General features: G+C 47.0%; 1 long non-coding RNA gene across 1 annotated transcript; it reads right to left on the bottom strand.

The window, feature by feature from the left end:
- Nucleotides 1-104,290: 104,290 nt before the first annotated feature.
- Nucleotides 104,291-263,821, bottom strand: LOC146855199 (uncharacterized). Its single transcript, XR_014980801.1, has 3 exons — nt 263,557-263,821; nt 107,696-107,885; nt 104,291-105,336 (listed from the first exon to the last, which is right to left on the bottom strand). It is a non-coding gene; the product is annotated as an uncharacterized LOC146855199 (long non-coding RNA).
- Nucleotides 263,822-288,358: the final 24,537 nt, after the last annotated feature.

Raw genomic sequence — 288,358 nt, 5'->3', positions numbered from 1 at the left:
GAGGTCGATGACGTTGCCCTGTGTGTGAGAGAGAGACAATGTTAATGCTGTTTCATGCCACATCCATGTTTCATACATATTCAAGTAGTCACAGTTCCTCCAGGTGGTTGGATGTGCCTAGCATTCCTCTCAATGTACACTTGGGGATGGGTATGTTGCGGGGGACAGATTGGTATGTGCTCCTGAGTGTTTGCCAGTAGATTTTTGGCTGGGATGCTTATTTGGCAATGGATTGGTCTTGTTGTGTCACATGTCCATTGTGAGAGTGGGTAAATCCGTTGCCTGCCCCGGGGGTGTGTGCTTGTGTGAGGGGGGGTGTGTGACCAGGCCTGCTGTTGTGTGTAGTGTGATTTGTCATTGGGTCTCCCAGGTGATGTATCTGTCCCCTCATGGTGCATGCTGACATGACAGTGAGTGTGAGTTCCTGTGCTGGGTATGTGAGCTAGTGGAGTTGTTGTTTGAGTGTACAGTGGTCACAGGAGGGCCTTGTGCTGCTTACAGCAGGGCCAAGTGTCAGCTACCTTGTCATTACTTTGCCAGTCCCTGTGCATTGGGCATGGTGCATGGGTATGTACCTAGGCCATATGGGCTGTGGGCATTGGTGTCTGGTTCTGAGTTGCACAATGTGTTGTCTGAGCCCCACCCTCCCAGCATCTCGGACATCCAGTCTTGGGTTTGTGGTTGGTGTGGCCTGGGACATGGCATTGCCTTTATTTGTGAATGGGGCATGGAGACGTTAGTGGCATGAGCGTGGTTTTGTGCGGTGAGGGCTTGGGGGTAGGTGAGTGCATTTGTTGTAGTTGGGGTGTGGATGCCATTCCCCCCATGTTACGTGAGTTGTTTGTGTACTCACCAGGCTCTGCGACTCCTTCGACTTCGTGTACTCCCACCGGCGGAAGCGTGGCCATCACTTTCTCCTCCCAGGGATGGTAATGTACGGGTCAGCGGGGCAGCCCACCTCCAGTGATGTTACTCTGGGCGTATTCCTCGTTCATTTTCCTCTTGACTGCCCTGCGCAGATCGTACCACCTGGCTTGGCATTCATGCCTGGTCCTTCGGATGGGCGCAACAGCATTCACCTTATCGATGATCCTCTGCCACAGGCTGGTTTTTTGGGCTATGCTGGTCTGTCTGACCAATGTTCCAAACAGCTATGGCTCGACTCTGATGACTTCGTTGACAAGGAGCTCCAGCTCCGCCGTAGTGAACTTCGGATTCTTGTCAGTGGGCATGGTGTGGGGTGTGGGTGTGGATGGTTGTGGGTGTGTGGGTGTGAATGTGACGGTGTGTGTGTGAAGGTGAAGAGGGGGTGTTTGTGAAGAAGGTTGTGTGAAGGTGTGTAAGTGAAGGTGTAGTTAAGGTGTGAGTAAGGTGCAGTTGTTTGTCTGTGGTGTCTGTGAGCAGTGGGTCTGTTGCAATGGCTCATGGGTTGTGTGTGTGGGCCCTTTTTATTGGTCCATTTGTGGGTGTGGCTGTGTTTGAATTTGTGGTGGGTGTGTTATAAGAGGTGGTTGTGATTTGGTCCTCTGTTTGGCTGTTTGGATGTGGCAGGTCAGTCATAGAGATGTATTGTCATGTTGACGTGTTTTGTGGTGTTGTGCGAGTCGAATTGACCCTCCTTGTGCTGTTTTACAGTGTCCTGGTTCTGTACGAGTCTTTTTCGCATAGGTACGGTCCATACATACGCGATGCTGGGTGAGGGTGCTGGGGTAAGGTGTTGGGGTACAGTGCGTACAGGTGCGGGGCTGTGCTACGGTGTTGGGGTGCGGCGCGTACAGGTGCGGGCTGTGCTACGGTGTTGGGGTGTGGCGCGTACAGGTGCGGGCTGTGCTACGGTGTTGGGGTGCGGCACGTACAGGTGCGGGCTGTGCTACGGTGTTGGGGTACGGTGCATACAGGTACGGGGCTGGGCTACGGTGTTGGGGTACGGAGCGTACAGGTGCTGGGCTGTGCTACGGTGTTGGGGTGCGGCGCGTACAGGTGCGGGCTGTGCTACGGTGTTGGGGTGCGGCGCGTACAGGTACGGGGCTGGGCTACGGTGTTGTGGTACGGTGCGTACAGGTACGGGGCTGGGCTACGGTGTTGGGGTACGGTGCATACAGGTGCGGGGCTGTGCTACGGTGTTGGGGTACGGTGCGTACAGGTACGGGGCTGGGCTACGGTTTTGGGGTATGGTGCGTACAGGTACGGGGCTGGGCTACGGTGTTGAGGTACGGTGCGTACAGGTGCGGGGCTGTGCTACGGTGTTGGGGTAAAAAAAATTAATTACCTATTAATAATTAACAACCAATTAATTTTCAGTACCAAAAATTAATAAATACAAATAATACCAATTAATAATTAATTAATAATAAATTAATTATCAATATACAAACATGATTTCAATAATTAATTATTTACAATTAAATTACTTCCCACCATATTCCCCTATAAACCCACAACCCGCTACAAATATTAAATTATTACAATTAACATAATTATCAATTAAACAATTAATACAAATTAATTACCAATTAATACAAATTATTTACCAAATAATAATTAATCAACAACCAATTAATTTTCAATACCAATTAATAATTACCTAATAACAATTAAATTACTTCCCACCCTATTCCCCTATAAACCCACAACCCGCTACAGAAGTAAAACGCAAAATGAAATTACAAATAATTAATAATTCCTAAAAATTATTATTTAATGTACTATAATTAAATTACTTCCCACCCTAATCCCCTATAAACCCACAACCCGCTACGTAATTAAATTACACAAAAATTAAATAACATAAAATTCATTACTTTAAAAATATTCAAACATACATTCCAAAATTAATACATACTTTTAACACATATACTAACACTTAAAACACTATAAAAAAATTCGATATTTTTAACAACTATATTATGACTGTCGATATTACTTACTTCTATATTATTTAAATCGATATTCCTTACCTGATTTTTGATATTCTTCACCACTATATTTTGGCAATTCGATATTCTGTCCATTCTATATTAAAAACTCGATATTCTGTCCAGTCGATATTTTTTATTCAATATTATGTCTATTTACCTTTTAATATATATCATGTGAGTGGTTGTGTGACTGTATGTATACTTGTGCATATGGGTTTGTGAGTGGCTATATGGGTGTGAGTGGCTATATGGGTGCATAAGTGCTTGTGTAAGTAGCTGTGTGGGTGAGTGAGATGCTGTATTGGTGAGTGGGTGTGTCAATGGATGTATGAGTGGGTGAGTGACAGTGTAAGTGGCACTATTAGTGGGTAAGTGGGTGTGTAGTGACTGTATGGGTGAGTGAGTGGGTGTCTGAATGCCTGTATGCGTAAATTACTGGGTGTGTAGGAGGCTTTATGGATGAGGGTGTGGCTGTTTGAATGTGTTTTGTTAAGTGACTTTGTGTGTGAGTGACTGCATTGGACAGTGAGTGTATGTGTGAATGGCTGTATGGGTGAGTACAGGGATGTGTGAATGGGTATGTAAGTGGTTGTGTGAGGGAGTATGAACCTTCTATGGGTAAGTGACTGGTTGTGTTGAGAGAGGTTGATTGGGTGAGTGAGTGGGCGGGTGACTAGGTAAATTAGTGGGTGTGTGAGTAGCTGTATGGGTGAGTGTGTGATTATGTGACTGGCTGTATGGGTGAGTAACTGGTCAAATGAGTGGCTGTATGGGTGAGAGAATGGTTGTGTGGGCGTGTGTACGAGTTACTGAGTGAGTGGGTGTGTGAGTGGCTCTATGAAGGAATGAGACACTATTGTAGTCTTTTGCCCATTTCTTGGATTATTTAACGTTTTGTAATTGAACATGACACCAAGTGATCATGGCTCTTTGGAGAGGGCAAAATGTGTCATAAGGAAATACACTTTCTGCCTTAACTCTTCCTGAGTGCTTGTGTGTCCAGAGCTATTCGTTCCGGGATTGGATTGACTTGGATTGATTGGGCACCGCTTCCAGCGTACCACAAGACACTGCTGTGAGGGTCAAGCATCCGAGTTGCGGATATTTGATTTTGAATAAAAACAAACAATATTTGTTCGTTCATATCAAAATGGATCATGAAAAATTAGCACATACAAAATAAACATAGTTAACAAGTAGATAAAACACATATGTTAAAAGTAATCCAAAAATCAGTTAGAAACATACCACAATAAATAAGCAATTAAAATCAGGGCATAAAAATACTTTGTTATATGGCAAATTAATTAATTTAGAACAGCATAGCCTTCCTTTGGCCTACAATATATTTAACAAAACCACCAACAGCGAAACAAGTGTCACGATCATTAAGTTGTTGTAAAAAGAGTAATGTAGAGCTACACTTGGTAAACTTGTAGTTGTGCAGTAAAGACAATACATAACGCATAGTATAAGGAATATAGTAGTTACAGAAAAGACATGGTTCAACAGTGTTTGAGGTGGTTGCTCATAGCATGGGCTGGAACATATATCGGTAGAGAACTGCCTTTGAGGGAAGCACAACATCCAACCAATAGTCAATATCATTTGTTCTTAGACATTCTGAACAGACAACAAATATGGTTAGGCTATCTGGTTTTATGTCTAAACCTATAATAACTGATAAGACCCCACCAAAAGGGAAATAGCCCTCACCAGTGTAAACATATAAACACTGAAAAAACACCTGCACAACCACAAACTAAATGCTGTTCAAATAAAGGAAAAGGAGAGTGAAAGAGTTATTTTTATTTCTTCCTGAAGGGGCCAATACAATGTGACTTTGTTATATAAGGTAGCAGCAAGAAAGATTGAGCCAACACTATTCTGCTTGAGTATTGTTGTTTAGAGATGTCACTAAAATATTGTTCCTTCTTCTTTTTGCTTTTTTTCAGTTTTGTGGTCTTTGGTCTAAAGAGATACAGGGTTTAGAAGCATGTTCTAGGTCTTGTTTAATTATTTTATAAACTTTATAGAATCAGGAAATAATAAAATCATAGTTGGTTTCATAAGAATCTTTCCATCACATTTATTCACAGAGAATGGGTAAAACCCCATGATTCATCAGCCCCCTTTTCTAGCGAGTCAGTATTGATTGTAGGTGAATTGCCAAACACCCCAGGCTTTAAATATTCAAAGCGAGGTGTAGTGACAGGTATATGCGAAAAGAGTGCTGTCACCAAGCATCTGGGATAGTGGTGAAAACATGACACCAGACTTTTGGAAAGCATTGGAACGCAGTGTCACTTGGAATGCAGCTGCAAAATGTTACTGATGTTCAAAAAATATTGGAGTGATATTGTTTGTATTTGCAGTCATTCAGCTACGTATGTGAAAAGGTTGTGTGATGACCTGTCAAAATCGAAACCTGAGCTTAAGTGCTTCCCTGTAAGAGATCCTTGCCACTTGCTAGATGGTATGCTGAAAGCATTTTTACAATCTTCAGAGTTAATGAAGAATGCTATTGACTTTTTAGTCCATTCTGGTGCACGGTTTCGTTATGCACTGGAACTAAAACACAAATATTTCAAATTTTGTGCTTTGTGTGGCATCAAAGAAAGAGGGGTCCCAACTCTGTCATTTAGCTGATGGTTCTCAGTCCTAGAAGCCATGAATGCTATATTATCCATGTGGCAACCATTTACAGAATCTTTGCTAAGCGATGATGCCAAAGGCAAGAAATGTGAAGATCTTCAGTCGCACATTGATAGTGATGTGAAAAAAAATACACTTTATATCTTAGAATTTTACAGGATAACACGACTTCTGTAGTAAAGATAATTTTAAAAAAACTAGAGTCTAAAAACACTCTTGTCTACCAAGTGCTTAGCATAATTGGTGTAGATGTGAAACATCTCCTTGAGAGTAGGCTGGGCGACACTTTTAGTGACTTGGCACTGCAACATGTTCCATGTTAGAGTGCTTGCCACTTGGTAAGCAAAGAAATGCTGAGGAGCAATTCAGGACATTTTATTTTACAATGTATAAGAAATGGCTTACAATGATGCATAGAAGTTTCCCTTCACTAACCATGGCATTTGAAGTTAATGAAGCCTCACTGTGGTACTCTGCACAAGTTCTAGATCTCTGCCGGAAAGGGGAATTTTATCCGGACTTTCAAAAGTGCTGCTTCACTTTTGACCTCTTCAATAACTCTGAGGGCATATGTGCCCAGTTCAAAGCATTTGTTGCAGAACTTGTCTCAGAGAATCGCAATCTTCAGGTGCATCAGCATTGGCATGGAAAACTATGTCAGTGGCAAAAGTTAGCATATTATATGGTGCAGTCCCAGTAGTTGTCTGGATCAAACAATATTCTCTTCCAGTGGACTTCATAACCTCTGCAGCGTCCCTAGCAGCCAGACTGTTCTTAATAAAACAATCCTTAACCCAAATGTTGTCTTTTTTTGTGAGTGATTTAGGTTTGTCAAACACATACACACAACCCAAGGCCAAGATTGTTTCCACAATATACTTTAACTACGGAAAATTGATTCCAAGGTCACAAGAAAGGCAATTCCAAATGATTGCCTAATCAAATTCCGCTTCTTTGTTTGCCCTATTTGAGCACCAGTGACCAGCATTTATGTGGTCTTGGACGTAATCTATCCCTAATTCCAGATGTGAGGAAAAGTGAGGTGTCAAACGGGGAACCCCCAGTAAGTGGGGGCAAAATCTATTTTCTTCCACCTGAAAAACTCCAACATCTGTACATCCTTAGACACCCATACCATAAGTTACAGTAAGTAAGCAACTCCTCTTGTATATTTCAACAGGTTTTTTCCCGATGCAAGCGCGAAGTGAGAAAATGGTTCCCACCACTCGTAAGAAGCGGTAAAACCTGCCGTTAAGACTTTGAATATATATAGCCTCCATCTTCTCTTACTAATTTCGGTACTAGAGGACAGGCGGCACATCACAGCTGTCAGACTAACCTTGTGCCAGTTTGGTCCACAGGAGCAGAAGAATATTTCTCCGATGCACCCGCAATTTAATGACTAGGAAACTACTCTTGCCCCCCGCACGCTACCGGGGGTGGAAGATGAAAATGGGAAGAGAGAGAGGAGAGAGACTGCTCGGAATCGCCTCTGTATATTCAGCACCTAGAGGAAATGGTTGGAGTCTTCCTGCTATTGGATAAGGTGATGTAGGCAAGTATCTGCAGGGATGACACAAGCACTACATACACTAACCAATTTTCCTAGTATTAGTTCCTGGTTAATAATATGTTACATTACTTATTTCAATATACCTTTTAACCCAGAGACTATTGCCCCTTTCTCAAGTAATTCGAAGAGACTATTCTGGAAACAAGATTCTCTCGCGAAGATCAATATTGAATTCAAAAGGTCTTGAGCATATAATAATACACAGTCAATTTTCAAGAGAAACAGGACCTTACTTGACTTCAGGGAATAGTTCAGTTCTGGAGAGCTCGTTTTAAAGTTGAAAACAATGCTGACTCGAAAACGTGAACCGAAGGAAAGGAAGGTTGTTCTGAAATAGAACGCTGCCTGAGGAGACTAAATTCCTTTAGACTGCGTCAGGGACAAACAACCACAAAGAGGAGAATAGAACTCCTTGGTGTGCACACCAAAACTCGCCACTAAGGCAAACCAAAACAGTGTATCGTAAACCGGTAAAACATTTCCTGTCAGAAGAATTTCCTCAAGTGCGAATACGAACTGCTCACAGCTGCAGGTTTCAGTTGAAGTGCGCAGAGCAGCGCTGGAGCGCTGGTGAAGAATTCAGCAAACGTCAGGAAGAGAGTAAGCATAGAACACTGACCTCTCTCGCTGGTGTAGCAGCCAGGTTGGAATTTTGCCATTTCTTTTAAAAGCCAAAGTCTTCGGGAGGAGAGCCAAAAGAAATCGGAGGTAGGGAAAATGTCGTTTCAATATGGGATAATTCTTGACCCTATGCCAACTACTGATTTTAGGACTCTGAAGGGGGACTAACGCTAGGGTTTTCCTGACAGTACCCCCCTCCAAAGAGGCTCCCACCTACTGAGGTTTGTTTGGAAATATCTTGTGAAATTCCTTAACTAGTCTGGGTGCATGGATGCTGGAGGCGGGTTCCCAAAAACATTTCCAAGCAATCAAATACAACAGACGACCCTTCACCAACTTAGAATCTAAAATTCGATTCACTTCAAATTCCTGATCTGAACCTACTTGAATACTAGGGGATGGTTCTTTTACACGCAGATTAGGTAGGTTTCTTTTTTATTAGGACACATGGAACACTGGGTGAATTTTAACCAAAGGAGGCATTTTCAGTTTCAAAGCTACCCGATTTACCATTTGATCACCTCAAAAGGCCCTAGAAATCTTGGTTGAAACTTTCTGTTTCCTTTTAGATGTAGATGACGTGCGGAAAGCCAAACCTTATCTTCCTCTCTGTACTTTGGACTGGGTTTTCTCTTTTTATCCGCATGCTTCTTGTAGGCAATTTTAGCTCGACTCAGATTTTCCCTAGCAGTTTCATAATCTATTTGTAGTCTTTCAGCTAAACTCTCAACTGCCGGAACCGATTCATCCTTTTTGCCCACCATTCAGCATAACATTCAGATTTCTCCCATAATTTAAATAGAAAGGGGAAAAACCAGTAGAGGAGTGAACCGCTGAATTGTATGCAAAAATCAGCAGTCCAGACCAAATCCGGCCACTCTCCTTCTTGGTCCTGTAAGTACAAATCCAGGTACTGCTCTAGTTCCTGTTTTACCCTCTCGGTCTGACCGTCTGTCTCGGGATGATAACTGGTGGAAAATCTAGAACCTACACCTAAATGAGTTAGAAAGGACTTCCAGAAGCGGGATACAAATTGCGTTCCTCTGTCTGAGATTACCACCGAGGGAGTCCCGTGAAGGTGAACTACATGTTGGGTAAACAACTGGGCCAAATCTGATGCTCAGGGAATGGATTTTAACGAAATGGCTCATCTTAGAAAAGTTATCCACAAACACTTAAATGGTGTTAAACCCTGTACTCGAAGGAAGATCTACAATAAGATCCATCGAGACCGTGTGCCAGGGGTAAGGGGCTGTAGGTAAAGGACATAACAGACCTTGCGGGGCTTGTCTAGTAGCCTTTCCTTTAACAAACGTTTCACAATTTAGAATGTACTGTCTTAAGTGATGGTTCATTTCTGGCCACCAAAAATTCCCGTTGATTAGTTCTGTGGTTTTCTTAATCCCATTATGACCCGCCAGAAGGCCATCATGAAGGGTTTTCATGGCTAATTCTTGAAGCTTGATGGTAGGTAGATACAAGGCTTCTGTAAAATACGGTAAATTATCTTTAATTCGTCTTTCAGCATTTTCTTCTGCCCATTTTTTCATTGCACTGGTCGGAAGAGATTCTCGAACTCCACTTTCGAACTTAGAATATTCAGTGGCTTCAACAAATTTTTCCTCAGGAATTATGGGAGGGATTTCAGATTTTTCCACATGTTCAGAGCTTATTCTGGAAAGAGCATCTGCGTTTGCATTGGAAGAACCTGGTCGATAGGTGATAAAGTTGAGATCTGCGAAGTACAGAGACCATCTTAATTGCCTGGGGGTTAAGGTCTTAGCAGATTTCAAGCATTGCAAATTTTGTGGTCGGTGAACACAGTTACCACATGTTTAGCCCCCAAAAGGTAGTGTCTCCATTCTTGGAGGGCGTCCTTAACGGCGAGAAGCTCCTGGTCAGCGATGGGATAATTTAATTCTGGAGCAGTTAATCTCCGAGAGCGATAGGCCACCGGATGCAGTTGGCCAGTGACCTTGTGTCGTTGTGATAAGATTCCACCGATGGCAAGATCCGATGCGTTGGCCTCAACATAGAAAGGCTCTTCCAGGTCAGGATGTAACAAGGTGGGAGCTGTTGTGAAGGCTTTTTTCAAAAAGACGAAGGCTGGTTCAGTCTCATAGTTCCATTGGAAGTTCACTCCTTTCTTAGTAAGACGAGTTAAAGGTACTACCTTCTGGGAAAAGTCTATGATGAAGAGTTGGTAAAAGTTGGCAAAGGCAATAAAACTCTGCACTTCTTTCACCGACTTGGGTGATGGCCAATTCTGGATCGCCTGAATCTTAGATAAGTCTATGGAAATTCAATTGGGAGAGAGCACATATCCCAAAAATTCCACCTCCTTTACATGGAAGGCACAGTTTTCCAGTTTGACAAATAACTGTTTTTCTCTGTTTTTGAAGAATGGCTTTAACGTGGTGCACATGCTCCGTTTTGTTGTCTGAAAAGATCAAAATATCATCAATGTAGACCACAGCCACTGTATCCAAAAATTCTCTCAGGACATCATTGACAAAGTGTTGGAAGGCCGCGGGCGCATCACATAACCCATAGGGCATTACTTGATATTCGAAGAGCCCGAAACGAGTACAAAATGCGCTCTTCCACTCGTCTCCCTCAGTCTCTCGGATCAAGTGGTAAGCACCACGAAGATCCAACTTTGTGAATATCTTGGCACTCCTGACCTGATCCAATAACACAGAGATTAGTGGGAGGGGATTCCAGTTCTTGACGGTAACTTGATTCAAGGCCCTGTAGTCAATACTAGTTCGCCACTCTTCTTTTGGACGAAAAACAAAGGAGATGACACAGGAGATTGGGACGGGCGGATGAATCCATTAGCAAGGAATTGATCCAAATAGGTTTTCTGATTCTGTTAGGGCATAGATACGACTACAGGGCAAACTGCTTCCGGCTCTAGTTCAATCTTGCAGTCGTAGGATCTGTGTGGCGGGAGTTTATCAGCAGCTTTTTCATTAAAGACGTCTTCAAATTCCTTGTAGTTCCTAGGAATTTCTGTGGTTATTATTGAATTGATGTCTTGAGTAAACTGAGCAAACAGACTAGAAGGTGACTCTCGACTCCTCTTTTGAGTTTTGTGAAATCACTTCTCTTGGCAGTTTCTCAAACTCATTTTGACAGTTCTTTTCTCCCAATCAATGGTCGGGTTATATTCGGTGAGCCAGGGTAAGCCAAGGATAAGTTGGAATTGAGGAGCGTCAATAAGGTTGAAAGAAATCTCTTCGCAATGGTCGTTTAACCCAGAAAGTTCAATTAACGTAGTTTCTTTCGTGATTGGACCCAAGGTTAAACTTGTTCCATCGACTACTCGCACGTTCTCGACCAACTTCTTTTTGATAGATCGAATTCCCATCTCGTTAGCAAATCTAATGTCACAAAAGTTGCCGGTAGCACCGGAATCAATCGTAACAGATACTTCCGGCGTTTTTCCTCCATTGAATCTTGCAGTAAATCAGTAAGGTGGGGAGCAGCTACTTGCAATGTATTAGCTAATTGCTGAGGATCTGGAGTTGTCTTTTGTTCTTTCACACCCATCAGAGCAACTCCCTTTACTGATGGGGTCTCTCTTTTAACGGATGGTTTCTTTGGACACTCCTTCACATAGTGCCCTGCGTCTCTTTTCTTTTCAGTTTTACGCTCGCTTAGTCTTTGATCCATTTGCAACACCAGGTCTTTGAGTCCGGAGATCTCAGTAGGCCTATTAGGAATTTGTGCCAGCGAGTCCTTAAATTCTTCCTTCAAACCTCTGTAGAAAAGTGCAGCTCTCTTGGACTCAGGCCAATTAGTCTCGACCACTAATTTATTAAATTGTGCCAGGTATGAAATTAAATCTTTACTCCCTTGACGCAACTCCAGTAATTTGTTATCGGAAGCTTGAGTCACAGCTCTTCTGTCGAATTTGCGAAGGAATTCGGATTTAAATCCCTCAAAGTCATACAGAATGGGATCGTTCTGAGTAACCAAGGGCATGGACCAGGCTGATGCATCCCCGCTCAAATAAGACAGTACAAAAGCCACTTTAGAGTGATTCTCCACAAAAATGACTGGCCTACACAAAAAATGCAGGGAGTATGGGGTCAGAAAAATTTGCGCTTTGTGAGGATCCCCACTAAAGCGTTCTGGTGGAGGAAGAGGAACTATAGGGGATACTGCATGGATTATCTGGGTGGATAATTCTGGAGTAGATACAACTGGGATCCATGATTTTTTTTTAAACCCTGAGGTACCAGCTTAGAGCTCCTCTACCCTTGCTCTAAGATTTTTATTCTCTTCTCTGGTTTGATTTAACTGCCTTTGCATAGTATCTAAAATGGCTGCTAAATCTTTTACATCAAAGCCCTCGGCCATTCTGCTCGGGGGGAAATGAAGCAGCACTTCAATATGTCAGACTAACCTTGTGCCAGTTTGTTCCAAAGGAGCAGAAGAATATTTTTCTGATGGCCCCCGCAATTTGCTGACTAGGAAACTACTCCTGCCAGCACGCCACGGGGGGAGGGGAAAATGGGAAGTGAGAGAAGAGAGAGGCTGCCTCGGAATCGCTTCTGTCTATTCAGCATCTCAGGGAAATGGTTGGAGTCTTCCTGCTGTTGGATAAGGTGATGTAGGCAAGTATCTGCAGGGATGACACAAGCACAACATATACATACACTAACCAATTTTCTAAGTATTAGTTCCAGGTTAATAATATGTTACATTACTTATTTCAATATACCTTTTAACCCAGCGACAATTGCCCCGCTCTCAAGTAATTAGTAGAGACTATTCTAGAAACAAGATTCTCTCTCGAAGATAAATATTGAATTCAAAAGGTCTTAAGCATATAACAATACAGAGTCAATTTTCAAGAGAAACAAGACCTTACTTGACTTCAGGTAATATTTCATGTTCTGGAGAGCTCGTTTTAAAGTTGAAAACAATGCTGACTCAGAATGGAGCTTCAGTTCTAGGAAAACGTGAACGGAAGGAAAGGAAGGTTGTTCTGAAACAGAACGCTGCCTGAGGAGACTGAATTCCTTTCGACTGCGTCAGGGACAAACAACCAGAAAGAGGAGAATAGAACTCCTTGGTGTGCACACCAAAACTTGCACCAAGGCGAACCGAAACGGAGAATCGTAAACCGGTAAAAAGTTTCCTGTCAGAAGAATTTCCTCAAGCGCCAATAGGAAGGGCTGCTCACAGCTGCAGGTTTCAGTTGAAGTGCGCAGAGCAGCGCTCGAGCGCCGGTGAAGAATTCAGCAAACGTCAGGAAGAGAGGAAGAATAGAACGCTGACCTCTCTCGCTGGTGTAGCGGCCATGTTGGAATACCACGATTTCTTTTGAAAGCCAAAGTCTTCAGGAGGAGACCCGAAAGAAATCGGAGGTAGGGCAATTGTCATTTCCATCTGGGCTAATTCATGACCCTATGCCAACTATCTCAGGTCTCTGCCATTGCAGGGCCTGTGCGCGCAGTGTCACTGTGACGTGGCACCTAAAATGTGTGCCATGTCTGTGACCCCCCTTTTACTGCATGTCAGTCACCCCTAAAGTAGGCCCTAGCTAGCCCTATGGGCAGGGTGCATTGTAGGTAAAATATAGGACATGTACCTTAAGTGTGTGACATGTCCTGGTAGTGACAAACCGCCATTTTGATTTAGCACTACTGTGGGCTGCCCTCCCATAGGAATGCATTGGGAATTACCTGATAAGTGTTTCAGTGGTAATTCCTGCTATGAGAGCCACAGCGTGGTCAAGTTTGGTATGTTTGGAATAGTGATAATAAATGCTACGCAATGGTGTGCGCAGATTTATTACAACTATTTTAGAAATGCCACTTTTAGAAGTTGGCATTTCGGTGTGCTATGAGTCTGCCTGCCTGATGTGAATTGCATGTCTGGCTTTTGAGTGACAGGGGCTGGTGAGGTGTGTGTGGCTCCAGGAGGGGCAGGGTGAGTCAGCGCTAGGGTGAATGGGACATCTGCATTTGGAGTGGTGGGAGGAGAATTCCCTGTTTCCTGAATAGGATTGTGCCTGCCCTAGTGAATGCTGGCTCCGCCCCGTGGTGTGTCTGATGACGAGACTCCACCTAACAATGGAGAAGAGGAGCCCTGTCAACAGAGTGCTCCAAGTCCCCCCTGAACCAGTTGTATCTGGTTCCCCCAAAGCCCTGTCCTCCAGATAAAGGAAAAGGTGATATAAATATAGGGGCTGTGACCCCATGAGAGAGAGCTGTTCCTGTACTTGCTGGGGGCTTGCTGCTGCTGGGGCCCAGTAGGAACCGCCATGGGGGTTTGTCTGCCGGCGGGAGGGCCTCGTGTGCTGGCCTCCCTGGGCCCAGCTATGCCCCTTGACTCCTGAAGGACTATTGTGCCAGGGGAGCGCTTTACTTTTAATAATTGGCAAACCGAGGAGCCTTCCTTGGCTTGCAGCGCGTTGCTGTGAGGTGCCTGCAGGGGGAATCTCGGTGCGGGGACTCCCCCATACTGGTTTGGGAGGAGCGGAAGCCCACCCCGCATTTCTGCCGCGTTTTTGCACCTTTGGTGGCGGGTGCCTACCCCGCTTATGGTATTTTGGAGGCGGGTGCCCACCCCGCACTGTGCCGCTGCCGAGAAGTCACCGTCGCGGCCCGATCCTAAAACCGGAAGTCAGGCAACCTTGTGCCTGGATGTGGGCGGGGTTCCCGTGTTGCCGGTGGGAACCCCACGTGGTGCCCAGTAAAGGATGAAGAAACCTCGGAGACTGCGCTCCGTACCTGTGTCTAGCTGCTGGCAGGAGCCCACCCCGCTTGGCTGTGTCCCGTGGGACCAGAGGAGGAGGGAGGAGCCACGGGAGAGTTTGCTCCCGGCTGCCAGGAAGTCAGCCAAGGCTGTGCCTGTCTATGGGTGGGGCTTCCTTGAGGAAAGGGAAGCCCTGCATGTTTGTTCAGAGGAGTCAGGAAGAAGTCTGCTGGCAGGCGGGGCCCAGCGAGAGGGAAGAATGGTCCAGAGCCCGGCAGGCGCCCCTCTGCTGCATCCTGCTGTTTTTGCTCGTACACGGAGCCGGCGAGAGGAAGAAGAGCTCAGCCCCCAAGGAACGGTGAGTGGGGCTGAGCTTGCTATTACCAAGCTCCGGTCACCGTGAAGGTGGGAGCATTTCCTTCTTGGCAGTTTGGGGGCACAATGTATTGCAGTCCGGTGGGGGAGTGTCGGGGCACATTGTCGGTGCCCTCCCCCGTGGTCGCCCCTCTTGTGGCACAGTGGTGCCAGTTCTGGCAGGGCCATGTTGTAGAGTCCCAGTGGAGGACTCATGGCACGGGAGAGGCAGTATTGTCCTTTCCCTACGGTTGCCCCACGGACAGAGAGTAGCTGCAACAAAGGGAGCATTGCTTGTTTTCCTGATGAGGAGGGAGTTGAGTTACACTCCCCCAAGCCCCAGCGCATTGTGCACAGTGAGAGTGCTGCCAAGGCAGCCAGAGTGCCAGTTGAGAGGCCCTAGGTTTACAGAGCCCTGACATTTGGCACAAAGGGCCTTTGGGCCCCAGTGAAAGGCCAGTTGGCCTGGGGTCATGGTGGGTGCCACAGTGTTGGTAGAAGATCCGCGTTAAAACTTAGTTCCTTCCTTTAGGAGCTGCCATTATAGCAGCCCTTGTCTCCTCGCCCAAGTTCCCCCATTCTGGAATTGCGGTAAGACATGACTCTATGAGCCCTGTTGCATGTTTTTCTCCTCACGTTAGCGCCTCCCCCTTACTTCTGAACACTCTGACCACGCCATCGCTTATACTTATGTACTGTTCTCTGTATGCACTGGCTATTCTCCATAATCCCATTGATGTTAATGTTGTCATCTCGAAATTATACTGTACTGAAGTTCTTTAATTAGCACTTGTTTGAGACTATGTATGCAACTGGGCAACTGGCTAGTCTCCTTAATCCAAGTGCTTCTAATGCCGCCATCTCGAATTTTCGCCGCACTGAGTTTCTTTATTTAGTATGTAACTGAGCCTATGTATGCAACTGTCAGAACGTTACAACCGTTCAATTGTTTCTGAATTCCTGCCTAGATGCTACCGGCGTACTATTTTACCCTCCCACACTCCTTGGTTAGACTCAACATCACAGCCGATACTATCGCACTAAGACGCCTGACTAATTATGTGACCAGTTCCTACTCAGCCTTGCTGCCTCCAATGTATAATTGAGTAACCTCCACAGTCCAAGCATGTTCTACAATCCCCCAGCCTCACTCGTCATAATTTTAACCTATTTCGCAGCGATTGCACTCACCTTGGGTGACATTCCTGCATACACTTGTCTGTACTCTTAGCTATTCAGCATGGCTCATGATTGTAACCTATTTTGCAGCGATTGCACTCGCCTTGTTTGACACTCCTGCATACGCTTGTCTGTGCACTTAACTATTTAGCATGGCGCAACGACTTATCTAACCGTTCTTCTCAATGCCCCATCGTGGCCTTACCTTACTAGGTTAACCACCACACCTTGTCTACACATCGTATTATATACATGGTCCATATACCACTTGAGCACACCAGCCCTTTTTCATGTCCCATACTACTCACAACCTACCTCTTCCTATGTGGCTCTCGTATCTTAATGCATGCTAACCAGAACTTTCAGAGTCTGAAATGCATGTTTTTGTAACTGCGTTGCCACTATTAAGTTTCCGAGTTATCTGTAATCCTCCTAACTGTTTCGCCTATGTATTTTCCTTCCCCCCTTGGTCCCCCAGGCTAATGAGGCTCTATTTAACAGGCATGTTATTTAAGTCCTGATGATGATCCGCTCATCCTTCAAACGGATCGAAACGCCGTTGACACCCTAATACACCTTATACGCAAAAAAACCTTTCGTTCAGTCCGCTGTAAAGGTGTTTTGTAGTGATTTGTTCTTGTAACACTGTATATCCTCCTTGTGTAACAAACCGGAAAAGCTTTGCCTGAGCCCCCTGTTCGTTTTTTCCCTTGTTTATGTACTCTACTGGCTAAGTAGGACACAGGATTGGTCCCATTTTATGTATTGTTTTGTATGATTATATCCTAAACCTACAAGTAAATATCAGACCTCTGTCCGGCTGGACAAGTCCACTAAATATAGCTACGATTGAGTCCATATTCATTCCTTTGGTTTCCATTTCACTTTCTGGGGACCACTGTTGTTGAAAACAGTGTTGGTAGGGCGCAAGGCCCAATATGATGACCAATGCATAATGTGTTTTAGGCCTAATGTGATGCATAATGGGGATTATACCTAATGTGATGGATGCATAATATGTTCATGCCTACACTGATTGCATACTGTGTTTATGCTTAGGATATTTATGCGTAATGTGATTTATGCGCATTGTTCTGTCCTAATTGTGATTCAGACATAATGTGTTTATGCTGGTGATACCTAAGGTGTAATGTATTTATGCTTAGGAGGTTAGTGCATACTGTGTTTATGCTGGGGAGGCCTAGTGTGTAATGTGTTTATGCTAATGAGGTTTGGTCCTAATGTGATTTATTGCCTAATGTCATGTTATGATATTTGAGGATGGTGTCTAATGCTAATGTGATAAAGCTTAGGTCATTATGGTACCAGTAGTTACTGGTTGTGGTTTTACTTACCTGTTCTGATGGTTCTGACCATGGCCCGATTGGCCTGGTCCTATATAAAATCCCCTGGGAATATTGCCTAGTGCCAGTTGGCACAGTGTAAATGTGTGATTATGTTTCTAATCTGTTTCTGTTAATACAAAGGCTACTTTTTATAAAACCTTGTGTGGAGTTCCTTTTGTGGTGTACCTAGCGTGTTGCTGCTGTGTGTGTGTTGCGCAAACGCTTTACACATTGCCTCTGGGATAAGCCTGACTGCTCGTGCCAAGCTACCAAGGGGGTGAGCAGGGGTTATCTTCAGCGTGTAACTCCCTTGCCCTGACTAGAGTGGTGGTTTCTGCCTTGCTTAGGCGCAAGCCCTAGCCAACCAGAAATCCCATTTCTAACAATATATATATATATATATATATATATATATATATATATATATATATATATATTCACTGAAAAAACCATAGGTTTCAGACATGTTATAGTTAGCGGAAATTTTACTGATAAAAAACCAATGAAATTCCCCCGTTATAGTTAGTGCAGGCAACTATAACTCACGCGACCGCAATCCTCTGCTGATGCTAATACTGTATTTAGACACTTATTTGCCCATGTCTTCTTCCATAAATTTTTAGCTATACATATATTAGAAATATTTTTTTTTCATAAAGACACATATGTCATCAGCAGAAGATTGCGGTCGCGTGAGTTATAGTTGCCTGCACTAACTATAACGGGGGAATTTCATTGGTTTTTTATCAGTAAAATTTCCGCTAACTATAACATGTCTGAAACCTATGGTTTTTTCAGTGAATTTGCAAGGTTTTTTAAATGCTAATTCCTAACTATAACGTGTGTGAAACCTATGGTTTTTTCAGTGAATTTGTACGGTTTTTTAAATGCTAAGTTACTTTACGCCATTCGTGGCGTGCACGCCCACTTAACGCAGTTCGTTCCGTGCGCGCACGGTGAGCACGCGGTGCGCTTCGCGCACCGCGCGCCCACTTTACGCAGTTAGTGCCGTACACGCAAGGTGGGCACGCAGTGCGCTACGCGCACCGCGTGCCCACGTTACGCACCGTGCGCACATGGAGGACATATTATGCGCTTCCTTGTGATAGGTAATCTGTTAAATTTAATTTGTAAGTGATGACAATAATATGCCATGCACAGAGTTTTTTTTTTTTTATTAAAATTTTTAGCGTAAGCGCACCGTACGCGTACGGTAAGCGTAATCGGCGAAATTTTCAAAAAATAAAAATTTACCGTTTTTGGCCTTTGAGGACTCAACTAACATGGCTATGTGCATGGGCGCTGTCTAAACAGCCCCTTTATATGTTTTTTGCCTTTATTTACAGCCCCCCCCCTCAGAGTGCGAGAGAGAAAATGGCGGCCGCCGCTTCCTGGTTTCGACCGATTCGAATGTTTACTTAGATGTAACAGCCAATCAGAATCGCGCTCGCGCACGCCACCGTACGCGTACGGTAAGCTTACGGTAAGCGTACCGTAAGCTGGCTCAGATATATATATTGATTTAAAGGCTATTTTCTCAGAATCTACTGAACAGATTTACACCAAACCTACAAAAGGCACTTCCTTGACCTGAGGACTACCTCTCTGCCAAATTTCTAGTAATTCTGTTCAGCCGTTCGGGCTGTAGCCCTGTCTAAAGGTCCTATGGAAAAATGCATGGGAAAAACGCGTTTTGGGACCCCCCTTTTATCTCAGCCCCCGCTTGATGAATCCCCCCGAGACTTTCAGGGTAGGAGCGGAGCGTAGAGCCCCACCTATTTTGAGAAATTCGCGAGGATTCGTCGACCGGCGCCAAAGTTATTCAAACTAGAATGTTGCGGATTTCCTATGGAAAAGGGGTCCTAACTATAACTACCTACTGGCGACCGCCAGTAGGTAATATATATATATATATATATATATATATATATATATCTTTTTCCAAATCTCCCCCGGCAGAGGAGCAAAGGAGGCACACTCGCACAGTTGGCTTTTAACTTTTTAATAATTTTGGCAGTCCTGACGCGTTTCAGTCTTACAAAGACCTTTCTCAAAGGTAAGCCAAGCACACACGGCACTGCTCAAGTCCACAATGATTGCCTCAATTTATTTTTATAGTCCTCTAGTGGGCGTGATCACAGTTCGATAGGCATCCTGGAACTTGTGGTTCTTTGAACAGTTTTTAGTCCATACCCTCCAGTGGGTGGTGCCTCGTTGTTGGAAAATTAGTAACATTTGTTCATTTCAGCTCATACTTGTGCTCCATGTTCAACCCATTTTCAAGGTTGGTTGGATCCATACCGGAGACAGTCTTCGGTAGCGCCAGTTCACCCTTACGCTTTCGCGGGCATCAAAAAATGGTTCAAGGTCGGGCAAATTTGGCGCACTTGCTGGTGGTGCGTACCTCCACGGCGGAACCAAGCCGTTCAAACCTTTTCCAAATCTCCCCCGGCAGAGGAGCAAAGGAGGCGCACTCGCACAGTTGGCTTTTAACTTTTTAATAATTTTGGCAGTCCTGACGCGTTTCAGTCTTACAAAGACCTTTCTCAAAGGTACGCCAAGCACACACGGCACTGCTCAAGTCCACAATGATTGCCTCAATTTATTTTTATAGTCCTCTAGTGGCCGTGATCACAGTTCGAAAGGCATCCTGGAACTTGTGGTTCTTTGAACAGTTTTTAGTCCATACCCTCCAGTGGGCGGTGCCTCGTTGTTGGAAAATTAGTAACATATATATATATATATATATATATGTATATATATGTATATATATATATAGTATATATATATGAATATGAATATATTACCTACTGGCTCTCGCCAGTAGGTAGTTATAGTTATTGTTTTGCCAATATCTTTGGTGCCACTTAAAGAATCTCGATGAGAAGTTTCACAAAACTGCCCCTTCTTGTTCAGCTGCTGAGTTGAAAGTTTCAGGGTGGTCCATCAAGCTAGGGCTGAGAAACAAGGGGGGTTCCAAAACACGTTTTCCCCATGTTAAGTCTATGGGGATTTTTCATTTTTGGAACAACTACAAATCGAACTGCTGAACAAACTTACACCAAATTTGGTAGAAAGCTAGATGTTATTCCAGAAAACTGGCTTTTTGTGATTTGGTGTAAATCAGTTCAGTAGTCTTTCAGATATTCATCTTTAAAAAATAGATATATGAGGGGACGTGAGTCATACCAGTGGCCTCACGAATCCTACTAAAATTTGATTGGCTGCCAAAACTTCAACCAGAAAGTATTGGCAGCCATCTTGGGACTCGGCTTGAAGTGGTGTCCTAGAAAAAAAGTAGATATGGTGAGGAGGTAAAAAGCAATTTTTAGGTCCAGCATTCGAGACCTCTAGTATACACTTTATTATATACTTTTATACTTTAGTATATACTTGTATGTGTATGTACTTTGTGGGCTCTGGAGATCAGCCCTAGGACTTGACCGCTTCCGCTTAGGGACTTTTTTTCAGTTCAACTGCCTCTATTTAACTGTTTTGATAGAAAATGACTAGCAGAAGTAAGTAAAAAAACTGAATTTTAACATTTTCTGGCAACTGCCTCTATTTAACTTTCTTGATAGAAAACGACCAGCAGAGGTCAGTAAAATACCAGAATCGCTTTAGCATTGTCTAGTTTCCAGTCCATAGAAATTGTCTTCCACAAGCACCCATAGACATTAATATTTTTTTCAATTCTTGTATTTTCGGTGATATGACCACGAAGGCCCTGATTTTATATTAAAAACAGAGCTTTGGACTATACCATTTCCCGCTGAAAGGCAATATTTCTCTCCATGTGTTCCCATACCTAGCGTGTCACGCAGTTTGGTGCTTACTTGCTCTCCATGTTAAAGAACAGTAGAGGTTTCAACACGCAGGCTAATGTGCTGCATAGCTAAATACATATAAGGTCCCAAAGGCAAGACCGATTGCATTGCAAATGCTTGTTTTATTTTGTCGGTGATCCGAGAATCTGCGGAAAGTCTTTTTAAAAATCAAAAGCGGTCTCTCCTGTGCTTGCTTTAAAATAACTCCCAGGTGGGCTAGGTTCGGGGGGCATATGCTAATTATATGAGAGGGGCGCACAAGGCCCCCCCACCTAGGGCTAATAAAAAAAAGCAATTTTCTTGATGAATTTGGGTGGGCCCACCGGGCCCGTCCGTCGCCCGGGTGACCGCCACCTCCCCGGGGCTATTTCCTCTTATGTGGGGGGGGGCTTGCGGACCCCCTTGCCCCAGAGACTGCCACCTCCCTGGGGCTAATTTCAATTAGAAGAGGAGAGCCTTGCGGATTCCCCTGCTCGGGGGACCGCCACCTTCCCTGGGATAATTTCAATAGTAAGGGGGGACCTTGCGGGCCCCCCTGCTCCGGGGAACGCCCCCTCCCCGGGGCACAAATACATTATTGAAGGGGGTCCGTTGCTGACAGCCATCCCCGGGGACCACCACCTACTCGGGCCAAATTTGAATATGGGAGGAGGGCCGCACAGTCCCCCTTCTGGAGCCCTAGATGGCCCTGGGTACAGCCACCCCCCAGGGTCGGCTACAGTAATGTCCTGGGGTGCCCACCCACGGACATTGCAGTTTGCTACAGCATGGCAGGAGCTGCTCCCGCCATGCCATGGCAAAGCAGAGCACACTTGGCTTTTACACACAGGGAGCTGCATGTCAGCAGCTCCCTGTGTGTAAAAGCAATGCCGGCTCCCGCAGGAGGTTTCCCCAACGAGGTGGCCATGCCCCGGGGGTTGGGGACCCCGGTGCCGAATTTAGTCCGGGGAGGCCATAAAAACATATATATGAAGGCCTTGCCTCAGGGATGGGGTCCCTGTGGTGAAAAAGTGACCCCCAAACATAATTTGATGCATCAATTGTAATTGAAACAGATACCCTAAGGTAAAAGCATGTGCTGTAGAAAATAAAGTAAAACGAGAGTTAGAGCTATCGGTGTTGTAAATGTGTTTTACCTATACGTTGTGGAGTGGATGTACATGGTGTGTAGTGTAATAATGTTTCTAGGTTTGGAATGGTTAGGTGTGGCATTGTGTGGTGTGGCTTTGTGTGTGTGTAGTGAATTTCTGTAGTGGAATTATTTGGATTGGTGTTCTGTGGAATTATGTGGATGGCAATTATGTGGTATTGATTGTATTGTAATTATATTGAGTGGAATTGTGTATCATGTAGTGTGAAATGTATTTTGTGTTGTGGATTTTTATGTAGTGGATCTTAATGATGTGGTGTGCTGTTGGAATTTTGTGGTATGATGTTGAATTATGTGGTGTGAATAGAATGTATATGGCGTATTATGCAATTGTGTTGTTAAGTGCAATTATGTGGTTTATTGTTGAATTATGTCTGCATAAGAAACTCAAGGTTTGTTTGGGGATGTTATCACTGCTGTCTCTCGAAAACTGCCTTTGTGTTAGTAATAGAACCTGTAGATAAGGAATCTGGTAGGAGTTATGTAGGTGCACAACTATGACAGCTAGCTGCAAAGAATGCGAAAGGGAACTGTTGTGTGCAGTAAACCACACTGGTGATGGATTGCCAAATATCTGCTAATTTGCCCCACACCAAAGCCTGTTCCTTTTGTTGCATGCAACATGCTGGGCCTAAAATGTATGCTTGACCCAATTGCAGAATGTATCCACACATGCCCAGAGTGACTAAACCATGTCTAAAGAGTGGATTTTGTATGCATTGTGGAAGGGGCACTCGTATGAAGTGCTAACGTCCTCTACACTGAAGCCTGATCCTTCTGTTGTGTGTAACATGCTGTGGACCGGACAAGGGTGTCAATTTCAACCAGCAACAGAAGCAGTGGTGCAAACACTTCAATGACATGCTTGGACTAGTGAAGAAGCACTCGCTGACATAGCCAATAGCTACTGAAATAGTGCTTAGCCTTTTGGCTTGGTCAATGCTCGTTGTGTTTTATCATGGTTTTTGTAATATTTATAGAGGGGTCCATTACTAGTTGTAAATGAGTAGATTGCCCTATGCTGGATGCTGTAGTAGGCAGAAGAAAAATCTCAATGATACAACAACAGATCAGTAATTGATGAGGGCTCACTGAAAACCCCTACAAGTGAGTAGATTATGCATATTATTTTAGTGCCGGCTGGTTTTTAACGGTGTGGGGAGGAGGGGAGGGGACGGAAGGATAAGTTACTTTCCTATAATTCTAGTTCTCTTCCAGGGGTATCCTCATCAAAGTCATAAGCACTGAATATTTCCGCCCATGTGCGGGGACCCCGGAAAAAATTAAAAATATATATGAAAACATATATATACAGCGCTATATATCATTTTTTCCATATATCAATGCAGCCCCTTTAAAAAAGAGGCTAATCAATGCAATAATAAATAACTGTTTTTGCAATCCTATACTACACAGCATAGACCATAGGAGGGCAAGCGTTACTTGAACTCTTTTAAAGAGCAGAATTAACATCAAATTGCAAAAGAGCCCGCATTGTTAGCCTACAGGCTCAATACCATAGAAAATGAAAGCAATTGTAACACAAAAAAATGGCACTGTGCACAACGCAACTGATCAAGAAACAGGGGTAAGACTCACCGGGACCGCTGTGGTGACGGCTCGCATCCACGTAACCTCAGATATGCTACACATCACCATGCAGCTGACACTCCTCCCCCACCTCAGCACAGGCGGCAGAGCAGACTGCGTTAAATGAAGCCCTCACCCGGAGCGCTGGGAAGACGGTAACCATCTATTTCAACTTTGCGTATGTCACCACCAAAGTGCACTCTAGCATAGGCAGGTGAAGAAAACTAGGGTTTCTAAAATCAGATGGCTGCCCATTCACACACAGGGATCTCCTAGAATTGCTGATAGACGCGCTAACTTTAGCTAGGCGGGTGGCCATGGTAGAAGGGGCAGCGCATACTGAGGGTAGGGACTTGGTATCTCAGGAAAACGCATTGGCTGACCAAAACACTAAAAAGGCAGCCTATGGGAAGATCAGAGAAGCACACATCCTCTCCTCACAGCAGACTAGAGACCGAGCCATCACATAGAAGACCATATACTGGAACAGCAAGACTATGCTTCAGGGAGTTGCAGGAGACAGCATTGCCTGATAAAAAAGGGCGGTGGGTAGAAAGGGGTTGCACACAGACTGCACAAGACATTATATACTGACATGTACCTACAGGGAAATCCATCAAGCCTAAAAGCCTAGTCAACACAGCGTTACCTCAACTGCACTTACCCACACACACGGCAAAAGATAACCTAACAGCTGAAATCCAAAGCGACTGGTTCATCCTCAACCTTTCTGAAACCGTAACGATGTATCTGAACGAATGCACCGTCTGCCAGCTACACTCACCCAAGCCTAAACTGTAGGTCCTGTCATCATCCACTTCCCGACCAAGAGGATCATTTAAGGCACTACATGTTGATATGATTGACCGATGTGCTAATTAGCAAATACCTGATAGAAGTGGACCGACCGTATTCCAGGTGGATCGAAGCCGCCCCCTGCGTGCGCTGTGATGCAAAAGGCAGCGGCCACATTCCTTGTCAGGAACGCGATACCGAGGTGGGGGGTAATAGACGGCATCAGGTCAGACAATGGCAGGCACTTAGTCAACTCCATGTTTGACCACATTTGCACCCATCTAGGTATTTCACACAAACTGGCCTCAGTCTGTCATCCACAAAGTAGCAGCATCGTTGAGAGACTCAACAGTACGCTAAAAACAAGATTAGCAAAATTTGAGCCAGCTTTGACAAAAAGTGCTTCACCATCTACCCCTAACCTTGTCTGCGCTAAAAAACACATCTTGCAGCGACCCCCACCTTAGACCCCACCAGACTGCAACAGGCAGGCTGATGGGAACACTCATCCCAAAAACATGGATCAAACTGAGAGCTGAGGCAGGCTCTCAAGCATCAGGGGGATCAACTGCATGTGTATCTGTCTGAATTAACCAAAACTGCCAAGTTTTTATCTAAGCAGGTACACTACCAGAACTCCAAGTTCACCACTACTAAACTAACCTATTAAAACACCTTGTGCATGAAGTATACATCCGCTGCTACGTGAGGAAGTGAAACAAGCCAAGTTTGAAGGGCCCTACCAAGTAATATCTGAGACACTCACCGCCCCTCAAGGTGGAAAGAAGAGAGGCCTAGGTCCACCTCTCTGACATACAGCTAAAACCCTCCCTGTCAAATCCTACATGAACTGTAACTCGGACTTTTTAATGTGGGCCCTTTTTTGACAACAGACTCTTTACACTTTGTCGAGCATAGACACCCCTGGATGCCAGGAAGCTGCAGGTGATGCCTCCAGACACCATCCCAAGACCTGCAATGTTCTAAAAGTTATGTATTGTTGCACCTTTTTATATCATCTGCTTAGCATGGGTGTGTCCACGTCCTAGTCACATGGTACCTACCTCAACATTATTACTGCGCTTGCGTAGGGACCTCTCCCACAGCACTTACACTGAGCCAAATGCTAGTATTCCGCTTGCACTACACAGGGCATTCTTGCACAACACTTTGTACCAATACATGACCGCTGTGGGCACCCAGACATTGTCCAGATCAGGCTTTGTCTGCTTGCGGATACCCCATGCCACGGGCACAGACCAACTTTACCTATTACAAGGAACAGCTCCTGAAAAAGCAAAATGTCTCATCCACCTATACCCATGTAGGATCAGGGCCAAGATACAACCCTGTAGTGTAGACACACACAGTGTTACACCTTTTCACAGAGCCTAGCAACATTCAAAGCGAGCTGGACAGGGTGCGCAGGTGGGGCACTATTGGGGAGGACACTGTTTAGCCCCGATATTTCACATAGAAGAGGTTCTTGGAGGTAGCAAGACCACCGCACCACTGTACAAATATTGTCCGCTCCCACCTCTGTCTGTGGTCCCAGGATGGCTCTTAGAGTATCTGGGTCAGTATTGTTTAAGAACAAGTGGACCCCAAGCATGGAGTTCCAGTGAAGGGCCATTCACCTCGATGGTACAACGGGAAATGAGTCTAGAAGGGAAGAATTTAATGCCAGCATAGATACCCTATGTCAAGAATTCTGGGACACAGGTACACCTGGCTAGAAGAGAAGGGGCAACCCCTAATTGTATGGGAACTTTGAACTGTATTGTTTGTGTTTCAGAGGAAAGGGAACAATCCCATTTAGCGCCAACTAAACTTTTGGAGCAATACTGCACGTATCAGATCTGCAATGGGGCACATCTGTGCTGGTGGTTACTTACTGGCAATGTGGCAAGTTTGCCTACACCCAGCTCATCCCCGGATGGCAGGCATCTGCACCTTCGTCACCATACACACCCTGAATACCGTCACACCTGGAGAAGATCTGTACAAGTTGTTCCAATCTCCGCTACAGAAGAAAACAACTCTACTGCATCAGGCTCGAGAAAAAGAAAATGCTGATTACTTTGGCAGGGCTCAGTAAAAGAACATTGAGAAAGAATTCAGACTGCTTTCTGAAACTCAAGTAAATGCAGGAGGGTCCATATCCTTCTTCACCTTACAAACAACACCCGCTGGTTACAAATAACCAGGTTGGAAATGCTAAAGATGATCAATGCTACTGAGCCCAGCCTAAATGCTATCAAGGAATCACTTAGAGCCATCCGCTTAAGGTGATGCAGCATGGGAATGTGTTGGATTTGATCAGATGACCACGATGGAGGGTGGGGTACGTGCCAAAATTGGTGCATCCTGTTGTACTTTTATCACTGGAAACACCATGAATGACCATCCAATCAGCGCATCATCTGCAAGTTGACTTGAAGAAGGTGGAGGTGCTCCTGCACAGAGCAGGGACTGGCAAGTGGTTGCACTTGCCCAGACAGCATGACAGTACCAGACTGCACGCAGGCTCTGCAATGGCAGACCTTAGACACACTTTTACAGGCTGCTTCTATGGGTAGCGCAACAAGTGCTGCAAGCCCACCAGCAGCATTTGGATTTGGTGCACTGTAAAAGGGTCTGACAGGTAAACCAAACCAGCCAATCATGGAATCACTAATCCATACATCAATTTACAATAGGGAGAGCATATGCACTTTAGTACTGATCAGCAGTGGTAAAGTGCCCAGAGTCATAAAACCAACAAAAACAGGTCAGTGAAAATATAGGAGGAAGGCAAAAAGTTCAGGGATGACCCTGCAAAAAGGGCCAAGTCCAACACCTTCAAATGTTGTAAGGTCCGGAAGTGGAGTGGCCCCGGAAAAATGGGCGGAATTGAGGATGACAATAGGCCTACTACCTGGGCTATCTGGCGGAGGGAGGTCCTCTGTTTCAACAGGGTCCTCCTGACCTTGTGTCAGATCTTGCCCATTTTCCTCAGACAGGTGGTGGAGCACCTGTTTTATGAAAAAAATCTTAGGGACTGCAGGAGATTCACTGCCATCTGTAGGTGGTGGGACAGAGACCTCAGGTATTGGTCCAGCAGTAGCAAATCATCCAGGTATACTATCATGAGTATGTTGGACACCCTCAAACGTTCTATGACTGCTTTCAGAACCTTGTTCAAACACCAAGGAGTCAGCGACAGGTCAAATTGTAGAGAGGTGAACTCAAATGTTTGTCCATGCCACTGGGATTTGAGGAAACAAAATGCAGTAAGAAAATGGGCACCGTGAGATACCCATCATTGTAGTCCATCCCGTCATTGGGCCGATGCAGATCGTGGAGGAGGGACATACCCTCCAGTTTGCCAGCCACGCGGTGAATTCTCGGAGATTGATCGCAGGGCACTGACCACCATCCTGCTTTTGAACCAGAAACAGATTGCCTATAAACCCAGAGGGGTGGGGATTGGAAGGACAAATTGACCCTTTGGCTAAAAGTTCTAGAATTTCTAACTGAATAAGAGAGGCCTCTTGCCCCAAGATAAGGATGGGAAGGGGGGGAACCGGTTGGAAGAACCCACAGAACTCTATGTGGAACTCTTGTACTGTTTGCAGCACCCAGGTGTCTGATGTGATTGTCACCCTACTGTTTGAGAAGTGTGCCAGGCGACCCCCCAAGTGAGTGCATGAGACAAAAGAAAAACTCACTGTATGAGTTGCCATTGACTCCTCTGCCACTGGTCTGTTACGGTGACCTCTGGGGCGCGACCGCCCTCTGTGGGGTAGAATCCTCAGAAGCACGAGGAGTCCTGCCATTGACCTCACTGGGAAGACTGTCCCAGAAAATTAGGAACGACCGGCCAAGCACCCCCTCGCGACGCCGGCCCCGGAGAAAACACGCACATTAAAAATGTGTTTGACAGAGGACTGGGCCCTGTCGAGTGAGTTGAAAGTTAAAACAAACTAACGGAGCAGGTCACCAAAGAGCTCTCTTTGTGCCACCTGGCCTGCTTCTGAGGTGGCCAACTCTCCTATCTTGGGGTCGATCTTAATTACCAAAGACCTGCTCCTCATGGTCGAGATAGCACAGTTAAAATATAATGGCCCGTTGGGCCCAACTAAAAAGCACATCAGGGAGAATTAAAATCCCCGAGGCCTTGCCGTTCTCCGCCATATTAAAACTCTTTACGAGGGAGGAGGAGCCTAGCGCGCAACCAAGATGGCCGCGTAGGTGCGAAGCTCCCGAGGACCTCCGCGACCTCCTGAATTAATCCTGATTATATCCTGTCGTTGATGAGGGGACTGTGTCTGTGTACCCGAGCTGAGGCGGCACCCGTTTTCCGTTTTCGAATCGGACCCCGGACACTGGTGGGAGCACCGATCGAAGATTGCGGCCTTCTCCGCGCCGGCCCCCCGGATTGGAGTTGTGGGGCGATTCGGGGACAAAGCGAACAACAGCGGCGGGCAGGGCTGGGCGACTCGCGTTCCCCGCGCTTTCACTTTCGCTTTTGCGCCCTCCTTGCCCTCAAGCGAGGTAGGGTTGCGGAGCGGGGTGCGGTGGTGTGGCCTTGTCCCGGTGCCCGGCTGACCCGCCGGCTGTGAGTTGTCCTGCGGTCCAGTGGTCACCCCCCCGGAACCCGTGAACTGGTTTATCGGCCCTTTCGAGGAGATTGGCACGATCTTGGGAGTGCGACATGTCCACAAAGCAAGATGGCGACCGGGCAAAGGTGAAATCGACCCGCCGTGGCCCGGCACATCAGTCAAACAGTATGGACCGCTACACCCTCCAGAAGGGATCCCCAGAGGCACAGCGTACATCCCCCGCGGGCCCGGCCGAGGCGTCTGCTCAGCCTGCGGATCTGACCCTCCGGGACGTCATGGGCGCCATTGCCGAGATGAAGGCCTCGGTGGACCAGCGCTTTGATACTCTGGCGCAGAAGATAGACTCGGCCCTGGTGGAAGTGGGCCTGGTGAGAGCCGACTTGTCTAAAACGAATGACCGGGTCGATTCCCTGGCCCACACCACCTCGAGTCTCACTACAGACGTGGCGGCCCTTCAAAAGGAGGTGCACCGGCTTGGACAGGCGAGCGCCCTGATGGACCGTCGATTGGAGGACGCCGAGGGTCGGGCCCGGAGGAACAACGTTCGTATTGTCGGGGTGCCGGAGGGACGGGAGGAGGAGGCGGCAGATTTGTTTGTGGAAGACCTGATCCTCACCCATCTCCAGCCCCGGGGGCTGAGTAAACTTTTTGCGGTGGAACGTGCTCACAGGGTCCCCGGAGGAAGACCTAAGGTCGGAGCCCCGCCGCGGCCTCTCATTGCCCGGATTTTTAACTTTCGGGACAGAGACGCTATCCTGCAGACTTCCAGGCTACAGGGACCGGTCAAGCTCGATAATATGGACGTGAATTTCTACCCTGACTTTACTCCGACGGTCCAAAAGCAGAGACTGAGTTTTCTCGGAGTTAAACGTCGCCTACGGGACCTGAACCTTAAGTACTCAATGCTTTTTCCAGCTAAGCTGAGGGTGGAGGTGGACGGTCGCACGCACTTTTTTGATCGTCCCGAGGCGGCTGGGGACTGGTTGGATACTCTGCCTGGGGATCGGGGCCGGGGGGGTGGGGGGTGTGCGGTCGGCGGGGAGGGCTCGCCGGATCAGAACTGAGGGGTGAATAGTAGGCCTTGCTCTGGACAACATTTCGGTTACCATTCACTGATCGTGTATGTTCCACTCCTATGGAGGTCGTACGGGGTCCATTGGGGGCTTTCCCTCCTCCTCTGGGGGACTAGTTAGTTTTTCGTCTATGGGGCGACAGGCACACTGCACTTTGGGGGGGCTGTCTGGGCTCATGCAGGGGTGCAGGGAGGGGGGAGTTTCGTTGGGATGGGTGGGTGGGGGTGGAGTGTTGTTTGTTTGCACCGCAAGGCGAAGCCTTTACTGTATTGTTGTTTTTGAGATGCTCTTTGGGGGACGATTGATGGCTTCCATGTATGATGGGGGGTAGGGATCTGACTGTGTTATCATGGAACGTTAACGGACTGGGGGATAGGATTAAGCGTGGTGTGGTCCTGCAGTATCTGAAACGAATTTCGCCAGATGTGGTCTTCCTGCAGGAGACACACCTTATAGGTAATTCCTTTCATGCCATGAATCGGAGAGGCTATCGCTTGGTGGCCCATTCGGGCTTCACCTCGGGCTCGCGGGGGGTGGGCATCATGATTAAGAACTCGCTCCCATTGGAGATTGATGAGGTGCGCCATGATGAGAGGGGACGTTACACTGTCTTGGTGGGTAGAATGGAGGGCAGAGTGGTCGTTTTTGTATCAGTGTACGTTCCGCCGGGGTTGCAATCTACCACGTTTGCGGACCTGGGGCGCCTCCTCCTTGACCTCCCGGGTGGGCTTCTGGTAGTTGGGGGGGACTTCAATGCGGTGGCTTCTGGGTCTATGGATCGTCATCCCCCCAGGGACCTCCCCCGGGCACAGGCGTGGCTGTCCGGCCTTTTAGATACACTAGGATTGGTGGATTGCTGGCGACTAAAGCATCCCGCGCAGCTGCAATACACTTTCCACTCGGGTGCCCATGGTAGCCTCTCGCGGCTTGATTATATCCTTGTTCCTGCGGCCTACGCTGGGAGAGTGGGAGAGGTGCGCCATTTGGCGCGGGGTATTTCAGATCACTCCCCACTACTGTTGCACTTGGATGTCTTCCCGAGGGGGGAGGGCAGGGTAGCCCCAATCAATGCCTGGTACCTGCGCGACCCCACTATTCGAGCCGAATTGATCAAATCCTTGCAGCGGTACTTTGAGGAGAATGTGGGGTCTGTCCCTTCGGCTATCTCCCTTTGGGAGGCTTTTAAGGCAGTTCTCAGGGGGGAGGCCCTCTCCTTTATCTCCCATGCCCGGAGGCGCGAGCGGGAGGAGGTAACCCGGGTGGAGGCAGAAATCACTGAACTAGAGGGTGACCTGGGGAGCGGGGTGACGGATGCCACATTGCATGTTCTACACCTCAAGCAGGCGGCCTATAGGGCCCTCGTCACGGAGGCGGCCAGGGGCCTCAGTAGAGAGCAACAGGGGCGACTGTATGATGTGGGTGATAAGGCTGGTAAATTGATAGCGTGGTTGGATAAGAAGGAGAGAGCGAGTCGTGTGGTTCCGTTGATCGAGAGGATGGATGGTGTATGTGTCACCGAGCCGGCCGCCATTGTCTCCTGCTTCGCGGATTATTTCCGCGAGGTGTATTCCCCGGTTTCTCCCTGCTCGGAGGAGGATTCCCATGCCCTGCTTCGGGACATCGCGCTGCCCTCCCTTTCGGTGGAGGACAGGGATTCGCTGGACGCTCCTCCCACCTCGGACGAAATTGCCCTTGCTATCCGCTCGGTCGCATCTGGCAAGGCCATGGGCCCCAATGGCATCCCTATCGAGCTGTACAAGCTGCGACCGGATGTGCTGGCGCCCCACCTGCGCGCGATGTTCCTGGCGGCCCGCTCGCGGGGTTCCCTTCCGCCGGACCAGCGTCTGGCCACGATCGTGGTGATCCACAAGGAGGGGAGACCCCGTGAGCGGGTCACATCCTATAGGCCTATCTCGCTCTTGAACGCGGAGCCCAAGATCCTCGCCAAGGTGCTGGCCAACCGGCTGGTCGGCGTGGAGGGCGACTTGGTCCACCAAGACCAGTCCGGCTTCATACCCCACCGTAACACGGCCCTTAATCTGCGACGCTTGCACGGGGTGCTCGCGCGTGTCCCGTTTGTGCGGGAACCGGCCATCTTGGCGTCCTTGGACGCCAAAATGGCGTTTGATACGCTCGAGTGGCCATACATTTGGGCGATGCTGGCGAAGTTTGGCTTCGGACCGGGCTTCATCAGCTGGGTCAAGTTGTTGTATTCCGGCCCATTGGCGCAGGTGGTGGTGAATGGACAAGTTTCGGCCCCATTCGCACTGGGACGGGGCACGCGACAGGGTTGCCCCCTGTCACCTCTCCTGTTTGCACTGGCCCTGGAGCCCCTGGCGGAGTGGCTGCGGTGGCACCCTTCCATCCGTGGTCTCCGCTGGACCCCCGAGCATGAGGACCGTGTGTCCCTCTACGCTGATGATATCCTTCTGTATCTCGCCTCCCCGCGTAAATCACTGATCGTCCTAGTTGATGTTTTGCGCTCATTCGGTCGCAACTCAGGTCTCGTCATCAACTGGGCGAAATCCTGTGTATATGTGCTTGCCGGGGAGGCTCCGGTCCTACCACGGGACTGTCCGATCCAGATTGCCTCCCAGGGGTTTCGGTACCTGGGTATATATATTACTCTGGACCCGGAGGCCCGCTACGAGCGGAATTTGCTGCCCCCCCTCCAGCGCTTGAGGGAGGACGTGGTGCGTTGGCGGCGTCTGCCGCTTTCGCCGCTCGGCCGAGCGGCCTTGTTTAAGATGATGTCCTTGCCGCGCTTTCTGTACGCTCTCCAGAACACTATGGATTTGGTCCCGGCGCGCTACTTCCGGGAGGTGGAGAGTTTGCAGCGTCGCCTGTTCTGGGACGGGAGGCCACGTATTGCCTTGGCTAAATTGACGCTCCCGTGGTACGATGGGGGGGTCGCCCTCCCGGATATTAAACGGTATTACTGGGCCTCCCAGCTAGCTGCGATTAATCATGGCCTTTACGGGCCCGCCCTGAACCCGGCATTTGAAATGGACAAGATGCTCCTGCCCGGTGGCGACTACAATCGAGCGCTCTACTCTGGCGCGCCGGACCCTCGCCTGACGGGACCGACGCGTGTCATGGTGCGTGTATGGCACGCGGCTAACGCAGCTATGGGGTGGAAGGACCGTTTGACCCGGGCGTCACCGCTATATGCGTCGGCGAGGTTGGGCTCCCTGTGGACCTCGAAGGGCTTCGAGAAGTGGGACACGATCGGCATCAGCACAGTGGGAGATCTCTGGACGAGGGGGGGATTCAAAACTTTCGAGATGTTGCAGACGGAGTTTCAGTTGCAAGGCAGTGAGTACTTCCGGTACTTACAAGTCCGCCACGCGCTGGGCTCTGTCTTCCCGGATGTCGCGTCCATTCCGGAGTCTTCCCCCCTGGAGGACAGAGTGCTGGATGGCCATGTCCCAGACAGCACGATCTCCCTTATATATAAAAAACTGATCAACGACCGATCGGGCCTGCTGACTGGCCTCCGCGAGGCCTGGGTTGCCGATGGGCTGGAGTTGGACGACGAGGACTGGATGTCCGCGGTGGCCTCTCCGAAGGAGGTGGCCATCCCGGCTCGCCTTCGCTTCGTCCAGCTTAAGATCCTCCACCGGGTTTACGTGACGGGGCCAAGGCTTCTACGTATGGGCTTTGCTGAGGATGGACTGTGTAAGCGTGGCTGTGGTGCTTTGGCAACTTTCTTGCATATTCTGTGGGAATGCCCAAAGGTGGAGCGATTCTGGCGTGGTGTGCACGAGGTCCTGCGAGTGGTTACGCGTGTCGTGCTGTTTCCTGAAGCGAGGAGATGCTTGCTGAATGTGTGGGAGCCCACTGACTACTCGGTTCCGCAGACGCGGTGGGTGACTCTGGGATACATGATAGCTAAGCGTGACATTGCTCAATTGTGGGGATCCCAGAGGCCTCCGGCAGTGTCGGCCTGGAAAGAACACATGGACTGGTGTATGTTTCGTGAAAAGGTGGTGTATGCTGCGAGGGGTAAGCCTGGGGCGTGGGTGAAAATCTGGGGCCCCTGGAACGCCTATCGCGGGGGTATTTGCGAGCCGCCGCTGCTGCCGGCTGCCTCACCAGCCCCGTCCCCCTAGCTGGCCCCCTCCCCCAGCCATGGGCACGTGGTTCCCCAGTCCCTGATCTGTTCTCATTCCCCTCTTCAGAGTTTGGCGACTGGTTGGGGTCCCCCACTTAAGGAGCGCGTGCTGTCACTTGGGATTGCGGGTTGCCTTGCGGGTGTGGTTGTTTTTGTGTTGTTGTGTTTCAACAAAAGGAAACCGTATTGTGGGTTTGGAGTTATGTGGCCTGCACTACTGATATCTCCTGATTTACCCTTTTTGCACCGCCAAGAGATTTTTCTGTATGTATGTCGTATGCTTCTGCCACTCTAGCGGCCGGCCAGACGGTTGTAGGCCCATACTTGTAATTATTTGAGATTGTAATAAACGGTTTCAAAAAAAAAAAAAAAAAAAAAAAAACTCTTTACGAGGGGGCCTGTAATGTCCAAGAGTTTGCCCTGGCACGACCGTCAGGAGTGGTCAGTACCCTTCTTAGGGTCCTTAATCTAGTTGTCCAGAAAAGTGGCCTTGTACACATTTTTGTCAGGCATGAGGGCCACTTTCCCATCCAAAGACACGCGGGGACATTCCACCCTAAGGTGGTTTCTGACCTCCTGATCAAGAAGCTTCTGGAACCTGCTGGCCACATTCATGGCCATCCTATCACAGAGTGTCCACTCCAAAGAGTGGGGAAGCATGAGGTCTTCGGGTCCAGGAGGGCTGACTGGGCGCCAGTGAGAACCTGGATAGTGGACTGTGCCCCAGTAGTGGGACTGGAAGACGGTCTCCAGGACAGGTCATGATCATACCCACCCTCTGAACCAGTAGGGGAACCATCGGAGGAAGGAGGGGGTGCACAGCTGGGTATGGTCTCGCTCAGGTGTGAGAACTCTGTGGGGCTGGGCAATGCTAAGGGTGGCAAGGTATTTGCGCTCAAAAATGCCTTCTTCTACCTGGCAAATGCATTCAGGTCCACCCCTGTGTTGTGCTGGTGTTTGCACAGGTTCACAGAGTGGGAAGTAGAGGCTGGCCCTAGGAAGATCTTCCCTCAGTGCCAGGTGTTGTAGGCACCTTTGCACTATTTCCATGAGTCTCCTCTCCGGAGGGCCCATTGCTTCCGAGTCCCCTTTAATTATGAAGGCATCCACTGCGTAGGGAAGTATTCTACACCCTCCTCCTCGTAATATTCTCCATACCCCTCCATTGGCGTATGAGGTAGGTATAGGAGTTGTATGGTGGCCGTCCCCAAGGTAAGAGGGAATTAAGGATGTGAGAAGGTGGCCTGATATATGCTGTCCACTAGTTCTAGTGGGCACCTTGTATCAGTCCAAACAACCCCTTATGGTGATAGGTTAAAGACAACCTTATGTGAAAGCTATCCTAGTGGTAGCTATGGAGAGCAGTCTTCAGGCTAAGTCTTGAAGGAATGTAAAGCAGCTTGTTTTACCAGTCTATAATCTCTTGAATGATCAAATGAAAAGACAACCACACCAGGTATATATTTAAAATAGCACGCACCCCTCTAGTCTCTTTATGAGACTGGAGTTCGAAGTACTTTAGTTACAAGTGTTTAAGCATCAGTAAAAGCACCAATACATGTTTGGGCCCTAGGGTATAAGAACCACGACTTAAATAGGCAGTATGCCTATTGCCTCTAGAATCGCTGGGACCCCAAGGAACCACCCAAGGTAGTGACACAGGGGACCCATGGGAGCCGTATGCAGTGTGGAAACACAACCGCAGGTTCCTATTATCTTCTATGGGGAATGTTGCGGTTGGAATTTTAAAGATTAGGGACACTTCTAATCTAGCTGGGACCAAACCCTTTTGGACTCAGACAGTTCTAAGGTTAGCACCCACGAGAGCACCGGAGTACTCGAGTTACCTCACCCAGGGAAGCCGGGTGCATAGGTGTCTTTTGGTGTCGGGTCGCGTCGTCGATTCCAATGGAGGAGAAGTGTCCAGAGAGATCCAAGCCTGGATCTAGGATGTAAGGAACCTGAAAGCAGAGGGGACAGAGTCTGGGTCACTTGCCAGTGACCTAAGGCAGGATGGACCAATGCCCACAGATGTCGGGTGCTTCAGGTGAGTTGACAGGTGTCTTGACTCTTCAGCCACGAGGTCCAGGAGGCGTTGACGAAGTACACGAGCCGGATTCGAGCTGTCCCACGAAGTCTGTCGAGTGCTGCGGTGTCTGCGACCAGAAAGGACCCAACAAGCCTTGGCAACGGCAAGTCTCAGGAAATCAGAGAAAGGACTGCAGTGCAGACCAGCAAGGTCTGATGGACTCACCCAGCAAGGGTAAGTAAGAGCAAGTCTGGAGTAACCAGAAAAGCCCAAGCAGAAGTGAAGTTGCCTTCGTGGAGACCTGCTAGCCAATGGGCTAGTGATTGCGAAGGAGCCTCGAGCGGTCGCACTTGAAGATGGCCCACGGGTCACTCGTGAAGTGGAGGCCAACAATCTTCGGTGCAGGAGGTGCTCAAGGCTGGGGCTACTCGGAGCCCAAAGCACAACTTCGAGGATGACCAGGAAGGTATGTTGCCGCAAAGGTTCACGGTGTCCAGGGATCACGGTTCAATGTTACCCACGATAGCCACGGGCCTCAGCTTTGCTGTGGACTCAGGGTAGCCTCTGGGAAGTCTGGAAATCTACCTCTGGTGATGCAAAGACTTCGGCGTCCGGCAGGAGCTTCAGCAATGCAGACCGGTCAGTTGCTTCTTTGGTGCCTGCCAAGCAGGGGAGTCACTCCTTGACCCCAAGGGAGATTTCTTCCGTCTTCTAGTCGTGATAGAAAGTCGAAGGTCCAGGATATATGTTGCAGAGGTTCATCCAGGGTAATCTAAAGTCCCAGGGACTGGATTCCTATACTTTTACTAAGTTTAGGAGATGGACTAACTCTAAGGCCCCACCTATGGGTGGGCCTGGGGTCGGGGTGGTTACACCCCTTCCCCTTTGTCCAGTTTCGCGCCAGAGCAGGGGCTGAGTGCCCCTGCAAACGATTTGAACTGGGCTATGCACAAGGACACCTTGTGTGCCCCAGGCAGTGTCTCAAAAGCATTCTCTGAATGCACCCACCCTGCCCCAATACACATCAGCCTGTCTGGGGAGGTGGTTACACCTCCCTGTGACAGGAAACCTATTGTCCAGGCCTCCCCTGCCGGAGTTTCCCCCAGCAGCAGGAGGCCAGACCCATGTCTGTGGTAGTGGCATCCATTTTGTGATGCCAGGGCTTTGGAAAGGTTTAACCGGGTTTAGCCAGTGTGAACATGTCTCTCCCTCTAGAAGGGTGGAATGCTAGCCCGGCCGCCAGAACTGGCAGGGGGGTAGTATTGCAAAGCGTTTGACACCAAACACGACATGTTTTGATGCAGCCACTCCAAAGTTAGCATTTACTGCGAGGTTATAATGCACTTAAGAGTATATGTTATGGCTGTATCACAGAACAGCCATAAGGAAGTATTTCCGAATGCTGCAGAGGGGCTCAGCTCATGCTTGGGCACCGTCTCACATAAAACCAAGCACTCTGCTTTCAGGAATGTCAATGCCTGCTATAGGAATGGCTTATAGGTTTATATGTGTCTGTATAAGGTAGTGATGTAGGTAGCCTATACCACAGTAAGGGGTGCAAGCACACCCTTACCCAGGTTGCAGTAGCAGACCTGTGGTGTCATTTTGGAGTGCTTCCCAGGGGTGGCATAATATATGCTGCAGCCCCTGGTAGGCCTCTGAGGTACCTATGCCCTAGGTACATAGTATACCATATACATGGGGCTTATAAGGCACTCCAGAATCCAATTAGATGTGTACCTAATGTACATGGAAACCATTTTAGAGAGGAAGCAGCTAGGCTGTGGTCCTGATTAGCAGGGCCACAGCCAGACTAAGGTCGAAAAACAGTGAAACACCAGCAAAAAGTGGGGGTACCCATGTGAAGCAGATCCTACTCTCCTATAATGGATGTGAGGAAGGAACCCCTATGAATGTTCAGTGGCCTGCAGCAACCCCTGTAGGGCCAGCCCAAAACAGTGATAGGTGTGAGATTGGCAGGCACCAGACTGGGAAGGTCTGTGTGTAAGAGAGGATCTATTCTTTGGTCAAGAGGGGTCTGTAACCCTCCCTAGGCCCCAACAGTCGAAGGCCAGGCAGACAAAATGCCCTGGAGCACTTCAAAACGGGCTTATATACAGTGTATGACAGCCTGGATAGTCTGCCTCATTAGCAGCAGTCACTGCTCCTGAAATTGCCTTACCCTGGAGGGTATTCATGCTCCACGCTGGCAGGGCCGACTAGCTGTTAAACTTGCCATGAGCAGAGGCGCTCAGCGAAATGAGAAACTGACGCATGCGCTAGCTCACAATCATAAGGAGCGTCGCTGGGAGACGTCGAAGAGCATGCACCCTCTAAAGGTACCGCCAGGCAATTTGGCCCCAAAGCCCTCTGACTTGAGTAATTAGGTGCAGACGCGGCCGTGAAGGCGTGGCGTTCCTGGTGCCGCTATGGAATGAGGTGCAAGCACCACCGTCCTGAAAATGAAATAGACAATATGACAAAAGTGAAGAAAATGGAGACAAGCATTTGCGATGCAATAGGTCTTGCATTTGTGAGAGTTGAAGCTATTAGCATTGTAAATGATAATGGCTTTTAGCCATATGTTTTTGTTTGGAGTGTTGTAGATATATGTGGTGTGGAGTGGAATTATGTGGGTTGGATTGACATTGCTAGGCACTATGATAAACACTAGGAAGGCTTGTGTGACATCAGATGCATTCCAAAGACAATCTGAAACACACATGAAAGCTTGTTATAAAACTGTCAAAAGGCAATTTTATCTTAAAGATGTGGATAAATCTATACCACTAGAGTGACCAACCCATGTCATTCAGGCTTAAGCAATGGGCTGGGAGTAAAGGTGAGATTGCACTGCACAAAATATTGTGCATAATTTGTTAACATCAGACTTCTTTGACTGTAGTCAACCTATGGATCAGGAAACAGTTGTGATGGGAGCTACCGACGCAAAGTACTAGAAACTGTATCATAGTAAGAGCTGCTTACCATGGACACCATCGCTGAGTGAGGGAAAAGGAATGAAGAGGGGGCATAAGCTGGGCTTTAAGAATAAAAAGTTGTAAAAATGACTTGCCTTTGTCATATTTTTTCCTCTTTCGCTGCTCTATTTAGCCCCAAACAAATGACCCTGGCACGCAACCGGCGGGTGAGTAAATTTACTGTCAGAGACCACATATCTTACATAAAGTCTCAAAAGAAGGACAACTGCAGAGAACAGGATAACCAGTTCTACGTCATACAAGAAAGGGAAAATATAATTTGACTGCATACCGTATTTCTAAGTGTAAATCAATATGGGCACCAAAGCTGCTGTGTCCAAATAAACAAACATTAGCATAGCCAATAGGTCTCGCCTTTGGGACCTTATAAGTGTTTAGTTATCCAGGACAATATCCTTGGTGCAACAACATCAACTGTTGCATGGCTAAACACTTATAAGGTCCCAAAGGCGACACCTATTGGCTATGCCAATGCTTGCTTCATTTTCGGATTGCTGTGTTTGGACTTAGATGAGGGATCTGGTAGCTCAGTTCAGAAGACATTCATTAATTTCAGTGATCTGTGCTTGACCCCAAGGTCACAGGTTTGAATCTCATCAGGTCTGCCTCAGTATGTCATTACTGAGAGGCAGATACATACCCCTTTTAATATGATTGGACTGTTGACTGGATTTTTAAATAACGGCTCATTTTGTTTAGTGGAATAATACGAGGTAACCAATTCTGCCAGGGATCTTTGTAGTTTTCCTAATTTACAGTTGCGTCTACTGTTGGATTTTGCAATTTTTTTCATTTCAAGAGGGTAAACGATTTTCAGTTGCCTACTCAGAGGTTTCTGAGCTGCTGGACTTCATCGTTTGACAGTTATATAGCTTTGGTGCTGTGTTAGGCACATGTGGTACGGTGTAGCAAACATAGTCTTTGGATCTGTGAGTTAGGTTGTGTGGAGTGTAATGTTGCGCAGTTTTGCCATCTTTATGGGATTGGATCCACATTGTGAGTGAAATGCTTTTCTCTTGGAGTGGAAAGATGATGAGCAGCAACAGCAAAAAGCACTGACAAAGCCAAAAGGCGAGGCGTGTTGGTTATGCCAATGATTGTTTTAAAATGGAAAGGAACATAGCCAAAATATTTGAATCCGTTTTTGTTTCGTTTACGCCAGGTCATAGAGATTCAACATATACATTTTCATATTCAATTTGTCAAGTCTAATAGACTTTTATTTGTTTTCTATATGCTTGACAAATATATTAATGCTGGGCAGAGATGGTAAAAGTCAATATCAAGGCTCTGAGTGCAGAAAGTCACCCTAATTGAATAGGTATTACCAGTCACTTGTTTGTATTACGTATTTGAAACAGTTGTCTAGCTGTTTTCTAGAAACTAGTAACACCTTTGAACCACTCACAAACAGAACAACTACCTTGGGGCTAGGAAGCAGACTTTGTTTCAGTAAGCAATGGGACAGGATGTGAAAGAGCAGCAAGTGAAATAAGACATGGCATAGTAGGAATGGAACGCAACTGAGTCTGGAGCCTGGTGCGAAGAAAGCAAGTGATTACCAAGGCATAACAATGTTGAGGAGCAATGACGGAAAGCGGAGCTATGTAACAAAAGAGCAAGTGACCAGGAGAAGAACGAGGACAGGGACTGAAGTGAAGACAGTAATCAAGGGAAAGGAAGTGATGATGGAGGCTGGAGAGATGACAGAGTGGGGAGCGGTGGGACAACTGAGCAGGAAAGGCAAATGGGTGAGATCGAGGAATGAAGACGTGGAGCCAGGGAATCCCCAGAAAGCCTCTGCAATCCTGCTGCTTGCTTTCGCACGACACTGGTGGCGAAGGCGTTGCTTCAGAAGTGGACAGCTTTCCCCCGCTGTTTAGCTGTAGAAAATCGGTATTAAAACAGGGCTTATACCTTGCAAGGCTGAAGCATCCAATAAGAGTAACGGCTGTTGTTTTCCATGGTAATGGCCCGGCAATCATGTGACTGTTGCCTATTGATTAGTAGTTAGGATACTGTTATACGTAATGTAGTCATAAAATAATGAAACGGTAAAGACCATCTACTCCCTTTCCTATCCAACCTTACTTTGGATCATTTGTCAAGAAAGCGAACAATATTGTTTGCAAAATGTATCCAACGACAACATTAACAAGCGCGCGCGGCAGCAGGGGGAAAAGGAGAGAGGAGGGGGCCTACGCCTGATTCCCTTGCGGGAGCGAGCAGCAAGGCGTGATAATTGCTAACATATTGTCCCGCTGCTCACTCCCGCAAGGGAATCGCCAAACGTGCACGCGTTGCAATTGAGAGCAATGCAACGTTTTTGGCCTCAAACCCGACTCGATTGCTAAAGGTCTTTTTCCTATGCATCGCATGTACGCTGCGTAGGCGAGACCTAAAAAAAGGTAACGAGAATTACAGGTATTGGCGTTGTAAATTACAATGTCTTTTACCCATGTGTTTTGACACCAAGGAGACTGCTACAGTGAGAAATAGCTAAAGTGCATGCAGGCAGATAGAAACAGAACATATTCCCAACTACAACTTCATATCGTAAGGCGGTATGCAGTGGCAAACAGATGGATGTAGGTAATGAGCGTTGTATGGGAAGTTTGCAGGCATAACTGTTTGTCAGGCAGACAGCAGGCCGAGACTGTGAGGGGCCAAGGAAAGCAGGTGCTGTGTGTTATGCAGTTCCATTTAATGTGTTTCATTCTCCTGAGCTAACAAAATTTTGAGTCAGAAGAACAGAGTAATTGACAGTATTAAGTACTTTATATTTCAAAAAACTGGAAACCTAGGAGCAGCTAGAGGCGGATTCAATTTTTGGTGTTGCCGTAGGCAGTAAAGAATAGGTACTGTGCTTGTAGGTGATTAAAAGTGCCGTATTGGGTGTGTGCTTGTGTTTAAGGAGACCAGGACATGGGCGTGGTACCTGTGCATCTGTGTGTGTGGGTTGGAAAGGGGAGACACTGTTGTGTATTTGTTTATGGTGGGGGGTAGATAAGACCAGGTTTTGTGAGGGGAGCAGGAATGGCATATTTTGGAAGGTGCAGAAAAGAACACGCATTGTGCTGATCTATAGCTGCTTGTCGATTGGTGCTTCTTTTGTGTGTTCAGGTTGTGTTTGACTGAATAATAATGTCTGTTCCCTGAATTGTGTTATCAAATGTAGGCAAGAGGAATGCAGGGGCGAGGTGATGGATAGTCAGGCAAACTGATGCCAGAACTTTTCTGCAACTATGCTATATGCCAACAGTCTGTGGAAAAAACTGCTCAGTATAACAATTAATGTGAGAAATTGCTTAGTAACATAGCAATGTCTTGCTTTTAGTGACCATATTATCATTAGCAGTGTGTGGCATGGTAGTGCTCCGTGCATCCATGGCAAAATTATGTGGCATTAATAACAATACTACTTAGAATAGGCAATGGCACTGAAATATTCTCTGCGTTCAGGCGGTGTAGCATGGTAATATCAGGAGCACTGTATGGTATCACACAATGCTGTGGCACGATGGTTGCTACTCTTTGTGACACTGATGGCAATGTTACATGCACTTAAGAGTGCACTTAAGAGTTAGGGTCTGATACTGGCAGCTTGATTTTTGTCTGAAATTGCATGCCGGTTCTAGCAATAATGGGTGAATTTTATCTGGAAAAAGGACACGTTTTATTGTGATGGAGGAAGGGGCTGGGCATTTTATGCCGATAGCTGTGGCACTTCCACTCCTATTTGTGGATATTACAACATACTATAGGCTATTTTGTGAATGATAAGCAAACAGCCTGCACCGTTAATAAGCTATATTTATTTACTCTTTTGCACCGAATTATCAGCTGCTTCGCCAGTAACATTTATGTTCATTTTTACTTGTTTTTTACTCGAACATTATTAAAATACCTTATCTGGTGCTCAGCATCCACTGAGAGAGCTAGAGAGCGAGGTAGTCAGCTGACAGAAAGGGGGGTGTCTGGTGAGCAGAGTGGAGCGAGCGGCAGAGTATGTTTGCAGCCAGTACCTTGCAGACCCCCCGTGACAGCAGGGGGGGGTCGAGGGGGTGGGCGCTTGCGGAGAGCGCAGTATTTGCCTGTGATTAGCTGGAGCAGGAACCGGAGCTCCCGTGGCAAGTGCGGCCGCCACTAGTCGGCGACCGCAGTGAGTGCGTGCCCTTGACAGATCGTGGAGGCGGCCCGATTAGATCGGGTGCAGCCTGCGATTCTGCTTTGTGTTCCCCGCTTGCCCGCGATCCACATTTCCTGCATCTCTACTGGGCTTGCTTGCCTGCTCCCGCCGCCATCACCAGCTGCTGTTCACCTCAGCCACCGCCATCATCGCAGCTGCCGCCACTGTCTCTGCTGCTACTGTCGCCATCAACAAGGTGTCCAAGGAGCCCAAGGTGCTGCCCCCCTCAGCAGCTGCTGTCCACTCCAGCCACCCAGCAATCACCTCAGCCACCGCAGCTACTGCACCAAGGAGTCTAATGTGCTGCCTGAGGGGGCAAATCAACCAACCTTCTGCAACCTTTACAAGCTTGCACTGTACCGTGGAGCTACGATCACTGGGTGAGCTTTCTGAGAATTCTGAGCTGCTCGGTCAGTGGGGGGTTCTGCAAGGGGGGTCAGTGGCTCCCGGGCTATTCTCCATCCCCCACCAATAACGTCTTCCAATAACATCTTCCAGCGATGAGTTCAGGGAGAACCAGGAAAGCCCCACCTAATCCTCCTAAAAAAAGCATCAAGATGAGGGCTTCTGACGCTGCAGCAGTGGCCCTATCCCCAATTGTAAAACTAGCAAAATTATCGAAACCACAACCGGGTAGTGTCTCAGACCCAGCTCCTGAGCTTCAACCCAAGCAGTCTCGATCTCAAGTTCAGCTTCCCCATGGTGCCCTCGCCCAACACACAACTCATGGTGCCGGTGTGCTCCAGGAAAGCCCAAGCCGTGAAGACTCGAAATCGAGACCTTCAGCTATAGCAGCTTCTTTGTCGAAAAAAATTTCATCGAGGGACTATTTTAGAAGGTCAGCGCCCGCTTCGAAGTCCGGATCAAGCTCACTTAACATACCTTTGACCTCTGCTTCAACTGCCTCAGCCCCAGCCCTAGCCAAGCACCAAACACTGGTTCAGCGCATGATCCATGTGTCCGCCAGCGAGACAGGCCCCAGTTCATCGCTACCAGGCTTTCCAATAAGGGCCGACCTCCAAATAAAAGAAGCTTTTGAGGCCTCCCCTATCCCTTCAGGTTCTCGACCAGGCTCTCGACCAGTTCTCCTTTGACCTGCAAGATGATAACTCTAACGCACTAGCTTCTCCCCATCTTTCATTGGATGCAAAGTGACCTCGCCAAACCTTCACTCTGTTCAGATCCCTAGCCAGTTTTTTCCTTTAGCAAACAAGACCCTAACCCTTAAGGACCATCCAGTAGCAACTATAAAAGTCCTTACCCCACAAGTTGCAACCCAGGCAAACGCTCATCTAAGCAATATCACAACGTATCCCCAATCTTTTCATCATTAACTGTCAACGGTCGCCAACAAAATATCAACACAGGCGGGGGCCACAACATCATTCCTAACACCTGCTTGATTTGTCTTTTTTCACCAAAGAATTCAAAAGGTATACTGTTAGCCCCTCATCACCAGACTTAAACGAGCTCTGGTCACAACTCCTCCAAACCCTTCACTCTACGGTGTCAGCATTGAATTACCACTCAGACAAAATGGACCAGCAGGTGGACCTCTTACACACCCTTACTGTGTATACTGCCGGGATTGATCGAAAACTGGAGGTGCTCAATTCACTAATAATCAAAGCCCAATCTCAAGTGCAACTAGTTCAATCAGTATGCTGTTGCTCTCCCATTATTGACTCTCTATCCTCACTGCCCCAATTCCTGTCATCAGTACTAACAGAAATCCAGAAGATTCCAGCATCCAGGTTCCCCGACCCCATGCCCCTGGCTCCCAATCAGGGCATAAAACGCGGAGCTTGAGCACACAACCAATAAATTACCAGCCGTTTTCTCACCATCAACCAAGGCGACAGTAGTCTCCAATGCAACTAGTGTCGCAACTACTGACGCCCAACCACCTCAGCAATTCACCCATCAGCTATCAAAACGGGGGAAAAAAAGACTCCGGAAATCCCGCAATAGGCACACAGATGACTCCAAAAAAAAACTCTGCAACTATTTTACAAATAATAAACCTGTGACAGCACAGGGCCTGAGCTCAGCGCTCAGCATCCCTACCAGCCTGTTGCAAGTAGCCCAGTCTCCAACGCCTCAAAAAGCACCCCTAAAAGTGAAAAGTTAATCAGAAATAGAGTCACCTCAAGCTTCAAGGCATTCTCCGCATCTAATTACATCAGAAACATTGGAAACAGGCAACCCCAAGCCAATGAGGAGCCAACAATTGCTAACATGTCAGCCACAACTACACCTCCGCAAAAGCGTTCACTAGCCTCTGAAGCTTCGTCCCCACCTCAAGTGACGATCAACAGTTTAGGCTTACATCGTGCAGTTAATCTCACCAAAGGCTTGGATTTACAGTATCCGGCAATCCCATCGAGCCAACCAACTCTGGAGCTCATACGCAAAACAACTCTTACTTAAGCATCAACTAATCAAGTCAGCGAGCAAGCCCCCCTCTTGCCCGTTATATCCATCCCTCAGCGAACGTCAGACACAAAGTTTAAGCCAACTAAGTCTTCAACTGCTGAAATCCACAATCCAGCTAGCGACAGCAACAAGACCAAATTACTGTTAACACCCGAGTATGTCTCCCAAGGCCCGCATGACATATTAAACCGCGGGAACATAATCAGGCTCTTCAAATCGAACCCAGATCTGTGCACGCTGGAATCAAAGGACATAATTGCCATCGAATTCAAACTTAGTAACAGCACCCAAGCAGGAAAATCGACCCTAATTACATTAGCATCCACCACCATAAGGGAACTGGTTCAATCAAAAGCCGACCAGTTTAAAAACTGGGGAATAATTATAGCAACGCCTCGAGTTCCCCGCTACCTCTCCATACTCGCACCCATACAGGCTTCAGCTTCTAGTATAAGCCTTGCTCCTTTCTTTCTTATTAAAGTCAGCCAAAAGCCGCTCTCCAGTCGGCAACGTTGAGCGCAGTGAAGAACAGCAAGCCACCAGTAGTGCAGACTGGTCATGGCTGCCAGCAGCCCTAACCCGGAATCTAATTTATTGAAACAAAATCGAACATGGTTTAATAATTTGCTCCTGGAATATTAACGGTCTTTTGTTAAAATCCCAATCTCCAGACATACTTGGATTTTTAAAAACACACAACATTATTCTTCTCCAAGAAACTTGGTTAGCAACCAGAGTCCCGATCGAAGGGTACCTAGAATTCACGTCACCTGCTACAAGACAGAGCAAGTTCGGCAGACTGCGTGGCGGACTTTCTATCTATGCATCTACTAGACTGTCTGCACGCTTCAAACAGCTAAAATTTGAAGTTGACTGGGTCGCTGGCATTGTGGTCGAAAATTCTAATTCAGATAGCCAGCTACTACTACTAAATGTTTACATCTCTCCGTGCACCACTGAGAAAAAATTAAAACTGGATCTTCTGACCGAAATTTAATGCGACATCTTAAGCACACACGGCAGTACACCTTGATTAATTTCTGGAGATTTTAATACAAACCTCTACCACAACCAGTTTGAGGACCTAGGGATCATTCTTCCAGCGGTTCCCCCACACCTTGCCACACAAATATTGCCATCAGGACTCAGACCTTCCAAATTGGGCAAATACACTGTCCTCCAATTCAGCAGAATAGGTTACATTGTAATAAACGGACGCTCACCCACAGACACTCCTCCGGCCTGGACTAGAACTAAAGGCCGAACCCATTCTTTTCTGGACTTTACATTAGGAAACATTGAAATGCTCGGCATAATCGAGTGCCATTACATCGCAGCACAAGGGGAGAGTGACCATTGACCTCAAATAATAACTTTATCACCCAACATTCCCCACCATCAGGCAATCGCTCACACGCTATCAGACAGTCACTCAGAGAACCTAAGGAGAATGAAATGGATGCCCAGCGCCGTCTCCTCTGTTATGGAGAAATGCAGTGCTTTTCTACGTTTACTAAGTGAAAAAGACCTACCCATCATCGACGGCTGGGAAGCACTTGTAAACAGATTAATTAATGAATTTCCGTCCAAATCTTGCACCTGGCAAGAGACACCACAACCTCGCATTTCACGGGCAACAAAAAAGCTAAAATCCCAAAGAAATTTAGCTCTATGCCGGGCCAGAAAAAGCCCAGGAAATGCATTCTTATTCAACCTCTATCAGCAAGCTCAAAAAGCTTTCAGGTCAACTGTACACAGAGACAACAATCAGCGTCAGACAAGTTCTAGCTGAAGTTAGTCCACACTAGCAACACAAAAGTTATTCTGATCTCTCGTGAATAGAGGCCCACTAGGAGGCAGAGGACACAGCAGCGCAAACATAAGTGCCGAAGACTGGACCCAGTTTCTATCCAATCACTTCAGTGAACATCCAAGCTGGATTGACCATCCCAGCCTCCATCCATCATCTAAATCTGGGTCAGCACCCACTGAAGCCTGTTGCACAGGTAACACCGGGTCCATCGTCTTAGTCGAAGACGCTCCGGATGAACCAATAATCGAGACAATGGACGTACCAAATGATCCAACACTAGAGACGCTGACGACTCCAGGAGTGTTAAGAAACACCATCGCTCGGATAATCAGGAAAGGCAGGTCAGACGGAGCTCCTTGCCCCAACAGGCTACCCCAAGCCTTGTTCAAGTCAGATGTAACGCTGTGGTCAGGCCACCTCGCTCCCCCGTTTTTACATTGCAGGCTCAACCATAACATCCTGGATTCCTGGAAAGGTGCTATCATCCATCCAATCTATAAAAAGTGGTAAAAGAAACGACCCGAAAAACTATAGAATGATAGCCCTCCTTAACATCGGATCTAAATACTATTCTTGCATTTTACTAGAAGAGCTGTCAGCCTGGGCTGAATCAACACAGCGCCCCCCCCTTCAATCAGACCGGCTTTGTGGCCAATTCAGGCACAACCCGCAACCTACTGACATTAACCGTTTTGATGGAGAAGGCAGCAGTCCGTCCTATCCAACTTTACTGCTGCTTCGTCGGCTTCAAGACGGCTTTTGACCGGGTGCCACGTGGCCTCCTATGGCAAAAATAAGAGAGCTGGGGCATACACCCCGCCCTCCTTAAAAGCCATAATCCAACACCACTCACGAACTTGGATTAGAATAAAGTTGGGAGAAGGCTCTCATGCCTCAAAAAAGATCCAAACAGGAAGTGGTGTTAAACAAGGCTGCGTGTTGGCGCCCCTTCTTTTTAACCTGTTCATCTCGGACCTATCCTCCACACTTTTTTTTTTTAGACAAAGTTTATTAAAATTTCATTCTTTTTGTTATAATAATACAGTGCAGTTGGAATGTTTCGTATCACAGTTAGAAGTATAGCTCTAATAGTATCTTTCCGTAAGAAGAGCAAAGTAACATGCCATATCTATACATATTTAATTCTACAACTTGACATTCTAGTAGTCCATCGAATATACACTACATTGTCGATGCCATTTGTTTTCCGTTTAAATCAATATACTTAGAATATATCCCAACGTACCGCAATCTACAATGTAACTTAACCCTCTTTTTAAACATTCTCCCCCTCCCACTAGTCCTGTATAAGTGAATTGCATCTATACATATGCAATAACTTATTCGTAACTCAGACCAACATCATAAAATCAATTTATCTGCATTTGAGCGGGAAACACAACTTCGTACATCAGATCTATCCTTCCATACATATGCAGTTATTTCGTTCAGGCTAGGCTTTCCCCCTTTGTATACTATTGCAAGGTACTGTGGGTGCTGAGTCCAGAGCTTTAAGGGTTTCTAGCATGAGATCCCATTCCACTGCTATTGGGATTTTACGTAACCCTCTAGCCTACTCCCGTCTTATTGTAGCACTTTCCGCACTGCCCCAGCGTATTAGCCGTCTTTGCCATATTTGTTCCGTGGGCGAGTTCTTTGATTTCCATTGCATGGTGATGGCTCGTTTCGCTAGAATGAGCGACAGGTTCACAAATTTGTATTGTACTTTATATTTGGACGAATACTTATGTAGGCCCAGGATACACTCCTCCATAGTATTACTTATCTGTCCTTGTGTGGCTGCCTGTGTGTATCGCCTGACAGAGTCCCAAAACCCTCGAATGCGGGGGCACGTCCATAACGTGTGGCAGGTCAGCGCCCTCCAGTTGGCATCTTGGGCGTTGGTGTCGTGTCTGTGGGAACATTTGATCTAGTCTACGGGGGGCAAGATAGGCCCTGTGGAGTATCATAGTCTGTATAAATTTAAATTTCGCATTTCTAGACGCCTTTTTGGGATGCTGTATGATTTTTGCCCATTCCTTGTCGTCTAGCACCCGCCCTATATCTTCTGTCCAAGCGCTGCGCAATGCATTGAGGTCAATCTCCGCATGTGCACGTATGCCCACGTAAAGCAATTTGATTAGGTGTCTACCTCTGCCCACATAGTAAAGTGCTTTAACTAGTTCATGCGTGGGGGGTTCCTGTCGCTGTGGGGCCCACTGCATTTTAACGTATTGAAGTAGCGCGGCATGCAATAAATACAATTGGTCAGGTGCCCCCGTTTCTCTGACGAAATTGTCATGGTCCATAAGTATCCCATTGTAAATAAGTCCGACACCGTACTAATCCCCACCTCTAGCCAAGGGGCAATAGCACGCCTCGTTATTTTCCCAGCCGTCAGTGGGATTCCCAGTAAGGGAATATTACCGGCATATGCAGAATGCAGACATGTGTATTGTAGTGCCGCTTTCGACCTATCCTCCACAATTGACAAGGTTAATTACCACCCGCCTTAACTAGATGGAACCAGCATCAGGAACCTTTTATACGCTGATGATATCGTGTTACTTAGCCACACAAAGGTAGGCCTGGAGAGGCTACTTGACGAACTACTCCCCTACACAATAAATAACGCCCTCGAACTGAACCTGTCAAAAACAAAACAAATTCATTTTGGTAAACTGCAGCAGCAGAAAGGTGGGTGGTTTTTCAACAAATAAAAACATTGACACAGTGCCACACTATAAATACCTGGAAATCTTCCTTGACTCTAGAGGCTCCTTCACCAAGCAAAAAGACGCTGTTGAGGCTAAAGCACTGTCGCTTGAGGTCGCCTCGGCAAAACTTTCAAAAAAGCTACTTGGGCCAAGCCTAACTCCACTGGTCAAGGTGATGAAGACTAAGATAACCAACTCTCTATCATATGGACACGAGATTATGATGGGTTCAACAAGCATCTTATTTAACAAATTAACCACCAGAATCTTTAAACAAGCATGGCGCCTGCCAAGGTCCTCATCCCCAGCACAAGTTAGACTAGAACTCGGCCTACTAGATCATAATGGCGTCGAGCCAGGCACGTTTATTAAGCTCTGTAACAGACTGCGCAACTTCCGGGAAGGCAGTCTGGAGGACAAACTTTGGAATTAAATATCGACCAGCACATCTAGTCAAAAATATCGGCAACACCTGGCCCACTCCCTACAGCTATTTGGAGTCACGGAATATTGGGGAACAAACCCATCACATCAGGCATTAAAGATCATAATCAAGCGAAGTGTCTGGTTTTGGTCTTTTCATTCCGACAGGGCAAAACTATCTAGAAGGAAACACGACCGGGCTGTTATCTCCGACCTCAAACCGGAGGTTGAGTCATCTTACTTATCAAGAACATTTTCACTTTTTTGGAAGCTTAAGTTTATGGCCCTAAGGTTGGGCGAATGGCCTTTTTTATAGCATCAGCCACAATGGCGCCGCCCCTGTGTCAGTATCGAATGCAGGAAGTGTGGCTACCACTCCGAAAGCATGGAGCATATAGCCTGCACATGCTCCACCTTGCTCAACAACAGAGGGATTTTACTGCGGGAGGAGTAGAACAAACTAGGGCCCCGCACATGTCGTCAGGCCATAATAGCTGCTATGAACCCAGAAAACACAAAGGTGAACATCTGGTTCACTAAATTTGTTAGCAGAGCAGCCAAATTGCTTGGGAAAGATAAGGCAGTAAATCTTCCTCCGGCCGGTCACGTCACCTCATCGCATTAAAATAATTTAGCGACCTCCGGCTTATCCAGCGTGGCCCATCTGAACATTGTTTGCAGCTTTCAAATTAATTGTCATGTTCACTCGTCTCCCTTTTAGACTTTTAAAGCGATGCTGCGACAGTTTTGTTACCCAAGAACTCGAACTATACAGGCAACAACCTGAATATGTGGATATTTTTAACCATAACCTATTTTAAAGTATAATTATCACACAGTTTTTGTATTAACTTGTTTTTTAAAAAAAACTTTGTTCTGTGTACACATGAGCTTAACACTTTGTTATGGTTTTTAGTAATCAAACAATAAACTTTGAAACCTTATCTATTTATTGCAGTCCTAGACACCAGCACCACTATGATGGAGCACACTTTCTGTTGATCTCATACGGAAACCTCCGTATAATACAGACTTCACAAGGCCCCGGGCGCTTGCGAATCACTGTGTGAATCAGTGTGCCGTCTGCCTTCAGAACCACTGACCCCTTGCTCAGGGTAGACCAGCAATACTGGCGTGACGATATAGCCTCGAGCAGTATTTCTGACATGGGGAACTCAATGCCTGCTTATCTGTACCTGTCTCTTGTTTGCTGTTTGTTGGTGCATGAAAGAGTGAGAGCATGTCATGCATGTACCAGGACAGTTACAGGTGTGAAACAAGTAAGCCCTGCGTGACAGCAATAAACAAAGTACAGTCGGGCGCAAAGGGGGTACAAACCATACCTTTGATGCGGGCAGTGCTCATTATTTCAAGTGCTTGGAAGCAAAGTAAGCCCTCCGTTCAACTTTGAACAAAAGGCAGCAAAGTTTACTGAGAATTTTTTTTCAAAACAAGGTGAAAGCTGAAGAGAAACCGAGCCTTAGTCGCACTGCAAGGGCGTGAGCACACAGCCCGCTGCAATCTAGAGTTGTAGCCGCCTCATTCGCACAGCAACCAACTCTGTCAGCGAGAGGAAATGCATCAGAGAGCACGGAAAAGAAGCAGCTGTAACTGGAGATGCCACCGGCTCTTCGAGGTGTTTGTGTGTACGAGGAGCTAACAAGGCGGCTTTACAGGAGTCAGCAATCGGACTCGGGAGCCAGAGACCAGAGTTCAAGCCTCGGCATTGGCTCAACAACGTTCTGTAATTCTTAGCAAATCACATAATCTACTAATCTAAATACACAAATCACGGGATCTACTAATTTAAATAAAAAATAAAAAAGCGATCTTGGGGGTTTGGGGGATGTGGAAAGACAAAGAAAAAAACAAGCAGCGAAGAAAAAATCAGTCATAAAATAAAAAAAGTTCTTCCATACAGGAAATGAAGAGGGCATGCGTATGAACACCATACTTTACCGGTGCTCCTCAGCTGAAAGGAAGGCTTCAGGGGAGTGAGGTATCGGCTGGCAGAATGAAACAGGAGGCTAAAAGGAATAATGACGCCAGACTGAGCCAACGGTGATCAGGAGGTGGGAAAAGAGCGGTTTTATTCATGACAATAGGTCTTGCAGCAGCGCATGCGTGCTGATACTCGACCTAAAAAAGGATTGAAGTCTCAATACTTAACTGGCATGACTGCGAGCAGCGAATAAAGGAGGCAACAGATAAGGGTCAACACAGGTTATACTCCATGGCAGTTGGATATGGACTGATTTCTTTGTGAACTTCATTTTTTTCCCCTGGGGTTATGGTAAGTGACGCTTTTTAGGTCTCGCCTGAGCCAGCGCTTTAGCGCTGCTCTCGCGAGAGCTTTTGTAAAAGGGGGATCTGGAAGTGCAAACTAGTGCTTTTCAGGCCTCCAAATACAGTGCATGTGCGCCGGGCGCGCGCACCATTTGGCAGCCTGAAAAGCACTGCCTGATCACTTTCGCGCGCGGACACAGCCACCATCTGTCTCCTCCATCACGGGTCATTAAGTTGCATTCTCCTCTGCCTCCGCCCGATCACTTTAACTTTCACTTTCGTGGCTTGGCTTGTTCTAGTGTTTAGTCCTCCGTTCTGACAGCACCTAAAGTAGATATATAAATAGGTGGCAAATATTTAGCAGGATTATTATCGTTTGTCAACACTTAGATTCAACATCTTTCTGGTTTTCGAGCTGCTGTTATTTTGAAAGTGAACATGAGAAAATTAAGCTCCAATTTGTTCGATACTAAGGCCGCATCAGCAAGATAGCTACCGGTTTTGTTTTTTGAAGGTAAATTTCCCACGTCTGGGTATCGGGTTGCATTTATCAATCCTAAACTTGCATGTTTCCACCACTAAGCGGTTATTTGTTCAGCTGGATGACTTTTCATTTCTTTGTCTTGGGTAAATAAAACCATGAAAAAAGTATCAATTTTATAGTTGGCCTGTTACTAGTAGCATAATATGTTTTTATACAGGACTGTATTTCAAACTGGCAATTGCTTTGCAAGCCTCTCGGACCCCCATCCTGTTAAGAGTATGATTCTTAAGGCTTTGGTTTTCTGTAGAACCCCAGTTTTGCGTTTAATTTTTTTTTATTTCTCTTGGTAGTAAACTCAAACCCATAGATGTACCCCTTACCCGGAGATGGCTTTCTTGTATTGAACTGTAATTGGGGGATTATTGATGGCTTAATTTGTAGGCGTTATTTTAGATAAAATACTTAACCTACAGTGACTCTGTGCTTAATAGCATATCTTTCCTAATGAGACTGTTGCATGGAATCAGTCCATTCATGCCAAAGCCGGACCAGAATGCCTTACTACAATCCCCTGTTCTCTTAAGACTTGTGTGACAAATTGACAATGCCCTTTTTCTGACCTGCAAAATGTGCACCCTGTACCGGTAGAAGGCAGCTGTGCATGACAATTTCACACTGGGGAAAAAAACTTCGAGCGAACGTTAGATTTATTTTCAGGATGTTCTATATTGATGGCATAATTGTACATACAGCTAACTTACTTGACTTAAACAAAGAAAAATTTTGTAGGGCACGGATCTCTGGAGCTCAGTCTTGGACCCGCTGGCCTTCTAAAGATTTTGTACTCAGACCTGTTTTACTCTGGCGTGTTATTAGATTTTGCAAATAAATTATTCCTGCTGTATATAGCATTACCCCCATGTTACGCTCAAAGGCGACCTTAAACAGCTCATTTCTGAAAGGTGTTTTCATACTCTACCTTTAATGTGTTTTGCCTACCACCTTCAGCTCTCAATTTCATGAAGAACTTTATTTATGATTGGCTAGAACATAATTAGTTATCGACCATGACTTGCGTACATGACTTTCTTTAATATAAACTGAGATTACAATCTGTAGTTATCTGGGTGTCATGACATCTCTCAATTCTATAGAGTGGCTGTACATCCTATAAAATCTACTTTTAAACTCTTCATGTTTATCTTCCTTTCTGAACTTTGTCCTCCTTTAGCCCTGCTTCCCCCCTCTTTATTCTTCTCTGTCTAATTTGGTACAGCTACACTACTTTTCCTCCTCACCTTCAAATTTCTTCTTGCCTTGCTGAGTTTTAAAAAATAAAAAGCAGTTCGTTAGTGCAAGGTTTATGCACTCAGTAAATCATGTGTAAGTGCCGCGCCCACTTGAAGAGTTTTGCTTATTTGTTAGTCTTTCAGCTACATATATTTTCCCCAGTATTTTTGCTCCCACAATTGTACCCTCGTTGTGTTCTCTGGTCTGGTATATTTATTTTTTATGATTTATTTGCATTGTTTTCATTTATATATGCATTGATGTTCGTATAATGCTTGCTTGTAAATTGTTCTCTGTTGTAAAGCACGGCAACATGGAGGTGACATTTTTGCACTATATATTGTTTTGCACATAAAATAATTTGTTGTGGCTTATGAGTGCTACACGCCACACACTGCTGCACACTGCTGCATTACTCACTGCTGCATGCTGCACGCAGCACACTGCTGCACGCAGCACACTGCTGCACGCCACACACTGCTGCACGCCGCACACTGCTGCACACCACACACTGCTGCACGCCACACACTGCTGCACACCGCGCACTGCTGCACGCCGCGCACTGCTGCACGCCGCGCACTGCTTTTATGCGAGTTTATGCTACTGACATTGTAAATGACAATGCCTTTTATTTGTTTTAAAACCAAAACATAAATAAAAGGCATTGTAATTTTACAATGCCAATAGCTCAAACTCTTATAAATGCGAGACCTATTGCATTGCAAATGCTTGTTCTTATTGTGGTTGCTAATGGTTAACATGGTTGCTGAGCAATATAATGACGAAAGAACAGCATAATTCTCGACTCCAGTCGTGACACAGAATAAAAAATTAGCTAGCATTCGCGCCAAGAATTTTCAATTCTATTAAGGACACGGAGGCGAGGCTTATGCTTCTCTTTCTTTTATTTGCTACTCACAGCAGCCAATGAAAAACGTTTTGTATGCAAATAAAACTACATTTCCCATGATGCTTGTCAATGCATCACATCCTGTATAGCCCTATAAGAGCCACCGTATCCGGTTCCTACTCCTCTTTCTTTGCTCGAACCTCGACGGTCAAAAACATTAACAATTTCAGTCCACAATAGGAAACATGAGCTCCAACAATCATCCTCCAACATGGAACCATAGCCAAACTGGAAAGTTCACGTCCTCTGAACCAGCAGTACTTCTGCTCCGTCGTCTTTCTCAGAACCTGAAGGGAATGAGACAGGAAAAATCCGTAACTTCTGCGTATACAGAATATCAAGTACATGCGGGTGGGTAATTATTCCCAACATTGTAATAACACCGGGTGGGATAATCCTCGCCTCTGTGTCCTTAATAGAATTGAAAATTCTTGGCGCGAAGGCTAGCTAATTTTTTATTCTATTACAGGACCGGAGGCTTCGGATTATGCTAGTTTAACGCTTATCAAAACACAACTACAACTATATCACCCACCGGTTTATAAAAAACTGTTGAAATGTAGACTGAGAAAACAATCAGCATAATCTCAAGATGTCTGGAACACTAGAAATCATCATAAACATTGAGATGTCATGGCACCACGAACCGAAGGTGCCCACAAACATTGTGTATGAATACCTGCTGCTATCAGCTCACTTAACCTCCTGGTTATAAACCGCAGACACAGGTTTAAAACTTATGTAATGTGATCACCAATCAAAGTGAACATCCTTCGTAAGCCTTAAGGCAAGTAACCCACATAATTTGCAGTAACTGGAAAATATAATGTAACAGTTCTTGACAAATTGTAGCACTGACATTAATACTAAATGAAACTCCCTCTGGAGACGATACTGTACCTGTAAAAATCCAGGGCTGGCTCGTCGTAGAAACACAGATAGGTAGATACGTTTAGAAACATAGATTGGACGATAATTGCTGTCAACATATTACAGTCGGACGTTTATGAAGTAAGTAAAGAACTATAGAAACATGCTACAGAGGGGAATATTTTGATTTGGAAGGGTTCACTACCCTAACATTTTTAAATAACTAACAGAATACCGACGCAAGCCCACTGGTTTATCCACTATCCAAGGATAACCTGCAGAAAAAACAGCCGAACAGCCATTGCGAACCGAACAATACGCCAATCCCCAAAACAGTAGCTCTGAGAAAACATTCACACTGTGGGGAAAAAACAGCCCCCACAGAAACCACTCGCCATGTATTTACCAACAAACCCAGCCTTACCATGCTGAAGAGTATCGTGTGTAATTGGAAGGACCCATGTTAGTGAAATGAATGCCTGCAGCGTGTCTGAAACCCGACCAATTTCATTAGTGCCAGAAAAAACCTCTATGCCATTGAAAATAATCGCCCTTATAGACTACCGGGCGCTTTTGCATGAATGCCCTAGAGAATCGCGGGTAGGTACGGAGCACTCTGTGCAAAACGTATCCCGTCTCAAGGAGTACTGGAGACCAAGATGGCGACTTCCATCAGGGAGATGCCAAGATCGCCTCCGCTAAATTGATGTGATATTGGAACCCGTTCTCCGAAATATTGGAATGAACGGAGGAAAGCATAGGTCAGTCCCACCGACAGACGTGGGACAGGGCATTCATAGGTTTTTTAATGGATCCGATCTCCAGTTGAAAACAGCTGTACATGACAAATCAGACTTGACGCTAAAAGGTCTGTTGGACAAGGACCTGAAAAGCCTATAACCACTGAGCTATTGTTATGGAACGTATTCTGCAATGACTTAACTCTGATGAGTGAGGCAGAAAAAAACAGGAGTCCGTCATCATTTCCACTAGGAGGACAACCTCATACCTTCTAACTTGTTGAGGGCTCTCACTGCCAAAATACTGAACATCAAAGAAATAGCAGGAAATGAACACCTGACCTTTGGATTAGGAGTCTGCAACCTTTTCCACTAGGCTACGGTGCTGCATCGCGTGTTGGGTCGAAACTGTCAAAGACCTGTGTGGCAAGTCCCGAAATGAAATGGAAGGACAGGGAAGAATGTTTGATAGGAGATGCTAATGTCGCCATTACTATGGTAGGTCATAATTAAAGCAAAAATCCACCGTCCGAGACGGGCAAGGGAATGAGAATCTTGGAAATTTCTAACCCAAAAAACACTAGGATACTGAGTTATAGTCGGAAATCGGCAGTTACATATTGTATGCCCGAAGGGAAGGGTAGCTGAACAGGAGATCTGACGTCAGGGAATTTGCGAGGCTAAGACCTATGTCTGTACCAAAAGGTATATATATATATATAAACATACACACATATATATATATATATATACATACATATATACATACATACACACACATACACATATACACACATCCCGATAAACACGAACCGAAAGCTGCCCTCTTCCCTTAAGGGAGCAATCATCGATTTTAGTCTGTTGGTGAAGCACTAGGGAATGGAGGTGAGTCCGAAAGGGAAAGACCAAAGACTCCAACTATCTGTTCCGCCAGTGGAACAGCAGGAAATAACGATGGAGGGACGGAAAGATGGTGAAATGTTGAAAAGGGAGTTGATAAACCTTAGTAGAAATCACTAAATGGACCGTAAAGGACCGGCATCGTGAAAAATCCTCATCTTACCAGAGGATGTGACCAAGAAAGTAAAAAATGCCCCCATAGATACGTGTGTAACAAATCTGCCACCAAGAGGTACCTTTCGCAAAGGGTCATATTCTGTCGCCGCCATTTCGCCAAAGTTGTCCATGCTCAGGAAAGAATTTGCGTCTCTCGGAAGAGATGGCGCAGATGGCTTCGCTCAGGGCTAAAGGTCTTGCTAAGGGTTTGTCCTGGTATCCCTGCCAGGTTGGGTGAAAAAACCTTCTCTGTGATCTTCACAACTAAGAAGAAAAGATGGGGGGTGGCGTCTACGTCAGACGACCCCGCCACCGTAATCGGAATATCCGGCCGCAGCACCCTAATTGTAGTCTAAGGCACCCTTCAGGGCGAAACCCCGTCGACCGCGTGGGCGTGCACCGATGTCTGTCGGGTGAATGAAGAAGGGGAAATCCATGCCCAGGGGTTTCGTGTCAGTTAATAATAATGATGGGTGGCAAACAAGGCTCGCTACACAGTGCTAAAGACTGTAGTGTTTGAGGCCCTGTTGACCGACTCTAGGATGGGGACATCCTGAGCGTCAACAAAGTTCTTCTAGGCGGCTTTCTGCGCTCTTTAGCATAAATCACATCCTCCTTACATCTCACCCATGCAATGCTTAAGGGTGTCTACATGTAATATTGTAGTGCAAAGCACGTAATCACGGAGGAGCAGAGGGGAAGCCAACCCTATGCACACGAAAATGAAAAATGATTTACCTAGCTCCTCAGCAAAGCTGTAGTCCACGTTGTTTCAGCCCCCAAGGGCGTAAGAGCCATATATAAATATCAGGAGCGTGTGCTCACTCCGAGGGCCAGCCTATTGATGCAGCCTGGAAGGCGTAACAGGAAAAAAACTGCTCCATGTAAGGTACGAGGCATTATGAATCTCGGAGCAAACAGGGGACGCATGCGATGTGCGTAGCTCAAACGTCCAAATATATACATATATCCCAATTGGGTTACGCACATCGAAGCGTGATCGGCTCCATTCCGCACTTGGCAAATAGGGAAAGCCTGTGGCGGGTAAGCGCGAAGCCGCGCAGCAGAAGATAATATTTTCTGACATTTACCAGAGATCTGAACTCATACTTCAGAGTGAGAGTTGGGGACCTCAACCACTAGTCCACAATGAGTCATAGAAAAATGCCTAAAAGTTTACCCCAGAAAACAACATTATTAAAATACATCAGTGACAGACCAAATTTGAACACATAACCTTTGGAATCAGAGTCATATACCTGAACCACAACCTCACAGTGACTTCTTAGGAACGCTGCCAGCAACAGTGCGGTATCGCCGCTCGAGAGAGCGTCTTGATTTTGTGCCCAACCGGGTCAAATCAGTGCAATGACATTTTACATATATGCTCCTGCGGGAGTGTCTTCATGTTTTGCCAGGACTGAAGTACTTAGCGCTATCGCGCACACATAAACCACAAACAGTGGAGCCATGAAACTAAACTCCAACTAAACGTAATGCCTGCAAGCATGACGCCCGAGCAGGCAACAACAATCATATCGGGGTGTTCGACCTCAATTAGGCCGGAGAGAAAACCAATAGTTACAATTACGCGCTGCAAAAAAAGCAGCCCAAATCCTACTGAAAAGTAGCCCAATTGGGCTACCCGTTGGAATCTGGGATAAGTAGGCTCTGGGCGCGTCCGGCTAAGCAGGAGAGCCTCAGTGCATATAATCATTGCATAATTGCTGTCAAAAGCAGCGCGATATCAGGGCTCCAAGCGGGAGTCTGAAGGAGGTCGGCCGAGTGGACCGCAATATCCGTATCAGTTCCGATCTAGGCAGGAATTTGAAGATGCATACTCGGAGTGCACACGCTGCCGAGCGCAGCGGAGATCACCGGCTCCCGGAGGGAGTCTAGTCCTGAAAGGCAAGAATGAATTCACATGCTGCCGAGCGCAGCTGAGATCACCGGCTCATAGCAGAGTCTTGTCCTGAAGGCAATAATGTGAACAGATTGCACACGCTGCCGAGCGCAGCGGGGATCACCGGCTCCCGGAGGGAGTCTTGTCCTGAAGGCAATAATGAAGTCACATGCTGCCGAGCACAGCGGAGAGCACCGGCTCCCAGCGGGAGTCCTGTCCTGAAAGTGGGAGTGGGTTAAGGGCTGAATAGAACGCCGTAAAGTCATAGGGAAAGGCAATGTGAACAGACAAATCAACTTGAAAAACAAAGCGCGAGTAGCGCATTTAAGTAATAAATAGCGGCGCACGCTTGATTAGCATAAAAACAATAAATATGAGGAAATTCAATAATAATGATCAAAGCACTTAACTTCCTGCGTGAGCAGCAAAGAAAGAGGAGTAGGAACCGGATACGGTGGCTCTTATAGGGCTATACAGGATGTGATGTATTGACAAGCATCATGGGAAATGTAGTTTTATTTGCATACAAAACGTTTTTCATTGGCTGCTGTGAGTAGCAAATAAAAGAAAGAGAAGCATAATCCGAAGCCTCCGGTCCTGTAATAGAATTGGTGTGTAAATTGTATTTCCGGTCATCTCTACTCAGGAATGTCCACTGAGGAACAACCCCAGAACAATTGCACCCCAAGGAGCACCAGACTTGTCACTCCAGTATCTTCCATGTAACTGGAACAAAATATACCAATTAAAAATCTTTATAGTAAAAGTGCTCAATCAGTTTACATAAAGTCGGTCAAATAGTAGGAGTCGAGGAAGTATTACTACCAGAAAGACTTGACAGCAGAGGGAAAGGCAACTCATTCCTACTTAAGGGCAGAAAACAGAGGTAGTGAACAACACCACCCCCGCAGAGACCCCACTGTCTGAGACCAAGATGAGCCCCGAGGACTGGTCCAAGCCTCCATCGTACCATGTGCTAATGGTTACTCTGCAATGGTACATGTTTCATGCCGTATAATGCCTCAAACACTTTTGCACAAGAGTTCGGAAACCATCAGTTTACAAGAGGCAGAAAAATCACTGTAGGTCGCTGAAATACTTATTCAGACTGTCTCTTGTGAAGCACTAGCAGGGCAGACGCTAAGGATGGGCAATGCGGGCAGCTGCCCAGGGCCCAAAGCTCAAGTCAAAAACATAGGTCCAGCTTCTTTGTGAAATGCCACACTATCAGTCAGCCCACCTGCCTCTTCAGAGACCCCTTCCCAATCTGATCACATCAAAGCGCTTCAACACCTCATCAGGGGTAGTAAGCGTTATATAAATCCAAGTAAATTTACAAATGTTATTTTTAAGGGAGGTGTCTAGACCTCCCTGGTCCAAGGGCACGGTGGAATTCCTTGATGTAGAGGAAGGAAAACAGTGGGTTGGAAAGTGGGCACCAGCACACTATTGTGTAGGCTCACAAAATCAGGGACAGGGCAGCACCTCTCTGAAAAACCTGCCCAGAAGCTTTTCCTGCCCTTCCCGTTTTGTATTGACAGGCAACAAAAGGGACCCTTTGTTCCAAGGACCAGCCTGACATTATCAGGTGAGGAGAGGTTGGTTGGGGGAGGAGGGAGCACGCAGAAAAGTCAGGCATGGTAGGGCAGTGTTTAGCAAAGCTCAGTCCCCTGGGACTTAAAGTGCTGCATCAGGCTGCAATGGCCAGCTATCGGGTCCCTCTCCTCTGGGTCTTGCAGCCCTTATCCTTGGCTACGGGGCCCAGGGCAGGGGATCCCTTCTCCTTGGCCACAGTGCTAAACTATTGCTGTGAAGCCCAGGAGCTGAAAATCCCTCCAATGGGCCTCACAGCACATGGATTAGTTTAATGGAATCGAGGAACCAAGTACAAGTCCTGATGTCTGCTCTAAATTCTGTGATTCTGGACAACTCATTAAATCTCCCCATGCTCAAAAAACAAACCTGACATAAAGCGCTCTAAAACCTTGGGCCAAGTTCATGCTATACAAAAGGGACTCCAATCCCATATCACAGTCACCTCACATCCTGGCACTGTGCATTATGCATGACTTGTCAATCCCCTGCTGAATGGATAGATGGATGGGTGGATAGCTGGCTGAAAGGGTGGATGAATAAATGAGTGAAAGGGAGGCTGGATGTATTTAGTAAAAGAAGGGTGGGTGGCGGAGTGAAAGGATGGATAGATGAGTGAAAGGATGGCTGAGTGGAAGGGTGGATGAATAAATGAGTGAAAGGGTTGATAGATGGATTGAGTGAAAGGGTGGGTGGATGGACGAGTTAAATGATGGATGATTGGATGGATGGACAGATAAGTGTAAGGATGGATGGATGAGTGAAAGAGTGGATGATTATAGGAGAATGGATGGATGAGTGAGTAATAGACTGGATGAGTGAAAGGGTAAATGGATGAATGAGTGGATGGATGGGCTGGAGGGTGGATAAATTAGTGAAAGGGTGGATGTCTGAGTGAAAGGGTGGGTGGTTGGAAGAGTAAAAGGGAGGATAGATGGAAGGAAATGTGACTATATGGATGAGTGAAATGATAGATGGGTTGACTAGTGAACAGACAGACATGAGTAAAAGAGTGGGTGCAAGGATGGATGAGTGAAAGAATGGATAGATAAGTAAAAGGGAGAATGAATTAATTAGTGAAATATTGCATTTATGGATATAAGACTAAATGGATGGGAGAGAGTAAAAAAGGCTGAATAAATGAAAGGGTAAGTGGATAAATGAGTGGAAGGGTGGATGGATTAGTGAAAGGATGAATGACCGAGTGAAACGGCCAGTGAATGGATGAGTGAAAGGAAGGATGGATCAATGGCTAGTGTGAAAGGGTGGATGGATAAATAGAGTGAAAGGTTGGATGGACAGAGGCCCAAAAGGAAACATAGATGCATGAAAGAATGGCTAGAGGAGTGAAAAGGAGGCTGGAGGAATGGAAGAAAGGACTGATGAAAGAAAGTGTGAACAGATGAGTGAATGGATGAGTAAGTGAAAGGATGATTGGATGGGTGAAAGGGTAAATGGATGGATGAGGGAAAGGATGGAATGAAAGTGTGGCTGGATGAATGAGCAATAGGATGGCTGGATGATTGAAAGGATGGATGAGGTCTGTGTAAATGAATGAGTAAAAGGGTGGATGGATACGTTTGGAAATGGATGGATAGGTTTGGATATGGATGAGAACAGAGATGGACGGACAGAATGCTGGAAGACTGAATGATAGATAGAAGAATAAATGGATGGCAGAAAGTAAAGGGGATATAGTGGATATTGGATGGTGAATGAATGGATAGATGCTTGGATAGAAAAGACAAGAGAACTCTTCTGGGGAGGGTTGCGTTGACTTGCTTTGCTTACTTGGTGCCATAAGAGCTTTGGTTCAGAGGGGGCATTTTAATTTTCTGGCTACTCCCTTGCCTATGTGCGGTATTTCTGTATTTGCCATGTGATTACGTATGGCATATCTACATTATATGTATGACACTTTAAGTGTCATACATATAGGTTTCTCTTCCTGCACAAAAACAATCATCCCTGCAATGCAGGCAGTGGTGTAACGATAATTTTGGGGGCCCCCACCTGCAAGGTATGTGGCGGGCCCCCTCCGGAATCTATCAGGAGCTCCCCAGCCAAAGTGCAGTGCTGAGGGGGCCCCCTGGAGCTTGGGGCCCCCCCCGCACTGCGGGGAATGCTGGGGCCTTTGTTACGCCCCTGAATGCAGGCACCCTTGCACCATGGCACAAAGGTGCCTGCATTGGGGCATGGCAGTCCACTGTGCGCTAGCGCAGGGGAAAAGGACAGGAATATGCAATATCAGACAGCTACGGCGCATTCCTGCTTTTTATTTTTGCCATAGGGTAGTGCAGCAGGAAGGCCTGTGGCGCTGCTCTATGCCAAAATCTTGCATATAAGGTCGAAATGCTTATTCAGGATAACACACTCTTCAGATTTATATTGTGAGTACCATGCACAAGGAGAAATGTGATCATATTAAAGAGAGCCATCTGTAGCAGAAACAATGGCATCAAATTATCTTTGAATATCCAGTGAAAACAATATAAAGCTTTCGCTTTATTATGTGAGGTGGGGGCATGCAGCAGTGTGGGGACTGGAAGATGCAGATGTGCTTGAATGGAGATAATGGTCACCGGAGAAGGGGCACTAAGAGAGGGATTGTGCCCTGTTTGGAGTACCAGGGGGAAGGGGAATGCGACGTTCCTGCTATAATGGCACCAAACACAGAGTGGCCACCTGTCCCCTGGACCGTTCTTTTGCAAATCACGCCCTTCAGGCCTCAAGTCTAACCCACTGGCAGGTAAGCAGCTGATTCAAACTTGCTAAGCTGGTATATATCAGATTTAAACGCTATGTATGAGTTTCCTCTCATCAATCTTGACTCACCCCTCTAATAACATATGTCATGTATATAAGCTGGGGAAACGGGCCCTACATTAAGTCTAGCTTGGTTTTTTTTTAAAATGTTGTCATGAATTCACAGATCCTCTACAAATTCACTGCAAAACTACCACCTCACAACCGCCACCAGAAGTAGGGGTCAGAGTATTCGTGGCCTGCCTCTTCTGTTTTTTTCCCTTTTTCATTGCACTCGTTTGAGTCCGAGTCCCAAGATGGCTGCCAACACTTCCAGGTTGAAGTGTTGGCAGCCAATCAGATCTCACCATGAGAACTGTCTGATTTGCAGACTCTCCGCGTCTCTAGATATATACATTTCTTTTTCCTTCACTAACTTCAAAACTACTTATTGGATTTGCTCCAAATTACAAAAAGCCCTCTTTCTGGACCAAGAACTAGCTTTCTGCCAAATCTGGTGTGATTCCGTTCTGCGGTTTGGGCTGCAGTCATGTTCAAAATTCACATGTGAAATTGCACGGGGGAAAACACATTTTGGGACCCAACCTTTTTCCCGAGCCCAGTTTGACAAATCACACTGAAACTAAGTTTTTTTTGTGAAGCAAATATTTTATTGGCATAAATTAAGTTCCGAAAAATAACAGCAAACACAGTGAAATGCAAGGCCAGCATGAACCCCTATTGAGATAAAAAGGTTGGTTGCGATACATGCACCCATACCAAAGAATACCAATTTATAAGAAAAGAGATAAAGGAGAGGGGTGAGAAAATAAGCAATAGAAGGGGGTAAAAAAGAAGGCAAGAAGGACAGAAAGAAACGAAGGGAAGGAAGACGGAACTACAAAGCAGGGAAGTGATTGTTTCCCTATCAGCACGACCACTGGTGCATAAAACAAATGCCAAGAGGTGGTTTAAAATTAATTACAGTTTGGGTGAGTGCTAGGCCAAAAGAGCGTGCCGCAAGGGGAGGAGAAAGCGGTGAAAACAAGCAATAAGATTAAACAAACAAGGCAGTGGGAACAGTGGACGAAGCGCCGCCAGCTCTTGGACTGATCACTTACCTATAGGGAGGCCCTCTGATGTCTTCGATCCACCACCGGTTGGCGCTCTGCCCGCTGTTCCTGCTCGTCTGATTATCCAGCTTTCAACGCTCTTTTGGTACCTTACTCACCTTAACTGCAAATAATTACAACCCACCTCTAGGCTTTTCAATGCTGCCTTATGCACGCACACATTGACGCTCAAGCCATAAAAGGTAGCGTTTCACTGCTGCGCTTCTGACCTATGGTTTACAATTGTTTTACTACTTGCTGCCTAACACATGCACACTTTGGCTTTTAAGTTAGCACAAGTTAGGGTTTCATTATCTGCTGTGCTGCCCTACAAAGGTTTGTGACAGGTTACAGGTTTGAGCTGTCCTCTCTTTTTCCATGATGTGCCTTGCACACTGGCCTCCTCTGCTCTCATGAAGACACATTTTGTCTCTTACCTATGTACATTGTGACCATCTGTCCTCAATTGACAAATACCTGTATCCTGACTACCATCCCATTAGAGTGGTCTCCTCACACATTGTTATAACAGACATTTTTTCTATTTGTACTAGTTGTCCACCCTTATAAATAGTAATCATGCTCACAGCCTTATCTTTTACCTCCTACTCTCGGCATTATTTCCACTGTAGGACAGAGTGCACCCTTAGCCCCACTCCAGGGTCCCTGAGTTGAGGCACCTCACCCGACGATTGGGGAAAATCCTAATTTTGTGAGGTGGGTAGCAACGTGAAGTCTGAGTATAAACACACATTACCAGGTTGCCTGACATTTACCCCATCAAGGGTGAATTGTGTATGAACGCAATATCTGCCTTGTTCCATCACGATCATTTTGGGTGATCGGTGCCACAACATACCTGCTTAACCTTAACCCAGCTGTTTTCAATTTCCCAATGAGATGATTGATAGTGGATCTGTTGTGAATATGACGTTGGACTACTGTTTGGTTTTGTATCTTTTTACATGGGCACACTTTTTTGAGCAGTAGCACTTTTTGTTACAGGTCCCGAAGAATGCCAATTCACATCCCTTGAAGGTAAAACAACAGAAACATGTTGACCTCCTTTTGTGACATATTGAAGCAGGATTATCTCCTGCAGTGTCCATCAGTTTTAACCCTTACCCAGATGTGCATGAATAAAGATGTCCCCGCACCCTGGAATCAGTTTTAATCACTATCACTTGCATGCTCTGAATACCTCACCACCTCTTAACTCACCATAGGGACCTACCATCTCTATACAACATCCGCTGAGCTCCTCCTTCTCAGTGAGGGAGTTGTAGCCTGCACCGTGATCAGCTGTCATGAGGAGAGGAGATTTCCAATGATGAAGCATGCCACCTTTGGTGGGTGAGGGAAATCGTTCTTAAAAAGGAATATCTCTTTTCAGCCAGGCTGTTTCTCTTTTCTTGCTTAAAGACCCAGGTGCTTGTTTTGTGAATAGGAGAGATACCGAGTACCCCAGGGAAGTTTCCCGAAATGCTCGGCTTCAACAAATCCAATATTATCAATAGAATATAGAATACCTGTTTCCACACACAGTTAGTGAATTGCTGACACAAAGTATTGCAAAGTGTTGCTCTTACGACGGTGACAAGACATACTTCTTACACATGATGTGGGATTGCCACGTTGTTGAACAGTTTTGGTACAAGGTTGGGGACACCACAGCAAGAGTAGTGGCTAGGAAGCTTTACACTATGCCATATGCTTGTTTGCTGGGCCTTGCCACCACCCTAAACATGGACAAGCCAGAATGAAATATGCTGCATTACTATTGATTCTGGCTAAGGGTCATAACGAATCAATAACCGACACCCACATTCTACAATGGGATACAGCAATTACGTTATTCATGACGCTAAATGAGTGCATTACACAGGAACGAGATCCAGGGCTTTCGATAGTACCCTACTGCTAGGAAATGGGACAAGATGTGTCTAGCTCTTTCTGAAACACACCACAGCAATAACAAATTTCACACACTACCTACTACAGATCCCTTATCGGACATGGCTGGTAAAGGATTGTTTTTAAATGGTTAGTTATTAATTTATGCAAGTGCATACATTTTGTTTAAACAAAAAACAACTTTATCTGTGATATCACTTTATACACATGACGTCACCATAAGAACATGTACAACAATAGCAAAACATAATGGATTATATAGGAACACTAGTTTCAAGTACACACAATGTAATTACCTTCGCACAACATATCTCATCCCACACAGAATCAAAGTCATGATGCAAGTTGATACTATGCAAAGCTTCTGATGTTCTCTGTCATACGCTGATTTTGTACACATGGTGTGGAGCTGCCCTACCATAGGGCAGGTTTTTTCCAAGCTAGTGGAGGATATGAACGCACACTTGACAGGAGAAACTTACTGACCACGGAGGTGTGCTGGGACTGTATCCCTGTAGTCCAGAAAGGTAGGATGGAATTAGGTTTTTGCACCTGGCTCTCGCGGTAGCCTTCAGGGTGATAGCACTACACTGGCGATTCATGGATGGTCCAATGCACTGTAAGTGACAGAGCACAGTAGAGAGCTGGGCAATAGCTGAGGGGGCTGCCTTAATGGCAAAAGAAGAGTAGAGAGGGGTGCTAGAAAGACCTATTGCACACTTATGGCTTGAGGTTCTGTCTGTATTTGTAGAGGGGGACAATGGAGAGCAAGGATGAATCTCTGAGGTGCTGCAGGGTCGGCCACTGATAAAATGTGGGCCTTTAATATTGTGCAGTTTGGGAAAAGGAAGAATGGTGCGGGTTACAATGATAAGCATACACAAGAGGGAAGGACATTATCAATGAATACGGTTGGGGGGACCTTCAGAAGGAGGATAGAAGTTACTATAGTGGGTACGTGTGTAAGCCGAACAAACCAAGTTTCAAGTTTGATTATTGTTAATGGAATTCAATTGAGAGACTGGGACAATGTGGGTTGGATGGGCAGAAAAATGTCATGTATGACAGGGGAGATCTAATGGTTACACTATATTTATATCCTGTATTTAATTTGCCTCTAAACCAGAGTTGCATAACTCCTACATAAAAGTGTAGGAGTAAATGTACTTGTAGCAAATCTACACAAGTAAATTAACCATTGTAAATAGGCCCTCCATTGCCATGTTAAACGTACCATCCTGAATCATTTCATTTACATCATCAACAGATATTTTACTTTCCCAATTCGAATCTTAAAAGTGTGTAAAGTGAATTTTGGAATCAAAGGTGTTTTAAAGCAAATCCCATGCAGCTAGTGTGCTGACCAGTATATTTTAAACATATGAATTCTCTGTGATATAACATGCAGGGAACAGGGTACCAGGTCCTTTGATTTGCCAAATGTTTGTGTCCGAAACACTTTCTTGAATATTGTCTCGCCAATCTGTATAGGATTGGGACTGATGTTCAAAACGTTTATTCCAATTGCTGGGGAACCTGTAAATATTAATATGCGGTCGAGCAGTTCTATATTTACCATTAAAGTAGACAGAACACTCCTAACATGCCCTCCACCAGACAACTGATGGCATCAGACAGTGCTCCCATAGCATGCAATGATGTCCTTAATGGTGTTTGTTCATCCTGTATTGATGATCCTCCACCTCATCTGTTCACGGTAAAGGCTAAAATACCTGATCTTGTAGTCCTAGCAAACTCCAGCCTGTCATGAGAAGCCTGAAATGTTTTGGTGGAAACGCTGTGGCATTCCTGCTCACATAATACAGACTCCTAATTAATTTTCCAAGACTCGGAATATACTTGCGGAATGCTGGTCCACTTGCCGGTGGCATGGTTAGTTTGTTATTTGTCCCTTCCTTTTCGTTTCTGGGTATAGGTGAGGGGGACAGGGATGGATTTGGTGTGTGTGCGTGTTGCGTACTTTTGTACCCATATGTGGGTATGTGTGTACACACACTTTCATGTAAAGGCTATGTACAGTGCTTTGCCACTATGATACTGCATGTTTGCAGTAGTACCCACTATACTAAACACTCCTTCATTTACATACTGCTTAGTAAACTCATCTTTGCGTTTTTAACAATAAAAATGTTTTTTTTTTTTAAATGATGTCTATATTGATGAAAAGAAAAAGGTTGCAGAGTTTTTGGCAACCAGATGTGGATCTTCATTGCCCAGCGAAGCATAAAAAATGTAAAGCATTCAAAAGCTGTTTAAGTGTTTTGATGTCCCACGAATGTGCATAAGGATTTGCTATGTCATCCAATGAAATGCATAAAATACGTGTTACTTTGAATTACATTTGTACACATCAAAGTTTGATATGGCTCACTTTCCCAAAGAACACCAGCATACAATTGAAATGCAGTGCTGTTAATAGCACAATGCACTCTTGTTGAATTTATAGTAAAAACCCAAATGCATGACAATGGTGGAAAAATGCTTGTCACAGCCCCAGCAACAGGTAAAAATTCCATCTATAGTGTCTACTCGGGTCAGATATTGTTGATTCTGGAAATCTACCCTTGTTTCTTCAGGATAGAGCAGAGCATCCCCGACAATTACATTTCCTGGAAAAGTCGTCATCTGTAGTTGATGTGGATTATTTATTGGTGATGATGCTAGAGTATGTGCAATTGTAGAACCTGTATTCAGTGTTGCAGCAGGATTAATCGTTGATACAGCTATCAACACATCTGGATCAGTACCTGAAGCTGATGGCGTGGAGTAACTGGAATGAGACCCATTAGTTTGCAACTTAACGGGTCTCTTTTAGGGGTAACTCCAAAACAGCTAGAAGACGTACTGGTGTAATCTGTGTTGCAGAGATTCTGTACAAACACAGAACTATGCGCAGGATTATGGGACCTCGGTGTATAGAGACTGGGTCTTCCTACCACCTTCGTACCCGCGAGCCCAGGACCGACTAGCTACAGTGTCTCACTTGCTCTCCGACTCATTCACAGAGAAACAAATGATTAGACACCCCAGAACACATCACTCCCAGATCTCTCGGGATTCGGGGTAACACATATCCTTCGCCCACTCTCTTGTACTTGTCCACAATACGATCCGACAGAGACACAAAACAGTTTAAAATATTTATTTTAACTAATGTGCCCTTACATGCAATTTACATGCAATATACATTTCACAACAAGCAGAAAAATGCATAGCAGCTAGTCCATACATCATGAATGGAGATGTCATCATAAAAAGACCATGGAGAAAGGGCTATAGGGCCTAACCTCTCTGCCCTTGCTGGGAGGAAGTATTATTATATAATAGAAGATCTCTGGGCTTTGTCAGCAGACCCCATACCTTAGCCTATATATTGTAGATTTACATCATAAGTGCTGTCTCGCTCTTCTCCCTGGAAAGGTCCCTCACCATGTGTGTGTCACCTATTCATGTACCCCACTAAAAACCCAAGTACGCAGTCCAAACAACAGCTGCATGTTTTGTCTAAGGGCTAAGGTCTGGCCAGAACAAAATAACAAGGGTCATAGTTGTTCGGCCTTGCACATAATGTTCAGTTAAAATCCCAGGAACAAGCAGAGAACGAACCCAGAGATGCGTTCTCATGTGAAAGCAATTATTGAAAGGATTGCAAAAATAAAGGCATGTAGTAACGTGTGCAAAGCAGCAGACAAGCTGCAACGTGCTCATGCTAATTTAGTGAAAAACGACAATGTCCCTATAGGCTACATGACACCTTCCCCTTGGCCAGGGCGTTAGCCCAATGTGAAAAACAAAAATCAGAGATAAGCAGAGGCAAAGCGTCTTAGTCAAAGTCCAATTGAGGTAATTATGAAGCCCCCCACATAACAATGTGTATGGCTCTGTTATAATGTTCAATATTTTGCCAATCGGGTGCTCAAAAAATGCTATCCATTCACAGTTTGTCTTCTAAGAAAAAAATGTTGCGGAAAAAATGGAATGCCATGAATTCCAGAATGTTGTCTGTCCATTCCATTGTAAAAAGATATGCCAACCATTTGAGTAGGTCGAACGAGCACACATGATCCTCATATCCAAAAGTTGTTAGGAGAATCTCAGTGCAACCTGGGTTAACCTCGAAAAAAATGTGGTCTATGAGGCACTGCGCAAGAGCACAGGTACTCAAGTCTGCCCTTGTTCCGAGTAGAGGGTCGCAAACCAAACGCTTACCCCATGCACAGCCCATTCCTAGTCTTGGGCCTTCAACGGACCCATCAACAGATCGTAATCCAGGGTAGTGTGTGTGGTACTGGAGAGGCAGACATCCATTGCCTATTGAAGAGGGCACCGAAGGCAGTGGAACACAGGTTGTACACAGTTGAAGTAGGCATCACGGATGGTCAGCCAGTAGTCAATGGCAAAAAACTCCACTGGCATAGAACCAAAGAGCTGCTGCATTCGATCACGTTGCAGCTGCAACAGCACCGGGTATCCCAGCTCCACAGATCGAGCATCCATTGCGAAGCAATAATAGGAGAACCAGCAAGCCGCAAACCAAAAGGAGCAGCAAGGGAAACCCTCCGAAGGCGCTGGAAAAAATACAATGAATAAAGGCTGGAATTACTCCGAAAAATAGTCTGAAAGGAAGAAACAAGGGCTGATCCCGCAAGTTTAAAAAAGTGAGCAAGGCCCTCCATATCAGACACATTAAATATTTGGTGGATTAATTCTCCAAAATGGAATGGGACAGTTGTGTTTAGAAGCAAGTGCATCTCACTTGCGGTTATTGCCACCTGCAATTCGAAGGTCTCTCAAGCTGATGTGAGAGTGACTTCTTGTTGAAACAATAGCGCTTTGAGTCTGCTTAGTTTATTGAAGTCTCATTTCAAAGCCGGAATTCAAGGCCAAAGCGAACTATCTACCATCCCATGCGGGGGTGGAAACAGGGGATTACTGCAACATGTAAATTGGTGAGAAACAGTTACTATATACGGGACGCCAGCCCTCAAGCCGCAACAATCGTGGTTATTCAAAATAAGAATACTACAGTTAGAAAGCAAATACGGGAATAATAGCCGGGGCAGGGGTACCTCCTAAAAAACAAGCCAGATTAGGCTCCGTGTATCTTAACTAGTTTACAGACTAGGGAATGTCCTACTGTGGAATCACAGTCCTCCCCTGTAAGGAAAACTTCCTTCTCTGCTCGCTGACAACTGTATGTGAAAGGTAGCGACCATAATTTGTGAAGAACAAGTTACTTACCTCCGGAAACAATATATCTGTAAGAAACATAGGTTAGTTATAGATTCCTTACCTTAGAATTACTCCCAGGCGTCAGACTGGATCCCAAAAGTTTTTCGTCAGCAGTACCCCTGCGCATCAGAAGGTGGCGTCGGTCGACTCAGCGTTCGTCGTTGGCATCATGGTCGCCAGGATGACGTCGCGGTAGCTACAAATACGCCGCCCTTGCGCGCTGACGTCAGTTCTGTCCACGACTTTCCACACCAGATGTGCAGAGCCATGCAAGACACTGACCACTGATGCACAAAACTAGGGCCCTGAAAGGAAGTCCTTAACCCTGGAAGTCAGTTCGCAGAATGGGGATGTTAGACTCGGGGGTCTGTAGTTGGCACAGGTATGCACTTGTGACAAATAGGGCCCCTCGCCTCTAGTCAGGGTAAAGGGGCACACTCCTAAAATAACCCCTGCTCACCCCCTTGGTAGCTTGGCACAAGCAGACAGGCTTATCTCAGAGGCAGAGTGTAAAGCATTTGTGAACACATACAGTAATCAAGTGACAACACTACAGGTGGACACCACACAGGTTTTATATAAAACATAAGTATTCTTTATATAGATTTACCACAAGATCATTAAACGACAAAAATACACAATACTGTTACTTTAGATGGTAGAATTTAGCTTAGTTCTCTTTAGTTCTTAAATGCGACACTTTAAGTCAATGTACCTTTTAGATGCGACACGCAGGGCAACGAAAGTGTTGCAACGATGTTGATGCGTTGAAGATATTGGTGCAAAGAAATAAAGATGTGAAGATCTTCCAGATGCGGCACGCTTCTCCGATGTTGCGAGAAGACTCGATTCGATGCGACAACTGCAGCGGCGACACACCTTTATGCGATGCGCGCTTCCAGCTCCTTGCTACACGCAGTCCCTCAGAGGGCCCCAAAACAGCAGCCGGCACTTCCAGAGAACTCTGGGCAGCTGGTGGTTGAAGTCTGTTGTTCCTGAGACTACAGCAGGAGGCAAGCTCTTTTCCAAGCCCTTGGAGATCCTTCACAAGTTGAGCAAAAGTACACACAAAGTTCCTTACTCCTCTCTTTGGCAGTAGGCAACCCCTGCTGGCCAATCCCCCACTTTCAGGGATAGTCTCTCCTCAGTTTCTTCTTGGTTCCTCTCCTCAGCAGGGTTTCTTCTTGTTTCCCAAAGTGATCTAAAGTTCTGGGGTCTGGGTCCCCCTTTTATACACAGTTTCTCTTTGTTCTCTGAAGGTGGAGAGGCCTTTGCCTAGTCCAAACCAGTTCTGGTCAGTCCTGGAGCACTTTGTTCACATGACTCCTTCTTTCCTTTCACAGTGCAGGGCAGAAACATCAGACGCACCACAGGAGGTGGGGCCAGCATTGTGGAGAGAAAGCACAGCCCTATTCAGGTCCCAGGTGCAACTCCTCCCACCCATCTACATGGAGATCTCTCTATTCAGCCCTGTGCTGACTCACCCTGTCTCCCGGAATTTCCCAGCCCCCTGGAATTCCCTAGCCCCTGTCACTCAAACTCCAGACAAGGAATACACAGCCTAGCAGAGGCAGGTTTGGATGGTGAGACAAGAAAATACCTACTTTCTAAAAGTGGTATTTTCAAACACAGAATGTTAAAACCAACTTCTCTAAAAGATGTATTTTATCCTTCTGAGTTCAGGCAAACTAAACTCGAATTTCTACCATGTTCCCTGAGCCAGTTAGGATTATAAGAGGTAATACTCAAACTACCCATTCTGGCCTATGGAGAACAGGTAGCCTTGCAATAGTGAAAAACGAAAATGGCTGTAATTCACAATTAGAACATGCCACACACACCATGGCATGTCCTACCTTATACTTACAATGCACCCTGCCCTTGGGCCTACCATAGGGGTGTCTGATATGAAGAAAAGGGAAGGTTTAGGGACTGGCAAGTGGGTGCACTTGCCCAGTCAGCATGACAGTACCAGACTGCACACAGGCTCTGCAATTGCAGACCTTAGACACACTTTTACAGGCTGCTTCTGTGGGTGGCACAACCAGTGCTGTAAGCCCACCAGCAGCATTTGGATTACCAGCCCTGGGCACTCCTGGTGCACTGTACTAGGGTCTGACGGGTAAACCAAACAAGCCAATCATGGAGTCACGAATCCATACATCAATTTACAATAGGGAGAGCATATGCACTTTAGCACTGATCAGTAGTGGTAAAGTGCCCAGAGTCATAAAAAAACAGCCAACAACAGGTCAGAAAAAATACAGGAGGAAGGCAAAAAGTACAGGGATGACCCTGCAAAAAGGGCCAAGTCCAACAGGGGAGGATGGGTGGGGCGGTAAGGAATCTATAACTAACTTATGTTTCTTACAAATATATCGTTACCGAAGGTAAGTAACTTGTTCACTTGAAAGAAACAGTTAGTTATAGATTCCTTGCCTTAGAATAGATACTCCAGCATTACCAACCCCGGAGGAGGGTCTGTGAACTAAGTTCACACGAGAAAGTCCTGGAGAACAGAACAGTCTCTCCTGACTTGGCTATCCAGGCAGTAATGTTTTGTGAATGTGTGCAGCGATGCCCACGTAGCTGCCTGACAGATGTCATTAAGGGGGACTCCCCGTCTCAAAGCAGTGGTAGCTGCCGTCGCCGTGGTGGAATGGACGTGCAGTCTCACTGGAGGCTCCTTCTTTGCCAAAGAATAGCAAGCTTTGATGCACAAAACGGACCACCTGGAGATGGTCCATTTGTGCAAGGCCCAACCTTTCTTGGCACCATTGGCACCCATATAACCAACAAAGAGCTGGTCATCCACCCGGAATTGTTTGTTGCAATCCAAATAGAAGGAAATCGCACGTTTTGGATCCAGACGGTGGAGCCTGTCTTCCTCTTTTGAAGGATGCAGAGGCGGAATGAAGGTGGGCAAAGTGAAGGTTTGGCCAATGTGGAAAGAAGTAACCACCTTGGGAAGAAAGGAAGGTCTAGTTCTGAGGACGACCTTGTCCGGATGAACAGCCAGAAAGGGAGGCTTGGAAGAAAGAGATTGTAGCTCACTCACCCTGCGCGCAGACGTGATGGTCACCAGAAAGGTAGTTTTCAAAGTTAGAAGCCTGAGAGGACAGTTATGTAGTGGCTCAAAGGGAGCGCGCATAAGATATGTAAGAACCAAGTTCAAGTCGCACTGGGGTATTACAAAGGGAACAGGAGGAAAAAGATGAGTATGCTCATAAGGAAACGATTGACACCAGGGGACTTGAAAATGAAGGCTGATCAGGAAGCCTGAGGAAGGCTGAAATGGCCGAGAGGTAGCCCTTTAGAGTGCCCAGAGCAGAACCCTGCTGGGCCAAAGAAAGGAGGAACAAGAGAACCTCAGAAAGAGGGGCGGAAAGGGGATCCACAGCCTTTGCTGTGCACCATGCCACAAATTTGTTCCATCTGCAGGCGTATACCGTCTTAGTGGATGGATGCCTGGCTGCTAAGATCACATTACAGACGTCCGGAGGCAGGTCAAACGAAGTCAACTGCTGCCGCTCAATCTCCATGCAAGGAGGTGGAGGCTGGACAGGTTCGGGTGGAGGACCGTCCTCTGCTGTTGCAACAGAAGATCCTCCTGAAGTGGTAGTCTGATCGGAGGATTGATGGCCATGTGTAGCAGCTACGGATACCAGACTCTTCGTGCCCAATCAGGACCCACAAGAATGACTTGGGCCCAGTCGCACTTGATCTTCTTCAGCACTCTGGGCAGAAGTGGTATAGGTGGAAAGGCGTATATAAGGCCCAAACTCCACTTGCGACGAAAAGCGTCACCTAGCGAGTGCCGCCTCGGAAATTCCAACGCGCAGAACTGCTGACATTGCATGTTGTCTTCGGTGGCGAATCGATCTAACCAAGGCTCTCCCCACTGTCGAAAGAGACCTTGCACCACCTCCGAGTGAAGACGCCATTTGTGATCCATCATGCACCTGTGGCTCAGTTCGTCCGCCCTGGCGTTCAGGGAACCTGCCAGGTGTTGAACAACCAGGGATAAGCCCTGATGTTCCAGCCATGTCCAGAAGAGGAGAGCCTCCTGACATAGGGTCCACGACCCCACCCCACCTTGTTAGTTGCAGTACCACATGGCTGTGGTGTTGTCCATGAACACCTGCACTACTCTTCTCCAGACAGAGGGAAGGAATGCTTTGAGTGCAAGACGAATTGCCCGAAGCTCCAGAAGCTTGATGTGGAGCCCGGACTCCGCCGGGGACCAGAGGCCTCTGATCTCTGCCTCTCCCATATGGCCACCTCATCCCAGAAGTGATGCATCGGTCATCACTGTGAACTCTGGTTGGGGAAGGGAGAGGGATGTGCCATCAACCCAATCCTGGTTTGTTAGCCACCACTGCAATTGGTGCGCAGTGCCCTCCGAGATCTGGACGCAATCGGACAACTTCCCCTGATGCTGTGCCCACTGGAACTTCAGGTCCCACTGCAGAGCCAGCATATGCCATCTGGCATGGTCCACTAACAGGATGCAGGAGGTCATCATGCCCAGTAGCCTGAGGGTCATCCTGACTGAAACCCGGCTGAAAGATCGGAATCATAGCCCGAATATCCTTGACTCGCTGTTCGGGAGGATAGACCCGAAACTGCGTCGTGTCCAGAACCACTCCGATAAAGAGGAGCTTCTGAGAGGAAGTCAGGTGTGACTCCGGCATGTTGATGGATAAACCCAGCGAATGCAGGAGGTCGGCCGTAGTCTGGAGGTGGAAGACGACAGCCTGGCGACGAGCCCGCCTTCAACAGCCAGTCATCGAGATAGGAGAAGGCTTGAACTCCTGATCTGCACAGATGAGCTGCGACCACCGCAATCACTTTCGTGAACACCCGATGGGCGCTGGTAAGGCCAAAGGGGAGCACGGTAAACTGAAAGTGCTCGTGGCCTACCGTGAACCGCAGGTAATGCCGGTGGGCCGGCAGGACGGGGATGTGAAAATAAGCGTCAAGCAAGTCCAACGCTACCATCCAGTCTCCAAGGTGAAGGGCTGACAGGACTTGAGCTAGCATCAATATTTTGAACTTCTCCTTCCCGAAGAAACGGTTGACGTTCCTGAGATCCAAGATAGGACGCAGGCCTTTGTCTTTCTTGGGCACCAGAAAGTAGTGGGAATAGCAACCATGACCTACTTCTGGGACAGGAAGGCGCTCGAAGGCTCCCTTGGCCAGAAGTGCAGAAACATCCTGTTGGAGATGGGCCAGATGATCCTCCGACATGTGATGGTACTGAGGTGGCATGGATGGAGGGGTAGTCTTGAAGGGGAGGGAGTAGGCCCTTTGGACTATTTGCAAAACCCACTTGTCCGATATGATGGTGCGCCAGTGGGGGAGGGGATGGTGAATCCTGCTGCCCACTGGCGAATGGTGGCCCTAAAAGGTCGGACTAGGAGGGTTTGGAGGCTGCTGCAGAGGGGGCTGTGGTGGAATGGCCCACCAGCTGGCCTGCAGAACTAGGGCGGTGGTTCCCACGTCCCCAGCCATGCAGGGGCTAAACAGCTTGCTCTGGCCTGTGTCTCTGGGCGGGACGTGATGAGGCGCCCCTTCCGTAGCCATGAAAGGGGCAAAAAGCAGACTGCACAGGCCGGGTGGTCGAGAGGCCCAAGCTCCATTGCATTGTCTGCTTTGTCACCGAATAGGCGACAGCCATCAAAGGTCATGTCCATAAGGGTGGATTGGACATCCCCTGAAAAACCAGGCGACCTCAACCAGGCTTAGCGTCAAATGGCTCAGCAGATGGTGAACTTAGCTGATTCTCTCCCTTCGGCAACTGCACGAGAGAGTACAGCCTGGGCCTCCTCCAGGTACTTAGGCACCACTTGCGTAACCGTATTCCACACGGAGTGGGTGTAACGGCCCAACAGACATGCTGTGTTTACCGACTGCAGTCCCAAGCTGGAGGAAAAAACATTTTCTTCCCAAGATGGTCCAGCTTTTTGGATTCCTTATCAGGTGGAGCATTAGGGAACGTGCCCTTGGAGGTGGAGGCTTGGACCACCAAGCTCTCAGGAGTGAGGTGTTGGGAGAGGAAAGTGGGATCGCCCGGGCCGGGCGATGGCGTTGGGCAATCATCCTATCTACAGGAGCCCCTGTGTTGGGCCTGGACCAGGAGCCCAAAAGGATGTCTGTTAGGGCTTCATTAAAAGGCTGCAGGAGCTCCAAAGAGCTCGCTGACGGTTGAAGCCCCTCTGTCAGGAGGTTAGTCCTGACTGCCACCGTAGGTAGCTCGAGTGTCTTGGACGCCCTACGCAACACCACTGCATAAGACGGTCCCTCCTCCATAGCCAAGGTAGGAAGATACAACATGTCACGGTCTGGTGAGGCATCCAGACCAGTGGCTTCCCCCAGTTCCTCTCTCCAGCCCGGTTCATAGCCTAACTGGTCAGTTAAAGGGTCTCCAGACCCCGCCCAGTTCTCCTCACCCTCCTCTGGCTCCCAATCCGGTCTAAACAAGCCAGGGTAGAACAATGGCACAAAGGTACCCATCAGCGCTGGATCCAGACTCAGTCGACGCCAGTCCGGCTCCGCGTCTACATCGGGATGGAGGCCTGGGTCGATGCCGGCTTGAGACACAACCGGCGTCGGCTGCGGCCGTGGTGCTGGTGGAAGCGGCGCTGGGAGAGGTGTAACTAGGTCGAGCGACGCCGATCCATATCCAGGCCTGGATCCAAGGGGACCCTGTGATGCCGAGGCCTGCGCTGCAGACGTCGGAGGGCCCGGGCCCCCCCCAGCCAAGTCTGCGGGTCCCGAAGGCACGCCGGTGGATTTGGACTGCGAAAAGATGGCCTGCATATCTTCGCAAAATTGACAAAGCTGGGCAGCGGTCGCTCCAGGTTCCGTTAAGGGAGGGAAACCCAGAGTTGACTTCAGGCCCCACACGCGGAGCCGCAAAGGGGCATCACCTGCATCCCTCGTTGCGTCGGCCGACGGATGGGGAGAAGCCGAAGAGCGAAGATGCTTCTTCGACCTCTCCTTGTGCTTTGACTTACCTGACCCCAAGTGCGAAGACTTGGATAAGGAATGATGGTGGTTCCGCGACCGGTCCCTCGACCTCCTATGCGAGCGAGACCTCGAGAAGCCTTCAGGAACGCTCCTGCAAAGACTTCGGATTCATGGTCCGGCATTTGGAGCACGACTTGGGGTCGTGGTAGTGCTCCAGGCAGAATAGACACACGTGGTGCGGATCCGTCTCCGACATCAGTCAGTTACAGGAACCGCAAGCATTGAAGCCGGGCATCCCTGAAGTGCACCAGGAGTCAAAGACTCAAAAACGATGTCAACAAAAGTGGACAAAAAGTCAGTCAAAAAGTGACTGGAGGTACCGCTCTCTCCGGATCTGCGCTGGTTGGCGGAGGGAAAAAAAAAACTGACGTCTATGTAGCTACCATGACGTCATACCGGCGACCACGACGCCAACTATAAATGCGCAGTCGACTCATGCCACCTTCCGACGCGCAGGGGTACTGCTGATGAAAATCTTTCCAGATCAAGTCTGACGTCTGGGGGCAATTCTAAGGAAAGGAATCTATAACTCACTGTTTCTTTCATATAATAATTATTGCTGAGGGGCTCATATCTCCCAACGGGATGATGTTTCATGCAGGCTGTGAACTGGAAATGTGAGATAGGCAGTGAAATAACCCCATGTATTACCCACAAAGCTGAATCAGTCTCTGCCACAGAAAACGGTTACTGTTCTAATTGTTCAATATGTAACAATGTGTACGTGGCATCTTTCATGGACATAAACCTATCTGTCAGAATAAACGGCAAAAACAGTGCAGAAAAATTCAAATAATCCCATGGCCATTTTCAAATTTGGGTGTTTGCAAAGTCCTAGCAAATTGCATTACAGAACGTAACTGATTTTGACCATGATACAAAACAGACACCGCATGTTGAACAAGGTCAATGACAGATGATACAATGTTATCTAAAGTGTATATACAGGAAGACAATGCATTAAGGCTGTTATCTACCACTGCAAGTACTTTTTTCAAATTTGCTAGGTTAATTTGACATAGACGTAATGCAGCCTCCACCTGCGACAATTTCCACAATTCAGTTTAAGCTGAATAAATAAAATGTCCTGTTTGAGGGGATTTTGGACCTAAAAGAAAATCAGCCGAATCAATGTCACCCGATAAAAGAGAAAAGTGTTGTTTTACTGACGACAGTGTAGAATGTTCCAACCATTGCTGACATAATTTACCCACTGAATATGGTGTAACTGAATGTGAATGTGGGAAGCGTGGATCAGGTCTACTTTGCGTAAAACATTTAGTTGTATTTAAAAAATGCATTTGACAAGCATTAGAAGTTGTTAGCCGCACTAACCCTCTCAAGGGGTCAATATTGGAAGAGTTAAATATGCCATTTTAAAATAAGGCAGCTAAGTTGTCAATTGTGTAGTTAGTGTGTGTTTGCCATGTATCATATGGAGCCAACAATGGAATGGAGGGAGCATTTAGATTTTTGGCTGTGGCTAAACCAAAACAAGTAGTCTGCTGTACTGTGTTAATTAAAAATAAGATTTGAGACAGTATCAGACATGCACGATGCCAATTTCTAGAACCCCAAATGGATTTAAATCAATTGTGTCCTTCCAATGCTCATAACCCTTCACGGACAAATAATTCCTGAAGGACATGGAGTAAACCAATTTAGTACGTGTCAACATAAATTTAGTTTGGGGCGGTTCCTTCAATTTATAATAACAGGACTGTGGGTCTGAGAGATTGTAACAAGAAATATATACAAATTTACTGTGTTGGGTCTTTGAATGCCCCACTAATGGCGTTGGACAATGCTCCCATTGTGTATAAATTAAAAAACAGTCTCTGGGTTTTGGCCTCGTGTAGAAAATGATGGCCGTAATGTTCATAACAGAATAAATCTGCATAATTTGCGGAGTTCAAATACAAATCTTCAGTGTTAAAAGCTGCATAATATTTAAAATCAGAGAACAATGAATGAACGGCATGCACATTCCAGTCATCAGAATGTATGTCGGGCAAGACCACATCTCCTAAGGAAAAGCGGAAGACGTATGGAAAATTCATAATTTCGGGCCATGGATAACGTATGATACTTTATCCCAGACAATGCCATCAACAACTGGGAACGCTGATATATTAACATGGGCTTGGTCTCATTTCACTATATGTGATGACGTATTTGGGGCCAGAGCTCCATCACCAAAGTTCACAGCAGAGCGTTCAGGTAAATAATGGCCATTAATCAAGAGGAAAAACACAGTCACGAACCCCATCCACATGAAAAGGAATATTTTTTTTTTTTGTAAATCTTTTTATTATTTTCAGACAACAACAAAAAAACACAAAACAGGTCACACAAGACAGGTCTCTTTCATGCAGTGCATCTAGGGTGGCGCAGCACTGGGAACTTATGAGGACAGTCAAAAGACCAGGCTAGCAGCCCGAACCGGCCTGCAGCCTATATGGCGTCAACACTTTCGAGGCCGGATAGGCGGGCCCGCAGTGGCTCAACTATATCCCCCCGGTATGCGTTCCAGAGCGACCACACCTCCTCCCATTTCCTGGAACACCCTCGTGCCGTGTATACCGTCTTTTCCTGTAGCATACACCAGTCCATATCGTTCTGCCAGTCCCTCAATTTCGGCAGGGTCGATGCCCCCCAGAGGCGGGCTATATTCCTTTTGGCAACAATTTGTCCCAGTGTGACCCATAGTCTTCCCCCGTTGGGACAAGTCCGTGGGTTCCCAAATGCCTCCGTGCGTATCTCAGTTTCCCACACCTCCCCCATACAGGACACCACTCGCCTCCAGTACCGCTGTACCCCCGGGCACTCCCATAGAATATGAAAAAAGGAACCTCTCTCTCCACACCCCCGACGGCACAGTCCCTCCCCTCCCCTACCCATCGCCTGGAGCCTGGTGCAGGAGACATATACCCTGTGCAAAATTTTTAACTGCACCAGTCGGAGTCTAGCTGATATCGCTACCTCCCTAGGAGACCCCAGCGCTGTAATCCACTCCTCATCATCAATCACCAGTCCGTCTGCCACCCATTTCGCTTTCAGGGAGTCTAGGGGGTCGGGGGGGGTTATTAATCAGTTTTTTGTATGTGAGGGAAATGGCATGCTCCGGCATGTGGCCGTCCAACAGCCTGTCCTCAAGCGGGGAGGCCTGCGGAGGGCGGGTCCCCGGAGGGATGTTAGCTCGAAGGGAGTGACGGACCTGGAGGTACCGGAAATATTCTGTTCGCGCCATGTCGTAGGTGTCCTGGAGGTAGTCAAATGGTCTGACCCCCTCCGGCCCCCAAAGGTCCCCCACCCGGGAGATCCCAATGAGGTCCCAGTTACGGAACCCCTTCGTGTGCCTCAGGCTGCCCAATCTCTCTGACGCCCACAGGGGGGTGGCCAGTGTAAGTGTGTTAGCCCACCCCAGCGCCCGGTGCGCGGTGTGCCATATTTGAACTGAGTGTTTCGTTGGCCCCGTGAGGTGGAACTTGCCCGGTCTAGAGTATAACGCGACGTCGTAGTTCCCCCCTGGGAGCAACCACCTGTCCATCCCGTACCCCGGGTCGTTGCCGTCGCAGTATGTCCCCTGGTTTATTGCCGACAGGTGGGCGGCCCAGTAGTACTTGCGGATATCCGGGAGAGCGATCCCCCCATCATACCACCCCAGGGTGAGCTTCCGCAGCGCTATTCTGGGCGCTCCCAACCATAGGAGGGCCCTCTATGCCGCCTCCACCGCCGCAAAGTACGAGGCAGGCACCAAGTCCGGATGGTTTTGGAGCGCATACAGAAACCTAGGGAGGGCCATCATTTTGAAGAGGGCCGCGCGGCCCAGCAGCGACAGCGGCAGCCGTTGCCACGAGGCTGAGTCACGCTGGAACCGTTGCAGCGGCGGCATGAGATTCCTTTCAAACCGGAGGGCTTTATCCAGTGTGACAAACACTCCGAGGTATCTAAAGCCTTCATCTGCGATTGCTAGTGGATAGGTGTCAGGCAGTCTGGGGGGGGTCGCCGTGCAGAACATAAAGGACGGATTTCTCCCAATTGATGCAAAACCCAGAATTCTTCCCGAAGCCGACAAGAATATCCATCACCGCCAGTATAGATCGCCGCGGGTGGGAAAGATAAAGGAGGATATCATCAGCGTAGAGAGATATTCTGTCTTCCCATCCGTCCGCCCACCGTAGCCCCGTGAGGCATCTGTCCTGTCGGATCCACGCCGCCAGCGGCTCGAGAGAAAGCGCGAAGAGGAGAGGGGAGAGCGGGCACCCCTGCCGGGTACCCCTCTCCAGACCAAACACCTCCGACACCCTGCCGTTAACCACTACCTGCGCCAGTGGCTCCGTGTATAGGAGGCGAACCCATGCCGCGAAGCGCGGTCCAAAACCCAGCTTTCGGAGTACTGCCATCATGTAGGGCCATTTGAGTGTATAGAATGCCATTGTGGCATCAAGCGATACCACCACCGCATCCTCCCGAATCGTATGGCACCTACCCAGTACCCCGTGCAGGCAGCGGAGATTGAGCGCGGTGTTACGGTGGGGCATGAAGCCGGATTGGTCCGGGTGGACCAGCATGGGGAGAACTGAGTGGAGCCTGTTCGCAAGAGTCTTGGCCAGTATTTTCGGCTCTGCGTTCAGTAGAGAGATCGGCCTATACGAGGAGCAGGCATCCCTGGGCCTCCCCTCCTTGGGTATGGCCACCATTGGCCACGCGTTGGTCACGCGGCAGTATCCCCGCCTCTACACTCTCCTCGAACATTCGGAGGAGATGCCTGCCAAGGACGTCCGGCTTCAGCTTGTAGAGCTCGATAGGCAGGCCGTTGGGGCCCAGCGCCTTCCCCGGGCGGAGGTCCAAAGTCGAGCGCTCCAGTTCGGTCGCGGTGAGAGGGGGTTCCAGAGCCTCGCGGTCGGCATCCGTCAGGCTGGGCATACGAATATCAGCCAGCAAGTCGTCTGAGTCCCCCTCCGGACGGTCCGACCCTCTACTATATACCCGTCGGAAGTGCTCCGCGAATTCCGCGACAATCTCTCTGGGCTCCGTTACCGTATCCCCCGCCTGCGTCCTGATCTCCGGCACCACCGTTGCGGCCCGCTGCTTTTTCTCCAACCACGCGATAAGTTTGCCTGCCTTGTCTCCCTGGTCGTATATCCTGCCCACCTTGTGCTGAATGGCCGCCTGGGCCGCGTGTGTTACCAATTCCTTGTATTCTGCGGTTTTAAGACGCAGCCGGTGATGTACACCCTGCTCTGCCTCCTCACACGCGGCCTCTTCAAGCACTCGCAGGTCCGCCTCAGCCGAGGCGACCTGCGCCTCTCGTTCCTTACGGCAGCCGGCAATAGCCGACCGGGCCTCCCCCCGCAGCACCGCCTTGAAGGCCTCCCATAGGGTGACTGCCGAGCTCGTCGACCCAGTGTTGAGCTCAAAGTACCGCTCAATGGAGCTAGTCAGCTCTCTTCGCATGTCCTCGCTACGTAGGCGCCAAGCGGGTATGGGGAAAATACATCCCTCCCTTCCACCCCCTAGCTCCGCCCGCACGTACACTGGCGAATGGTCAGAGATGCCCCGTGCCAGGAGCGAGGCCTCCCAGATGTGCATATCCGGCAGCAGGGAGGTCAGGACATAGTCCAGCCGAGAGAAAGAACGATGCGGACCCGAGTGGAAGGTGAAGTGTCTACTCTCAGGGTGCATCAGCCGCCAGGCGTCCGTAAGCCCGAAGGCCTCGAGGAAATCCGCCAACCCCCCCTGCCCCGGGGGGGGGGGGGGTCACCCTAGGCGGGTGCCTGTCCAGGGTGCCGGAGGCAACCGCGTTAAAGTCCCCCCAACCATCAACTGTCCGTCGGGGAAGGAGAGCAGAAGCTTACCCAGGTCTGCGTATGCCAGCGTCTGCAAGCCGGGGGGAATATATGTGGAAACAAAGTTGACCCGCCGACCCGCCCACCTCCCCGACAAACCCGCGAATCGTCCCAGGGAGTCTATTTCCGTGCGGTCAATTTGGAAGGACAGGGAGCGTCGCAGCAGGATCCCCACTCCCCTCGAGCCAGAGGTGAAGCCGGAGTGCACCGCTAGGGTATATCCAAATCTATTGAGGGCCTGACACGTGTTTCCCATCAAGTGCGTTTCCTGTAGAAGCACTACATCTGGAAGGTGGCGTTTGATAAACTGCATAACAATAGTACGCTTGAGCCCATCCCCCAGCCCATTGACATTCCAACTAAGGAGCCTAAGGCCCTCCCCTCCACTACTAGCCATAGTCCCTACAGAGGATCTCCGCCCGTCCCCGGGCCCCGGCGCTGTCCGCCGTCCCCCAGCAACTAGCAATGTGTGACCATAACAACCCTACAACGTCCCCCCCTCCCACCCACCCCCCCCGCAACCTTCTGCTGTAAACATCACGATTAAGGCCCACTCAAGAGGCCCAACTTCCGGCGTTAGCCATAACTCCCCTACAGCCCCTAGAACCGTCCCCCAAACAAAACCCCCCACCCCCCTCCCTGCCCCCTGCTCTGCGGGCCTGAAACTACCCACTACCCCAATTAGCAGAGTGCCTGTCGCCCAGCCCAACCCGGAGAGAGTAGCCACCCTCCCCGGAAAACTCTGTTAGGGGAAAAAAAAGAAAAAACTGAGGCCGGCGCCAACTCTAGCCGCCGCCCACACTATGCTGCCCGCAGTAAAACACCATGAAATGTGCAAGGCAATTTTAGGTATCAGCTCATGAAAAGGAATATTATCGTGAGCACCATCCAGATATATGACCAGGGCGGGACCCAGTACGTCTTTTTGAACCATGTAATGAAAAGACTGGTACGTGTAGGGGGCTCTGGTACCAAACATGACGAGGAAGATGTGTCAGAGGAAAAGCTAGTACGGTCCATATAATAACCACTGGACTCAGCTGAAACAACGGGGGATGGGCTGAATTGGAAAGGTCAGGTATGGTACTCTCAGGAATGTCAATTATGACTTCAACTGGAGGAGAAGCATACTCTATATCCGTATATGTGGATAGAAAACAGGACATAAAACAATTGAAGTTTCCACCTCCCCATCGTCTCGCTGGGTAATAGTCACAACAACAGAAGCCATCGGATTCAGTGAATGATCTCGATGTGGAACGATTCTCCTTATGACCAGGCAAAGGAGGCAGGATCCCAATACAGGTGCATTTTAAGCCAAGGACTCTGACCGGTGCATGGTATGATGGACCAAATTCTTTTTTTCTCTCCACTTTTTCTCTGACCAGATCTCCAACTTAAGAAAGCCATCCAGAAACAGGAATCAGCACGGCTGGATCTGCGTAAAAGGGCAACTAGGCTCTTGCCTGTGAATTACGAGCTTATTGTAGACTGTGTAACATAGCACAATGATTATCTATGTCAAAGGTTGCGGCAGCCGCCACCACGTCTAGACCATCAAGGTCTGGCACAAACATTTTAATGCCAAAGAGCATTTTGTATGGGGCCTGCGCACCCAGAGATCTTCTAGGGAGATTATTTAGTGCACGTAGGACTCCATGAAGATGAGTCAGCCAACCCCTGCCAGTACTTTATTTAAGTCACGGTTCATCCGCTCCACATCTAAATTACCCTCTAGCCAGTATGGAGATGAAAACTACACCAACACCTCCAGAGACTTCATTGCATCCCTGTAAGCCTTAGAGGCAAAAGCAGGACCTTGGTCAGAATGGAAGGTGCCACAGGCAAATGTGCCGACAAAGACACGCAAATCTTTACTGACAGTTCAAGCGTCAGCACTACGTTGCGGCCAAACCAAAAGGAATCTAGTGCATGAATCCACTGCAACCAAAATATGTTTAAAGGCCGTCAAAGGACAAAGGACTGCAGTGATCAAGATAAATACAGAGAAACGGCTGATTAGAGATGTAAAGCTGAGTATGTGGCGGGCGTGCAACAGAAGAAGGCTTAATCTGTTGACAAATGTCACAAGAAAAAACATATTTACGTGCCTGTTGATATAAACCACACCACCAAAAACATTGCTGTAAAAGAGAAACAGTCGCATTCACTCCGGCATGGGCCGAAGCCACGCCTTCCTGAGCGGCAATAATTAAAGAGAGTCTACCGTTCTCGTTGGGAATCAGCCGATCACCAACAGATGGAATAGTTGCAAACGGAAGTTGATCAGACGAAGGGAAAGAGAAACCTTGAGGGAACCCCCACCACAGGCAGTGGTATCAGGGGGGCCTTTGGATGGCCACTTGTCTTGCCACTGGCCTCAGAGGTAACACAGGAGCTGACAAACTCCTTCACCTTTTGGTGCATCTGAGGCTAGTAAAGGTGGCTCACTAGCCTTTCCCAAGTCTTGGTTTGGCCCAGATATCCAGCTAGGGGGATGTCATGAGCTAAAATTAGGAGGAACTCCCTGTACTTCTGTGGCACTACCACTCTCCTGGTGGCTCCAGGATTGGGGTTTCTTGACTCAGTGTACAGTAATCCCTCTTCCCAATAGACTCTGTGGGTACCACTGACATCTCCCTTTACTTCTGAAACAGCTTGCTGGCTCAGGCTTTCAAGAGTGGGATAGTCTTGCTGACCCTGGCACAGCTCTTCCCTAGAGGGTCCCGCTGGGCCCAAGAGTTCAACCTGGTAAGGGTCAAGTTTCATAGGCTCAGTTCCCTCAGGGGTGTCCAAGTCCTCTCCCTGAGGAGAGGGGTACTGATCCTGTTGCTGGACAGAAGCTGGTTCCCTAGTCTTCTTACCTTTTCTCTTGGTAGGTTGGGCCATTCTTTTAGGCTCCAACACTTTTACACCCTGCCTTTTGCTTTGTGCTCTTGTTTTTACGCACATCAATTCAGGGATATCCAGCATTGCTGCATGGGTTTTTAGTTGAACCTCAGCAGGTCATTGCCAAGCAGGCATGCAGCTGGTAGCTTAGGAGAGACCACTACCTGTTTCAGGCCAGTAACACCCCCCAGTCTAATGTCACCATAGCCATTGCATGATTAGTGATAACACTGTCAGCATTGGTGACTGGGTAAGTACGCCAATCAGATATTGCTCAGGGGAAACCAGTGTATCTTTCACCATAGTGACACTGGCACCTGTATCCCTCAGAGCCTCCATCCTAGTTCCATTTATCCAAGGGTACTGTACGTATTTCTTTAAGTTGGGTGACCACACAGCTACAGAGGTAAACTCAACTTCCCCCTCTGAAACTAGAACTGCTTCAATGTGCATCCTGATTTGCTCTGGGCACACTGTTGATACCATCTGTAGACTTGCTCCTCCAGGAGTAGCTGTACTTATTGAACTAGGTGCCTTGTTGTGAGGGCAAGACTTGTCTACAGTTAAGTGTCCCAACTTCTTACAGTTGTTACACCAGGCCTTTGAAGGATCATAGTTCTTCCCCCTATAGGGCTGTGGCACATAGGGAGTAGTTTGGGACCCACCCCCCTGTGTAGGTTTTTGGGGCCCTTTGGATGACTCAGACTTCTTATCTTGGGGATTCTCACCACCTTTCCCCTGGGGAGGTTTTGTAACCACTTTCTTCTGGTCACCCCCAGTGGTTGTCCTTGTCACCTTAGTCTTGACCCAGTGGTCTGCCTTCTTTCCCAATTCTTGGGGAGAAATTAGACCTAGGTCTACAAAATGCTGATGTAACTTTTCATTTGTGCAATTACTTAATATATATTCCTTCATAAACAAATTGTAAAGTCCAATAAAGTCATGCACATTGTGTCCAGTTAACCAACCATCCAGTGTCTTTACTGAGTAGTCTACAAAATCAATCCAGGACTGGTTCTGGGTTTTGTGAGACTCCCTGAATCTAAATCTGTACTCCTCAGTGGTGAGTCCAAATCCCTCAATCAGAGTTTTCTTCATGAGATCATAGGACCCTGCATCTGGCCCAGAGAGGGTCAGAAGCCTGTCTCTGCAGTTACCAGAGAACAGTTCCCACAGGAGTGCCCCCAGAGTTTTCTTCACCTTCCTTATTTCACAAGCCCTCTCAAAAGCTATGAACCATTTTGTGATGTCATCACCCTCCTCAAATTTAGGGACAATCCCTTCGGGGATTTTAGGATCAGAGGATTCCACCCTGTCCTTATTAGGTCTCGCTGAGCCCCAGCGCATGCGCTGGCTCGGAAAGACATTTTGTAGTTGGGATTTTTAAAGTGCTGCCTGTGGCCTAAAGCTTGAGTGCACGTGAGCGTGCACGCGCGCAGCCCGCAAACACTGCTGCGCGCGCACCACTCGCGTGCTTGCCACACAGCACTCCCGTCCAAGCGATCGCGATCACTTTCGCTTTGATCGCGATCGCTATTACTTTCGTTTTCACGGCCGCGCGGCCGTTACTTTTACGGCCGTGCGGCATCTGGGATGCATAGGCCAGAGTTCCCGCTCATCCTCTTTTCCACCCTCCCCCCCACCACAGAGCGCTTCTCGCGGCCGCGCTTCCCATTATTTTTTCCCGATGTTCTCCCCTAGCATGTTACCTCTTTGCTCCGTGTTAGACCTGGCACCTTGGCGTGAGTCTCCCTTCCTCTTTTTGTCGCTGTGCCTCATGTGTTTTTATGGTGTTGGCCGCTCAGCGCGCTGTGCCACTGCCAACCAGTGTCGCGGTGCGAGTGCTCCCTATGTAAATTGTATATGTTGGTTGGATTCCATGATTGGATTGCTTGGTTTACTATCAGACCCCAGTAAAGTGCGCCAGGGGCGCCAGGGCATGTAAATACGAACACCGCTGGTGGGCTTGCAGCACGGGTTGTGCCACCCACAGAAGCGGCCGGTAAAATACGTCTAAGGTCTGCCATCGCAGAACCTGCGTGCAGTCTGGTACTGACACGCCGACCGACAAGTGCCCACACTTGCCAGTCCCTAAAACCTTCCCTTAGCTGCATGTTAGTCACCCCTCTGGTAGGCCCACGGGCAGGGTGCATTGTACGCCTAAGGTAGGACAAGCCTGGATGCGTGGCATGTCCTAGTAGTGAATTACCGCCATCTTGTTGTTCGCTACTGCAAGGCTACCCTGTTCTCATAGGCCAGTATGGGCGGCCTGGATTATTACACCCTATGATCCTAACCGACCCAGGGAACATGGTAGAAGATCGAGTTTAGTATGCCTGAACTCGGAATAATAAGGTACATCTTTTCGCAAGGTTTATTTTAATATTCCAGGTTTGCAAATGCCGCTTTTAGAAAGTCGGCCTTTGCTTGCCTAAACATTTCAGCCGCCTCTGCGTGATGTGTATCTGATGTCTGGCTGGTGTGAGTGACAGGGCTGGGGGAACCCAGATGGGCAGGGCTAGGTAGCCTGGTATGAATAGGACGATCGACAGGTAGATGGGTGGGAGGAGTGCTTCTAGGTTCTGAATAGGACAGTGCTCCGCTACCTCGATGCCGGCTCCACCCCCTGTGGAGCGTCTGATGACTCTGCCCTGCACTCTGAAAGAAGAAGCCTGCATCACGTAAACAAAGTGCTCAGAAACCGGACTGAACTAGGCAAGGGCCCCCCTGGCCTGGGAGAACAAAAGATTTGTGGTATAAATGGAGGAGCCCTGCTCCTAAGAAACTAGATCCGCTTTTGACCAAGAAGAATCTCTGCCTGAGGAGGAGGCACCGGGAAAGCTGTAGGAGGAAGACTGTCCCTATCCTGGGGGATTGGCCTGCAGTGGTGACCTTGCTGCCAAAGGGGAGAAGAGAAACTGTTGCTGAAACTTTTACTTTACTTTTACTTTCAAGACTTGTGCTTTTCCAAAACGATCTCCAAGGGCTTGGAACTGAGCTTGCCCCCTGAACTGAGCCCCAGGACCATTGGGCTCTACCTGATCTTCACTCGCCTGCTGCTGGACTGTGGTGTCCTTTCCCTCGCCGGAGCTGTGACCCTCGTGCCCCAGTCCCTCCCTGAGCCGTGACCAGGACTGCTTAGCCGCCCCCGCCTTGGGAAGAGCCTCGCTCGATCGGAGCCGCTCCCCCTACGCTGTGCTGGGCTGCCCCGTCACCTCGCTCGTTGGAGGCTCGCTGTGCACCTTCACCCTCCCGCCGGAATCGGCGTTTGTGAGCATCTCCAAGCCTCGGACGGCCCGGACGCACCTGCGTGCCCGGCTGCCCCGCTTTGTTCACACGTCACCTGCAACACCCCGCTCTTGTCGTGAGCCTGAAGATCAGACACCCTCGTGAAGTGTGGGAGTCCCGGACGCCGCCTCGCTCTTCTGTCGAAGAGCCGCTGAAATCCCACACCCGCCTTTGCGTCAAGAAACAAGGTACTGTACTTCCGAACTCGACCGCGAGCTCGCATCGGATCCAGGGTCCGCAACGTTCTTATTTCCCTGTCATCTGCTGTGTGCTCCCTGGGCGCTGCCTCAGCACGAAGTGCGCTGAGGCCTACAGTACCTTGTGCCCGCCTAAAGAACTTTCCGTAAAACCAAGAGAACTTGACCGTATTTCCAAGAATTGTGGCCCCATCAGTTCAACGTTACTGGGCCTTGTATTTAACTCTGCTGAAACTACATAAAAGCTTATTTTTATATACTTCCTGATTGGTGTCCGTTTGTGGTGCATGCAAGGGGTTTACTGTATGTGTAATTGCATTTGCTTAACCGTGTACGCCTGAGACTTAGCCTAGACTGCTCGCGCCACGCACCTAGAGGGTGAGCAGGGGTTATTCTGGGGAGTCATCCTTCGCCCTGACAAGAAGTAAAGGGTCCCTGCTTGTTGTGGGTTCACACCTGCGTCAACCAGAGCCCCCTCATTTCTAACACTCCGTTTCTTGCTTCCTTTGCCCGTTTTCTCTCATCTCTCTTTTTCCTTTACCCTTCTCCTCTCCCGAGTTTTTTTTCCCTCTCTCTCTCCGCTGCTCTCACGGTGTCCCTCTTCTCTCTCCAGTGCCATTATCCCTCAGTGATTCCTTAGACTCTCCTGCCTCCCCCCTCCCCATCACATTCACACTCTATTCGGTGCGCTCGCGGCCGCGCGGCCCATTATTTTTTCCCGATGTTCTCCACTAGCATGTTACCTCTTTGCTCCGTTTCTTGCTACCTTTGCCAGTTTTCTCTCTCCTCTCTTTTTCCTTTCCCTTCTCCTCTCCCGAGTTTTTTTCCCTCTCTCTCTCTCCGCTGCTCTAACGGTGTCCCTCTTCTCTCTCCACTGTCATTATCCCTCAGTGATTCCTTAGACTCTCCAGCCCCCCCCCAATCACATTCACCTTCTATTCTGTGCGCTCGCCCCCCTTCTTACTGGGAGCACTGATTAGCCGAGCCTGGCGGGCCTCTCCCAAAGTGCTGCCGTCAAGGTCTGTTCAGACTTGTTAGGTCAGTGGGGCTTGGGGAGAATCAATACCTGGGTGTCTACAAGTTGTTATAGCTGTATAGGATCAGCCTTAATTGGGCAATTCAAAACTGTTGGGACACACTTGCACCTTTTTGCATTTTCATGCAGGCGATTGTTCACATTGGGACGTTTTTGTCTGGATTGCACATGCAGGGCAATATTTTACGCGATTATTCGATGATTTCTAATCTTTTGTGTTTTCCATCTGGGATGTCTCTTATGCTTGTGATGATTTTCAAGAGTGGTCTTTTATTTGCGACTGAAAACCCTTATGGGAAATATTTTTTGTTGGTCTGATTACCTACTTGGTAAGTCAATAGCTTATAAAATACCTTTCATACAGAGGTTATTAATTCAGGCTCCTATATTTACAATGACATATTGGAACTAATCCTAGTGAAGTGACACACACACAGACACACACCCAAGGGTAGACACGTGTGCACAGTGATCGGAAGCCATACAAATTGTAGACGTTCGGCGTGCAAACGCAGATAGCCCAACACACAGTAGAAACTCACACAGCAACAGCCCTTTCCCAGCCACCGGCGCCCACACACAAAGGATCCTTCTTCTCACACGCCCGGATAGCACGCTAAAGAATTATTCAGCTTTACTCTCATTTCGCAAGCCCCTAACTGACAGTGTAATTGGCGCTCAGCAGGACACCAAGGAGGCCGGTTACTCAATACTCTGCGTTCCGGGGCCCAAGCCGTGCAGCCCCTTTTCTCTCATGGCTTCTACTATTGTCAGGAGTGGGGGTCTACAGTGATCCCAGGAAGCCCTACAAGCACTGGGGAGCCGGGACTCTCTGCCTGACTACAATGACGAGTGCTCCAGTCTGCTCCCAGGATACTCACAGTAAAAACCAGACAGGGGCGTTCAGTATCAGTAAGGAATTCTACACGTTTCAAGTGCTTCCTTGTCCTTTGAGCACTAACTTGCTGTACATAGCCCCCTCCCAACTCAATCTTGCCAAACAGCACCATTTTAGGCCATCTTAATGAATATTCTGCAGAACAAGACAAGTACTGATGGAAAATGACCACTGCATGCTTTTCAACGGTCTGGCCCATTCAGGCTCTAGATACAGCAAGCAATGGCATAGCCAGTAGGTCTCGCCTTTGGGACCTTATAAGTGTTTAGCCATGCAACAGTTTGTTGTTGCACCAAGGATATTGTGCTGCATAACTAAATACTTATAAGGTCCCAAAAGCGAGACCTATTGGCTATGCCAATGCTTGTTTTTAGTATAGCTGCCACCATGGATGGGTGCAAAACCCATCTCCTTTCTTTCTTTTTCTAGAGCCAGAAGTCTGGACTCTAGATCGAATATTTTGGCCAGCCTTGCTAAAAGGCTGTCCTCCTCATTGAGGCTGTCCTCAATGCCCTCACTGGAACATGTACCACCTGTGTGGACTCTAGGTCCCCAGGGGTTGATTCTTGGAGTTAAGGGTCTGGGGACCTTTTCCTCCCGAGGGATTATTGGGGGTGGGCTACCAGCCCTGTCCTCCTCATCCCCTTCCTCATCTGACAGGTCATCACCATTCTCAGATGGGTGGGCATGGGCAAACTCAGCCAGTAGCTCCTGGAGCCCTTGTTTGGATGCTGGCCCATTGGTATATTTTTAATTTTACATAAGGAGCTTACCTCCCTGAAAGACAAGTGAAGGTAAGGGGTGAGGTTGAACTCCTCAACCATGTCCTGTATGATATCTTGGTTATCTTCACTAATAGCTGGGTTCTGTTTTTTAAGACATTCTAACAAAAAGTTCTAATCCCTTTACCCTTGACTATAGTGACTTTTATTTTCTAAAATTCTGAAGGGACTTAAGCAAGGCCCTAACAAGACCTTTAGTAGTTTGGTAAATATGACAATTTGTAAAAATCTGAAATGGAGATTCTCCGGGACAAAGAAACACTGCAGGCTCGGGGATGAAGATCTTCCAGGAGTGACTACCACTTTGAGGGGTAAGTTGGGGTGTAGAGGGATGGTCAGGCACCACTGGGTTGGGCACACAAGGCCGTGGGCGTCGGGTGCAGGGGTGCCTTTAGACATCGGATTTTCTTACCTGCACTGGTCACGGGGGGGGTCTCCTGGATTGAGGCTGCAGGCGTCATCTGGAGGCTTGAGGCAGGTCAGGGGTCGCCGGATCTCGGGTCAGGATCGCTGGGGGGACCTCCTCGTCGTGTTTGTTTGCTCAAACACAGGCCGGGCTCAGCGGGTGCAGAGTGTGCTGGATTTGCGGTTTCTGGCTGGCACCAGAAGCTGCAGTTCAAACACGTCCGGATTCACAGGAGAAACAGCTTGGAGAGTGGATGCAGGCAGGTCCTCCGGGGTTTTTGAGGTTGCTGGCCGCTGGACACGCTGGAGTTTTGCAGGAGCAGGTTCGAGGGGAGGCAGGCCTGTAGGACTGGGGCCAAGTCAGTGGGCGTCGTCCTCTTGCACGACTTCTCATCCTTCTTTTTTTCTTGTTGTTGCCGGATCTGAGGAAGGAAGGTTCAGGGTGCCCCTAAATACTAAATTTAGGGGCGTTACAGGTAGGTAAAGGGCAGGGACCAATGGCTCCTTTCCATGGGGTGGGTACACCCCCTATTCTGCTACTCTCCAGTGGGAGGGGGGCAGGAGCCTGTCCTTGGTAGGCTGGGTCCTCCATCCTCAAGATGGCGGGGACTCGAGGTTGTGCTTCACCTCGCCTCCCCCACCTTAGGGGTGGAGTTGGCAGAGGTGGTCACACCTCTCTTCCTCACTTGTTTTTCCTGCCGGTTCTCCCGCACAAAGTGGGGGTAGAACCAGTGGGGACCAGTTGCTGAAAGCAGCAAATGGTCTGGAGAGGCTCACAAAGGTGGAATGCCTTTGAAGCTTCTCTTTCGTGAACCCTGCCCATCCTGGGGGAGGAGGCCTGGCACCTCGTCCCAGGATGTGCATTGTTTCAGGCCCCAGAGAGCAGCAGGCTCTCAACCCAGGGGTCCAAAAACATGTCTGGTGGTGGCAGCCTGTGCAGCCACTCAGTCAGGTCACTGGTAGTTGGTCGTTTTTCAGGGGGCATCTCTAAGATGCCCTCTGTGGTGCATTTTACATTAAATCCCACACTGGCATCAGTGTGGGTTTAATGTGCTGAGAAGTTTGATACCAAACTTCCCAGTCTTCAGCGTAGCCATTATGGTGCTCTGGAGTTCGTAATGACAACCTCCCAGCACCATTTACTCTTAATGGCAGCACTGCACTTACAGGGCCCAGGAATGGACCTGGGTACTGTAGGGGTACAGGGCTCATGCACCTGTACCCTCACCACTGGCATAGGGCACCCAGCTAGAGGGGTGACTGATGAATGCCAGGGCAGTGGTTTGTGGGTGTGGCACACAGGGATGTGTGCCATGTTGTCTCTTTGTTTTCTTCTGCACCCAGACACTCAGCCCTCAAAGGCAGTGTGTGTGTGTCAGGGTACAGGGTCTCTAAGGGTGGCACAATAAGTGCTGCAGCCCTTGGGGCCTTCTCTGGTCACAGTGCCCTGGGTACCTATGGTACCATTTACCAGGGGCTGACATGTGGCCAGAGATGCCAATTGGGTTTAGGCTTCGATGCAGTTTTAGGGAAGGAACACAGGCCCTGGGTACCTGATTGGCAGGAGCTCAGGGCACACTCAGTCAAAGTACATCAGCAATTCAGCAAAATGTTGGGGCATACCATGCAAGAAAGAGGGCACTTTCTCACAGATGTTGATATGTACTTGGTACATAGCTATAATAACAACTGTACCTACATTGGCTAACATCATAATTTGTACTTGGATGACATCATTAGGTCTCATAGTCAATCGCACATAACTGAAAGCTACAAGACCTGTGTGCACTCTCACATAATGGTGTTAGGAACATAGTTTGATGCAACAACATGTTACTCTTTCTCAACATCTTAACCACATCTATGTACCAGCAGATGTTTTGTCTCTCACTCCTGATGCCCTTTTAGTATTCCACACTTACCTCATGTGATCCAAGGTAGAATAGATCTTATATTAATAAATGGAATAACACTGCAGCCTTTACAGACAGCAGGTGCCCTGCTCAGTTAATATATTTTGATAAGTCACCATCAAGATGTAGGAGTCATGGAATAGGCTATATCACACGGATCACATTACAGTTGCACATCTGTCCATTGGCAGGTGAAGCAGTTCTAAGTGTCACACGTGTAATTCATATAGAAGTTATACACTGAATACTACGGGTATAGCAAGACCAAAGATTATGACTACAAGTATTGTGTCATGTCAACCCAAATGCAAGTATCAAATGTACTGTATGCAAATTGCAACACTTCTAACAGTTTGCCATGTAAACACAGTTTATCACACTGCCAATGACAATGACTGAATATTAATTCAGGGACATGTGGCTTACTATACCACCAGGCCAGGTAGAATCATTGTGTGGCCACAATCTTAGTGCAAAACATTTCTTGATACCTTGGGACAACCTTATTTCTCATTGTATACATCTTGCTGATGTCCACATCTCACAGGAACTAGGCTGCTTATCCCTCTCTGATAAATACCATAATACACATATTGTCCAGCTTAGATGCCGTTGTGTTCTTCATCTGAATATATCTGCCCTCCTCAGATAGCAGTGAAGCCACATTTACAGATATCTGATTTACAGTGCTAAACCATAGTTTTATTTGGCTAAATATATTAATGCCCCTTGTAACAACCATCAATACCATTGGGAATGTGTTACTTTCACTACCATGTACTAATCCCCAGGGTCCACCTAAATCACACTTTGTTAGGCACTCTCAGACATCTGTTGGCACCTACATATAGTCCAAAACCTGAAATCTGCTTAAAATCAGAAAGGAGGTTTTCGGTCACTCATTTATGGTTAGTTCCAGCCTGACCTGTGACATCAGTGCATTTAAGTCTGAATATTGCCAGCTGCTTCATTGGACAACAGATAGCACCAGTGCTGCTTGTAAAATTAATCACACAGATCAATCTGTACTTACCAAGGCCTGCAATTACACAGTGCCTGCTTGCTAGAAGTATTGCATGGCATGTCACAGTCAAGTTCACAAGCATCAAATAACACAAAAGTGTTGTTGTCGCAATACAGAGACCAGGGCAAACAATGGTATTTGGGATGAACTATGTTGCGCATCACCGAAATACGTAAAGGGTTTTATCTTGCACATTGTGTCGTCATGAGTCCATCATACAATGGAATAACACTAGTGGAAATACCCAGCCTATTTTAGTCTTAAATGTCCCCAATTGGAAGGGACCTAACCATGCACAAACAACTATTGTTGCATAGGTTACATGCTACACATTACATGGGTCTCGATGGTCTCAAAACGTAAGTCATAACTGGCTGCAATACGTGAACATATTTGGTATGGTACAAAGTTCATCAAGGCACACACTCACCCCCTCCTTGCTGCTGTCTGGCTCTCAACTGCCCATTGAGGGTGCCACTGCCAGGATGCAACGCATTGGGGGGGTCAGGGTGCGGCGCATGCCCCTCCTACCTGGAGGTGCCAGGCCTAGCTGGACTTCGGTGATCTTCTTGGCCAGCCTCTCAAGTCCTGCCACAGTTTTCGGCAGTGGCTACTGCGCCGATGTGTGACCCCCCCAGAGAATGCACCTTTCAGGCAATGGTCCTCCATAGAAAAACATTCTGATAAGCGTTGACTTGTGAGGAGGATATGGTATCAGACACTTAGTACACATGCAAAATGTACACAACAAGGTACTTCGTCACATAGGTCATAAATAGCTAGCTTAACCAATATCCAAGTTAGCAGACTAGAATTCTCAACACTGCACCTGTTCTCAAACATGCAACATTAAGATATTTAATAACATTTTAATTTCCTGGTGACCCCACACTCTAACCTGACCTTGCCCTAAGTGACTATGCAACACCTCTCACTACACTGTGGATGGGACAACACAGGTGGAATGAAATCTCATAACTGCTAACCTTAGCACACCTATGTATTTTGCGGAAAACAACAGTAGCATTTTGGCCCTGGAAATAAACCTAACTAGTATGGTAATTTACCAATGATTTCACTATGTCAAGAAAATATTGTTCAACATGATCTACACATGGACTGAATGGACATTATAATCCATATACTTGGTCGCCTGCCTACATCTGACCTGACTATTGTTGAGCACTGGGATTTGCTATGTGAGGACTTGTGACATAACTGACTTAAGGCAGATATTGTATCATGTGAGTGGATTTGTTGTTGGGACTGTAACCATCAACAACTTAACCAAATATGCAAATGACATTTCACATTTACCATTAGAGTTGGATTAGCTAGGACTCCATAAGCAAATATGTCTTGAATTATGACAGGAAATAAGGTATCATTATGCCAAACTGATGTGTACATGCCTAACTATTACACCATACAAAGTTTATGGTAGATGATGAGATATTCACATGAGAACAGCGATATGAAGTCAAGGCCAGTACTAACACATATACAGAAGTGGACTTGTTCTTCACATATCCAAACACACTTATAAACATTTGGCTACAGATTCAGATGTGTGTCTCATTGCAACAGTTTGCCCTATATTCATGGTTAGCTGACATTTAAAAAATGTATTCTGTCCAAATTGTTTTCACCTACTCCTCTTGTGTCCCATACAGCTGCTTGTGCAGGGGAAGGACCATGTCCGCTAGCAGCTTCAGCTCTGATGGTGTGGAGGTGGTGGCCCTGCTCTCTGTACAGCAAGACATTGTAGCTCTCAGAGAATGTGAACAGCAGCAGAGAGATGGGGAGGCTTGTAGAAGTGTAGTTTCTGAAGGCAAGTGTTCTGTATTGCAAACCACACAACATACCTAGACCGCATAGGCGGTCCTCTGTGCGGGTGGTCAAGGGGATAAGTCCTCGTCGATCGCATTTTCCAAAGTCATCCAAAATAGCCAGCGGACTGCGAGCTAAAATATTACATTAGCAATGGAAATTTACCGCGTCGGTCATCACTGTAGTCGGACACAATCAGCAAACTGCAACTATCACCATAACAAGTTACAGCCTATGGCTATGTCTGCCTCGGTTCTGAACTGGCTACTGCAACTTTTGAATTTAGGATCAGTTGGTGTAAAAATTTGCAAATGTTTTGTACTACACCATGCCTGGATGCATTATATTGTGAGTTGAAGGAGCATGCAAATCAAACGGCCACACTCGCATGATGAAGTCACCTTGAGAGGACCCTGAAACACTTGTTGGCAGGCTAAACCACCAAGAAAGTACACAGTACAGTTTCTGATTTTCCACCTTCTCTCAGGCAGTATTTGGTCCACGTCCATTAACAGGTGTAAATACATCATATACACTGTGTGATGTCCAGGTGGAAAGGGTATATGTGTCTGATGTACACAATCCTACCTTCCCACAGGGCCATAACACTCAAAAGTCCCAGCACCCTACTGAGGCATTGCAAATAAATGGAGCATTGTAAGTGATCTTTGTGTACTATACTTAAGTGTTCATCTGCATGTCGAGAAAAATGAACATTGTCAATGGGTTGTGTATGTCATTGTATGTGCAATGCAGACATAACAGGACAGTGTCCACCATGTAACATTTGTCTGCATGAAGTGCCGTGTGAAACTCAAGATGTATGTGGGGTACATGATGCAATACATAACATGATCCTACTGTGTTTATGAGTAAACTTGCTCAGTCATTTACAATACCCAAGTCATGTCTTGGCTTGTTAGATTGGACTATGTGTTGTTTGATTCAGCCTCACAAAAATCTGTCACTAGTGATATGACTCTAGTGTACTTTCATTCCAGTGTAAGTATACATTTGAGACATTATCAAATGTGACATGTATGCTGAGGCATGTTTGGAATCTAATTGTTCTGATAAATCTGGTTTGCATTGCCATGGACAATCATGTGTGGTTACTTGGTCTTTGGTGTTTGTCTAAGTACATGTTACTGGGAACACTGTGATCTGACACCTACTATGTTTACACTCCAAACATAGGTATCGCGGAGGAGCCATAAGAGCCTCCCGTCTACAGGCCCTTTCCAGACCTACAAACTGAAAGAGAGAGACATGATCAGAAAATACCGTCTCAATAAGGCAACAATGAATGATTTGTGCCAGTAGTTGGCACCATCATTGCGTCCACATCGCTACTATCCTACATCACTGACACCCAAAGTTAAGGTGATGGCAGTACTGCATTTCTTGTCCACGGGGTAGTTCCAGTACACAGTGGTAACATCTGGTGGAATGTCCCAGCAATGTACTTCCGCATCTACTACAGGCATTGACCAGACACATGGACAGCTACATCAAGTTTCCCAAACCTGGGGTATTGACCAATATCAAAGTTGATTTTATGGGTTTGGGCGAATCCCACGTCATTGGAGCAATCGATGGTACACATATTGCTTTGATTCCACCACAGGCCAATAAGCAAGTCTATGGGAACAGGAAGCACTTTAGCTCAAGCAATGTACTTGCAAGATATGTGTATTTCCCACATCTGTGCCAGATTTCCCAGATCAGCCCACGACTCGTACATTCTATAGAGCAGCGTCATACCCCATTTGATGACTCAACTACTTCCAGAGCGGGCCTGGGTTGATGGTAAGTTAGGTTTACAATGATGTTTTTGTGAGTGGTGTTGTGTGTCTATTTAGTTAATGTTTGCTTGAACATTGTACTCATGTCTATCTTCCATTTAGGAAACGCAGAATACCCCAACCAGCCATGGTTACTAACGTCATTGCAGAATCCAGTCACCCCAGGAAAAGCTCGCTTCATGAGGCCCCTGGGAGAACAAGACGGATAATGGAGCAGACGTTTGGCTTCTGAAGGCAAGAATCTGCTGTCTTGACAAAAGTGGAGGAGCCCTACAATATTCTCCGGGAAAGGTGTGCCAGATCACCATTGCCTGCTGCATGTTCCACAACCGGGCAATTAGGAAAAACATCCCACCGGCTGAGGATCCGGGGCTGGGCAATGAAGACAGTGGTGAGGAGGAAGGAGATTTTTCTTGCGACAACAACTTAACAACTTCTTTTCATGACTGGAAGTAGTTCAACAGTGTTTGTAGTTGTGTAGCTGTGTAGACTATCTGCATGTACACAGAGTGTCGGATAAGTGTACTAATGTTTATGCAGAACAGGTTTTTGATATGGTTATGGATACATGCATACTGTGTCATTCATGCCCAACTAGCGTTAATAGCAAAATAGTTCTGGCTGAATTTTCACTTTGCTCTTTTCTTGCGAGACATGATTTGTCCTTGCTTATCTCATTTCATCTTGTTTCACTTCACTTTGCCATGTCATCAACTGAGGAGAGTTTCTGAGTTATGGCATCAGCAGGCATATGATGCTGAGTCTGACTACAACCTGGACATGGAATGATCCTGGGAATGTCTGGCAAGGACTTTAATCAGGGCGAACAAAGCAAACACAAGGAAATGATGGACGGAGCGCTGAAACTTTTCAGACAGTCAGCCCCAGTCAGATCTGGCTTGAATCAATCATCGTTCTTTAGCTCACTTCGCCACCCCAGTTCAGACACAGGTATATGCAAATCAATCTTGACCCTGTGCCTCATGGGAACAGTCCAGCCCCAACTGCCAAGCCATATCTTCCCTGTACCGGAAGCAAGCATCCTGGGACCGGTTTCGAGCTAACAGCCCTCATCAGCCAGGATAGCTTGAATCCAGTGGCAAAGTGAGTAAGGGACCCATGTCTGGGCATACCCTGCCAACTTAGGGCGAACAAAGCAAACACAAGGAGATGATGGATGGAGCGCTGAAACTTTTCAGACACTCACCCCCAGTCACAGAGCTGGGTTTAATCCATCATCGTTCTTTAGCTCACTTCGCCACCCCAGTTCAGATACAGCTATATGCAAATCAGTCGGACTTTAATCATACATATCTGTTATAACACCTGCTTGCAATAGTAGGAATGGAAGTTGCTTTAACGCCAATGGACGTTCATTCCATTATGTGTACTTTCTTTTGCAATATGTATACCATATTGTGGTAAAAAATAATTTGGTTGTGTGGATAGACCATGGTAATTTAGATTCATATCACCTAGATAAACAATGTGTGAAAACTTAATGTAGCTGTAGATGTGTGTCCTCATTGTATACCATGGTGCAAATACCACACCACTGACATGCTTGTAGCCAACCTAAAGATGCAGCACTACTTGTTGTAATGGGACCTGTTCGCACTAGCCAGTAGTACAGTCCTATTTGCTTTTCTTTTCTCTACAGATTGTGTATCGCATTTATCGTGTTTGTAATCTGCTACCAGGTGTTCTCGAAAAATATAATATGTGTTTTGCATTGAAGTTAGCATTCCCTGATGTAGCTCCACATGAATTGCTGTTAAGTTGACTGAACATGACAAAATAGGTTGGTGGCATAGATTGTTGAGTGGGAGGTCAACTTGTGATTGTTCATACAATTGACTGTCTATGAATAGGTACAATGGAGCTTCTATGATACACTAAATCTGTAGGACTATCTTGTGGTGCCACGTTTGTTTGACTTTGTGGCACTTAAGATACAATTTACATATACTCGTTGACCTAGGTTGATTACTTTTTCATCACAGTGATCACATGATACAACAATTTGAGATAGATGTCAAAGGCACAACATGAACTGGTATTGATGTGCAAAGTGTTTTTTTTGGGCAAACATGGTGAATAGGTAACGACACACAATATGATCCATGATAACATAAAAATGAAATTAGAGACGTTGACAGTGTTGTTGGTTGAAATCCCAAAAAACATAGGCACAGTTATCAGAGTCCAAAGTCTGATAGTGTACTTCTGATGTGGAACATTTGGTGGAATTGGTCAACAAAATGAACAGTTAGCGCACAAAGAAGGATATCAGGTGAACCGTTTTTTTACTGGCTATGAGTTGTGCAATGCCATCTGACCTTCCCTTATTTTTTTATTTGGACGACCTGCCCCACGTTTTAGGGGGGGGAACAACAACTGCAGGTTGCTCGGGTACTGAGGATTCTCCACCAGCATGCCTCCCTGTGGCTTGCGCAGATGTTGAGGGCACAGATGGAGACGTCATACACAGGAAGGGGTACTTGGATGTGAAAATACCTGGCAGAGGGTGGTACTGATCTCCCTCAGCGCCCCTATGACTTCAACCATTCAAGCGCTCAAGTGTTTGGTCTTGGGACACCTGCAGTTGTTCAATGTTTCGGAAGTGTCCAGAAACCTGGTTGATTGATCCCTGGTACCCCTCATAGGCATCCAGTACCCGGGAGAGGTTGGCTTGAGCATCAGGGGTACCAGCTGTTTGCCGACTTGGATCCACACATCCCCACCTACCACCCTTCCCCCATGGGCTGATACAGTTTGTGCCTGCACAGTCTAACAGGATCCTACTTCCTCATTTGCTGGATTTGGGTTTGTTAACTCTAGAGTGGACTGTGTTGCTGTGTTGATGTTGTTGCCCGTGGTTGATGGTGTATCTGTTGTGGTAGGGGGCAGCTGTGTGTTGGTAGCTGAGGTGGGAGATGCCACAGTGTCACCTGCTAGTACAGTCTGCTGAGCCAAACCTGATGGGTCAGGTTGCTCTTCCTCGTCCAAGGGTACAGGAGAGTCTTCTTCGCTCGGGAGCTCAGTCAGGGTTGGAGACTGAGGCTGGCTGGTTTCTTCACTCTGCAGGGAGGTGTTCCCAGATCGCCCTATTGGTATAGATATGACACAATCAAATATGTGATTATACATTGTACCTCAACTTGTACACATTCAGTAAATCCTTGGATCCTAAAACAGTTTTAGATGGATGATTTGGCACCTACCCCAAGATGTTAGGCTTTTTTAGCATAAACAATGCAACTTTATCATGATATGAATTATAGTCTTGCTCCACCTCTATGCTTAGATGGTCATGTTCTCAAATGTAATTGTAATATGTCTACTGACACTGACTGGCACCAGACACTCTGTATGTGAAACTTGAGGATTAGTGAGCTCCACATCTAAATGATTGGCATGACATACATAATCCTAAATTAGAAATGTTATATGTTATTCCTGTGTGCGGTGCCTTGTCTCTGGATCTGCAGGCGCATTGAATTATAGCCTAATCCTGTACAGTGTCTTTTCCATTACAATTTAGTCATGTTATGAGTGATAGTCTCATTCTGTTGTACTCAAGAGACTGGGGAATATCAGCCTAAGTAGGCATATGTCTATGTGCATACCATTGTGTGTACACAGCTCAGTGGTTTTTACCTTACACTCCATAGTGAGATGTGAGGTCAATTGTTTTGGAGGTACATTACAGGTGACTGATTCGGTGAGCTTGTGTTAGAAGGTCTGCTGGGATTTGTGGTCATTTCAAACACTCCTCCCTCCTTCCCCCCCACTTGTCCAATAACTTCCTGCCAGTGAGGCGAAGTGTAGTAGCAAGAGTGCTGGCCTGTAGTTTGGAGTACAAGGCCTGCTGGGATGTGTGGCCCGTGTAGAGGCCACACATCACAGAGGTGACTGTAGTTTGGAGTGGAAGGCCGGCTGGCATTTGTGGTCATTTCAAACATTCCTCCCTCCTCCCCCCCCCCACTTGACCAATGAATTCCTACCAGTTAGTGTGAGTGTAGTAACAAGAAGGCTGGCAGAGGTGCCTGTAGTTTGGAGTACAATGCCTGCTGGGATGTGTGGTCTGTGCAGAGAGTCCTCCCACCCATCACGGGAGCACTTCATTTCCAGGTGACTATTTGGTGCTTGCGTCTTGTGTTGCCTGTGTCTGTTCACTATATCTGGCGCAGCTGTTATGCCTTCCTCCACTCTCGCCCTTAGGTGGTGCCGACACAAGACCCAAAGAACCACAGGGGGTGCCCCACCACGACATCCACCACATTGCCCTCACCTTTTCCTTGGCAGCCTCCCCCGGTCCCCTCTTCAACCTGGTTAGTGATTTTTGGTCTTTTCGGCTAGAGAAGGGCACAGGAGGTGGTTGTCCACATCGTCCCCGTGGAATCTCTCCACAAGCAGAAGATAAGACTTGTGGGGACCTGACAGTTAATAGGTAAAACACTGACAGACTATATGTAGACATTTGTAAGTGTGATTGTTTGTGAAAGTTTGGATGATCAGTGCAGGTATACTGATTGTCAGCATTAGCTACACATCTATAGTAATTTTAGACCATTGGAGTTATGTGTGCTAAGGTGTCATGGCTGACTTGTGGCTGATGCTTGGTGGCCACTTATCAGATTCCATTTCTTAAGGTATTCTAAAAAAGCTCTCCGGCGGCATGATGGCATACACCTTCTCCTCCCGGGCAGTCAAGGATACGGATGGCACAGGAGAGCTACCACCAGTCCGTTGTGCAACCCAGTGGTTGCTGTTGACTATGATCTTGACCCTCTTCCAGACTTCATACCACTTCTTCCTGATATCCTCCACTGTACAAGGGTGTTGGCTAATGTGTTAACCTTGTTTACTATCTGTTCCACATCAGGTTTTTCTGGGAGATGGAAGTTTGTTGGACTTGAGTCCCAAATAACTGTGGCTCAACTCAATAAGATTTCATACACAAGCACTGTCAACTCCTCATCTGAGAAACACGACTGTCTCTTTTTGCTCATTATGAATTAGTGTGAGATTGAATAGGTGTATAAGACAAGAAAGAACCAAAAAATTGTGACATGTGCAGTGAGTGATGCAATAGCAGTGGTGAATGTGTTAAGGGATGGCTACAGTGTAACTGGAAACAGCAATGTGCTCCGTCAGACTCTGCAGTATTGTGGTAACAAAGGATCATGGTCTACAAAAGATTTTTTTTATAGGTGGATGAGTGTCTACTCTTTGAATTGACATCAGTTGTGTAGTTTTGTGAAATCATACTACGGTTGGTGTTGTCTTACTTAGCATCAGTTTCTCAGATTTACACTTGCCAGGTGGCAGACAAGCCACCATGGAAAAGCAACTGCGTTGGATGCATCATATCTGTTTGAGGGTACAACCAATGCATTTGAGGATTTGGAATCCCTATAGAACAACCTTTCTGATTGACGCGGTCGTGTCAACTCATCTTACCATCGCGGTCGGAAATTTGCCTGGTATACATCATAATATGGCAGTCGGAGAGCTTGCGGTTGAGTCGGTCGGAATCTCACGGCGGCCATGTCAGTCAAACAGTCATTCTGACCGACATCGTAATCAGGCCCGAAATGACTCCCCATCAAAATTTCAGTCAGTTTGGCTAGTGGTTGTCTGCTCTGGCAACCTGTACAAGAATGTAGGAATGGAATGTAAAAACACAAATACAACATCACTAGCACGCAGCATGATATTCGTCCTTCACCGCATACTTCCACTGACTAATGAAAATGACATTGAGCCAAGCAATACGTAAGGAGAAAATGTCAGTGGTTCAAGAAATAAAAGGAGCATTACGTCCATTAGAGAACAATGGGGAAACTTGGGAAATGTATGGGAAAAAAAGGTTACAAAAATTGTTGAGCACATAAAAGTTATTGTTTTTATTTTAAAAAAAAAATCTATTTATAAACACTTATTAAATTTGGAAAAAGTTTAAATGAAAATGTTAAATTTACATCCGAAATTTAAATAATTATAACTATTATCCTACATATTACCTATACTACCCACCCTTTTCCCTCAAAAACAATACACTAATTACAATAGTTAAAATTATTTTTCATTTACTTATATTTATTTTTAGTTTTTGTTAAGAAAACAACCTGATTTAATGAAAAATACTGCACTAGTAAACTTATGTTTAAGACAGTATTTTTTATAAAAAAATTAAAATTACTTAAGACTATTTGCATTGTTCTTGTAATGCAAGAATAACGTTAAATATTAAAAAAAAGAATACAAAACTTCCAAAAATGATTTAACATCAATACTCTTTAATTATGAGGGTAACCCCCAGCCCTCAAACTTTTAAAGAATACTCATCACAGTTCCCTTTTAAAATATAACTATATTGAAGGATGTACATATATAACCACACTCACCTCTCCATACCAACACTTACCTGGTATGCATGCGTGGTAAAGGCAAGCATGATAAAGGTATCTAAAGGGAAAAGACTGCAAAGTAAAGTTAAAATAGAGTAAACACTGTTGTAAAGGAACCATCCCTATTTAGAAAGAGAACCATCAAGGTTTTTTCCCTTTTAATGTAGCCCATATTGCCACCAAATAATATCTATATCTGTCTTTGTTTGACCTCGTGGCTAGTATGGGTACATACAAATTCAGAGATGTATAAATAACCACTGCTCCTAAGCTCTATAACTGGTGTCCATGTCAGAAATCCATAGAGGCAGATTACCAGTCCCCAAACCAGTGGTGGCGGTGCCGGCCCCACGGCACCGGCAGTCCGATCACCCTATTACAAGGTTAGCAGTCGGACCACCAATGGACTGTGATTCCTTGGCGGTGTTGCAGAGGTTGCAATATGCTGGTGGTGCCGCTGCGGCACCGCCAAGCATATTACAAGTTTCTTCACTGCAAACCTTTTTTTTCATGGCGGGCTCGGGTAGCATTGAAGAAACTAAAGGGCCCTACAGGGTACCTTGTTGCCTCAGGGGATACATGCAGGAGGGTACATGTTGCGCCCCCCTGTCTGCATGTCCCTATGGTTCCTGCATGGCATAGACTTTACAGTCCATGCCGTGCAGGAATGGGCTTTTGCGCTCCCTCAGCGCTGCAGTTCTAAGGCTCACATATGGCCCTTAGAACTGCACCACCGCAACCCCACCAAAGCACTGGTGGAGGGAAAACTCATATCTGGCAGGCGGGCAGGCAGCGGTCGACTTTGGTGGTGTGGGAGCAGGGCGGTGGTGTGGCGGACTGCTCCCACACCGCCAAACTTGTAATCAGGCCCATAGACTTCCTTGATACCCAGTTTTGGCTCCTTATATTTTACCATATGAATTGCTATATACCTGGTACAGAATGAAACATATCACTATAAGGAGATGCAGCTTAGTTGTTGGCCCTGGGTACCTCGCGTTCTTGGAAAACCAGAGGGTCTACCGGACATAATGGCATATTGCTTTTGTAAATCAGTCATTGTGACAAGAAGTTACAAATGAAAACGTTGTCACAAATAGCTGTATTTTCCTATTTATTTTCAACATTGTTTTATTTTAACAGTAAATTTCTTTGGGAAAACCTCAAGTGATCTACAAAAACGACCCCTTGCTGAATTCAGCATTCTGCTTACGTTTTAGAAATCTATTGCTTTTCTGGATCACCCCTTTTTTTTTTTACTGGTTTCCACTACTAACTGGAAGTAGGCTGAAAACAGACGATTCTGTATGGACCACTTTTTTCTACTTTTCAAAAAGAAAAATAGCTATATGTTGGCTATTTTCTCAGGCCTCTCTAAGGAAATCCACAAACGCTGCATATCTTTAGAATCCCCAGGATGTGTGGAAAAAAAGGACGCAAATTTAGCATGGATACTGTATGTAGAAAAAGTTTGTGCAGACGTAAGCATGAACTACCCCAAAATAGCCAAAAAAATAATTAGAATTCTAGAAGGAAAAGGCTTAGTAGCTAAGGGATTAAAGAGATGCAAACAGAACTGAGTCAAACATCCAGTGCAACCAAATGTTTGCTAGATAAACATAGAGGACCTAGGAAGGCGACCACAACAGAATAACTTCTGCCTAATTGGATTCTCAAAAAGAGTGTAAGGGCAGCCAGCTAGGCAAGTTCATTGACGACTGAATCAACTCTTAGATGCCAGAAATGGCTTAGTGACAGAATGAGTGCACAGACTCAGACCAGTCACCAGGAGCCCGGCCCCCACTCACCTAACATTTATTGTCTGGGTACAAACCTTCAAAGATAGCTACTCCAAAAGGCCTCTACTAAAAGTACGCTTCCTAATGAAGCTTCCTGGATACTTATTTTTCCTGGACTACACAAAGAATGTCCAGCAACAACAGAAACATTTGAGGGAGAGAAACAAAAACTACGAGCTATAAACCTAAACAATACCCAGCAATCCGAGGGGAGGAGCCTAGCGCGCAACCAAGATGGCCGCGTAGGTGCGAGGCTCCCGAGGACCTCCGCAACCTCCTACGACTATCCTGAATTTATCCTGTCTCGGACGAGGGGAATGTGTTGGTGAGCCTGAGCTGAGGTGGCACCCGTTTCCCGTTGTCAAATCGGATCTCGGAGTGAACACCGATTGAAGTCTGCAGCCTTCTCCTCGCGAGACCCCGGATTTGCGCTGAGGGGTGACCCAGTGACAAAGTGAACAGCGGCGGCGGGCCGGGCCTGGCGAGTCGCGTACCCCGCACTTTCGCTTTCGCACCCCCTTGCCGTCTCTGCAGGGTTGGGTCGCGGGGCTCTTTGTGTTGGTGTGGTCTCGCGGGGAGACTCGGCCTGCCCGCCGGCTGTGACCCACCCCGCCGATCTGGGGTGGCCCCCCCCCGGAGCTTGTGGTCCTGATTGCCTGCCCTTCACGACGTGGCTGGTGCGACCGGGGGACTGGTGGCCATGGCCACGAAACAAGATGGAGACCGGGCAAAGACCAAATCGACCCGGCGTGGCACCACCCATCAGGCCAACAGTATGGACCGCTATACCATCCAGAAGGGATCTCCCGGCGGACCGCACAAATCCCCTGAGGGCCCTCCTGATGCCCCAGACCTGCCCACGGATCTGACTCTGCGTGATGTCATGGGCGCCATTGCCGAGATGAAGGCCTCGGTGGGCCAGCGGTTCGACACACTGGCACAGAAGATCGACTCGGTCCTCGTGGATGTTGGCCTGGTGAGGGCCGATCTTTCCAAGACCAACAACCGAGTTGATTCTTTGGCCCACACCGCATCGGGCCTGACTACTGAGGTGGCGGCACTACAAACAGAGGTGCGCCGGCTTAGTCAGGCGAGTGCGCTTATGGATCGGCGCCTGGAGGACTCCGAGAGTCGGGCCCGGAGGAACAACATCCGCATCATCGGAGTGCCCGAGGGACGGGAGAAAGCGGCGGCGGACCTATTTGTGGAGGACCTGATCGCTACTCATCTCCAGCCACGGGGGCTGAGTAAATTCTTCGCAGTGGAGCGGGCCCACAGGGTTCCCGGGGGACGGCCGAAGGTCGGAGCCCCTCCGCGGCCTCTCATTGCCCGGATTTTCAACTTTCGGGACAGAGACGCTATCCTGCAAGCATCCAGACTGCATGGGCCGGTTAAGCTTGACAATATGGAGGTGAACTTTTACCCTGATTTCACCCCAGCGGTCCAGAAGCAGAGACTGAGCTTCCAAGGCGTCAAGCGCCGTCTTCGGGACCTGAACCTTAAATACGCTATGCTCTTCCCAGCCAAGCTGCGAGTGGAGGTAGAGGGTCGCACGCACTTTGACCGTCCCGAAGCAGCCGGAGACTGGCTGGACACTCTGTCTGGGGATCGTGATCTGGGGGGCGGGGGGGGCGGCGGGGGGAGACGGCACACTGGATCGGGACTGAGGGGGTAATATTGGGCTTCACTCTGGACAAAAATGATGCCACTCTCGCTTAAGCGTCTGTCTGTATAATTTCCCCTCCTATGGAGGTTGTGTGGGGTCTACTGGGGGTTCTCCTTCCTCCTCTAGGGGGTTTAGCTAGTTTTTACTATATATATATGGGGCGACAGGCACACTGCACGTTGGGGGGGCTGTTCGGGCTCATGCAGGGGTGCAGGGAGGGGGGAGTTTTGTTGGGGCGGGTGGGCAGGGATGGGGGGGTGTAGTTCGTTTTTACCCCAAGGCAAAAGGATTGTTGTGCTAGCACTATAGTGCTCTCGGGGGGACAAATGGTGGCTTCTGTCTACGATGGGGGGTAGGGAACTAACTCTGTTGTCCTGGAACGTGAATGGACTGGGGGACAGGATAAAACGAGGTGTGGTCCTGCAGTTCTTGAAGCGAATCTCGCCCGATGTAGTTTTTCTGCAGGAGACACACCTCATTGGCAACTCCTTCTGCGCCATGAATCGGCGTGGCTATCGCCTAGTGGCCCATTCGGGCTTCACGTCTGGCTCAAGGGGTGTGGGCATCATGGTTAAGAACTCGCTCCCGTTGGAGATTGATGAGGTGCTCCATGACGACAGGGGACGTTACGCGGTCTTGGTGGGAAGGATGGAGGGCAAAGTGGTCGTTTTTGTGTCAGTATACGTCCCGCCGGGGCTGCAGTCGACTACCTTTGCGGACCTGGGGCGCCTCCTCCTTGACCTTCCGGGGGGGATTCTGGTGGTGGGGGGGGATTTCAATGCAGTGGTTTCCGGGACTGTGGATCGTCACCCCCCTAGGGACCTCCCCCGGGCCCAAGCGTGGCTATCTGGTCTATTGGACACCTTGGGATTGGTGGATTGCTGGCGTTTAAAACATCCCACGCAGTTACAGTATACCCTCCATTCGGGGGCCCATGGTAGTCTCTCACGATTAGATTATGTCCTGGTCCCGGCGGCCTATGTTGGGAGGGTGGGAGAGGTGCGTCATTTGGCACGGGGTATCTCGGACCATTCCCCGCTCCTGTTACACCTGGATCTTTTTCCGAGGGGTGAGGGTAGGGTGGTCCCGATCAATCCCTGGTACCTGCGCGACCCCACCATTCGCGCTGAATTGATTAAATCCCTCCAGCGCTATTTTGACGAGAATGTGGGGTCCGTGCCGTCGGCTGTCTCACTGTGGGAGGCATTCAAGACAGTACTACAAGGAGAGGCCCTGTCCCTCATTTCCCACACCCGGAGGCGCGAGCGGGAGGAGGTGACCCGGGTGGAAGCTGAGATAGCCGAGTTGGAGGGTAATCTAGAATGTGGGGTGACGGATGCCGTATTACATGTCCTCCAACTCAAGCAAGCGGCCTATAGGGCCCTCGTCACGGAGGCGGCCAGGGGCCTCAGTAGAGAGCAACAGGGGAGACTGTATGATGTGGGTGATAAGGCTGGTAAATTGATTGCGTGGCTGGACAAAAAGGAGAGAGCGAGTCGTGTAGTCCCGCTGATTGAGAAAACGGATGGTGTGTGTGTGTTACTGAGCCGGAAGAAATTGTCTCCTGCTTCGCGGATTATTTCCGTGGGGTGTATTCCCCGGTGTCTTCCCGCTCTGAAGAGGATTCCCGTGCCCTGCTCAGGGATATCGCGCTGCCTTCCCTTTCGGAGGAGGACAGAGTGTCGTTGGACGCCGCTCCAACCTCCGACGAAATCGCCCTCGCCATACGTTCGGTCGCTTCCGGCAAGGCCATGGGTCCTAATGGTCTCCCCATCGAGTTGTACAAGTTGCGACCGGATACGCTGGCTCCACATCTCCGATCGATGTTCCTGGAGGCTCATTCGGTGGGCTCCCTCCCGCTGGACCAGCGTCTGGCTACAATCGTGGTTATCCACAAGGAGGGGAGACCTCGGGACCGGGTTACATCCTATCGGCCCATTTCGCTACTGAACGCGGAGCCCAAAATTCTCGCCAAGGTCCTGGCCAATCGGCTGGTCGGCGTGGTGGGCGAACTGGTTCACCAGGATCAGTCCGGCTTTATTCCCCATCGTAACACGGCCCTTAACTTGCGGCGTTTGCATGGGGTGCTCGCACGTGTTCAGTACATCCGGGAGCCGGCCATTTTGGCGTCCTTGGACGCCACTATGGCGTTTGACACGCTTGAATGGCCATACATCTGGGCGATGCTTGCGAAGTTTGGCTTTGGCGCTGGGTTCATCAGTTGGGTCGAATTGCTGTATTCGGGCCCATTGGCGCATGTGGTGGTGAACGGTAGAGTATCAGCTCCGTTCGAGCTGGGCCGGGGCACGCGGCAGGGCTGCCCCTTATCGCCGCTCCTTTTTGCGCTTGCCTTGGAGCCCCTGGCGGAGTGGCTGCGGTGGGAGCCTTCCATCCGTGGTCTCCGTTGGACCCCCGAGTATGAGGACCGCGTATCCCTATACGCTGATGACATCCTCTTGTACCTAGCTTCCCCACGTAAATCACTGATAGTACTGGTTGATGTTTTGCATTCATTTGGTCGTAACTCCGGCCTTGTCATCAACTGGGCTAAATCGTGTGTGTATGTTCTCTCTGGGGAGGCTCCTATTCTCCCGCGGGGCTGTCCGATCCAGATCGCCCCGCAGGGATTTCGATACCTGGGTGTCTTCATTACTCTGGACCCGGAGGCCCGGTATGATTGGAACTTGCTTCCCCCCCTCCAGCGCCTGAAGGAAGATGTCACGCGCTGGCGGCGCTTGCCGCTTTCGCCGCTCGGCCGGGCGGCATTGTTTAAGATGATGTCTCTGCCGCGTTTCCTGTACGCTTTGCAGAATACTATGGACCTCGTCCCAGCGCGCTACTTCCGTGAGGTGGAGAGTTTGCAGCGCCGCCTGTTCTGGGACGGGAGGCCGCGTATCGCGCTGGCGAAGCTGACGCTCCCATGGTATGACGGAGGGATCGCCCTCCCGGACATCAAACGTTATTATTGGGCCTCCCAGCTGGCTGCGATTAATCACGGCCTGTACGGGCCCGCCTTAAACCCGGCATTCGAAATGGATAAGATGCTACTCCCGGGTGGGGACTATAATCGAGCGCTCTACTCCAGCGCGCCCGACGCTCGGCTGACCGGCCCCACGCGTGTCATGGTGCGAGTGTGGCACGCGGCCAATGTGGCGATGGGGTGGAAGGACCGTCTGACCCGGGCATCGCCACTATACGCGTCCGAGCAGTTGGGCTCCCTGTGGACCTCGAAGGGCTTCGAGAAGTGGGACATGATAGGCATCAGCAAAGTGGGGGATCTCTGGACGAGGGGAGGATTTAAAACGTTCGAGATGCTGCAGACGGAATTCCAGTTGCATGACAGGGAGTACTTTTGGTATTTGCAGATCCGTCATGCACTGGGCTCCGTCTTCCCGGACGTTGCATCCATCCCGGAGTATTCCCCCCTGGAGGATAGAGTGCTGGATGGACACGTTCCGGACAGCACGATCTCACTGATCTACAAAAAACTGATCAATGACCGCTCGGGACTGCTGGCTGCCCTTCGTGAGGCTTGGGTTGCCGATGGACTGGAGCTGGACGACGAGGACTGGACCTCTGCGGTGGCCTCCCCGAAAGAGGTGGCCATACCGGCCCGTCTTCGCTTCGTCCAGCTCAAGATACTCCACAGAGTCTACATGACGGGGCCAAGGCTCCTGCGTATGGGTTATGCTGTGGACGGGTTGTGTAAGCGTGGATGTGGCGCTTTGGGGACCTTTCTACATATACTGTGGGAGTGCCCGGAGGTGGAGCGATTCTGGCGTGGTGTGCATGAGGTCCTGCGTGTGGTTACGCATGTGGTGCTGCTACCCGAAGCGAGGAGATGCCTGTTGAATGTGTGGGAACCTACCGACTACTCGGCGCCACAGAGGTGGTGGGTGACTCTGGGATATATGGTGGCCAAGCGTGATATTGCTCAACTGTGGGGATCCCAGAGGTCCCCGACTGTCTCGGCCTGGAAGGAACATATGGATTGGTGCATGTTTCGGGAGAAGGTGGTGTATGTGGCGAGAGGTAAGCCTGGGACATGGGTGAAAGTGTGGGGCCCCTGGAACGCCTACCGCGGGGGAATTTGTGCTCCGCCGTTATTGCCCGATCCGTCGCCTGCCCCATCCCCTTAGCCGACCCATCTTCCTTGTTCCGGGCATTGAGTTTACCCAGCCCTAGTCCTGATCTCTTCCCCTTCTTGATACTCCTATGGACTGGTAGGGTCCCCCTCTCAGGGGAACACATGCTGCTATTTCGGATTGTGGATTGCCTTGTGGGTTTGTTTTTCTTGTTGTTTTTTCAGTTTAAAATAAAACCGTACAGTGGGGTCCGGATGGTGTGGCTATCAACGCTGCTAACTCCTGTGCATCTTCCTCAGCCGCAACGCACGCTCTACAATGTGTATCATATGCTCCTTTTGTCTACTAGCGGCCGGCCGGAAGGTTGTAGGCCCATCTTTGTATATTTTTTGAGTTTTGTAATAAACGGTTTCAAAAAAAGAAAGAAATAAATAAATAAATAAATACCCAGCAATCCCCAGTTTTTGGGTATCACCCCTCATCAGCCAGGCTAGCTTGAATCCAGTCGCATAGCAAGCAACTGACTCATGTAAGTTACCCTTGGCAAATTAGAGCAAAAATAGCCAACATATAGAGCAGGGTCAAGACTGATTTGCATATGGCTGGGGCTGAACTGGGGTGGTGAAGTGGGCATAACAATGACAATGGATTTTGCTCAGATCTAATAGTGGTTGGGAGTGAGTATCTGAAAAGTTTCAGTGCTCCTTCCATTATCTTATTATGTTTGCTTTGTTCACCCCAAGTTGGCAGGGTATGCCCAGACGTGGGTTCCTTACTCACTTTGCCACTGGATTCAAGCTAGCCTGGACAATGAGGGGTGTCACCCCGAAACCGGCCCCAGGATGCTTGTTTCTGATCTACGGAGGACCGGGCTTGACAGTTCAGGCTGGACTGTTCCCATGAGGAGCAGGGTCTAGACTGATTTGCATATGGCTGGGTCTGAACTGGGGTGATGAAGTGAGCAGAAGAATGATGATGGATTTAAACCAGATCTGATAGTGACTGGGGGTGAGTGTCTGAAAAGTTTCAGTGCTCCGTCCATCATCTTATGTTGTTTGGTCTGTTCCAGGGCAGAACATACTTTTTTTAAACCCTCAAGACCACTTGGAAGTGGGCAGCAGGAAGAAAGGAACTGAATAGAGGCGACTGTAAACTAAATGGATCATGGATTCTGTGTCCACATCAGCCACTGGCTAGTCTGGAAGGGAATAAGAGGAGGATGGACAATGAGAAGATGGCAATTGAGGTAAAGGGCTAAAGGTTAGCTGCATAGTTTGCCCACTCAGAGGCGACTTCGGCCACCACAGGTAAGAAACAATCGAATTATCCACACAGTGAAGAGAGAAAATAAATCGTTGTAAAACATAAGAGATAAAGATCCTGTTAGACCTGGCACCTTGGCGTGGGTCCCCCTTCCATTTTTTGATGTTGCCTCATGTGTTTTTGCTGGTGTTAGTTGTATGATTTGTGATTCCATGATTGGTTGGTTTGGTTTACCTGTCAGACCCTAGTACAGTGCACCAGGAGGGCCCAGGGCTTGTAATCCAAATACTGCTGGTGGGCTTGCTGCACTGGTTGTGCCACCCATAGAATCAGCCTGTAAAAGTGTGTCTAAGGTCTGCCATTGCAGAGCCTGCGTGCAGTCTGCTACTGTCATGCTGACTTCCCTTTTCTTCATTTCAGACACCCCTATGGTAGGCCCAAGGGCAGGGTGCATTGAAAGGATAAGGTAGGACATGCCCTGTGTGTGTGGCATGTTCTAATAGTGAATTACAGCCATTTTAGTTTTTCACTATTGCAAGGCTACCTGTTCTCCATAGGCCAGAATGGGCAGTTATTACATCTTGTAATCTTAACTGACTCAGGGAACATGGTAGAAATTCGAATTTAGTATGCCTGAACTCAGAATGATAAAATACATCTTTTAGAGAAGTTGTTTTTAACATTCTGTGTTTGAAAATACCACTTTTAGAAAGTAGGTATTTTCTTGTCTAACCATTCAAACCTGCCTCTGCTAGGCTGTGTATTCCCTGTCTGGAGTTTGAGTGACAGGGCTGAGGAATTCCAGGAGACAGGGTGAGGTGTCCCAGTGGTGAATTGAGAGATCTGCATCTAGATGGGTGGGAGGAGTTGTACCTGAATAGGGCTGTGCCTTCCCTCCACAATGCTGGCTCCACCTCCTGTGGTACGTCTGATGTCTCTGCCCTGCACTCTGAAAGGAAAGAAGGAGTCAGGTAAACAAAGTGCTCCAGCACTGACCAGAACCGGTTTGAACAAGGCAAAGGCCCCTCTGCCTTCTGAGGACAAAGGACTTTTGGGTATAAGTATTGGGACCCCGATCCCAAGAATTTAAATCACTTTGGAAAACAAGAAGAAACTCTACTGAGGAGAGGAACCAAGAAGAAACTGAGGAGAGACTATCCCTGAAACTGGGGGATTGGCCTGCAGGGGTTGCCTACTGCCAAAGAGAGGAGAAATGAACTTTGTGTGTACTTTTGCTCAACTTGTGAAGGATCTCCAAGGGCTTGAAATAGAGCTTGCCTCCTGCTGAAGTCTCAGGGACAACAGACTTCAACCCCCAGCTCCCCAGAGTTCTTTGGAAGTGCCTGCTGCTGGTTTTGGGCCTCCTGAGGGACTGCGTGTCGCAAGGAGCTGGAAGCATGACTCAAGTAGGAGAAGCGTGCCGCCGTCGGAGCCGTTGTCGTCGCATTGTGTAAAGTGTGTCGCCGCTGCAGCTGTCGCATCGAGCGAAAGCGTCTCGCATCATCAAAGAAGTGTCTAGCAACGTCGAAGAAGCGTGTCGCCATCGTAGCTGACGCGTTGCACTGCATCTAGAGAAGAGTCTTGCATCGAGGAAGAAGCGTGTCACCATCGCAGCCATCGTAGCTGTCGCATTGCATCGCATCAAGAAAAGCGCCTCGCATCCACGGATAAGCGTGCCGCCGTCGGAGCTGTTGTCATCGCATCGCGTACAGGGGTGTCGCCGCTGCAGCACTGCATCGAGCGGAAGCGTCTCGCAACGTCGGAGAAGAGTGTCGCCGCCAAGGCCGCCGTCGTCGCATCGCGTAAAGGGATGTCGCCGGGGTAGCCGACGCATCGCGTCGAGTCTTCTCGCAACATCGGAGAAGCGTGCCGCATCTGGAAGATCTTCTCGTCTTTGTTTCTTTGCACCAAAATCTTCAACGCATCAACATCGTTGCACCACTTTCGTTGCCCTGCGTGTCGCATCTAAAAGGTACATTGACTTTAAGTGTTGCATTTAAGAACAAAAGAGAACTAAGCTAAATTCTACCATCTTAAAGTAACAGTATTGTGTATTTTTTGCCGTTTATGGTCTTGTGGTAAATTTATATAAAGAATACTTATTTTTTATATAAAACCTGTGTGGTGTCCATCTGTAGTGTTGTCACTTGATTACTGTATGTGTTCACAAATGCTTTACACACTGCCTCTGAGATAAGCCTGCCTGCTTGTGCCAAGCTACCAAGGGGGTGAGCAGGGGTTATTTTAGGAGTGTGCCCCTTTACCCTGACTAGAGGCGAGGGTCCCTATTTGTCACAAGTGCATACCTGTGCCAACTACAGACCCCCAAGTCTAACAGATCCCTAAAGTGATTTAGCACATAAGAAAATCTGTACTGCATGGTGAATGGTTGATTATACAGTAAAAAAATAAAAACACAATAAAAACACAAAAAAATTGAACCTCCATATTTGAAGAGGCTTGCCCTATTCTTATCCTTAACACTTATCCTTATATACGAATGACAGCAGGCGCCATAAGGGGCACTAATAATGGGCACTGTCATTAAGACTACGGAGTGGAGATATCCCCCATGCTTGAACGCTTTTTGTATACATAGTATTGGAAGCTGTATAAGAATCCGATAAGTGAGATGAAGATAGATTGAATAGTTACATGAGAGTGTTAAGGCAGTAGCACAAACACCCAACACCATTAACATGAGATGTATATAAGTTAGGGAACAAAACTGAGAGAACCGGTGACCAAAGTACTGATACACCGTAAAGATAACCTGGTGTTCCTGCAAGAGATACCTAAACCTTACGAACTGTCAATTCAAATTTAGGGGGACAATTATGGTACTAAGTCATTCTGGATTCACTAACGGGTCTAGAGATGCAGCAATACTACTTAAAAGGTCAATAACTTTCCACCTCCGGCAAACATGGTCAGATGTAAGTGGGAGATACATGGCGACGTTGGGTGAGTATGATTGGGAAAGAATACTTCTACGCAACGTGCAGGCCACAAGGGCCTGCAGAATGACAACAAAACCGCTTACTCATATAAAAAGAACTACTCCAAACTTGAGAATATTAGGGAGAGATCCTCCACCTAAAAAAAGATAGGCTCAGAGGTATACATACATTAGGCAATCAAACTAGTAAATTGTGAAGTTTCACCCAGACAATGGGTCTTAGGGAAAGTTGGAGATCATTTTATCCCAAAGACAAATGCCTCTCCTATTACTCCAGGCCACAATTCCTACACAAGTACAAACTATTTTTCACACCAAGAAAGAGAGTGTGTGGATTTGCAAAGCTAAATACCTGGTGAGAGGGATATTTGCCTACTCCCCACTTGTTACACAGAAAAAGCAAGAGCTGATATACATGGAGAATGGCAACACGGTGAAACACAAATTTAGATTTGGTTAAAAACGGAGGTGGCAACAGAAGAGTATTTTCTAGAGACTATAGGCACCGTACAGAGTGCTGAAATACTGTGAGAGGAACACAGAGCTATCGCAAGAGAGGAGATTATATATGGGGAAGTAAAAGAGAAAGATAGGGGTAGATAAGGGATATACTGCACAAACTTATGAAACTAGAGGAGTAGATTAAGCAACCCAAAGAAAGGACAATGAGGTATATATTGAGAAAAATGGGCAAATAACAAGCATTAGCAGTCTATAGTGGAATGGGTCTCCAGATTCAAAACACTACTATTTGGCAGCACACCTCCAGTAGCCTTCCCGATGGCTCAAAGGCCAACTCCTACAAGAGATGGGGCACGGATCCAAGCAGGGAAGCATAGATCTGATCTACGAAGCTTTGCTTCCTATTGCCCCCACCCCCATATACTACAATAACCTTTTTCGTATAGCACACAAGTATTATCACAGGGCTTTAATCATATCCTCCAAAATTTAAGGTTATGCTCCTGGATCCTACTTTGTAGCATCTGTTGCTTGAGATAGACCCACTCTCTCATACAAACGATATTTATAATAGGTATTTATAATCGTAACTGGCAGAAGACTGGTCTCTTGAATGGTAAGAGTCATTCCAAATCATACCCAGCCCTACCTCCAACATTTACGAACTAAATGGGAAGCTGATGTGGGACAAACCTTTACCTAAAACACATGGGACTCAATTTCTCAACCCAGAAGACATCATGAAATGCTAGATTTCAATGTATTCCATTTTTTTCCTACATAGGGCTTACCCTGGCACACCTAGGGTAAATTTATGATATTGTGAAAACTAAAGGTCCTCGAGGTCAGGCTGAGGAAGCAGATGTTATACACGTATGGGATTGCCCAACGGCTGTCACCTTCTGGCTTGAAATAATGAATTTTCTAACACTCATCACCGGATGCCATGATTTACAGAGCTGGAAAATGTTGTATATTGGGTCTGTACACATGCCCAAAAGCTGAGAAAGTTAACAGTCGATTTCTGGACCTAGCTTCGTCCTGGCACGATACACACTTACTAAATGCTGTAAGGCCCCATCTCTTTCAGGAATCAGTCACTGGCAAACCTTAGTACAGGGTGAGCTGAAATAGAATCCATCTCCTTGTGGAGAGAGGAGGCTAAGAGCCTTTGGAAACAAACCATAGGACCTGAAATGGATGAAGTCCTCTCCACGTTTAAGGACCACCTAAAAGTTGACTCAATGCCTCTATGAGGGTCTCCTACAGTGTCACGCTACTCTGGTTGTCGTTGTGATTACATGAGTTGAATAAAACACTCTGCCCAATACAGCCACTCTATTAGTACACTGATAGATGCAATTACACGGGAACCCTTTACATGATTTTCCTCAATTGGGCCACATTAACACCTACTCGCAGCTTCTGCGACAATCTTACATCTTATATAATTTCAACATTTCACACAGATACACCTTAATTTTGGACTTCAAGTTCAATATATTATTTCTGTTTCTTTGTTCACAATGAAACCAACTTATTGCTCTTACAAATGTTGATCCTTCCTCATTGACGAATATCTAAATCAAAGATAAACTAATTTCATCCTGATGAACGTATTCTATTACAATATAGACTCTGCCAGACTCTATTTGATCAGGTTCATTCTGCAATAACCTTCCTACTGTGCAGATAAGGACGATTAACAATGACCTCAGTCATCATCTACTGCAGCTTTTAAATGCTTTCTTAAAGGAAGGCAGAGTTCCCTCAAGACGGGAATACACTATGGCCGCCCCTTTACTTAAAAAGCCTAGTTTTGATCCCAAAGATTGAGCTAACTTTTTCCCTATTTCGCTTCCATTGACCTGTGCTAAGATAGGAGAAATGCACGTCAATAGCCAGATTTCTATGTACTTGGAGAACCAAGCCCAGCTGCACCCCTCTCAGTTGGGTTTTCCCTCTGGTTTAGTATGAAGCCTGCTCTTCTGAGTTCAGTGGCATCTCAAGAAAAAATGGGACCTCGGGGGCGTCGGTGCTCTAAGATCTTAGTGCAGCTTTTCACTCAGTATATTGTGCAAATTTATGTCAGAGACTAAGAGGTATTGGCCCCCAGGATTTTGCTCTCTCCTGGTTTTCTTCTGGACTGTACTTGTCAAGTATTTTCTAAGCTGCATGAGTCTTCTATATTCCATCTGCCGTGTAATGTGCTGCAAGGCTCTTCATTAAGTCCGACACTTTTTAACATCTATGTTAAGCCTCTGTTCGATCTAGTCAAGGGCTATGGCCTGACCCTATTTATGTATGCTGACACTCAGATCATTGTAAAGATCAGTGATGAGAGGGGGTATGGGACTACCAATCTTCACCTCGGTCTTTCAGAAGTAGCTAGATGGATGAGACTTTATTTTCTCAAGCTGAACAGAGAGAAGACAGGGGTGATGTTGTCGGTAACAAACCTCAGCTCTGTAGTCCTCAATGGTGGCCCGCTGATCTTGGTCCGCGATCCACTAATTGTAAGGTAGCTAACAACTTGGGCATGAAGCTGGATCAAAAGCTTTCGATGGATGTCTAAGTCTCCAAAAATACAGGTAAGTGCTTTTGGCTACTCAAGTACCCTCAGAAAAATCTTTGGCTTCTTTCCATGCCAGCACAAAAAACAGTGGCTCAGGCCTTGATTGTATCCAGGATGGACTATGGTAATGTGTTTAATTTGGGAGCACCCAAAAAAAGTTAAAGAGACTTCAGATGGTCCAAAATGCTGAGGCACTTCTGCTTTGCCATGTTCCTAGCCATTCCTCTTTTAGCACTCAATTCTATGATCTCTTCATTGGTTGACTATTAAGAAGCGCATACACTTTAAAACACTAGGCTTTATGAATAAAGCTTTAAATGGTGGTGGCCCATCATACCTCAGGGTGCTGGTGCAATTATATTCTTCTGGGTGTAATATTAGTTCTGTAAATCAGTTTTTTGCTATTGTGCCCTGCTTTGAATGTGTAAGGTAGTGTGACAGGGCCTTTGTTATTCTGGGTCCTACTCTCTGACATGCTCTCCCTTTGAAAATTTGAATTTGCACTCTTGGCGTTTCATAGAGTGCTGAAAACCTGGTTGCTTTGAGATTCTTGCTATCCCTGACTTTACTGATAGCGCTGGGAAACTCCAACAGTACCCAAGCCCTTCAGAAATGCACTGATTGGTTGACCAAGCACCAAAATGGCAGGTTTATCGTGGAGCTCCGGAGCAGCAGCGCTGATTGAACTGCCTTTCTCCGCACCAGAGGTGCAGTCTTTGCTGCTGATGGCAATCGAGCACTGCTGACAGCGGGCGGCGTGTGCGGAGACTGGCGGGGGCACAGGGAATGGCATTGCACACGGCAGGGGGCCCGTGATGTCCTGACACGGCCTCCGGAGGCCCACGGCGACATGGGCCACGGGTAAGGCTGGAGGCATTCCCACTGCTGCGCGGCCTCCCTGAGCAACTGAGGATGGGGATCTTAGGCCTGGCATGGTACTGTGACGGGTCCACCCCTCCCCCCACCCCCCCCCCCCTGGGTGGGAGCGAGGTGGTGAGTAATGCACTGGGCTCCCCTGCAGCTGCACCTTACCTTCTGCTGCCACTCTGGCGATGCTCCAAGCTGGGATGCCGGATCTGATCCTTGACTCACGTGTGGCGCTGCGCCTCACTAAAATCAGCCCTCCTGCGATCTGCGCGGCAGGCTCCGGGTCCTCAGTGGCATTGCTGCGCATTTGAGGCCTATCAGGGCTCATGTCTAGACACTGTTTCCCTGGCACTTAAACTGGAGGCAACACAGGCACGGGTCTTCCACAGCGCGTTTCAATTGTGGGGTGCTCGCCACTGCACCTTTAAGTATTCAACCCAATTTATGATCTGGGAGTAGCCGGGCATTACCTATTACTCTATAGTGGCCTCGGCCATAGCTCCTCCGCGGTTGCGATCCTGCCCAGCACCCCTTCCACCTCTGTTCACCTGGCGACTGCGACTCAGGATTGCTGCCAACTCTTACCTGCCTTACAATGGGTCGGGGGACCCTAAGCAGTGGTGGTAGTGTATGAGCCCACTAAAACTCCTAAGCAACAACACCGCGGCACGCGGGGATCCCCGGACCACGCAGATCCACCTGATGAGGAGCAGGCAGCCATAATGGCGGAGCTGCGTGCTGGCTTTTCAGCCATCAACGCACGTTTTGATAATCTGGTGGTGCACCTTGAAACCATGCATGGCCGCCTGGAATAACATGAGACCCGCTTGGAGTCTGCCGAAAAGCTTATTTCCGATACGGAGGATGCACAGACCGCTATGAACAGACGTCTGGGCGGCGTGGAACGCCTCCTCAAAACAACAACCTCCCGGAGCCCGCAACGAGCAATAGCGAGATTTCTTTTACACTACTCTGAAGATCTACATAAATACAAGTTGACTCTCTAGGTCTTCAGCACTCCCACCCGCTGATTACCAATCGATGTGTAGCCACGAAAATGCTTGGCTGGACCCCAACACAGGGGGGGATATGATATCGCCTACACTGTACTGCATGGCTTGAACCATGATTCTGCACGGACATGCCACTCCCTCCGTGCCAGGAGGAGAGACTTGACCATCCGGCCTGGATGTAAACATCAAACTGCACGAAGAGGGGCTAGAACTTCTTCTTTGACAGGTCCGGGGAAGGGTGGGCCGGGACCCCGGTCCTACCGTGCCTTCACCCACATACGCAGGTTCTATAACCTGCAGTCGGCGACTTACCACCCTTCCGGCGTCTGGGACGTTATTTTTGTTTTGTCATGTTTAAGGTTTTGGGGTTGGGGAAGGTTGGTGGAGGCTCGTTCACGATTTTTCCTACATCTGCATCGGGGTTTGGCTCGGGGCTTCACATCGGGTCCACTCTAATCTCACTGTGGGTGGCGACCATCATGCAGTCGACCAGGGATTCATACAGGGGCTCTAAAGAGGGCGGGGAGGTGAGTCACAGTCCCATTGGTAATAACAGTATGCTCCTGGAATGTCAAAGGCCTTAATTCACCTCAAAAAAGGCAAAAGGTGTGGAAATACATCTCTGACCACCACCTAGACATAATAGCGTTGCAGTAGACACATTTGCCAAGGTCGGAAGAGACCCGTCTTCGCCACAAAAAGTACCCATTAATCTAAAGGGCTTCTGCTCTCACCAAACACCAGGGGACCGCGCTCCTCTTTCACACGGCCATGAAATTTCAACCCATAGTTCCTGCATCAGATAAAGAAGGCCGCTAGATAATGGTCAAAGGTCTCCTGAAGGGAAAACTATGCACCTTCATTTCAGCTTATGCACCCAACACTGGACAGGCCGCTTATCTCCAATTGCTTCTGGGGAAGATCCAGGACTTCGCAGAGGGCCCATCGCTCCTCCTGGGGGACTTCAATCTTGTGTGGCAGGCAGACATGGATAGTACGCACTCCCATCGCCAGGAGTCTGGCGTCTTCCCCACAGAGCTTAAGCAGCAGATACATTACATTGGGCTTCGAGCTGCTTGGCGGTCTCTGTACCCCCAGACACGAGATTATACCTTTTACTCACATGTGCATCACACGTACTCCGGACTTGATCATATCTTTGTTAGCCAAAATTTATTGGGGGTTATAAGTGAGGCCAAGATCGTCCCACTCTCGATGTCCGACCACAGTCTCGTTTCGATCTGCCTGTCCTGGGGCCCTCCACCACCCACCTCTCGCAAATGGTACTTCCCGGCCTCCCTTACCAGAGACAGGGTGTTATGTACAGAGCTAAGCGACACAATTACGGACTTTTTCACTAGGGATCTCCCTGAAGCCACCTCACTGTTTAATAAGTGGGACGCCTTTAAGGCAGTTTTTAGAGGCCGCTGTATTGCCCTCAATTCTGAGTTGAACAAACGCCGTGCCAAAAAGCGAAATTACTTGGAGGTCGAATTAACCACAACAGAACGACTCCATAAAACGAATCCTACCAGATTGACTCTTCGTACGCTGACATCGCTACGGGGGAAACTTAGGGCTATATAAAACAACCGGGCAGAACATACCCTCCTAAAACTTCGACAACTTACCTATACCCAAGGAAATAAGATAGGCAGACATTTAGCTCGCCAACTGAAGGAAAAACGGGAGCGGGAATATATCGGGGGCATCAAAGGTGACCAAGTGGAAATGACCCATAAAGACATGGAGAAGGTCGACCTGTTTGGTACCTTCTATAGTCGCCTATACACGGGGGAATCACGAGACAGAGACGCAACGTAACTACCTACAGCAATTGCCTCTTCCTCAGGTCTCTCAAGATTGGAATGATAGACTTACTGCTCCTATAACGACTGAGGAAGTGGCTAGAGCTATCAAATCCCTCAAACCGCAAAAAGCCCCAGGTCCGGACGGCTACACAGCTCAATTCGATAAAATCTTTGCGCCTGACCTCATTCCCCATCATACCCGCCTTTTTAACGCCATGGCTGAGGCAGGTTCGGTCACTCCCTCGATGACGGACGCTGTGATTACGGTGATTCCGAAACCGGGGAAGGATCCACAGCTATGCGCTTCGTACTGCCCCATTGCCCTTCTCAATTTGGATGCAAAGCTATACTCGGCTATCCTCGCGACCCGATTAAACGACCTCATGCCAACTCTCATCCACCCTGACCAGTCTGGCTTTATCAAAGGCCGCCAGACTCATGACAACACCAGACGTATTGTCAATCTAATCGAAAAAACTACCAAGAAGCATAACCTAGCAGTACTGGTGTGATTAGATGCCGAGACGGCATTTGACAGGGTGGATTGGGCGTTCCTCTTTACTACGCTTCAGTCCTTTGGGTTCGCGGATACATTTATCACTATAAGGGCTAACTATATCCAGCCACGCTCGAGGGTACAGGACAACGGGGTCATCTCGACCCCCTTCCGACCCCCTTCTCCCTGACTAGGGGCACCTGTCAGGGATGCCCCCTGTCGCCCCTCATGTTCGCTCTCAATATTGATTCGGTGACCATTAAGGGCATCCCTTTTAGTGGAGAAGCACATAAAATATCTCTTTTTGCAGATGACGTCCTCCTTTCCCTTACGGAACCGTCCACCTCTTTACCTGCCCTCCAAACGGAACTCACTCGATTTGAGGTAGTTGCAGGATTCAAGGTGAGCTTAGATAAATCCTACATACTTAATCTCACGGTCCCCGCCGCAGCGGTTGGGCGCCTTCAGGCGAGTACCCGGTTTCAATGGACTACCCGACCCCTCCAATATCTGGGAATCCTGTTGACGCCCATGGTAGAGGAGCTGTCCAAAGCTAACTTCCCGCCTTCCCTCTTAAAACTCCAAGCAGATCTCATGCGATGGAAACCGCTTTTTATTTCCTGGCTTGGCCGCATCCATGCAATTAAAATGACAATACTTCCTAAACTATTACATCTATTCCAAGCTCTCCCAGTTGAGCTGGAGAGAGATTTTCTCCCCAAAGTAAAATCTAAGGTGCTACGGTTCGTCTGGCAGGGTGGCCACGCGCAGTTCTCTTTCTCCTTTTTGAGAAGGCCCCGTAGGGAGGGGGGGGGAGTGGAGCTTCCCGACTTTGGCCTCTACTATAAGGCGGATCAGCTGAGAGTGGTGACTGAGTGGTCCAAGAGGGAGTCAGAGAAGCATTGGCTTCTATGGATAGGACGGTGACGGGAAAATCGATATGGGACCTCATATGGAGGCCCAAGAGCGAAAGGCCAGAAAATGCCTACCTTAGTACACCCACTGGAACCACCTTAAAAGTATGGGACTCTTTATCACATAATACCCAGTGGACCTCATCTCCGTCCCCGTGTACGCCAATACACTTTAACATGGCCTTCCCCCCTGCCTTACAGGAGGGCCCCTTTGACCAGTGGAGGGAGGGAGGATGCAGAGCACTGACACACCTTTTCATAACCACGACATCCTTACCTTCGATAGCTCTAAGAGGGATTATTGGCTGGAACATTCTGAACATTATCACTATCTTCAACTGAAACATTGGGTGCTTACTCCCCACATTCATGAAGCAGCTACTCATCCTCTCATAAAATGTGAGCAATACGTACAATTGGCAGACTCTATGAAAGGTGTAATCTCCTTTCTATATAACTATCTCCTCACCTCTTCGCATACACCGAGGCCACGCTACATGTCCATGTGGGAGGGCCTATCACAACGGGAAATTCGCGATGACGAGTGTGCAGGACTCTGGTCGGACGTCCCCGAATTTAATCATTCTATAGAACTACGGGAGGCTCACATCAAAGTAATGATGGACTGGTATCTCTATCCCGCAAAGCTCCACAAGATCTTCCCCGCTTCATCTGCGTTGTGTTGAAGGGGTTGCGTCCTTTTAGGTGATTTCCAACATATTTGGTGGGACTGCCCAGTGATACGACCATTTTGGACAGAAATCCTAGCGCAAATTAAAGATATGCTGGAATACCCTATTCCCACCTCTATGGAATGCGCACTTCTCGGTCATCGTGACCCTTCCCTTAAGCACCAAACCAAGGCAGACAAGGCAATTATGTGGACCTGTTTAGGAGCCGCAAAAGTAGCCGTAGCGGCCGCCTGGATGCATAAAGAGGCCCCCGCCATCTCATTGTGGCACTCCAGACTTTGGAAATTATTAAGCCTTGAACGGATGGCTGATATATGCAGAGACGATTATAAAAACTTTGAATATCGCTGGGGCCCGCTAGTAGCCTTTCTCACAAAGGGTCTTCCATCAGCCATTTGCCCTGCCTCGATCAGGGCCATGCACTTGTTTCAATTCTAACCTACCTAGAGCCCCTAGGATAGCAACAAATTGCAGTCGAATAGCCGCCACCAGGGTTGGGGGGGAGAGACTGGGGGGAGGGTTCTTTTGTTTTCTGAGATTTCTAAGGGATCCGGTTATGTTGTGTTTCCGTTCAACGACCCTTCCACGATTGGAGGGGTCAGATTACTAGTATTACCAATGTGCAACAGATGAAGAATTTGCTCAGGGTCCATATAAGCTTATTTTGAAGGCTTATCGTCCCACGTTTCTGGCATTCACATTGACTTAATCATATTGTGGGGGGACTACAACCTGATCCTGCAGCCCTTCTCTGACACCTCTGGCGCAGGCCGCATTACTAAGCCGCACTGACCACTCACAAGTAATGTTGACACTGACTCTGCACAGTATTGCGTGTCCACATAGATTATGGCGGTTCCCGGCAGATGCGCTGCTTGACGCGGTGTTCGAGAACGAAGTGCGAGAGGCGACTGTAGAATACTTCAAGATTAAAACGGGCTCAATGGCCCTATATGTTACTTTATGGGATGCCTTCAAAGTATTCATCTGTATAACTAAACCAGCAGGAGTTCTACGCACTATACGTAGGGACCTATATGTCTGAGAGAGGGAACTGCGGGAACTCGATGCTCAGGCAGCCTCTGGGGCTGGCCGCCTCGACTGCATCTGAGCGCGAGGCTTCTGGAGGAGTTCCAATAGCTCGCCACTTGTGAGACAGCTTATATGCGTGCCCAGGTGTATGGAGAGGGAGAAAGACCGGGCGGACTCTAGCTATATTGCTCAGACCCCGGCAGCAGGCCGCATACATCACTCAACTGCAATTGGTTGATGGCACCCAGATCACTCAAGGCGAGGGCATACGCACTACTTTCCTCTTTTTCTACGCAACAAGTTCCCCGCTGTCGACCATTCACCTCTCCGACTACTTGGAGGAGGTGGCTATGGTATAGATTTGTGATGGTGATCAGCAATTTTTAACCTCTACAATTAGCGAAGATGAGATATCTCAAGCCATAGATGACCTTGATGAATCACGTGCCCCAGGTACAGACAGGCTTACGGGTGTATTCTATAAGACTTACATACAAGAAACGCTTCTGACGTGGCTTCTGGGGACCTAACAAAAAATCCCTAAGATCCATGTCATCTGAGAGAAGAAATACGTGTTGTTTCACTTGGGTCAGTGTCAACTTCTTTAGCCACTCTTTACTTCCCAACACTGTAAGATGTCACCACCTCGAGTGTTTTGATTGTACATAATGCTGATCAGGCCTATGGATACTAAATCCCTCTGTAGTACCCCTGAATCTTGAGTGACACCTACTTGTGTCGATAGGCCAAGCCAACTATCCCTTCAAATTGGGGTCTGATGAATTGTAAGAACCATTGTGTAGTATGGCATCTCATGTATCCTCACTTTGTAGAGTAGAGTTTTGCCAACCCTCAAAGTGTGTAAGTGAGGGCATCCGAGGTGTGTTCAAATCCTTGATCCTGGCTAGTCCAAGACAGGAAGTCTGTTGAACTGTGTCATTCAGGAAACTCAATTGATGTGGTATGAGTCATGCTCTAAATAAGGCCACAGTTCCCTGAACTTGCCAATCTTAAGTCCCTCAGAGAGAATTTGTGTCTCTAGTGTCCCTCCAAAAGTCAAAACCATGTAAAGAAAGTTAGGAAATAAAGAAGTATATCAGCTTGGTGTTAGTGAGCATATTTTTCTTTGCAGGTGTAGGTGCAAGTCTATAGTAATAAGAGGTCAGGTCTGACGTGTTAAACCTAGAAAAATAAGCAAACTTCTATACAAATGTGGTTGAACTACCTTTCAACAGTGTTGGGCAGTGTTGCAATTGATGGTAAGTGAAAACATTATGTGGGATAATTGCTTTGTGCAAAAAATGGTGACCATAGTGTTGATAACAAAACATGGTGCCAAAGTTAGATGTGCTGTCATACAATTCATCATTTGAAAATGCAGCAGATTGTTCTGATTCAGATAGCATAGTATGCACAGTTTCCATGTCCCAATCATCAGAGAGAGTACTAGATGTGATGCTATCACTAAGAAAAAATGTAAATAATTGTGGTATTCTTCAGTTCAGTAGGACCGTACTCATAAGAAACTCTATCCCATACTATTCCTTCAGGAACTGGAACTTCTGTAATGTTCACCAAGGACAAGTCCCTCTGTTCAAGGTGTGATGGTGCGTGCGGTTTAAAGACCAAGTTCACATGTTGTACTGCAGAGCATTCTGGAAGGTAATGTCCATTCAGTAGCAAGAAAAAGACAGTCACTATACCAATCCAAAGGACTAGGAACAGTAGACTAATTGCCATCCAGAGCTGTAGCCAAGGAAAAACAAAGAAAGTCTTTTCTGCCAGAGGTAGAAATCAATAATTCTTTTTTTTGTGAGGAACAGGTGGTGGCGATAACTCGGATCAGATTAGAAATTGTCAAAAACAATAAAGTAGACAGACGCAGTCCAATCTATCTTTGGTAGCTCAGCAGGTTTTGTAGAACTGGCAGTGGCCTCAGTTCGAGACCTATTCAAATAGAAGTCGGTTTTAGGCCGAATCGAGCTCTGTGTTTTATTTGTAGTTTCATGTTGTTCAATTTCAACAGGTACAAGTTGCATTCCATTGTTGGTAACTCCTTCACTTCGCAAAGTGGAGCCCTCAAAAGTTATTAATCTTTCCATCTGAACTTCCTGTGTGGCGGCAAAAGGAGATCAGTTGAAACCCAGGTGCCCACGCGACCTACTGTTGAGTATCGGCCACATAGCGTGGTTTGGTCAGATCAACTGAGATAAAACTCTTGTCTTTGCAGCCGGGCAAGAGGTGGAAGAAGTACTGTTCTTGTTCCTTCACAAACAGGACAGGTACAGGCGGTCTGTGAAATTGTCCAAATTCGTTTTTGTACAATTTCTTTTCTCTGACCAGGTCCCCAATCTTCGGGATCCAGGCAGGTCTTTCCAGACCAGCTTTCACTTTTCCAGTCGTGGTGTGTTTTACTTGGACGTTGCTTTGTAATGCCCAGAATTTACTGAGTTCCTGTAAAACAGCCAAACAATCACTGATGTCAAATGGTTTTCCATTCGCCACTGTGCTGCCACAGTCGAGGTCTGGTACCCACGTTCTTATCCCGAACAAAACTTCATATGGAGTACGTCCCCCAGGGAACTTCTTGGCATGTTGTTAAGTGCCCTCTGGACCCCAAATAGGTGACTGATCCAACTGCCACCCGAGCCTTATACCCTAGCTGTTAAGGATTGCTTTAAGTCACAGTTCTTCCTCTCCAGAATCAAATTTCTCTCTGGATGATACGAGGAAGAGTAAAAGGCCACCCCCAAACTTCCAATGGCTTCTTTGTAAGCTCATGAGCTAAACACAGGGCCATGGTCTAAATGTAACGTGCCAATTGCATATGCCCCTATAAAGACTCGTAAATCCTTTATAACGGTTCGAGCGTCAGCCAAGCGCTGAGGCCAAACCCACAGAATCTAGAGCATGAATCCACTGCCACCAAGATGTACTTGTAAGCCTCCTCAGATTATAAGGGGCTGCAGTGTTCCAAATAGACACATGTAAGAGGTCTGTCTGATACCAGTAGTGGTGTTTACGGTGGGCTTGCTACGGTGGAACCTTTCATCTGCTGACAGATTTCGCACTTAAGGACAAAACCCTTGGTCTGTTTAGTAAGATCTGGCCACCAATAACACTGCTTCAGCAGTGACATAGTCGCAGTGATACCAGTGTGCTGAACCCAGACCCTAGTGTGCAGCTAGAATCCTAATCTGTGATCCATGTTTGGTATTGCTCTATCCTCCACTCCTGGAATTTGAACATACAGAATGTTTGCCCATCAAACTTATAGGAGTACTTGAGTGGAAAACCTTTTGGCAAGGCTGAGCTGCTGCACATAGTGTTCACAGCTATCATTATCTGTACATCTTTCCTCGTGCTAGAACGAGTGATTGCAGCAACGGCAGCTGATCGCACTGTTGCCTTGGCGGCTTAATCAGCCAATGAATTCCCTTCAACGTGCTTGCCAACACGCTGATGACTCAATGTGTGAATTACATGAGCCTATGGCAAGCCTTTATTCAGCTCTGCCACCTGTTCCCAAAGCAACTTGTGCTTTATTGTGCAACCTTTGGAATCTCTAAACCCTTCTGTCCCAAATAGTGAAGATATTCATTGTATGACTGGACATAATAAAACGAATCGCACACAATGAGTGTGGGGAATTCCTGATCCATATTTGTGGGTGCCAGTATCAGGGCTTTTAGCTCTGCCAGCTGTGCTGTGCAATCTCCTAGAGACTGCGTCTGTTCTGCGACAGGTCTATTCCTGTGCTCATATACGTGGACGACAGCTGTAGGGCTCCAGGGGCTTCTAGATTCCTCCGGGACCTACATGAAATCTCTGAATCTAGTGGTTAATATAGCCAAATCACACATAATGACATAATGACAATGGGTCGGAAACATAAAAAATCCAAAACATTCTACTGTGAAGGCGCAGAATTGACCAGGGTGACCTCCTTTACTTATTTAGGGATACTTTTTCATGAGAGGGGTTTGTGGGTCCCACAACAGAAAGTAAAAGTAAATGCGATGGCAAGGTCAACGGCCGCTGTGAATGGATTTGCGCAACGACTGGGGGCCAAACCAATAGACGCCATGCTGAATATTTATAGGTCTAAATGTATAGCAAACGCATTATATGGTTAGGCCATCTGGGGTTACAAGTCAATGGAGGGGATACAGACAACTCAAAATAAGTTTTTACGTACCCTTTTGTCCGTCCCCAATCCACTCCTACTTTTGAAATTCACTGGGAGTTAGGGGTTGGTTACATGGCAGGCAGGTTGAGGTTGGCCCCAATGGTTTGCTGACTTAAAACTTGGCTTAACCCCCAATTAAGTCTGAATCATAAGATCATTAGGGACTGTGTCACCCTGGAGCGAGTAAATAATATTCCGTGGCTATATTATGTCAAGAACACCTTAACTAAGCTTGGACGTCCAATACTATTTGATTTCCCTGACAAAATAAAAATAGATGACTTGACTTGGGTAAAAATACATTTTCTGAATCTGATGTTGGTAGAGCGAGAGGAGATCGAGTTAATGAAACCGTCAGTTAAAGCCTATTTTATGTTAAAAACCTCCCCCGTGATTGAACCTTATTCCAGGATCGTCACAAAGCGGTTCCACCCCCTGCTTTTAACCAGATTTCACTTTAACTTAATTCATTTCTTTCTGGGTAACTCGCAAGGCTGGAGTAGGTTGTGTGAGTTAGGTGCCTGTACCTGTGACAATTTCTCGATTCAGGACACAATGCACTTTACAATGTTCTGTGACCATTACAATGCTATCCACAGGAGGTTTTTAGTTCCAATCTTAAAGGGAAAAGGTTTTATACAGGTTAAACCCGATTTACTGTACCTTCAGTTGCTTAATGACCCATGGGACATTTTTTAAATTGCAAGTGTTTTAGTCGCAGCTGTGAGACTTAGGAAAATACCGCCCCCTATGTTATCTTAAGAGTATCTACTTAGTCCTTGTTATTATCCTTTTAATACTTGCCTTTTTCTCTATGAACTACTTTTATTGCAGTGATGCTTTGTTTTATTTGTTTTGACGACAGCCAAGATGTTTATCTAATTCAATAAGTTCTGGTTTGTATCCTCCCTTACCTTTTTATGTCGCACATATTTTTGAAGATTCGGTTCTGATGTTTTATTGTGTATTGTATTGTGATTTATGTACTGTATTGTGACTTATGTATGATACTTTTATGGTTTTTATTAACCGAATAAAGTGGTTTGATAGATTGATTGAGTAACCCTTGTAGGTTGAATTGTAAGTGTTCGCATTACGAACTGTGTAAGGTTTCTGTATAGTTTTACTACATCTGTGTACAGTGTACGTGATTCTGCTGCTTGCAATGTATCTATTTCTGGATGTGGTGTGTAAGCAGCTAGGATAGGCCAGGTCGCTCCTTCGCTGCTAAGCAGACCGAGACTCACATTTTCTGTGGTGTGGAGGAGAAGGCATTTAAACCAATTAATATGCTCTTGGTAAGTTAACAGGACTTCTACTTCTACGTATTGAGAGTGTTCTTATGGTGTCTCATCTTCAATGTAAGTGAGAAACAACTTTGTGCATGCATTTGCAGGCGGGAACCTGACCCAAGAGTAAAATACCTCTGTACTGAACGCCTTGTGTGTTTCAATCACTGTTAGACCTGGTACCATTGGCGTGAGTCTCCCTTCCATTTTTCACTGATTGCCTCCTCTGTTTTTGATATGTTTTGCTGATTTAGATGCTTTGGGCACTGTGCCGCTGCTTTTCAGTGCCACAACGCAAGTGCTCCCCATTGTAAATTTATGTACGGATTAGTGTCTCTATGATTGGATTATTTGATTTACCGGTCAGACCTTAGTATAGTGCACCATGTGTCCCCAGGGCCTGTAAATCAAATACTGCTGAAGGGCTTGCAGCACTGGTTGTGCCACCCACAGAAGCAGCTTGTAAAGTGTGTCTCAGGCCTGCCATTGCAGAGCCTGTGTGCAGTCTGTGACTGCCATGTCGACTTGGCAAGTGCACCCACTTGCCAGTCCCTACAACGTCACTTTTCTTCGTATCAGACACCCCTAAGATAGGCCCTAGGGCAGGGTGCATTGTATGTAAAAGGTAACTCATGCCCTCATGTGTGTGGCATGACCTGATAGTGAATTACAGCCTATTTCGTTTTTCACTATTGCATGGCTACCTGTCCCCATAGGCCAGAATGGGCAGTTTGATTATAACATCTTATAATCCTAACTGACCCAGGGAACATGGTAGAAATTTGAGTTTAGTATGCCTGAACTCAGAATGATAAAATACATCTTTTAGTGAAGTTGGTTTTAACATTCTGTGTTTGAAAATACCACTTTTAGAAAGTAGGTATTTTCTTGCCTAACCATCCAGCCTGCCTCTGTTAGCTTGGGAGGAGTGGTGGGAGGAGTAGCACCTGGGCCTGAATAGGGCTGTGCCTGCCTTCCACAATGCTGGTTCCACCTCCTGGGGTGTGTCTGATGACCTTGGCCCACCCTTACAAAGGAAGAAGGTGTGCACTGGCAGAATGTACCCAGAACTGGTTTGGACTAGGTACAGGACCCTCTGCCTTCAGAGAACAAAGAGAATAATAGTATAAACAGTGGGGCCCAGACCCCAAGACTTTAGATCACTTCTGGGAACACAAGACAAACCTTTGTCAAGGAGAATAACCAAGGAAGCTGCAGGAGTTTGGACTGCCCCTCTGCCAGTGTGCTGTTTTGCTGGGTTGGCCTGCAGTTGTTTCTTCATTGCCAAGGAAAGGAGAAGGAACTTTCATCATCTTGCAGAACATTTCTCCAAGGGCTTGAACTTGTGCTTGCCTCCTGCTAAAGTCTAAGGGCTACAAGACTTCATCACCAGCTCCACTCTAAATTTCCTTGCTGGGAATTCTGTCTGCAGAAGCCTGTGTGTCGCTGGGAGCTGGAAGCACGACTCAACGAGAAGAAGCGGGTCGCCGTCGCATCGCCAGAGAAGCGTATCGCCGCCGCATCACCAGAGAAGCGTGTCTGTGCTGAAGTTGCTTGCCGTTGCATCACCGGAGAAGCATGTTGCCACCGCAAGGGTCGCCGTCACATTACCGGAGAAGCGTATAACAGGGCCTGTTGCGGCTTAGAAGTTGTCGAGTCGCCGCCCGTCCCTCCGGCGTGCATGCATCGTCTTCACGTCGTGGCATCGCATCAAGGGTGCCATTTTATCGCATCGCACCGTATTGTCGCATCGCATCAAGGCGCCATCTTGCCGCATCGTAGCCGGAAAGTTTGAACAACTGTAGGAGCTGCAATATTGTTTACCTATTACGCTGCCCATGTGGATTAGCGTACATAGGCGAAACAGGTCGTGAACTTAGGGTAAGACTTTTAGAACACAGGTCGGCCCTAAAAACAGGCAAACTGAATGCACCTTTGGTGGACCATTATAACAAGAAGGGACATGACCATACTAACTTTGAATGGTTTATAGTGGAAAGAATAACGGTGAACAAAAGGGGAGGAGACCTAGAAAGGAAGAGAAAAAACAGAGAACAATGGTACATTTCCAAATTGGATACAATAGCAAGAGGCCTTAACACAAAAGAAGACTGGATGAGAATTGCAGTATAAGGATCCGCCAATTAGCCGATATAGACATTGATCTCAGGTAGAGAGACCCCTGATGGACCCTGAATACCAGGGAGTTAATTGTAGCCTTGGAAAACAGCTATAGGGCATATTTTTAATATACTCGGGCAATAAGGTACCTATACACAAAATGCACCTTTTAGGATGCATTCAGGATCAAAACTTAAAGAAGAGGATATTGGTCACTCATAGATAAACAGAATGATAATCTCAATCCAAAATGGCGAACGCGATCGTAACTTGATAAAAAGGGTTTTTGAATAAAAGGTTTACGAAATAGAGAAATCATTCCGCAAGATATAATCGATATGCACATGGAATGACTGATATCAATGAGTCCACTTGATGCAACAGAACATAAACGGGTTGGTTCGATAATATACGAACCAGTCCAAGATGGCGACCAAGCAGACGATGTGACCGCCTTATACAAGCCTCTTGAGAGTCTAATAAAGTTTTGGCTTTTTGTAAATTGGAAAGAACCGACTAATTGATTAATTGATTGGGAGTGACTATATAAAAGAACCGCTATCCCATATGGTGGTGCTCAGGACGCGGACTGATGACGCGACCCACTGAACGCGGACGCTAGACGCGGTGGAGACTGGATACGAGTTGATCAACCCCGGATAAAATAGTGAGTTACTTTCAAACTGACTTAGTCAAGGCTCTAGGAAGCCCTAAACAGAGACTGTATTTGACTAGAAATCCTAAGTGTTTCAGTATATTGGACAAGTATAGACAGGATCGTCCCTTTTGTATTTGTCTAGAAATCCTAAGACTTTCAGTATAGAGGGGAAGTACAGACAGGATCGTCCCTTTAAGTTTCGGGGGTATCAAAACAGTAAAATAACGCCCACAGCTCGGATCTATATTTGAGTTCGATTAACCTAAAACAGGAAGTAAGCAAGTAAAACAAAAAAAGATAATTATCGTGTTGAAACTCGAATATAATGTAGAGTAGCAGGATAACCAATTGACTATGTTGATTAAATCTACATCGATTTGAATAGGCATTCTTTGTCTTTTTACATCCCATTAGCCAAGAGCGAGTGATCTAACAATAAAAAAGAGCCACGCGTAAAATAAAATATCCGCCAAAGGTGCGGAGCTCGTGACCCAAACAGAACGAACGGTATCACGGTTCGCACTCTGGAAATTAAAACACAGGTGAGAATGTTGACCCTTATCACACCTTAAAAAAAGATCATTTTGGGAAATAAACATTGAGTATTATTCTTTTCTCCTATATTTTAGTACATTGGCCTGTATAAGAAGTGGCCTATTGCGAAACTGACTCTGATACCAATAAAAGCAATGAAGTTACAAGGTACCTTCCTGATTAAAGCACATATTAAGCTGTCTATCTGTAGTTGAGAATTACTAAAGTATGATGGAGGGCCTGTTTGGTGCAGATAAAAAATTGGATGATTATTATATCATAGATAAGAGAGTGAATAATTACACTCTAAATTGATGCAGATGCAACGAGGAGGCTTATATAAGTCCCTTTTTAAATTAATAATTGAGAATATCAACAAGTGAATGTCTTGAATGAATGGCTCTGATCGATGAGTTAGATGATTGTCGCACTTATGGTCTTCCGAATTAGCTGCTAAATGTTGAGTTTAAAAATGGGTTCGTTTTTAGAAGATAAACATGTTAGAATGATATATTGTTGTCCCCCTCTAATTGATGTAATTTTTATTTAGGCCTATATGTGATATGGTCATTTTAACGATTGAGGAAGACAAAAAATATTGTCCTGAAGAAGGTGGTCTTTATTGAAACTACACCATCGAAACGCGTCGACGCCCACATATGCGATTAAATTTGGTGAAGTCAGCAAACAGTTTAAGACAAGGGATTTATACCTATGCTTGTTGCTGCCTATTCAAATGTCCAAATTAACGCTAAAAATGACATAGTATATTGTCTCTTTTTGTATTCTTCCTCATTTTACATTAGTGTATATTGTTTTATATTGTGGTATATTGTTTATGTATTTTATTTATTACTGTGACAAATTCTTCTTTTTTGTAATAGATGTTTTATTTAGCTAAAGCTTATTCATTTTTGATGATTTTATATGTGAATGAACTCATATGAGTATTATATGTGGATATATCTCCAATTAAAGGAAATTGATTTTTAATTAGAGTGTGGTTGATCGATAAGTGCCTCAATTATCAACGATCTGTGTAGACTATATGGTTTGGAAGTGGATATGTATGTATGATTGGGAAATGATCAGTGCATGATTCATCCAAGGGGAAAACTTTTTTTGAACTTATCAGTTACCGGGTGCTCCATCCCTTTGGTGTGAGAGCCCCCTCTCCTTTGTTTAAAGGTGTACGAGAATCAACACATTAACTCCTCTCCGGTAAGGAACAAGACGCATCCACTACTCTACGCAAGGATTGAGGAGCGACGCTTTGCCTCCCCTGAAGCAAGGAACCGACGCATCACCCTCCCTGCGAACCTTTTGTTTGTTTTGCATTACGCATCCAGGTTCTTTTGTGAGAAACGTATCGCATTTATCATCAACTTTAACTAAGTTACTTCTACCATCTTTCAGTCTATTTTGAGTACAGTATTGTGGATTATTGTCGTTTGTGGTCTTATGTTAAGTATATATAAAGAATACTTATTTTTATACAAACTGTGTGGTGTCCATTTGTAGTGTTTTCACTGTGTTACTGTATGTGTTCACAAATGCTTTATACAATGCCTCTGAGATAAGCCTGTCTGCTTGTGCCAAGCTACCAAGATGGGTGAGCAGGGGTTATCCAGGAGTGTAATCCCCTTTCCCTGACTAGAATCAAGGGTCCCTATTTGGTCAAAGGTACCTACCTCTGACAACTAGAGACCCCCAGTTCTAACACTCACCATCGCTGGGAGGCCGTATTCCACTAATTTCATAGTAACTGCATGTCTGCGATTTTCAGTAATGTTAAGCTCAACTTCCTGATCTTCTTCCACTGTATTCAGTACAGCGCTATCTTCAGGGACAGACATTGTGGGAGGAAGCAGGAAGGAAAAGAGATAACGTTTTGCACAATGAGGGGAACTATAATCCTTCAAGCTTGAAAAACCTACCGCCAATACGTAGGATATATGTTCTCAGCTGCAGCGGATTTCCCTTCCCACTCCGGACGTCTCTGGTTAAATATGAGTAGGGGTCTCTGAGAAAGCACGACTGAGCTACTCCGATTCAACCATTAAATAAGAACCAAACCAATGTTGGCTGCGCCATGTAGTGTAGTTCCTAAAAAATACATAGGATCTGCGCTTTTATATGTAACATAAACAAAAGGATTGGTGTCAAGACTGCTTCCGGCCACCCCCACAGTATATGTCAGCCTATAGACCAGCTAGCTCACAGTGCCCCCATAAGCCCCCTAATCTTACCAAGGAGCAAATAATTTCTGGCAACCATCAAACAAGACAACCCTTGATCCTTCAGGGATCGTGGAAACAGTACAGTACTTTTCGCTCAGTCAATCGTACTCACTTAGTCTCACAGAGATACACAGAATATACGTAGGGGACGTTTTCAATGAGTATTTATTGAACCAGCATCATTCTAGTATAAAACTTATCTGCTACGACACCCATTAGATAGAAGCAAATGTAAAAGATTACAAGTACCAACGGAGAAAATAGAAGGTAGAATTTTACCATGGTGCTGAAACAGTGACTATATGCAGGCATATAAACATGACAGTAATCAAGCGTACTTCTACTATGCAAACCTAGCATGTATGTGGTTGTAAGGTCAAGAATCTCATAGGAAAGAGCCAACCCCATTACCTGATGGGAAAGAATGAAGGACCCAGTCTTGGCCACGAGTTGGACACCCCGCAAGAGATGTCAGACCGCTGCGTGTTGAAGCTTCAGCATGCAGGACCCCAGTGTCAGTGTGGAAGCATCTCCTCTGCTTATCTGGTGAAGGTATGGTTCTTTTATACCATAAAGATAGCCTCTGGGTCCCTACCACAATCATTATGTTGTGAGTACGATTATGTAAATGAGCTTAAATCAATACTTGCAATTATTTACAGTAGTTCTGTCGCCCTAGGATGAAGATGACCATGACTTTTATACAGAGTATATTAATCCTATTATGTATGTCATGTGCAGGGGGCATTTCTAAGAATCCGCATGTATAATAAATTAGGCTAGTTTCAAGGAAACCAATCGACATTTATTCAGCACATAACTGGATAAAAGGTCAGTGCTAGAACCGTTATGCAAAGCAAGGTAGGACAAATGTAGGTGAAAGGTCGTTTTGTTATTAGGCCTAGGCTGGGGAACATAAAACAAGTAAAACCATGAACCAGCAAAGACATGTAAAAAGTCCTAAAAGAGGTTGGGGTGAAAAAGGGTTGGTCGTGCCATCTAACTAATGGGTGTTATCTACTTTGTGCAGCGAATACTGCCATAAAATACACACAAGTACAGTTGACATGAAAACTTTGTTTTAATAAACCAAAAAAAAGATAAACAATTCATTGTTTACCATGATTGTCTTTAATGGATGGCCAGGTGGATAATGGTGAAAAGGATTGTGCTATGGTACAAGTGAGTGAAGTAACACAAAGGAACAAATTCCAGGAAGACTACATTAAGCATACCAAAAAAGACAATGGCAAATTCCAATGCTTATATTTAGAATAGCAACGGGTAATGTTGATAACAAGAAATATATTTAACCCCTTCCCTGCTCATGACGGAACCACTCCGTCATGAGCCACGGGTGCCGTGTGCTCATGACGGAGTGGTTCCGTCATGCCGCGGCCGTTGGCGGCAGCTCCTCCCACGCGGCGCTAATTCCCCGCCTGTGCGGGCGATTAGCGCAGTGGGCGGAGTCGTGACGGAACCACTCCGTCATAAGCACAGCTAAACCGTGACTCATGACGGAGTGGCTCCGTCATAAGCACAGCCCCACCGCGCTGCCCCCAAACCCCCCCCCCAGCGCTGCAGTGGAATTCCTGCCGCAGCCAAGGGGTTAAGAGTGTATTTAACTACATTTAGCAAGTACTTCCTGGACATTTCTTAATGACATCCACAATAAAGGAGAGGCACAGTGGTTACATTTGCATTCAAAGATAAAGAGTAAATCAATGCAACTGGGTGTACTACTTAAATCAATTATATTTTATTTGAAACCTAATGATTATACAAGGGGTTCCTACAGGAAATGGTACTTCAAAGGTATTGATGACAAGGAAAATAGGTTCTTTTTTTTTTTTTTTTTTAAACCGTTTATTACAAAACTCAAAAAATATACAAAGATGGGCCTACAACCTTCCGGCCGGCCGCTAGTAGACAAAAGGAGCATATGATACACATTGTAGAGCGTGCGTTGCGGCTGAGGAAGATGCACAGGAGTTAGCAGCGCTGATAACCACCCCATCCGGACCCCACTGTACGGTTTCATTTTAAACTGAAAAAACAACCAGAAAAAACAATCCCACAAGGCAATCCACAATCCGAAATAGCAGCATGTGCTCCCCTGAGAGGGGGACCCTATCAGTCCATAGGAGTATCAAGAAGGGGAAGAGATCAGGACTAGGGCTGGGTAAACTCAATGCCTGGAACAAGGAAGATGGGTCGGCTAAGGGGATGGGGCAGGCGACGGATCGGGCAATAACGGCGGAGCACAAATTCCCCCGCGGTAGGCGTTCCAGGGGCCCCATACTTTCACCCATGTCCCAGGCTTACCTCTCGCCACATACACCACCTTTTCCCGAAACATGCACCAATCCATATGTTCCTTCCAGGCCGAGACAGTCGGGGACCTCTGGGATCCCCACAGTTGAGCAATATCACGCTTGGCCACCATATATCCCAGAGTCACCCACCACGTCTGTGGCGCCGAGTAGTCGGCAGGTTCCCACACATTCAACAGGCATCTCCTCGCTTCGGGTAGCAGCACCACATGCGTAACCACACGCAGGACCTCATGCACACCACGCCAGAATCGCTCAACCTCCGGGCATTCCCACAGTATATGTAGAAAGGTCCCCAAAGCGCCACACCCACGCTTACACAACCCGTCCACAGCATAACCCATACGCAGGAGCCTTGGCCCCGTCATGTAGACTCTGTGGAGTATCTTGAGCTCGACGAAGCGAAGGCGGGCCGGTATGGCCACCTCTTTCGGGGAGGCCACCGCAGAGGTCCAGTCCTCGTCGTCCAGCTCCAGTCCATCGGCAACCCAAGCCTCACGAAGGGCAGTCAGCAATCCCGAGCGGTCATTGATCAGTTTTTTGTAGATCAGTGAGATCGTGCTGTCCGGAACATGTCCATCCAGCACTCTATCCTCCAGGGGGGAATACTCCGGGATGGATGCAACGTCCGGGAAGACGGAGCCCAGTGCATGACGGATCTGCAAATACCGAAAGTACTCCCTGTCATGCAACTGGAATTCCGTCTGCAGCATCTCGAACGTTTTAAATCCTCCCCTCGTCCAGAGATCCCCCACTTTGCTGATGCCTATCATGTCCCACTTCTCGAAGCCCTTCGAGGTCCACAGGGAGCCCAACTGTTGGACGCGTATAGTGGCGATGCCCGGGTCAGACGGTCCTTCCACCCCATCGCCACATTGGCCGCGTGCCACACTCGCACCATGACACGCGTGGGGCCGGTCAGCCGAGCGTCGGGCGCGCTGGAGTAGAGCGCTCGATTATAGTCCCCACCCGGGAGTAGCATCTTATCCATTTCGAATGCCGGGTTTAAGGCGGGCCCGTACAGGCCGTGATTAATCGCAGCCAGCTGGGAGGCCCAATAGTACCGTTTGATATCCGGAAGGGCGATCCCTCCGTCATACCATGGGAGCGTCAGCTTCGCCAGCACGATACGCGGCCTCCCGTCCCAGAACAGGCGGCGCTGCAAACTCTCCACCTCACGGAAGTAGCGCGCTGGGACGAGGTCCATGGTGTTCTGCAAGGCGTACAGGAAACGCGGCAGAGACATCATCTTAAACAATGCCGCCCGGCCGAGCGGCGAAAGCGGCAAGCGCCGCCAGCGCGTGACATCTTCCTTCAGGCGCAGGAGGGGGGGGAAGCAAGTTCCGATCATACCAGGCCTCCGGGTCCAGAGTAATGAAGACACCCAGGAACCGAAATCCCTGCGGGGAGATCTGGATCGGACAGCCCCGCGGGAGAATAGGAGCCTCCCCAGAGAGAACATACACACACGATTTAGCCCAGTTGATGACAAGGCCGGAGTTACGACCAAATGAATGCAAAACATCAACCAGTACTATCAGTGATTTACGTGGGGAAGCTAGGTATAGAAGGATGTCATCAGCGTATAGGGATACGCGGTCCTCATACTTGGGGGTCCAACGGAGACCACGGATGGAAGGCTCCCACCGCAGCCACTCCGCCAGGGGCTCCAAGGCAAGCGCAAAAAGGAGCGGCGATAAGGGGCAGCCCTGCCGCGTGCCCCGGCCCAGCTCGAACGGAGCCGATACTCTACCGTTCACCACCACCTGCGCCAATGGGCCCGAATACAGCAATTTGACCCAACTGATGAACCCAGCGCCAAAGCCAAACTTCGCAAGCATCGCCCAGATGTATGGCCATTCAAGCGTGTCAAACGCCATAGTGGCGTCCAAGGATGCCAAAATGGCCGGCTCCCGGATGTACTGAACACGTGCGAGCACCCCATGCAAACGCCGCAAGTTAAGGGCAGTGCTTCGATGGGGAATAAAGCCGGACTGATCCTGGTGAACCAGTTCGCCCACCACGCCGACCAGCCGATTGGCCAGGACCTTGGCGAGAATTTTGGGCTCCGCGTTCAGTAGCGAAATGGGCCGATAGGATGTAACCCGGTCCCGAGGTCTCCCCTCCTTGTGGATAATCACGATTGTAGCCAGACGCTGGTCCAGCGGGAGGGAGCCCACCGAATGAGCCTCCAGGAACATCGATCGGAGATGCGGAGCCAGCGTATCCGGTCGAAACTTGTACAACTCGATGGGGAGACCATTAGGACCCATGGCCTTGCCGGAAGCGACCGAACGTATGGCAAGGGCGATTTCGTCGGAGGTTGGAGCGGCGTCCAACGACACTCTGTCCTCCTCCGAAAGGGAAGGCAGCGCGATATCCCTGAGCAGGGCACGGGAATCCTTTCAGAGCGGGAAGACACCGGGGAATACACCCCACGGAAATAGTCCGCGAAGCAGGAGACAATTTCTTCCGGCTCAGTAACACACACACCATCCGTTTTCTCAATCAGCGGGACTACACGACTCGCTCTCTCCCTTTTGTCCAGCCACGCAATCAATTTACCAGCCTTATCACCCACATCATACAGTCTCCCCTGTTGCTCTCTACTGAGGCCCCTGGCCGCCTCCGTGACGAGGGCCCTATAGGCCGCTTGCTTGAGTTGGAGGACATGTAATACGGCATCCGTCACCCCACATTCTAGGTTACCCTCCAACTCGGCTATCTCAGCTTCCACCCGGGTCACCTCCTCCCGCTCGCGCCTCCGGGTGTGGGAAATGAGGGACAGGGCCTCTCCTCGTAGTACTGTCTTGAATGCCTCCCACAGTGAGACAGCCGACGGCACGGACCCCACATTCTCGTCAAAATAGCTCTGGAGGGATTTAATCAATTCAACGCGAATGGTGGGGTCGCGCAGGTACCAGGGATTGATCGGGACCACCCTACCCTCACCCCTCGGAAAAAGATCCAGGTGTAACAGGAGCGGGGAATGGTCCGAGATACCCCGTGCCAAATGACGCACCTCTCCCACCCTCCCAACATAGGCCGCCGGGACCAGGACATAATCTAGTCGTGAGAGACTACCATGGGCCCCCGAATGGAAGGTATACTGTAACTGCGTGGGATGTTTTAAACGCCAGCAATCCACCAATCCCAAGGTGTCCAATAGACCAGATAGCCACGCTTGGGCCCGGGGGAGGTCCCTAGGGGGGTGACGATCCACAGTCCCGGAAACCACCGCATTGAAATCCCCCCCCACCACCAGAATCCCCCCCGGGAGGTCAAGGAGGAGGCGCCCCAGGTCCGCAAAGGTAGTCGACTGCAGCCCCGGCGGGACGTATACTGACACAAAAACAACCACTTTGCCCTCCATCCTTCCCACCAAGACCGCGTAACGTCCCCTGTCGTCATGGAGCACCTCATCAATCTCCAACGGGAGCGTGTTCTTAACCATGATGCCCACACCCCTTGAGCCAGACGTGAAGCCCGAATGGGCCACTAGGCGATAGCCACGCCGATTCATGGCGCAGAAGGAGTTGCCAATGAGGTGTGTCTCCTGCAGAAAAACTACATCGGGCGAAATTCGCTTCAAGAACTGCAGGACCACACCTCGTTTTATCCTGTCCCCCAGTCCATTCACGTTCCAGGACAACAAAGTTAGTTCCCTACCCCCCATCGTAGACAGAAGCCACCATTTGTCCCCCGGAGAGCACTATAGAGCTAGCACAATAATACTTTTGCCTTGTGGTAAAAACGAACAACACCCCCCCATCCCTGCCCACCCGCCCCAACAAAACTCACCCCTCCCTGCACCCCTGCATGAGCCCGAACAGCCCCCCCAACGTGCAGTGTGCCTGTCGCCCCATATATATAGTAAAAACTAGCTAAACCCCCTAGAGGAGGAAGGAGAACCCCCAGTAGACCCCACACAACCTCCATAGGAGGGGAAATTATACAGACAGACGCTTAAGCGAGAGTGGCATCATTTTTGTCCAGAGTGAAGCAGAATATTACCCCCTCAGTCCCGATCCAGTGTGCCGTCTCCCCCCGCCGCCCCCCCCCCGCCCCCCAGATCACGATCCCCAGACAGAGTGTCCAGCCAGTCTCCGGCCGCTTCGGGACGGTCAAAAAAGTGCGTGCGACCCTCTACCTCCACTCGCAGCTTGGCTGGGAAGAGCATAGCGTATTTAAGGTTCAGGTCCCGAAGACGGCGCTTGACGCCTTGGAAGCTCAGTCTCTGCTTCTGGACCGCTGGGGTGAAATCAGGATAGAAGTTCACCTCCATATTGTCAAGCTTAACCGGCCCATGCAGTCTGGAGGCTTGCAGGATAGCGTCTCTGTCCCGAAAGTTGAAAATCCGGGCAATGAGAGGCCGCGGAGGGGCTCCGACCTTCGGCCTTCCCCCGGGAACCCTGTGGGCCCGCTCCACCGCGAAGAATTTACTCAGCCCCCGTGGCTGGAGATGGGTAGCGATCAGGTCCTCCACAAATAGGTCCGCCGCCGCATCCTCCCGTCCCTCGGGCACCCCGATGATGCAGATGTTGTTCCTCCGGGCCCGACTCTCGGAGTCCTCCAGGCGCCGATCCATAAGCGCGCTCGCCTGACTAAGCCGGCGCACCTCTGTTTGTAGTGCCGCCACCTCAGTAGTAAGGCCCGATGCGGTGTGGGCCAAAGAATCAACTCGGTCGTTGGTCTTGGAAAGATCGGCCCTCACCAGGCCAACATCCACGAGGACCGAGTCGATCTTCTGTGCCAGTGTGTCGAACCGCTGGCCCACCGAGGCCTTCATCTCGGCAATGGCGCCCATGACATCACGCAGAGTCAGATCCGTGGGCAGGTCCGGGGCATCAGGAGGGCCCTCAGGGGATTTGTGCGGTCCGCCGGGAGATCCCTTCTGGAGGGTATAGCGGTCCATACTGTTGGCCTGATGGGTGGTGCCACGCCGGGTCAACTTGGTCTTTGCCCGGTCTCCATCTTGTTTCGTGGCCATGGCCACCAGTCCCCCGGTCGCACCAGCCACGACGTGAAGAGCAGGCAATCAGGGCCACAAGCTCCGGGGGGGGCCACCTCAGATCGGCGGGGTGGGCCACAGCCGGCGGGCAGGCCGAGTCTCCCCGCGAGACCACACCAACACAAAGAGCCCCGCGACCCAACCCTGCAGAGACGGCAAGGGGGTGCAAAAGTGAAAGCGAAAGTGCGGGGTATGGGACTCGCCAGGCCCGGCCCGCCGCTGTTGTTCACTTTGTCACTGGGTCACCCCTCAGCGCAAATCCGGGGTCTGGCGAGGAGAAGGCCGCAGACTTCAATCGGTGCTCACTCCGGTGTCCGAGGTCCGATTTGACAACGGGAAACGGGTGCCACCTCAGCTCAGGCTCACCAACACATTCCCCTCGTCCGAGACAGGATAAATTCAGGATAGTCGTAGGAGGTTGCGGAGGTCCTCGGGAGCCTCGCACCTACGCGGCCATCTTGGTTGCGCGCTAGGCTCCTCCCCCGGAAAATAGGTTCTTAACATTGACTAGTCATCAGTACTCAATTCCCACACCTCAACAAAGTAGAGACTGTCCTAAACATAGCAACAAAGTCTCCTGGATTTGATATCAACAGATTCTAAAAGATAATGGGTTAAAGCGTCAACAATTCTGTCTCCGCTGAGATCAATTCATGAGGCCATCATCAGGACAAGATGTTTCAGAAGATCCAATACCCTTAGACACAATATTCTGGGATCATCGGTCCAAAAGTTAAAGTCACCTTTCACTTTAGTAGAAGTGGCAAAGTAAGTAGTGAGATTGCTTAAGGTCAAAGGGAAATCCAATACAAAATCATTTCAATAAGTCAAAAGTGCAGGGACAGTAAAGTCTGTGTGGAGAGTTCTGAAAAAGAAGAATTTCTACTGCAGACAAGGATTGGATAGATGCTGAACAATGAGCTCAAATGATGTCCAGACTGCTACCACCTCTTCCATCATCAGGGAAGTTGGATGAAAAATGCAGTAACCATTTGGAACAGCTTGTATTATTTCCATACCAGCTGTAAAGGTGAGCCAAGACACCAGGATAAAAAAAAATCTTAGCTTATCTTTTAGGTCACACTTCTACCTTACCTATTAGTAATAGTAATACTCAAATGTGGGATCATATTTGTTCACATTTGAATTCTACTAAAGGGTATATTAACCATTAATAAATATTTTAACTTTAATTGAACACCTTTATTTATATATATATATATATATATATATCGCTCCTACTTCAAAAAGTAAAGGACCAGCACTCTTGTTGAGTTAATCCCAGTTATGGATTTATTCACACACAAAATTAAACAACAAACGCGTTTCGGCGTGAGCCTTCATCAGTGTCGTGCCATTACGTAGACCTTATTTATGTTACAATCAGTCGCATAAGAAAGTATAGATGGACAATCATAATAACTCATCCATTGGGGGCCATCTTTGAATGTGCAAATTCTCGATTCAATCATAGCCCTTGTATTAATTCATCATACAAAACACTTTGTGTGTGAATTTGCAGGCAGATAATTCATTAACATTAAATGTTCTTAATATCCAACTCAATTATTATAGTTTATAATCAGCTTTTAACATTTAAACAGTCTTGGACAGCGGACACATGCCCCAAAATCTGATACTCAAAACGATGTACCAAATCATCATGTATGCAATCTTGCATTTGATTATCAAAGTGCAATGTGCTTTTTTCCCCCCACAGTAAATACTTGACTGTCACAATCCCGTGAATGCAAAATTATGCCATATCGGTACTTCGTCCTTAATTATTTATGTGTATATCACTATCTAGATTCTCAATCCAGTAATGTCCCCTCTCTTATATAATAAATTCTGGGTGGTTAGTAATCTCTATATTTGCACTAAGCTTAAAAAAACTTTATTAAGCCCTGGATAGGCATTGGTTCATCATTTGGGGTGTCCGTCACTTTTGTATAATACTGTCCTAAAACTGATATTCTTACACTATGTACACCCGTCTGCACGCATTAAACAAGTCACCTTATGTTGTCTTTCTCTATACCTACCTGAAAGCTACTCTCTTCTAATATATATATATGATATCACTGACAATCCAACAAGCCATATTTCCAGCACAAGGATTGTATACATCTCCACCCTCCAAACACGATGGGGAGACGTGCACTCTGGTGCTGAAATGAATCCAGGTAGGTGTTAAACCCATTCGGTTTCTGGCTGGCTGGGACGCACCGAAGCCAGACAGAATCCACTATCCTAGATGGGATGAGTACGATACACTCGTCCAATAACCTGCGCTCACCCTTCGGTATCTTGGCACAGTGCAGTCTGGCTTATCCTCAGGGTCAAAGTGTAAAGTATTGGCACAGCACAACCCTACCAACACACTTGTTACACTAAAAAAAGACTCCACGTCATATATATCAAACACTGGTCTTTATATTACACACCTTGAAATCAAAACAACATACACATCTTATGTATGCTATACAGTCATATGCAGCTGGCAAACTTTACCATTAGCAGCAGAACAGCCTGAACATAGAAGTACCAGTCATCGGTATGCACTTGCCCCGTTATCCCCTCAGCCTCGTTAGCAACATAAACTCATGTGCGTAGTTCCCCGAGGTGTTCAAAATCCAAGCAATCCCTACCTCATCAAAAACATCAGAAACATATATGCAGGCTGTTCAGAGGAATTCCACTTTTCCGCTATCACATTAGCATAAAACAAAACATTTCTAATTTTGCATATCCTGTACAGTGTAATGGTCAAGCAATCACAGGTTTTGACTCTTGTCTCCTAACCCAGCCCCTCAGCCAACGATACACGTTGCTCCTGCTGGCGACACTTTAATGAGGTTGTCGGGAACACTAGTTACTTGATTTTGCCCATACAAATTAGGCCATCAAGGCACCCATTGGCACCTTCATGAATGTGGGATAACTATCCCCCTGTAGGCAAAAGACTGACACCGAAAGCAGGTGTACTTCCAAGCTGGAGAAATGTATCCTGCCAGGTGGAGGTGCGAGCTACAGTTGCTCCAGGCAGCCAACTATGGGTGCACACAAGACACAACGAGACGCTTTGTGTCCAGTCATGAGTTACCAACAACAGAGTACCTTGTAGCGTGGGTCTGGTGAGAGGGAGTCGGTGATCTCAGTCTCAGACTCATTCTAGGCTTCCAGCTCAGGTCCCGCAAACTCAGTAAAACTTCCCCCAACACCCCATCAGACACAACACATTATGAAGTGCAAGCTAGCACAGGTTTTCAATTGCAAGCTCGGGTCCCTTGGATTTGGCAAACTTCCCCAGCACTCCTCGCGTTGCGGAACCCCAGGTGGGCCACTGCTATTTACAAGCGCACTCCTCTGCACAGTGTGATTACTGCAAACGTTGGGATGGACTTTGTCCTAACCGACAAGAACTTCCATCCGTTTCCACCGCACCCTGCATGGTCCTTACAATTTTGTGGAAACGAGGAGATCCTTTCTGTCACTGGGATCTCGTGGACAGGCAGCCTGCCAAGCGGCCCTTGGAGAGTGCTTAGGGACCTGTGCCATGACAGTTGGCAATTAGCTGCAGGCCAGCAATATCCAGGCAAAATCCACCAAGTGATAGTCTTCTTCCATGGAGCACAACACGCTCAGGCCACTACAAGTCTGTGGATAAACCAGTTGCAGTCCATCCTGCCCCAAGGTCCCTCTTGTCGATGTCTCAGTGTCAAACCAGCATAGCATGGCTCTAATCCCGAAACTTCTCTAAACTTCTGAGGATAGAGCCCCAATAGTTATACCCATGATGGTCTTTGAAGCTGAGATCAGTTCAAAAGGCCACCTTTGAAATGTACAGGCCGCCCTCTAAATGTAATCCTGTCTGCCATCCTACCCAGGGAGGCTCTATCAATATCTTTACGGGGTGAGAACCCTGACCTTTGGTGTGAAAGTGACAATTCCACTCCTTCTAATCCGTCCTCAGAAGGCCCCTCATAGTCAGATGTCCCTTGAGTACCCCTAGATTATGGCTGTCTATCATTAATGCACAGATGTAGCTGTCCCCCCAGCACCCAGATATGGACTGGATGCACAGAGACAGGCACACAGAGCTACGAGCATAGAAATTGCCACTTTCCCCAAAATGTAATTTGCACATTAGTAATGTGAAATTCACTCTACCGGAGAGGATTTGCCATTAGTAATCCATCTATACCTAACACCATACTGCTACACTTTCCACAGATCCCACATGTCAATCAATGCAAGAAGCAGGCCTCACAGTATTGAACACACCATCCGATGTTATTCACTCCAAGGGCATGAAGTGCGCACATGCCCTCCCTCTTCCCTACAACGCACCCTGCCCCCAGGGAGTACTCAGATGTAGTTAGAAACATACAGAACTTTGGCAAGTAGCTTTTAAATGGCATACTGAGTAACAGTAACCTCCGCACACAGGCCCTGCCATGGCAAGCCAGTGGTACGTTTGAGGAGCTACCTCTGTGGGTGGCACAACTAGTGCTGCAGGACCACGAAGTAGCATTTGAGTTACATGCCCTAGGTATAGGTCTTACTACTGGACAAGGGACTTACAGTAAACTCAAATCAGCCAATCAAGTATACACCAATCACCAGTATGTATATGACAAGCACAATGCTTTGGCACTGAATGGCAGTGTTAAAGCACTCAAAAGTCCTAAGACTACCACGTAGATCAGCAGAAAACCAGGAGGGACAAAAGCAAAAAGTCGAAGGAAAGCACCCCAGAAAGGGCCATTTCAAACAGTGAGCCTGAGTGTAAGCGTTTATTCAAGTGCAATCACCATGCCATACAAACAACCAAATGTGTTCCGGCATAACTCATGCGTTGCTCACGGGTAAAACAGAGTTCCCAGCACCATGTAATAGACAAGTGCAAACAACATAAATGATGGGCTAGAGGACCCAAAACAAGTAAATCCACATTGGCCATCCTAACAGGACACTGATCTGTTAGCATACATTAAGAATGCAAAAGTGATCTTGATCGATCTCTCCTACCCCGTCTCCGCTCGCGAATCACTAACTTTATCTGGCAAGGGGGTCGGGCGCGTTTGCCCCTCCACATGCTTAGACGCCCGAGGGATAGAGGTGGACTGGCTTAACCCGATTTTCATTTATATTACCAAGCTGCTCAGCTGAGGGTTGTAATGGAATGGTGGGCAAGGGAGTCCGAGAAACACTGGCTCCATATGGACCGCTCTGTGGTGGGACGATCTCTTTGGGATATCCTCTGGAAGCCGAGGGGCGACCGACCCTCCAATGCGTATCTTAGCACCCCCACCCGCACAACCCTGACCGTCTGGGTCCGACTCACACGGAGGGAGGGCTGGACTTAATTTCCATCCCCTTATACTCCTATTAATTTTAATCCGGCATTTCCGCTGGCGCTTCACGAGGGGCCTTTCGATAGTTGGAAAGAGGGAGGATGCCTTAGATTTTCTGACTTGTTCCATAATGGAGGTTTTATCGTTCGCAAGCTGTCAGGGGGAATTTGCCCTCCCCTCAAGTGAACATTATCATTATCTTCAACTTAAACACTGGGCTACATCCCCACGCGTTAGGGAGGCGACCACTAGGGCCCTCACACCTATGGAGCAGTTGTTGATCTCGAAGGCAGGTACCATGAAAGTCACCATTTCCGCACTCTATAACATGCTCTTGAACACTCTACGTTCTCCACCAGCTCGATTCATGACATTCTGGGGGCGAGTATTGGGAAGGGACCTATATTGGGAAGGGACCTGTCGGAGGTAGAATGGAAACACGTCTGGAGAGACATTGCCCAACACAACAAATCTATGACCCTAAGGGAAGCACACTACAAGACTTTGCATGATTGGTACTTGTATCCTACCAAGCTCTGATGGATCTTCCCTGGGACCTCGGATCTCTGCTGGCGGGGTTGCGGGCTGCAGGGAGATTTTTAGCACATATGGTGGGATTGCCCGAAGATTAGGCCTTTTTGGGCTGAGATCCTATCTCACATCAACGATATGTTGGGGTACCCCGTTCCTACTACCATAGATTTCGCCCTTCTAGGGGTCCGGGATCCCACCTTAGAATACCAATGTAAGGTCGACAAGGCGATTATGTGGACGTGCCTTGGGGCTGCTAAGCTAACTGTAGCAGCTGCTTGGAAGAAAGCAGACGCCCCAGCGGTATCACTGTGGCACGCCCGGTTGTGAAGGATTTTTTCCTTGGAACGCTTTGCAGATATCTTTAGGGATAATTATAAAGGGTTCGAACTCAGCTGGGGACCATTGGTTGCTTTTTTGTCCCAGGGACTACCCTCTGCAGTCTGTCCTCCTTCGGTGCGGGCTATGCACCTTTTCCAAATATAGGTGGGCCCGGGGCCTCGTGGTCACGACGTGGCCCTTAATACACAACTCTGGGGGTCCTGGGCTTCTCACATCACGCTGCGCTACTGAGGCTTTCCTTTAGGTTTCTTGTTATATCAGCTTACCATCCCCGGGACAGGGGGGCGTTATTTTTTTGGGGGGGGGAGAGGGGGTTTGGTGGGATGGGTTCTGGATTGAAGAACCTCCTCAGGGTTATGTTCGTTTACAATTAGCATCGCTCACTTTGTTCGGGGGTGTGGTATGCACTGTGGCAGTACGAAGCTGCACTCACTTTAGCTGACTGTTTTGCAACCTCGGAGCCTGTGCGCCCCTGAAATGTACTAATGTCTGTATTGCTGTTCTGCTTCATGCTTAAAAAAAAGAAACTTTAACAAAAACAAAAAAAAAGAATGTAAAAGAATATTAGTATACCAATGTTAAAATACATGGTCTGCAAGATTAAACAATCCCAAATATATATATATATATATATATATATATATATATATATATATATATATATATATATATATATATATATATATATTACCTACTGGCGGTCGCCAGTAGGTAGTTATAGTTAGGACCACGTTTCCATAGGAAATCCGCAACATTCTATTTTGAATAACTTTGGCGCCGGTTGACGAATCCTCGCGAATTTTTCAAAATAGGTGGTGCGCTACGCTCCGCTCCTACCCTGAAAGTCTCGGGGGGATTCGTCAAGCGGGGGCTGAGATAAAAGGGGGGTCCCAAAACGCGTTTTTCCCATGCATTTTTCCATAGGACCTTTAGACACAGCTACAGCCCGAACGGCTGAACAGAATTACTTGAAATTTGGCAGAGAGGTAGTCCTCAGGTCAAGGAAGTGCCTTTTGTAGGTTTAGTGTAAATCTGTTCAGTAGATTCTGAGAAAATAGCCTTTAAATCAATATATATATCTGAGCCAGCTTACGGTGCGCTTACGGTGCGCTTACCGTACGCGTACGGTGGCGTGCGCGAGCGCGATTCTGATTGGCCCTTAGATCTTAGTAAACATTCGAATCGGTCGAAACCAGGAAGCGGCGGCCACCATTTTCTCTCTCGCACTCTGACAGGGGGTTGAAAAACCAAGTGCAAAAACATGTAAAGGGGCTGTTTACACAGCTCCCAAGCACCTAGCCATGTCGAGGGAGTCCCCAACGATCCCCCAAGTGAAAAAAGGCAATTTTAATTTTTTCGAAAATTTCGCCGATTACGCTTACCGTACGGTAAGAAATAATAATAATAAAAAAAAAATCCACATTCTCCCCACCCCGTGTGCAAAAGGTGCCCAAAGGGCACCTTTTGTGCATGGCTTAATAGAGCTAAACAAAACATATATTTTACCTGTCACAATGATGCTCATCATATGTCCTCCATGTGCGCACGGTGCGCGAAGCGCATCGTGCGTTAATGGCCCATCTAGCGTAACGTGGGCACGCGGTGCGCGAAGCGCACCGTGCGCGCACGGAACGAACTGCGTTAAGTGGGCGCGCACGCCACAAATGGCGTAAAGTAACTTAGCATTTAAAAAAACGTACAAATTCACTGAAAAAACCATAGGTTTCACACATGTTATAGTTAGCTGGACATTTTACTGATAAAAAACCAATGAAATTCCCCCGTTATAGTTACTGTAGGCAACTATAACTCACGCGACCGTAATCCTCTGCTGATGACATATGTGTCTTTATGAAAAAAAAATATTTGTAATATATGTATAGCTAAAATTTAATGGAAGAAGACATGGGCAAATAAGTGTCTAAATACAGTATTAGCATCAGCAGAGGATTACGGTCGCGCGAGTTATAGTTGCCTACAGTAACTATAATAACTATAACGGGGGAATTTCATTGGTTTTTTATCAGTAAAATGTCCAGCTAACTATAACATGTGTGAAACCTATGGTTTTTTTCAGTGAATATATATATATATATATATATATATATATATATATATATATATATATATATATATATAATCTACTGGCGGTCGCCAGTAGATAGTTATAGTTAGGACCGTGTTTCCATAGGAAATCTGAAAATTCTATTTTGAATAACTTTGGCGCCGGTTGACGAATCCTCGCGAAATTTTCAAAACTAATAGGGCGCTCCGCTCAGCTCCTACCCTGAAAGTCTCGTGGTGATTCATCAAGCGGGGGCTGAGAAAAAAGGGGGGTCCCAAAACGCATTTTCCCATAGGACCTTTAGTCGAAGGTACAGCCCGAACGGCTGAACAGAATTACTTGAAATTTGGCAAAGAGGTAGTCCTCAGGTCAGGGATGTGCCTTTTGCATATATGGTGTCAATCTGTTCAGTAGTTCCTGAGAAAATTGCATTTAAAGGTACATAAATATCTATAGGCGCGCACCGTGCGCGCACCCTAACGTGCGCGAGCGCAATTCTGATTGGTGGTTACATGTCAGTCAACATTCGAATCGGTCGAAATCAGCAAGTGTCGGCCGCCCTTTTGTGTGTTTGGTGTGTGACAGTGAAAAAGAAAGGTGGAGAACGTGAAAAGGGGGCAGGGTAGAGAGTTCCTGACCCCCTAGCCTTTGTCAGGGGGTCCCTGAAGGACCCCGAAGGGTGAAAAAAACATTTTATTTTTTTTTCAAAAATTTGCGGGGTGCGCGCACGGTGAAAAACCTTAACCAAAGAAAAAAAAACATTTTAAACGAGCCATTTCATATTACAGGATACAGTCAATCTATAACTATATACATAGGAGCTTATTGTAAAAAAAATATATAAAAAATATAATAAAACATACATAACTTAGCATTTAAAAAACCTTAAAAATTCACTTAAAACACCATAGGTTTCACACACGTTATAGTTAGGAATTAGCATTTAAAAAACCTTGCAAATTCACTTAAAAAACCATAGGTTTCACACATGTTATAGTTATCTGGACATTTCACTCATAAAGAACCAATAAAATTCCCCCGTTATAGTTAGTTCAGATAACTATAACTCGCGCGACCGCCACTCTATCACAAGGATGATGTCATGAGTGATGCCACTGACCATGTCATGAGTGATGTAATATGTGACGTCATGAGCAGTGGATTGCGGGCGCGCGAGTTATAGTTATCTGGACTAACTATAACGGGGGAATTTCATTGGTTTTTTACGAGTGAAATGTCCAGCTAACTATAACATGTGTGAAACCTATGGTTTTTTAAGTGAATATATATATATATATATATATATATATATATATATATACATACACACACACACATATATATTCACATTTAAAGAAATGTGAAACTCATATAGGAAAATGTTGTGGCATTATTCAGTAGTTGCATATAACATTTTGTGATGCTCGGTAGAGGACAGTACAGCTTGAACTCCTGCCCAATAGGGAAAGGATCTCATGTGAATAGCTGCATCTATTGAATAAACAACGCTCTTTTGTTACAGAAGTAAAGGGTGTTATATCAAACCAGGGTGGCTAGAAAATATTATATAATTTCTATTTAAACAAAAAGTGGTTCTGAGCATGTGATGTGATCAAGGTCGTGGAGACGCGACTGAAACGCGTCATGCCAAACTAAACCGCAATAAATTTGCACTGAATACAATATTATCACGTTCTGGTCTGTACTTGTGTTCCTGTGACATTGAACGGATGGACATGTGATTTTTATATATGTATATGTATATATATATATATATATATATATATATATATATATATATATATATATATATATATATATTATTTATTTATTTTCGCTCCTCTCCTCCTCGGTACAGCCGCCGCTCTCCAAACCAATGGGTGCATCATCGCCAAGGGACCACCCAGGAACGGTCCGTAATATTTCACTTTCTTTCTCCCACAGGCAAAGATGGACGACGCTATGTTCTGGACGAATAATTTATTGGGACAGCTTGGAAGGACGCGTTTCGCATGCCCAATGTCCCAATAAATTATTTGGCCAGAACATAGCGTCGTCAATCTTTGCCTGTGGGAGAAAGAAAGTGATATATATATATATATATATATATATTTATATATATATATATATATATATATATATATATATATATATAAAGCTCAATGGGGAATGTCCCTCAGACGAACCGCACTCGAGCAGCAAACCGCTTTCCCCAACGCTAATCACAGGTATGAGCAGTAAGAGAACCAGTAAATGTTCCATGTGGCCACAAACCAAACGCGTTTCAAGTTTCCCTCTTTGTCGATGGAATGCAGCCAACAGCGCTGAAGTGGCTCCACCTGCCAACTTTATATGCACCAATCGCCTGCCTCAATAGGCAATTCTGAATGAAAGGCGTAGCATTGTGGGAGATGAAGTCTTTATTTAACCATGAATTGCAGCGCTGGTAAATAAATGGCAATGAAAGGCTCTACATGAGCCCCGGTTCCCCCTTACTGTTCTTATCCTGTTTGCTGCCCCATATCACAGCTCCAACATCGGCGAGCTGCATGGCCTCCTCAATCAGGGGTGGTGCAGGTTCAGCGGCAGGACGGCCGCTGATACATAAAGCTCAATGGGGAATGTCCCTCAGACGAACCGCACTCGAGCAGCAAACCGCTTTCCCCAACGCTAATCACAGGTATGGGCAGTAAGAGAACCAGTAAATGTTCCATGTGGCCACAAACCAAACGCGTTTCAAGTTTCCCTCTTTGTCGATGGAATGCAGCCAACAGCGCTGAAGTGGCTCCACCTGCCAAAATTAGACAAGTTATTCCCCAAGTGGGTAGATGTAGGAACCCGCTACAATTCTCTGCTGACAACATGCCACAGATGAAGGGACTTCTGATTTCCGAAACGCGTCTGGCGTATGGATTGTTTGATGCGGGACTCTGTTTTAACCATCTGCTTGCATGCTGCCATTAAATGCCGTGGAAAGTGGATCTTCCTGTGGCCTTTTTTCAAATGGAAACCTGTAATTTTGGATTTATAACGGCTGTCTCCGGTCGTGAAATTCGGCCCACCGCGTCAAAGCGGATCCTTTGAGCACCAGGCTGGTGTTTAAATGACAGGAAGGAAGAAGTGCTAGCGCCATACAGGATGGTGACAGCGCATGCACACTTGACAGCAACAAAGCGGGGCAGGTGGCAGCAGGTTCCTACATCTACCCACTTGGGGAATAACTTGTCTAATTTTGAAAAAGGAGCGCGCCCACTGTGGTTAACTGATAGCGCACTACGAGACCCAGAATGCCGTGTCTTCGGCCACGCCCACTGAGGCAGGTTTTGAATAAATTGTGCGCGAGTCATCAGCGCTACCATTCTCTGCTGACAACACGCCACAGATGAAGGGACTTCTGATTCCCGAAACGCGTCTGGCGTATGGATTGTTTGATGCGGGACTCTGTTTTAACCATCTGCTTGCATGCTGCCATTAAATGCCGTGGAAAGTGGATCTTCCTGTGGCCTTTTTTCAAATGGGAACCTGTAATTTTGGATATATATATATATATATATATATTACCTACTGGCGGTCGCCAGTAGGTAGTTATAGTTAGGACCACGTTTCCATAGGAAATCCGCAACATTCTATTTTGAATAACTTTGGCGCCGGTCGACGAATCCTCGCGAATTTTTCAAAATAGGTGGGGCGCTACGCTCCGCTCCTACCCTGAAAGTCTCGGGGGGATTCGTCAAGCGGGGGCTGAGATAAAAGGGGGGTCCCAAAACGCATTTTTCCCATGCATTTTCCCATAGGACCTTTAGACACAGCTACAGCCCGAACGGCTTAACAGAATTACTTGAAATTTGGCAGAGAGGTAGTCCTCAGGTCAAGGAAGTGCCTTTTGTAGGTTTGGTGTAAATCTGTTCAGTAGATTCAGAGAAAATAGCCTTTAAATCAATATATATATCTGAGCCAGCTTACGGTGCGCTTACCGTACGCGTGCGCGATTTTGATTGGCTGTTAGATCTTAGTAAACATTCGAATCGGTCGAAACCAGGAAGCGGCGGCCGCCATTTTCTTTCTCGCTCTCTGAGTTGGGCAGCAAAAACGATGCCAAAAAATGTCTAAAGAGGCAGTTTCTTGAGATCCTAACCACCCAGCATTGATATAGGGGTCCCCAAACAACCCCCAAGCCCAAAAAAAAAAATTTGTTTTTTTTCGGAAAATCGACGATTACGCTTACCGTACGCGTACGGTAAAAAAAAAAAATTTTTTTAAATGATCCACACCCTCCCCACCCCGTGTGCAAATGGTGCCCGAAGAGCACCATTTGTGCATGTCTCATTACAGGTAAGAAATAAACAAAGAATAAATTTCACAAAGATGCGCATAATATGTCCCCCATGTGCGCACGGTGCGCGAAGCGCATCGTGCGTACATGGCCCATCCTGCATAACGTGGGCACAACCACCGTGCGTGCACGGCACTAACTGTGTAAAGTGGGCGCGCGGTGCGCGAAGCGCACCGCGTGCTCACTGTGCGCGCACGGTGCGCGAAGCGCACCGCGCACAGAACGAACTGCGTTAACTGGGCGCGCACGCCACGAATGCCGTAAAGTAACTTAGTATTTAAAAAACCGTACAAATTCACTGAAAAAACCATAGGTTTCACACACGTTATAGTTAGGAATTAGCATTTAAAAAACCTTGCAAATTCACTGAAAAAACCATAGGTTTCACACATGTTATAGTTAGCTGGACATTTTATTGATAAAAAACCAATGAAATTCCCCCGTTATAGTTAGTGCAGGCAACTATAACTCACGCGACCGCAATCTTCTGCTGATGACATATGTGTCTTTATGAAAAAAAAATATTTGTAATATATGTATAGCTAAAATTTAATGGAAGAAGACATGGGCAAATAAGTGTCTAAATACAGTATTAGCATCAGCAGAAGATTGCGGTCGCGTGAGTTATAGTTGCCTGCACTAACTATAACGGGGGAATTTCATTGTTTTTTTATTAATAAAATGTCCAGCTAACTATAACATGTGTGAAACCTATGGTTTTTTCAGTGAATTTGCAAGGTTTTTTAAATGCTAATTCCTAACTATAACGTGTGTGAAACCTATGGTTTTTTCAGTGAATATATATATATATATGTATGTTACCTACTGGCGGTCGCCAGTAGGTAGTTATAGTTAGGACCTTGTTTCTATTCAAAAAGCATTTTTCCTTTTCTCAATAACTTTGGCCCCGGTTGATGAATCTTCGCGAAATTTTCAAAACTAGTGCGGCGCTCCGGTCAGCTCCTATCTTGAAAGTTTCGGGGTGATTCAGCAAGTGGGGGCCGAGAAAAAAGGGGGGTCCCAAAACATGTTTCTCCATGTTAATTCCCATAGGAAACTTTAGACACGGCTACAGCCCGAACTGCTGAACGGAATTACACCAAATTTGGCGAAAAGGTAGCCCCTAGTTCATAAAGAGACCTTTTTTTTTTTTAAATGGTGTAAATCCGTTCACTAGTTTCTGAGAAATTCAAAAAGTAGAGGTCGGAAAATCAATTTCCCATATGAAACATTAGACACAGTTACAGCCACAACTGCTGAACGGAATTACACCAAATTTGTCACAAAGGTAGCCCATGGCTCAGAAAGAGACCTTTTTTTTTAAAATGGTGTAAATCCGTTCAGTAGTTGCGGAGAAAATCAAAAAATAAAAGTTTCGATATTTAGAGGCATGGAGAATCCGTGGACCCTCCCGACCACGAGCTTTATGCTAATTGGCTGTCAACACTCCAAACCAGGAAGTGTTGGCACCATCTTGTGCCTCGGTAACCGAGGCACAAGAAAACAGGGAAACAAAGGCGTAAAACAAGAAGAGGGAGCAGGGTAGAAACACCCTGACCCCCTAGGCCTGCTCAGGGGGTCCCACAAGGACCGGTGAAAAATCAGCGAGATTCGTGCACCCAGCGCGAATTTCGGCCGAAAATATTTTTAAAAATGAAGCGCGGACTCCCGCGCTTCGTTATTATTTAGCCCCCGGGTGGGCCAAGTCCCCGGGGCTTTCCATAAATATTTGCGGGGGGCACGCGGCCCCCCCGCAGCTCCGGGGACCGCCACACCCGGGGCTTCTTATTCTTATAGTATAGCCCCAGGGACCGCCACCCCTGGGGCTTTTATTAATTATATTCGCGGGGGCACACGGCCCGCCGCTGCCCCGGGGACCGCCACCCCTCCGGGGCATTATTTGTTTTAAATATACACCTGTGTGGGGGGGCTCGAGCCCCCCCACACGCCCCAGGGACCGTCACCTCCCCGGGGCTGTGTACATGTTGGGAGGGGGGCCGTGCGCCGCCCCTCCTGGAGCCTTCGATTGCCCTGGGGACCGCCACCCCCCAGGGCCGGCTCCTGCAGTGTCCCGGGGTGCCCACCCCCGGGACACTGCTGTTTGCAATGCCCTATCATTGCAAACGGCTTTGCTTCATTGAAGTGAGAGCAGGGAAACCTGCTCTCGCTTCAATGAAGCAAAGCAGATTGCTTTTCCACATGGGGCACTGCATGTTAGCAGCTCCCCATGTGGAAAAGCAATACCGGCTCCCGCAGGACGCGGGAAGCCGGCAGGGACCGAGGGGGAATTGGGGCCCCCCCACGGTCCCCATCGAAGAGGCCAGGCCCCGATGGGATGGGGTCCCCGGGGCCAGAAGTGGCCCGGGAGGGGGGCCACGCGGCCCCCCTCCCCTGTGCATAAAAAAAACAGAGGCCAGGCACCGGGAGATGGGGTTCCTGGGGCCATATCTGGCCTGAGGGGGCCCACCTCCCAAAAATAATTTTAAAAGGATGGCCAGGCCCTGGGGGATGGGGTCCCCGGGGCCAGAAGTGGCCCGGGAGGGGAGCCACGCGGCCCCTCTCCCCAAAATGAATAAAAAATAAAAAAATCGAGGCCGGCCCCGGGGGATGGGGTCCCTGGGGCCAATAGAGGCCTCGGGAGGGGGCCACGCAGCCCCCCTCCATAAAAACAAAGAATAATAATATGTTATGTTATATTCATTTCTATAGCGCACGACTCACCCGGGGGCATCTCGGTGCTCGCCTATAAATTTGACTTGAAAACTGGAAATCGGGAACACATTTAAGATAGGAATGCTTATAGTTGTTTTCTAAAGGTGCTATATATAGAGATTTTACATAGGGGAACTGGTAGCTTATTCCAGTATCTTGGAGACAAATACGAGAATGCTTTTGCCCCGGTGCAACTCCAACGCATTAGTGGGACTCGTAGAAGGCCAAGTGCACCGGATCTGAGGTTTCTGTCAGGTATATGTTTAATAAGTCTCTTTTGAAGATAATGGGGGCCTCTGCCATTAAGCGCATTGTAGGTGAGACTGCAGATCTTAAAAAACAATCTCTTTCTCACCGAAAGCCAATGAAGCTCTCTCAGCAGGGGAGCGGAGGGAGAGCCTGCTGGGCAGTTCAGTACCATTCTGCCCGCCGTGTTCTGAATCACTTGCAGTTTGCTTAGCAGGGTCTCTCCCACTTCTGCCAACAAAGCATTACCGTAGTCCAAGCGGCTGATGATCATGGCTTTGACCAGGGTTCTGCGATGATTCGTGGGCATGTAAGGAAGGATTTTGCGAAGTAAACGCAAACTATAGTAGCAGGAGCTGGTAGTGGCAGCAATATGGTCTTTCATCGTTAGTGACTGATCTAATTTTAGGCCTAGATTTTTAACACACTGTTTCGGAACAGGAGCTGCTCCCAGTTGTGAGGGCCACCATTAATCCGACCAGCAGGCTGTGGCTTTTCCCATTAGCATTACCTCGGTTTTCCCGAGATTCAACTGGAGACAATTCTGCGTCATCCAGCTAGAGATTACAAGCATTCCTCTGAAAACCGTACTTTCTCTGCTTCTATATCAGGGCCAATAGTGAACATAAGCTGAGTATCATCAGCATACGAGATCTCAAAGCCTGGCTGTTCTACTATTTTTGCCAACTGAGCCATATAAATGTTAAATAAAGTCGGGCTTAGGCAGGAGCCCTGGGGTACACCTCTGTCTAAGCTGATTGTTTCTGACAAATAAGGCCCTAGCATGATAGTTTGCGTTCTGCCTGACATAAAGTTCTGTAGCCATTTCAAGGCGATCCCTTGAATGCCACACGAAGCTAGTCTATCCGCGAGCACTGCACATGAGATGGTATCAAATGTCGCAGAGAGATCTAGTAGGATCAGTATGACTGATCCACCTTTGTCTATTTCCTGTCTAAGCGAGTCTGTTACTGCTAAAATAGCAGTTTTGGTACTGAAGCAAGGCCGAAAACCGGATTGTGATGGATCAAGAATTTCATTTGACACCAGGTATCGACTTAGTTGCCTGTTAATTATACTTTCCAGCAACTTGCCCAATAACGGTAGTAAAGAAATGGGGCGATAGTTGCCGAGTTCTCGGGGATCTGCCGTCGGTTTCTTCAATATTGGGCGTACAAATGCTTCCTTCCATGTTCTTGGGATGATACCAGATTTTGTTGAATAATTATACATTTTGAGAATGGCTGGCACACAACTAGTGGCTAGGAGAGCCGTTGTCTTTGGAAGACAAAGATCTTGAGGTGAGCCGGATTTTGCAGAGGAAAGTGCCTTAAAGACTTCCTCAAGCGTAGTTAGTTCAAAGCAGTCTACGGTACTTCCTGCCATTTTTTCTAGGTCCTTAGATCTAATAGTGGCTTCAGGATCTTGCAAGATTGTCGATGAAAAGTTAGCATAGATTTTAATTATCTTTTCTTGAAAATAACTTGCTAACAGGTTGCAAAAATCTTGGGTTTCCATAGGAGATTGTCTACAGACTTGAGGAGATACAAAATCTCCTACTATATTAAAGAGGGCCTTTGGGGCATTACTGGCACGTTCAATTTGATTAATGATAAACTGACATCTAGCTGATTTTAAATTCAAATGATAGGTAGACAGGGATCGTTTATACCGCAGTCTGTCTTGTAGATCTTTACTAACTCGCCAGAGTCTCTCCAAACTCTTACATTTAGATTTTTCAATCCTTAGCTCCGAGGTGTACCAAGGGGCTGATGGTCAACGTTGGATAGAGGCATAGTTTTTATTGGGGATCACAGCATCCAAGGCTGTGACAAAAGCAGTATTAAATTCTTCCAGCGTCATGTAGTCTTCCGTGTCCTTCTTTGACATTTCCAATTGAAAAGCCTCGTTAAAGGCTTCAACAGAAAGATTATGCCAAGGTCTGTGCCCTACTTGTTTTTTTCCTACACATATGTCCTAACTCTTTGGGCAGGGCAGTTGAATGGAAAACCTGATCATTGAATGGTCAGACCACATGAGAGGCTCTGGGAGGTTGCATGTTAAGTGATCAATATTTGCAAAAATAAAGTCCAGCACATGACCTGCTAGATGTGTTGGGCCTGTCACTCTCTGGGTGAGTCCAATCATGTCAAGGGTAGATAAGAGTTTGTTAACCTCAGGGTTCATAAGATTTTCCCCATAAAAATTTAAATCCCCCAACAAAAGAAATGTATTTGAAGAAAGCACATGCATAGCAATTAATTCTGTCAGTTGGTCCATAAAATTAGTCTTTGTTCCTGGGGGACGGTATAGTAGTGCTCCGTTCCAACTATCTGTGGGTGACGTAATAATCCTAAAAATTCCCAGTTCAATGCTTTTATTACTTAAAGTAGTGATCCAATTTACTGAAAGATGATTTTTAAAGGCTATGGCTATCCCGCCTCCTGTTTTTCCCTCCCTATCCAGATGTAAAAAGGTATAATTCTCAGTAATGGCCATCTTTATCAGTGGGTAGTTGATCGAATTTAGCCAAGTTTCTGTGCGGAAACATATGTCCGGGGAGTGTGATGAGATCATGTCCCAAATTTGAAAAGGATGTTTTGCTAATGATCTCACATTACATAGTAAGCAGTTTAACCTGCTTATAACATGCTCCTTATTCTTGTTTATTCTCAGGACCTGCTATAATCTACTGGACCCTCTAGTATACTTGGGAACTTCCACGAGCAACAAAGGCAATCTCGATGATTGTCTTGTTCGCTCTTTCTAAACATCTGTAAAATGTTAGCCGAGTATGATATACGGGAAGTGAGGAGCATATTTACCTCAATTTGAGCATGGTCTATGGCCTCTGGGCTCGGTAGGGCGCGGACGGGTGCAGACAGCCTTGCCTTTGGCGCGCCGCCGGCGCGCCCGTTGCACGCATCCGCTGCGCGTTGTCGCCCACATTTATGTGGTCCCAAAATGAAAGACTAGCCCGCTACCTTACAATATTCCCAAGATGACCGCTCACGCTAGCGGTAACTCCGGGGATCACTCTCACCGCCCCCAGCACCTCAGTCGGCTGGATAACGGTGAGTGGAAGGCAACATACAACAAATTTAAAAGAGAGAGAGCAATAATGTTAAAAAACGTATGTGGAATGCAAAGAACGTTACATGTACCACTAATGTGGCCATGCCCCGGGGGATGGAGTCCCCGGCGCCGGAATTGGCCACGGGAGGGGGGCCCCCCTTCCCGTACATTTTTTTTTTTCAAAAGGGGTCAGGCCTTGGGGGATGGGGTCCCCAGGGCCCAAAAAAAGGTAAAAGAAGGGGGGTCCCACAGCCCCCCTTATAAAAAAAAAAAAAAACGCGACCGGGCCAGAGGCCCCGCCCCCTCCCAGCAACACTCTGCAAAGGAGCCCTGTGGTGCTTTTTAAATTGGGGAATTAATTCCCCTTCAATCCTGAGGGCCCCTGGGTGCCAACTAGCCAACCAGGTACCTCCAGTAAGCACCACAGGGCTGCATTGCAGAGAGGTGGTCCAGGCCATGTCCCTTTTTACACCTCTCTGCAATGCAGCTCTGTGGTGCTTACTGGAGGTACCTGGTGGGCTAGTTGGCCCCCAGGGACCCTCAGCATTCAAGGGGGCGTAATCCCCCAACTTAAAACGCGCCACGGGGCGCGTTTGCACAGTGGTGAAGGGAGGGGGCGGGCCCTGAGGTGACATATGTGCAAACAGGCCCTGTGGCACGTTTTAAGTTAGGGAATTAATTCTCCTTCAATCCTAAGGGCCCCTGGGGGCCAACTAGCCCACCAGAAACCTCCAGTAAGCACCACAGGCCTACATTGCTGAGAGGTGGTCCAGGCCACGCCCAGCACTTACTGGAGTTACCTAGTGGGCTAGTTGGACCCCAGGGACTCTCAGGATTCAAGGGGACTTAATCCCCCAACTTAAAACGCGCCACAGCGCGCGTTTACACAGTGGTGAAGGGAGGGGCGGGGCCTCTGGTGACATATGTGCAAACAAGCCCTGTGGCGCGTTTTAAGTTAAGGAATTAATTCCCCTTCAATCCTGAGGGCTCCTAGGGGCCAACTAGCCCACCAGGTGCCTCCAGTAAGCACCACAGGCCTGAGTTGCAGAGGTGGTATAGGCCACGCCCCATTTTACACCTCTCTGCAATGCAGCTCTGTGGCCCTTACTGGAGGTATCTAGTGGGCTAGTTGGACCCCAGGGACCATCAGGATTCAAGGGGATTTAATCCCCCAACTTACAACACGTCTGGGGGCGTGTTTGCAGAGTAGTAGAGAAAGGGGGCATGTCCTTTGTCTACCTTTCACCAATCCCACTGCGTGGGGCTTACTGGAGGTAAAAGGTAGGCTAATTGGGCACTAAAGGACCCCCAGCAGTGAAGGGGACTTCATTCCCCATCCAAGTGCGTGCCAGGGAGCGCGTCTGTAGAGTGGTGGGCAAAGTGGGTGTGGCCTGGTACGAGTACTTACCAATGCTGTTGTGTGGGACTGACTGGAGGTAATAGTTTGGGAAGTTGGCCCCCAAGGATGACCTTAGGGGCCCAACTACCCCTCTTGTTATCTCCAGTAAGTCCCACACAGTGGGATTGCTAAGACGTCTTCGGATGCCATGGCCCCCTTTCTCTTCCACTCTGCTAATGTGCCTCGTGGCAGACTACGGGATGGGGGATGAAGTCCAATTTAGTCCTGAGGGAGTTTGGGGGCCAAAAATCCCTGCTGGTACCTCCTGTAAGTCCGACTCAGCGGTATTCCCGAGCAATGGTTGGACGCCCAGCACCCTTTATCCATCACTCTGCAAACGCGACTACTAGTTAAAGTAGCATTTTTCTGCACCTCTGACTTAGAAGTAGTTTTAATCCCCCTGCCCTATTATGTACTAGGGCCTTACAGAGGAGGTAATGCTAATCACAGGGGTACCCCAACGCATAGTGTTCCCCAGTGTATGTAGGTGTTTTCACTATATTATAAGAAAAAGTTGTGGACACAGGATGATTTTGCAACAAGGCCTCTTTCCGCTCCTCTGTTGGTTCTTTCTGCACATGTCTTGCTTCTTCCTGCACTTTATCGTCTTTGTGGACTTCTTTGTCTTCTTTCTGCCTTTCTTTTGCTTCTTTCTGTGCGTTTTTTTCTTCTTTCTTCACATGTCCTACCTCTGTAGGCATAGTTAGAAACTAGCATTTAAAAAAACTTTGAAATTCACTTAAAAAACCATAGGTTTCAGGCATGTTATAGTTGGAAATTAGCATTTAAAAAACCTTAGAAATTCACAGAAAAAAACATAGGTTTCAGGGGCGTTATAGTTGGATATTTCACTCGTACAAAACCATAGAAATTCCCCCGTTATAGTTAGTTCAGCTAACTATAACTCGCGCCCCCGCAATGCACTGCTGATGACGTCATATATTACATCACTTATGACATGGTTAGTGACATCACTCATGACATCTCAAATGACATCAATGATGACATCATCCTTGTGATAGAGTGGCGGACCTCCTTTCACCCTAATATAACCTTTGATACACACACTCTAAAATACAAAATACCATTTTCAAAACAATGGACACACCAATACCAGTTACAACATACCCATTCAGTAATTCCAAGATCTACACACACATCCACTCATTCACTAAAAGTCCTATACAGTCACTCATACATGCACTCACTCATCATATGAACTCATACACCTATACATACACTTACACACCACCACTCACCCATAGAGTTACTCACACACATAGTCACACATGCAAAGAAGGTATCAAACATCCATTTACTTGCGTATACAGTTATACACACACCACCGCACTTACTTCTACAGAAACTAACACATACTTACTCTCTTAAACAATCACTTATAGAAACACATACTCATTTATACAGGTACTCTTCCAATCTCTCACTCTCACATATACTCACTTACATACACCAATACTCACATATACTAGTTCAAAACATATGTAGTTACTCATAAAGACACTACTGAGAGTCATTCACTCACCAACACACCCATACACACACTCATCCACCCATACAGTCCTGCACACATGCTGTCTTCAACACATACAAACAGTGACTCACTCATTCATGCATCTATGCACAAAGTAATACCCCAACTACCACACAGACACTCAGACACTCATACTGAGACTCAAAAAACCAACTAATAACCCATATAGACACTCATGTAGCTACTCACCAACCCATGCTGCCACTTATACACAAACTGAGAGACTGATACAGATATTTACACATTTAAAGATTACTCACTAACATGTATTCACTAAGATACACTTAATCAGTTATACAGTTTCACACAAACAAAATCATCCATTTACACACTTATATACCCACTTATTCTTCCATCGACCTCGACATATACATATATAAAACATTTAAAATTCACAAAAACACACATTCAATGGATGATGTCATGAGTGATGTCATGAGTTATGTCACTGACCATGTCATGAGTGATGTAATATGTGACGTCATCAGCAGTGCATTGCGGGGGCGCGATTTATAGTTAGCTGAACTAACAATAACGAGGGAATTTCTATGGGTTTGTACAAGCGAAATATCCAACTATAACGCCCCTGAAATATATGTTTTTTCAGTGATGTATATAAATATATATATATATATATATATATATACACACATATATACATACGTAAACATATATATATTACCTACTGGCGGTCGCCAGTAGGTAGTTATAGTTAGGACCCCTTTTCCATAGGAAATCCGCAACATTCTATTTTGAATAACTTTGGCGCCGGTCGATGAATCCTCGCGAATTTCTCAAAATAGGTGGGGCGCTACGCTCCGCTCCTTCCCTGAAAGTCTCGGGGGGATACGTCAAGTGGGGGCTGAGATAAAAGGGGGGTCCCAAAACGCGTTTTTCCCATGCATTTTTCCATAGGACCTTTAGAACGAGCTACAGCCCGAACGGCTGAACAGAATTACTAGAAATTTGGCAGAGAGGTAGTCCCTATGTCAAGGAAGTGCCTTTTGTAGGTTTGGTGTAAATCTGTTCAGTATATTCTGAGAAAATAGCCTTTAAATCAATATATATATCTGAGCCCGCTTACGGTACGCTTACCGTACGCTTACGGTAAGCTTACGGTACGCGTACGGTGGCGTGCGCAAGCGCGATTCTGATTGGCTGTTAGATCTTAGTAAACATTCGAATCGGCCGAAACCAGGAAGCGGCGGCCGCCATTTTGTGTGTTTCACTCAGAAAAAAAAGAGTGAAAACAAGAAAAGGGGGCAATGAGGAGAGTTACAGACCCCCTTACATTTGTGAGGGGGTCAAAGAAGGACTGTAAAGTACAAAGAAAACATTTATTGATTTTTAAAAAAAAACACGGGGTACGCGTACGGTAAGCGTACGGTAGAAAAAAAAAATAAAAAAATAAATGAAATTCAGATTTAAGTGTTTAGATATTAGGGGGCTCTAAAAAGAGCCGTTGTGTTTATGAAATGATTTTTTAGTGGTACCTACAAGTAAGTACCGATGCAGAGTCTAAGTTTCAAGAGGAAGACTCTGTTCCCTTTATCATTGAAGTGCACACCATCTCCTCTATAAATGTCTTGCATGTCAAAACGCAAGTTGTTGTGGTAAATGGCACCCATACCATAGTCACGGAGGAAAGCAGAAACAGATTTGTTGACGTGCTTTCTTGCTTTGTCAATCTGCGGACAGAAATGATTGGACCAGTTCCATTTTTGCCTTTGGCATATGTTGGAAAACACAAAGGCAGTTTTAGGGAAAAGTGTAAACAGTTGTGCAAAGGTGTCCTTCATAAGCATTTCCAGACCTACCCCAGTCAAAGTGCCTAGGTCATTGCCACCACAGTGCACTATTATGAGGTCAGGGTGTTGGATTTGCATGAAGGATTTCACCAATGGCATCAATTGGTGCCACTTTAACCCTCTCTGACCAATCCATTTAATGTCAAAGCAAGGTCTCTCACCATATCTGTTTTCTCTGCAAACTTTTCACTCCAGAAGACATAGCTGTGCCCTACAATCCACACTGTGAACATCTTCAAAGGAGAACTGGATGCACTCAGGAGGTGTCTTTCAGTAGAATGGCAATATGAAAAGAAAGACAGTTTGGAAATGGAGGCATACATATTTTTTTCAAAACAAAAAGAACTGATTGGCTGTTTCATACCATTCTAGAATAAAAACTAGGCTGTATGTGTAAACTAATAGAAGCATGTTTTGTATTGGTACAAAAAAATGTGTTACCAAAGAACAGTACTATGGATTTGCTGTTAGGTTTGAAAAGTCAAGCACTCTTGCTCTGTGGAATTGAAACATTGTGTGGCGAACTTCTGACCTAACTCCACACAGCAGTGTTCCATGAGCTGTTGCTATGGTAGCAGCCAGAAGTCAAGTTGGGGGAAGGGTACTAGGCAGAAGTCAAGTTGGGGGCAGGGTACTTTTGGAAAAGGGTTGGTTTTCAACCAATAGAAATGTGTGATTACATTTGAAAAAAAGGGGGAAGCACTGAGATTTGAAACTTACATGTATATGTGTGGAAAAATAGAGGGAAAGTTTGCCATTATCTGGTTCTGCTGAGAGGAGAGAGGTGAACACAACAGAGATCCTGGCTCTGATAATCTGCTGTTTGAGTGTCACATTTCTTTCACAACTAACTAATTTTAAAGGTGAGTACTTTTTTCTTTTTTTTCAGATTGATATAGAAAATTTTCGAAAACTAGAACCATTTTTAAAACTATTTTTTAAAAAAACAAATGAATAAATATTTTTTGGAGTGAGTATGGTAAGTCAATAATAATAATTGTAGTCTCTCAAGTACCTTGTAATGTGATAATTGATTTTTAGTGTTTTTTTTAAAAAATAAAAAAAAGGTACGCGCACCGTACGCGTACGGTAAAAAAAAAAAAAAAGTTTTTAAAAACATATGTAAAAAAAAGATGAAAGATAAGGTTGGCTCTTAAAAGAACCGTTGTGTTCATGCAGGGACAGAGGAAAGAAAGCATGGAAAAATTAGTCTCTGTGACAAGTGTGCTGATCTATTTTGTTGTTCACTAGGGAAACACTGGTCTCCCTATGACAAATTAGATCATGACAAGAGGCACATCGAATATCAACCCTCAGAAAACGAGGGTTAATTTCCAGAGGGCCAGCAGAAGGAGATGCTCCCCCCACAGATGAAGGGCTCACCTGACCTGCAGAAGAAGGAGTCAGCCCTGCAGATGATGGTCCAGGCTGAGCTGCTGTGGATGTACTTGCTTGTCTTTCTGAAGAGTTACCTCCAAAAAGATGACCATGTGTCCTTCTGTGTACATCCTGGAGGTGTCTCTTCATGGTGTGATTCCCAAAGGAATACTTCCTGTCAGGATTACCTCTAGAAAGTACACGCTGACACAGCCTGCAAGTTACTAAGGGTGCATTCACCTTTTGCTGGCCTTCAGGAAAAGTAAAATAATCCCATACATAAGAGGGCTTTTGTTTCCTCGATCTCTGCCTCAAGACAGTGCTGCTAGTGCTAGCCTCACTCTCAGAAGAGCTCTGCTGTTCTGCCATCGTATCCCAAAGACAAACCAGCTCCTTCTCCCAAGGGATCACAAGCAGAAATGAGGGGAATGGGTGTGGTGTAGGAGAGTTCTAGAACTGAAAGTAGTTTCAACCAATCAAAAGTTGTGTTTCATGATCACATGACCTACCGTACGCTTACGGTACGCTTACGGTACGCTTACGGCAAAAGTGCGCATGCGCGTAAAAAAGACACGCGCTTGCGCGCATGCGCATAACAGTCACTACCCGACACTTCCGCGTAACGTGCGCGTGTAGCGTACACGCGTACGCGTCCCACGCGGAGGACGCGCGGCTACGCAAATTGCGTAACTATACGCAAACAGCGTAGATAAATTACGGACGTTGCGTAAACCGTACGCTTACCGTAAGCTTACGGTACGCGTACTAAAAAAAAATTTTAAAAAAAGGAAAAAATGTATTGCTAATAAATTTTACATGTTTATTTTATAAAATATTTAAAAAAATATTATAGAATTTTAAAAATTTAACCATAGTCTTTAAAAAAGGATAGAAAATTAAAATAAAAATATGTTTAAAAAAATAGAAGAAAAAAAAAAAATTAGCATTTAAAAAACCTTGCAAATTCACTGAAAAAACCATGGGTTTCACACACGTTATAGTTAGGACTTAGCATTTAAAAAACCTTAGAAATTCAGTGAAAAAACCATAGGTTTCACATACGTTATAGTTAGGAATTAGCATTTAAAAAACCTTAGAAATTCAGTGAAAAAAACCATAGGTTTCACACATGTTATAGTTAACTGGACATTTTACTCGTAAAAAACCATTGAAATTGCCTCGTTATAGTTAGTTCAGCTAACTATAACTCGCGCGCCCGCAATGCACTGCTGATGACGTCACATATTACATCACTCATGACATGGTCAGTGACATCACTCATGACATCACTGATGACATCATCCTTGTGATAGAGTGGCAGACCTCCTCTTCCCCTAATATAACCTTTGATACACACAATCAAAAATAGAAATTAAAATTTTAAAAACAATGGACATACCAATACCAGTTACAACAACCTATACAGTAATTCTAAGATCCAAATACACATCCACTCATTCACCAACAGTCCTATACAGTCACTCATACATGTACTCACTCATCATATGTACTCATACACGTATACATCCTGTTACACAATGCCACTCATCCATAGAGGTACTCACACACATAGTTAGTCATGCTAATAAAGAATCAAACATACATTTACTTGCATATACAGTTATACACACACCACCACACTTACTTCTACGGAAACTTACATATACTTAGTCTTTTAAACAATCACTTATAGAAACACATACTTATTCATACAGGAACTCTTTCAATCTCTCCCTCTCACATATACTCACATATATACACCAATAGTCACATATACTAGTTTAAAACATATGTAGTTACACATAAAGACACTATTGAGACAGTCATTCACTCACTAACACACCCATACATACACTCATCCACCCATACAGTCCTGCACACATGCTGTCTTCAACACATACAAACAATGAGTCACTCATTCATGCACCCATGCACTACGTAATACCCCTCACCGAACCAGACACTCACACTCATACTGATACTCAAAAAACCAACTAATAACCTATTTAGACACTCATGTAGCTACACACCAACCCATGCAGCCACTTATACACAAAGTGAGAGACTGATACAGATATTTACATATTTAAACATTACTCACTAAGCCATGTATTCACTAAGATACACTTAATCAGTCAGTAATACAATCAATTTTTCAAAAACAATTCATCCATTTAGACACTTATATACCCATTTATTCTTCCATCGACCTTGAGATATACATATATAAAACATATTTAATTTTCAGAAAAACACACATTCACTGGATGATGTCATCAGTGATGTCATCAGTGATGTCATTTGAGATGTCATCAGTGATGTCATCAGTGATGTCACTGACCACTTCATGAGTGATGTAATATGTGACGTCATCAGCAGTGCATTGCGGGCGCGCGAGTTATAGTTAGCTGAACTAACTATAACGGGGCAATTTCAATGGTTTTTTACGAGTAAAATGTCCAGTTAACTATAACATGTGTGAAACCTATGGTTTTTTTCACTGAATTTCTAAGGTTTTTTAAATGCTAATTCCTAACTATAACGTGTGTGAAACCTATGGTTTTTTCACTGAATATATATATATATATATATATATACATATATATGTATATGTGTATTTTATAGATATTATATATTAGACGTCAGTCTTCTGCTAGGAATATAAAGCTATACAATAGATTGCTACCTTTTAATACATGAGTCTTGTAGACAAGGCACGGAGGCTATCTTTCTCTTAATTAAGATTATTCATTAATATCTTGCATAATATTCTACACCGATATAGATATACCATCTAAGGCTGACCAAAGATATAATCAGTGAAACCATTCATTGCTATCTAACTTACATTTTCCTCAGACATATCCGATTCAAAGATGTGAACATGTTCACAAGGAACACATAACCTTTTAGTAAGCACTTCTTATAACATGGTCCAGAAGAACCAAATTTTGCTTTGACTACCATCTCCAATCAGCCAACTTGACAGTTATGATCAACTTGGATAATGAAGGAAAGTCGTTCAAAGTTTAAAACAGATTCACACTTTTTTAATATCATTTTTTTTCCAACAAAGCCTATCAACCGACCAACACATTCTTGGAAAACAAATTACGATTTTTGTCATAGGAAACCTTAATTTTTACCATGCTTTCTTCGACAGCAGCAGCTTTTGCTCAATACCGATGTTGGAACGTTTTGACCTTAGTTCTTGTTTGATTACAAAACAAATTCTATGTCAATCCACGGAGACTTCAAATCATGCTTCTCTTTACTTTACTGACATAAACAGAAGCCAATTAAACTTTAAAATAGCATAACCCCGGAAGGACAACCCCCTCCATAGTATGCACCAATCACATGGCGCCCATTGGTATATATGTCCCTGGCGCAATGTCACTTCCTCTTTCTTTGCTGATGCAGCAGCAAGTTAAGTCCCTTTTCTTTTTATTAACTGTGTATTTTATTGTTATGTTTAATTTCATATAGACGAGTGTCTGATGCGCAAGCACTGGACTTAGCAGGTAGGGTATTCACCCAGTCACAGGTTTCATTTACTACCTCGATAAGAAACTTAAACAAATTCTAAGTGAGTCTCTTATCCTACGTTTCCGCATCATAGCAAATTGTGTGTTGTACAATGTTTGAAATGTTATGAAGACTGTACTCGAGAATTTAGAAATGATGTTGCAGGACAATTGTTTATTTCCTTACAGAGACCTTTTCACCCAGTCACTGCCGCAACTCTCGCCAGGTGGGTCACTTGTTGTTAAATCTGGCAGGTATTGATACGTCAGCCTTTGGGGCCTATTCTGTTAGAGGAGCCATGGCTTCTAAAGCTTTTGCCACTGGTTCCCGATTGGAAGATATTATGACTAGGGCAGATTGGTCTTCTGATTCTACTTTCAAGACGTTTTTATTATAAACCAATTGTAAATGTAGCAACTACGGTGGTGGATCAACTTTAAACTAGCATAATCTGAAGCCTTTGAGGACTGACATAGAATAAATAAAATTCTAGCTAGCACGTCAAGAATTTTCAATTCTATTAAGGACACAGAGGCGAGGATTATCCCACCCTAGAAACTGTATTATACAATATAAGGCTTGATTGGTTTATATTGACAAATGTGATTTTATACAACGTGATGTATTATGATGTTGGGTTTCTTCCCGCCCATACTCTTGTTGGAAATACATTCAGTGAATAGTATATTACGGTGTATATTCTCGTTTCAGGAGAGCAGAATAAACCAGCTTAAGGAGTCAAGGGGAAATCCAATTTGGATCAAGAGAAGACGTTCCTGTGCTTAAGCTTGGGTTCAAATCGATGAAGGAATCAGCGAAGTTCAAGGTTCTACGGTCAAGTTTAAGGACTGTGTTTGAAGGGTTTCGCAAAGAAAGAGGAAGTGATAATGCACAAGGGACATATATACCAATGGGCGCTAGGTGATTGGTGCATACTATGGAGGGTGTTGTCCTTCCGGGGTTATGCTGTTTTAAAGTTTAATTGGCTGCTGTTTATGTCACTAAAGTAAAGAGAAGCAAAATCCTCGACTCTGTGTCCTTAATAGAATTGAAAATTCTTGACGTGCTAGCTAGAAATATTTGTATTCAGTTTTAGTCTTTCTTTCCCTTATTCAACTGAAAAAAGACAACTGTAGTACTATGTGGGGTGTTGCGATAGGCCCAGGCCCTCTTCCCGCCAATATAAACATCTACACCACAAGTTAGGGCAGAGTGAATCCCTTCTTTCATCAATCTACTAGTCCTTTCAACAGCACAATTAAATAGCGGACTGCATAGTAAAACTGTATAATGTTTCATGCTCTTGCCTTTAAAAAATTGTTCTATTTGATCTGAATTGTTCTATTTTATCTGAAACATGACGACTCCATTAACTTTTGTTAAAAATGTTATGGCTCCCTCAGTCTTCGTTTATTTTACAAAATCCTAATACGTCAAAAAATAGTCAATCAACACTATCAACTATCGCATGATCGGTGGTAAAGTAACTTGTATGTCCAGGAAAGTCCAAAGCTACTTTGCCCCAAACATTCCCAGGAATAGGTACCAGCAATAATACAGTTACCTTAACTTTCCAATGCTTATTGAACAATAAACACTTTTCACACTTCTTCACAAACTGTCCAACTTGCCTGTCCATAGCTGGCCACCAAAAAGATGGTCTCAAATATTTTGTGGATCTACTGCTCAAATGAGAAGAATCTGCCATGATATGCACTTCAATTTTATCTATGTTTACTTTGCAAAATGGTGCTTTTTCACACGCCAAAATACCTTTCTCACTATTCACTTCTACAGTCAAAATTCTCTAAAACATAGTGTCAACAACCACGCAGCTATCAAGCTAACAAGTGGTACTGCTTAAAATCACTTTCTTTCTCATAACTCAAATGCCATATTTAAAACGCTTACACTAACACAATGTGAATTCTCATTATAATAAGTAATCACACGCACAGACTCCAAAGACGTTCAATCCCCTTTGCAATTTTGATAGTTTCCTCTGGTGAAGTGTTCGTATAACAGAATACACTTTCTTGGAATTTTTTTAGAAGAACAATTAAGTAAACTTTTGCTCTAATATACTGGTCTATGTAAGTCTCAAAGTAGCACAGGCTAGCCAACAGTCTTTTTTTTTTTTTTTTAATTGTTTTTATTCGTCAACAAACACAAATTACCGGCTCCTGAAGATCCAGGAGTTCCGGCCCAAGCATTGCCCCCATGTTGACGTTGACATTTTACCAAAGGAGGATATTTGAAAATGCATTTCAGTTGAAAAACAAAGCCCCCAACACCCCCCCCCCCCACATCCCGGATCCCCCCCCCCCGACCGCACCGTACCAAATCTAACCAGCAACATCTGTAATGAGCATAAGCCCGACAATTCCACTAGCCAACATTCTTAAAGAAACTACATATTGGTCAATAGTCTCAGATAAGCATTGTTTCTGAGAATACAAATTAAGCCTTTCAACTTCCACATTGGGTTTGTCAGAAAAAGGTTTTGAAAGTTTTCGTTCTGCTTCGTTATACGTGTCCTGTCTTCCAAAATCCTCTCTTGTAGGCTTCGAATTCAGGCAAATGATCAAAAACAACTACACACTGAGGATGCAGGAGTATCTCTGACCTAAGAGCGAAATCCACCAAGCCTCAAGCTCCTTTGATCTTTCAGTTCAATGCTCAGTTTCACAAGCAATTGCAGAGGCAATGGGCCCCATGAACAGGCAGCAAGGACAAACTGCTGCAGCCTGTTGCAACTCGGACAATGATTAGGGATCTTAATAATATGAAATTCATTAACGAAGCACAGCTCTTGCTGCCCAGAGTGTACCATATTTATAGTCCCACAAAAGATGCACCAGAGTTAGCATCCTAGCCAAACAATGGCAACACCAAAACAAGACAAGACAAGAAATTTGAGACATCGCCTGCACAACCAATCCTAGAATTAAAGTAATGTGCAGGACATTAGATATCATATCTGACCTTTGACATTAAAGTGGACCAAAATAGATGAACAAATACAGGTCCTGAGCGAATCCCTAACTTCGATAGGCCAGATAGATTACAGAAGGGATGCAATAGAGGAAGCTGTTAAGAACAAATTAAGTCAATTAACTGAAAATGAAATGTGTTCTTGTTCTACAATTTTTAATAAACTGCTTGAGGTGCCGAAGGTTATTAGTTCAATACTTGAGGATTGTAAACAAAAGTAACCATGGCAACAATAGAGGATTCTGGAAACATACCAACTGAGTCTGTTTTCTCCGAATAGGTAATTGGTGATCTAAGTACTTGAAACATCATAATGGCTAACCAGAAGGGAAGCTGATGGAGCAGGATTTCTCAAAAAGAAACCTGCTCGGATGAATACCCCCATAATACGTACTAACAGTAACTAGTAATAGACAACTGACGTGCACCTTACATAAACACGAGGGAAAATGCTTTGCGCATGCATGCACTAACGTGAGATAATACACAAAATAACTAAAAACTTATTTACATAGTACTTTAAACGAAACGAGAAATAATGCAAGACTAGGCCGCATGTACATTTCGTAGTTTGCATGTTGCATCTTGCTTTGAGATAATAATTAATGCTGCTTTTATTTAAAGCTTATGCTAGGAAGACTAACAGGGAATAGTGCAAAGGTGGGTGGTAAACAGTGAAAAGTGCCTTACGATATAATTAATGAATGTCCATGTTCCATTTGTTTTAGTGAGTTGCACGAGACCCCATTATGCTTAAGTTAGCCGGATAAAGGAGGGGCTGGGATGAAACCGAAAATGTCATGACAGAACAGACAAAAGTGCTGAGTGCTGCAAAGAAAGAACAAAGGTTCAAGGACAATATCCTGAAGAAGAATATTGCGTGCCTGCCAAAGGATGTGATTGACCATGGGACTAAAGACTCTTTCCACGGACATTGCTTTAAATTATGTTAAAAAATGTTGAATTGTAACATGTATTAAATCGTGTGAACAAGACAGTTATGAAGTAATGAGAATGAATGTAGAACAATGAATATGCCCGAAGTTTGAATGAGATCACAGTGGTGTGACAGTCCACCTCCTAAGTCCACAAATCAACTGTCAAGTTACGGGAAATGTTACAACTGATGTGGGACGGACATGTAGGTTTTAGGGTATAACTAAGGTACCTTTAGGGGTGTGGTTTGGTCTTGAGGGGAGAAAGAGAAGAAGGGTGGCTGCGTCGCAGTTTGTAGGTTTGCAGAGAGGCCTAGCTGTTCCTGTCCCTTTCCCTCTCCTGGGTCCTGAAATCTTTGTTCCCTGTTTTTCATGTCAGAACCGGAGGTGAGAATTACGCGTTTCTCTCTTCGCTTTGATCATGGAAATCACAAACAGCATCCATTAGATTATAGCAAAACTACATTTCCCATAACACCAGGGAAAAACAAACAGAAAACTCCATTAGTCTTTTCTCAGTGTCCATTATCCAGGCTGAAAAACTCCTGCTGTCACTGGTACTTTCTTGCTCGTATTGTTTGTAAATGTGCATGCTGCGCTAACAGAGAATGGTTATGATTTATCGTTGTCAGGATGCCTTTTTATTTACAGAGCCCTGTCTAGCCGCGGGAACGCTCGGCGCTCCTTACGCGGTTCCCCTTCTGTGAGAATGTGGCTCTGTATCTACTGTTCCCAAATAGGTATAGGGTGTACAGAGTCCACAGTCCCCAGAGGTTTGGCAGAGGCTAAAGTTAGATATAACCTTACTCTCTAAAGTGGTAGCTTGGTCGAGCAGTAAGGCAGTATCAGAGGAGAGTGTAAAGCATTTGTTGTACACACTCAGTCAGCAAAATGATTTCACACACTCAATAACTGAACTCTAGGCCAATGGTTTATATAAAAAATATATGTCTGTTTTATTTTAGAACCAACATTAGGAGTTAAAATATACTTTCTCAGAATGAGATGCTTTATATAAATACTTTTGCAATATACAATTGGCTTTTGTAGAAAGTTACAAGTTGTTGCAATGGGCAACACAGTTTTAAACACAATAATGCATTGAGTTCAATTGAAGTTTCAAGTTATTGGCAATAGATTACTTTCAGGATTACTTTTGGGATTCCAGGACTGGATCCTAGATTCAGTACTGGGACAGTACTTAGAAACAAGTGATAAAAGTAGACTTAGTTACTACTAGGATTTTTACGTAATATTTTGCTATTTTAAAAGTTGACAGAAGAAATTTCATAGAAAACAGTCAATGATTCCCTATGGAAGAACTTTCAAGTTGCAGGTATAGTATGTTCTCGTTACTTTTGTAATCCAGTACTGGGTGCCTAGACTCAGTACTGGAACCTTTATCCAAAACAGGTAATTACGTTTTCATAATTCATACGATTTTTAAAGAATATTTAAAGTTTGCAGAAATTGACGCTTAGAAGAAATTTCACAGAAAAAGAGTCAATGATTTCCTATAGAAGAAAATTGGGTTACTGGTAAGTACGGTTGTGAATATTTTTCAGAGTCAGTGCTGGGCACCAAGATCCAGCACTGGGAGCTCACCTAATAGCAGGTGAGTATTTTCGTTTGTGTTACTCGGTTGATTTTTGGTGAATATTTTAAGTTTTGAAAACTCCACACTAAGAAGAAATTTCAGAAGAAACCAGTCAATGTTACCCTATGGAGAAAATTGAGTTATCGGTTTAAAGGTAAGTACTCGACTGGCAGAGTTAAGGTTCTGGGCATAGACTCAGGGGTTTCCCAGGGTCAGGTAGGTACAATTGTTTCACCCTCAGCGGCACAGGGGCAGCCGGGTGCAGAGTTAGGCCCAATGTTATCCTATGAGAGGCAGGGGGGCCTTGGTTGGTGGCTGCTGACTAGCAGGCCACGCGGCTGTGGGAGCTGGGCTCCTGGTCACTTGCTCAGGGCAAATGGGGAAGTAGATAGGTGTAGAGGTTACACTGCCAGGGCCACTCGGGCGGCTGGGTGCAGGGTGCTTTTGAGCCTTTGAAATCAATTGAGCGCCCAATGGGAAAGCTCCGGTTTAGAAAAAGACTGAAAGCTCGGGGACGAAGATTCTTCAGGTGCCACCACCACTTCGAGAGGTAAGTTGGGTAGTTGGAGGATAGGTAGGTACCCAGGAGTTGGGCACAGGGGGCCGCAGGGCACCAGGTGCAGGGGTGCCTTTTGGTGTCGGGAAATCTTACCCTCGGTTGATCGCGGTTGGGGGGAGTACCTGGTTCTGAGGCTGCAGGCGTCGTCAGGAGCGTCGAGGGAAGTCCTTGGGTGTCGGACTCGGGGTCACAGTCGCCGTGGGGTCGTCCTCGTGGTCTTTGTTCACTCCGGCACAGGCCAGGCTTGGCGGGTGCAGAGTGTGTAGGGTTCGCGGTTCCAGGCTGATGCCAGGGATTAGAAGCAGATTTTGAGCAGAGCCTCTACTCATGGGAGTCCCAGGTGCTTAGAGCCAAAAGGTAGCCAGGTCCTCCAGGGTTTGTGAGGTTGCTGGCCACAAGAGGTGCCTGGTTGTAGCAGGAGCAGATTCGAGGGTCGACAGGCCGGTAGGGCTGGGGCCAAAGCAGTTGGTGTCTTCCTCTTCTTAGCAGCTGCAGGGCAGGTCTTCTTTCTTCTTGCTCTTCTTTGTATTTCGGAATCTGGGGAAGGAAGGTTCAGTGTGCCCCTAAATACTAGATTTAGGGGCGTTACAGGTAGGTGAAGGGCTGGGACCAATGGGTCCCTGTCCTGGGGTGAGTCCCCTTCCTATTCTGGCACTCTCCTGTGGGAGGGGGGCAGTAGCCTAGTCCTGATTGGGTAGGGCCTCCCATCTTCAAGATGGCGAGCGCCCGGAGATGTGCTTCACCTCGCCTCCCCCACCTGAGGGGTGGGGTTGGCAGGCTGGCATATCCCCTGTCCTTATTTGGGGTTTCCGGCCAAGCTTCCCGCCAGAGTGGGGGTTGCAAGTGGCCTGGGGAAGCTCACAGAGGCGGCATGCCTTTGAAGCTTCCCCTGCCCATCCTGGGGGAGGAGATCTAGCACCTCGCCCAGGATGTGCATTGTTGCAGACCCAGGAGAGCAGGGGCTCTCCTACCCAGGGGTCCAGCAACATGTCTGCTGTGTGGCAGCCTAGGCAGCCTCTCAGAACAGACGTGGATTGTAGGTTAGGGTTCAGGGGGCCTCTCTAAGATGCGCTCTGTGGTGCTTGGTACTTTAAATCCCATACTGGCATCAGTGTGTGTTTAATGTGCTGAGCAGTTTAATACCAAACTTCTCAGTCTTCAGTTTTGCCATTATGGTGCTATGGAGTTCGTGTTTGACAAGCTCCCAGCACCATGTACTCTTAAATGGCAGCACTGCACTTACAGGGCCCAGGAATGGACCTGGGTACTGTAGGGGCACAGGGCTCAAGCCTCTGTGCCCACAACACTGGCATAGGGCACCCAGCTAGAGGGGTGGCTGATGTATGCCAGGGCAGTGTAGGTGGTGGGCATGGCACACAGGGATGTGTGCCATGTCGACTCTCTGTTTTATCTTGTACCCAGACACTCAGCCTGCAAGGGCAGTGTGTGTGTGTTAGGGTACAGGGCCTCTAAGGGTGGCACAATGAGTGCTGCAGCCCTTAGAGGCCTTCCCTGGTCACAAGCCCCTGGGTACCATTTACCAGGGGCTGACATGTGGCCAGGGTTTGCCAATTTGGGTTTGAGGTTTTTATTTAGGGAAGGAACATAGGCCCTGGGCACCTGATTGGCAGGACTCCAGGGCACACTCAGTCAAAGTACATTCAGCAATTCAGCAAAAAGTGGGGGCATACCATGCAAGAAAGATGGCACGTTCTCACACAACCCCCCCCCCCCCCAACGAAAGGTGATGAGACTAACCTTGCCCTATGGAGTCTTCATTGTCTAAGTGGAAGAACCTGGAAAGTCCATCTGCATTGGCATGGGCAGTCCCTGGTCTGTGTTCCACTTCAAAGTCCATTCCCTGTAGGGAGATGGACCACCTTAGTAGTTTTGGATTTTCCCCTTTCATCTGCATTAGCCATCTGAGAGGTCTGTGGTCAGTTTGAACCAGGAAGTGAGTACCAAACAAGTATGGCCTCAACTTATTCAGGGACCAAACCACAGCAAAGGCCTCACTCTCAATGGCACTCCAACGCTGCTCTCTGGGGAGGAGCCTCCTGCTTATAAAAGCAACAGGTTGATCTTGGCCTTCATCGTTGGTTTGGGATAGGACCGCTCCTATCCCTAGCTCAGAGGCATCAGTCTGCACTATGAACTGCTTGGCATAATCTGGAGCTTTTAGAATTGGTGCTGAGCACATTGTTTCTTTCAGGGTGTCAAAAGCCTTTTGGCAACTAACTTTCCAGTTAACCTTCTTGGGCATCTTCTTGGAGGTGAGTTCTGTGAGGGGGGTCAGAATGGACCCATATCCCTTCGCAAACCTCCTGTAGTACTCAGTCGAGCCAAGGAATGCCCTGACTTGGATCTGGGTTGTTGGAGCTACCCAGTCGAGGATGGCCTGGATCTTGGGTTGTACCTGGCCTCCACCTACAAGGTGGCCCAAGTACACCACAGTGCCCTGCCCTATCTGGCATTTGGATGCCTTGATAGTGAGACCTGCATTTTGCAGAGCCTCTAAAACCTTCCCAAGGTGGATCAGGTGATCCTGCCAGGTGGAGCTAAAGACAGCAATATCATCAAGATAAGCTGCACTAAAGGACTCCAGCCAGGACATGGTTCACCAACCCCTGGAAGGTGGCAGGGGCATTCTTTAACCCAAAGGGCATCACAGTAAACTGATAATGGCCATCAGGGGTGGAGAATAGTGTCTTTTCTTTTGCTCCCGGGGCCATGTCAATCTGCCAGTACCCTGCAGTTAAGTCAAAGGTACTGAGGAATTGGGCTGCCCCTAATTTATCTACCAGCTCATCTGCTCTTGGAATAGGGTGAGCATCTGCCTTGGTGACAGAGTTGAGCCCTCTATAGTCCACACAGAACCTCATCTCTCTTTTCACCTTGTTGATGAGGTTTGGGGACCATAACCACTGGGCTAGCCCAGGGGCGCTCAGAGGGTTCAATGACCCCTAACTCCAGCATCTTGCTGACCTCAGCTTTGATGCTTTCCTTGACTTGGTCTGACTGGCAATAGATTTTGTTCTTGACAGGTGCACTGTCACCAGTGTCCACATCATGGGTACACCAGTTTGTTAGACCAGCGGTCAGGGAAAAGAGGCTAGCATACTGTTGCAAAACTTGCTTGCAGTCAGTCTGCTCTTGGGCAGAGAGGGTGTCTGAAAAGACCACACCATCTACTGACCCATCTTGTGGGCTGCAGCCCTCTCAACAGTGGCACTTGAGACGGGAACGCCAAAACAGCCAGTACACAATTTCTTAACTCTGGCCACTGACATAGGTTTCCATGCCAATACTGGTGCACTTGAAGATTGCGATTCTCAGGGCAGGTTCTGCAACATTTGCGTTGAGCTGGGCGCTTAGGCCCTCAGAGTTATTGAAGCGGTCAAAAATGAAGCAGCACTTTTGAAACTACGGAGGAAATTCCCCTTTACTGAAGGGATCTAGAACTTGTACAGAGTACCACAGTGAGGTTTCATTAACTTAAAATGCCATTGGTGGTGAAGGGACATTTCTATGCATCATTGCAAACCATTTCTCATACATTGTAAAATAAACGTTCCTGAATTGCTCTTCAACATTGCTTTGCTTACCAAGTGGCAAGCACTCTAAAATGGAATATGTTGCAGTGTCAAAGTCACTAAAGGTGTCACCCACCCTACTCTCAAGGAGATGCTTCACATCTACACCAATTATGCTGAACCCTTGGCAGACAAGGGTTTTTTCAGACTCTAGTTTATTATTATGTCCACTACAGCAGTTATGTTTTCCTGTAAAAATCTAAGAATGCAGTAGAGTGTACTTTTTTCACATCACTATCAATATGCGACCAAAGATCCTCACATTTCTTGCCTTTGGCATCATCACTCAGCACAAATTCTGTAAACGGTTGCCACGTGGATAATATAGCATTCATAGACATGGGGTGCTCTCGCTTCGAGCATTTACTAACAATTGGCAGGGAGCTCTCAAAATGGACTGCCCAGGGTGTGATACAGTTGAAGAAACAGAAATACATGTTTTTTTATTTTGCCCTGCTTATGGAAAGCCCAGGTCTAAGTGGGTGTTTCAACTTTGAGACATTTGGGGATTAGACACTACATTGAGGTCTATAGGCTCTTTAAACATGAAACGGACACATTGTTTATGTTCGCCATTTCTAGGTTTCTCCACTCGATGTGGTGCATTCGCAGGGGCATCTTAAAGAAAACGACTACAGGAAACCACTAGTTCCCATTACTTATTAAATATGCTGCCATGCTATGGTTGTACATATCAATTGTAAGATTACTGTTTTTTTAGACTTTCTCCTGCCATGGTCGTACATATCTCTCGTATAATAATTGATATTGTAAACTTTCTCCTTCCGGGTTCTCTCCTCTTGTATATTTTTCTTATTTTAATGGATTTTAATGGATTTACTGTGGCTTTTAACATTGTCATAGAGCTATTAGTCAAAGTCAGAAGCTTTTTTACCTATCAAGTGATAGGAGTTTAACACACTAATGTACTAGCATTCACACAGAATATGTGATACTGTAACCCCTTCCGCTCTCGAGGAAGAATATATGTCTACCGCTGAATATTACTTATATTTAGCTTAATACCGAGTGCTGTTGTGAGGGAGCGCAGTTAATGCCGAGCCAGAAAACCCAGCCCAAACTAGATTTGTACTTTTTTTTTTTAATACAGCACTAACAAATACAAAGTTGTATGAGGTTACATTTTATCCTAATATTCTTTTATTTTCTTTTGTTTGTTATTTGTTATATAAAACGTATTGTATTGCTTTTTCTTTATTTATGTGCTTTTATGGCCATACGGCCGAAATAAAGCTTTTCTTGACTTGCATTCATAGCCCCTTGGACTGAGAACCATCAGTTAATGGACACAGTTGGGATGACTCTTTCTTTGATGCCACACAAATAACAGAATGATAAATATTTGCGTTTTAGTTCCTGTGCATAAGAAAACAGTGCACCAGAATGGACTAAAAAGTCAATAGCATCCCTCATTAACTCTAAGGATTGTAAAGATGCTTTCAGCATACCATCTAACAAGTGGCAAGGATTTGCTACAGAGAATCACTTCAGCTCGGGTATAAATTTTGACAGGTCATCATGCAACTTTTTCCTATATCTAGCTGAATCACTGCAAATACAAACAATATCACTCAAATCTTTGTTGAACTTGGAAAGAACCTTTTTGGCAGAGCATTCCAAGTGACACTGCGTTCCATGTTTTCCAAAAGTTTGGTGTCATATTTTCACCACTATCCCAGATGCTTGGTGATAGCGCTCTTTATACATATACTTGTCACTATACCTTGCATTGAATGTTTAAAGCCTGAGGTGTTGGCAATTCACCTACTATCAATACTGACCCACTAGAAACTGTGGGCTGTTGTATTAAGGGTTTTTACCCATTCTCTGTGGGTAAATGTGATGACACATATTAGGAAAGATTCTTATGAAACCAGCCATTTTACCTATCAGCGAAAGAATCAAACTCAGCCAAAATATCAAATAAGATTTAGATATTTCCCGATTCTCTACAGTTTATAAAACAATTAAACAAGACCTAAAACATGCTTCTAAACCCTGCATCTTTAGACCAAAGACCACAAAAGTAAAAAAAGCAAAAGGAAGAAGAAACAATGTTTTAGTTGCATCCCTAAACAACAAAACTTAAGCAGAATAATGTTACCCCATTCTTTCTTACTGCTATCTTGTATAACAAAGTTACATTGTATTGATCACTTCAGGAAGAAAAAAAAAATACTCTTTCACTCTCTTTTTCCTTTCTTTGAATGTCATTTGGTTTGTGGTTGTGCAGGTGTTTTTTCAATGTTTATATGTTTTCACTGGTGAGGGCTATTTCTCTTTCAGTGGGGTTTTATCAGTTATTATAGGTTTAAACCTAAAACCACACAGCCTAATCATACCTTTAAATGTCTTGTTGAATCTCTCAACAAGGCCATTAGTTTGTGGATGGTAGGGTGTAGTAAACTTGTACTGCACTCCACACTCCTTCCACATGTGTGTCAGGTAAGCAGACATGAAGTTGGAACCTCTGTCTGAAACCACCTCCTTAGGAAACTCTACCCTGGTGAAGACACCCAGGAGGACCTTGGCTACTGCTGTAGTAGTCCTAAGTGGAATTGCTTCAGGGTACCTAGTAGCATGATCCACTACTACTAGAATACATTTGTTCCCTGAGGCTGTGGGAGGTTCAAGTGGACCCACAATGTCCACTCCTACCCTTTCAAAGGGTACCCCCACCACTGGTAGTGGGATGAGGGGGGCCTTTGGGTGGCCACCTGTCTTGTCACTGGCTTGACAGGTAACACAGGAGCTGACAAACTCCTTCACATTTTGGTGCATATGGGGCCAGTAAAAGTGACTCACTAGCCTTTCCCAAGTTTTGGATTGCCCCAGATGTCCAGCTAGGGGGATGTCATGAGCCAAAGTTAGGAGGAACTCCCTGTAATTCTGTGACACTACCACCCTCCTGGCAGCTCCAGAAGTGGGGTTTCTTGCCTCAGCATACAGTAATCCCTCTTCCCAATAAGCTCTGTCGGCACCACCGACATCTCCCTTTGTTTCTGAAACAGCTTGCTGCCTCAGGCTTTCAAGAGTGGGACAGTCTCGCTGACCCTGGCACAGCTCTTCCCTAGAGGGTCCCCCTGGGCCCAAGAGTTCAACCTGGTAAGGGTTGAGTTCCATGGGCTCAGTTCCCTCAGGGGTATCCAAATCCTGAATGTCCAGCTGTACAGAAGCTGGCTCCCCAGTCTTCTTACCTTTTCTCTTGGTTGGCTGGGTCATTATTTCAGGCTCCAGGCCTACTTTTTCACCCTTCCTCTTGCTCTGTGCTCTGGTTTGCACACACACCAATTCAGGGATGCCCAGCATGGCTGCATGGGCTTTTAGCTCAACCTCAGCCCAGGCTGAGGTTTCCAGATCATTTCCAAGCAGACATTTAGCTGGCAACTTTGGAGAGACCACTACCTGATTCAGGCCAGTAACCCCCCCCCCCCCCCACCCCAGCCTAATGTCACCATGGCCATGGGATGACTAGTAGTGACACTGTCAGCATTGGTGATTGGGTAAGACTTCCCAATTTTGTATTGCTCAGGGGAAACCAGTGTGTCTTTCACCATAGTGACACTGGCACCTGTATCCCTCAGAGCTTCTACCCTAGTCCCATTCACCCAGGGGTACTTCAAATATTTCTTCAAGTTGGGTGGCCACACAGCTACAGTGGCAAACTCCACTTCCCCCAGTGAGACTAGACTCGCCTCAGTGTGTCCCCAGATTTCCTCAGGGTACACTTCTGATCCCATCTCTATACTTGCTGCCCCAGGAGTAGCTGTGCTGGGTGCCTTAGGGGCTTGGTTGTGGGGCAAGATTTATCTACAGTTAGGTGTCCTGACTTCTTACAGTTATTACACCAGGCCTTTGAGGGATCAAAGTTCTTCCCCCTATATGGTTGAGGCACATAGGGAGTAGTTTGGGTCCCACCCCCCTGAACAGGTTTTTGGGGCCCTTTGGAAGACTCGAACTTTTTATTTTGGGGATTATCACCACCTTTCCCCTGGGGAGGTTTTGTGACCACCTTCTTCTGGTCACCCCATGTGGTTGTCCTTGTCACCCAAGTCTTGACCCAGTGGTCTTGCCTTCTTTCCCAATTCTTGGGGAGAAATTAGACCTAGGTCTACCAAATGCTGATACAACTTTTCATTTGTGCAGTTACTCAATATATGTTCCTTCAAGAATAAATTGTACAATCCAGTAAAATCCTACACACCATGTCCAGCTAACCAACCATCGAGTGTCTTCACTGAGAAGTCTACAAAGTCAATCCTAGACTTGGTCTGGGTTTTGTGAGCCCCCCTGAATCTAATTCTATACTCCGCAGTGGTGAATCCAAATCCCTCAGAGTATTCCTCATAAGGTCATAGGATCCTGCCTCTGGCCCAGAGAGGGTCAGAAGCCTGTCTCTGCAGTTACCAGAGAACAGTTCCCACAGGAGTGCCCCCCAGAGAAGTTTCTTTACTCTTCTTATTTCACAAGCCCTCTTAAAGGCTGTGAACCATTTGGTGATGTCATCACCTTCCTCAAATTTAGGGACAATCCCTTTGGGGATTTTAGGATCAGAAGTTTCCTCCCTATCCTTGTTTTTAGTATTGCTGCCACCATTGATGGGTGCTAAACCCATCTCTCTCCTTTCTTTTTCTAGAGCCAGGAGCCTGGACTCTAGGTCTAATCTTTTGGCCAGCCTTTCTAAAAGGCTGTCCTCTTCACTGGTGGGTCCCCCAGTGATCTCTCTGGTACCAGAATCACTTGTGTGATCTCTAGGTCCCCAGATGCAAATTCTTGGTTGTGAGGGTATGGGGGCCCTCACTTCCCTAGGGAATAGTGTGGGGGGTCACTCTCCTCCCCCTCTTCTTCTCTTTCCTCATCTCACTGGCCATCACCATGTTCAGATGGGTGGTCCTTAGCATATTTAGCCAAGAGATCCTGGAGCCCTAGTTTGGTTGGATGCAGGCCCATTGGTATATTTTTAAGTTTGCATAGGGACCTCAATTTCTTGAAAGACAAGTGTAAGTAAGGTGTGAGGTCGAGCTCCTCCACCAGGTCCATGTTAAATATTTTCACGAATGGCTGGGTTTGTTTGAGTCATTCTAACCTGACAGTTCTAATCCTCTACCCTGACTATATTGACTTTTATTTTTCTAAAATTCTAATGGGACTTAAGCAAGGCCCTGACAAGATTTTGGATAAGACCAATCAGAAATCTAAAGACAATTTTAAGAGTTCTGTCGTGTGATCAGATGGTAACTAAGTAGTCCAAAAAAATGCAAGTTTGTATCCCACCGCTGCCACCAATGTGAGAAAGTGGCTCTGTATATACTGTTCCCAAATAGGTACAGAGTCCACAGTCCCCAGAGGTTTGGCAGAGGCTAAAGTTAGATATAACCTTACTCTCTAAAGTGGTAGCTTGGTCGAGCAGTAAGGCAGTATCAGAGGACAGTGTAAAGCATTTGTTGTACACACTCAGTCAGCAAAATGATTTCACACACTCAATAACTGAACTCTAGGCCAATGGTTTATATAAAAAATGTATGTCTGTTTTATTTTAGAACCAACAATAGGAATTAAAATATACTTTCTCAGAATGAGATGCTTTATACAAATACTTTTGCAATATGCAATTGGCTTTTGTAGAAAGTTACACATTGTTGCAATAGGCAACACAGTTTTAAACACAATAATGCACTGAGTTCAATGGAAGTTTCAAGTTATTGGCAACAGATTACTTTCAGGATTACTTTTGGGATTCCAGGACTGGATCTTAGATTCAGTCCTAGGACAGTACTTAGAAACAAGTGATAAAAGTCGACTTAGTTACTACTAGGATTTTTACGTAATATTTTGCTATTTTAAAAGTTGACACTTAGAAGAAATTTCATAGAAAACAGGCAATGATTCCCTATGGAAGAAAATTCAAGTTGCAGGTATAGTATGTTCTCGTTACTTTTGTAATCCAGTACTGGGTGCCTAGACTCAGTACTGGAACCTTTATCTAAAACAGGTAAGTAATTAAGTTTTCATAATTTATACGATTTTTAAAGAATATTTAAAGTTTGCAGAAATTGACGCTTGGAAGAAATTTCACAGAAAAACAGTCAATGATTTCCTATGGAAGAAAATTGGGTTACTGGCAAGTACGGTTGTGAATTTTTTTCAGAGTCAGTGCTGGGCACCAAGATCCAGCACTGGGAGCTCACTAATAGCAGGTGAGTATTTTTGTTTTCGTTACTCGGTTGATTTTTGGTGAATATTTTAAGTTTTGAAAACTCCACACTAAGAAGAAATTTCAGAAGAAACCAGTCAATGTTACCCTATGGAGAAAATTGAGTTATCGGTTTAAAGGTAAGTACTCGACTGGCAGAGTTAAGGTTCTGGGCATAGACTCAGGGGTCTCCCAGGGTCAGGTAGGTACAGATGTTTCACCCCCAGCGGCACAGGGGCAGCCGGGTGCAGAGAGAGTTAGGCCCAATGTTATCCTATGAGAGGCAGGGGGGCCTTGGTTGGTGGCTGCTGACTAGCAGGCCACGCGGCTGTGGGAGCTGGGCTCCTGGTCACTTGCTCAGGGCCAATGGGGAAGTAGATAGGTGTAGAGGTTACACTGCCAGGACCACTCGGGCGGCTGGGTGCAGGGTGCTTTTGAGCCTTCGGGCGCTCAATTGATTTCAATGGGAAAGCTCCGGTTTATAAAAAGACTACAAGCTGGGGACGAAGATTCTTCAGGTGCTACCACCACTTTTAGAGGTAAGTTGGGTAGTTGGAGGATAGGTAGGTACCCAGGAGTTGGGCACAGGGGGCCGCAGGGCGCCGGGTGCAGGGGTGCCTTTTGGTGTCAGGAAATCTTACCCTCTGTTGATCGCGGTTGGGGGGGGGATACCTGGTTCTGAGGCTGCAGGCGTTGTCAGGAGCGTCGAGGGAAGTCCTTGGGTGCTGGACTCGGGGTCACAGTCGCTGGGGGGTCGTCCTCGTGGTCTTTGTTCACTCCGGAACAGGCCAGGCTTGGCGGGTGCAGAGTGTGTAGGGTTCACGGTTCCGGGCCGATGCCAGGGATTAGAAGCAGATTTTGAGCAGAGCCTCTACTCATGGGAGTCCCAGGTGCTTAGAGCCAAAAGGTAGCCAGGTCCTCCAGGGTTTGTGAGGTTGCTGGCCACAAGAGGTGCCTGGTTGTAGCAGGAGCATGTTCGAGGGTCGACAGGCCGGTAGGGCTGGGGCCAAAGCAGTTGGCGTCTTCCTCTTTTTAGCAGCTGCAGGGCAGGTCTTCTTTCTTCTTGCTCTTCTTTGTATTTCGGAATCTGGAATCTGGGGAAGGAAGGTTCAGGGTGCCCCTAAATACTAGATTTAGGGGAGTTACAGATAGGTGAAGGGTAATGGGTCTCTGTCCTGGGGTGAGTACACCCCCTATTCTGCCACTCTCCTGTGGGAGGGGGGCAGTAGCCTAGTCCTGATTGGGTAGGGCCTCCTTTCTTCAAGATGGCGAGCGCCCGGAGATGTGCTTCACCTCGCCTCCCCCACCTGAGGGGTGGGGTTGGCAGGCTGGCACATCCCCTGTCCTTATTTGGGGTTTCTGGCCAAGCTTCCCGCCAGAGTGGGGTTTGCAAGTGGCCTGGGGAATCTCACAGAGGCGGCATGCCTTTGACGCTTCCCCCTGCTCATCCTGGGGGAGGAGATCTAGCACCTCGCCCAGGATGTGCATTGTTGCAGACCCAGGAGAGCAGGGGCTCTGCTACCCAGGTGTCCAGCAACATGTCTGCTGTGTGGCAGCCTAGGCAGCCTCTCAGACCAGACGTGGATTGTAGGTTAGGTTTCAGGGGGCCTCTCTAAGATGCCTTCTGTGGTGCTTGGTACATTAAATCCCATACTGGCATCAGTGTGGGTTTAATGTGCTGAGCAGTTTGATACCAAACTTCTAAGTCTTCAGTGTTGCCATTATGGTGCTGTGGAGTTCGTGTTTGACAAGCTCCCAGCACCATGTACTCTTAAATGGCAGCACTGCACTTACAGGGCCCAGGAATGGACCTGGGTACTGTAGGGGCACCGGGCTCATGCCTCTGTGCCCACACCACTGGCATAGGGCACCCAGCTAGAGGGGTGGCTGATGTATGCCAGGGCAGTGTAGGTGGTGGGCATGGCACACAGGGATGTGTGCCATGTCGACTCTCTGTTTTGTCTTGTACCCAGACACTCAGCCTGCAAGGGCAGTGTGTGTGTGTTAGGGTACAGGGCCTCTAAGGGTGGCACAATGAGTGCTGAAGCCCTTAGAGGCCTTCCCTGGTCACAAGACCCTGGGTACCTAGGGTACTAATTACCAGGGGCTGACATGTGGCCAGGGTTTGCCAATTTGGGTTTGAGGTTTTTGTTTAGGGAAGGAACATAGGCCCTGGGCACCTGATTGGCAGGAGTCCAGGGCACACTCAACAATTCAGCAAAAAGTGGGGGCATACCATGCAAGAAAGATAGCACTTTCTCACACCTTCCAATCGCGGGACCACGGTATGGTCTTCCGCCCGTTAGAGGGCGCTGTTGGGGGTCCGCGTCCCCCGGCTGCCTGTGAACACCCAGAGAGTCTGGGTCGATATTTTAAGATCCCTGGTTAATTTTCCAATCCCAGTCAGGGTCGGTAGTGGTGCGGTGCACCTGAGCTGTACTCACTCACACCCACACCCTGCAAGTTCCTGAACAGGGTAAGCAGCGTGCTGGGCTTCAGGCCTTAGCTGGCACACCTTCTGACAGGCAAGCTGTACCCCTAAGACTGTGTGGGTGTTGGGTGTCCTGGGGCTTATGCCTCCCTAAAATTTGTGCCACTGGCCATTCAAATATTTGCCAGAGAGACCCTCAGCTTTCACATTCACACTCAGTGTGGGCCTGCTCTCATAGAGAAACCTAGCCTACTGAGGTGTGTGAGGTACACCCTACTAACTTAATATGGAGCAGGATTATTACGAGGAGGAGAATTCCTTGTCATATTTGCAATGGGATGATAATTTCTATGAGGCAATAGATACAACCATCTATTGAGCCGTCAAGGAGTTGATGACGCCCATGGAACAGCGGTTGACCAATAAAATTGCGTAGGAATGCGCCAAAATGGCACCGTCAAGCGTGGGCACCTCTGCAGTTGCTCCCCAGGTTCAGGATCCTGACCAAGCATCTGGGGAGGGCCCGCCCCTCCCAAGAAGAAGTGTGACACGTGGGTGGACAAGGACGCTTTTGCGCGCCTCAAAAATGCTTTTCTGGCAAAAACAGCGCAGGTAGAGGCCCCGCAGGAACTTCCGCCCCCGATTCGGGATCCTTACTCCAGAGTCTCCGCCAGCCCAGGAGGATTCCCCTGAGGAGTCAGATGAAGAGGCGGGTTCCTCGAGGTCGTGGCGTCTGTCCGCTCCTTCTGAACCCCCTAAATCGGGTATGTCAGACATGCTAGACCCAGACGATATCGTTCATCCGTGCTCGGCTAAGTGGAGCCCCGCAGACAAGGTAGTGCAGTACGTGGAGGTACGCCTCAGGAAGCCTCTGGAGAACAAAGCCCGTAGCAGCCTCAGAGCGGAGTGCTCTTGCCCATGCTGGAGGGGAAGGTGGGGCTAATGCCAGATGTAGATACTAAAATGGCCACATTCCTGGCTAAGTTCATTAAAGATCCCAAAAAGTGGATAGACCGGTCCTGGTGAGCTTGCTAGGACAAGCTTTGGATGTCATCGGTCCCATGACCAAAAACCTTGACATGGCCGAAGAGGCCCACATTTCCGGCTCACTGATTGCGCCGGACGTTCTCTCTGCATGGGCGCAGCGAGCCATCTGTTTTATGGGAAACCCTAACTGCGCCCTGTAGACAGAGCGCCTGCGGTCCCTATTAATTAAGGTGGACTCCAAGTTAGGCGACTTGGCATCCTCGGAAGCGGGGGCAGTCGCGCAAGGGGGCTTGTTTGGCGAGCCTTTCGTCAAGGAATTAGGGAAATTTGTAGCAACATTTACGTCCCTTGACAAGGCCCAGACGAACATCAAGCGGAGGGCCATCCTTGGGTTTTCCAAGGGGCCAGGCATGGCAGGGGCCGCACGCACCGGCCGATTCACAACCCAGAACCCCCAAAATCAGGGGCCAGGCTCCGGACGCGGGCAGTATCAGGCAAACCCACGTTTTAATAACTTCTACTGAAAAAGAGGTCAACGTTTCAAAGGCCGTGGCGGATACAAAGGCGGCAACAATGGAAATAGTGTTTTGCCTTTAGCGCAGTAGCGAGTAGGGGGTCGGTTAGCGCAGTTCCTCCCCGCTTGGGAGGCAATTACAGGAGCTTGGGTCCTACAGACAGTGCAGGGATTCCAAATAGAGTTTTACAGCTCCCCCCATCAGTTTGCCCGCCCTCGGCCAATCTCTTTTCCCTCCGCCGATGTAGCAATGATAGACGAGGAGGTGGAAGACCTCCTCTGAAAAGGGGAGATTTGCCGAACAAAGGTCCATCCAGGGGGTTTCCTCAGCAACATCTTTCTGGTCAACAAGACCGATGGGGGTCAGAGACCGGTTATCAACCTCAAGGATTTCAACGAGTGACTCGTATACCGCCACTTCAAGATGGAGGGTATTCATCTCCTCAGGGATGTGCAGATTCCATTCGATTGGAGGGTGCGCCTGGACCTGAAGTTTCTCTGGCGCGATCAGGCTTACAAGTTTCTAACTCTGCCCTAAGGCCTTCGTCCACCCTGTGGTGTTTCACCGAGGTGCTCAAACCAGCAGTAGAATTGTTGCGCGCGCAAGGGTTCTGGTTAATTGTTTACCTGGACGACATACTTATCCTGGCACAGTGCCCCTCTAGTGAGAGCGCATCGCCGGATGGGGGTGGACTTTCTTCAAGGATTGGGGTTTGTGATCAATGAATGGAAATCGCTCCTGGTCCCAACGCAGAGAGCGACTTTTCTAGGTTTTGTCATAGATTCTACTTCTTCCTCTCTCAGCCTTCCCTCGCGGAAGTTTGCGAAGGTTTGACACGAGATCCGCCAAACCTTAGCCAAGCAAAGAACCTCGTTGAGGCAAGTTGCACGCCTGGTGGGCCTGCTCTCGGCTTCAATTCAGGCGATTTTTCCCGGACCATTACACTATCAGGCCTTACAACGCCTAAAGGCGCATCATTTGAGGAGGGGTCTCAAGTACTCCCAGGTAGTCCCTCTGACGGACGAGGTGAAGGAAGAGGCGGCTAGAGCATATGGACACCTGGAACGGAAGAGCTATCTTCGGCTCCATTCCCGACTTGGTGATAGAGTCGGACGCCAGCAGGGCAGGCTGGGGCGCTCGGTGTGGGGACTTCTCCACTGGCAGAAATGGGTCTCCTCAAGAACGTTTGCACATAAACTGCCTGGAACTCTTGGCGAGGTCCTTCGCAGTTTGCTGCAGGACCAAGGATTGGATTCAGTCTTCGGTGCTCTTAAAGATGCACAATGACTTGCTGTGAGGTACATCAACCATCTGGGAGGCACCAAGTCTCACGCGTAGGCGAACATGACCAAGGACTTCTGGACTTTCTGGCTCGACAATCAGGTCTCTGTGACAGCAGAGTATCTCCCAGGACAGGACAATCAGGCGGCTGACTGGTACTCCTGCCATCTACGGGATGCCAGTGTCTGGAAGGATACGTTACTTACCTGTAATCCTAGTTCTCTTCCAGGGGTATCCTCATCAAAGTCATAAGCACATGAATATTCCTGCCCATGCGCGGGACCCCGGAAACATATAAAACATATATGTGGAAACCATATATGTAGCTCTATATATATCCATATATATAACAATAAACACACAATGCAGCCTTCCACAATGTTGTAAGAATTTCCCTTGCATAGAAATACAATTGTTGTAAAGCAGTGAGAAATAAACACATTTGAAAACTTGCTTTAATACACAGCAGAAATCATAATCCTGCAAAGAGGAATGAAAGAACATTGCCAGCACATAGGTTGCATTGCAGAAAACAACAGTGTAGAAAGCTGAAAAGCGAACCCACAGAAAACACAGAATAAACTGGCCCCGTGCCTTTAAGGCAGCCATGACCCCTAGCTTCCCATCATGCCTCAGGGGTGACAGTTAGGTCAGTTGTTCCTTGCGGAGACCCTAAGGCCATGGCACAAAGAGATGACATGTATCTTGATCACTTGCCCGGGGAGGCAGGTGGGTTGCTTTTGACTTTTATGAGGATACCCCTGGAAGACAACTAGGATTACAGGTAAGTAACTTATCCTTCTCTTCCAGGGGATCCTCATCAATAGTCACAAGCACATGAATAGAATAGCAAGTCCATCCCCTCAACCTACGGGCAAGTAACCAGAGCACAATAAAGATACATTGTAAGAAAATAAACATTACAAAGACTCCAATCAAGCTAGCATTGGAACAGATTCCTCAAGGAGGCCTGGCCTACTTCGGCATCCGCTCTGGAGTCAGAATCCAGACAGTAATGCCTGGTAAACGTATGGACAGATTTCCAAGTTGCAGCCTTGCAAATCTCGGCCATAAGTACATTGTGTAAGAACTGTACTGTAGCAGCCTTACCCCTAGTAGAGTGAGCTTTAGGGGAAGCTAACAGAGGCTTGTTCGCTATTTGGTAAGCTAGTTTAATACAAGACACTATCCACCTTGAAATGGATCGTTTGGAGGCAGGAAAGCCTGTTCATACAGAGCTGTAGTTTACAAACAATTGATCAGCTTTTCTAATGGATTTTGTTCCCTCCAAATAGAATTTGAGAACCCTCTTGAGGTCTAATGAATGAAGAGACCTTTCTGCTGGTGTAGCAGGATTTGAAAAGAAAGAAGGAAGAGAAATTGTCTGATTTACATGGAAGTCAGACACTACTTTGGGTAGGAAGGAAGGGTGAGTACTCATAACCACCTTATTGTGATGGAAAACCGCATACGGTTGCTTAGAACAGAGTGCTTGGATTTCACTCACTCTGCGAGCTGATTGATTAGGTACCAGAAAAGCTACTTTCCATGTAAGGTGTTGTAAAGGGGCCTTATGAATGGGTTCAAAAGGAGGACCCATCCATTTTGACAAAACTATATTCAACTCCCAAGGCGGAGAAGGAGGTCGGACAGGAGGATAAACCTTCTTCAACCCCTGTAGGAAGTCCTTGACCACCTGAAGTCGAAAGAAAGAAGGTTGGTTTGGTGATTTTCTATATGCTGTGATGGCAGCCATGTGCACTTTTATGGACGTGTATTTCAAACCAGATATGGCCAAGTAGAGCAGATACGGCAAGATTACCTCTTCTTGCTCGTTAATTGGACTCCAACCATTACGAAAATACCACAAGTAAAACCTTTTCCATTTAAAAGAGTACAAGGCTCTTGTGGATGGGATGGTCTCTTTGACTCCCTCAAAATGTCCATGCAGTCCTGAGGGAGGTTCAAATGTCCATACTGCAGGATATCAGGAGCTATGCTGTCAGGCTCAGCGAGGGAAGGATGGGTGCAGAATCTTCCCTCCCATTTTGGTCAGAAGGTCCGGCCTGCACGGGAGTCTCCGATGCGGACAGATCGAGAGTTGCAACAGGTCTGCATACTACTATTGGCGTGGCAAGTCCGGTGCTATGAGGATCATCGTCATCCTGGATCGGATGAGCTTGGTCACCACCTTGGGGATGAGAGGAAGGGGCGGAAAAGCGTATGTAAACGTCCCAGACCAGTCTATGAAAAGAGCATTCCCTCTCGTTCCAGGTCGGTAAAATCTGGACGCGAAGGGGTGGCATTTTCTGTTTTGATCGTCTGCAATGGAGGGCAATATTGGTTGCAGTGCAATGAGAATGATTCAGACTCATCTCAAGGACGGTGCCTGAGGGGGGAGGAAGAGTGTTTACTTGGCGCATCCTTGGCAGTAGATCAGTCAGGTCCATTTGTTGACAGAAAGGTGGAAGGTAATGATATTACATTCTTAGTGGACACTGATGCTACCCGTTCCACTACAAGAGCAGCAGAAATTCCAAACCTACCCCTCTCGGGAGAAACTATCCAAGTTGTAGGAGTCTAAAATAAGCATATTAAAACACCAGTCACATATCCAATAGAAGTTCATATTGGAAACTTCAGAGGCATGCATCGGTTTGTGGTATGCGACTCGAGTCCAGTAAATCTCTTGGCGCGGAGATTTATTATGCAAGATGAACTGTACCATCTATTGTACGCCAGATGGTATTGCTTTTCAGACACCTGATGAGGATGTCGAATTAAAAATGATACTAGCGAAGGAAGTGACAGAAGTGCATGAGTTATTTTCACTTCTCACAGAAGAGGACTTGCATGAAGAGTTAAAAAGTGCAGTGAGATCAGATGTGTGGAATATTTCAGGAAAGGAAATTGGCCTAATGACAAATATAGATCCAATTCAGATAACAGTGAAAGAGGGTGCTGTACATCCAAACACACCTCAGTATAAAATGAGTCCAGAAGTAATTGCAGGAGTCACTCCTGTAATCAACCAAATGATTGAACAGGGAATTCTGAAGGAAATACTGAGCAGTCCTTGTAATTCGCCTATTATAGGTACCAAAAAGCCCAATGGGAAATATAGTGCAGGATTTCCAGGAAAAAAAATTGTAGTAAGCTGCTGTCCAATAGTGCCAAATCCAGCAGGGATATCAAATTCCCTGTGATGCTGAATGGTACACAGTGATTGATTTGTGCCAAGCATTTTTCTAGATTCCTTTACATCCGGAAAGCCAACGTTTGTTTGCATTCCGCTTCGGAGACTGTGTTTTGGCATGGTGCCGAGTTCCTCAAGGGTACACAGAGAGTCTCTCAATCTTTAACCAGATCTTGAAAAAATGTCTGGAGACTTTAGTCATGCCAGGAAAGTCAGCTTTGGTTCAGTATATATCAATGACCTGTTGGAGGCATCAAAGACATGAGAGGCATGTGTGACAGATAGATACAGTTGCCTTATTGAACCATTTGGCAGAAGGATGACACAAAGTGTCCCTAGAAAAATTACAATTCCGTAAACAAGAGGTCCAGTACCTAGGACACAAAATAGTAAAGGTAGTCAGAAAGGTGACACCAGAGAGAATAAATGCGATTAAACCGATGAGTCCACCTAAAACTCAGAAAGAAGTATGAATGTTTTTGGGAATGGTTGGATACTGTAGTCAGTGGATCAGTGGCTTCTCACTGATTGCCAAACCTCTACAGAGGTTGACACGGAAAGATGTGAAAGATCAGATTGTTCTGGATGACGAAAGTATGGAAGCTTTTACTAAATTGAGAAGCAGTCTTTGTCCAGCACCTGCATTGGGAATGCCAGATTATACAAAGGAGTTTGCATTGTACTGCTGTGAAAGAGATGGTTATGCACTTTCAGTCCTAACTCAGAAACATGGAATGGCACGACTACCAGTAGCATATTTTTCTGCTACTTTGGATTCAGTGGCTGCAGCGTTACCAGGCTGTTTAAAAGCAATACCTGCCACTTGTGCGAGTCTGGAACAAAGTAAAGCGATCGTGATGGGATATCCAATCAAGGTGTATGTGCCACATTCTGTTGAGATTCTTTTAACTCGAACCTGGACACAATAAATGACCTCTAGTCGGCTGACTAAGTACGAGAGTGTGATTCTGGGGGCTGAAAATGTGACTGTGGTGAGGTGTACAACTGTAAACCCGGTAACTCTACTGCCGAATTCTCGTTGTGAGGAAGTGAGGGAGGAAGCGGATCATGATTGTTTGGATGTGACAGAACTGTGCACCAAACCCAGGCCTGATATAGAAGATGTTCCTTTGGAAGAATCAGACTTTGTGATGTTTGTGGATGGGTCATTTCTAAGATATGAGAAAGGTGAATTATGCACTGCCTATGCTGTTTGCACCATAGCGGGAGTTCTAGAAGCATCCTGTCTAAAAGGTGTAAACTCTGCTCAAATTGCTGAATTGATAGCTCTGATTAGAGCGTACAAAATTGCCAAAAGCCTGAGAGTAACCATATTCACTGATAGCCAATATGAGTTTGGGGTTGTCAATGATTTTGGACAGCAATGGATGCAAAGGAGATTTCTGACTTCTTCAGGTTCCTCTATCCGAAACATCAAAACTGTAAAAGAATTATTGGATGCTTTGCAATTGCCCAAAAGAATTGAAGTGGTCAAATGTGCCGAACATAAATCAGGAGATGATTATGTGACGAAGGGCAACAGATACGCCGACCAAATGGTGCCTTTCTGTGCACAAAATGTAATGGCCTTAAACAGAGCAATTGAGAAAGGAAATACAGAATGCCATCTTATGTTTACTACCACATTTGAAACTTGGGATGAAGTGAAGCAGATGCAGGAAGAAGCAAGTGATGAGGAAAAGCACATTTGGAGCAATACAGGCTGTAGAAAGAGAGCAGAGGATGAAGTATGGGTCTATTTTGAAGAAAGACCAGTCTTGGCAGATTCTTTACTTTCCCATATGGCCATGGTGTACCAAGGAACTGCGCACATTGGGAGAGATGCAATGAGGGGAGAGGAGTTGGCCTAACGGCTAGGGCGCTCGACCTCGGACCTGGGGAACTGGGTTCGAGTCTCGGTAATGACGCTGAACATCCTGTGATTCTGGGCAAATCACTTAATCTCCCAGTACCTAACACAAACAAAATGAATGTGTTTCCTCATGTAACGTAACTGGTGCTATGTAAAGCGCTCTGATACCTGATTGGATTCAGGTCAAGTTCGCGCTATATAAAACTCTGCAAAAAAAATGATCAGACTCTTCTAGCAGACATGGTATAACCCAAAGTTCAGGGTCATTGCAGAGAGCCTTTGACAGAGGTGCGTCACTTGTCAGAAGCAAAATCCAGGCAGAAAGACTGTTGTTAGTTGGGGACGAATTGGAAGAGCTGGAGGACCATTTACCCGTCTCCAATTGTATTTTATTGAACTTCCCCCATATAATGGGCTGAAGTATGTGTTGGTTGTCGTCTGCTTGTTCTCTAGCTCGGTGGAAGCCTATTCCACGAGAAGAAATGACAGCCTAACAGTAGCTAAACTGCTTTTGAGAGAACTGATTCCTAGGTTTGGATTTCTAGTCACTTTAGAGGCAGATAGAGGCACACACTTCAACAATGAGATAATTCGGGCGTGGCTTGCAGCCGAGAAAGATGGCTGCACACTAGACGAGCTGCGCTAGCAGTTAGCGGTTAGCCACCCAAAATCCGACACTATCCGTTCTCGTGAGGGCACCCAACGAAGGTGGACGACATTGGGAGCAAGTGCAGTGCAGCGGTTACAAACACAGCTCCCCGAGAGGCATCATATCACCGAGAGTCGGCAGCCCAGGCCGATCGGGTCACGGGAACAAAATGGCACCCGCCAGCACAGAGCGCGTACCCAAGGGATTCTCCGACCCGGAGGGGCCGTCAGCGCTGCCTGGGGCGCCTACAGCTGAAGCCGGTAACGGAGACCGGAGCTGATGTGAGTGCGACAGAGAGGAAGTCATAGCTAGCCCCGGCTGCTGCCCTGAGTTGCTAGAGCCTGCAGCATCCACGTGGAGATGCAGAGTTGGAGATGGCGCGAGTGCCCTCGAAGGTGAGAGACGCGACAAGGTGGTCAGGGTAGGCAGTAACTGAAGAGTGAGAGCTGGCAATACTCTCGGGTGGAGATCAGCTGAGTCGACAGGGGCCCGCCCTGCACGTTTTGAGCCCAGACAGCCGCGGATACAGCCCATTAAAAACAGCACAAAGTCTGAGGTGCGGACTGCCGAGAGGCTGGGAGACAGCCGGACAAGCTAGGCGAGTGGTGCAATTAGGTCCTGCAGCGCACAGGCGGACCCCGGAAGCACGGGGTTGCATCAGGACGGATTGAGGCATCGGGAGGAATCCCGCGTGTCTGATATGCGAGAGACAGCAGAGCCCTTGCTGGAACTGGAGCACTGAAAGCACGAAAGATAAAACAAGAGAGGGGACGGTATCATTGGGGTCTACTCCCAGCCCAACACGAGCTACCTGGCCGCAACAACAATAAGGTACCTGGAGTGAGGAGGGCACGGTCTGGCCCTGAGGGAGCCCCAGGGATAAGTGGAGGCGAAGCATACAGCCCGAGTGGGCGTGAGGGTTGCCCAAGCGGGCGCCTGGCCCGTGCACGGCGGGTGCCAGAGGATCCCACAGCCACACAGCACCCTCACCAGGGGTCCTTCCCACGACATGTGCGACGGGACGACGTTCGTTGTCATGGGTCGCAATAAGCTGCAGGGACAAGGCCAGTCAAACCAAATCGACAAGTATACGGTGGCCATGGGTAGAGAGGACGGTAACCAAGGAGGGAGCCCACGAGGTGAAACGGCGGAGGATGGTCCTGACCCCTCGCTGAGAGACATCATGTCAGCCATCAGGGAGCTACGTGGAACCCTGGAATCTAAGTTGGACTCAGTGACAGAGGAGATCAATTTGCTTTGCACGGACTTCAGAAAGATGTCTGACACAGTGGCGGCAGCGGAGACTGGTATTGGTAGCCTACACTCCAAAACAAATAGACTCGAGGAAAAAGTAGCAGCCCTCACAAAAAATCAAACAGACATCTACGCCAGGCTGGAAGACCAGGAGCGGCGGGCGAGGCGCAACAACATCCGCATAGTGGGGGTCCCGGAAGGAGTGGAGGGACCATCCACGGACTGGTTCGTGGAGGACCTGATTCTCAATCATCTCAAGCCGAAGCACCTGTCCAACTTCTTCTCAGTGGAGAGGGCACACCGGGCGTTAGGGAGAAGGCCTAAGCCTGGAGCCCCTCCACGTACCATCATAGCCCGAATCTTGAACTATAGAGATCGTGATGCAATCCTACAGGCGTCGCGGGTGTCTGGTGACCTGCAGCTTGAGAATGCCAGGATTCGCTTTTTTCCGGATTTTACTCTTCAAGTCCAACGCCGGCAGAGGTCCTTTGAAGGGGTCAAACGGACCCTCAGAGAACAAGGGGTGAAATATATGATGCTCTACCCAGCGCGACTCAAGATCCTGGATGGAAGCAAGGCATACTTCTTTGACTCACCGGAAGTGATGTTCCTCTTCTTGGCTGCCTGCAGTTTGTTTCTTTCCATTGCTGCATTTTCTGGAGGGGCAGAGTGTCCTGTCTGCCGCTGTATTCTTCGAGGGGGCTGTCGCTCACATCCCCTGGTGGGACTCACAGTCCCAGGGTGCAACACCTGACTTGCTTCAGCTGGTGCTGCTTGGGGAGGCGGGGTCAACGCGCTTGAAAGCGCTGCCTGCCCCAGTCAACGCGGGACTCACGCGGTACTCTGCGCGGACAAAGCCCGGACCAAGGGCGGGCCCGTCTGAGCCCGTCAGAGACCGGTGGAGGCTGGGCTGGCTCCCCCCTCCTAACATTGGTCAATAAGTGAGTTTATTGCTGACATTGTTTGATCTTGCAACTGTGGTAACACCTTGTAGTTACGTTTGCTGTGGCTGGAGGGAACTATCGGGTCGACTTAATGGCACTAAGATCAGGGAAAGGGAGGAAGTGTACTTCTGGTGTTATAGGTGGGTCAGTTAAAGGTACCCTAGATTTGTTTATAACAAGGGCAGCAACAGTGCATGAAATTGCTCTTACAGAACGACGCTTGTCACTAGAACCTTCTTTAAACAAACGTTCTTCTTTGGGCCCTATACTCTTAGTAGCATCACCGGAACACCCAGTAACTCAAATAAACAACTATGGTGGACTGGTGGGGGTTAGTGACCAATATCACCATCAAACCGATTCCCAAATTTTGACCGGGCGGCCTAGTATGGAGCTCGGTTTTATTAACGGGTCCATTGAATTACCCACACCAAATACATCAGAGGATCACTCCCCTCAGATACAAACGAGGGCTGGATGAGTGAATAGTCCTAATGTAGTCTATCCCACAGGCTGAAAACAAAGCGTTAGGTTTAGGCCCTAATGGTAAGAGGAAGCGTGGGGGTGTTCATCAGAAGGGCAGGAGTTTTAAACAAACTAAAACATCAAAAAAAGTTGGAATCTTAGGTACGCAATTTCAACTACCATTAATTAGTACTGCGCCAAGCTCCTTAGATTTTACGCCAAGTACCCTGTTAGTATCATCTCCCCAAACCCAGGGAACAGTGCCTCAAACTCCCGAAGGTCTCATGGCCCAATTTGAACAATTAATGAAATCCCTAATATTACCTCTACTTGAAAGAATTAAAAATCTTACGGAAAAAATCGGGAGTCTGGAAAAGATGGCCTTGGATAATTTTGATTTATTAAAAAATCTTGCGGCAAATTTGCAGTCCCCTAGTAATCTAGAAGTGAATGGTTTAGGCCCACCTTTAGTTGTTAATATCCCAGTAGTGTCCCTTAGTCCAATTGACCCTCTAATTAGGGGCCCTGAAGGTCATGTACAAGATGATTTACTATTGAGAAATAGGCCATCGCATTCTAACAGAATAGGACGAAAAGAAGCGGAGGGAGAGTCAGTAAAGGTCAGGGTAGAGGGGGGAGCACGTAGAAAACATTATACATCAAAAAGAAGGTAATTATAGTAAGACCAAAGCGAAGATTGTTCAACCATGTATTGATTTACCCCCACAATCCACACCATATACTGTGGTACTGACTGGGGTGCCCGAGCTTAAAAGGGATAAAAGGGAAACCTATCTAGAGCTGAAAAATAAGGCTATTTTTTGGTTGAATACTAATAGACCCCTCCCAGGGAAAATACAGGCTGAAATCTTACATGTTCGGAGAGTAGATTGGGTTGGACACAAATTAAAGGACCTTCCTGGTGACTGCATAATAGTCAACTTTAGAGATAGACGGGCAGTGAGGTACATCTGTCATTGGAACCACCAGGGATATAACGGTGGTATCCAAACTTTGGATTTGAGTAATTTTTATCCGCCTACATATTTAGCCCCATTGAAAGCAACCTTATGGAAGCAAGGGGGACCTATGAACGGCAACAGAGGCAGGTTTGATATACCTACATTTAACCGTTTCGATATGCTGCAAGGGTTGGAGGATGTTGATTGACTGGGTATGGATACTTCCTCCGATAACCATATATCAACGCAAGGATATGTCAGATTGAAGGGAGGTTATGTTAATGAGGGTCTAAATAACATACAGATGGAGGATGGGTTTAGACACAGTAAAAGTATTAGGACTGAGGTGGACATACTGAAGGAGAGTAGCATAGATGTGAACATATCCCTAGTGACTGAGCAAGAGATTGGAGGCCCCAGGGATGTGTTGGATAGTGAGACTAACAATGTCACGTGGTCAATTTTGTATTGGAATATAGCAGGTCTAATGTCAAAATTGAGCAACGAAAATTGGGTTAACTTAGTTAATAAATACGTGATTGTTAGCCTACAAGAAACCTGGTCCACGGTGGCACATCATGTATGTGGTTTTAAAACTTTTTTCTCTCCTGCTATTAGTACTCCCCACGGCAGGACCAAAGGTGGGCTTTGCACATATGTGTCAAATATGTTTCAATGTATTAAAATTGAGTTCGCTTTTAATGATACGTATTACCACATAATCAGGATAATTGTTGATAAAGCGTTTAGTTTGATTTTGGTAAATTTTTATAATAACGTCCCGGCAGAGGCTGTGGATGATACTTTAAAAACCATGGCCAGTGATATAAAAAGGACTTTGGGCGAGAGAGCTAAAGATGCCTGTGTTATATGGGGTGGAGATTTTAACTGTTCAATATGTAAAAGAGGAGAAAGAGGAACCTGTGGAGTAATGCTAGATAATGACATTAGTTTAAGTCATTTCGAGCACACTAAGTGCGGGGACCTCTTAAATGAAATTATCTTTGACTGTGACTTGGGTTTTGTGAATAGAATGGGTGGACACGAAATACCCTTCTACCCCACATTTAATGGCAGAGGGGTAAACTCAACGATTGATTTTATATTGATGTCTACTAGACACGGGGCAACGGTACAGGCATCCAGTACATTGGATAACCCATTGAGTAACCACTTTCCTTAGTCTAGAAATTTTGAGTAGGCCCAAAGTTCAACATGGAAGCTGTACTCGTAAACCTTATCTAGACAATATTGTTATGCACAGAAAATATGGTTATTCTTTAAAGTGGATGAAAGTGGTCCCGGATGACTTTCTCCACAACCTGATTGTGAATTGTGTCCAAAATTTTGATACTTGTCTGGATGGGAATATCGGTGACGCTGACTTTATAAAAAAAAATTTAACAATTGCCACACAAATTTAAAAAAGCCTATGGGTCGAACTGAAAAACCCTAAACAAAAGCAAACAAGCTGGTTTGATACGGCTTGCACTAAGGCTTATCGTACCCTCAAACATGCCTTAAAATCCCCCGATAAAGATCGCATCTTAATCAAGGCATTGAGAGATATTTATAAGAAGTCCCTGAAAAAAAGAAAATATATTTTTAAAAAGGAAGCTTGGGATACATTGTGTGAGGCATCTATGCGCCGAGATACCGCTGCTTTTTGGCAAGCAGTAAATGCCCCTTTTTTAAACGATAATATTACGGCCAGGATAGAAGTAGCTATTACAGAGCAAGAGTGGGTGAAGCATTATTCAGTATTATATACTATGGTGAGTCATGGGGAAGACATCTTGGCAAAGGAAGATATATGGGAGGACTCCCATCATTTGAAGACTACTCTGGACCCGGGCATTTCCTTAGTGGAGGTAATTGCAAGTTTAAAAGCAAGCCTGGGGGGAAAAGCACCTGGACCCGATGGGGTTCCGGTGGACCTATATAAAAACAACACCGACCTCTGGGGTCCGATTCTTACCCAACTTTTCAATGCTACATCTCGTACCGGTCTTCTATCCTCTTGGTGTGAGTCTATAATCGTCCCGATATTTAAGAAGGGCGATAGGGCAAGTTGTCACTGTTATCGCCTAATATCGCTTTTAGACTCCACCATTAAGATTTTCGGCCGTGTAATTTTAAACAGACTTCAAACATGGGCTGATGAACATAAAATAATTCGTGATTTACAGTATGGGTTCAGGAAAGGCCTGAGCACCATTGATCAGTGACTGAATTTGCATGTCCTCATAGAATAATATACCAAAGTGAAGGGTGGCAGCATGTTTTTAACTTTTGTTGACTTGACGTTAGCGTTTGATTGCGTCACCCATAGTAAATTTTGGCAGATCCTCGAGAAATTAGGGGTAGAAAAATCGATCGTACATTTTCTCAAAGAACTTTATTCAGGGGCAAGTGCCAGAGTCAGGTATGGAAAAAATGGAGCATGTACAGAACTATTCAGTATTGCAAGGGGAGTGAGGCAAGGGTGTGTCCTGGCCCCTTTTCTCTTTACGCTTTATATTAATGACGTCGAAAGAATATTATTAAAGGAATGCAAGGACATGCCGATGGTGGGAAAAAGATCAGTCCCAGCGCTATTGTATGACGATGACGCGGTCCTCATGGGTAGGACACCGTTGGCCATACAAACTATAGTCACTTCCTTTTCTGACTTTATGGTTGGCCTTGACTTGAGGATAAATTGCTCAAAGACCTTCTGTATGACATGTGGCCCTGGGGCTAACAGAAGGAGAAAGGCAGTTTTTATTGCTTCTAGCCCAGTTGATTTTACTCCAACCTTTCCATACCTTGGTGTTCTATTTGACCACACTGGTTTATGGAATAATGCAATCAAGACAAGAAGGTTACTGTTTTGTAAATCAATAATGGCTTTAAACAATTTTTGTAATAAGATGGGCAGGAAACCAATTGGGGAGTTGTTAACGGTTTATAGAGCAACCTGTGTTTCGATCGCCACATATGGCGCAGGACTGTGGGGATACGCAAATGTGAAGTCGTTGCAGGCGGTAGAAAACATTTTCATGAAATGTCTTCTAGCTGTTCCAGAAAGCGTTTCCACATATGTTTGCCACGCTGAACTGGGGGAACCATATCTAGAAGATATCATAAAGGTCGCTCCGGTTCTGTTATGGCATAGGGTCTGGACCACCGAGGAATGCAAATTTAACCGTACAACCTTGATTGATGCGATGAGGCTAGGTAATAGCGGCAAGGTTGGATGGTTAAGCTATGTGAAGAAATTTCTTATGGCTATAGGTCTGGCAGATTATTACGATGATCCTTCTTTTTTGCACGATATCCCAAGAAAAGCCCTGAAGGAAAAGTGTATGAAATACTTGGAAGACTGCAGAACCGCCACTGAAATGTTTAAAAAAACGGTGGTCGCACACCAGCTAATAACGATTACAAGCAAAATGCAGCCATATGTTATGTTACAAATGAGTGATTACGAGAGGTATTTACTAACTCGTTTTAGATTAAACTTATTATTCAGGTCACTTAGTTTCCCTAAAATGAATAATTGGTCGAAACATCTAAATAAATGCCCATATGATGATTTGTCTGAGCAGTCAGACATTCATATTCTTTTCTTCTGTAAACTTTATTTAATACCTAGGCGAAGATGGATTGTGCCGATATTAAAGATTATGGAAGTAAATCGTTGTCGCCCTGCCTTTTTAGCTGTTTTAAGATTAGATAACATTTTAACTGTCGTATCTATCTCTGCGTTCCTTAAAAGTGTTTTTAAACTTCGGAAATCTATAATATCCTGATTTGCGATGACATTATTGTGATTACTGTGTTTTATTGGATGAATTTATTTTCTTAAACATGTGATTTTATAGTTGCTTTAATAACCGAATAAAGTTACAATTGAATTGACTCACCGGAAGAGGCCAGCGACTGACTGGAGGGATTGAGGACAGTGGGCAAAAACTGAGGTTTACGCTGATCTGAGCACCCCCAATCTGGACAAAATGCGATGACTGCAGACAGACCGGCTATGGATGACTGAGAACGTGAACAGAGTATGCTCAGGTGACTGTGGAGATCGTAGCGGTTTGAGGTGATTTCTGTCCTGAGGGTTGGGGGAATGGCATGGACGATGGGGATCCGAGACTGAGTGGGGACCTTGATGGTTCAGCCAGGTCACTAGACTTCATAGTAGTGGTCAGGTCCGGATTTGCTTTTCAGCTATTCTTTGGGTTTCAGTATTGGCCGGGAGTGTGGGGGGGGCTTAGGGAGTTGGTAAAGGGTGACCCTAGCATATCTATCATAATGGGTGGGACCTCCGTTAGCCATGTATAATTCTTTCTGCTGACTGCGGGCTTACGTTCCCTTTTCAAGTTGGATTGGGGTCTGATGGGGCGACTGGCACTCTGCAAGTTTGGAAGGTGGGAGGTTGGGGACCCACTGAGCAGGGGGGGGGGGGGGGGAGTTGATATGGGGGAGAGGGGGTTTGGTGTATTGGGGATGGTGTTTTGCTCACTGTCAATCTTGTTCTTTGGCATGTTGGTATTTCTCTGATGGGACATGGTGGGACATTGTTTATCCGAGGAGGTGGAGACCCCATGCAACTGATGGGTGAACAGGCATAGGCTAAGATATAGACGTGGAACGTGAATGGGCTGGGTAAAAAAATTAAGCGAACACTGGTGCTGCAGTACCTAAAGCGGCATTCCCCTGATGTGGTTCTCCTTCAGGAGACGCACCTGCTTGGCAATAGATGCAAGGCCCTCGACCGTTTTGGCTACAGGATGGTGGCCCATTTGGGTTTCACATCCGGTTCTAGGGGAGTGGGACTTGTGATTCGTAACACCCTGCCTATGGTAATCTCGGGAACATGGACAGATGACTCTGGATGCATGGTTGCAGTAGCGGGCAGTTGGGAGTGGGGACAATAGTTCTGGGCTCTTGCTACATCCCGCCCAGGTTTACATTCCACGACTTATGAGAGATTGGGTTCCTTTCAGGCAGACCTTCCCTGGGGAGTTCTCCTGTTGGGGGGGGTGACACTAATGCTGTAATGGACGCTGATTTGGACCGTTCAGGTGAGGGGCGGGAACACAGAGTGGAAAGTGGCTTACGAGGCTCTGTTGCGGCCCTGGGACTTGGGGACCTGTGGCGCACGTATTACCCCTCTCACAGGCACTACACATTTTACTCGGCCAGGCATGGGATTTTCTCCAGGTTAGACCATCTATTCACGCACATTGACCAATTGGGCACCTTTGCGGAGCGCCGGATACTGGCTCGGGGAATCTATGACCACTCTCCGGTCAGCATTCTTCTCAGGGGCTCGGTGATTGCTAGGGGATCCTTTCCGAGGATAGAACCATAGCACCTTAGAGACGAAACCATTAGTGACAAACTCCGGGAGGGTTCCCAATTATATTTTGAGGAAAATCGGGGCTCGGTTAAGTCCCATGTAACGTTATGGGAAGCTAATAAGACGGTTCTTAGAGGACAGGCCCAAGCATTGATTGGTGCTTAGAAGAAAGAGGAGTCCATACAAATTAGACAGTTAGAAAATGAGATAGTTATTCTTGAGCACGACGCAGGTGTGGCGCCCCAGCCGATCACTGTCATGCGCTGGCCCTAAAACAAAAGGAACTCCAAGCGCTAGCGGAGAACGAGGCGCAAGCTTATTCCCTATCTACGCAACACCGACTATACGATGTGGGTGATAAAAGACTGAAGCTAATGGCATGGCTTGAACGCCGAGATAGGTAGCGCTCCTGGGTGGCTGAGGTACGGGATGGTGAGGGGTCACTGGCCTCCAATGGCACAGATATAGCGGAAGCATTCGCATCGTACTTTGAAAGGGTCTACACCCCGGTATGCACCAGGTCAGAACAAGACTGTGCGGAGTTTCTGCAGGACTGTACCAGGAGCAAAGAGACAGGCTAGAGGCTGAATTCACTGGAGTGGAGATAGGTGAAGCCCTCAACTCTCTTCAGTCTGGGAAGGTGCAGGGAACGAATGGGCTCCCAGTAGAAATATATAAGCGGCAGGCGAATACCATTATCGACCCTCTCCTTCAGATGTATTTGGAGGCGCGAGAAGTGGGGAAGCTGCCGCCGGATCAAAAAGAGGCCACAATAGTTGTAATCCACAAAGCAGGGAAGCCGGCTGATCAATGTTCCTGTTACCGACCAATCTCGCTTATTAATGTGGATGCCAAGGTCTTAGCCATGGCACTGGCGATGCGGCTGCTCTCAGTTTGGCCAGATTTAGTACACGTGGATCAGTCAGGCTTTATGCCGCGCAGGAGTACTCTTCACAATCTACGTCGCTTGTACGGGGTCCTATATATGACAGAAGACATTGGTAATACTCGGACAGCATTAATGGCGCTGGACACCTCAATGCCCTTCAACAGTACTGAATGGTCGTACTTATTTATGGTGCTCCAACGACTGGTCTTTGGACCGATATTCTGCAGCTGGGTACGACTGCTGTACGAGCAGCCGGTGGCGAGGGTGAGAGTTAATGGGTTGGTGTCTCGAGCTTTTCCTCTGCGACGGGGAACCTGAGAGGGGTGCCCCTTCCCCCCCCCCTCCTGTTCACCCTGGCCCTAGAGCCACTGGCTCACTGGATCCGGAGGGACAGGTCATTCTGGGGCCTGGCGCTGAAGGATGAGTGGGAAGAGCGTATATCCTTATACGCGGATGATATTGTATTATATATGGCGAGACCTTACCAATCGATAGCGCAGGCGCTCCATCTCTTTGAATTGTTCGGTAGTTACTCAGGCTACACGATCAATTGGGTAAAATCACTAATCTACCCGGTCTTGGGTCCCCCTGCGGATCCCGACTAGATGCACTGCCTTAGTCGCAGAAAACGGGTTTAAGTACCTGGGGGTGTACATCACCAGAGATAGAGCCGAGCGGAGTTCTTCACTAGAAACCTGGAGCCCCACAGGATTACATCTATTATGGTCCTGAGGAAATATGAATTTTGTGATCAGTTATGTCCCCTATCGTAGACCCCAACGGCTCCATGTACATGCTATAAGTACATGTATGTTCCCTCCTGCTCCAGTTCTGAAGACGCAAATATATGTGCGTCCACCGCCAACATGTCCTCTTTCAGATCTGCCATGAATGGGTCAGATATTCCTTTCCTAAGTATGAAAGGCCACCGACTTTATGTGGTTCACTTTCCACATTTTACAGATTCAGGCGAGTAGGCCCGAATTCTGTCATCAAGCCTTTTCTGCCTTCTGCCTCTGAAAGCTCCAGTCTGAGCCTGCATCTGTGACCATGAACTTTGTCTTACTCCCTGCGCCGCTAACGGTGCCTGATCCAGCCCGTCGCCTGCCAAAAACTGTATTTCACCTTCAAGATTATCTCCTTCGCTCCTCATCCGATGCATTCCTGTCTAGTAGTTTAAGTAAACAGTCCTCCAGCTACCGTGCACAGGGCCAGGCCTCGCTGCCCTCATGCAAGTAATTCATAGCCCCGTTACCATGGAATATTCCTACCCCCTCGCATCTAGTGTAGACACTTAGACGCTTGTACACGCACTAACAGTCAGTATAGTCAGTATAGAATAAGATTCTATCCTAAGAGACCTCTCTTTTTGGATAACACAGTTCTTTAAACATAGGATATTAGATATGATTTGGGATTAGGTTGACATAACCCCAGACTTCTGTCTCCACATGTAGAGCTAAATGTCAAGTCCCCTTCACCCTCTAGTTGCACGTCAATCACACGTCATGCGGCTGCGCGCGCATCTCTGCCAACTATTTCTGCTGACATTGCAGGATTCTCTTATGGATCCACCCACTTGTGACATCATGTATGATGACGTTTATTAAATTACGCCCTCTATTAGCTACGTATGCACCTTTTATCAGTTGTTACGCCTCCTGCATCTGTTTCATTGTAATGTATTTTCTATAAAACTGCTTATCTGTCAATAATATATGCCCCCTTCCTTCCTGAACTTTCGTGGTGATGGAATAGAAGGCCCACAATTCGAATTGTATTCCTTTGTATAGGAATAAAGCCTTTTTAAAACCTCTAATACCACGGATTCTGCCTCTCATTTTACTGAGTTGTTCTTAATAGACTTTACCGCATAAAAAATAGTACCGGTAACGAAATATTTACCACATAAATTGGCGCCCGAACAGGGACACTTTCTCATCTCACGCGCCGGCGGTGCGTTGCAGGCCCGGTCTCCTGCCACAGCTGAACGGACAAAAACGCGTATCTGCAGGATTTCCTGTATCTCCCTCCGGCCAAGCGGGGACGACTGAGGCTGCGATCAACACCCAGACGAGGCGGTGAGAAGTGCGAAGTATCCCGACCAGAGCCTAGCTGAGAGAGCAAGATCCGAGGTATACAGAGACCCGCCAGGTTCCGAAGTTCCGAGTCCAGTCGAGTCGAATCCAGTCCGGTCCAGTTTCAGTTCCGTTCCGAGGCCTTCCGTTCCGAGCTACCCGGTGAGTACCATTACCGGGGAGGCATTTAACGTGCACATAGTCTGTGCCGGTCAAGACGGGTTTGGGTACACAAATCCGGTCTGCACTGTTTTAGCAGTGTATCTGTACTGTTTAGCAGTATATATAGTATGTTTTTCATATAAATAAGTATTATCTAGTGTCAGTATGATGTCAGTAACTAGTTTTCTATTAGTTATCATTGTTCGTAAAACTGTTAAGTGTTAAATGTTTTAAACTACGTTCTATATACTGTGGTGTGAATGACTGTTCATTATTGTGTTTTCTTGTATAAAGTGTGTTCTAGTAATAAGGTTTAAAAATGCCGCTCTTTTCGAAACTAAGACAGATCAAAACTAGAAAAGGTGTACTCGAAGAAGCTGTTCCCATCCCACCGAGGGACACTCCAGGGTACTTTATGTATCATAAGCATGGCCTAGATGCCGTATTATTTCTTGATTTATGGGTGGACTACACCAAAGAATTACCAGAGAGTCAGAGATGGCCCGCAGCGGGGACCTGGGATGCAGATTGCATCATGAGAGTAGAAGAAGAATTATGGAAAAAGAAAGCCAGACAGTCACAGAAAGATGCCATTGAATTATGGCGTAAAGAATCGTATAGACGTACGGAAAAAGCACTTAGACAGGAAGATAAGAGTAAGGAGAATTCAAATAAAGTCCGAGAAAATCTGTTAATTGAGGAAGGTACCCGAGTAAAATCAGAACAAATAGATAGACAAAGAAACGCCCTTATGAATGGTATGTATCCACTTCTGGCCGAAGGGTTACCTAAGGCTACTCCGGAAATACCAAAAGACTTGCCACCCCCATTGTTTCCGATAAAAGTACACCCCAAGGGGCATCCCAGAACCGCAGAAGATGTTTTCCTTTCCTCTTATTTAGATGACGCAGCTCCCGAGTATGCTAATACCGCACCACATAGACCGCTTGCCGATGATGCTCATCGCCAAGAGCATTCGTCTGTACCTCCGCAACAACACGCTTCGACACACATTCCGACAAGCACATCTGTTTCTACAGCTTTTCCCGCAACAACGGTTGCTGTCTCACCTTCAACAAATCCTTTCACGTCCAGCACCCCAGACGGTGCTACAGGAGGTACGACAGACATTTTTTCTACGCCACCCAGAGGAAATAAATTTTCCCTTAGAGAATTAGCACACCAACGTACGCCCAAACTAGCAACTCCCGACATGCTTAAGGAACTTCTAGTGGATTGTAGATATGATCCTGTGCCCGGTAAACGGGACAAAATGTTGCTGTCATCATTACGTATTAGACGAGCTGCAATATATTTAACGAAGCTACCAGGAATGGCTACACATTTAGAAAATATATATCACTTTGTCCAGTCAGGACGAGGTCCTGAAAGTATTAGCAGAGCCATGGAGTACCAGAAAGCGGAGGTACAGGGACAACTGTTACGTTTCCTCATAAATTGTGTAATCAGAAATCAAGACCGGCCTGGGGTAAATACGGAAGAAATGCAAAAACTTGTCATTTGGGGCCAGAATATATCAGAAGGGAGACATGATAAACAGTTATGTATAGTAGCTATGTACCGAAAGATCCGCAAAGAAGTAGAACGAATACACGAAGAAAGATTAGAGGTAGACGCCGCTGACCTCAACAGAGAGGAGGAGGAGCAAGAATAAGAGCAAGTAGACACGATAGCTTATGTAGGTAGAGGAAGACCCCATAATAATACTAGAGGCTCTAATGACCCAATACGTCCAATACGTCCAGAATGTAATAGACATCTTCCAAACCCTATGCTAAATACAAAATCCCCTGAACACTTATTCCAAGCCGCTGATAAATTACTCCGAGATCGAAGGGGGTACCACGTGCTCGATTCCATGGACGAACAAGAATTAGCCAGGTCAGCAGTACAATGGGCTGACAGTCCCGGCGAATACAATGACGATGTACTTGCACACACGTTTCTGAATCTAGACCCATATGAACAGCGTTTAGCTAGTATATACATGATTCAACACCTCCTTATATTATATAAAAACCAACACTCCGATCCAGGACCCTTACCTGACATATTGACAGAACTGCTCACGAATATATGGAGAGGGTCAGGTACTGATTTGATTAAGGAAATTCTAGAATCCCGAAACCAATATTTAAATTTCATATGCCCGGAACACGTTCCAGTTCCCCTTATGGGAAGAAAAATGTATCACGTAGATAGACAGAATCCGTTACGCGAAGTGCACCCAATTAGAGGTGCCGGTGATAATTTTACACGCGTGTTTGTGTACACGCCTATAACTAAACTGGAATTATTAGAAATGAAGAAAGTAGTACCCAGCCATGACAAGGACCCAGCAGGTTTCCACCGTGAAATAAAAGACATGTTACTCATGGGAGAGTATACCTACCCCGATATTATGAAAATACTAAAAGTCCTGTTACCCGCCGGTGTTTATGAGAAACTCAAAGAAAAGGAATGGGAGGTGGGAGACCAAAAGATAGATTGGACAGCATTAGAAAACGAAGAAAAGGCCCGAGCTGCAGGAGCAGGGCTTGGGGAAAAGACTACAGCACTAGCAGGATTACTAATACAGGTACTGCCACGTTTATTAACTACGAAAAAGGAAGACTGGGGTGCAATCTCAGCCTGTAAACAAAAGCCAGACGAAGACACTAGTGATTTCTATTCCCGATTTGAAAAATGTTTTAGTATAAATAGTGGCATAAAAGCCAGTAGTGAGTCATATCCACATCTGTTTGTGACAAAATTAGTTGAAAATTCTCTGCTACAAGTCAAGAATAGAGTATTGAAATTCGAAAGTACCTGGCAAGGTAATACCCCATCACAGATGCTACAGATGTTACAATATCATCACAATAGAATTAGAGAAGAACAAGAACACGAACAAAGACGTATGAAAGATACAAAAATGAAAATGCTTGTTGCACAGTCAGTTCCAGCCGATAGTCATCAAAAGGGTGATTCCGCAAGTCCTGCAAAAGGGACATGCAACTATTGTAAACAACCAGGTCATTATATACACGATTGTCCAGTCCTGAAACATAATATAGCCACAGGTAGAACACATGAGAGACCACGTCCACCCAGACAGGATCAGAATCAACAACAGACGCCTCAGCAGGCACAACCTAGGTTAGCTCCGCAACAATTAGCTCCGCAACAGGCAGCTCCACAACAGACCGTAGCACCATCACAAGCGCAGCCTGTTGCTGCAACACAAGCAACAACACAACAGATGTATCAGTATGCACAAACAGATTATCCCGATTATCAGCGATACTCATGAGATAGCCTAGAGAGGGAAGTTGGCTTACCCCTTATAGAGGTTCCTGTAGACCAAGAGGGACCTTATGTACATAGTGAACTATTAGGGGAAGACAGAAAGTTTTTACTTGATACAGGGGCAAGCAGAACAACTATAAGACGCAGTGAAGTTCCAGGGGCACCCCTCTCAGGCTCACAAAATATTTCCCTTGGATTCTCAGGAAAACCGATCATAAATGACGTAACACAACCTCTTCCACTTACAGTCGGTCCATTAACACGTACTACAGATTTATTGCTTACTAAATCATGTCCAGAAAACTTGTTAGGTATAAAAACATTGAAGGCTCTAGGAGCCATAATATGTTGTTCTCCGGAAGGAGTACGACTATTTTTACGTGACTTTAAAGGTCACTACGTATCCAGAGACATAGATCACCGACTGCAGAATTTACCTACACATTTATGGGCACAAGGCCAAACTGATGTTGGTTGCATGAACATTACACCATATCGAGTCACACTGAAAACAGGAGTAGTACTACCACGAATGCGACAATACAAGTTACCACCAGATGCTGTAGTGGCTTTACTGCAAATCATTGACGAGCTTATTACCCAAGGAGTGGTTGTGGAAACTGACTCCAATGTATGTAATTCACCGATAATTCCGATCCTTAAAAGAACGGATCCAAAAGCACCACCAGTATATCGATTAGTTATTGATCTGCGCGAATTAAATAAATGTATTGTACCACAATACCCTGTGGTCCCGGATATCTCCTCATTACTCACAGCTATTGACTCAGAAGCAACGTTTTTCACTGTAATTGATCTCAAGAATGCTTTCTTTAGTGTCCCAATTGATCCAGAAAGTCAATATTTATTCGGTTTTAGTTTAAATGGACGAAGCTTTAAATTCACACGCGCACCTCAAGGATTTACAGAAAGCCCCAGCATCTATAGTCAAGCACTGAAACGAGAACTTGACAGTATACACATGCCAGTTAACACTGCCTTGCTTCAATATGTCGATGATCTGCTGATCACCGCCCAAAGCGAACCTGAATGTGAAACAGCGTCACTGACGGTTTTAAAATTTCTGGCCGACAAGGGGCACAAGGTGTCCCCTTCTAAGCTGCAATTCTGTGTCCAGCGAGTTGTTTACCTTGGGCACTCGCTGTCCAAGGAGGGAAGGCAGCTTACATCCGACCGCATCCAGTTAATTGCTAACATGCCAGCACCCAAGACACAAAAGGAGGTGCGGGCTTTTATAGGCCTCACTTCATACTGTAGGCAGTGGATCCCTCAATATGCATTTCTAGCAAAACCACTCATCCAGTTGACAACACAGGAGGCAGCCACATCGACTGTCCTCCCTTGGACTCCAGAACATACACATGCCTTTGAAAGCTTAAAGAAAGCTTTATGTCAAGCACCTGTCCTAGCAACACCATGTTACAGTAAACAGTTTACACTCTTCGTTACAGAACGCGAAGGTACTGCCTTGTCAGTACTCACTCAGGAACAAGCAGGATCACACAAACCATGTGCTTATTTCTCTAGTACATTAGATCCAGTAGCTCAGGCACTTCCAGCGTGCCTGAAATCAGTGGCAGCAACAGCTTTAGCAATCAGACAAAGCGATGCCATAGTGTTAGGACATCAATTGACAGTACAAGTACCACATGCAGTAGAGGTTCTCTTGAACCGCACACAAACACAACACTTGACTATAGCAAGACTCACCGGTTACGAATTAACATTGTTTCAGCCACATATAGAAATCAGACGTTGTAATACGTTAAATCCTGCCACACTGTTACCAGTAGGCGGAACAGATCCATTGGCACATGATTGTGTCGAAGTCATTACTATCACGACGAAACCCAGACAAGACTTGACAGATATCCCTTTGTCAGATCCAGACTTGACATTGTATGTAGATGGGTCATGTATAAGAACAAATACAGGAGAGTTAGTGGCCGCTTACGCAGTCACAACAGACACTGAAGTCATTGAAACAAATTGTATTAACACTTTGTCAGCTCAAGCAGCAGAGCTCACCGCTCTGACACAAGCCTGTATTCAAGCCACAAATAAAAAAGTCAACATATACACAGATTCACGTTATGCATTCGGAGTCGTCCATGACTTCGGCGTACTGTGGCGAGAGAGAGGTTATTTAACTTCTCATGGTGCCCACATCCAACACGGACCCCTCATTCAAGCCCTATTAGACGCGATTCATCTACCTACTGCAATATCGATTATGAAATGCAAAGCCCACACAAAAGTTACCGATATCATTTCTCAGGGTAATGACCTAGCTGACAGAACAGCTAAACAGACTGCTCAGAATCAGACTCACACAACTGACATGACAAAGACAATAGTTCCGACACCAACACATTGCATGACAGTTAAGGATCCTGCCCTTGATGTAATTGACATACAGACACATGCTACACCAGAAGAAATAAAGAAATGGACTGAATTAGGAGGGATCCAAACAGATCAAGGATGGATGACGAAGGAAAAATCTATATGGTTTCTTCCCGACTCAATGGTCCAAGTCATCATTAACACTATACATAGTCCAGCGCACCTAGGAGAAAAAGCTATGCTAGACAGCATTCAACACATTTGGTTCAACAAACATTTACGAGCCGCAGCTAAACAAAAAGTTCGTACCTGTATGATATGTTGTCAGTTTAATCCAGGTAAAAGCATCCCCGTAGAACAGGGTGGATTCCAAACTCCCGATCATGCTTTTGAAGTCCTCCAGATGGATTATATCCAGATGGAACGATGTCGAGGATTCAAATATGTTCTCGTAGTTGTCTGTGCTCTTTCCCGTTGGACAGAAGCATACCCGGTTTCAGATTACACTGCCCCGACTACTGCCAAACAGTTAGTTCGAGAATTCTTCCCACGGTACGGTTTACCACGTGTTGTCTACTCAGATAACGGCCAGCCGTTCTCATCCGAACTAATGAAACACGTTTCCCTTCTATTAGGATACCAATGGAAATTCCACTGTGTCCGACATCCCGAGGCGGCAGGTCTCGTGGAACGCCATAATCAAACTCTGAAAATTAGATTGTCCAAAATATGTAGAGAGAAAGGAGTCGATTGGATAGTAGCCTTACCAGTTGCGCTCTTTTACATGAGAATGGTAGCACATTCTCGAACGGGGCTATCCCCGTATGAGGTGATCTTCGGTAGACCACCAAATATGTGGGGGACGCCTATACCTCGTAAAATCACTGATGTTGACTGTAATATGCTGACAGATTACCTGGCTTCCTTGATGTCTGCACTACAATCTTGTCGTTCACAGGTATCCGCAGCTTTTCCCGACAATACTGAGGTGAAGCCCCATGACGTGGTTCCTGGTGACCTGGTTTTGGTCAGGAATTTCGACCGGAAGACCCAACTGGATCCTAGGTGGAAGTCACCGAAGTTGGTTCTACTTACCACAAGGACAGCTGTGAAAATCGAGGGAAGGAAAGGGTGGTTGCACTCGAGTCATATCAAGAAATTTTATGGACTACCATCCAGCGTAGAGACTCAACCCTGTATTCCCTCACAAACAGACTCAAAGCTCCCTTTGGCTGAATTAACGAAACCAGAACTGTATAAACTAAAATTGAGGTCCAGTAAGTCAGACAATTTGATTGTTTAAGTCCTCTCCAAGGTGAATCGGTTGAATTTGTCTCTGACATGTATCCTCTGGACCGGAATAGAGAAAGAAATAATCAAATGCTGCTCAAAAAGCATGCGTATTGTAAATCATTTCGTAGTCATTGTACAGTAACATTATTAATTTTGTTTTTTCTAAGTCTTCTGATCATCATTGTCAGCATCCTATTGCACATGTATTATCCTATTCCTAAGCATGCTTACAATATAACTGCAGAACATTCTTTTAGTGAATTACCTCCACATGAATTGTCTTATAGATTTGCGCTGCGCAACAACACATTCATTAGTATGTTACATCATTCCCATCAAACCAGCAATGCCACAAATTGTTGGATATGTGGCCGACTCCCTCCCTATCAGAACTATAAGGGAGTTTTGCCCCTCTTTCCCTATCCGTTCACACACAATGGCTCCTGTGGAGCATGGTTTAGTTTGATTAATTCCCTAGATTCGAATTCCGCAGTTTATCAAGACAACTGGGTATGGGGAAACCTGAACTTAGTTTTGCTTAAAGTCTGCTACCCTAACAAGGAGGGACTTCCCAAAAGAACAGGAACTGATCTAGAAAATGAAGTATATGGATTAGGTAATTTTACACTTAACCTTATGATTCTGAACGTTGAATCTGAAGCTACACCAATCTTGCCCACCATGTCCGTATTCCCAGTAAAAGGGGAACTATGTATAAGAAAGAATGGCTCCATACACATGGGCCATAGTAAATGCACCACTGTAATAAAATTCAGTGATCAAGGCAAGTCTACATTTAGAGCTTCTCGTCATTCCTACTTTATATGTGGCCAGACCGCATATATACGTCTACCTTTAGATTGGGATGGTACCTGTTACATAGCATTCCTTCTACCACCTGTTTTCCTAGCCCCTCCTGATTATCATAGAAATACCCATTTAGTACACAATAGACAGCAGAGAGATCTCCCAATTGTCGATTATACTGAAACAGCATGGGAAAAATACACAGATTTCAATAAAGGTTTCTTTCCCTATATAGGTACAGTTACTAATAGTAAACTGATACGTAGATTAACCAGAACCCTTGAAGCAGTAGTAAACGAAACTATTTCCGCCTTAGGCAATTTAACAGAAGAGCAGTCTGCTATGCGGATTGTTGTGCTTCAAAATCGTCTTGTCCTTGACGTCATCCTGGCCGATAGGGGCGGAGCTTGTAGGGTCATCGGATCAAGTTGTTGCATTTTCATACCAGAAAATTCGCCGTCAGTATATAAAGCCATAACTCGCCTTCATAAGATTGTAAGCCAGATACACCAGAGTCCAGGCACCTGGACTTGGTCCGGTTGGTTCTGGGGCATGTTGTCAGCCTGGGGATGGAGAATCCTATCCTTCCTTGGTATTGGCTTTCTCATACTATTCAGTTGCTGCTTATGTCTACAATGTGGGCCAGCGATTTGTGGTCTGTGTGCCACCTCGTGTATCCCACATCCAAGTTTTCGCTCAAGATCCCGGAATAAGAAAGAAGAACAAATGATGCTATATGAACAGATCGATGGATTGATGAAGATCGATATCTCCTAAGGGTCCGAAGGGGACAAGGAGGGAATGAGGAAATATGAATTTTGTGATCAGTTATGTCCCCTATCGTAGACCCCAACGGCTCCATGTACATGCTATAAGTACATGTATGTTCCCTCCTGCTCCAGTTCTGAAGACGCAAATATATGTGCGTCCACCGCCAACATGTCCTCTTTCAGATCTGCCATGAATGGGTCAGATATTCCTTTCCTAAGTATGAAAGGCCACCGACTTTATGTGGTTCACTTTCCACATTTTACAGATTCAGGCGAGTAGGCCCGAATTCTGTCATCAAGCCTTTTCTGCCTTCTGCCTCTGAAAGCTCCAGTCTGAGCCTGCATCTGTGACCATGAACTTTGTCTTACTCCCTGCGCGGCTAACGGTGCCTGATCCAGCCCGTCGCCTGCCAAAAACTGTATTTCACCTTCAAGATTATCTCCTTCGCTCCTCATCCGATGCATTCCTGTCTAGTAGTTTAAGTAAACAGTCCTCCAGCTACCGTGCACAGGGCCAGGCCTCGCTGCCCTCATGCAAGTAATTCATAGCCCCGTTACCATGGAATATTCCTACCCCCTCGCATCTAGTGTAGACACTTAGACGCTTGTACACGCACTAACAGTCAGTATAGTCAGTATAGAATAAGATTCTATCCTAAGAGACCTCTCTTTTTGGATAACACAGTTCTTTAAACATAGGATATTAGATATGATTTGGGATTAGGTTGACATAACCCCAGCCTTCTGTCTCCACATGTAGAGCTAAATGTCAAGTCCCCTTCACCCTCTAGTTGCACGTCAATCACACGTCATGCGGCTGCGCGCGCATCTCTGCCAACTATTTCTGCTGACATTGCAGGATTCTCTTATGGATCCACCCACTTGTGACATCATGTATGATGACGTTTATTAAATTACGCCCTCTATTAGCTACGTATGCACCTTTTATCAGTTGTTACGCCTCCTGCATCTGTTTCATTGTAATGTATTTTCTATAAAACTGCTTATCTGTCAATAATATATGCCCCCTTCCTTCCTGAACTTTCGTGGTGATGGAATAGAAGGCCCACAATTCGAATTGTATTCCTTTGTATAGGAATAAAGCCTTTTTAAAACCTCTAATACTACGGATTCTGCCTCTCATTTTACTGAGTTGTTCTTAATAGACTTTACCGCATAAAAAATAGTACCGGTAACGAAATATTTACCACAGTCCACCTCCTTTTTTAGGGATGCGTCAAGGACAACCATGAGGAAGGAATCGGAGGGGCAACCAGGTCCATTGGAACAACGACCAAGAGGATCTGACGAGGGTATCCACGCGGAGCATGACAGCAGCGTCGAATCAACCATCAACCAGCCGAAAGGACAACTAGTAGTCAATCTTACAGCTATGACACTCACCAAATCCCAAATGGAAGCTTTGGAAAAGGGCTTGGGTTTCGTCCCTACTAACAGAGTGGATAAATTCAAACTCTGTTTGGAAATCAAAGAATTCATAGGCAAGCTGAAGTTAAGAACTTTCTCTGACAAGGTGACTGCCTATAATCAGTTATCTGATACAGGACTAAGACCCAAATCGACTTTTACTCCACTGGATTCCACAATACCCATCGAATTACTTGCTTTTGAAAAGGCAGTAATGGAGGATCTAAATAATACACTCAAGAAAGATAACAAAACCTTCCAAAACATCACACGATCTGAGAAGGAAGCTCTACAGCAATTGGCCAATAACACCAACATTACCATCAAGCCTGCGGACAGAGGTGGAGCCACGGTAATCCAAACGTCTGAAAATTATGACACTGAATGCAGGAGACTGCTGGGGAAATTACGAAATCCTCCTTGAAGACCCTACTGAGGCTATTCGGATACGCATAATGGGGATGGTGGAAGAAGCCATTGCCCATGACTGGATTTCCAAAAGAGGCTGACTTTCTTATTCAGAAGTCACCCAGAACACCTTATTTTTATACCATCCCTAAAATACATAAAAACCTTGAAAACCCACCAGGACGTCCTATCGTATCAGGGATTAGCTCTATACTTGAGCCCCTTTCAAAATTTGCGGCCGCTTTTCTTCGACCACTGGTCCAGGATAACGCAACCTACTTGAATGATACTAAGGCAGTCTTACAACTACTGGAAAACCTTACTTTTGACCCTGATCAACATCTGTTACTGGGATTAGATGTTGAGAGTCTGTACACAAGTTTACCTCATGACGAGACCCTGGATATCATAGAAGAGGTCCTTTTTCTACCACTTGGAATTATCACACTCCCAGAAATGTGGTTATGGAATGTATCACGTTGGCCCTCAAGAAAAATTTCTTCATGTACCAGGATGTTCATTATTTACAGAAACACGGTACCAGCATGGGGAGCACCTTTGCGCCGAGTCTAGCGGGTCTGTATGTTCACCATCTTGAATCACAGAAAATACTCCACCAGCATAACCCATTCTATAACAACTTAGTTCTATGGAAACGTTACATTGATGATGTTCTAGTTATTTGGAAGGGGAATTCTGAATCAATTGCGACGTTTATGACTTGGCTTAACGAACAGAACACCTTTCTCAAGTTTACTCACACATCATCTAACAGTAACTTGGTGTTTCTCGACCTTAACATCTACTCAGATGAAGGGAGATTGAAGACTAGCACGCACTTTAAACCTACGGCGAAAAACTGTTTATTGCTATACGATAGCTTCGACCCCAGACACCTCCGGGATAATCTACCCTTTGGCCAGTTCCTACGTTTACGAAGGAATTGCTCTGAATTAACTGATTTCAAAATTCAAGTCAAGGATCTGGAGAAAAGAACTGCTAGAACGGAACTATCCAGATCCCATAGTAAAAAGAGGACTAAAACGAGCTAGAAATAACAACAGAGACTCCCTCTTAGAAGAGCATACTCCACAGGAACAAGAGAGCAGACCTGTCTGTGTTACAACTTACAACACCCACTCCAACCAAGTGTCGAAAATCATTAATAAGAACTGGAGGATCCTAAATTGCGGTGGTTTGAACTTACCTAAACCCATGTTCTCCCATAAAAGAGGCAGGAATTTGAGGGACATTCTGGTCCACACAAGACCACGCTCACTACCAGTCAGACACACTACCAGTAGCATATTACCACCTATCAAAGGGCATCATCCGTGTGGTATGTGCAGCACGTGCGTACTCACTAAAAAAAGTACCCACATCACTTTTTCCAATGGCACATCTTGAGAGCAAAGGAAATTCATCAACTGTAATAGCAAGAATGTGGTCTATCTCATCACTTGCCCTTGTACTATGGAATACGTTGGAATGACCACGAGACAGTTGAAGATACGGATTGGCAAAGATAAGAGCAATATCCGCTGCAAAAAAAGCACGACTAAGATGGCAAACCACTTTCTAACCAAGAACAACGTTGGGTGTTCCGTCTGAGTACACATCTGACGGGCCTCAACGATGAGATACCTTGGTCACAGCTGACTTAGTATCATCGTTTTCCATCTTTGAAAACATTGGCCATTGGACATAAGCCCGTCTGTTCTATGTAATTTAGATTTTTAGAGCTAAATCTATAATTAAATGCGTGATGCAAGATGTTCCATTTTTTATGCACGCATTTTTTATGCACGTATTTGCCTCTTTATTTTTTAAGTCCTGTTTTTTGAGCATACATGTGACGCATGACGTTCCATTTGTTGTGCACGTATTTGCCTCTTTTTTCTAAACAAGTCCAGTCTTTTATTATGAATAGTACCTACTGGCACTTACAGCCATAGCTCCCATGAGAATTCAACCATGTATTACCAACTTAGACTTATCAAGCTCGAGTGCATCTTTTTCTGAACAACTTCTGTCGAGACGCTGTAAGACCTATGCGTCACTCGTATAAGCGGTTTTCCCGCTTTTTCATTTATTTTTAATTTTTACCGTTTATTTTTCAACGCTATTATTGTTTGATATCGTTTTGAGTATGTGGCAATTTGTTCACCTCTTTTATTCTATTTTTTGGAGCTTCATGATACAGCGTGTAAACACTGACCATCAGACACATCCATTTACTACACTTCCGCTGTACCAGCGTTCGAGTGGAGTCAATGTACTTGCTTTTTAGCCCCCGGTACACCCGGAAGTAGAATTACGATCCAGGTGATACGGTGTTTTTCCTAACGAGTGCATAACAATCTACTTAAATAGTGTGCCTTCGGCACTGTCCCGCATTACGGCGGAACCGCGGGATGGACTCACATCGAGCCAGGTCTTTGTAAGGGCACGTAAGTACGGCACAGCCGTTCTGGGGAGCTGACTTTGCGCATTCAGCACAATCAGCGTGTAGAAGGTAACAGCCATTTTCTGTTCTTTCTCTTTTTTCCCCCGTTAGTATTACGGTACCCTGACCTAACCACACGTTCTAAAGGTTCATGAGGCATTGTCCTTGCATATGCATAAGTATGTACTAGATTTATACCACGTTGTCTCTTCTTTGCTCAATAGAAAATTGATCACCATTCCATAGAGTGTGTTTTTTGTTTTTCGTTTGTATTGTCTTGTATTGTTCTTTTTCCTACAGGTCACCACACCTCTTTCCTGCAAAGTTAGATCTATGATTAGATTTCACTTTTTGTCACTTAGTGGCGCACCGCTTATGTTTGCAGGTACCACGTATTATGTTTCCTGGGACACTAAGCGTCCATTTCTCTTTTTTCTGTTTTTTTCAGACACACAAGCATACCATTAGGTATCGTATATCAATGTATCATTAGTTGCATTTACACTTATTTTCATAGTCATTTGAATAAGCATACGGTATTCATATAGGAGGGATCTTTGTCTTGTCCTGATGAAGATGCCTTGTCGCATCGAAACATGTTGACAAATTAGGAATAACCTCGCATTAACGTAGGGCATCTCCGCACCACTTTCTTTTAACAGTACCAGCCTCGCTTGACCTATTAAATTTTTATTTGTCTTCAGAGGCCAGGTCCTTTTTAATCCACTCACTCACATTCACTTCAGACCCTCCCTTTACATCACACATAGCACTTTATTATCAGTGCTCCCGCGTAGGCCCAGGTCGTAGCACGCCCCGTCCCGCAGGGTATTTAAACAAACACAGTGTGTTTCCAACCATAGTGGGACACGCACACATCACCACCTTAGTGACTTATACCCAGGTTTATATATTCTTTCCCCTTTTCTTTAGAGGTGGATATTTATGTTTGATAACTGATTCTGTATGGAGGACGTATCCACCCCCAATACCCGTGTAGGGTTTTTCCTCTGCACTCCCTAATCTTGTTATTTATAGCCCCAACTGATGCGTCTGGGAACAGACGTGAGCCACTGGCGCTCACTACCACTTTCCCTTATGGGGCGCGCTGGACTGTTTAAAATGTTGGCACTGCCGAGGCTCCTGTACATTCTACAAAATACGCCGTATCCAGTACCTAATGTGGTATTCAAGCGGATTTCTGAAGCATTGCGGACGTTGCTCTGGGAGGGTGGCAACCCAAGGATAGCGCTGCGTAAGTTAACCAGAGGGGTGTACGATGGGAGGTTGGCCCTCCCAGACGTACAATTATATTACTGGGTTTCACAGCTGCAAGTGGTCAATGACTGGGTCTACGCGGCAAGTTTGGAGCCGGCTTATAGAGTTGACAGATTGGTCATGCCAGGGGGAAACTACGAGCCCCTCCTTTATGCAAGGATGACACGAAGAGACTTGCCATCGCACACAGGGGTGGTGAGCCAATGCTGGAGGGGTGCAAATCAGTTACTGGGGTGGAAGGGCACTCTGACAGGCAGAACCCAGTTTGGTTTGGGGATCAGTTAGCAGAAGTGTCTCGTTTGACTGGCTTTAGGGGATGGAAACTAATCTGCATTGAGTATTTAGGGGATGTATGGAAAGGAGACGATCCCCGACCCTTCGACTATCCTCAAAAACAATATGACCTAAATGACACACAACATTACCACTACATATGTCTTACTCATGCTCTACGTTTACACATGCGGGGCGTCACGTCCATTCCGGAATATTCCCCTATGGAAGACTCCTTGATCCCATAGTGGAGAAACCCACTTCCACAATTTATCGTAAACATATAAACAACATGCCTGATCCACTAGTGTCCTTGCAGGAGAGATAGGAGGGGGACATAGGGGCCCTGGAAGACGACAACTGGCTGGACGCACTGCAGAGCCCCTGTGAAATAGCAATTCGCTTTAGGTTCCGATTGGTACAGCAAAAAATTCTACATCAGGTGTAATACCCCCATACTCATCTATATGCCTGGGGAAGAAGCCAGTCGGCCCTCTGTGCGAGGGGATGTAGGGGAGAAGGTACATTCTACCATATATTATGGGAAATGCCCAGAGATAGTACCCTTCTGGACTAAAGTTGTGGACACAATGGCAGCGGTGGTGGGTTCCCCGGTCCCGCTAGAGCCTAGGTGGCTATTGCTGATTATCAAAGGGGCCACGGACTGGTCCAGATACAATGACATCTGGTTAGCAATGGCAGCAGGGGTGGCAAAAAGGAACATAGCCAGTGGCTGGGGGGCACAGGCGCCTCCGCAGTGGGACCAGTTGTTGCGAGATCTAGATTGGTGCCAGAGAACCAAAGAAACTATTTACAAGTCTAGGGGTTGCATAAAGAAATGGAAAAAGGTCTGGGGTCCTTGGAGGAACTACAGGGCAGTGAGGGGTAGATCAGGGCCAGATTTATAAGTATTGACAGTCCTACCTGTGACTAGGGCAGCCGTATTGTGAAATGTCATTCTATCACATGCTATATGAATATTGTCCTGTGTTGTATGATACTACGAGCAATGTTAATAAAAAGAATTTCAACAAAAAAAAAAACAATGAGATAATTCGGATGATTTGTGCAGCATTACAAATTGAGCTGAAGCTGCATTATGCCTACCGACCTGAAGCATCTGGAGTGGTCGAGCAGATTAATGGCACTATAAAATCTAGGTTAGGGAAATTGTGTGCATCCACAACACTGAAATGGCCTGATGCTTTACCCCGTGTAATGATGAGTCTTAGAAGCATTCCTGACAAAAAGACGGGATTGAGTCCACACAAAATCATAATGGGAAGAGCAATGAGACAAGCATACATACCAGCGAACAAACTGATGAGTATATCTGATGATCTAGTGCTTGATTATTGCAGAGGATTGGCTGAGCTGGTGCGTTCTGTGTCTCACCTGGTTGGAGAAAACGCCACTACAACACAGCCGAATCAAGCTCATGATCTGAGTTCTGGTGAATGGGTTCTCGTCAAGAAACACGTGAGGAAATCGTGTTAAGAACCCAGGTGGAGTGGTCCTTACCAACTCATTCTGGTGACGACGACAGCAGTGAAGTGTGGTGGTTTGCCAAACTGGATTCATGCAAGCCATACCAGACGAGTCCTAAGTCCACTTGAAAGACAAGAGGGCAGCAACTGCTAAATCGAAGTCCAAGACCAGTGTTTGAAGTGTGTGAAGCTGAAGAATCTAGAGTAAAAACAACAGTTGATGGACAGAATGCAGAACAAGGTCATACATTCACCCCAGTACAGAGATCTGGGCCTAAATCCATTGTTTTTTTGCTCACCATGCCATTCCAGTTTGGACCCAGCCATATGCAAATCAGTCTTGACCCTGTGCCCAGTGGGAAAAGTTCAGCCTGAACTGCCAGGCCAGATCCTCCCTGGACTGGAAACAAGCATCCTAGGACCAGTTTCTGGGCTTCAGCCCTCTTAAGCCAGGATAGCTTGATTCCAGTGGCATGGGGAGCACGGGACTCACGTCTGAGCATACCCGTCCCACTCGGGGTGACAAATGCAAAAAAAACTATTGATGGACAAAATGCAGAACAATGTCATACATTCACCCCAGTACAGAGATCTTGGCCTAAATCCATCGTTTTTTTGCTCACCATGCCATTCCAGTTTGGACCCAGCCATATGCAAATCAGTCTTGACACTGTGACTGTTCCCATGAGGCCCAGGGTCAGACTGATTTGCATATGGCCATGTCTGAACTGGGGTGGCGGAGTGAGCTAAAGAATGATGATGGATTAAACCCAGATCAGTTGACTGGGGGTGAGTACTTGCATTGTTCAACACTCCGTTCATCATCCCTTTTGGTTTTGCTTTGTTTGCCCTAAGTTGGCAGGGTATGCCCAGACGTGGGTATCTTGCTCACTTTGCCACTGGATTCAAGCTAGCCTGGCTGATGATGGCTGATTAGCCAGAAACCGGTCCCAGGATGCTTGTTTCCGGTCCAGGGAAGACATGGCTTGGCAGTTCGGGCTGGACTGTTCGCATAAGGCACAGGGTCAGACTGATTTTCATATGGCCATGTCTGAACTGGGGTGGCGGAGTGAGCTAAAGAAAGATGATGGATTAAACCCAGATCAGTTGACTAGGGGTGAGTGCTTGCATTGTTCAACACTCCGTCCATCATCCCCTTTGATTTTACTTTTAGAAGTTGGCATTTCTGTGTGCTATGTGTGTGCCTGCCTGATGTTAGTTGCATGTCTGGCTTGTGAGTGACAGCAGCTGAGGGGTGTGGGTGGCTCCAGGAGGGGCAGGGTGAGTCAGCTAGGCTGAATGGGACACCTGGGGGAAGAGTGGTGGGTGGAGTAATCCCCTGACTCTGAATGGGATGGTGCTTCCCTAGTACAATGCTGGCTCCGCCCCCTGTGGTGTGTCTGATCACTGAGCCCCCACCGGACAAAGGGGAAGAGGAGCTGGGTAAACAGAGTGCTCCAAATCCCCCCTGAACCAGTTGCATCTGGTTTTCCCCCCAGCCCCGTGCCTACACACAAAGAAAATGTGATATAAATTTAGGGGCTGTGACCCCATGAAAATGTTCTCAGTGGTTGTGTTTGTTCTTACTTTGGGGGGGACACTCTGCCAGGAGGAACCGCCGCGGGACCCAGCTGCTGTTTCCTGGGGGTCCCTGCGTGCTGGCATGCCTGGTTGCGCTGTGCCCCCCCACACCAAGGACTCATTGTTCTGGCCTTTCTGGGGCCACTACTGGGGCTTAGGCTCCTAGCGCCTGGTGAGCGCTCTGAAATTAGTGGCCAGAGAGGAGCCTTTTATTCAAACTCCACCCAGAGGGGAGCGTGAGAGCGCTGCAGCGCTGTGCTGCCGGAGCGCCCAGAGGGAATCCTGATGTGGGAATTCCCAATCCCGAGTACCGAGAGGAGCGGAAGCCCACCCGCGTGGTTGATTTTACGTGGGAGAGAGGGAGCCCAACCCACTCTCCTGAGATTGCTAATCAGCGGGAGCCCACCCCGCGCTTACGTGAGGGAGAGTGCAGCCGCAGCCGATGGAAGAGTCTGCCTGGAAGTCAGGCATCCAGAGTGCCTGGTTGTGGGCGGGGCTAGGTGGCTGCCAATTACAGCGCGGCAAAGAGGAAGCAGGAAGGAGCCTTGCGGGCTCCGCATTGTTGTCCCGGGTCCCAGGAGGGGGCCCGGGTGCAGTGAGGACAAGCGCTGCTGTTTGCGGGGCCCTCGTGTCCAGAGGAGAGCCCCGTGTGTCTGCAAAAGTCCCATGACCCTGGTAAAGGGACCGGGTGAAGCCGACAGAAGAAAGGGGGCACCGGAGCCTCGCGGGCTCCCTTGGCTGCATGACCTGTCCTCCCCCTGCCGCAACAGGAGCAGAGAGCATCCCGCCACGACAGGAGCAGCCCGAGAAACCCAGGTGAGTGGGGCTCAAAGGGGGCTGAGTGCAGAGCCGGTGTCCCTCTTCTGCGCGACGAGAGCAGAGAGCTCTTGACCGGCAGATTGGCTGCCGGTGCTCGGCAGAGACTGGGTACGTGTGCGCCCCACCCCCACATTGATCGTGCAGGGCTCCGGGGGCATTCTTGTAGCAGGACTATGGTGGCACCTCGACGGAGGCCCGGTCCCGCAGTTTCCACACGGCCACCTCACAGTAAGCTCTGAAGTGCTGTGGTAAAGGGGATGGGCGGGAAGTGCACGCCCCTCTATGCCAGTAACTTGATGTCGTACTAATGTAAAGGCAGCTGTGCGCAAGGAGTCCTGGTGAGAGGGACCCGTAAAAGGCACTGTTGGTGCTAGCATGGATTTCTTTTGGGGCATTTTGTTTAGAGTCCCAGAGAGGGGTTCAGGAGGCACGCTGGTGCCAATGCTCAGTTTCACAGCTGCCCAGCAATTGGTGGGTAGCTGCCACGTTTAGGTGGTGCATCTGCGCACTTTGCTTTGCTGCTTTTGCAGCCAGCCCGGACATTCTGGACATTGGGCATTTGAGCCCCTGTGAGAGGCCAGTTGTCCTGGGTCCAGGTCCAGTGTTTTGTCCCCTCGATTGGGACACACTGCGTTTATGCTAAATATTGCCGATGGAGTTTATGCTTGCGAGACCTATTGCCTCATGATTCTTACATAATGTGCTTTTACGTATGAGTTTGGTGCATAATGTGTGATCCTAATATGGTTTATGCCTAATGTGATAATGCTGAGGTCATTATTGCGCCAGTAGTTACTGGTTGTGCTCTACATTTGCTATTTGTGCTACAATTACTGGTTGTGTTCTACGGTTATGATAAATCTTATTTTTACTATTTCTACTAAGTGATGATTCTGACAGTGGTCCATAGGCCCTGTCATGTGTAAATAGTCCCCTGTGAATATTGCCTAGTGCCAGTTGGCACCGTGTACATTGTGTGATTATGATCTAATGTGTTTATGACAATACAAAGGCTATTTTTATATATAACCTTGTGTGGAGTTCCTTTTGTGGTGTGCATAGTGTGTTGCTGCTGTGTGTGTGTGTTGCGCAAACGCTTTACACATTGCCTCCGGGATAAGCCTGACTGCTTCTGGCAAGCTACCAAGTGGGTGAGCAGGGGTTATCTTGGCATGTAACTCCCTTGCCCTGACTATTTCCCTGTTTTTGTGTGCGCCCAGATTCATTCTATTCACAGTATCACTTTACTCACTGAGTATACTGTTTCTTCTATACTTTTTATGATTTATCCTTGAAAACAAAGTAATTGTTGCTTCCCGACAGAGCCATTGTATTTTGTTGTATCCTTCGTGGGACAGCTCACCTCCGGACTTTGGCCGTCATCGACGTCTCCTGGTCCCCGTGGCTGAGAAGTCAAGCTTCACCTCTTCTCACCAGAAACATCCGACATCGGTGGGCATTTGTCTATCGTTCCCCTGGTCACTGTAAAGTGACCCAGACTCTGTCCAATCTGCTTTTAGGTTCTTCTCACCTCGGATCCAGGCTTGGATTCCACCGGACACTTTTCATCTTCCCAGCAGCACTTTTCCACATCACGCCATTGAAAACGACAAAGGTTTCCGACATGACTTGACCCCTATGCACCCGGCTCCTCTGGGATAGGTAACACGGGTATCTCGGTACTCTGAAGGGTGCTGGCCTTTCGAACCTTCTATGTTTAACTGGGTTTGCTCAAAGTCCTCTCCGAGGTGTCCATAATCCTTAAAATTTCAACCGCGACTTGCCATAGAGTTGTACGGAGCACGCGTCTGTGTACTCACACTGCACCCGTCCTCCGTGGGTCCCCTGTGTCACTACTTTGGGTGGTTCCTTGGGATTCCAGCGATTCTACGTGCTCTAGGCACTGTGTCTAGTCAAGTCGTGGTTGTTACACCACTCTTAGTATATGGTTCGGTCTCTCCCTGGAGCCCGCTGTGTATTGTGCTATTTACTGTTGTTCTAGGGATTTAATATTGTGTGCTTTGTTCTCTAATCTCATACAGAGGTTAGTAGAGAGTGTTTAGTAATTAAATACATACATTTTATATATTCCTTGTGTGGTCATTCAGGAGGTTCTGAGCTGGTAAAACAAGCTGCTTTACATTCCTTCGAGACTTAGTCTGAAGGCTGCTCTCCACAGCTACCACCAGGATAGCTTTCAATAAATGTTGTCTTTAACCTAATCATCAATAAGGGTTGTTTGGAGTGGTACAAGGTGCCCACTTTAATTAGTGGTCATCATATACCATGCCAACTTCTCACCAGAAGGTAGGAGAGTCATTCCACCAGTGAATACCCCAGGAACTGGGATACCTACACCAGGGAAGCTGGGTGCAGAGGTGCAAAGTGACATTGGAAACCGCTGTAGACCACAATGGAGGACTTCAGTAAAGATACCACTGGCGAAGACTGTGCAAGAGTCCTGTGGAATCCAAGGGTGGATCCTTGAAGAGAAGTACCTGCAAGCCGAAGGGACAGAAGCTATACCACTCGGATATTACCAGGAGACACAGAAGAGCAATGCCTACTGATGACCGATGGTTTACAGTAGTTGACAGTTACCTTGTTGCTGCAGGTCTGAGGACCAGGCGATGCTGAAGAAGACCAGGAGCCGTGCATGAGCTGTCCCACGTTGGAAGTCGAGAACCAGGGGGTTGGTGCCCGGCAGGAGCACCAACAAGCCTTGGCAGCTACAACAGAGGTGGAAAGCGAAGAAAGAGCGACATTGGAACCAGAATGGCCCAAGGGTCTCACCACAATCAGGAGAGTCAAAGCAGGCCCTGAGCAAGCAGGGGACACCACTGAAGTAGGAGAAGACACTCTGGAGGACCCACAGGCCAAGGGTACAGGAGTCACAAGAGGATGGCCATCAGCTCAACAAAGATAAAAGCCCATGGTGTAGAGGATGCGGTGAGGATGCTGATCTTGGCAGGAAGGGATGCTGGAGAGTGGAGCTTCTTATAGCCCGAAGATCTCTGGAGTGCAGAGCCAACAAACCTTGGAAACGGCAAGTCGACACCGTGCACAGGGGTTCTGTCCCAGTGGTTCCGACGACAGATACTGGCCTCAAGCTTGCTGAGAGGCAGGTCAGGCCTCGAGGGAGTTGCAGGGAGCCTTTCGAAGTCCGTGGAAAATCAGGAGCAGTAGACCAGTCAGCTTTGTTGCATTGCGTGCAGATGCAGGGGAGTGACTCCTTCACTCCAAGAGAGATTACCTTGTGTGTCCGTGATGCCCACAGGTCTATTGAAGATCCTGGATGAAGCACCGACACAGATGACGAAGATGACTTGCAGAACAGCAAGACCAGGAGCAGTGGGAGTCTTCTGTGATGCAGTCTTGGTTCCAGGAGAAGTCCAAGTGTCCAGGCGGTCGAAGAGTGACGTGGTTTCAGGCTTGAGTCTTGTTGCATGAAGAATCTGAGGACCCACCCACAGGTAAGTCCTTTTATACCCTAAGAAAGGGGTTAGGACAACTCAGGGGTCTCACCCAGAGGAGGGGCTGGACGGAGGGGAGGATACTCCCATGTCCTTTGTCCAGTTTGTGCCAGAGCAGGAACCAAAGGCTCCCAGAACTGGTTCCAACTGAAGTATGCAAGGAGGGCACCAAATGTGCCCTTCAAAACAGTCTGGTGGCACTGGCAAGCACCCCCACCCCAACCCAATCAACTGAGTCCTGTTTCGGAGGTGGTCACACCTCCCTGTGTCTGTGACCGGAAACCTATTGTTCTGCCTTCCCTTGCTTGACCTCAGTTCAGCAGCAGGAGGGCAGTATCATGTCTTGGGTCGACAGCAGCACTAGCATGATGGTAGATCGTAGTGGGCTGTTACCGGAAGTACAGAGAGCTTCCCGGAGGAGCGCCGCAGTGCATGGAATGATACCTCCAACAAAGGTAACGATTTTGGGGTATGATTCCAACATGTTTGATACCAAACATGAACAGGTTCGGCACAGCCACTATATAGTTAGCCATCCCGTAATAACGGATGGCCACTATATGTATCAAAATGGCTGACTGCACTTACAAAGCCTGGAGAATCGACTCTGGGGTTTGCAGAGGTGTCCTGCTCATGCAGGGGCACCCTCACACTTATAACCCAGCACCCTGCCTTCAGGATTGAAAGGACTGCCTTAGGAGTGACTTATAGGTTTTAAGTGTAGTCAACTGAGATATAAGAAAACGTATATCTGTTGTAAGTTGTGCTAGCATCCGCTTACACAGGTTGCATCAGTAGGCCTGTAGCCACAGGTTGAGTGGTCTCTCATGGGTTGGCCTGTGTGGTTTGTGACTTTTCACTACTGAGCTTCCTGAACTGAGTTAGTTTAGTGGCGGGTTCTGACAGTCGGCTTTTTGCTGCCTGCGCTGTCACACTGTATTCTATTTTAAAATTCTTCTTCCAATTCAAAATTTAGTGTCGTTTAAAACTTTTTTTTAATCTATTTGAAATTTTTACTTACTGTGCATCCTCTGTTGAATTTGAATTGCAATTTGCTTTGCACCGGAGGGGGCTTTGGGATCACCGGACGCCATTTTGGCAGTGGGTGCTCTAGTTGTCCAAGAGGGAATGCATTTAAAGATGTGCGCTGCGCAGAAGTGCTGCCTGTGTGGTTTGTGAATTTTCACTACTGAGCTTCCAGCACCGAGTTCAGTGACGGGTTCTGACAGTCAGCTTCCTGCTGCCCACACTGTCACACCATATTCTATTTTAAACTTCTTCTTCGAATTCAAAATTCAGTGTCGTTTAAAAAAAAAATGTAATCTATTTTACATTTTTACTTACTGTGCATCCTGTGTTGAATTTGCTTTGTACCGGAAGGGGGCTTTGAGAAGACCAGAAACACCATTTTGGCAGTGCATGCTCTAGTCGTCCAAGAAGGAGTGCAATTAAAGATGCATGCTGCACGGACGCGCTGCCTGTGTGGTTTGTGACTTTTCACTACTGAGCTTCCTGCATGGAGTTCAGTGGCGGGTTCTGACAGTCGGTTTTCTGCTGCCTGCTCTGTTACACTGTATTAAATTTTAAACTTCCTCTTCGATTTTAAAATTCAGTGTTGTTTTAAAAAAAAATGTAATCTATTTTACATTTTTACTTACTGTACATCCTGTGTTGAATTTGAATTTGCTTTAAACCGGAGGGGGCTTTGGGACGACCAGACATGCCATTTTGGCAGTGCATGCTCTGGTCATCCAAGAGTGAGTGCATTTAAAGATGCACGCTGCACGGATGCGCGCAGCGGCCCACCGCTGGGCAAGCCAGTCTGCGCCCATAAGCGTCCCGGAAGCAGCCAGCGCCAGCCACGCCGCCTGTCTGAGCCCCCACAGTAAGTCCGTTTACCGGCCCTACAGCTGGGATGAGCGGCTCTCACTCTGCCTACAGTTATGTAACGGGATGGGTAGATTGGAGGTTTTAGCTAACCAGGCCACCAACTGCAGCCATTGTAAGTTCCGTTTATACCCAGGGTTGTCGCCCTCTGCCTTCTCACCCATGTAAAAATCCGATAGGGCATTCAATTAGAGCAGCTGTGATCAATGCAAGCTTGGTCTCCAAACACTCGCAAGATATCTTTGACTTACTCTCGGATGAGCCTCTAGATTTGCTATTCATTACTGAGACCTGGTTTACTGAGCATTCCAACCCAGTGATTCAGCTGGCCGTCCCTAGGGAACATAAAATCTTACGAGCTGATCGTAAATCTGGAAGGGGAGGAGAAGCAGCGGTTGTATTTAAACAAAAGTGGATTTTCTACTGATGCGAGTCCTTATAGATTGGGGAGGGAGATGCTCTTGATTTCTGTATTACCATCTCCCCTCCCTTCTCGCTGGGAAGTACTTTGGTTTATAAACCCCCGTCCAGTAGGCCCTTTTCTTAAAGCACTTGATGAGATAATCATCCCACGAGCTCTACGCTTTGCTCACTTCATACTGCTCGGGGATCTTAACCTCCACTTGGACTGTGGGGAAGCTGGGGACACCCAGGAGTTTCTCGACTCAAGTCTTGCCCAGCTCCAACAATGGGTCAGCTCCCCCACTCATCGGGGTGGTCACCTTCTCAAGCCTACCTGTTCCAACTTCCCTATCTCAGTTAAGAATCCTCTTCCTATGCCCTGGTATGACTATTTTCTGATTTATTTTTCCTGGCAGACCCACGCAAACACATAATGGGTCCGCCCTGTCAATGGCCCCAGGGGAAAACCTATGGAAAAATGGACCCTTCTGCTTTCAGTTTGGCTCTTGCAGAGTCGTGCCCAGCTCTCTCCAATGACCTGACTGGAACACTTCACAGTTTTACCAACTGGATGTCTCAGGCGGTAAACCGATTGTCCCCTGCGACTTGTTGCAGGCGCACCAGGGATTCTCCTTCTAAACCTTGGTTTTCAACAACTCTTAAAATCCAGAAGCAACTGTGTAAAAAACTCGAACGTAAATGGAGACAGGAGTACTGCCTGATTGCGAGGCTGGACCTTAGAAAGGCCTATTATGCATCGATCACTCATGCAAAAAGTCTCCATTACGCTGAACGCATTGCTCTTTCTAAAAACAATGCAAAATAAATTTTTAGTATCGTACAAAGCTTCCTCTCTCCCAGAGCGGAGGCTATTACCCATCCCGCCTCATCTGCTTGGTGTGTCGAACTCTCTAGCTTTTTCATCGACAATATCCAAGCTCTCCAAGCTAATTTTGATCTTGACAATAGTCTCTCAGTAGGGAACTTGCACCCCTACGGGCTGCCTCCTACTTTACCATCTACATTGGTTACCTTCACTGCCATCGCTCAGCCAGACTTTTGGTGGTCCTCAAGTCTCTTAAATCTGGCTCACCAACAGACACCTGCCCGGCTAGACTGCTGTCTATAGTCGCAGAGACGATCAACCCTGTGTTAAATCAACTGATCAATCTCTCTCTTTCTACAACCACGGAACCCACAATCTGGAAACAGATGAAAAATGGTCCCATTATTAAAAAACCCTACCCTACCCTTGACCCCAACATCCCCTCCAGCTATTGCCCTATTTGTGAGAAAGTGCCATCTTTCTTGCATGGTATGCCCCCACTTTTTGCTGAATGCACTTTGACTGAGTGTGCCCTGGACTCCTGCCAATCAGGTGTCCAGGGCCTATGTTCCTTCCCTAAAAACTATGCTGAAACCTAAAACCCAAATTGGCAAGCCCTGCCCACATTTCAACCCCTGGTAAAGGGTACCCTAGGTACCCAGGGCCTTGTGACCAGGGAAGGCCTCTAAGGGCTGCAGCACTTATTGTGCCACCCTTAGAGGCCCTGTACCCTAACACAAACACACTGCCCTTGCGGGGTCACTGTGTTTGTGTTAGGGTACAGGGTCAGTGTCTGGGTACAGGACAAAACAGAGTGCCCCTACAGTACCCAGGTCCATTCCTGGGCACTGTAAGTGCAGTGCTGCCATTTAAGAGTATATGGTGCAGGGAGATCGTCAAACACGAACTCCACAGCACCATGATGGCTCCACTGAAGACTGAGAAGTTTGGTATTAAACTTCTCAGCACATTAAACCCACACTGATGCCAGTGCAGGATTTAATGTACAATGCATGACAGAAGACATCTTCGAGATGCCCCCTGAACCTAACCTACAATCCACGTCTGGTCTGAGGGGCTGCCTAGGCTGCCACACAGCAGACATGTTGCTGGACCCCTGGGTAGAGAGCCTTCCGCTCTCCTGGGCCTGCAACAGTACACATCCTGGGTGAGGTGCTAGGTCTCCTCCCCCAGGATGGGCAGGGGAAGCTTCAAAGGCATGCCGCCTTTGTGAGCTTTACAAGGCCACTTGCTGTAATCAGCAACTGGCCCCTATCGGTTCTAAACCCTCACTCTGGCGGGAAGATTGGCCGGAAACCCCAAGGAAGGACAGAGGGTGTGCCAGCCTCTGCCAACCCGCCCCCCCCCTCAGGTGGGGGAGGCGAGGTGAAGCACATCCCCGGGCTCTCGCCATCTTGAAGATGGGGAGCCCTGCCCAATTAGGACTAGGCCACTGCTCCCCTCCCCCACAGGAGAGTGGAAGGATAGGGGGTGTACGCACCCCAGGACAGGTACCCAGTGGTCCCTGCCCATTATATACCGGTAACGCCCCTAAATTTAGTATTTAGGGGCACCCTGAACCTTCCTTCCATGGATTCCAGATTCCGAAACAGCAAAGAAGATCAAGAAGAAGACCTGCCGTGCAGCTGCTAACAAGAGGAAGACACTAACTGCTTTGGCCCCAGCCCTACCGGCCTGTCGACCCTCGAACCTGCTCCTGCTAAATCCCGGCACCTCCTGTGGCCAGGAACCTCACAAACCCCGGAGGACCTGGCTACCTTGTGACTGTGAGCATCTGGGACTCCCACGAGCAGTGGCACTGCTCAAAGCAAGTAACTAACCCCTGGCATCAGCCAGGAACCGCTAACCCTGCACACTCTGCACCCGCCAAGCATGGCCTGTGCTGGAGTGGACAAAGACCCCGAGGACATCCCCCCCCGGTGACTTGTGACCACGAATCTGGCACCCAAGGACCCACCTCGCCTGACGACGCCTGCAGCCTCAGAACCAGGGACCCCCCCCAACCGCGATCAACAGAGGGTAAGATTTCCTGACACCAAAAGGCACCCCTGCACCCTGCGGCCCCCTGTGCCCAACTCCTGGGTACCTACCTATCCTCCAACTACCCAAGTTACCTCTCAAAGTGGTGGTCACACCTGAAGAATCTTCGTTCCTGAGCTTGCAGCCTTTGTTCGTCCTGGAGCTTTTCCATTGCAATCCATTGAGCGCCCGAAGGTTCAAAAGCACCTTGCACCCAGCCGCCCGAGTGGCCCTGGTAGTGCAACTTCTACTCCTACCTACTTCCCCATTTGCCCTGAGCAAGTGACCAGGAGCCCAGCTCCCAGAGTCGCGTGGCCTGCTAGTCAGCAGCCACCAACCAAGGGCCCCCTGCCTCCTATAGAACAACATTGGGCCTAACTCACTCTGCACCCGGCTGCCCCTGTGACGCCGAGGGTGTAACAACTGTACTTACCTGACCCTGGGAGACCCCATAGTCTATGCGCAGAACCTTAACTCTGCCAGTCGAGTACTTACCCAAAAGCCGATAACTCACTTTTCTTCCATAGGGTAACATTGACTGGTTTCTCTTGAAATATTTTCTAAGTGTGGAGTTTCTAAACTTTAAAATATTCACCTAAAATCAACCGAGTAACGAAAACGGAAATACTCACCTGCTATTAGGAGAGATCCCAGTGCTGGATCTTGGTGTGCAGCACTGACCCTGAAAAGTACTTACAACCGTACTTACCACTAACTCAATTTTCTTCCATAGGAATCTATTGACTGTTTTTCTGTAAAATTTCTTCTAAGTGTCGATTTTTGCAAACTACAAATATTCTTTAAAAATTGTACCAACTGTTAAAACGGAATTACTTACCTGTTTTAGATAGATGTCCCAATACTGAGCCTAGGAGCCCAGCACTGGATTACAAAAGTAACGAGAACGTATTTTACCCGTAACTTGAATTTTCTTCCGTAGGAAACCATTGACTGTTTTTCTGCGAAATTTCTTCTAAGTGTCGATTTCGCAAACTTATAAATATTAGTTAAAAATCGCCTGTATAACTTAGACGCAGTTTCTCAACTGCTTACAGGTGGTACACTCGTGCTGGATCCAGGATCCAACACTGACCTAGAAAAAGCAACCATAACCCCACTTACCTGCTAAGTGAATTTCCTCCCATAGGATAACATTGGTAATTTGATTAGATAAAGTTTCTAAGTGTCAACTTTTAAAATAGCAAAATATTGCTTGAAAATCACAACAGTAACTAAAACGTATTTACTCACTTGTTTTCAAGAACTGTCCCGGGACTAAATCTAGGATCCAGTCCTGGAGTTAGAAAAGTAATCCTGAAAGTAATCAATTGCATATAACTTAAAATTCCCATTGAGCTCAATGTATTATTGTGTTTGAAATTGTGTTGCCTATTGCAACAAACTAACTATTGCATTCCAAGTCAATTGCCTTTTGCAAAGTATTTAACTAAAGCATCTCATTCTGAGAAATTATATTTTGATACCTATTGTTGGTTCTAAAATAAAACAACCATATATTTTCTTATACAAACCATTGGCCTACAGCTTAGTTCTTGAGTGTGTGAGACCATTTGCTGACTGAGTGTGTATAACAAATGCTTTACACTGTCCTCTGATACTGCCTTACTGCTCGACCAAGCTACCACTTTAGAGAGTAAGGTTATATCTAACTTTAGCCTCTGCCAAACCTCTGGGGGCTGTGGACTTTGTACACACTGTACCTATTTGTGAACAGTATATACAGAGACACTTTCCTACACTATTCCCCTCCGTCCTGCTGCGGCGAAAGTTTGTGAAAAATTGGTTAATAAGCAACTGTCAAACTATGCCGAACTCCATGGCCTGATTCACCTGGCTCAATCTGGCTTCAGAGCCACGTACAGCACTGAGACAGGTCTGGTTGAAGTTGCTGAAGCAATTCGGGAAACTTTGGACTCAGGAGGTAGAGCAGCCCTGATTCTGTTTGACTTATCAGCGGCTTTCAGCACTGTGCCACACTCCGTGCTCCTTGACGATCTCCTGGAAATTGGAGTTCCCTGGTCCGTCGGTCCCCAAAGGAAAAGGACGCGAAATCGAGAGCCACCCGATCTCAAAAGGAAACGGAGCCAGGAGCCCACCCTGGTCCGTGTTCAGCGTCTACAGCGACATCTGGAGCCCACCCCGGCCGCATCCAAGAAAGCAAGGTGAGAGAAATAGCAATAAAGGCACCCGATCGTGGAGAACCTGCCCGCTGACTAAATGAGAGTCCGAGCCTCCCGTGTTAAGATTTGACCCGAAATCTCGCGAGACCCCGGTGGCCATCTTAGAGTCAGGCGGGACAGCCAATGAAGAGCTGAGGATGGCCCGGCGGCCATTTCTAAGTCAGGCAATTCAATATATAGCAAATCCCACCCACTGAGGTCTCGGGGGCCATCTTAAAGTCAGGCGGGACAGCCAATAAGAGGCTGGAGAAGGCCAGGAGGCCATTTTAGAGTCAGGCATCAACTAAAAGCAATAGGAAAAGGGCAAAATAGAGGTCTATAGGGACTTTACAACAGAAAAAGGAAATAAGAGGAGAGAAATAACAAAAGAAGACAGAAAAGAACAAAGATACAAGGAAGATGAGCATCGAAAGTGACAAAAACGGCGCACAGGCAATATTTCGCAGACCACTACCATTCAGCCTATCAGAACCACAGACAGGCATCAGGTGGGAATGCTGGATTCGAAATTCTAACGATACATGCTCACCAGAGATGTCATAGAGGTGAAACACGTTGACCTCTTCTTAAATCTCGTAGGTGATGAAGTGGAAGATCTGCTCGCCACATTCCCCAGCGATAAAACGGCGACGTACAACGGACTGATACAGTGCCTCACGGAGAAGTTCGACCCGCAAATAAACATCAACTTCGAGAGGTACACATTCAACACCGCGTGTCAACGAACGGAGGAGTCCCTTGACGATATTGCGATAAGGCTGCGTAAGCTAATAACGTATTGCGAGTTCGAAAAGTTCGACAATGAACAAGCGATACGACTGCGCATCATTGAAGGTTGCCAGTCCGTGGAGTTCTGCGCGCGCATCCTAAAGGAACCAACAACGCTGGAGAAGATACTGGCACTGGCTCGAGCAGAAGCAAGATTAACGGCACATGCCAAAGAGATGGAGCTAGGCCAAGACAGAAGGGCTGAACAAGCAAACCGCGTAATGGGAAGCAACAAAAAGAAAGACAGCACACCGCCAACGAGAAAGACAGGAAAAAACTTGCTACCGGTGCGCCCTTGACTTCCCACACGTCGGTGCATGCCTGGCAATGGGCCAGAAGTGCAGGAAGTGTAACAGGGACAATCATTTTTCGAGCGCTTGCATGAGCAGACAGTTCAAAAGTGACCAAGGAAGACCGTAAAGAACAAGAGCAGCAACGAGCAGGTATGCCAGGCACATGGAGACGGCAAATCGCAGCTCATCAAAAGAATCTGATGGAACAGTCACATCTGAAAAAGCGGAACGACTGTAAGTGATGTCAGATGCACCAACTGAAGAACACAGGGCAGAGAACATTAACTGTATGGAGAAGCATCAGATAAAAAAATCTGCGACAGTGGAGATTGAGGTAGGAAGCCATAGTACACGTTTTGTGCTTGATAGTGGGGCCACGTGCAACATCATGTGCACGTCGGAGTACGAGAAGATGAAGATAAGACCGCCACTGTCACCATCTACCGTCGACGTGTTCACCTGGGGATCGAAGAAGCTGGTGGAAAAACTGGGCAAATTTACGGAAAAACTGACGTGCTAGGACAGGTCTTGCAGAGAAGAGATACATGTGCTAGAGGGAGACATCCCAGCACCATGCCTGCTGAGCAATGTCACGGGGCAGATAATGGGCCTACTGGCAATGAGATACCACATGTCAGAGAAACTGAACATTCTACAAGAGTATCCAGCCATACTACAAGGCCTAGGGAAACTAAAAGGGAAACAAATAACATTACACATTAACGAGGCAGTCAAACTGGTGGCGCAGCATCACCGACGAGTGCCTATACATCTGCAGCCTCAGGTCGAAGAAGAGATACAGAGTCTTTTGGCACAAGACATCATTGAGCCCGCGGAAGGACCGACACCCTGGGTGTCTCCAATAGTGGCAGTTCCGAAATAGAACACGTCAAAGATCCACATATGCGTGGACATGCGGATACCGAACACAGCCATTGAGAGAGAACAACACCGTGGGCCACACCTGAATGACATGATAAGCTGTCTCACTGGAGCATGCCGATTCTCGAAGTTGGACATGTGCAAAGGGTACCACCAACTGGAGCTCGACGAGCAGTCAAGGTACATTACCAAGTTCTTCACGCACATGGGCCTCTTCCGCCACAAGCTTTTGAGTTTTGGCATCTCATCTGCCGCGGAGATATATCAGGAAACAATAAGACAAGTGATAAGGCCGGTGAAAACTACAGCGATGATATCCTGGTATTTGGTCGATCTGATGAAGCGCATGACAGTGCCCTGCATGAGGTATGCAGACAGCTGGAGCAAGAAGGTCTAACACTGAACGCCGACAAATGCGAGCTAGGAAGGAGTGAACTGGTGTTCTTTGGACACATCTTCTCCAAGAAGGGAATGAGCCCAGACCTCAGCAAGGTCGAGACACTTCAGAAGGCGAATTCTCCAATAGATGTTGCAGAAGTGAGGTCATTCCTTGATCTTGCCAGCTACTGCGCCCGCTACATAAAGGACTTCGCCACGGTGAGCACACCACTGCGGGACTTAACTAAACAGGGTCAGAAGTTCAGCTGGTCACAAGAGTGCAGCTGGGCATTTGAAGCCATCAGACAAGCAGTGATGGCCGTATATCACCTCGCATACTTTGATCCATTGCTATGCACCGAGCTGACCGTAGACGCCAGCCCGGTCGGACTAGGGCCAATCATAGCACAGCACCTGCCAGGCAAAGACTCCCCAAGAAAAATTGTTGCATACGCAAGCAAACGTCTGTCTGACGTTGAAAGAGCATACTCCCAACCTGAAAAGGAGAGCTTAGCGGTAGTATGGCGTGCGAGCACTATCACATGTTCATTTATGGCAAACCGTTCACCATCGTAACTGATCATCAGTTCCTGGTGACAATATATGGCAATCCAAATGCAAAGATGTCACTCCACATTGAACGCTGGGGCATAAGACTGATGGACTACGACTTCAAAATTGTGCACAAGCCAGGCAAAGAGCACAATCCGGCTGACTACATGTCTCGGCACCCCTTACCACTGGTACCAGAAAAGACCTAGAAGACAGAAGAATACCTTAACTTCGTACTAAGACAGAACACACCAGCACAAATAACACTGGCGGAACTGGAGCAAGAGACAACAAAGGACAACACGATGCAAGCAGCGAAAGTAACAAGACAGCAGAGATGGAGACACATCAACAACAACTGCACAATGGGAGACGGAGTCAACAAGGAGGAAATGATAGCGTTCAATAAGATACAAGATGAACTATCAGAGACTGAGAATGGCATACTGATGCGAGGAACACGGATAGTGATACCAAAAGGGCTGCGTTGACGGACTGTTAGCCTAGCACATGAGTCACACAGAGGCATGGTTGCAACAAAGAAGATGCTGCGGGAAAAGGTGTGGTTCCCTGGCCTAGACAGAATGGTGGAAGACACCATCCTGAGCTGCTACATCTGTCAAACAGGCAAACAAGCAAGACCAGAACCACTACAAATGTCAGAACTTCCAAAAGCGGTATGGACAACATTAGCGGCAGACTTCTATGAGCCGCTAGACACAGGCAACTATCTGCTCGTGATCATAGATGAATATTCGAGGTTTCCCATCATAGGCCACATCTCCACATCAGCAACTGCGACGCTACCAATATTGGACGACGGATTTGCAGTCTGGGGATCACCAGAGACACTAAAGTCAGACAACAGTCCTCCGTTTTCAGGGGAGGAGTTCAAAAAGTTCATGGCGTATCTAGGCATTCATCACAGGAAGATAACGCCTCTGTGGCCACAGGTAAATGGTATGGTGGAACGGTTCATGGGCAACATAAAGAAGGCAGTACAACGAGAAAAGATAACGCAGATTTCCATGGGACAGGCGCTCTGTCAAGTGCTACGGGACTACAGAAACACCCCCCACAGCTCCACAGGACGATGGCCTGCTGAATTAGTGATAGGGAGGTCAAGCAAAACAAGGCTACCTCAGCTAGAAGCGAAGAAGTCACCGGAATACAACAGCATCGCTATCAGAGACCATGAGGCCAAGGAGAAGATGAAAGCATACGCGGACGCCAGGCGACATGCCACTCCGGGTCACCTGAAGCAAGGAGACCAAGTAGTGGTGCATCAGCAGCAGCGGAGAAAGTCTGACAGCCCATTCTCAAAGGACCAAATGACAATAACAGAAGTCAAGGAGCCAAAGATTACAGCGGAATTGGGCCCCTATCAAATAACACGGAACAGTTCTCACTTCAAAAGAGTGAAGACAATTGATGAAAAAGGAAAGGACACTGCGGCAGAGAACATCGGCGCCCAGGAGAAAAGCAAAGCAGTAGACAATGGAGGAAAAAGCACGGACAACTGCGAAGGACAAGACGAGGAGTTACAAGAAGGGAAAAGGAGAAAAAGACTGATTGAAGAAATGCAGTGATGAGGAGGAGGGCATGCCTCTCCCCTTTTCCATTTTCTATCTCTCTCTCTCTTTTGCTCTACCTCTATCACTAGTTCTTTCTGGACACACAATGGGATCTATCACCATCTCCCTGCATTCTTTTCGTGACAAAGGGGGAGATGTAGTGACCTGGGGTCAGGAGCACTAGGACCCTGCACTCGGACGACCTAAGGGAGGGGACAGAGAACGGACACTCTTCCGGTCATGGAGTGGGGCGGGACTTCGAGGGGACATGGGGAAAGGGATAAGACGTGTGTGGACACGGGGCAGAAGAATAAGAAATAAAGAACAAAGATCACCTACCAGTCCATGCGTGGTCAATGGCACAACACGACACACGCCTCAACTACGCTAACGCCTTGTACGTAGGCCTACCCAGCTATCTTATAAACTACAGTTGGTACAGAATACTGCCGCCAGAACCCTCATAAACTTTCCCATAAAGACCAGCGTGAGACAACACTTGCACAATCTACATTTCCTACCTGTAATTGAAAGGGTAAAGTTTAAATCCCTTGTCCTGGCACATTCTGCCTTTTATGGACATGGCCCTGCTTACCTGAGAAATCGCTTCACGTTTTATGTCCCAACCACGTGGCTGCGTTCAGCCACGCTACTTCTTGCACACGTTCTGAGATTTCGCCTTCAGAGAGTTGGAGGGAGCTCTCTCGCCTTCAGGGCAGCTTCTGCCTGAAACCTTCTCCCCTTTGACCTCCATAGCGTTCAGGATCCCATGCTTTTCTGGAAAAAGGCTAGGGCTCGAAAAATCCGAAAAATGGTACTAGTCCTGCAGGTCTAGTACCTTCAAAAATCTCCTCGACCTAACTTCACCCTACTTGACCTCCGTCTCTGTAAGCGGAGCAAATGTGACAAGTTAACAAGATTTAAAGGCATCTTTATTGCTCATTAGCTTTGTGAGCAATAAAAATGCCTTTAAATCTTGTTAACTTGTCACATTTGCTCCGTTTTTAAAGACAGAGGATAAAAGTTAGTTTGTTTTCCTACTCGCCAGAAAGGGCAAGTAGGACCTAAAAATAGCTCGTCCTCATTAATATTACCTCGCATATGCAAGCGGGCGAGTGGCTTTGTCGAGCCCTGAAAGGCTCAAGACTTTTTTCTTTATCTAAATAGTTTCTTTCTGCCTTCCTACCACCAGGTTTGCACCGGGACAATCTTGAGTAGCTGTGCCCGCTATAAATTCCATAAACATAATATATGCTGCAGCCCATGGGAGACCCCTGGTGTACCTATGCCATGGGTACCTCAGTACCATATACAAGGGACTAATAGGGGTACACCAGTAGCAAATTGTGGAGGTACAACTTTAGGGAGAAAGCACAGTGACTAAGAGTGAGAAAGTGCCATCTTTCTTGCATGGTATGCTCCCACTTTTTGCTGAATGTACTTTGACTGAGTGTGCCCTGGACTCCTGCCAATCAGGTGCCCAGGGCCCATGTTCCTTCCCTAAAACCTAAAACCCAAATTGGAAAACCCTGGCCACATGTCAGCCCCTGGTAAATGGTACCCTAGGTGCCCAGGTCCTTGTGACCAGAGAAGGCCTCTAAGTGCTGCAGCACTTATTGTGACACCCTTAGAGGCCCTGTACCCTAACACAAACACACTGCCCTTGCAGGCTGAGTGTCTGGGTGCAAGACAAAACAAAGAGTCGACATGGCACACATCCCTGTGTGCCATGCCCACAACCTACACTGCCCTGGCATCCATCAGCCACCCCTCTAGCTGGGTGTCCTATGCCAGGGGTGTGGGCACAGGAGCATGAGCCCTGTGTCCCTACAGTACCCAGGTCCATTCCTGGGCACTGTAAGTGCAGTGCTGCCATTTAAGAGTATATGGTGCTGAGAGCTCGTCAAACACGAATTCCACAGCACCATAATGGCAACACTGAAGACTGAGAAGTTTGGTACCAAACTTCTCAGCACATTAAACCCACACTGATGCCAGTGTGGGATTCAATGTACAAAGCACCACAGAGGGCATCTTAGAGATGCCCCCTGAAACCTAACCTACAATCCACGTATGGTCTGAGAGGATGCCTAGGCTGCCACACAACAGACATCGCTGGACCCCTGGGTGGAGAGCCACCGCTCTCCTGGGCCTGCAACAATGCACATCCTGGGTGAGGTGCTAGGTCTCCTCCCCCAGGATGGGCAGGGGGAAGCTTCAAAGGCATGCCGCCCTTGTGAGCTTCTCCAGGCCACTTGCTGTACTCAGCAACTAGCCCACATTGGTTCTGACCCCCACTCTGGCAGGAAGACTGGCCGGAAACCCCAAGTAAGGACAGGGGATGTGCCAGCCTCTGCCAAACCCACCCCTCAGGTAGGGGAGGCAGGGTGAAGCACATCTCCGGGCTCTCGCCACCTTGAAGATGGGAAGCCCTGCTGCCCAATCAGGACTAGTCTACTGCCCCCCTCCCACAGGAGAGTGGCAGGATAGGGGGTGTACCCACCCCAGGGCATTGGTCCCTGCCCTTTACCAACCTGTAATGCCCCTAAATATAGTATTAAGGGGCACCCTGAACCTTCCTTCCTGAGATTGCAGAATCCGAAAAAGCAAAGAAGAGCAGGAAGAATGAAGACCTGCCGTGCAACTGCTAAGAAGAGGAAGACACCAACTGCTTTGGCCCCAGCCCTACCGGTCTGTCGACCCTCGTACCTGCTCCTGCTAAGTCCTGGCACCTCTGGTGGCCAGCAACCTCACAAACCCCGGAGGACCTAGCTACCTTGTGACTCTGAGCATCTGGGACTCCCATGAGCAGTTGCTCTGCTCAAAGCAAGTTTCCAACCCCTGGCATCAGCCCGGAACCGCAAACCCTGCACACTCTGCACCCGCCAAGCCTGGCCTGTGCCGGAGTGGACAAAGACCCCGAGGACGTTCCCCCGGCGACTGTGACCCCGAATCCGGCACCCATGGACTCACCTCGACGCTCCTGACGACGCCTGCAGCATCAGAACCAGGGACCCCCCAACCGCGATCAACAGAGGGTAAGATTTCCCGACACCAGAACACACCCCTGCACCCGGTGCCTGTGCCCAACTCCTGGGTATCTACCTATCCTCCAACTACCCAACTTACCTCTCGAAGTGGTGGTGACACCTGAAGAATCTTCGTCCCCGAGCTTCCAGCCTTTGTTCGTCCTGGAGCTTTCCCATTGAAATCCATTGAGCGCCCGAAGGCTCAAAAGCACCCTGCACCCAGCCGCCCTAGTGGCCCTGGCAGTGCAACTTCTACTCCTACCTACTTCCCAATTTGCCCCGAGCAAGTGACCAGGAGCCCAACTCCCCCAGCCGCGTGACCTGCTAGTCAGCAGCCACCAACCAAGGCCCCCCTGCCTCTCTTAGGATAACATTGGGCCTAACTCACTCCGCACCCGGCCGCCCCAGTGCCGCTGAGGGTATAACAACTGTACCAACCTGACCCTGGGAGACCCCTGAGTCTGTGCCCAGAACCTTAACTCTGCCAGTCGAGTACTTACCCAAAATCCGATTACCCAATTTTCTTAACATTGACTGGTTTCTTCTGAAATTTCTTCTAAGTGTGGAGTTTCTAAAACTTAAAATATTCACCTAAAATCAACCGAGTAATGAAAACGAAAATACTCACCTGCTATTAGGAGAGATCCTAGTGCTGGATCTTGGTGCCCAGCACTGACCCTGAAAAGTACTCACAACGGTACTTACCATTAACCCAATTTTCTTCCATAGGAAATCATTGACTGTTTTTCTGTGACATATCTTTTAAGTGTCGATTTTTGAAAACTACAAATATTCTTTAAAAAACGAACCAACTGTAAAAACGTAATTACTTACCTTTTTTAGATAGAGGTCCCAGTACTGAGCCTAGGAGCCCAGTACTGGAATACAAAAGTTACGAGAACATACTATACCCGTAACTTGAATTTTCTCCCATAGAGAATCATTGACTGCTTTTCTATGAAATTTCTTCCAAGTGTCAACTTTTAAAATAGCAAAATATTGCCTAAAAATCACAACATTAACTAAGTCGACTTTACTCACTTGTTTCCAAGAACTGTCCCAGGACTGAATCTAGGATCCAGTCCTGGAGTTAGAAAAGTAATCCTGAAAGTAATCTATTGCAAATAACTTAAAACTCTTCACTTTGATAACTTTATTTCGGTCAGAGACCATAAAAGCACAGGTAAAATATATACATACAAGATAAAATACATAAATATTTAAGCACCTAGATTAAAAAGTTATTAAACAAGAAGTTATCAAGGAAGACATAAGAAACAATTCAATTCGTCAGTATTAGGAACAGTTAGTCAGGGCAGCCCTCCTCCGCCACATACCATATAAAACAAGCATTTGCAATGCAATAGGTCTCGCATTTATGCAAGTTTAAGCTATTGGTATTGTAAATGGCATTGTGTTTCATTTATGTTTCAAAATCCAAAACATAAATAAAAGGCATTGTGATTTACAATGCCAATAGCTCAAACTAGGGTAATTGCGAGACCTTTTGCATTGCAAATGCTTGTTTCCGTTTCAAATTATGCCAGCAGTAGCATAATACACAAAGATATTTTTTTCACGAAGGAAGGGTGCAGGACCAGCGACACCTAGTAACAGCCTGTGGTACTGCGCCCATTTCTTCGTGAAAGGAATTTCTTTGCGTATTATTATTTTTTTTTTTTAGGATTAGCGGTTATGAACAAATACGTTTAGATAATCCAGGGAAGAAAAGGAAACCGCAAACATAGGGAGCAGATTGATGGCTTGTGTGATCAGAGATCCCAACATGCAGACAACGGGAAATAATCGTAAAATAATGGAACTCCAGAGGTTAATTAGTGGAGAGAAAGACATGCTCCCTCGGTGGAGATGAATCCTAAATGAAGCATTGTGTAAATGTGAGCGATTGGCGTTGCAGATGCTAATTCGTTGTTTTCCATTTCAAAGTATGCCAGCAGTACGCAAAGAAATTTCGTTCACGAAGGAAAGGGTGCAGGACCAGGGACACCTAGGGACAGCCTGTGGTACTGCACCCTTTTCTTCGTGAAAATAATTTCTTTGTTTATGCTAATACTGGCATACTTTGAAATGAAATAAAAATTAGCATTTGCAATGTCAATAGCTGGTTTCCATTTCAAAGTATGCCAGCAGTACGCAATGACATTTGTTTGGCTAAGGAAAGGGTGCAGGACCAGGGACACCTAGGGACAGCCTGTGGTATGGCACCCTTTTCTTCGTGAAAATAATTTCTTTGTTTATGCTAATACTGGCATACTTTGAAATGAAATAAAAATTAGCATTTGCAATGTCAATAGCTGGTTTCCATTTCAAAGTATGCCAGCAGTACGCAATGACATTTCTTTGGCTAAGGAAAGGGTGCAGGACCAGGGACACCTAGGGACAGCCTGTGGTATGGCACCCTTTTCTTCGTGAAAATAATTTCTTTGTTTATGCTAATCCTGGCATACTTTGAAATGAAATAAAAATTAGCATTTGCAATGTCAATAGCTGGTTTCCATTTCAAAGTATGCCACCAGTACGCAAAGAAATGTCTTTCACGAAGGAAAGGGTGCAGGACCAGGGACACCTAGGGACAGCCTGTGGTACTGCACCCTTTTCTTCGTGAAAATAATTTCTTTGTTTATGCTAATACTGGCATACTTTGAAATGAAATAAAAATTTGCATTTGCAATGTAAATAGCTGGCTATTTTGAATAATACGAGAGGTTTTGCACTGTAAATCCTTTGAGCAGCCTCCTGTGTGGCTTCAGCAGTAAATATGTAATTGCGGCAGGAAGCAAAGAACAAACCTGCAGTTTGCCCAATATAAGTTAAAAGGTAGGACAAAGTGAAAGGAAACACGCATCCACGAGGTACGAATCTAAGGCAGGCTGAATGGAAGTGAAGTATCTTCTGATACAAAGAAACAGTAGGCTGCAAAGACAAGCGGCCGGAACGAGGAAGAGTTGGCACCCCCTCCCCCAACCAGATGGCACACTGCAGGCAATTAAGTGCGAGCAGAAGCGGAAGAAAACTGTAGTTAGGCGCCGCTGCCTCGGGACTACACGGAAGTGACAATAGGGCCAACAGCCAACAGAAATCAAGAAAACAACAGCAATGTTAAACTTAAACCAATCACGAGGGGCAGGAGAAATTACACGGAGGTGAAGCCAATATATACATTACTTTAAGTCTCGCTGAGACAGCGCATGCAGCGCATGCGCTGCCACACGCGAGACCTAAAACGAGAGACAGAAAACACAATGGGGGGTGAGGTTTCATATCTTAAAATCCTACAGGCTTGGGCACATTGTTTTAGGCCCAAATTTCTACACAATGGCGCCAACCAAGATCTACGTATTGCACTATAAGCAGGGCAGAAGAATAAAACATGGATCATATCTTCTTTACTTTCATTACAAACTGGGCAGATTCCATCTCCTCGTCCAGCCCATTTGCAAATCAACGCCCCAATCGATAGGCAACCATGCCTTAATTGTGTATATAACTTTTTTGCCATGGGGGGTTGAATCAAATCTAAGAACTCCTCCCTCCTAGGCACAAATTTTATTTGCAGAAATTCTATGGTCAACCTACCCATTGCTGGCGAGCGGTGCAACAAACTTAGATTGTGCTGTCTAAGTAGGGCCAGCAGCTCAGTTCTCCGCACCGCTGGGCAACTTTCCTCTGGGGTCTCCCATAATTGAGGGAGGCCTATTTGATGTACAACAGCTTCAATGTGGGATAACCAGGGTATATTTCTGCTCTTCAGCTGGTCCCAAATTACAGAGAACTCTGCTCTATAGTCACCAAGTTCAGGTACTGTCCACAGCCTTCTCCAATACAGGAGGGGTCGAATCGATAGGCTCTAGACCTAGATCTAATCTCAAAGGAATAAGCGGAGTGCTCTGGGGGAGCCCTAGCAAGTTCCTAATAAATGTGTGCTCAACCTTGGAGAGGCTAAATATATACGTATGACCCCAGAGTTCTGCGCCATACATTGCGGCAGGTCAGCTTGGGCACCATAGATTTCAAGGGCTGGCGAGACTGGTTTAAATTGGGTTTTCCTCTGAAACTTACTAATACCTCCCACTATCTGTGTAAGCCTCAGGGCAGATTTGGTTACCTGGGGACCTCAACCGAAATCTTCAGTCAGGGTAACACCCAGATATACAAAAGTTCTAACCCTTTCAAGTGGGATACCATTTAAAACTGGGCTGGGACGGGTGCGCTTCGGGGGACCGAAGATCATAAACTTCGTCTTTTCTAGGTTGATCTCAAGTCCCCGCGAAGCGCAGAATGATACAAAACCGTCCAGTACCCTCTGGATGCCTGTAGACGTTCGAGACAACAGTAGGGTGTCGTCTGCGAACATCAAAGCAGGCACCCTTCCGGACGGCAGCCGAGGGGCATCACTATCCCTAACAGTATCTAGCTCACCCACCAGGCCATTTATATAGAGGCTAAAGAGCGTAGGGGCAGGGCGCAGCCCTGGCGCACTCCTCTAGTTACAGGGAAGCGATCCGATAGTTCCCCATTCTTCCCACATCTAACCTGGGCATAATTCCCTTCGTGGAAGCGCTTCAGGACGTCTAATAGGTAGGGCGGAAGGTCTAGTTCTTTCAAGACCCTCCATAGATTTTCCCTGGGCACAAGATCAAAGGCGGCCCGTAAATCTACGAAGACCAAGTAGGGGCTACCACCCTCAATACTTACAGTCTTCCAATAAAGGACCTGTAGCCTAAAGAGCTGGTCCAGGGTTGAAATCCCAGATCTAAAACCAGCCTGGAGGGTAGTTATTATTTCATTCTCATCCGCCCACCTGAGTATTCTATCCAGAAGGATCCGGCCCATGAGTTTCTGAGTAGTATCTAAAAGACTTATCGGCCTATAATTTGAGGGGACTAAGGGACAACCCTTTTTAAAAATGGGAACAATCTCGGCCCCTGCCCAGGTGTCCGGCAGTTTAGCTCCCAACAAAACCGCATTGAACAATACGGCTAGGTACGGTGCCCAAATTTTGGGTTGGGACCGGAAGAGATCACCTGGTACCTTATCAAGGCCTGGTGCTTTATTAGGAAGCTGCCTAGCAATTGCAGATTCAACTTCCTTAACTGAGATACTCTCGACACTTCCAGAGGCCAGCCTCACCCCAGCATCCAAATGACCCGTCTGGTCTCCGCAGTCCGAGGCCCCCCGCAGTCGATACTCGTGCGAGAGGTCTAGGGCCGGGGGAGTACAGAGCAGATCATCTGGTTGTAATGTCGTAGTCCTATTCAAATGTTCAGGTATAACAACCAAAGGAGAAGTGTAAAGTGCGGCGAAATGTGCCTCCCACACTGAGGAGGCAATATTTGGTAAAAACGATTCCCCACTATCTCTAGTGGCAGAGTTTACCAATGCCCAAAATAGTTTAGCATCCTTTGACACTAGGGCATCCCTCAATTTTTTCCACCTATCTTCTTCCCATTCTATCTTGCCCCTAGACAGTTCCTTCTTATACATCTGCCTAGTAGCCCTGATATTCACTTTATTTTTTGATTTAATTGCTGCAAGAAGCTCCTTTTTTAATTTCCTGCAGGCATCATTAAACCAGGGGTGGGTTTTCAGCACACACCTCTTGGTTCTGCCTACAGGATTAAAAACATCCCCCAAAACCGAAACTAGTTGTTTGTGTATTTCCACTGCCTGCAGTTGTCCAGTTGGATCACCCATCTGGGCTATAAAGGGTATTACAATTTGGTAAATTTTTGCAAGCTGTAAAGGTGACTCTGCCAAATGGGGCCATTTCACCCTCCTATGATTGGTTAATACGAGGGGGGGCATTGCCATAACTGATTTGGGTTCAGGATTAGTTAGTCCAAAGGACCCTGGATTAAAAGTTAAGACCAGGGCATTGTGGTCACTGTCCTGTCTTTTTTCTATTCTAAAATCCTTCAACTTATCCCAATTTTTGGCTTCTACCATTACATAATCAATGATGGATGTTTTATTAGCCCGATTAAATGTTTCTGTTGCTGGGCGGTCAGGGTCCACTCTCCCATTGCACGCCCGCAGGGTTTTTGCAAGGGAGAGGGATTTTACTTGTAGCACCAAAGGTGTCCATGCTCTAACTGGGACGATATTAGGATCCGGCATGTGCCATAGCACATCTACTTCATCCTGTTCGCCCAGCTCGACACTTCCCAGCGGTTCGAATTGGCAGTTAAAGTCCCCACCAAGAATTATAGCAGTAGAGGGGTCTAGCCCCAAAATAAAAGAGCCCAAATCTTTAATTGTGTCTGATTCTTGGCCATTTCTAGTTGGTCTCGAGTAAACATTTATTAATGCTACTGGTGTGTTATTTGGAGGTTTTAATAAGACACACTGGACATCCAGGGATTTTGTTGGAATTTGTGTTGCCTGGATTCCCAAATGTGTGCCTATCCATATTGATAATCCACCAGATGGGCGGCCTTTACCTGTGGACACTGCCAAAATATCAAAAGTAGCAAAAGTCGGGCTGGAACTCTTTTCCAGTGCCCAGGTCTCTTGCATTAGGCAGATATCATATTTTGCCATAAATGCGGCCCACTCCGGAGTATGTAATTTGTTTTTTAGGCCGGCTATGTTCCATGAGACCAGTTTTAGGCAACCTTCCACCAAATTTTCAGAGCCCTCAATTGCCGTGCTCCCTCTAATGCTAGTCCTTTCCACAGGTATCTGATCAGTTTTTAAGTCCTCCCTAGGGGTTGATGATAATACATTTCCCTCTATTGTCCCTACCCGACTAGAAGCTTCATTGGTGACTTGTGGAATTTGATTTCCACCTAATCTGAGTCAGTCCACTTCTTCCAATACGCTAAACCTGTTCCAATGCGGTTGTAGCGGAAAGAGGGGGGCATGGGTAGACCAACCTTCCCTAAATGTCCCCCCGTTTTCCGGGTTATGGAATGGAAGGTGGCACCCCCTGTTATCAAACCTGGCTCTGGGGCGGTATGATTCCAAACTAGGGGTAGGATAAAAATATGAGAGATGCAGTGGGCATATTTGAGTGTTTTGCCTATGGGGAGGAGTATTGCAAATATACTCTACAACAGAGGCATCCCTGAAATTCAAAATTATTACATCACCAGCTACTGTCTTTGGATCCCTCCCAATCCAACCCACTCTTCTGGCCAGCAGAATTTCGCCTAAAGCATTCGCTGGCAAGGGTCTATTTACCGTGAGCCACTGAATGCACTTGTTTTTTAACTCATCCTCCCTTTCTCTTTTCCCCTCACTTAGGGGTGGTACTCCTACAAGTGCAACGACATATGGTTGGGCTTCAGGGGGTAGATTAATTGTTGGCAACTGTTGGGGAGTAGTTCTTAATGTTACGTTGCTTTTCATAAATGAATTAATTTTATCCCCCTTTCCACCTTCTTTTGTCTTAGTTGGAACTTTATCTACGGCACTTGCCAGATTTCCTGCAGTTTGGCTGCTCTGTTTCTGGAAGCCAGTACTAAGTAAAGCTTGCGGTGGAGCAGATGTGGGTTTTTGAGTACCTAACGTTACTCCTACGTTGGTAATCTGTGCTGAGGGACTATTATTTCCAGCTGTTATGTTACAAGGGGCATTATATGGTAAAGCTTCAGTAGCAAGGGGTGCAGGGGTTCTTCGTAGTTTGGCTGACTCAGTTGTCCCTCCCCCCCTAGTATTCATAATGGAAATGAGTTTGTCCAGTTTTGATACCAGAGGCTTGAGTTGAGTAACAATTGTCCGTTCCAAGGATGCTTGTAGGTCCGAAACCATATTAGCGACCCAGCATGGTATTCCTGACGTAGAATCTGCTAAGTTACTAGATGGGGTCACCAAGTCATGATTTGTAGGCTTATTTTTACTCGGTTTGTTTGGGATATTTGTTCTCTTATTCCGAGGGCAAGGCTTACATGCATCTAGCCTTTTCTCTGGAAAAGGAGGGATCAAAGTAATGGAGCGATCTTGGGGGTCTATAGGAGTTTCTGCAGGCAACTGACTACACGGCAGATCTACATAAGATGAGGCCATATAGGAGCTAACCTCCAACGCATCAGTCATGGTAATTGAAGTGTCTCTTTCCTGAGTTGGCATACATAGTGATGGTGTAATAGATAGCCGTCTCTCTGTGTTCTCAATGGCATTTGCCACAACGCCGATGGTCTGTTGCAGCATTTTGTCAATGGCGGTCAAGGTAGGTAGAGGTTGAGAGTCTGTGGTCAGCAGCTTAGTGTATGACCGTGTGGCTGGGGTTTTAGTTTTAACTTTCTTGCCCCGATTAATCATTTTTTTTTAAATTTAGAACACAAAAGATATAATACAAATATGACAGGAAACCAAACACTATCGAGCAATGAACTCGTTTTACAAATTGTCCATAAGTGTATAGGTATACATCAGCCCTTAAAGGGGTCAGCAGATAGGATCTTAATCACCATAGTACCTTACTAGGCGTTGCCTTATCAGTGTCACATCCTCATGCAAACGAAAATGAAAAGGGGGTGGCCAGTCCCGTCCTCCACCGTCCCCGGACGGCCACAGACGGCCCGCCCTCTGCCCGGGCTCAGCCCGGCGCCGCCCGCCCTCGCGCGTCCCGCGACGCGGAGGGAGCCGGTGCTTTTGAAGCGCCTCGGGGCGTGCTGGTAGGCGGAAGTGGGCTGTATCGCAGGGGCTCACGGGCGTTGTAGTTCCCCCCCCACTGCGGCCGATAGCGTTGTCCGGCGGCGGGAGAAACAATCAGCGTCTTCACCCCGTCAAGAGTGGCCTGCACACGACCCAGGAGACTCCGGTAGGTTGCGTCTATTTGCGGCTTGAGGCTTTAAGAAATGTCCCTTAAAACGTAAAACTCCCATTGAGCTCAATGTATTATTTTGTTTGAAAATGTGTTGCCTATTGCAACAACCTGTAACTATTACCTACAAAAGTCAATTGCATATTGCAAAAGTATTTAACTAAAGCATCTCATTCTGAGAAATTATATTGTAATACCTATTGTTGGTTCTAAAATAAAACAACCATATTTTTTATATAAACCATTGGCCTAGGGTTCAGTTCTTGAGTGTGTGAGACCATTTGCTGACTGAGTGTTTACAACAAATGCTTTACACTGTCCTCTGATCCTGCCTTACTGCTCAACCAAGCTACCACTTTAGAGAGTTAGGTTATATCTAAGTTTAACCTCTGCCAAACCTCTGGGGACTGTGGACTCTGTACACACTGTACCTATTTGGGAACAGTATATACAGAGCCACTTTCTCACACTAAGGTCTTGATTAGCAGTATCTCAGTCAGACTACTCAAAAAAACATACGGATCTCAGCAAAAAGTGGAGGTAACTGTGAAAGCAGATCCTACTTTCCTACAAAGCCTAATTGGCCAGGCACAATAACAGAATCCTCGAAGATACTGGGGGAACTGTCACAACAGTAGATATCGGAAAGCACAACATAGCTACCAAACATTCGTCCTAATAGTGGCTGAAAAAAAATAGGCAGGAACTTCAGAGGAACTCCTAGGATTTTAGAATCTTCACAGACAAGAAATCTCCCTTCTTACCTATTAAGGCTAGGAGGGAGGCTACACAATTGGTCATAACTATTATAAGATGTCTGCATAAGGTGCACGGCTTCGGAAATCATTTCTATGAACTCCCCCCCCCCCCTCCTCCCCCCACAACAACATGTTTGGCCAAAACCAATTCATTTCTTTGAGGAGGAACTAAGGTTTGAATGGTAGGAGGCAAGGGGCATAGAACACAAAGGGCTGATTGCACAGCTCACAATTCACCAAGCAGGCTTTTTACTTGTTTTTAATACAGGAAAAAAAGAAAAGGAGTGTGTCCTGTGATATACCTGACGAAAGTCAATGGCTGTGTGGAGTTAGAGCATTTAAAGATAGAAGGAACACAGTCTTTTGGTGACCTTATAAGTGAGAGAGACGGCTAACTAGATTTCATATGAAGTATCCATACCGGATGGTAACATCGTTCAAGACACTCAGCTGTTTCTTACAATTTATATTTTAGAACCAAGCGTGGAAATATGCAGCACTACCGTTCGGATTGCCACATTAGACTTGCAGGACTCACCTTCATGGTGAATAAGTTAAGATACACCAAGAGCGACACTGTTCAACTCCTTTGCGAAGGTAGATGATCCTTGAGGCAGATGGCAGGAATTGTGAGACACTTGGCCTCAATTCAGGCAATGTTTGTGAGCTCTCTACTCTAAAAAAACAAAGATTTGTAACCGCTTCAAGGGGTTGAAGTGTGCACAAACTGTAGATACCTCGCAGAATACGACCAGAACTGTTGTGATGGGACATTAGAATTATCTGCAGACTTTTCTGTATCCCACCTTAGCTTTTATGTATTATTGTTGGAACTGCTTTATGAATGTTGACTTATTTACAGTTCATACAGTGAAAAGTTATAGCATGTTTAAACACTAACTTTAGTCACACAAATATTGAAATTACAAATCTCGCTCAATGCAAAAGTAGATGAACATCAGCACAATCCATCAAATATTCAAACAATTTTTAATTTTTCACTCAGCAGTCACAAAAACACCACTTTACCCCGGTCACATTGCTCCTGTCCCTTTTCTCCTTTAAAGATTCCTATGATTCCAAAACGGTCCTAGCAGTACAAATGTTCTATTAGGGTAAATGATTGGAATCCTCAGACCCGTCCATGCCTTTCTATATACTTTATTTACGGTGCTATTTGAGTTAGGAAACATTCACAGTTGAGTCCTTCCTGGCTGGTATTAAATGCGCGTTTTTCACAACAGATAATTAATGTATCGGTCCACTTACTAAGATTACAGGTTGAGTTAACAACATATATATACACAATCATATCAAGTCGGAATCCTTTGCATCAGAAAAAAGAAAAACATTTTACCACTTGACTTGCACTGTGAATACAAGTTAAAAAGCATCGACATTTTAGGGACCAAAAACCATCATTGTAAAGTCAAAGAGCAATCAACTGCAACCTTACTGGTTGGGAGCTTTGTATATCTGCTCTCTCTCGGCCTATTTAATATCACGAACACGTATAAACCTACACTCACCATGAACTTCATATTGCTTGCTGGTGGATTCACATTAGCTCGAAATGTGTTATGTTCGTCGATGAGCTTTTTCTGAAATTTGTCGTCGTAAATAGAAGGCACGTCTTGAGGAAGACAACGGACGAAAAGCTCCAGTAATAGCACACACGCCAACTGCCACCTAGTCTCCGCCATGCTTCCCGCGCTCTACGTATTTCTGACGTTCCCTCGCTTCCGCCTCAGTCTTAAGAGGGCCAGGTGTTCCGCTTGCGGCGCAGCTCGGTTCCTAAAAAAATGGGATTTCGCTTTAGTCAAACAAGCATTGTCAAAGGAAGAAGTGCCAGAAGGCTTGGCAGCTGTAATGGGGGCCGCGGTATAGGACTGGGGGCCCCCCACGCATTGCGGCCCAATTACAGAAGAGCACAAAGCAAGCACACACTAACACATACAAAACCTCCAGATTCCGGCGGGAGAAAACCGATTTCAAGGCTAGTCTCTCGATCCGTCTATTCAAAATCCCAATTCCTGTGCGGGCTTCTGCCGAGCTGCATAGCTGCCAATGTTTCAGATTGCCGCTATGTGTGACATTATCATAATTTCAGTGTAATTTTGAGTGATATTTCAACGACAATGAGTGACACTTTCTCACCAGCAAAAAATCAAGCATGAAGACGAGGAAACATAAATATCAGAAGTAACACCCATTTGAGCATAGCTGCTAATGTTTCAGATTTCTCACGAGTGACATTTTCATAGATTGAGTGGATTTACGAAAGACATTTAACACAACAGTAGGAAACGTGGGGGATATATCCCCCCAGATTTCGGAGTTAGGGGGGCGTGGGGGACAAGGAGGGGGGGCGCATGAGGGGATTTTCCCCTCTCTTCTGACTCTGGCAGGGCCATTAGTATGTCAAAGCACGAGTGCTTTGACGTGCTGATGGCCCTGCACTTGACTTGTGACCTTCTCTTTTGTTGTGTGCCATAGCTCAATGTGTGTTTCTAACCTGGTCCTCCCCGCCACCACTATGCAGGCAACTTACAGGACAAAGGAAGAAGCTGTGATCCATAAGGGTTTATTAGATATAAACCAAGACAGTAGCGGCAGCTGCACGAAACAGGAACAGATAGCAACTGCCAGAGCTGGGATCAAACATAGCATTTACACAATGAGAATTCCAGGCAAAACATTCTCAATATTAAAGGAACAGTATGCAACTTACCACATACTCCCCTTCAAACACAAAAAAACGAATACAAAACATAATCATGTAATTTGAAAGGTAACCTATAGATTCTCTGATTGCGTGTAGCTCCATCCTCAATAAAGGAATGAGGTGAAAAAGTATGAGAGGTGTTTGAAGAAGAAGCATGTGTGGTTATCTGAGACCTATCAGGTACACCCAGGAAATTTAGAATGTCAAAACCAGGATCAAAAGTGAAATCAGAATCATCTTCATCCAACCTGTTAGTGTAAACCTTGTTAAAGATCTCAACTTGAGTGTCAATAATTTTGACAATATTGTTTTTATTTCACCAGCCACTATGTTTTAATAGAACAGAAGGTTTTTTTTTTTTTGATAAACTTCTTTTTATTGTGTTTTGCGGCATAAAGAACAATATCAGGAATAATATACAGCAGTGCAGTGAACAAGGCATCAGTATCTGCAATCAGGAAAGCATCAACAGGCAAGTGCAAAAACCCTCCCGCCCCCTCCCATCCCCCATCCCCCCCCCCCTGCGCACCCACCCTTCAAAGCAGGCCCCCCAACCATTTCCCCCATATCTTGCGAAATTTTTTTGGGCAGCCCCGTGCAGCGTATAGCGACCGCTCCTGAGCTGCACACCAATCCACCCCTCTACTCCAGGTAGCCACTCTGGGCGGGTCTGGCTGTGACCACACCGCCGCTATGTCTCTTTTAGCCACCATAAGGGCAGTGGTGAGGAAGTACTTCTCATTGCGGGACCCGTCCATCCCGTCCATGATGCCCAGCAGGGCCATTCTAGGCTCGTGGGGGACCTCCCAACCCAGGACCTCCGCTAGATCGGCCTCGATCGCTGCCCAGTAGTCCCCCAGACGAGGGCAAGACCACACCATGTGGAAAAAATCTGCCGGAACCTCCCCGCAGCGAGTGCAAGAGGCGTCCGCGCGGAGGCCCGCACGATACAGGCGGGCCGGGGTCAAATAGGCAGTGTGGAGGTAATAAAGTTGGGTAAGCCGCAGCCTCGCGGAGGTGGTAAGCGACCGAGGGCCCATAAGGGCGTCCCTCCAGTCCGCCTCATCCAGGGGTCCCACCCAAGCCTCCCATCGCTGCTTTAGCCCGCTCCAATCCACCGGTGTATTGTTAATTAGGGATTTATAAATGCGGGATATGCCCCCCCTCCCAAGATACCCCAGCATCACCTGGGCCTCAGGCGGACTATGGGAAGGCAGTCTGGAATCTAGAGGGACGTGAGCCCGAACCGCGTGGCGCAATTGAAGGTAGCGGTAGAATTGAGAAGGCTGCAGCGAGAAGCGGGTCCGAAGCTCCTGGAAAGAACACATGCGGCTTCCACGCCATATATCGCCCAGACAGGAGATACCGAGAAGATCCCACTGCCGAAAGCCCGTGAGTCCCACCACCTCCCGCAGCCACGTCCCGTGCCAAAGCGGAGTGAGTTGCGTGGACGTCCCCGACCATCTGGTGTGTCGCAAGGCCGCGCGCCACGCGAGAAAGGGAGCCCGCACGACGCCGGGGAGCGACAGGGGGATCGTTGTGCCGTAGAGCATGTTTTGGATGGAGGGGAACCCGAGGCAGTTCACCTCGAGTCGATAAGCCGGGTCGCCCCAGCCCCCTGAGAACCAATCATGGACCACCAGTAGTTGGGTGGCCAGATAGTAGAGGTAGAGGTTGGTCATGCTTAGGCCGCCGTCGTAGGAGGGGACCCTGCAGCGGTCCAAGGCCAGCCGAGGTCGACCACCGCCCCAAAGGAATTTGGTCACCATCTTATCCAGGTCCCGGAACCACGGGCGCGGAAAGGGGCATGGAGTGTTCTGCAGCATGTAAAGAAACTTGGGGAGGATCATCATCTTATATAAGGCGACTCTCCCTAGCGGATTCAAAGGGAGGGCCTGCCACCGGAGCATATCTGATCTGGCTTTGTTTACTACTGGAGCCACATTGAGTGCCCAGCAGAGTTCCGGGAGGAGGGTGACCCAGATCCCCAGGTACTTAAAGGAGAGTCTCCGGAGGGGAATATCTGATTGCCAGTCGAAACATTCCCGCGACGGGTGTAGCGGGACTAGAACAGATTTTTTTGGGTTCAGATGGAGACCCGACGCCTGGCCAAACCGATGGAGGATCCGGCGGACCCGGGGCCCCGAGGTCGCTGGGTCGGAAAGATAGAGGAGGACATCGTCCGCGTATAGGGCAATCTTATCTGGGGCCACAGCTGGCCATTCCCATCCGCGAAGAACGGGATCCGCGCGAATCAGCATTGCCAGGGGTTCCATGGCCAACGCAAAAAGGAGGGGCGAGAGCGGACAACACTGGCGCGTCCCCCGACCTATGGGAAACGGGCGAGAGAGAGCCCCGTTGACCAACACCCGGGCCCGCGGGTGCGCGTACAGGACCGCTACCATGGCACGGAACCGGGGGCCGAAACCCATGCGTTCCAGGACGTCGGCCAAGTACGCCCATCCCACGGAGTCGAAGGCCTTTTCAAAGTCAACCAGAAGGAGGGCCAGGTAGGGAGAAAGGCGGCCGCGGTGCGCCATCGCAAGATGCAGGCGCCGCAGGCAGTGTCTGGTCCCCCGCTCCGGCATAAAGCCGCATTGATCCGGATGGACCAAGGAGGCAAGCGACGGGCGCAACCGCTGTGCTAGGACCGTAGCATAGATTTTGAGTTCGGTGTTGATAAGGGATATCGGCCGATAGTCAGAGCAGGACCGCGAGGGAGGCTGAGTCTTGGGGAGGGCAACTATGGTTGCCGTGTCCGTCTCGGGCCGGAACGAGCCCGTGTCCACCACGGCTGCAAACAGGTCCCGAAGCCTCGGGGCCAGCGTCTCCCGATAGTGAGCGTAGTACTCCTGGGGGAACCCGTCGGGTCCCGGGGTCTTCCCAGGTGCTAAGCGGCCTATGGCCTCCTCGATCTCCTGCAGCTCGATCGGTGAATCAAGGGTCTCGGAAACCTCGGGCTGCAACCGCGTAAGTGTCACCGCGGTCGTCCCCAGCAATTCCTCAAGGGAGAGCGTGGACGGCCTGCGGCGGTATAGCTGGGAGTAATAGTCCGCGAACGCCTGGGCTATCGCCACCGAGGCTGTGTGAGTACCACCCGCTGGGTCCGCGATGGCCGGAATGATCCGTCCCGCCCGGGGATAGGTCGCCAGCCGGTGGAGAAGAGTGCCGTTTTTGTCTCCCCACCCGTAGACCCGGGCCACCGAGGAGCGCCATAGAATCTTCGCCGCCTCCAGGGAATGGAGGCGAATCTCTTCCCGCAGGAAGGCCAAGCGACGAGATCGGGCGGCATCGTCCAACTCCCCCAGACCGCGCTCTAATTCCACGGCTTGGGCTTCGCATTCCGCGAGCTTCTGGGATTGGGCCCGCCGTTGGCGCTGCAGATGCCCCTTAGCGGCGCCCCGGACAGTCGCCTTGCCGGCCTCCCACAAGACGGCAGGGGAGGTGACAGAGCCCTCGTTATGGGAGTAGTAGTCGGCGATCTCGCCCCCGACCGCCTTCCGGAAAGCCTTGTCGTGGAGGAACCAGGCGTTCAGACGCCACATCGGACGGGCAGAGAGGGGTGGGGGACCAAGAGCGAGGAGCACAGGCGAGTGGTCCGAAAGGCCCCTCGGAAGAATGCGTACATCTCGCACCCCCGCGCAGTCGGTGGATGGTACGAAAATGAGGTCGATCCGGGCATGGGAGTGATGGGCCGCCGATGTGTGGGTGTATTGGCGTGCCTGTGGGTGCCAGATCCGCCAGACATCGCAGAGGCCCTGCGCTTCGGCCCAGGATGAGAGCTGTTTTGCGCGGGCGACACGGGACAGGGAGACCGGGCCCGTCGAGTCCAGGGGAGGCGAGTAGACGGCGTTGAAATCTCCGCCGAGAATGAGGGAGCCCGCCGGAAGTGTCGGGAGGAGACCCGCCGCGTGGGAGAGGGCCGACTGCAAGAGGGATGGCGCCGCATAAAGGGACATCAGGGTAAGGGGTCGCCCCTCCAGATTGCCAGAAACCACCACTACCATACCTTGGGGGTCCAAATGCACCCGGGACAGGACAAAGGGGAAGGACTTGCGGAGCAAAATGGCCACCCCTCGGGATCCCCGCACAAAACCGGAATGCCATACCCTGTCATAACCGTAGCGGCCAAGGAAGGGGCAGTTGTTACCCAACAGGTGAGTCTCCTGGAGGAGGAGTACATCGATCTCAGCGCGTTGCGCGTATTTGAGGACCGCCATGCGTTTAAAACGGTCCAGAAGACCATTGACGTTCCAGGATAGTATGCGCATGGCGGCCCTAGGGACAGGCGGGTCAGCCATGGTCTAGGACAGGAGAGGGGGCCAGTAGGGGCGCGGCTGAGCAGGCCCCCAGAGAGGAAGGACAACGGGACATCGGGCAGGAGAGCAAGCCAGACAGCACATGATGCCTTAGTACAACAATTAAGAGGGAGTCATCCCCCACCAACAAAGTCTTCCCAACGGGGAAGAAACAACCCCAAACCAACCCCAACCCCCCCCCCCCCCCCCACCCTACACTTCGAAAACGGAAGCATCTGTCGCCCGAACCAAATGGAAGAACCACCAAGCTAAAACGCTTGGGCTTGAGCGCTAGTGGACCCCTGAGACCGATAGATTCAGACCTGAGTTACCTGCCCTGGCCGAGAGCAACACTGATAACGGGGTATCCCATCCCCGTCCAGGCATCCCCAGCCCCCCCTCCCCCCAAAGGAAACAAAGAGAGTCAAATGTTGGGGCTGCGAGAGAGGTCCGAAGAGTCCACCAATTCGACCGGCTGAGTTGCAGGGCCCGTGGGCCGGGGCGGCCCGGTCCGCCGTCCGTCTGTCCCGGGACTGGCATGTGCGGCCGAGGAGGCAGAGGAGGCTCTCGACCCTCGGCGTGACCTTCTCCCAGAGCGCGTGGTGATCACCTCCTCCGCTGTGCGCTCCCGGGGTAACGTGCGGTGCCGCCGACGGGTCCTCGATGTCCGGAGTCTTCCTCGTCCCCTCCGCATACCCACAGGCGAGCCGCGTCCAGAGCACTGCAGGGGGTGCTCCTCCGTCAACCAGGCCCAGGCCGCCCGCGGGGTATCGAAGAACAAAGTCTTGTGCTGGAAGACGACCCGGAGGCGGGCCGGGAACTGGAGCTGATACTGGAGTCCCAGAGAGCGCATCTTTTGTTTCACTTCCGTGTAGGAGCGGCGTTGCTCTTGGACTTCGCGGGTGTAGTCCGGAAATATCATGATTTTGTGGTTCTGGTAATGGAGGGCGCCCTGGCAGCGGGCCTCGCGGAGGATGGCGTCCCGGTCGCGGAAGTTCAAAAGTTTGAGGATGAACGGCCGGGGAGGCGCACCTGGGGGCCTGGGGGCCAGGGAGCGGTGGGCTCTCTCCACCACGAACGAGGGAGATAGGCTGTCCGCCGGCATCCAGGACCGGAACCATCGCTCCATGAAGTCGTCCGCTCGGCCCGATTCAACTCCCTCCGGAAATCCCACTAAGCGCAGGTTGTTGCGCCGGGCGCGATTTTCTGCATCCTCGACCCGGCGGTGTAGTTCCTTAGAGTGGGTGGTCAACTCCCGAACCTGGTCCTGTAGGTGGCGGATGTCGTCCTCGGCGGTAGAGATCCGGGATTCGGCCTCGGAAATGCGGGCGGTGGCATTCCGCAGATCCTGTCGGAGAAGAGCAACGTCCACTTTGACCTCTCCCACCATGCCCTCGAGGGAGGCGCGGGAGGAGTTGATGGCCTGCAGGATGGCAGCAAGGTCCGTGGCAGGGGCCGGGGCCGGCGCGGCCGTGGAGCCGGGCCCCTTGTCGGTAGTAGTAAATTTGTCCATCCTGGTTTGGGTGGCCCCGGACGCTGGCTTGCTGGCCCTGTCTTTGCCCATATCTGTGGCAGCCGTCCGTGAATCAGGGCAGCGAGCGAACGTCACACCCGCAGAGCGTCAAGGGGTGCTCGAGCGGACAGGGGCCCAGCACGGGGGCGGCGGGGGGAGCCCGCGGCCGGACAGGGCCCGACACGGCCGGCCCCAGTGGTCAGCCTCCGGCGGGGTCCCCAGCGGGGCAACGAGTCCGATCCCTCGCCTCGGCCGTGGCCGCGGGCCTCTCTCAGCGAAGCAGGGTCCAGCTGCGCAGCCCACAGTCCCCGGGCGGCGGGTCGTTCCTCAAGGGCACTGCCGCCGGGAATCGCCAGGGCCAGCCCTCCGGGGCATAGCCCACCTCTCCAGGGGGGACACCTCGCCCGAGCGGTCCCTCCGCCACCCCCAGGGGGGGGGGCACGGTGTCGCCTGTCGACTCGCTGGATCCGGGGCCCCAAACGACGATGAGGGGGGGGAGGGGAGAGGGGGGGGAAACAGCAGCGACACCCCCCGACCGCCGATGTGCGGCCCGAAGCAGCGAGGACCCCTCCACCCCCGGGACCGGAGGCCAGTCTCTGAGCCGCGGGGCCGGGGCAGCGCCGCAGCCAGGAGGAGAGGTTGTAGAGAGGGAGGGGGGGAGCGGGGGTACGGGTCTCCCCGGCCGCCGACGCACGGCCCGATGGGGGGGTCTCCTCTCCGCCCCGGACCCCCGCAGCCGCCCCGGTGAAGCGATCCTCCGCCGCCGCACTCACCGCCTATTCCTGCTCTCAGGCTCCGTTCGGGGGGGGGGGTCCCAGCACAGCACGCCAGGGGGCCTCGGGCCGCAGCCGCGAGGTAGGACAGCACCCAGCCGGTGCACCAGCTCTCCGCCGCAGGCCTCGGGACACCAGGGCAGGTCCAGCAGCGTTGGTGGGGGAGAGTGGGGGGAGACTGGGCCCCGGCCGTCGACACCCGGCCCGAAGGGGAGGGCCCCCACCACCTCCAGCTCCACAGCAGCTCAGGTCGTCCCACCAGGGAGTGCCCCACTCACCGCCCGGCCTTCCGTCTGGCACCACAGCCCGGAATGGGCCCCACAGCACCTCGCCGCCGGCCACAGGATCTCAGGTCGGGGCCCCACCGAGGGGGGGGCCGCCACTGCTGCAGCGACGATCTCACCGGGCCGCCGGGATTCTCAGGCCCAGCACCCTCGTGGGCGCCGCGGTCTCGAGTAGCCGCGCGCCCGCACCCAGCGTCAGGGATCAAAGCCGCCTCCCGCCGGGCGCCGACAGCAGGCAGCAATCACGGCTCCGGGGGGGCGGTCGCGCCCCAAACTCGCACCAGGGACAGCCAGGCGGGCCCGGGCCCCAAAACTGCTGAAATCAGCCGGCCAGGGCAGGATCAGGCGAGGAAGAAAGGATCGGCGGGGTCTTACGGCCGGAGCCTCACGGCAGAGCAGCCATGTCGGTCAGGCGCCACCTAGCGCTCCCAGAAGGTTTAGTGACTTTAACAACACAAACAGGTAGAGAAAATTTAGATTGACCCTTGCAAACCTTATAGGGTTTCTTAATGAGAACCCAATCATTGATTTTGAATGCAGGACCTTTGGACCTAAACAGACCATCATAAGCTTTCTTCTGGAGTAACTGTTTGGCAGCAACATTATCTTTGACTAACTGGGGGTCTACTAAAGTGTTTCTGCTTAGAGACAAAGCAGAACCAACAGCTAAATCAGTGAACCACTTGGGCATGAGTTTGGACCTAGCTTCTCTACTCCTGAGGGCTTTGAAAGGTGAAACCCCAGTGGTAGAATGTGGTGTAGTAAGAGAAGCCCAAACCTTTTTCTGCAAAAAATCACCCACATCAACATTGGCTGAAATAGCAATTCAAACACCTTCTTTGAGGAAACGATTGGCTCTCTCCACAAGACCATTGGAGGATGGACTATACAGAGCTACTTGAAAATGTTTGACCTCAGAACTTTCCAGAACGTTAGTAACTTGATGAGAATGAAATGGTTGACCATTATCAGTAATAACACAGTTAGGAGTTCCTTCAATCCTAAAAAGACTTTGAAGAAAGGAAACAGTGAAGGAGTTATCCGTTTGCACAAAAGAGTAATAGATCCATTTGGAATGATAATCAATGGCAACCACACAATATTTATTGGCAGATGGTAACAAAGTGAAAGGCCCTGAAAAATCCAAAGCAATCTTATCCCAGGGAGAATCAGGAAATGCAACTGGAAACAAAGGTTTTTTGTTTGTTTTCCAGTGTTTGTCAGAGACAATACAATTTGGACAACTGTCCACAGAAAGAGATACTTGTCTGTCTAGACCTGGCCACCAGTAAATGTCTTTTAATTTTCTGCAAGTGGCAGAAATCTAAAGGTGACCTTCGTGAGCAATATTGATGATTTTTTCTCTCAGGGAAGTGGGAGGTACGAAAAGGCCATTCCCAACACAAACTCCGTTTTCAAAAGACAACCCCTCACTAATTTGTGCGAAACATCTTAATTCACTAGAAAGGTTTTTGCTAGCAGGCCAGTTGCCTTTAATACACACCTCTACTTTCTTGAGAGTTACATCCATTTCCATGGCAGATGACCATTCATCTTGTGAGATGCTGCCACTGCACATGGAGATGGCATCTACAAGACCAACCACACAATCCTTATGAAAGTCATCTTCACCTTCACTGCAATCAGGAAGAAGAATATGAGAAAGGCAATCTGCCCGTACATTTTTACCTCCTTGGATGTATTAGATAGTGAGATTGTATTCTTGTAGCTTGGAAAGTAATCTTACTAGTCTAGCAGAAGATTTACTTAAACCATTGCCAGACAATAAGAATACCAACGGCTTGTGGTCGGTGAACACTTTACAACCAGTACCCCAAATGTATGTTTTAAACTTTTGAACCACACAAACAATAGCAAGGGCCTGTCGTTGAATTCAGTGGGTGTCAAAGTACGATACGTAAAGCCGATGGTGTTTTCCTTACCATCCACCCACTGTCCGAAAACTGCACCAAGACCTTTCTGACTAGCATCTACAGTTATGAAAGAACTGCCATTGAAAACAAATGGATGTAGTGCAGGTGCATTTACCACCAAAAGTTTGACCTTTTCAAAGATATCTTGGAGTGCATCAGTCCATACAAATGTTGTACCTTTCTTGAGAAGACACCTTAGGGGTTGGACTAGTTGTGCATAGGCAGTAACAAACCAGTCGTAGTGTGTCACGGAGTCCAAGAAAAGGACGTAAGGCATCTTTATCAAGTGGAGGATTGCCTCAGCATTGCCAAATTTGGGTTTTATGCCTTCACTAGATATAATATGTCCAAGGTACTCAACCTGACTAACAAGTAGTTTACATTTTGAAGCTTCAACAGTCATACCTTTATTTTGTAGGATGTTGAGTTCTTTCTTAAGAATTTGCAAATGTTCTTCCTTTGTTTCTGTGTGGATTAAAATGTCGTCTTGAAACGCTTGTACCTGTGAAAGACTAGCAAAACGATTGTCTATAAGCTTTTGAAAAACACTTGCGACTGAAGCGAGACCAAAAGGTAACCTCAAACACTTAAAGGCACCAAAAGGAGTTACAAAGGGAATAAGTGCTTGACAACTAGAGGAAAGCTGAATTGGATGGTATGCGGAGTGTCGATCGATTGTGGAGAAAATTTTGGATTACCCAATGTTGGCCAGCATTTCGTGTATATGGGGTAAAGGGTGGCAATCAACAAGAATATTCTGGTTAAGAGATCTCAAGTCTACACATAGCCTGAGATCTCCAGTCCTTTTTCTCTTTAAAACCACTGGAGAAATCCACTCCGAGGCATCAATAGGATAAATAATACCTTCGGATTGAAGATTAGACAATAGTAATTTTAAATAATCTCCAACACTGAGGGGTACAGGTCTAACCTTGTGTACAATTGGAATGGCATCCTTATTAAGTAGAATAGAATGTTCCTAACCTTTGACAGTACCCACTGAATTTTTTAACTCATCAGGAAACAATTGTGCTAAATTATCAACAGTAGTGTCAAATTGATGAACAGATAGGAAGTTGGTAGGAAGGTCACCCAAAGTGATAGGAAGATCTTGTCCAGGACGCAATATAATACCTAGAAGGGCAAGGACTTTCCGTCCTATGATGTCTCTTCCTTTAACTGCTACACAAATCTTAGTTTTGGCAGATCTGCCTAGACACTCTACTTTGTCCCAAAAATAACCCAAAAGATTGACATTTTGTTCTCCAATAGCTTTGGGACTGATATCAGGAGCCATGAGTGGTAAATCATTAGGCCATCATTTGTAAAATGTGTGATCTGCAATAATCGTGACTGGAGCACCTGAGTCAGCCACAGCTAAAATGGTCTTACCATCGATAGAAATGTCAACTACAGAGCCTTTTATGGGTTTGACAGAATGTAGCCCAGGTTCAGGAACATCAATAGTAACTATAATATTTTGGAATTGGGAAACGCAATCTTGAACATCAGTAGTGTCTAATGAAATGTTTGAAACTTTAACTCTGTCAGAGTTACTGTTTGACGCTGCATGTATGCGTCCCCTGCACACATCTTGTAAGTGACCAAATTTGCGGCATTTGACACATATTTTACCTATAGCTGGACAGCTGGGATTATTTCCGATGGGACAGGAACATGTGGAAGGTTGTCAAAAAACCTATGACCAGAAACTCCAAGATGATTGATTAATAATGCTAATTTCCTTGAAGGAGAGTAGGCATCAGCGTCAATAGCAGTAGGGTAATTCTCAAAGTCCACTTTAAATCAGGCTTGCCTGGCTTTTGTAGTAAAGGTGTAGGTTCAATCACACCTTAACTGGTTGCCATGGTAACGAAAACAAATGGAACAACAGGAAAACAAAATGTATAATATACAGCAGTTATGAAAATAGTGTTTGTATCACAGGTGAAGAGGGAGTTTAAAGACGTGAGAAAATGAAAAACGCAATAAAAACGGTGTGTGAATCACCGTAAAATAAACGTCACACGCAGTACATACCCAAGCCTCTAGCAAGGTAAAATAGGTGGTAGGTGTGTGAATCACCGTAGAATGGGTGTCACACACAATGCACCAATGACTCACTTGTATGATTAAATGGGCGAGAAGGTGTGCAAATCACCGATAGTGGCATCGCAACTTACCACAATACTGCCCCTCCTCAGCTGGGATCCTACCTCACTTGACTGTTTCACACTGCACAATTCAGCCACTCAAAGCCTAATGTTTTGTTAAAATTGTATTTTGAGCAGTTGAACCTCACCCTGGAACATGAGAACATTAGCATCAGACATAGTCCGAAAACATCTTGCATTATCTTGTGTCAGATGTGTTTGTCTGTCCTAATATTTACGCAAATAACAATTTAAATACCACTATTTTGGTTTATTTCTTTTATAGCGCTACTCAACCCAATCCAGAGTGTCTGAGTGCTTTAAATCACACATACATTTCAATAAACCATATATGTGTGTAAATCAATTTACAGGAGGGGTTACATAAGTTAGTGAGGGTTACAAGGTGGAGGACTCACATGTCCTTTCCTTTATAATTCGCTGTGCTATATTAGAAGGATTACAATTTATGAACTGCAAGTAACTAAAGGATCTCTGTGTTGAAAGCAATAATCCACTTACCTATCTACATAAAACAAAAATCTGTCATCTGTGTGTCACATGATGTGCTTTGCGTGAGACATATTAAACCTTTATGCTATATTGAATAAAAACTGGGACTAGACAAAACACATGTCTCTCCAGCAAGAGCATGAACCTCCAGAGTTATCTTACCATTATTATTATTAAATCCTACGATTTACTGGGTAAATAAAGATCGATGCAGCAGGTGCCTTAACTCCATAAGATATTTTAATATGCAGACTTTGCAACCAATTAAACAGAACAGATATACAGCCATGTTTCTCCTTGTTGGCAATTTCTTTCAGGCAGAGTTTTAATAAATAAATGTATAAGTGCATACCTAGATCTTGCACCGGGGTTGCCACCCTTTTCTGGCACAACTCCAACGCAATTCTAATTTGGTAAATATTGTAATGCGCTTGAATGTACTCATGATAGACCTGCTTATCATATGCCAGTACAAAGCCTGGAGAATCTTTTCTGGGGTTTGCAGAGGTGTCCTGCTCATGCAGGGGAACCCTCACATTTCTAACCCAGCACCCTGCCTACCATAGGGGTGACTTATAGTTTTTCAGCGCAGTGACCTCAGATATAAGGAAACTTATATCTGTTGTGAGAGGTGCAAGCCCCATCTCAGACAGGCTGCAATGGAAGGCCTGTAGTCAAGTTTAAGTCGACTCCCATGGGTGGCAAAATACATGCTGCAGCCCTTTGGAGCCTTTGGTGTACCTATGCCCTGGCTACCTTAGTACCATATACTAGCGACTTATAAGGGTATACCAGTAGCCAATTGTGGATGTACCAAAGTACTTTCCAAAGCCAATTTAGGGAAGGGAGCACAGTTGCTTGGGTCCTGACTAGCAGGATCCCAGCAGTCTGCAGTCCAAATACACTGACACCAGGCAAAAAGTGGGGGTAACCATTAAAGCAGATTCTACTTTCCTACAACCCTTCCCCCCTCAAACATAAGGACGAGGCTAAACTTGGCCATTTAAGTCTTCATTTTCTAAGCAAAAATATCTGGAAAGTCCATCTTCATTAGCATGGTTAATCCCAGGTCTATGTTCCCCTGAAAAGTCCATCCCCTGTGGGGAACTGGACCACCTAAAAAGTCGGAGGTTTTTACCCTTTATCTGTTTAAGCCATAAGAGGGGCTTATGATCTGTCTGAACAATGGAGTGAGTGCCAAACAGTTATGACCTCAACGTCTTCAAGGTCCTGACCACAGTAAAAGCCTCCCTCTCAGAAGCTGACCAATGCTTCTCCCTGGGGGTCTACTTTCTGTTTATAAAGATACTGGTTGATCCTGGCCCTCTGCATTAAGCTGTGACAATACGGGACCTATTCCTATCTCTATCTCAGAAGCATCTGTATGGACACTGAATGGTTTTGAGAAGTCAGGACTTTGCAGAATTGGAGCAGAGCACATGGCTTGCTTCAGGTTATCAAATGCCTTCTGACAGCTAAATGCTGGATATGCCACACTATAGACTTCCTAACCTGTTAAGACTTCATTCACCAGACTCTGAAATGTGCCAGGTGCATTTTTCAACCCAAAAGGCTTCACAATAAATTGATAATGTCCACTGTAGGTTGAAAATGCTTTTTTGGTATGGCATCCTCTTTGAGTCTGATTTGTGAATAACCAGCAGTCATGTCAAATGTACTGAGATATTCGGCAGAGGCCAAAGTATCAATCAGTTTATCTGCACTTATAATTTGATGGGCATCAGTCCTATTGACTGCATTGGGGCCTCTACAGTCAACACAAAACCTCATCTCTCTCTTACCATCTTGGGTGTGAGGTTTTGGTACAAGGACTACAGGACTAGCCCAAGGGCTATATGAAGGCTCAAGACTCCCAACTCTGGCATCTTTTGGACCTCTGTCCCGATGCAATCTCTGACATGGTCAGGGTGTCTGTAGATTTTACTGTTCACAGGCAGGTTGTCACCTATGTCCACTTCATGGGTACACCAGGTGGTGTGACTGGGTTTCAGAGAAAAGAGACAAGAAAACTGAGAACCTGTCTACAGTCAGCTTGCTGTTGACCTGTGAGGCTGTCTGCCAAGGCTACTCCTTCAACTGATCTATCAACAGGGCCCTGAGAGAGGAGATCAAGGAGAGGGCCACTCTCTTCCTCCTGTCCCTCATCAGTGGCCATGACAAGCTCATGTCAGCCATGTCAACAAAAGGTTTTGGGCAAATCATATGAAGTACCCTGTGGGGCCTTCTTGGAGTACCTAGATCAACTAAGTAGGTGACTTCACCTTTCTTTTCCAGTATAGTTTGGGAGCCACTCAACTTCTCTTGGAGAGCTGCAGGGGCCACAGGCTCCAACACCCACTCTTTCTGTCCTGGGTGGTAAACAATAAGTATAGCTTTTTGGTCATGTCAAGCTTTCTGAAGCTCCTGGCTTGCCTCAATGTTTTTGCCGGCCTTCTGCATATGCTCAGCCATGTGAGAACGCAGGCCCAGAACATTGTCTACTATTTCCTGTTTAGGAGGCTTGGGAGATTGCTTTCATCCTTCTTTGGCTAGACATAATGTACCTCTGATTGGATGTCCAAACATAAGTTCAAATGGACTGTAGCCAACCCCCTTCTGAGGAACATCTCTGTAGCGAATGAGAAGAGAAGGTGGTAAGACATCCCATTTTCACCTCAGCTTTTCTAGAAGCGCCATGATCATACCTTTGAGGGTCTTTTTGAACCTATCAACCACCCCATTGCCCTGTGGATGGTAGGGCGTGGTAAACTTATAGTTAACACCACACTCTTTCCACATAGCAGTGATGTAGCTAGACATGAAGTTAGTACTTCTGTCTGACAAGACCTCCTTAGGGAACCCAACTCTGGAAAAGGTTCCCAGGAGGGCCCTGGCCACTCCAGGAGCTGTAGTGGTTCTAAGGGGAATTGCCTCCGGATATCTAGTGGCATTGTCCACCACCACTAAGATAAAACATATATCCAGATTCTGTTGGAGGGTTTAAGGGACCTACAATGTCTATCCCTACCCTCTCAAAGGGAACCCCAACCACTGGTAGTAGGATTAAGGGGGCCTTTGTAGTGCCACCGGACTTACCACTGGCTTGGCAGGTGACACAGGAGTGACAAAACTCCCTGGTGTCTTCGGACATGCAAGGCCAGTGAAAGTGAGGGACAAGCCTGCACCAAGTCTTGCTTTGCCCAAGATGTTCTACAATGGGAATGTTGTGTGCCAGGGTCAATAAGAAACCCCTGAACTTCTGAGATATGACCAAACTCCTGGTGGCACCAGGCATGGGGTCTCTACTTTCAGAAAACAGGAGCCCTTCATCCTAATAAGTCCTCTGGGACCCACCGACATTCCCTGCTTCCTCAGCAGCAGCTTGATGTCTGAGTAGTCCAAGAGAGGGGCAGGCCTTCTGCTCCAGACTCAAGTCTTCCCTTGAAGGACCCTGCCCCCAGTTGCTCTGCCTTGCCAGGCCCAAGCTCCTCTGGGACAGTTTCTTCTCAGGTACTGAGATCATCTCCCTTAGGAGGCTGATTCTCATTGGGTGTCTGAGAAGAGGATACATATTTATCCTTCTTGCTCCTTCTCTTGGTAGCAAGCTGGTCCATTTCTTCAGGATCCAGAGCTCCCTCTGTGCCTAACTGATTTGCCTCAGCCCTAGTGATAGCAAAGACATTTCTGCATGAGCCCTGAACTTCGCTTCAGACCAGGCTGAAGTTTCCAAATGATTGCACAGTAGACAGTCCACAGGTAGGTCGAGGGATGCCACAACTCTCTTTGTTATTATACGACACCACCGGGTATGGGTTCCCAAGCAACAAGGCCAAACCACTGCCTTATCTAAATACCAAAAAATTGCCAATGCTGCTAAGCTTAATAAAGCTAATTATTTAGGCTCCTCACCTATGAACAAAACTGTAAGTGGGTTGGACTCACGTTGTTAGATTCAATCTTTCATTTTATTTTTGTATTCAATTATTATAAATTTCTTTGGTCATTTATTTACCAAATTTTTACGTTTCACAAAAATCATATACAATACAAATAAACAAATTTTGTACATTAACCCCTTCGATGCTCATGACGGAACGGTTCCGTCATGAGCATCGGCTGAGCTGTGCTCATGACGGAACCGCTCCGTCATGAGCACAGCCCCTGGGGGAAGCGCTGGCGCTCCCCCCCTGGGGCATCGATCGTGCCCCCACAGAGGGGGATGGCAGCGGAAGAGTTTCCTCTGCCACCCCCGAGCCCCCCCACGCTTCCTGATGACGTCAGCGCGCACAGCGCGCGCCGGCGTCATCAGGAAGCGTTGGACGCGCTGGAATTCATTTCTTCCAGCGCGTCCAACGGGGAGGGTAAGTGTTTTGGTGCTGTGTTGCGGGGGGGGGGCGGAATTCCAGGGCCATGAGGCATCGGGGGAGAGGAAAGAGTATTTCCTCTCCCCTGATGTCTCAATGCTGGGCATTTCTGTCCCACGATCGCGCACAGCGTCGCGATCGTGGGACAGGAATGCCCCCACTAGACCCCAGGGATGTTGTTTTTGGCCATTTTGGAAGCGACCCCTTGGGCAAGGGTCGCTTCCCTGGGGGAGAATTTGTGGAAGACTTTTCTGCCCCCCCTGGGGGCAGATCGGTCCACTTTCGGTCCGTTTCTGCCCCCAGGGGGGGGGCAGAAAAGCCCACTAGACACCAGGGAATTTTGTTATATCGTTATGGGAAGCGACCCCTTGGGCAAGGGTCGCTTCCCTGGGGGAGAATTTGAGCACAGACTTTTCTGCCCCCCCCCTGGGGACAGATCGGTCCACTTTCGGTCCGTTTCTGCCCCCGGGGGGGGGGCAGAAAAGCCCACTAGACACCAGGAAATTTCGTCATTTTGTTATGGGAAGCGACCCCTTGGGCAAGGGTCGCTTCCCTGGGGGAGAATTTGTGCACAGACTTTTCTGCCCCCCATGGGGGCAGATCGGTCCTCTTTCGGTCCGTTTCTGCCCCCAGGGAGGGCAGAAAAGCCCACTAGACACCAGGGAATTTCGTAATATTGTTATGGGAAGCGACCCCTTGGGCAAGGGTTGCTTCCCTGGGGGATAATTACTGCACAGACTTTTCTGCCCCCCCTGGGGGCAGATCGGTCCACTTTCGCTCCGTGTCTGGCCCCAGGGGGGGCAGAAAAGCCCACTAGACACCAGGGAATTAGTGTAAATAAAAACAGAAGTGACCCCTTTGGCAAGTGTCGCTTCCAGGGGGCAATTTTTATAATATGTATTTGGCCCACCCGCCCCGGGACAGAGTAGCCTTTTTTTTCCCTGCTGTTTTCTGCCCCACCTGGAACATAACCCGATTGACCATTTGGGTAGTAATATAGCATGTTGTAATGTTTATTGTTTTATTTTTTGTGAATCGCAATAGTAATGTTTTTTTTTTTTTACTTTTTTGTTCTAGGTGAAGGCTTTTGCTCTTTTCAGTTTGCCGTGTTATTTCTGGCGGTTCTGCTGTTTGTGTAGTTTGGTAAGAGACTCTTTTTTGTACAATGTAAATGTGTTTGATTTCTCTGCATGGATTTTTTTGCAAATGGTGTAATAATAGCAGTATGTTTGTTTTTTGAGTGTCAAAAACTTTTTGCATTGGTGCTCGATGTGTATTTTGTTGTCTTGTGAGTAATTTTTTTTTTTTTCTTCTTTCTAGTTTGATATCATTGGTTTTTGCTATGTCACTGCAGAGTTGGTTTCTGGTGAGTGCAGCTGTCTCTTGTAATTGGATTGTATAGTTTTTGAGTACATTGATCTTTGTGATAAAGGTACACATTTCTTTACTTACTTGGTTTGCACATTGTTGGTTGTTGTTGACTTGTTTGTGCAGTCTTCTATCTTAGTAAGTATAATGGCTAGCCGCAGGATGACTGCTCAGCAGGTTGTTGGTTTGCTGTTTGAGTCTTCCTCTGAGACTGACTCTGCATCTGAGGGAGAGGAGGCAGGGGACGATTCTGGCAGTGAGTTGTCTCTCCGTATGGAGTCATCGGATGATGAAGATACTCTTAATGCGGATGAAGTGCCTGTGTTAGAGGCGGAGACTGATGTGCCGATAGTGCGGCAAGAGGCATCTGGGCTGCAGCCTGGGGCTGCAAGGCTTCCCGTTGGTGTAGTGCGGCAAGAGGCTTCTGGGCTGCAGGCTGGGGCTGCAAGGCTTCCCTTTGAAAGTGATGACCTCTGGGTTGCCCCTGGCATGGTGCAGCCGGCATTGCCAGAGTTTACTGGTGTTCCAGGGTCTAGAGTGAATACTGAAAACTTTTTGGCGGTCAATTTTTTTCAGTTGTTTATGGACGATGTGTTTTTTGCAGAGATTGTTGAGCAGACTAATTTGTATGCCGAACAGTTTTTGAGGGACAACTGTGCCAGTCTTAAGCCACACTCTAGAGCTACCCGGTGGACTCCCACAAATGTTGAAGAGATGAAGAAGTTCTTGGGTTTAACTTTTTTGATGGGCTTGCTAAGGAAGCCATCAATGTCTTCATATTGGTCTAGCAGTCCCTTGATGGCAACGTCTATTTTTCCGGCAGTCATGAGTCGTGACAGGTATTTGCTACTGCTTCGGATGATGCATTTTGTTGATAATGGTTTAGCGTTGCCACGAGATCACCCTGACTGTGACCGTCTTTTTAATATTAGGCCTGTCCTTGATCACTTTGTTGATCGATTTCCTGAGATCTATGCTCCTGGGAAACAAATTGCAGTGGATGAGTCTTTGGTGTTGTTCAAGGGCCGCTTGGTTTTTAGGCAATACATTCCTAGTAAGAGGGCACGCTATGGAATAAAGCTGTATATGCTGTGTGACAGTGGGACTGGATATGTCTCTAATTTCAGGGTGTACACCGGTAAGGAATCTAGGTTTAACCTCCCTGGTTGTCCGTCCACTTTTGGAGTGACTGAGAAAATTGTTTGGGAACTTGGAAGAGGATTTTTTAACAAAGGCCACCATTTATATGTAGATAACTTCTACACTGGTGTGCGGTTGTTCAGGGAATTGGCCAAAGTGGACACTCTTGCTTGTGGCACAATCCGCTCTAACCGTAAAGGTTTCCCGAAAGAACTTGTTTGTCAAAAGCTTGTGCGGGGACAGTGCAGTGTGTTGCGTTGCCAGGAGCTTCTTGCTGTGAAGTTTTCTGACAGGAGAGATGTCTACATGCTGACTACCATCCATGATGAAAGCACTGCACCTGTGACTGTTTGGGGTCAGGTCGCTGAAGCGCGCAAACCTGTGTGCATTTTAGACTATAATAGGCACATGGGTGGTGTTGACAGAGTAGATCAGAGGTTGGAACCTTACACTGCTCTTCGTAAGGCTTACATTTGGTACAAGAAGTTGGCTATCCATCTTTTCCACTTGGCAATATTTAATGCTTTTGCTGTGTTCCAGGATTCTTGCCCTGAGTCAAAGATGACTTTTGCTAAGTTTCAGTAGTCTGTAATAGGCAGCCTTGTTGTAGTGGAACAGGCAAGTGTTCCTAGAGTTGGACTGGTGGAGGATGTTGCTAGATTGAAAGAACGCCACTTTCCAGATCACATTCCTCCCACACCCGCAAAAGATTTTCCCAGTAGGAGATGTAGAGTCTGTTGGCGAAAAGGTTTGCGGAAGGAGAGTCGTATGTACTGCCCCGACTGTCCTTCTCATCCTGCACTGTGTCTCTCTGCTTGTTTTAGAGCGTACCACACACGAAAGAATTTTTGGGAGGATTCTTGAGTGGTAAAGTGAACTGCCTGGTCTGTATTCTTTGGATAATTTGATTCTGTTTCAAGGTTGGTGTTAGTGCAATGTATTTAGTTGCTGATTTTCTGTTAGAAGATTTGTATCTATTTGCAATTTGTTTGTGTTTTTATTTTTTTCTAAAAAAATCCTAAATTTGATGGCGGTGTGTGTAGGCTTGCGCTTGGCTGTTGGTGTGTGTGGACTGGCACTTGGTTGGTGGTGTGCGTGGAATGGTGCTTGGCTGGCGCGGTGCATGGACTGGCGGTGTGCGTAGACTGGTGCGTGGCTGGTGGTGTGCGTGGACTGGAGCTTGGCTGGCAGTGTGCGTGGAATGGTGCTTGGCAGGCGGTGTGCGTGGACTGGTACTTGGCTGGCGGTGTGCGTGGACTGGTGGTGTGTGCGGACTGGTGCTTGGCTGGTGGTGTCCGTGGACTGGCGCTTGGCTAGCGGTGTGCGTGGACTGGTGTTTGGCTAGCGGTGTGTGTGGACTGGTGCTATGCTGGCTGTGTGTGAGTAGTGACTTTCTGCTGGTCACTACACACTCTGCTAGCTGAGTGCCACTCCACGCAATCCATCAGCCTGTGTAGTTGCTGTGTCTGGATTGTGGGCGTGTGAAAGTGATGGGCCCTTGAATGGCGCTGTGTGCTGGTGTGAGTTTTGTTATGTGATGGGCCCGCGGCTGGCGGTGTGAATGGTTTTGTATGTCTCACACGTATGAAAGGTGTATGAATGGCCTGTAAAGAGGTTGGTGCCTTGTCGTGGCTTTACAGCTGACGAGCTGTGAGTCAATGGTTCAGTTTCTCGCCCTTTCAATTATTACCAGTGCATTTCATTTCTGTGAAATCACTTGCTAATACAATTGTATCTACTGAACCATCACTCACCCTCGTGCCAAATCCAATCAGTGTGTGTGTGTGCTTGCGGATTAGATGGCTGTGCAGTAATATTTGTCTTTCTGAAGCAGGGTGTACCTTGTCCCTTTTTGGTGAATTTTGTAATGTGTTGCTTTTGTGCCTGGTGGTGCGAATGGTCTTGTTTGTATCACGTATGAAAGGTGTGTGAATGGCCTGTAAAGTGGTTGGTGCCTTGACGTGGCTTTACAGCTCACGAGCTGTGAGTCATTGGTTTGGTTTTTTGTGAATTTAATTTTTGACAGTGCATTTCATTTTTGTGAAATCTCTTGTTAATAAAATTTAATACACTGAACCATGACTCGCCCTCGTGCCAAATCCAACCAGTATGTGTGTGTGTTTGAGGAATAGATGGTTGTGCAGGAATCTTTGTCTTTAGTTTCTCTGCCAAGGTACACTTTCCATGCAAGAATAACCCACCAACTGTAGATATTGTCGGAAACCCATGGGAGTTCATGGTGATGTCTCTCTTGTGAATTCAAAAAGATTTTTTATCCCCAATGTCCTGCAAACCTCAAAATGTCTGCCACATTTTCTTTGCAATATTATTCCAAAATTCTCACGCTGTAGGAACAATAGATAATCTGGTTTTGCAAGGGGGGTCACTTTGGTTTTTTGCCCGGTGCTCGGCGGCCATCTAGGGAAACCTACCAAACCCACACATTTCTGAAAACTAGACACCTGGCGGCTTCCAAGGAAGTATGGCTTGCGTGGATCCCCCAACGTTTCCTTACCCAGAATCCCCTGCAAACCTCAATTTTTGCTGAAAAAATCACTTTTTTCACACATTTTGGGGTGGGAAAGTAGTGGCATCACCGGGCTCACACAAATTTACCACCACCCAGCGTTCCCCCAGGTCTCCCGGTAAAAATGGTGCCTCACTTGTGTGGGAGGCCCAAGTACCCGCGGCAGGCAAGGGCCCAAAACGTAGTGATGGGACATTTGGGATAGGCAATGTTGATGTCGCCTCACTACGTTTTGGGCCCTTGCCTGCCGCGGGTACTTGGGCCTCCCACACAAGTGAGGCACCATTTTTACCGGGAGACCTGGGGGAACGCTGGGTGGTGGTAAATTTGTGTGAGCCCGGTGATGCCACTACTTTCCCACCCCAAAATGTGTGAAAAAAGTGATTTTTTCAGCAAAAACTGAGGTTTGCAGGGGATTCTGGGTAAGGAAACGTTGGGGGATCCACGCAAGCCATACCTCCCTGGAAGCCGCCGGGTGTCTAGTTTTCAGAAATGCGTGGGTATGGTAGGTTTCCCTAGATGGCCGCCGAGCACCGGGCCAAAAACCAAAGTGACCCCCCTTGCAAAACCAGGTGGTTTTGCGATAGGCCATTTTGATGTCGCCTCACTACGTTTTGGGCCCTTGCCTGCCGCGGGTACTTGGGCCTCCCACACAAGTGAGGCACCATTTTTACCGGGAGACCTGGGGGAACGCTGGGTGGTGGTAAATTTGTGTGAGCCCGGTGATGCCACTACTTTCCCACCCCAAAATGTGTGAAAAAAGTGATTTTTTCAGCAAAAATTGAGGTTTGCAGGGAATACTGGGTAAGGAAACGTTGGGGGATCCACGCAAGCCATACTTCCTTGGAAGCCGCCGGGTGTCTAGTTTTCAGAAATGTCTGGGTTTGGTAGGTTTCCCTAGGTGCCGGCAGGGCTAGAGTTCAAAAACTACAGCTAGTCACTTAGCCAAAAAAGGGTCATTTTTCACTGCAAAATTGAGGTGTGACCACCTTGCGTTTTGCGCCGTTTCCTGTCGCAGGCACCAGGCCGACCCGCACAAGTGAGGTACCATTTTTCTCGTAGGACTTTGGGGAACGCGGGGTGGGTGGAAATTTGTGGATCCACGCAGATTCCAGAACTTTCCATCCCAGAAATGTGGGGAAAATGTGTTTTTTTGTCTTTTTTTTACGTTTGTAAGGGATTCTGGGTAACAGACCATGGTGGGAGGCAGTCAAGTCACCCCATCCTGGATTCCCCTGGGTGTCTAGTTTTCAGAAATGTATAGGTTTGCTAGGTTTCCCTAGGTTCTGGCAGGGCTAGGGTTCAAAAACTACAGCTAGTCACTTTGCCAAAAAGGGGTCATTTTTCACTGCAAAATTGAGGTGTGACCACGTTGCGTTTTGCGCAGTTTCCTGTCGCGGGCACTAGGCCGACCTGCACAAGTGAGGTACCATTTTTCTCGTAGGACTTTGGGGAACGCGGGGTGGGTGGAAATTTGTGGATCCATGCAAATTCCAGAACTTTCCATCCCAGAAATGTGGGGAAAATGTGTTTTTTTTGTCATTTTTTTACGTTTGCAAGGGATTCTGGGTAACAGACCATGGTGGGAGGCAGTCAAGTCACGCCATCCTGGATTCCCCTGGGTATCTAGTTTTCAAAAATGTATAGGTTTGCTAGGTTTCCCTAGGTGCCGGCAGGGCTAGGGTTCAAAAACTACAGCTAGACTCTTCGCAAAAAAAGTGTAAATTTTCAGTGTGAAAATGTGGTGTGTTCAGCTTAGGTTTTGAGCCACTTCCTGTCGTGGGCACTATGCCTACCCACACAAGTGAGGTACCATTTTTATCGAGAGACTTAGGGTAGTTCAGATTTGTAAAGCAACTGTTATTACCTATTGATTTTGGATGCATTTCTCCCTTCCAAATGAAAGACATTGTGTAAAAAAAAAGTCATTTTGAAAAATGACCAATAATTGTCATGCAAGTATGAGTATTCCCAATTTCGAAAATGTGCAAATATGCACTGTTTCTAAACTCTTTAGTTTGTTCCCATTTCAGAAATACATAGGTGTCTTTCATACCGATTTTTCCATGTATACATTTTCCCACAATAATTGCTATAGACCCGGAACAAAAAAAAAAAACCATTACAAAATGCTGCTCAGTTTTTTTACTCTGGGTTCGTTGGGCTCTTGGTGACCCTACAAGTCCTATATATCCCCACAACCAGGAAGGTCCAGTGGATGTAACGGTACATTGCTTTCTAAGAGATGTGATGATTAGAAGAAGTTACAGGTGAAAACGTTGACTCAAAAGACTGCTTTTTTCAACAAATTTTTAATTTTTCCTATATTTAACTGTTCGTTTCTATAAAGAAACCTTGATGGATCTACACAAATGACCCCTTGCTGAATTCAGAATTTTGTCTACTTTTCAAAAATGTATAGCTTTCCAGGGTCCATTATTGTTTTTGTACCCATTTCTACCATTAACCGGAAGGAGGTTGAAAGCACAAAAAATAGCAAAAAGAGGGTATGTCCCAGAAAAATGCCAAAACTGTGTAAAAAATGTTGGTTTTCTGACAAAATTCTGTCATTCCCTAAAAGCTGGAGAAATGGTGATTTCAGCCCCACAAACCCTTTTTTGATACCATTTGCAGAGAAAAACCCAGAAGCTTTCATTTGCAGCCCGTTTTTCCCATTTTTCACAAAAAAACCAAAATTTTGCTGTATTTTGACTAATTTCTGGGAACCCTCTAGGAGAA

Source organism: Triturus cristatus, chromosome 4_1, assembly GCF_964204655.1.
Source record: "Triturus cristatus chromosome 4_1, aTriCri1.1, whole genome shotgun sequence".
Classification (NCBI taxonomy): Eukaryota; Metazoa; Chordata; class Amphibia; order Caudata; family Salamandridae; genus Triturus; species Triturus cristatus.
This window is presented reverse-complemented; position numbering and strand designations above follow the sequence as displayed.